Here is a 260,166-nt window from a genome sequence, read left to right as displayed (position 1 = left end):
CGTGCTAGTAGAAAAAGGCAAAAGAAGGCTTGTCAGGGCACAGCATGAGCAGGGCGGCTCCCCTGGGGACAGGACTGTGACCAGCACGGCCTGGGCAGGGACCCACAGCCCCATGTGGAGCCGCAATGGAGGTCCTGGGCCCACGGGTGTGGGGCTGGGCAAGGCCATTAAGTCTTATTCGTGCCCTCAGGTCCCTGACAAGAATGGAGAAGGGCTACATTAAAAAATGTCTATTTTCCTGGAGTTTTTTTTCTGACCAAGCTTTCAGTTGTGCTATGGTAGCATTAAACAGCCCTCAGTGAGGCCCAGAAACTTAAATACTGCGGCCTGCATACCTCCTTATGTTAAATTTCTTGCTGTATAATCTGATGTTGGTCAATTGCTAAATACTGAAAAGATTTCATTTAAATTTCTGCCTTCAAGTATAATTGTCAGATAAGATTTTACGCCACCTGCACTGTAGGTGGTTTTGAAATATGAGCATTGCTTTCTCATTTCCTCCTCTGTGTAAGGAGATAGGTACTTGTGTAAATCAAGGTGATGGCATATCTGTCGGAGAAGGCGATATGTTGAAACTGCAATGTGAGGATCACATAATTAAAACACACAGAAAAAAAAGTTCGACTTCCCCAGAAAGAGAGACTGCCATGAAAAAGTCGCGCAGGGCGACAGCTCCTGGTGGGATTTGTTCGGGACCCCTCATGCCAAACCAGCCCTGAGGTGCTTGGAAAACACAGCACTTGCCAGGGGAAACGTCAGGCAGAAGCAAAACCCAACAGAAATGAATGGGAAGGGAATGAAAGAGCCAGCAGAGCTGCATGTAGAGAAGAAAGCCAGGCCATCATTTCCCTCTGGGTTGCCCTTCTCTGGCAAATGACTCCCATGGCCTTCAAGCCCAACACAGACCGTGTGCCACCCAGGAGAAAAGATGGTGGGGAAAGGTGGTTGAGGTGCCAAGGCCACCAGTCTCATTCTGCAGCCCCACAGGGGCCAGTGCCCCTCTGTCAGGTCACCCCTGTACAGGGACTGCCCGATCCCAGTTCCCACATGGACCGATTGCCCAGTAAGCTCCTGCGAGCGAGCGGCAGCACCAGGCATGGCAGGAGAGTCAGACCGGTGTTGTGACACACTTCTCTTACATTTGGGGTGGCAGCAGCGTCTCTCAGCGTGGAGCCCTGAAGCCAGCCCCTCATCCTGCTAGCTGCCCTCAGGCTGCCAGGGCTCAATGTGCTACCAAGTGAAAAACTGACTCACTCATCTCAACACCGTAAAATGCTTCAATGTCAAAATCAGGATTGAACTGGTTTAGCGTATTTCCATATTTCAGGGCTTGGTATTGAAAATGGAGGAATAGCAGTACATGGGTTGAGACACACTTGTGAAGAGAGAATAATGTAGTGTCAGAGAAAAGTAGATTAGGATAAATGAAGGATATCAACATAGTCACAGAATCACAGAATGACAGGGGCTGGAAGGGACCTCTGGAGATCATCTAGTCCAACCCCCCTGCCAGAGCAGGGTCACCTAGAGCAGGTTGCACAGGAACGCGTCCAGGCGGGTTTGGAATGTCTCCAGAGCTGGAGACTCCATCACTTCTCTGGGCAGCTTGTTCCAGTGCTCTGCCACCCTCAAAGGAAAGAAGTTCCTCCTCATGTTTAGGCGGAACTTCCTATGCTCAAGTTTGTGCCCATTACCTCTTGTCCTGTCGCTGGGCACCACTGAAAAGAGCCTGGCCCCATCCTCCTGACACCCACCCTTTAAGTATTTATAAGCGTTGATAAGATCCCCCCTCAGTCATCTTTTTTCCAGACTGAAGAGACCCAAGTCCCTCAGCCTTTCTTCATAAGAGAGGTGTTCTAGTCCCCTAATCATCTTGGTAACCCTTTGCTGCACCCTCTCCAGCAGTTCCCTGTCCTTCTTGAACCGGGGAGCCCAGAACTGGACACAGTACTCCAGATATGGCCTCACCAGGGCAGAGTAGAGGGGGAGGATGACCTCCCTTGACCTGCTGGCCACACTCTTCTTGATGCACCCCAGGATGCCATTGGCCTTCTTGGCCACAAGGGCACATTGCTGGCTCATGGTCATCCTGTCATTCACCAGGTCATCTAATATGAACATAAGGTCTCTCTCCTCTCTGAGCTGGCAGGAGACAGACCCTTGACACCTCCTTTCTCGAGAGGAAGCAGCAATCAGGGTACGGACAGGGAAGAAAAACATTTATACAGCAATGTATGTGGGGTAGTGCACCAAACGTGCCCATGGTGCTTCCTTTCAACCCAAAAGAAACACCTTGGGAGGTCAATGTCCTTTCACAGCTCATCTGCTCCCCAGCCTCCTGCCCCGAGGAAGGGCCTGACCATGGTGCCTCTCTTTTGCAGAGTGGGACTCCAGCAGCGGGGGCACCTCCAAGGGGGAGCAGCTTCCAACCTGCTGCATCTATGATTCTGTGATCTTCCAGTCGTACGTCTCTGCTTGAACAACTGGGACAATGTGGTATAACTGGGCCCCTGCCAGCACAACTGTTTTGTCTGCATGCAGTGGTCGTCCAAAACCAAATGCCCACTCTATAAACAACCTTTCCCATACATCCTACACTCAGTGGCGGCCAATGAAGACTTACAGAAGCTCAGCGTCCAGCCACTTGCAGACGCTGCTGGCAACTTTGTCCCTTCCCCATCCTTCCTTGTTCAAAGACCTCCTTAACCAGGTCAGCCATCCTGCTAGCAGAGTTACATTTGTCCAACTTTGTGAGGTGGCTTCCATCTCTCCCAACCAGATGTTGATCCTCAAAAAGGACCCCTCAGTCATAGAAGCTAAAACCCTGCTGCAGACACCTTCTTCCCATGAATCTTCCTGGTTGCTTCATAATGCATTTATATTCTTGTCAACCACAGTATCTGGTAACTACAATCTCAGGCATCACTTCATGGAAAAAAGTTTGCTTAGTTTTATTTCGAACAGCTTTTGATGGATATCCCTTCGCTCTGGACTTAGGAGAAGTAGTTAGGGCAGAAAGCATCAGAGAGATACAGGGGCTCAAAGAGATGAAATCCCTGCCTCTTGTAGGGGCAAAATCACACTTTCTGTTCCCTTTTGAAAACGTGGCTACACTTCTTTGTGTGTACTTATATGGATATCTCATCTTATGCACCAACAACTGTCTTGATTAAACTGCATAAAGCAAGGCTTAAATTGGTTGCCCAGGCTGACAGCTGCAGCCTCTGCCGCAGCACAACATCCTGAAAACAAGACCTTTTTCTTTCGGCAAGGGATGACCTGGCATACCTGGAACACACAAGAATAGCAAGAAAATGTAAATCCATAAATGACTATAGATTTTTTTCAGGGAGGGAAAAGCTCCACTGGCAGTTTGGGACTGCACATTAAATATGATTAAAAGGCTACAAGCCCCTGGACTTATTCCAGTGGGGTGTGCACAATTGCCATCATCCAAGTGTCCCTGGCTGGGTGAGTGATTGAATGTCTTCTCGTGCAGCCGAAAGGAATACTTCACATGGACATCCTGGTGAAAGAGACAAACAGAGGAGACTTGTCTTTGAGGACAGCAGAATCCCAGTGGTGACAAAGTTTCTGCATCATGTTCTGTTCACCAGCTGAGGGAGGGCAGCCCCTCCACTCACTCAGCAAAGCAAGCAGACGGTATCAAGAGCCTGACTTGGCTACCCAGGGCGCTCAGGGCCGAGCCCCGGTGGGAGATGGCTGCTTCGGCAGCTGGAGGCAGGGACAGGAGACAGAAGCGATGCCCACGCACGTAGGGACGGTGCCAGGAAAGTAAAGCCCTGCTGGAGAGAAGACTCGCAAGGGGCCTTCAAGGGAGGCGATTCTTCCCTCCTTTCAGCACCCTGGCCTGCCGTGGCCGCACTTCGCTCCCCGTATCGGGGGTGGGGGGGCACGGACAGGCCGCCGCCGGCTCAGGGGAACCTCAAGATGGCGGGGCGAGAAGACCAGGCCCCCGCTGACAGCCCCCCCCCCCCGCCGGCCGCCAGGCGGCGCTCCCCGCCGCGCCCGCCAGCCCCCCGGCCAGCCCCGGTCCCTGCGCCGGCCTCCTCGTCGTGCGCTGCGCCGCTCCCCGCCGCTTCTCTATGGCCGTTGCCCGTGGCAGGGCCTCTGTTTACTTCCGGCAGCCCAGCGCCGCGCTGCATGGGGCGTGGGGGCGGCCGCCCGGCGCTAGCTGCCATGGCCGAGCCCGCCGAGGAGGAGGAGCTGCCGGTGCCCGGTGAGTGGGGTGACGGTCACAGGGGGACGAGAGCCGTGGGCCGAGTGGCGGTCGCTGCCCGCTTCCCCCACGGCGGCGGCGGCGCTGGGCGGGGGGAGGGGGTGAGGAGGGCATCACCGGCGCCCCAACGGCCGCCTCCCTGCCCCGGCTTGCGCCTGCGGCCCCCGGGCGCCCCGCTCTGCACTTGACGGCCGCCCCCGGCTCCCGCCGGCCGGCGAGTGCGGGTGCCCTGCGGCGCGGCTGTGGGCCGCCGGCTGGGGCCCGTGTCTTCCGGCAGAAATACGTGCGCTGACGTCAGAGATTAGACGGGGGCAAGCATGCTGTCGTCACCGGCATGGCACGGTGGTGCCGTGTTAATCAGGCAGGGTGTTTTGTTTTTTTATTTGCAGTTAATAAATGAGTTGTGGTCCGTGGTTTGACCTACGGTAATTTTTAAACATTTGCTGGGTCCTGAGACAGCAAAACCCTCATTTATGTTCTGTGGGATTTAATTTTGTGAATCGGTAGGATTTAATTTCCAAACAGATGGCTTAGGTTTCAGTTGTGGAATGAATGAGATACAAAGGACGTTTGTGACTTAAACTGTCTACTTTTTCCTATACGTTGAATTAAGAATACATATATATTTTCTCACGTTAACGCTTCCGAAAGAAAAAGAAATGAACCAAAGTGCTCCACTTTGGCATGAGTGCCAAAGAGGTCACTGTGAGCATGTTCAAGACGTGGCTGTCTGGCTGGAGATTAAAATTTAAAATAAAGTTTTCACATGCCTTTGAGCATGTCTAAGGCTGTAAGTGTGTCTATGTAAAATGAGGAAAAACTCAACCCTTTCTTTAAAAGGCTTGAATTGGTCTGCACAAGGCTTGTTTTTAATAAAACAGTGAAAGTGAAAACACATTGGAGAGGTAGTAAATTACAATTTTATACGTATCTGCTGAACCTGATGCATAAAATAACATGTTATTTGCAAATATGGGAGACTTGCATTAAAGAGTAATTTCTAAATGAACATCACATTTACGGTTTAAGAGAGAACTTTGGGTTTTGGAGCTGCAGTGCAGACCGTCGGTGCGATTGTTTTAATTGAAAGGAAACACACAAAGATGTTTCAATGTTATTATCAAATATGTGATATCATAGTTTGATATCACGTATCAAACTATGTGTAATTTTACAGAAGCAATCTAGTGTCACTGTGTGTATTTGTGTTATCATAGCTTACACATTAACAAAAAGTCTGCAAGGAAAAGGTTTGGTTTTTTCTTTGTTTTCTTTTCCAAAAAATGATTCTACCCTTAAAGCACGAGGTTTGACTTTTTAAAATAGGAGGTTTAATTGTGCTTTGACACATAGTCTGCATGGCTTTTGGCAAATTATTTAACTTGTAAATTGGTTTATTGTCCTGTAGAATTGATATTTTCTGTTCAAGCCACATGCTTAACTAAAAGGTGAATGAATAGTTAACATTCAATGTTTTAGAAAACATTGCTGCCACTTTCGAAAGTGGGAAGAACTGAGAAAACTAGTCAGATTACAAGGGCGGAAGAGCTGTCTGCACTTTATTTTGGGGTGGTTTTGTTTGGGTTTTTTAGATCATGGTCTTATGATTGAAGACTGTTGTGCCAAACCGTGTTTTGAAGGCTGAGAGTTTTTAGGGGGGTCGTTTTTCGAGCACATGTATCTTTTCAGATGAATGAGGAAGAGTGGTCAGTTTGGAGCCTGTCACCTCTTTACAGGGTGTGTGTCTCTCTCTCTAATCCAATTTGGAAAACCTGTTTGAATTCAAGTACAAATGTAAGTGGGAGCTCTTTGTCTGGACCTGCTTTCAGGATGAATTTTTTATTTCACTTTCTGGGGGTAGTTATTCAGAGTGCTTTATTCTTTCTTTTACACACCTAGTAGTTTTTCCCAGAGGGTAGTGATAAAGTACATTAGTATACTTTAAAATAAATTATTGCATCCTCAGAACACAATATACCAGCAGCAATACCTACTCTATTAGGAAATTCATGGAGGCTGAGAAGAATCAGGAGGACTGAAATGTGAGCCTGAAAATGAAGTAGTCTTGGTGAAACAGAATAGAAGAAAATGCTTCAGCTGTTTAAAAAAAAAAAAAAAGAAGAAAGGTAGAAAACTAAAATGCACAATTGAATTAATAGGAAATGATGATTTCAAAATGTATGAGGCAAAATTTGTTTTCACTAAAATTGACGTTATCTCTTTGTGTTTTAGAATCAGGTGCTGTTTTCACATTTGGAAAAAGCAAATTTGCTGAAGATATTCCTAGCAAGTTCTGGTTCAAAAATGACAAGCCTGTACTTATATCATGTGGAGATGAACATACTGCTATTGTTACAGGTCAGTATTGGAAATGGACTGTATGATAAAAGGTTCTATATTTATACAGCTTGGAAAGTTATGGTTCTTATTTGAATCCTGAGGTAATACATCAAACACGGTTGTGGAAAGGAGAGAGAACTGTTCTGTGGGAACTATTGGGTGTCTCTGAAGTTAGCGTGAGGTCACTGAAGGTTTCCACAAGACATGCCCAAGAACTGTCATGAGGAAATCTGTAGTAGCTGAATGTTTCACACAGGATTTAAAGTAAGCATGACTTTGTTCAGCTTGAATGTTTCTTGGGAATCTGGCAGTGTCTAGTAGGCAGTCTTAAATATAGAGATTTGTATTGTGGAAGTAAACAGTACCTATTGAACACAGTCAACAAGTTCACTAGGAATCTGCCTGAAACAATAGCTAAAATTGTATCTCTGAAATGAAAATTTGAATTAGTGTTAACTGTCAACTGAAAATAACCCATGAAAGATCAACTCAAAAAACTTCAGAAAATCCTACTAATATTGGAAATAAATTGCAAAAGCATTCAAAAAAGCTCAGATGCAATACAGCGAGCAGTATTAATGTTTATTTTCATTTCTTTGCAATGATGGAAACAATACTCATTGAAGAATTTGTTCAATTTCGTGGAAGGTAGTACTCTTTTGTTCATGAGTAAGTGTGTCAATTGTACTGACAATTGACTGCTGACAGACAATAAGACTCTGTTGTTCTGAAATTTATAGGCATACTTTCAGGACTTTTTTTATTGGAATGTATTTATTCCTCATCAAGGCCCAACTGGTCATTGCTCATTAAATAATTTCCTGAGAGTTTCTTGCTGTGTCCCTAAGCAAAGTTGAAGATGCTGTATTTTTAGAATGAACTACTCCAGCCATGATAAAAAAACAGTATAGATTTCATGGACTGCAGAACATCTTGAGGTGAAATGATACAACTAATTTTTCAAGCCTAACTTCATAGAAGATGAATTATCCATGAATAGTTTATTTTGAAGAAAACTTGACACTGTTTCTTGGATTGAACCAGTTCCTGTTAAATTGCCGGTTGCATAAAATTGATGAGAATGCACTAGGGCACTGTGAAATTTTCCTTTTGAATTTTTTTTTAATATATCCTTTTGTATGCCCACACTCAGTTTGAAATAATGCTAGTATAATTCTCAGTTTAGACTAGTCAATTTAAATTGCCTCTTTGAGTTCCCCCAGCCTGTGCCAGCACTGTTACCCTAATCAGCAACAATCCCCTAATTCCCACGTCACTGTAACAGCGGTCACTTAGATAACGTTTTTGAAGTCAACTTGCATAAGTTTGCATGCAGCACCATTTCTCTACTATCTCCCTTTTTCCCTGTTATTTTAATACATGCAGCATGTTTCAAGAGTGTGTATGTAGCTGGCCTTTGCTGTTTTAGTGTGCAGATACATCAACAGGAAAACTTCTAGATAATGAGATCCTTATTTTCTCAAGGCTTTTGAGGAGAGGGAGCTGTAGAAGCATTAGTACAAAATTTCTTTGGCACCAAAAGGTGCTTTTGGACATTGTCAAGTAGAGGCAAAAGTGAGGGTAAAATACTAATCAACGACAAGCAAAGGTAGAGAAACTGCAAGAGTCATACAAAAAAGTGAAGGAAAACAGAAAACCTTTGTCCCTCATTTGTTCTTCACACCCGTGCATGCCTGTGTGGACCTCGCATTGTTAGATGGAGTTGGATAATACAGTAGAATTACAGCCCTTGGTGAGTGACATTGAACTGCAGTAACACCTGGAATAAAAGCTCCAGAAGTGCATGTCGATAATGAGTTTACTGAGAAGAGTACAGGCCTTGTGGGAAGCCAGGAGCTTCTTGAAATCCAGCTGAACCTGACCTGGGAGAGAGAAAAGACAGACATCACTGAGCAAGGAAAAATATCTCAAGCAGGTGTGTGTTAATGCGTGCTTCATTATATTTTCAGTCTTTATTTACAGGTCACAAAATCCCCTTCTCCTTTTTTTTTCCACCCCCTGTAAGAGGTAGTGGGAATATCAGTTTTATACTAACATGTCTCAACAATCATAAGTAAAACAATCACCCAAACTGATAGAAAACATTCCTTAAAGCTGGTTTTGTGCAGGAGAGACAGCTACATCTAGCACTGAATCTTGACTGAATGCAAATGAAGAAAATGAACAGGAACTACAGCTAATGAATTTAGCCTTCAAACAAAACATTCAGAAATTTTCAAATACTTTTTTTCATCTAATCCAGCATCAATATTCCCATATGACTTTTAGGAAGAAAAGTGTAAAGTAAATATGAAACACCCTGTTCTTTCTAGGTTAGGAGTTAGAGTCCAAAATTGTATTGACACACTGTGGCTGTGTGTTGGAATAGAAAGGACCAGTGATAGTTACTTGCTGATTTTGAGTTGGCTTGCTGAGCTAGTTGGAGAAACATTTCCTTCTCCAGTTTTGGAGTTTGGGCTTGAAATTTTTGTTTCTTTATTCATTTGCTCTCTATCTTTAGCACAATCTTCATTAAAATGTTCAAGCAGGAATTGTTTTAAGCAGTTGTCTTCTTTAAGTTGTCTTCTTTAATTCTTTAACGCGGTAACGAGCAGTATATCTCTCAGCATCACTTGTAATATGTTTAACAATGTTTCTTGCCCCATTTATATATATTTTTTGGCCCAAGAATACTGACAGTCCACTCCCTGCATCTTCTATAACTGCAGACTTTGGAAAGCAATTTATTCATCCTGTTGGGAGCTGGTGTGATGTTATGCATATTTTTAAGAATCTCCTCCCAATACCTTGCTACTAATTTTCTTTTCTACAAAACTCTTAAAAGTTAACAGCTGTCTTATTGTTTATTTGCCTTGATTAGAGTATCCTAGGCAGCTTGCCCACATTTGATCAAAGAGACTGATCCTGTTCACAAGAGGGGAAATGGTGATGACGGAAGACACATTTTTCTGAACTCAAAGCTCTGGAGAGAATTGAAGCCCCCAATGCAAGAGGGTAGAAGGAAAGAAAGAAGTATCAAGCATGAAAGTAGGGGTGAAAAGAGGTGCATGTGGAACCACAACAAGATAGTATGCTTGTAATTTCCAGTTTTTGAAGGCATTAAACATTCAACAATTTACACCAAAGAGGCCTTGGAATCTCTCCAGGGCTTTGGACACTAGATGCCTTCTATTCCTTCTGCCTACCTGCAGGCCATCAGAACGTGACCCAGTATCTTTCACACCAACTGCAAGGGAAAAATTAGAAAGATTAGTACACGTTTGCATTGATCTTTGATATGTGTAGGAGCAAGGAATATACTGCGCTTTTTTTGTTTGTGTGATGCTAAATGTCCTAAGCGTGACTATTCTTATTGCTCAATAAAGCTTTTATTTTGAGAATATCGTGACTTGCCTCACAAAACTGATATCATTCCCATTTTCATGAGATGTATTTGAATTGCATATTAATTTTAAATGAGCTGTTAACATATTTTATTCACAAAATAGCACAAATAAATAAATAAAAAATCATGGTGCCTGGCTTATGATACTCCATCCAAAATACTACCTTTTACGTTTTCTTTGGATATAGCTTCTCAATAGAATCTTGTAATAAATGCTCGAAGCCTGTACATGTCTACCCATTTTATTTCCCTCCGACACTAATATAATTTAGAAAGCAAGAGAGGGAATATTTAGAACATACCTTTAAGCATAGATGATAGGAATGCTTGGCTGCCTGCTATTATCATGAAGCATGTTGAGGATTTTAGCTGTTATTTCCCAGCATCTGAATGAATGCCTTTTGTAGCGCTTCATGAACCAGGGGAGCATGTGACAGATGGGGTTTCCAGGAATCACGGTTGTGATAGCAGCTACTCACTTGAGAAAGGTACTGGTTAGGAGACATTTTCTCTCCTGAAGTCTCTCCCAAAAGCTCTGTTCCTAAAGATGTAAGCACCTTGGGGCCTCCCTAATACCCCTGAACTAATGTTGGTGAAACATCTGCTAGTGATAAGCCAATGCATGCATACTTTGGAGAAATAATCTGATCTTGTATCAGGAAGAAGGTGGAGACTGTTGTTGGAAGTATGTTTTCATCATCAAAACAGTCCGAGTAGTCCTTTTCTATCCTGTTGTTACCCTTCTGCTGCCCAGAGTCATAATCTTACTCTGCCGGACCTGTCTTCTGCCAGCCTTTCCAGATGGCAGATGGCCACAATCTCTGTATGCCAGCACTGACGCGGAAGCAAAAAAACCAAGAACAATCTGAGTTTGCCAAGTTTTGAAATATGATCCTTGCCTATTTCTCTGCTGTTGAATTAGTTCCTCACTTCAGTGCATCTGTGGTGATGACTGGAGGTATCTCAGGATGCAATTATGAAAATAGGAAAATACAAAATTCTGTCATGTTTCCTGGCCAGCTTAGATTGCATTATTTCTGTTCCTAAACTTGATTTGCTGAACAGCCCCAGAAATGTTGCTTCATTACAGGCATTTGTTTAGGTTCCTCTGTAGTGCCTATTCGTTTTCATTCACTGCCAGAATGACCTGCTTCCCGGTTTTCTTATTTTCTGTTACACTGCTAATTGTTGGAAGCCTGAAATTATAAAAGGCTGTCACTCAGTTGTGAAAGAATGTAAAAAAATTCCTCTCATCTTATTAAGCTCCTTGACTTACAAAGCAATGTCTGGGAATTCAAAGACTGGTATAAGAAACAGCAGATTATAGGATGAAAAGCATGACCTGTTGGAATTTTGAATGGATAAAAGAGAATGTGCTTAAATTGAATTACGGCAGCTTGGCATCATAGTCCCACAGGAGTACTACTGTCTTAAAAGGCATAAACTTGAAAGTATAAGCAAAGATACAAGGAGGCATATACCATTATAGGATGCCATTTGCTAATAAAAATTCTTCCTATTAAAGGACATTTTGCTCTCAGTGACAGACAGCTCTGCGTGCATTTTGGCATGATTGCATTATGAAAATCAGGATGGTGATATAAGTGCTATTAGTAGAGCACCATAAGTGTGGACTTGACCTCAGACTTTCTTCCCTTCCAACTTTTTGGAAAGATGTAATATTGACACATAGCCCCATGTTCCAAAAATTTTCAAATCTAACAATTAGATTGGGACTTTGGATACTAATTATTGTTAGCTGATGGTGGTTTGTTGTTTTTGTTTTTTTTTTAACTGTGTGTCTATATTTAAGTAAATAAATGGATTTTTTTTTAACAGAGTAAATATTTTTGTTATATTTTAAACATTTCAATATCATAATTCAAAGTGTCTGTAGATCACATTCATAATCTTCACTGGGAATCTACTGAAGTACAAATAGCCATAAGATTTTGGCATTATCACGTGGAATTGCTGTTATGCCTTGTGATCATGTGATAACTGCTGATGGCTAGGGTGACAAAGTTTATTTACGTGACAGCCTTGTGATGGAGTTTAACTCACAAAGCTCTGCAGGCCTTCATCAAAAATAAACTCCTTTTAACAGCTATAAAAAGGTGGGGGGTTTTTGACAAATCAGTTTAATGTTTTGCAAAGACTTCTGTTGAAACAAGGGTTTTATCTTTAGGTATGAACTTCACAACGTTACAAAAGGTAATAGTTTAAAAAATGAAATGAAAGGGAATTAATTCATTTTAAGGTATCGTTACTAGTCAGTTTTGTCTGCCTAATTTGCATGCCTGATGACAAAAGCTTCATCTGTTCGCATACCGTCCTCTTAAAAAAACTTTGATTATTTGGAATTACAATAGTTCATTGTTGTAATGGTCAAACCTGCAAGTTCAATGACATGTCATACCGGTTTCTGAAATACTTTTCTAGCATTGCTCCTGTTGAAGGTTTGTAATCTAATGTTTGCATTTAGGTTTATAAAACTCCCTGACTGCATGGTGGTTTTATGCATTTCTTCTTGATAGGGAGAGTAACAAATTAATACAATTTGTGAACACATTTGAAAATTTGTCAGAAACTATGTTCTGTAAAGTGCAAATTTGTAAATCATTTTAAGAGAAGACATTTAGCAGTAAAAGAAATAGAACCTCCCTAAAAAATAAAATAAGCTGAACGTTACAAATTTGTGTTTGCATTAATTATAAAGCTGCATTATTCATTCTCGTCTTTAGGGTGAAAGATGTGGGTGCTCAGTTAAATGTGCTGTTATTTTGTAAGTAGGTCCATATATACTGTGGTTTCTGAACGGCAGGGTCTGTCCAGGAGTACAACATTTTATTTTCTGAAGAGCACTTTATCTGTGCTGTAATTAAAGGAGAGGACATTTGTTCTGCTTTTTGTCTCTTCTTCTGGATGTGGATTTTCTACTTAAACAATGCAATTGCTACTTTTGTGCTGAAAAATCACAAGGACATTAATTATTGTTTACATTTAAGTATTGATTAAACCTTACATTAAAAAGGAAGTAAGAAATAGCATAGTGTGTGAATGACCATCTTGTCTTGTATGAGGTATTCAAATACTTGTATAGATTCTGACTGTGGATTTTTTTCAGGGAATGGTAAACTATACGTGTTTGGCAGTAACAACTGGGGCCAATTAGGACTAGGATCAAAGAACACTGTCAGCAAACCAACATGTGTTAAAGGTTTGTTTAATTTTTCTTTTTTTTTTTGTCTTTTTGAAAGGATACCCATGTGAAAAGGTGGTTTATAAGATGCAGTTCCAAAATAACTGATTCTGCCTTCTTTACTCGTCAAGGGTAGCATATTACTGCACAAGCTCATAAAGGTGCCTTAAAAGGATCCCTGATTGATTTTCCATCAGCTGTGGATTCTGGGTCCTTTTCTTGTCTGAAGATTACTTCAGATACATAGAATCCTGTCTTTTTTGAGGGCTCTCATTTTATGTAATATTTGGCTTTTCTGACAAACCACATCTTCATTGTGACTGCAAAGACATGAATCAGATGCCTGGTCTCTGCAGTGTTGTCTGAGTTAGAAATCAGAGTTCCAACAGCATTGTGTAACCTTTGTATTGCTTTTGTCTTAGCACCTTTATAAATGAAAAAAGTCTATCAGGAACTTTCTACAAGTACTGCTACATTTTTAGCAAGTATAAGAAGTGCCTGAGAGGGCATAAATGTTAATATATTTGTATGAAGCAGTATAATAAATGCCCATATTCTTTCATATGTTGTAAAATATGTTTTAGTTGCACTGTTATCTTCTTGATCTTTCCTAGCCCGTTTTATCTTGTCAAACAAAACTAAGTCAATATTTTTTCTCTATCCCCTCCCTTATGTCAAGTCAGATCTATGCCATTAACACATTTCTTTTCACCATTAAACGCTTAGCCTCATCCTTTCTGCCAGCAGATCGATCTGTTAGCTTATTGTTAAAAACAAATTATCCTGCTTGTTCAAACTCTTTTCGTCCTGATTTAGTTTATTCTACTGTCCTTTATCTGTTCGTCTCTCTATTTCACTTCAGAGGGAGAATGCAGCTACTCTCAGATTCACATCTTCTGTCAGCCATGTGAGAGATTGATTCTTACCTTGGCTTAAATGGATTTGGTGTCAAGTTGTTTTTTTTTTCTGTCAAATTGCAATGGAGAATAAAAGATAAAGAGAAGATCACAGGAATTCAAACCAGACCTGGCATCCATTGAAAAAAGTCACAAGGAGGGTATCTTTCTTCTCTTGGCAGTAGGCAGCAGGAGGAGGTCCTGGAGCTTTTCTCACTAGCTTTCAGTCATCACTTGGCTTTGGGAATGGGATTGCAAGGACACATTGCAGTTTCTGCCTGGGGCCAAATCATAGAATCATAGAATTGCTGAGGTTGGAAGGGACCTTTAAGATCACCAAGTCCAACCTTTAACCTACCCTGACAAAAGCCACTTCTAAACCATGTCCCTAAGTGCCCCATCTACCCTTTTTTTAAACACCTCCAGGGATGGTGAATCCAGCACCTCCCTGGGCAGCCTGTTCCAATGTTTAATAACCCTTTCAGTGAAAAAATGTTTCCTAATACCCAATCTAAACCTCCCCTAATGTAACTTGAACCCGTTTCCTCTCGTCCTATCACTTGTCACCAGGGAGAAGAGGTCAGCCCCCATCTCTCTACAACCTCCTTTCAGGTAGTTGTAGAGAGAGATAAGGTCTCCCCTCAGCCTCCTCTTCTCCAAGCTAAACAACCCCAGCTCCCTCAGTCATTCTTCATAAGGTTTGTCCTCCAGACCCCTCACCAGCTTTGTAGCCCTTCTCTGGACACGCTCCAACACCTCGATGTCCCTCTTGTAGCGAGGGGCCCAAAACTGAACGCAGTACTCGAGGTGGAGCCTCACCAGTGCCGAGTACAGGGGGATGATCACTTCCCTAGTCCGGCTCACCACACTATTCCTGATACAGGCTAGGATGCTGTTGGCCTTCTTGGCCACCTGGGCACACTGCTGGCTCATATTCAGCCGGCTGTCGACCAACACCCCCAGGTCCTTTTCTGACGGGCTGCTTTCGAGCCACTCTGCCCCAGTCCTGTAGTGCTGCATGGGGTTGTTGTGACCCAAGTGCAGGGCCCGGCACTTGGCCTTGTTGAACCTCATACCATTGGTCTCAGCCCATCGGTCCAGCCTGTCCAGATCCCTCTGCAGAGCCAACCTACCCTCAAGCAGATCAACACACCTGCCCAGCTTAGTGTCATCTGCGAACTTACTGAGGGTGCATTCGATCCCTTCATCCAGATCATTGATAAAGATATTAAAGAGAACCGGCCCCAGCACCGAGCCCTGGGGGACACCACTTGTGACCGGACACCAACTGGATTTAACTCCATTTACCACCACTCTCTGGGCACGGCCATCCAGCCAGTTTTTTACCCAGCGAAGAGTACACCTGTCCAGGCCATGAGCAGCCAGTTTCTCCAGGAGAATGCTGTGGGAAACAGCGTCAAAAGCTTTGCAAAAGTCTAAGTAGATAACATCCACAGCTTTTCCCTCATCCACTAAGTGGGTCACCTTATCATAGAAGGATATTAGGTTTGACAGGCATGACCTGCCCTTCACAAACCCATGCTGACTGGGCCTGATCACCCTGTTCTCCTGCATGTGCCGTGTAATGGCACTGAGGACGATCTGTTCCATGACCTTCCCAGGCACCGAGGTCAGACTGACTGGCCTGTAGTTCCCCGGATCCTCCTTCCGGCCCTTCTTGTGGATGGGTGTCACATTTGCTAACCTCCAGTCAGCTGGGACCTCCCCGGTTGTCCAGGACTGCTCGTAAATGATGCAAAGTGGCCTGGCGAGCACCTCCGCCAGCTCTTTCAATACCCTTGGGTGGATCCCATCCGGCCCCATAGATTTGTGCACCTCCAGGTGCTGAAGCAGGTCCCTCACCGTTTCCCTTTGGATTACAGGGGCTTCATTCTGCTCCCCATCCCTGTCTTCTAGCTCAGGGGTCTGGGTACTCAGGGAACAACTGGTCCTACTGCTGAAGACTGAGGCAAAGACTTCATTAAGTACCTCAGCCTTTTCCTCATCCTTGATCACTATGTTGCCGGCCCCATCTACTAGAGGACAGAGATAATCCTTAGTCCTCTTCTTATTGCTAATTTATGTATAGAAACTTTTTTTGTTGTCCTTGACAACAGAAGCCAGGTTTAGTTCTAGCTGGGCTTTGGCCCTCCTGATTTTTTCCCTACATGGCTTCACTACCTCTTTGTAGTCCTCTTGAGTGGCCTGCCCTTCCTTCCAGAGGCCATAGATCCTCTTTTTTTCCCTAAGTTGCAACACTAGCTCCCTGTTTAGCCAGGCCGGTCTTTTTCCTGGACGGCTTGTCTTCTGACACATGGGGACAGCCTGCTCCTGCGCCTTTAAGACTTCCTTCTTGAAAATCATCCAGGCTTCCTGGGCTCCTTTGCCCTGGAGGACTGCCTCCCAGGGGACTTTGTCAACCAGGCTCCTGAAAAGCCCAAAGTCCGCCCTCCGGAAGTCCAGGGTAGCAGTTCTGCTGACCCCTCTCCTTGCTTCTCGTAGAATCGAAAGCTCTATCATTTCATGGTCACTGTTCCCGAGACAGCCTCCAACCTTCACATCCCCCACAAGACCTTCCCTGTTTACAAACAACAGATCCAGCAGGGCACCTTCCCTAGTTGGCTCTCTCACTAGCTGTGTCAGGAAGTTATCCCCGGTACATTCCAGGAACCTTCTAGACTGTTCCCTCCCTGCTGTATTGTATTCCCAGCAGATGTCCGGCAAATTGAAGTCCCCCACGAGGACAAGAGCCCGCGATCTTGAGACTTCTCCCAGCCGTTTATAGAATATTTCATCTGCCTCCTCATCCTGATTGGGCGATCTATAACAGACTCCTACTACGATATCCGCCTTGTTAGCCCTGCCCCTGATTCTTACCCATAAACATTCAGTCTCATTATCACCATCATTAAGTTCAAAGCATTCATAACACTCCTTAACATACAGGGCCACACCCCCGCCTCTCCTTGCTTGCCTATCCTTCCTGAAGAGCCTATAGGCATCCATGGCAGCACTATAGCTATGTGAGTCATCCCACCACGTTTCTGTGATGGCGACTACATCATAATTATCCTGCTGCACAATGGCTTCCAGCTCCTCCTGTTTGTTGCCCATGCTACGTGCATTAGTGTATAAGCACTTCAGCTGGGCTATAGGTCCTCTCTCCTTTTTACTGGCGGGAGCTGAAATTCTGCCACCCCCAGACTTATTCCTAAGGAGCCTGGTTATGCCCCCTATCTGGGGGCATAACCCTATCACAAATGGTCACATCACAACCCTATCACAAATGGTTGTGGCTGCATATTTTCTGAGAAAATATCTTCCAGGACTTGACCAGAGACTAATGAAATTTATGAAAAATTTCCAGCAATGTTGTAAATATAGCATGGCTCATCAAATACAATTGATTAGCCTAAGTGGGAGGAAGGTTAGGGAGCACAGGCTTCTGAAGAGCTGATTAGGATCATCTCTGAAGTCGGAGGCAGAGTTTTGGAATATAAAGCTGCAAATTAAGATTGTAGGAAGAAGCCAACATTGGAAGTACTATGATTCCAGCCTAGTGGTAGTGATAGGTGTCAGATAGGATAGGCAGGAACCTGAATTTGGACAATTTATGTTTGTGTCTGATAGACCAGAGGCAGTTCATGCTTAAGTAGATTTATTTGGTGACTTGGTAGAAGGGATTTCAACATGAATGTTATGAAGCTGATGAAAGTTGATTTGGAAGGACTGAAAAGGTTTGTGGAAGGGATGATGATTGTTGGCTTTGTCATGGACTAGTGCAGTGGAAAAGCAATTAAAGATATATTATGTAAAAATAATGCTGTTTAAGACCATTGTATAGGGCAAAGGGACATGGCTGAAATGTTGGCAACGACCAGTAATTGGAGAGAGGATGGAAAAGTCAGTGAGATTTTTTCCGTTTCTGAAATGGAGTGCAACTTGCCATGGGAGAAAAAGCACCTCTGTATTCTCTCTCTTTCTCACCTACATTCCCAGTCTTTCACAGTGATCAGACTGCAGAGAAGTACATATAAAGGGTGGGCGGTAATTGAGCTGAAATTGAGACAGGATAGTATATGGAAAAATTTTACGTGCTAGTCCAGATAGGACCATCCATGGCGATTGAGTTTAGTGATCAATAGTGCAGAGCAAAAGTCTAGGAAAAATGGTAGCTGTGCCTAACAAAGGAAGATAGGGATGACAAGACAAAAGAACGGTATGATTTTGAAGATTAAGGATAGCGGGAAAACTGTTAAGAGGGAGTTAAGAATAGTGCTGTTAATGAAAACTGAAGACAGCTTTAAGCATGCATTTTTTCCTGCGACATGATATATTCTTTGAGGCGTATCCCATAAAAGGTAAATTCTGGGCAGTGTGGCATTGGGATGAAATAGCCATCGTCAAGTTAACCTGAGTGTCAGTTATAAGTTTTTAAGGTCTATATCTGTTTTCTTGTCTTTGGGGAATCCTGATTTAACAAGTCATGTGCTAGGTTCAAATGGGCAACGAATCTTGTAATCATTCTGTTGGTAAAAATATGAAAAAACGCAGAGCGCTCTGTAAAGCATAGAACATTTTGTTGTTGAACCAGGTATCAGCTTGTTTATAACTTTCACCCCCCCTTTGGCTCTAATTCATAGCTTTAAAACCAGAAAAAACGAAACTTGCTGTTTGTGGAAGAAACCACACTTTAGTTTACACAGGTATGTAACCTATATTATGTACATATTAAAGATAGATTGCTTCCATTTCTTTCATGCAAAATTACATTTGGAACCCCAGGAGTCTTGAGGAAGGAAAAATAAATGAAAATGGGACAGTTAAAACTTGGGAGTTTGACATCCAGTTCTTTGAATTCTTGATTTATTCTGAGTCAATGCGTTTATAACATAATGTTATATAGGAGTTTGCTAGCAATAGACAGATGAAAAACTTTCCTGCTGGCATTTGAGGTGTGGTTAACAATTATCAACATTTCATTTAAGCCTTGTAAAAGTATATTAGTATGTTTTATATATCTGTACTCAAATTTACCTTTGACAAGTAATTTATCTCTGTTAGTGTGAAGTTACATATTTGAGTAGATATAGAACTGAATGTTTTCATGTCTTCAAATTTTGTTGCATTTTGGTTAGACAAGGTAGTCTGCTATTTCAATGACAAGTTGCTTTATTAAGTTATAAATAAATAAACTGTAAATATAAACTAAAATTTTTAGAGAGACAGTATACAGAGAATTGATGCAAATTCTTGTCATGCTTCTGAAATTTATGTAATGAAATAGCCATCTATGGTTGCAATCCTTTAGCTTGTGGTAATATTATAAAGAGGATTGTTTGATTATGAGGAGGTTTATATATGTGGAGACCCTGAGCACTGTAAATAAGACTATTAGAATAAAACAGAACATTTTAATAACAGTTGAGTATGCAAGACTGCACAGGGTAAATATTAGTCACTTTTAGTGTACACACTGGCTAGATAATTTGTGGCCATTGATATAGCAAGGAGCATTTATAAATTGTATGTCAGTTGCTTATCACATTTGTGTCCGGATTTGTGTTATTAATGGGCCTTATCTTTTTCATCATAGATGAGCATTTTAGATGTGAAACATACTAAAATTAAAAATATAAATCTTAAAGTTCTCTTAAGTTGAAGGTATCAGTCGTCAGTTTTAACTTCATCTTTGAGATTCTTAAATAAAATAAAGACCTAATTAATTAAATTGAAAGTGATTTAAATATTAAAATGAGTAAAATATTTCTAATAAAAAACTAAGCAAAAGTATATTTCATTCGCAGTACTCAAAACTATCAAGTTATGCATCTCTTTAATTTATGTACTAATACAACTTCAGTTTTCTTGCCTATGACATCATTCACCATTTTCCTCTTGCTTTATCTTAAAATATATATTATCTGGGGAAGGAGCTTCTTCTGGCTGCCAGGGCTAGTAGTAGTCATTTTCTCAGAACTCTTGCAGAACTTCAAATTATATTTACTTTTTAGATCAGTCTCCAGAATGGTGGGAAATGCAGTCAGTCTAAGTACATGTGAGGCCTTTAGAAAGTTCTGATCCAAGCATGTGCAGGAAAGCCTCCTTGCTGGCTACACCAGAAACTGCTAATGTCAACTCGAGGATATTTCAGGGCAGTGGACCCCAACTTTTCTGTAATACTTTTCCATTAAAAATTAAATGACTTGCTCTGTTTTCTCTGACTTTTTACCATTGATGAGAATGTCTTTATTCTCTGTATTACTTGTGCTTTTCTGTATGCAGAAAAAGGAAATGTGTATGCTGCTGGAGGTAACAGTGAAGGTCAGTTGGGTTTAGGTGACACAGAGGAAAGGACGACATTTCATTTAATTAGTTTTTTTACCAACCAGCACAAGATCAAACAGCTAGCAGCTGGATCATACACCTCAGCAGCAGTAACTGGTAAGAGCAACTGCTAATAAAACCTATTTATGTGCGTCCAGCCTGGTGTTCCAGGGAAACATTTATTCCGGCATTCTGTCTGCGTGTGTGCGTGTATTTTCTGTGCTTCCCTATCTTCTTTCCCTAGTAACCACAGTCATTTTTTGATAGCCAATTTCCTACTTCCACACAATCTGGTAAGGGGTGGCAGTCTCGGTAACTTCCTACAATTTTTGTGAAAGTAGACCTTTTCCGTGAGCGATGGCCAGCAGTGGGATCTCAACCTGTACTAGTTGAGTAGGAATCCTTGCAAAGCAGAGGCAGTATGAATACCCTCAAAATGGGAAAGAGCTTCAGTTCATTTCCAAGGAAGCCAGCTACAAAACATGAATCTTATGACAACTAAGTTTCTCTAATTCCACTTCTTACTGCAACTATTTTGGTCGACCTGTACAGGCTACACAGCTGGGTGATTGCTAATTCTGAGAGAGGCCTAACCTATGACCTGCTTCTCCGATGGCAAATTACAGAATTCTGACATGTTGAAGTCCACACACTTATAATACTTTCAGCCACTGAGTGGGTGGTCCTTTATTGCCCTATGGTGTAATTTCTCAAGTTTTGCTATAAAGCAGCTGTTTCTGTACATGTTTAGGATACGTTATTGAGGCTGTCATTTCAGGATGTGACAGAGAGCAAAAGAGTGGGTGAGAGAGATGCTGTCCTGCTTGTCTGGTTTGTATTTTTTTGTGACAATTGCTAACATTCTCCTGAGATTCATAAGTCAACTTTGAATGATTTTAGTTTCCAACAGCATCTCAGTAGCACTGTAGATGGTACATATTTTTATTCACAACTTACTTACCACCAATAAGAAATATGCAGAGAGAAGACCTCATGTCTTCTAGAAAAGTCGAGTGATTTTTCATGTTGTTTGCTACATTTTTCATTTTTTACTGCTGCCATTGGTCTTTGTGTCAACAGAAGCTGGTCTTAATAAACCTGGAACAGCTATTGCGATAGTCTAAGGAAAATAAAATGAAACTGGGCAATATAATCAGCTGGGAAGAGAACTGAAAAATAAGGCAAGAATAAGTGAGATGTATAGCAAAGTCAGAACAGAGAATAAGTTTGGAAGAATGAGAAAGTGGTGACTTGCTACCAGAAATGAGAAGATGCCTTAAATTCGCTGGAATATTTTCATACTGACCTCTGGCAACTGCGTTGCCTTATACGCTCAATCTTACTCTTCTTGAAGGAATGTTTTTACGTAGTACTTTACCTGTTGCTATTTATGGTCTAACATCAGTAGATAACTAAGTGTTCTGTGTCACTTTTGAAAAGCTTAAGGATACCCTCTTACTTCAGACTCTTTTGTTGCAATGGGAGAAATACCATTTTATGACATCCCCGAGATCATGACATTTAGTGGTGTCATACACAGAGTTTGTGAAATGGTCTTAAATGGATAGTTGAACATTTTATTAGTTTTGGTTTTAAATCTGTTGACTATCTGTGTCTTCATTTCAGAGGATGGGCAGCTTTTTGTGTGGGGTGACAATTCAGAAGGTCAGATTGGCTTGGCTGATAAAGCCTGTGTCAGTGTCCCTTGTGAAGTGGATGTTGGAAAACCTGTTTCCTCTGTATCCTGTGGATATTATCACTCTGCCTTGATAACAGGTAAGAGAATGGGAATAGCGGTTAGTGGATACAAGTAGGTGATTCTGAAATCATCATCTGTGTAAAGGTAGCAAATGAGGCATTCATTACTTTTGAAACTAGATATGCCATAGTTGTTAAAAGCTGCCATGTGGCAGACAATCATCTGTGTAGTTTTGTTTCACGTTGGGAGATTTTACCAGCGACAGGTTCTCTGAAATGTGGTCCTAATTGTTTTATTTGGGAAATTTGCATGTAATCTACTATGTAATTGTATGTTATTGTTGAATTACCAATACTGTGAGAAAAATCCGCAGTTAATTTTCTGCATTTGCACATTGTTGTGCAAAAGTATATTAGAAAGAACGACTATCTTGCCACACTTTATTTTCATGAAGGTTATGACAAATGTTGTGGATTGATGTTATGGTTTCAATAATCCAACTTTTCTTGAGATTATTGATTTTTTATGGTGATCAAATAATCATCTTCATCTTCTCTAGAAATATAAATATTGAATAGACTTACTATGTTTTGAGGAAAAATTGATCTCATTTGCTAGCATTGCAAGATTGTTGTCAAAGTTTGATGTTATGTCTTAAATTTTAAGTTATGATGTCAATATAATAGGCAGTACATGATATGAGAAGTATGCGTTACAGGAGTCGGTGTCTGATCTCCAAACCAACCTACCTTTCTGTTGCTTTCCACCTCTCTCTTCCCACCTGTCTGTTGGTTTCCAAAGTGATGATGCCACTCTTTTTTTAATACTGCCAACATGGGTGAATTTGTCAGTCGGTACTGATGATATTATATATGAGCAGCCATGAACTCCTCTCAGCCATATAGATTTACTCTATTAAGCTTTACAGTTTAGGCCCCTCAGTGTAATTAAAGATTTCAAAGGATCAACAGTTTTGATTGTAAAGCTTTTGCTGGATACCCAGGAACTATTCCATCAGATATTCTTCTCAGGTTACTTGATAAATGTTACTTTTCCACGTACGATATCCATATAGCTCTCTGAGAATATGCTATTAACAGAATGAGAGCTTCCTATGCTAGACAAATACTAATTAGGTGTTACACTCGTAGTGTGCAACTTCTATTATAGATGCTTTATTACAGTAAATGAATGAAGTGCCTATGACTGATGAGGAGCTCAACACCTGTTAGGAAATCTACAGCTTCCTGAACTCGAAATAAATAGGGGGGGAAAAAAAAGAGCCTTACTTCAAGGGTATAGTAAGAAGGTGTGTATTTCTGCCTTAAAGACAAGAGCAGAAGCTCTGAAAGACTGCAGTGGGATGTAAGAAAAGCTCTCATTAGAAGAAGGGTTGAGGACAAGCATCTAAGAGCAAGGAGAGAACAGTGTGTGCCAAGTGCTCTAAGGAAGCGGAAGCTTTTAATGGAGGAGTTTGAGAAAAAAGATTAGGGTAGCAGCTGGGTAGAAGAAACGGAGCCTCTTAAAATATTGGTAGGAAGATGAACTGGTTATCACCTGTGAAAATAAGGAGTTGTTGAACCTGTTACTGTTTAAACAGGCCTTGGTGTGAGATGGAAAATCTTAATTTTCAGCCTTAGTATCTGCAAATCCTGCACAAACTGGGCTTCAATTTATGTTCCTGAAACTATGGACATGTGGATGGCCTCTTTTGTGGTGAAAAGAGAAATATTTTTTTATTATTTTCCTTTGGGCCCTTGTTGATAATTTTATTTGACTGATACTTTAACTATCATAGACATTTAGCGTTGGACATCCGGGTTCTTTTTTACTGAATTGATCTTCTCTTGCACTAGTGTCAGTCTATATCCAGCCAGTGTTTAAAAACAAAGTTTACGCATTTACTCTGAGTGTACCATAGTCATACATTGTTTTAGCTATGAAGTTAGCCATTAAATTATGAATTTGGAAGTTCTGCAAGCTGAGTCTGTTTGAGTACAAATGTAGTTACCTTATTTTTCTCACAGCCTAGTGAGGAAGGAAGTCAAGGTACTATGCTGTTAAAAGATTTTGCTCAAAAAAATGTGGTTCTTTTAGTATTATGTGGATTCTTTTTTCATTTATGGAAAACGCTTGTAGGGCTTGTTGGACTGCCTCAGAATGGTGGTTCACATTCTCAGTATTCTGCCTCTGAGTGCTGGTAGAACAGCAAAATAGATAATTATGGAGTATTTGGAATATTCATATTACGGGGATAGGTGGTTTTTTTCCCCCCCAGATTGCCATTTGGTCGTTGAATTATGCCTTGCAGTATGTTTAAATGTTTGCCTAGCACAGGGAGTTTTCTGTTTATTTTTATTGTATGGTTTTGTCTTGTGTACTAGAAATTAGAATCATTAGTGTTATTTTTAATATATACTTTTGGAGGAAATACCTGGAAAAGAAAGTGGCTCTGTATTTCCAGAAATGAAATTTGAACTATTCAGGTGAGTGTATAATCTGTATTAATTCCCTCAACATCAAAAAAGTATGCCAGAGGAACTTTTTTTAGATTGTGTTACTATGGAAGAAATGAGAGAAACACTGTGTATGCAAAGCTTTCAACACCTGTAACTTACCTATACTGTACTTACATAACTATAGACTTACATAACTATACTCTAAAATTACTATGTTTTGACCTTTTAAACATGACTTGTACATAAAAAGCATCAAATTATATACTGTCTTTAATAGTAAAGCGTAGTTGCAGAATGTAGGACTTGATGCATGTTGCTGGGTGAACTGATGAGCATGGCACCATATGGTTCCCTTTCTTAATATATTTATGTTTGACATAAGCTGTATACTGGGTAGGCAAACTCTTAGGAACACAGGCCGATCTGGGTTAAAACTAAAATGTGGTTAATGAGGATGCTAGAATACAGAGTGTGGTCACAGAGTGCCCTCTCCAGGGCAGGATGTTCATTAATAAGCCACTATTGAGGAAAAAAGTGGTGAAAAGTGAATCCCAGCTTTTTTTCTTTTTTAAACTAAAGTTGTTATTTCTTTGAAACAGCTTGTCTTCTAAAAGTTTTTAGTGGGCATTTGTCTTTAAGGTGTTTAACTACTATAAAATGAAAAGTAGAGTGGAATCCTGATGCAAACCTTTGGTAGATAAAAGCATATTTTATGGAAATTGTATGGCATTGAGTCATCTGAATTTGTACTTCAGTTCTACAAAGTTTCTCAAATCTAGTAGTTCCAAAAAGATGATTTATTACCTTTCTCACTTTTGCTTTTTAGAATGCCTTCTTTGCAGATGATAATTCAACTATTAAACCTGTCAGAGTCATCTGTATTCTACCATGTACATGAGGGCCTCACTAATGCCTAAAGTACTTGTAGAATAGAACAACAGAATTTATCCTGAATTATTTTTAATAAAAAACACTTCTGAAATTTAGACTAGGCACAACCACAGGCAATGGCTAGCTCATTTCCATATGCAAATTAGGAGGCTGGTCTGGTTACTCACTTCATGTTGGAAAGATGATTATTTGCTCCATTTTCCTCTCAATTTGCATTCTTCAAAGAGTTCCACTGAAAAGAAGTTTTTAGTTTATAGCTTCCAGCCCTCTTGAGGTCTTTAGGACTTTTTCCGAGTACCCATTTCCTTTCCTTTCTTTTTGCAGACTTGGGATGTTAGGTCTCCATATTAGAGGTATGTCTCAAACAAAGCAACAAAGAAAGAGCAACGATGTTGAGTTGTTATACAGATCTTTGCTTGATTAGTCTTTGACCACACTCACTCAAGAGGGCAACGATTTTTCAGAAAGTATTAATCTTGGCAAGCATTTATAGCTCATTTGTTCACCCAAGGAGATGAAGAACAGGAAAAGCCAATTTATCTAACCAGTACTCTGGTGTCTACAGCAGAGTTACATTCATGGAGCCAGAAAGGAATTGAATATATTAGACCTCTTCTGATGTTCCCCCTGCCTGAACTGTTACTGTAAACAAGGTCAAGATAGCTTCTCACAGATGTCTTTTCATAGAGAGCTTTGTGGGTTGCTTGCATTCCCTTTTTTAATGTATTTTGTCGTTATTTTTAAGGACCAGTTTTAAAGATCAGCCATTCCACAGACACTTCCATGCTCAGAATTTCAGCGTTTGAGGTGGTTTCAATCAATTTGGTCTTGAATAAACACTTTCTTTTTTTTTTTTTTTCTTTTTCACTTCTCATTTATTTCAAGGATCACAGAGTGATCCGGTTCTTTTGTCTTCTGCCCTTATTTGCCACCAGCCAGATCTCTTATCTTTGCTCATCTGCAGTACGTGCGTTTGCCTTTGAGTTCTCTTGCCATTTCCTTGACATGCTCCTGTGACCTAAAGTTTAGTGATACAGAAAATGTGCCACACTGGGGGACGTTCAACATGTGAGAATAGGACTCTCATGAGAGGAGGAAATGAAATAACCAGGTTCCATTGTGAACAGGGTGTCCTTAAAATGCAGATGTACTGCACACATACTGTACTCAAAATTTATCTGGGTTTGACTGGATTCTTTTTATGCTTGATAGCTATTCTTCCTAGTTTTTAGACTACTGTTTGCCTTAAAGGGATGTCTAATGTATTCAAAAATTGCTTTAATAAATGGGTTTATCTTTGTTAGCTGGATTATTAAGTTGAAAAAATGTAATAAACTTGATTAGTTTGGGAAGTCAGTGGAAGCTTGGCCATTTGAATCTCTAATCCTATTAATTAGATTGTGATTGGATTAATATTTGCAGTGCAGTAGTGTTTTAAAAGAAATGCTGGTCTCTTCAAAGAGAACCGCGTTAGTAGTTAGCTCCCAAGTGCTTTTGGGGGTTTATCAGCTTGTTTCTAGAAATATGTGGCAAATCCAAGAGTATTAAAACAATGCTTACCTTCCAAAAACTAGAGGGTTCATTTTGTGGTTGGGTTTTTTTTGTTTCTTTTCACTTAGAATCCCTAATAAAATGGGGATTGTCAATGGAATGTTTTGGTTATAGAAAGCCTTACATTGCAGTTTATTTTTTGTTGTTAATTGAGCTACTGTTTTAGGATAGAAAACTGATGCTGCTGCAAATAATTGCAAAGTATCAGCCTGTTCAGAGTATAAGGACGTAGGCATAAGGATAAAGATCAGAATTAAAACAGAAGATCAAACTGAACTAGAAGCCTAAACACAGTCCATAGTTTAGAAATGAAATGAAAGATACTTTTCTGCAGCTGTGATCATTTACTGTTTCTTAAAAAACAGGCAGATTGAAATGACTGCAGAACACCTCTTAGAAAAGAAGTGTAGAAGAATACAGCAAAGGTATTTCTGCACAAATACATGCAGGTAAATGAAGTATTATAATATTATTGGTGTAGTTTGTGTGTGCAGGAAAGAAAGTGTCTGAATGATAGAGAAAATAAGGACAGCTGGGAGGACGGGGTTACACCTCTGATGATGATAGTTGGAAAATATGGCTGCTATCCTCTTTCATTGTCTTGCTGAGAAGGGTGTAGCTCTGTGAATAGATCGTGGGTGGCTACTCTTAATAGCCTGAGCCCTGTGAAACCCTGCAGGAGGCTTGACATTCAGTAAGATTGTCAGTCCCTGATTGTCTCTCTGTGCAGTTAGAGCATTCACTGACGACAGTAACTCCAGTTGCTAGCCTTAGTGGCACAGGAGCGTGGTACTTGAAGAATCTGTGCTGTTGTGAGAGGCAGAATTGATCTTGGAAAATATAGAAACAATATAAAATTGTCTGGGGTTTCTTTGACTAAGGCAGAGGCTTGTGAACTTTACGAATAAATATTGTGCCGTAACAGTTAGGTTCTAAATCTTTGGTGGAAGTGCTGGGTTGCAGCTTTACGTTGAGGCTTAGGACCCATTTCCCATTTAAAGCAGGAATTCAGCTTTTATGAAAAAAAGTCCTTTCTGCGGTTTTTGCACTTTGAGCATGTTATACATTTTCTTCAGAATTGTCAAGTTAATTGATAAATTTATGCATTTAAATAATTTTGAAGCTGATTTATCTGAAAAAATGCATAGTATCTTTTTTTTGGTCCTGAGTGAACTTTACCATAAGAGACATGCTTAGAATCATAGAACCATAGAATGGTTCTGGTTGGAAGGGACCTTAAAGATCATCTAGTTCCAACCCCCCTGCAGTACGCAGGGACATCTTCAACTAGATCAGGTTGCGCAGAGCCTCATCAAGCCTGGCCTTGAATGTCTCCGGGGATGGGGCTTCCACCACCTCTCTGGGCAACCTGTTCTGGTGTTTCACCACCCTCATTGGAAAGAACTTCTTCCTAATGTCTAATCTAAACCTACCCTGCTCTAGTTTAACACCATTGCCCCTCGTCCTGTTGCTACATGCCCTTGCAAACAGCCCCTCCCCAGCCTTCCTGTAGGCCCCCTTCAGGTACTGGAAGGTTGCTATAAGGTCTCCCTGGAGCCTTCTCTTCTCCAGGTTGAACAACCCCAACTCCCTCAGCCTGTCTTCATAGGAGAGGTGCTCCAGCCCTCGGATCATCTTCATGGCCCTCCTCTGGACCCACTCCAACAGGTCCATGTCCTTCCTGTGCTGAGGGTCCAAGAGCTGGATGCAGTATTCCAAGTGAGATCTCACCAGAGTGGAGTAGAGGGGCAGAATCACCTCCCTCGACCTGCTGGCCACGCTGCTTTTGATGCAGCCCTGGATGTGGTTGGTCTTCTGGGCTGTGAGCGCACGTTGTTGGCTCATGTTGAGCTTCTCATCAACCAACACCCCCAAGTCCTTCTCCTTCAGATTCTCCGTATAGTTAAAATTAATTGAAAACCTATCTTCAGGCTTCCCTTGAAGAAAATAGATAAGAATTTAGACCCTTTTTTTTTGCTTATTGCGAACTGTCTATACCAAAGGTAACATACATCACAGATGAGCATGACTGCTCCAGCATCACTTCCTCTGAGAGGATGGGAGGAGAAGCAGTGCTTTATTAAAAGACATAGTAGTTCAAGGGTTTTCAGAATGAATCGAAGCCCTTCTGATGGAGGGTCCTGACAACAGCAGTCTGTGCTGCTCTGTTCTGTGCACCCACTGCTGTAGTCACCCTTTAGCACAAAGTAATCCAGAGCCAAGTGCCACAAAGAAAAAAAAACAGATATTGCTCGCAAAAGAGTTTTCCAGGAAAAACGTTTTGAATCTAGTTTATCTATTGGATTTATCAGATGTCTTAAATGAAAATGTATTAATAATTAGTTGTCCCATAGTTACACAAAATGAAGATGCAGTTTTGCAACCTGAAATTCTTGCTGAGTTTTTATTCATGCAAAAGGAAATTTTAAACAAGTGTATTGCCAGGCTGAAGTTCAGGAAGATTCAATAAAAATAATACATTTCTTACTGACACCAGTTTTGACTTTCTTGTCATCAGAATTAAAAATTCAAAAAGATAAAATTCCTTTCCTGTCTTGGCTTGGTTTGCCGAATTTTTAATAATTTTCAATTTTGAATCTTATCCTTACATTTTTATTAACTTGGTTTTAGTAATTTGACTAATCTCATTTGCTTTTTAAGAATGCATATGCAGCTTCATTTTTTTCTGTTTTACATTTTTATTCATAGGTTTACTTTTAGCTCTTCCATATTTCCTGTTTCTGTGTAGGCTTATTTTTTTGGTTGTTGCCATTGTCTTTAATTTCCCAAATTTTAAGTTGTGGCTGACAAAGTGCAAGGAAAAAGCAACAAATGTAGCAGCTATGCAAATTGGGGGATATTTGCAATAGTAATAAGCTTTTTTTGTTATGCTCGGCCTGTGTTCAGGGGAGAGAGGAATGGGCTTCTCAAATGGTGAATCCTGAGCGCTTAAATAAAGCTTCTGCTTTAAAACTGTCTTTGAGCTCCTCTGTTTTCATTGTCTGTGGGGAAAGACCAGCATTTCTAAGGTTAGCCTAGTTTTCATGTTGGCAAGGAATTCATCGCTTTTAACTAAGAATCTCTCAGATACTTGTGCATCGTGCAATAGCAGTGCCTCTAAATGCTACGCAAGTACATTTGTGAACGCTTAATGTAGCCCTCTGAAAATACTAGATGTATCCCTCTGAAAGTAAAAGTACATTTTGTACTGAAATACAAATCTGTGTGTTTCCAAAAATGTTGTAGATGGGTGCTTCTGATGCCTGAGCTTTAATAACGGAGTGTATGTCTGGGGTTTGTTATTATCTTGATTTCTTGATTATGTAACTGTAGCTCTCCCTTCGAATTTCCTTTAGCAGACAGCTCCTACGCTGGTTTAGACGTTTCTTTGTCTTGGACTAGCTCCATGTTAGAGTTTTGTGTATCCTTGTGCTTTGTTATATCCAACTGGGATTAAAAGTCAAACTTTTTCTTACATAATAGTGTATGATGATTTTTTTGGCAAGTAATTTCAAATTCAGATTGTGGGCCACAATTTGGTATGAGGATAGTACTCCACAGATAATCTTTTCAGGACTGGAGGACACTCAGCTATTAACTTGAAGCTTTCCTGGCAGTAAAGATGGTTTCTACCTAAACCTCACTCTGCCCTGCTAAAACAGCTGGTTGGAATAGCTGCACAGAAAATCAGAAATCATTTTTAACTATGATAGATGTATATATGGAATGCTGTCTGTAATACAGATGTACAGCAATGAAAAAGCAAAGGGAGTGATTGGAAAAGAGAAAACAATGGAAACTTGAAAGTAAAATGAATTACCCAAATTTAGGATTGAACAGTTTTTGAACTGGATTCTTAAAAAGTCTGGGTGAATGAAAAAGGTCTTCTCATATGATTATCTAGCAGGTCAGAAAGAAGTTAGAGGAAGAGATCTGTAAAGACCTCTCAATATTTTTTTGAACTTCATTCTGGTGGAGTTATTGCTATGGAATCACTGCTGTATTCCTGTTGTTGGATATACAGGTCTCTTCTTGCTCTCTACACCAAACAGTTTCATATCATTTACTCTGCTTTTTGCCTTTTTTTCTCTCTATCTTACAAGAAAAAAGTGTGGATTTTCCATCAAAATTCCATGCAAAACCATTTTCTGTTTTAATTGATATTCTTAACAGCAACTTCAGTTGACATAAATGCTGATTACAGAGGGAATTAACCTCTCAGAAGGATATATGTGGTTTTGTTTTTCCTTTGTCTAGATTCCTTGCAAGCTAAATTTTGTGGTTCTCATCGTGGAGAGGGGCTAAAATTTAGCCCCTTCTTTTTCCATCAAAGCAGATTGCTTTGCACAGCTCTCTGGACATTATGTTCAATTATTCCATGATGTTCATACACTTTTCTATCTTACTGATTTGTGTCTGCAGTCTTGACAACCCATCCTTACTTCATGCTGGAAGTCCCACTCTGTTCTGTTTTTACACAGGAGATGGTGAGCTCTATACTTTTGGAGAACCTGAGAATGGGAAACTGGGATTATTGCCTGAACAGCTGAAGAACAATAGAGTCCCACAGCCTGTACTGGGAATTATGGAAAAGGTGAATAAGGTTGCTTGTGGTGGAGAACACACAGTGGTGCTAACAGGTATGCAATTTAACTGGCTTTTTTAAAAATAAACTCAATTTACTTTAAAGAATTTACATCCCACTAAAGTGTAAGCTGCTGTAGTGATCCTAACTGGAAGACCACTGTACATCAAGGAGGTAGAAATCCATGTAACAGTTAACCCAAGTGCAGGCGTGTGCTGTGCTGTGCTGCGCATGTAGTTTGACATTCAGGCCTGTGCTGAGCATATCCCTTTGCTGGAGGATAAACTTTTCCAGCTGGTTGTAACAGAGGAGCTAACAGGCAGCTCCTGTGTGGTACCAGTGGTTACACCACCTGCCCGTCCTTGCCTTTATCTAAACCTTCAGCAGCAAGTTCCCATGTGAATGTCCTTTTTATTTGACAGTATAAGCAATGAATAGGGTTGTTTTGTTTGTGAGAGAATCCTGTAAGAGCTCAAATGACCAAAATGGGGTAACCTTCCACACATGGGATCTGTGTAGCATGCTGTGTCTGGATGTAGGCCGGTTCGATTCCACACAGCTCAGGATTTCCAGCATCTGAAGAGCTGTTAAGATTGTTGACACTATCTTCTTTTTCTTTATAGTGTTAGCTCCAATAAATAGCATTTTAAGAGATACTGTACAGAGTCTGAGCGCCCTTTGTACTGGGATTGTAACAAGGCAATGCAACACAGATGGTCGGTGTTTCTGTCCTCTGAGGAGCTTGAAAGCGGTACTGAGGGGTGTGTGTGTGGAATTTTAGAGGAAAGCTTCCATTCTGTAGTAAACTTAAATGACCTTGAATATTTAGGAAGGTGTTTAGGAAGTCACTTTTCAAGTAGCTCTTTGTTAATAGTGATGGAGATGCACAATCTACTGGATGCCTAAATGGATTAACTATCTCTTTTGTGACGTAGAGTTTGCCTGTGACTTTAAGCAGAATCTTTAACATACGTATAAAACTAGTACGAATATAGACATTCAACATATTGTACAAGTTATAAAAATCAGTAAATACGACTGTTATATACTAGTTCACAGGTTTGTATGTGTAGTACTTGGAAGACAAAATATGGTGTATATTACTGTACTATTAAATAGTTGTGGCCCAATGATAAATTAGCTTTCAAAGAGATATGCAAAGCATTGATAGCTATTTATTTACACAAGTTCTATCCTGAACTATAGTACTATCGAAGAAGGAAGGGGGAGTTTGACTTTGCCTACAGATGATTTAAAAAATACCAGCTTTGACTCGTAATGAAATCCACAGATGTATAATATGCCTGTAATTAATCTCCTACCCAAATGCAAAAACTATAAAAACAAGTAGGAGGTATAAATATATATAAATATTGGTCCTTAAATCTGTATTTTGAAAATGCTAAAGCCATCTCTTGTCAATCTAGTGGAGTGCCTTCAAGGTTATGTAATCAAAATACCTAAAATATAAATTGATAATCTAACTGAAATTATATGTAATATGATGCGGTATTGTACTGCAAGCCACTGGAGAGGGTAAAGGTGGAAGTGATGTGCTGGGAACGGTTATGGGTAATGATGAGTCAAGCTGCAAGATTCTCAATAGGTTAAAACTCCTTTGGGAAAACTAAGAAGAGGAAATAACAGTAGCCAGTCCAGGAAATAATGCAAACATTTGTCTACATTTCAATGCCTTTGTCTCTTTTCTTCCACCAGAGTCTTACCCTGGCAGTATTCTATGTCATAAAATAAATTTCTTTAGATGAAATCAGATTATCATTATTAGGAAAAAAATTACCATAAATTTTGGGGCAGCAAATGTATAAATTGTAGCATTATTTTGTGGGTTATGAAGTGAAGTTCTGCAGAACAAATTTGATTATCATTATTGATTGTTTTTTTAACTATAAATCTGAAGCCAACCAATAGATACTTTGTTTTAATAGTATTTCATGCGATAAAATTTCATTATAACAAATTACCGTTAGAGAGATTTAGTAGGAAGACATAGACCTGGATGACATCAGCATTATAGTGAAATCTGTACAAGAGCTAGAACAAAGAGGCAAAATATAATGCCAAACCCCAAATATAGTGGAGAAAACACCATAGTAAGTCGGTGTCTTAGTATGTAAGATTTACTTGCCTGTGGAAATAGATTTTGTAGTAGAAGGCAAATGAGAAATTCAGTGCTGACTTAGCTGGCAGGCAATGGTCAAAGTGCTGAGTGCCAGAAGATTCAGTTGGGTCAAGAGAAGAAGAAAACAATATCCTCCAACAAAATACATTTTCCTAAGGAGTAATAGTTGTTGTGATGAGTGAAAGGTCAGATAGATGTTTATTAATGTAATTCAACTGTTATTAAATAGGCTACAGGTATGAACTTCTGCGTAAGACACTTTGAACAAAAGAGTAGAGGATAATGGAAATACTGTCTCAAGTGAAAGATACTTCATCAGGAGTGTTGACGTACACAAATTTTTCTGTTTCAAAAGAAGATCTGGCAAAAATGCTTGGGGAAAAAATTGGGAAAAGAGATAGATTTGTATACTAATCATTTAAGAAGTGAGTGTAGCATACATGCATTATAGGGTTTGCAGCAGAAACTTAACTTGAAATCAGTACTGACGCCTACATTGCATCTTGAGATGAAGTGGCGTGACCACAAATTGAGAACTCTGATGAGAGATGTATCTTTAATGAGGAGCAGAAACATTCATACCTCTTCTAAGCTCATTTTCCTAAAGTAAGAACATAGTACAAATTGGAAGAAATCCTGAATTTCATGTAGTCTTCTGTGAAAATATGTGCTGTTTGGCTTTAATAACACAATATATACTGATGCAGTTTCCATCTTTTCAGGGTCTTTCCAGTTTTTCAGGGTGTGTCATTTCAGTCTTAAAAAACAATGAGTGAGTGTCTGAGTTTTGTATATTCCCATGTTTCATCTATCTCATTTAATATAGGAATAGAATAGGAAAAATGTCATATGGAGAAACTGTTGCACATCTTGGCTCGTTTCTCGTCATCAGTTCTACTTAGGGTTTATCAAATTAGAAGAAAGCATAATCCAGTTATTTTACTGAGTACGAGGCAAGTTTCTTCCTGACTCTCATACATAATTAGTCTATTCCAAAGCACGTCATTTGATTTCATTTTTATGACTGTCTTATCTATTCTATTGGCAATTTTGTATGTTAAGAACCACTGTTATCTGGGTTATTAAATCAAACTACTGTTTGGAATCTCTCCAGCAAGTATCAGAGTAAATGATAGAAAGTATATATTAAAATAATTCCGTTTTTTTTCTGTGAAACTCCAGAATGGGAAACTCAATTTTTTTTTTTCCCAGAGAACAAAAAATTAAACTGTTGAGAGCAATGATTAGGAAAAAAACGTTTTAAAGATACAAGGGTTTAGAAATGTTGAATATGGTATTGGAAACTGTCTTCTGTACAAGTCTTATTGTTGTCTTTAATATTTGCAGTTGTTCTAGAGAATAAACAAAATCGCAGTTAAAAGTTCTATCATGCAAAAACTTTCTCTCACTGTAGCAGCACAAACCTATTAATTACATGACAGTCTATCAGCCAGTTCAAGAAGATCGTATCCTCATCCCAGATGACTTCTCTCAGAGACTACAAAAACCTGCACCCACTACCCACAACGCTAGCCAGTGCTTCCTACTGAAAATGAAAGCTGTTGGTATTGTTTCAAAAGAAACACGAGAGAGCAGCAATCCCAATTTGCGTACTTGGTCGATAAAGCTTTTAAAAAAGTAGAGTAACAATAACTTGTGAATCTAGAAATTGGAGAAGAAACGGATGATTGGGAGTGGCCTTAATATCCTCCTTTTTTTCAGATGATGACAGATCCTCTGGGAATAATCCTCTGTATGAAAGGAGATGTTACCTCCTTTTATTCTCTGAAGGGAGGGAGTCCTTCGAGAATAGATCGTTTGACATAACAATGCAGCACATCAGTGCATTAGTATGTAAAATGTTGGATTTTTCATCTTCTGTCTCAAGTTCTTTTAAAAAGAAAAGAAAGTCAAGATACCCTTTTGACAGCAAATGAAAAGGATAAAAAAACTCTACCTTTTCATGACAGAACTGACTGTTCAAACCATATACCATTATCTAGATTTTTCAAGCCATTTTTAAGTCTGTATACTATTTATGCTGAAATCCCCAAATCCAATTACTAGCTCTGGTAAAACTGAGTATTGTGTTGACAGCTTATTTTTACAGTAATATTTTTCGGCATAAACTGTTTAAAAATAAAGCTATAGTAAGAGTGAATAGCCCATAGACATAATAGTAGTAGTAGTAGTAATATTAATACTAATAATTATTAATAATAAAGTTCAAGGGAAATGAATCTACGCAGAAAGATATAAGCGTATCTGCCTGTTTCTGGCTTTCTTCTGTGGATTTTTGACTTTGTCTATAGCCTTAAATACATCGCAAGGAATGCGTGAATCTTAAAAACACTCTTGGAGCTCACTTGGTTCTTTTCAGTAAATAGCATGAGTTAAAAACAAATATGAAAGCTGTATGCATTTTTGCCAGGGCAACGGTCCTGCAGATTAAAGAGCTGTCATATACTCCAGAAGATGCGTGCAGAGGTGGAATATAGATGGTTACAGGGGAATGTGGCCGTTCATCTGAAAAAGAAAATGTGGGAAGAGGAAGCAGTCCTGGCGCTCAAGTGCTGGAGGTCACTTGGAACAGTGAAACCATTGGCTTCTGTGCAGGCTCTGAAACCATTTCTCTTCATCCCTCAAGGGCCCTTCTCATGGGAGAGGCAGCAGTTCCTTCCTGGAAGCCAAGGCAGGAACTGGGTGCTGCTGGTATGCCTGAGCCTTTCTCGTGATTCACTGATGCACAGGCGGCAGTACTGCGCTCTAGTTCTGCCTTGACCATTCTACAGGAAAGTGTATCAGCAAAAACCCCCAAAACCTGTTTTTCTGTGCTGAGCTGGCTCACCTCATAGCCAGGTGGACAGCAGAGATGGTGCAAGTGGAGACTGAAGAGAGAGAATGGGAGAGCGAGATCTGCCCTTTTGCTGGCAGTACATTTAATTTGTGTCGTCCAACCATATCCTTACTGGGACTGAGGACAGTAAGAAGGTGATGGGGGGCTGTATCCGCTGTTGGATTCGTGCTGTTAGCAAATTCATTTGCAAATTCAAGCTCAGAATGATGAAATTCACCACTCTCATTTTATCACTAAGTCTATGGATGGTTTGTCAGAGATTTCTCTTTCCACGTATTTATAAAGACAAATTGGAGGAAATATCTCATTTCTGCTAAATGAGATTATTAGTGAGGTTTGGCCTCACTTCTGCACCAGAGCACTGAATCATTTAGGAAAGGTGCAAGGTTTTTGTCTTCCTATGCCTTGATAATTAACTAACAAGCGAATTTTAGGAGAAGCAAAATTTAGGCGCCCCTGGTCTGTAGGGGCAGTAGAAAAAATCATTCTTCTTACAAAGGCACTCTAACCTGGCTTTGGATTGGCGTGTTCTCCTCATTGTCACTAGAAATTGGGAAAAGAAAATAATTCACTGTAGTTCTAAAGTTATAATTTGGGAACGTCTCCCTCTAAACACCAATGCCTTTAGAGGTCTAACTTGTTCTATGAAAAAGGCATTACGTGTTCCAAGCGAGTCTTAAGAATAATATGAAAAAACTCCAACTTTACTCAAAATAATTATGTTAATCAGTAAAACCATATAGTTTGAAAATTAGAAGATCTGACAGTTTCCAAAGAGATATTATATAAATGCAGTACTTTTAAATAGAATTTATGGAATAAGCCATTTACTAAGTGAGAAAGCCGTTTACTAAATTGAAGATGAGACTTTGGTTTGCCTACAGAAAGTTCCTGTCTTCCAGGAGCAGTTTCTTGATTCTTATGCAGAGAGTCTAAATGTTACAGAAAATGTCATACTTGTTTTACTTTTTAAAGATCCTGAGGTGGTGTTGCTTTCTTGCACTGAAATTTCCAGCAGAGGGAGCTTTACTATTACATTTAGTAAAAAAAAAACGGCTTTACTGAGTATTTTTCATCTACGATCTGAAAAATTATGAGACCATTGGGGTTTTTTTATGCTGTGAATTCATGATGTCTTAACATGGAACAATTTAAAAGGGCCAGAAAGGGCAAACCCTTTCCTAGAAAGAGTATTTCCATACATAGTGTTACAGTATTTCATCCTGGTTCCTTTGAAATCGGAAAGTTCAACATAAGTTGCTAAGTGTACTGTGGTAGTAATATGGAATCTGGTCTGTTCTCTGCTTTCTCCTTCCTTGATAGTAGTGAAGGATTAATTTGGGGGAACGGCATCCTAATTTGTTTTTAATATTTCTCCAGTTTGTTAATGCTCTGAGAATTTGGTTGCACAGTATTAACTACATTTGTGGTGCTGAAACTTACTTTGCTATTGCAGTGGCCTTGTTTCCTCAACACAAAGAAGTGCTCAAAAAGCAAAGATTGTCCATCGATTGTTGTTCCACACATTCAGCTGTGGCTACCCATTCCTCTTGGTTTTGAAGGTGATGAGATTTTTCACCTGATGGCATCTGCACAGCAGGAGCAGGCGTACTCTGCACCACGTTCATGACAATGATGTAATGATCATAGAATCATAGAATCTTCATGGTTGGAAAGGACCTTTGAGATCATTGAGTCCAACCATACACACACAAAAAAACCCCCTACAATCTCTGCCACTAGAGCATGCCCCGAAGTGCCAAATCCAGATGTTTCTTAAATGCCTCTAGGGATGGTGACTCAACCACCTCCCTGGGCAGGCTGTTCCAGCTCCTGACCACTCTTTCAGTAAAGTAATTCTCCCTAATATGTAATCTAAACCTCCCCTGCCACAACTTCAGACCATTTCCTCTGGTCCTGTCATTATTCACCTGGGAGAAGAGGCCAACACCCACCTCTCTCCAACCTCCTTTCAGGTAGTTGTAGAGGGCAATGAGGTCTCCCCTCAGCCCCCTCTTCTCCAGACTAAACATGCCCAGCTCCCTCAGCCTCTCCTCATATGACCTGGTCTCCAGACCCCTCACCAGCCTGGTAGCTCTCCTCTGGACACGCTCCAGCACCTCAATGTCCCTCTTGTACAGAGGGGCCCAGAACTGAACACAGCACTCGAGGTGAGGCCTCACCAGTGCCGAGTACAGAGGCACGGTCACTTCCCTGCTCCTGCTGGCCACGCTATTCCTGATACAAGCCAGAATGCTGTTGGCCTTCTTGGCCACATGGGCCCACTGGTGGCTCATGTTAAGCTGGCCGTCCACCAGCACCCCCAGGTCCTTTTCTGCTGGGCAGCTTTCCAGCCACTCTTCCCAAGCCTGTAGCATTGTCTGGGGTTGTTGTGACCAAAATGCAGGACCCGGCACTTGGCCTTATTAAACCTTGTACAGTTGGCCTTGGCCCATCGATCCAGCCTGTCCAGGTGCCTCTGTAATATACTGCTTCCAAGTCTCAGTTCTTTATGCTTCATGTAGAATATCTTTTATATAATAGAGAATATTTTATTCTCAAATCTTTCACAGGTTTTCATAACAATATTTCAAGTTGTAACTAGTACTTCTCTAGCTTTTCCTTTGTTGCCTACATGCAGAAGAAAAAGGGACAGAGAATAAAATTCCAGGAAAACTTCTCCGTTTCCCAAAAAAACGGTAGTCATTGTATTTCCCTTTTTAAGCATGATCTCATTAAGATTTCCAAGCTTCACAGTCTTCCTCTGTTGTGATGGAATGCCAGGGATGGACACACCAAGAATCTTTATTGCTTTGGAGAAGCTCTTATTCTTTTTCCTGGCACAGACAATCCATTAAATAGACAACATATAAATGTGGAAAGATGATTATTCTGTCACAAGATAACACAATTATAGTGTTCTCTGTACTTAATGCAGGGCTCATTTGGTAGCTGAACAGAATACCGAAACCTATTCTGTTAGCGTTCCAGTCTCTTCTTACATATGAGTTAGTATTGGTTTAACCAGGTCTAGTCTATTAAATTTAGGATCATACAGCGTACATGCAGATAACCAGAAATTAAGATGAGACTATTCTAGTTGAAAACACACATACAAGTAAACACTGTGGTCTCGAATTAATTGCAGTGTGTAAACTCCCATAAATTTTTTGTTGGCTGATATTTTGTGTACATGTGATCGGTGGATTAGTTTGCATTTATGTTAGAAAATATATTGCATATTGAACCATTCACAGTTCTTTTCTGTATGCTTTTTAGTGCTTCACTGCCTGGGGTTTTTTTATTTATCTTGTTCTTAACTGATAATTTAATTGATTAGTTGGTACATTTTTTAATTGATAAAACATTGCTTTTTTGATGCTGATGTCATTTCATAAACGGCTAATAGAAAGCAGGTTATAATGTATATATCAGCATATTTGTTGTTAACTTTGCCTGTACGTTTTCAGAGACAGATGTATATACTTTTGGACTTGGACAGTATGGGCAGCTGGGCCACGGTACTTTAATTTTTGAAACTTCAGTACCAAAGTCTGTGAAACACTTGAGGAGGCATAAAATATGTCACATTACATGTGGGGAAAATCATACTGCTGTCATTGCAGGTATGTAAGCGAAAAATTCTGAAATGCACTTCCAGTGATTCTCTATTATACTGTAAAATCTTTCTTTATGAAATGAGCAGTAGAAGATATTTGCAGACTTACTAGTTCTACAGGTTAAGTGAGCTAGTGAGAAGGCCAGATTTGATATTAGGAATTTCTGATTCACAGCCATGCCATGCATAGTTCTGTACATGCTGTCTCCTGGGGAATTCTGACCTCATAATCATGCCTTGCTAACAAGTATTCTAGTTTAGAAGCCTTTGTCTTGCTATATAATTTCAATCGTAGTGTTTTCTTGTTGGTTTTTTTTCCAAAATTGTCTAGACTAACTCTGATCTCCGACATTACTTTGACTGAAAATATATATATTTTTGGATCATATTCATCAGTTGAAAATCTGAAAATAATTGTTCAGGTTTTGCTTTTGGAAGAGAAACATTCCTCACTTGCATGGCCTTTTACTTCTATTGTAATGCTTTTGTGCTGGTTTTCTGCTGAATCCTTGTTATTAATAACATCCCTTTTTTTTTTTTTCCTATATACAGAGAATGGCCTCATGTTTACTTTTGGAGATGGGCGACATGGCAAGTTAGGACTTGGAGAAGAGAATTTTACAAATCAGTTTGATCCCACTCTATGTTATAATTTCTTGAGGTTCACAGTCCTTTTGGTAAAACTTCTGTTCATGCTTCTCAGACATCAAAACTTTTATATTTTTATGAAACATGGTATTAATGAGAGTTGAAATATCATACATTTTTTTCTACAACATTTAATTAGTAGACAACACGAATTGAAAGAAAAAGGAAATTATATTTACTTATCACACTGTTCATTTAGTTTAGAATGTACTTGGCTTGGACTACACATATAGACTGCATTGTAGGGTTTTATTCAGTAGTGTTGTGCTATAGTGTTTTTGTGTATAGAGCTGGTAGTAGCCTATAAAATTAAATATTTGTTGCTCTTAGATTGTTGGCAGTAGGGGGGAAACTAATATCTGTTCTGAAAACACCAGAGTGGCATCTTTTAATTTTAATGATTATTTGTGCAGTGGGATGTTTATTAAATCTTAGGAAAATTTGAGGAGTTGCTTTTTTGAGTCCAAATGGAATGAGACAGGAGAAATACAGTTTTCTTTGAAGGGCATTGCTTTAATCTGTTTCCTGAGGTGTTTAAGAAATAAGTATCACAGAATTGCCAGCATCAAAAATACAAACATGACACAGGATTGAGCAAAATTTGGGACTAAGTCTGTGGCTCACTTCTGTTTGTTTACTGGACTTAGAGTTTAAGGAAGTTTTATCAGAAGTGGTAAGGGATTTAAACTTTTTAGGAAGTGAAACATCTGATCTTTATGTAATTATACTTTATCTGTTGGAGGATGTAGGACTTCGCATTACATTTTGTGGATTTTGTGATAAAGTATCTAGGTTTGTATCACTGAAGTTATCAGTATTGCCCACATTTGACTTGCATAAAAATAATTAGCTCCAATCACTTCAAAATCAGTGGAAATATCTTTGCTTTCTTCTGTATCAATAATTTGATAGACCTATCGTGTGTTCTGTTCAATCCAAATATGTTGTATTTAAGTAGGAAGAAATGAACATAGATCACTAGTCATTAGTAATTGTAATTACATACTTTTATCTTGCTAACGTCATTAGGAGCTAAATTTGAAGCACTTTGACATCTCTTACTTTTGTTATGGTTTTCTTAATCTCTAAGTCCCTAGAGACGATTGTAAGAAAATTAGATCCTTGTATTGATACTTGCAAACCAAATAAGCAGACCCTTTTTTGGTGCTATAGGTTGCTTGTGGTGGTTGTCACATGCTAGTTTTTGCTGCTCCAAGACCTAAAGGATCTGAAGAAACACTCTTAGACGATTTATATGAGAGCCGTTTGACTGCTACTATATCTAAAATGAGCGGAGACCCACTACTAACAAACACTTTACAACTAACATCGGCACGAATGCGACGTCGAGAGAGGGTAAATTCAGAGCTGTTTAGAGTTGCCATACTTGTTTTAGGAAACAAAATAACTTTTAAAACTAAAATCACAGCATACACCCGGCAGATAAATATAACTCCTTAAAATGCGTGTTTAATTTTAATGTATAAAAAGAAGAATTAATATCTACACTGGCCCCAAAATCCTGCTAGATCTCTCCACTTTTAAAAAATAATTAAAATATTCAAGAAATTGAAAGTTACAACACAGTTACAACACTGTACCATCAACTAAAGGAAAATACCACTGTTAAATGTGAGAGGTTGCTTACATTTTATTCTTCTACTTTTATTCTCTTTTTTTTTTTTTAATCTTCTAAAGGAGAAGTCACCAGAACAGTTTATTCGAATGGCACGAACTCTTCCTCCACTGGGAGAACGGTTCTTAAACTCTTCATTGCCTGTGACTAGCAACACTAGCCCACTCTGGTTTTCTGCACCAAGTCTTCCTAAAGCTGAACCTGTGAAAAGAGACCATGAAAAAGGTGAAGTGTCCCCACATCTTGTTGCTGTTTTCTGAGAACTATGTAGTTTGGCTTTCATCATTCATAAACAAATGCTCAGTTTGATCATGAAAGAAGGTTTAAGTTCAGTCTTACCTCAAAAGGTTCTGTCAGAATGCAAATGTGAAAGTCGAAACATGCATACAAGAAATTGCCTCACATGTGATTCATGTTTGGAAAATGTGCTTAAGCATTTAGAGGAGGGTTGAGTGAAAGAAAAGCAACTTCTGAATTGTACCTGAGGTTCCTCAAACCTGTAGAAATGTGACTTCACAAAAATACTGTAAGATTAGTAACCACTTTCTCCATTTTCATGAAAGAAAAAAAGAATTACAGAAAAAAATTGATAAGGAACAGTTGTAAAGACACAGGAAGGCCTACAAGAGACCTTGGATAAGAAAAGAGGTCTACCAATTCTTATAGGAGTTTTCTTCTTCACTTGGAAATGCAAAAGTACTCTTCGCTCTCTGTTATCTAAGATAATAAGGATTTGCAATATTCTAGCTACGGCAAAAGCCTGGGTAACAATGATACTGATACAGTGCTGGACTTTCGCACAGATTTTCTAGAGCAGTTCTGGACTTCATCTGGGTTCCTGGGCATGTGTGATTTCCTGGGAAGAGCAATGCTGAAGATTGCAGAATGCAATGCTCAGATTTATTGGAGAGTCAAATCCAATTTAAAAGTAATTAATTCAGTTAGAATTAAGGTGATTATTTGTAAAGCTGCCAGCATGTCCATTAGCATTCTCATTCCAGGAAAGCAATGCAGTGAAATTTGAATTGCCTTTAGACTCTTCTGAGGCCTAAAACCAGAGGTTTTGTGCCACATGAAACTGGTCATACACCTGATGAACTTGAGGTGAACCTGAAAATGGTGTAGATACATTTTTATGATACTGCACTGGAGTTAAACTCACTGTCTCTCCATCCATTACACAGATAATGTGCAATGTAGATAATACGACTGCAGTTAATTTAGTCTAATTGGTACACTATTATTAAAGAGATTATCCAAAAGAAGCTTTGTTCCGTGTAATATTGATGCTTTGAAAGCCTGCAGAAATGGCCAAAGATCTACAGTGCATTAAGACCAGATTGCTGAGCTACCTCTAATGTTAATACTGACAAAAAGGAGGTGGAAGTGTTTCTGCTGCGTCTTAGGCTGGAGGAGTGAGGAATCTCAGGACTTCAGTCCCATGTCAGTGAAATAGAGAGAATCTCTGTTTTACAAGAGTCGGGTCTTCTGTTTGCTATATATCACTGGTTCCTATAGTATTTGTTTATTTCCCCCTATTTTACCTTAAAGAAAAGAATCATCAAAAAGAGAAACCTGGTGAAGGCTCTGCAGAAGAAGATTCAGATAATGAAAATAACGACAGAAACCTTGGAGATACAACTGACATCCTAAATATGGTAATATATTCCACTAATGAATCTGTGATTCAGTAGTTTTTATGCAGGGGAAGAACAAAGCAGCTAAATCATGTTTCAGGTTCTAGTACAGAACTCCTGGCTAGCAGAGAACATTGTATGGGGCATCAAGAAATACTGATATACTGTTAAATGAGCATGCATCATCATTATTCAATGCTAAAGTTTGTTTTAATTTTCCAAGTAATGTCGTATTATGCGATTCAAGCAGTCCAAATAGTGCAGCCCCTCCCCAGCTCTGGGTATCAGAAGGAAAAGGAGAAGGACACTGGATACCACATGGTGATCTTTATCTCTGACCTTCCTCATCTTGATGATTTCCAAGAAAGAGAACTGCAGGAAATTAAGCAGAAAGCTGTCTTTTCCTGTTCTGAGAAGAGCTTTTTTATTACAGGTGGATCATATTAAGGGGAAGACCAAAAGGCAGACATTTTGATTATTTGATGATTCCCAAGCATGTTCCTACATATTTCTCTTACTTAAAAAGTATATTCACCTTATCATTTGTACACCTTCACAAACATTTTGGTCTCTCGGCAGATCGGGCATGTCCTGGCCTTGGATGCAGTGCAGAAAGCATGTTAGTTTTTGTCTTTTTTTTTTAACTTCAACGGAATGGAAACAAATGAGCAACTCACTGTGGACTCTGCTTCAGATACGTTGTCAGTTATGCTGGACGAATTGCACATTTTACAGGAATTATTGCTTGTTTGCACTTAACAGTCCTTAGTAATTTAAAAATCTGTTTGTGCACACCATTTATTTAATAGTTATAAAACTTTCTTTTCATTTACAAGGGAAAAATTGTTTTCAGATATAATGCGTAGTGTGGCCTTCATTATTATAACATATTGCACACTTTTTGTGCTAGACTTCCTTCTCATTTTTGTACCGATTATGAATCAATTTTAAAACATCTATCAGAATGGAACAGTAAATTTGAAAAATTCTGTCTGGCAAACTTGTCAAAATACGAAGAAAAATGATTGCTCTTCTTGAATCTGAATGCAAATAATCTGTTACAGCATAGTTGTTTCAACTTTTCTCAATTGTGGCAACATACATCATATTGACAAGTGTGACAAGAGGAGACAAAACCTTTAATATCATATTGATGATACAAATTCTTGGGAGTCGGAGACCAGAACTGTCTGTGCTCACTGTGTTGAAAAACAATATGGTGGTTAAACCATAAGCAGGTAACAAACAGCAGCAGAGAACATCATCTTGTCATTTGGAGTATATGGGAAGGGATGACCAAAATCTCACTATACTTGCCCATCTAGTAGTATTCTACATTGCCTTGCCTTTTCTTTTTTCTTGCTTTATATAGAAGAGATAAAGGCATTAGATTCCAATGAAAATTTCTTCTATATATTTTATGTTTCTTTGAGCATGTTCTTTCAAGGCTGTGGTGTCAAACGGGATGTTAAGTTGAAGGTTGTGATGATAAGGGGTTAAGGTATTCTATTTGTAGCCACAACTTCGTGGTGAGTGGAAGGTGTATCTAAAATGTGCTGGTGGGCTGTAAGAGGGGGCGCGTAGCTTTCAGTCTCTACAGACAGTTTAGATGTTGACATCTGAGCTGGTTACCACTCTCTCTCTCTCTCTTGATAAGGAATAAATGAGGGAGTGGAAGTGAAATAGGTGAGTTGAGTGATTATACGGATTTGTCTCAACCTGACTATGCAACAGTATTAAAATGTTCATATAACTTAAAATAGCTCCGTTTAGTAGAACTGGGGTTTGATGCTGCTTTCCCTGTTAGTTATATTTATTTTTTTTAATAGAGATCTTATCTTTGCAGACACATGCAATGAAATTGAATCCCAGTGACCAGTCCTTAAAATTATCACCACTCCAAAAACAAAAGGTACTGTTACTAATTATATATGTATACACTTATACTGATGTTTAAAAGATCTATAAGTCACGTATTATCCTTGTAGCTTATTGTTTTGGTTTTTTAAAAAAAAGCTAGGCAAATTTTGTAGGCCGCCTCTTGCTAGTTTTCTGAATATCCCTGAGGTAAAATTATAAGAAGCTGACAGAAGTCAGAGAGAATTTGTGCATGCATATAGAACTCCTCATATCAAGCATAGTTTGAGATGACAGTATATAATACTTCACCAGTTTAAGGTGAACAAAAGACTACCATATACACTTTGTAACTTATGCTGGTAATATACATGTCTACTGGTTTGTTGATATTAAAATATTTTAATTGACTTTTAGGACACAATGTAAGTAAATATTTTATTTACAGAAATTCACCATGGAGTATAGTTAAAAGAGCAAAAATACTGGTTTTAATTATGAAATTAAAATACTTTTGCATTATCTTTCTGTTTCACTCCTAAAGTGATCTCAGCATTTCAGCATTTTGGTATATTTCCTTATAATTTTACTTTATATTAAAAAAAAAATCTGCAGAATTTGTTAAATAAGTTTAAAGCAGAAAGACAACAGATTTTCAGACTGACTAGAAAAAGCATAACAGTGAGCACATCAGAAGATTTCCCACGGGGGAAGGTGGAGGAAGGTGTAAGAGAACTGTAGTTCTTTCCTTCTGTTTGCACAGCCTCACACGTTGCATGTGCTCTAGCTTACGGGACATGGTACAGGCTGCACAGTTCTTGCATCCACTTTGAGTGCTTGGATAGTGAAAAAGCAGTAGTAGTACATTTATCATCAACGTAATGTTACATTCTTCTAGTATGTGCGGTTGTAAATTCATTTCATGTACAAGACTCTACCTTTTATCCTGTCTTTTAGTCCCCTCATACAAATTGTTTCTTTTATTGTTCTGATATTTTTGTAACCTTTTTCTTTTGCTGTCGTTTGTCCTTAATGCTTTCCTTCTTTCTTTTTAATTTTCTGCTTCTCACGTGGAATAGAAGAACAATAAAAATGTGAAACTGAAAAGAGATGGTAAGGGTGGGCTGAAAAACAAGGATTCTGATTTCATGAAGGAGGCCTCAAAAGACACTGGCTCTTTACAAAAGCAGTCTTCCCTTTCAGAATCACTGGCACAAGATTTAGAAAAAAGTGGTGCCTTTGCAGGGAAGCCTGTGGCCAAAAAAAATACAATGAAAGGTAAACCTGAGCATGCACAAAGTGTTAGTACTTTGAAAAGTGGTGTTCGACAAACTGCTAGATTAGTGAAAAGGGAAAAAGAAAATGTGGAAAATCCTGAATTTGTCAGAGAGGAAGTAACTTATAATCGCCCCACTGAAAAACAAATTCTGACTGAAAAACCAAGTTCTTCCAACAAAACCTCAAAAACTGTTAAATCTAAGCAATCCCTTAAAATAGATGTACTTCCATCTGCATCTAGGGATCGGCCCCAGTCTGATTCATTAATTGTACAAAAATACAATCCTATTACAAAGCAAGGAAGTCAAGAAGCAGTAGAGAGTCGAAACAAAATAAAGGATGTTGTTGAGAAATCTGATAAACGTGAAAGAATCTGTGTCAGAGAAGAAAGTAGTGAAGAGCATAGGGGTTTTAAAAGAAAGGATCAATTTTTAAAACAAATAGCCTTAACTATGTCACCATCTTCATCTGAGGAAAGTAGTAACGATCTTGCAAAATACGTACATAAGAGTAGGGAAAAAGAAGAGGAGTACTATGAAAACAGAGGGATCCAGAAGGCAATGAAAACAGTAGAAAATGTGAAAGATTTGGACTTAGAAAAAGACGACAGTGAGATTGAGGAGATACAAGCTACAAATAATGAGAAAGAATATGTAGAAGAGGCTGAAATAAAAAATCTGAATGAGGAGGAAACGAACTCTGAAACTAAATCTGATGAAGACAGGCAGTTAGAAACTAAGAATGAGGAGGAATCTAACCAAGAGCGGGAGAGTGAGGGCAGTGAAAAGGGTGAAAGTGAAAAAGAAAAACTAGATGAAACAGTTGACAGTGAAGGTGAACTAGAGGAGGAGGAAGAAGGGAGCAAGGTTAAAAAAGACAGAGATGAAGTTTCAGTAGAAAGAGAGGAAGATGAAGAGGGAAAAGATAATGAGGAAGAAAATGAAAGAGAGAAATCACAGGCTGAAAGAGACAGTGAGAATGAGGGTGCAGAAAAGACTGAAGAGATTAATCAGGAAGAAGGCAAAGAGCAAGAAGACGAGGAAGGCAGGCTGAGGGAGGAAGAAGAAATGCTGAGTGAGGGAGAAGAGGAGGATATGGAAGAGTATGCGAAAGAGGAAGACACTGAAAAAGAAAAGAAAGAACAGGTTAAAAGCGAGGGAAGAGATGAGAGTGAGGAAGGAGGTGAAGATACAGAGGGGGAGGAAGAAAAAGAGGTGGAGGCAGAAGAGGAAGGAGAAGATGAAAAAGAAAATGAAGAAGAAAAAGAAAGGGAGAATGAAAAAGACAAAGAGGGTGAAGAGGAGGAGTTAGAAGGATCATTGGCAGGGAGGGAAGAAGAAGAGTTGTCTGAAGAAGAACAGGAAGAGGAAAATGTGAATAGGAGGACTAAGGAGGTGGGAGAGGATGGAGTGGAAGAAGAAGGAGAAGAGGGGGAGGATGAAGTGGAAGAGGAAAGAGAAGAGGAGGAGGAAGAGGAAGGAGCAGAGGCAGAAGCAAAAGGGGAGGAGGGGGAAGAAGATGAAAAGAAGGAGGAAGAGGAGTGGGAAAATGAAGAGGAAGGTGGAGAAGAAGAAGAAGAAGATGAAGAAGAGGGAGAAGGGGTGGAAGAAGATGAGGGAGAAGGGGAGGAAGAAGAAGAGGGAGTAGAAGAAGGAGAGGGAGAAGAGGGAGTGGAGAAAGAAGAGGGAGAGGAAGGAGAGGGAGGGGAGGAAGAAGAGGGAGAGGAAGAAGAGGGAGGGGAGGAAGAAGAGGGGGAGGAAGAAGAGGGAGAGGAAGAAGAGGGAGGGGAGGAAGAAGAGGGAGAGGAAGAAGAGGGAGGGGAGGAAGAGGGAGGGGAGGAAGAAGAGGGAGAGGAGGAAGAGGGAGGGGAGGAAGAAGAAGGAGGGGAGGAAGAGGGAGAAGTGGAAGAGGGAGGAGAGGAAGAAGAAGGTGAAGAAGAAGAAGGGGAAGAGGGAGAGGAGGAACAAGAAGGGGAACAGGGAGAGGGGAAAGAAGAGGAGGAAGGGGATGTGGGAGAGGAGGAAGAAGAGGATGAGGGCGAGGAGGAAGAAGGAGAGGAAGAGGAAAAAGCAAAAGGTAAAAGAAAAAATGATAGTAATAAGCTTCCACAAAAGAAAAGCAAAACCAGGAAGTCGGGGAAGACGGAAAGTACTGCTTTACCAAACAGCTCTAAACAAAAAATGAAGTCCAAACAGCATGTAGCAAACGGTTTACATAATTCAGAACAATTTTGGAACAATGTGCTACCTCATTATTTAACACTAAAGTAGCAGGAACTACTGGACATGCAGTAAGCCTATTCAGGAAACTCTGGAACTATGTCAGATTGATTTTTATAACTTACAGTTTTTTTTAATGTAGTCAAAATATATTATTATGCATATATTTAAGTGCCAATTTCTTGAAAAGGACTGAAGAAAATGTTTAGATTTGGGAAGCTTTATGAGAGAAATCATATAAATTGTTGATAGAGTCATTTACACAATCATCTTTATCACGTATGACACAGATTTTAAAAAATAATTGCTGAGGAGGCAAAATGCGTTTGCCTCTTAATTAAATTATAATGTCATGCTGACAACATGAATTATACATTGTAACAGTGTAACCTTCTTTGCCTTTGCATCAGATTTCCTAAGGTAATGCTTTCATTTTAGTTCCGGGATAGCTTGCTTGTTAATGTGCCTTATACAAAAGAAGTGTCAGTAATACTATCATCAAAGATACATATTTTTAAATTTTGGTATCACTCTGTATTCCCCCTGCTTTCCTTATGCTCATATATTGGTAAAATTTTTGAGTACTCAGGGTAAATTAAAGAAAGGACAAGCTGCCAAATTTGCCTGGCAATACAAGCCTGGGTAAATGGTGGCCTGGGCTTTTTTGAAGGCCTTAAGGTTGATTTCTTATTTTGATGTCAGCACAAAATTATGTGCAAAAAGACAAATAAAAGTCTCAGAATCTGCCCTAGATTACATTAGAGTAAGAATGCATCTGTTTAGGCATAATTTTTGACTATCACATTTGGTGATTAGATGTAATTAAGAATTTGAAAATACACACCTGTAAAACATTATTTAGTTGTGTATACTGTGCAATAAACAAAAGATTCAGTATCTACCAACAAAAGACTAAATTACATTAGTCATCTAAGATTCTCGAGGAGGGGAATATACTTCGTTGCGGTGTGAAGTGTATGTTTTCAGGATAAGGGCCTAAGCTTCTCTTTGTTCGAGGAGGTTTGTGTTTTGCCCTCCCAAAAATCACTTCTGTGGTCTCCAAAAAGAGGATGATGTAATAAACCAAGAAGCCAGATGGAATAGAGGAGAAAAGGGCATGAAAGTCTGAATTGTTTTTGGAAAAGACAGAGTATGTTAATACTTCTGGAGTTTCCTTAAAATACACAAAAAAATCTTGCAAATTATTTTTGTGACTTCGTAAGATATTGCATTATTCTTTCAACTGTTAGTGTTTGAACTGGCAAAAGAAGGGATTGGCACTCATCATACAGTGTTATTACTTAAATACTGTGGGTGGTCTGAGAAATTTTTGTAAACAGATCTCAGTATTGACATTCCCTAGAAAAATAGCTATTTAAATCCCATTTGAAAATGAGGACAGGAGAAGAAAGGAATCAAAATGAATAAATGTCATTCAATAAAAATGTTAATAGAATCAATACTTATGTTGAGATTATGAAACATTTTTAATGTCGTTTTGTAAGATACTGGCATTAAACTACCTCTGACACAATGTCTCCAGCATTTATTTTCTAAAAAGGCTGTGGTAGATTAATAGTTTGACAGTAGATTCTAGTGCGGTTCAATCCTCCTTACCTCAGTCACCCCTTCCATATACCGCATTTGAAGGTAAGATCACTTTCAGTCACATGCTGTATGCCCTAACTGTAGCAAAAAGTTAGTCCAGTGACTGTATTTTGTCCCTGTAAAATTTCTTTCAAGCTTTGGGATTTTCTGGAATACATTGTCTTGACATCAGCATGTGTAAGTTGTCTGAAAAGGGTAAGTATCCTCATATTCTGATAGAGTGGAATGTTTTAACAGTTAAATGCACTTCCCCAGAAAACAGTGCGCTCTAACAACGGAGTCCTCTCCTATTTCTCACAAGTGCTGCGTTATCACTGAACTGCTGTGAAAATACTTGCTTTTGAAACTAAGTGGAGCTAAGATGTGTTATTTCATCTTTCTTTGGAAAGATTAGGATGTAACTGGGATTAAACTTAAAGTAATATTGAAAAGTATTTGTATAGGCCTAAACCCATGTTTCTTGGATATGACATCTACTTATTTGTGATTCTAAAATTCAGCTTTGGAAGAAAACTGTGCTGTGAGAAAAAATCTGTTATTTCTTATGAAAACTATTTGCTAGAGAAAAGGGGAAAAAAGTGAGAGCACTTTGAAGCAAGTGACTTCCAATTCCACATAGAAATGGGTCTTCATTCACTGTTTGGCTGTAGCTTTTAGTATAAATCCTTAGGCAAGTGGGGACCGTTTGTTGTTTCTCTCTTAACATGCGCCGATAGCATAAATCTTCCCAGGAGAGTAAAGGAAGCCAAGCAACGGGCATCTCCTCTTCTTTGTGGTGTCTGGATGAAAATTCATTGAATTGAGAACTGATTTGATATTGTTTTGTGGATCATTCCTGTGGTAGAGGAAAAGCAGAGCATTACTCCAGCACTTCTAAGGGTTTTCCACAGAATCGTTACATAAATTGTACACTGTGCCAGTGTTTCTGGGCTTTGGGGGGACTTTGGAACTCTATTAGCGTAACGAGTGGAATTTTATTTAGTTTGACTCATACTCGTTTGTAAAGTTTGGTACTTGTGGTTTTGTGGAAATTCAGTATGTTCTTGGTATTTATTATGGGATACAAAAAGATTTATGTGCAGTACTTAAGCAACGCGGCAGAAGTACTGCTGAACTAGTTTTTACTAGAGAAAAAAAAAATCCTGCAATGGAGAGAGAAAACAACAGACAACTGCTCAGACTAAAGTTCTATCTAGTATATCTTTTTTCTACCAGTGCCTACTAGGGAATGCCTGGCAACAAATACAAGAACAGAGTAAACGTGCAGTGTTACTTCTCCTATGTGATCATTCAGTATACTGAATATACTCAGTATGTTCAATAATTTGTGGTTCAGCAGATGTATCTATTATATTTAATAGCCATTTTTCTTCTATGAATTTCTTTCAATCAGTTTTTAACCTGCTTAGCATCCAGTACATATTTTGGCAAACACTTCTTAGATAACTTTACATGTTGTTGGAAGAAGTAACTCCTTTTTTTTTTTCCTTGAATCTGTCTTTTGGTATCTTCATTTGATGTCTCTGTATTCTTGTATTAGAAAAAAAGGCATTTATTTCCTCTTCATGATTTATTCCCTCATGATTGTCACATGGAAAAACTGTTCAGCTGTGTGGTTTAAATCAAATCAAGATTGAATTGGTGTATTGATTTATTAATAACAGTTAACCAGCAATCAACCAACTACACATTCAGGAGCAAGAGTGGCAATACAACAGTTAACAGCACCACTAGACATCCATAAACTGTTAATAAGGACCTGCAAATTTCTAACCGCCTTTCTGCAGCTCATCTCAGAAGTTCTAATCCCCCTGGACACTATCAGATACATGTTCACATATGCAATTACATGTTTACACACATATATATCATAGAATCATAGAATGGTTTGGGTCCCTGGGCAGGGACACCTCCCACTAGACCAGGCTGCTCAAAGCCCCATCCAGCCTGGCCTTGAACACTTCCAGGGATGGGGCATCCACAGCTTCTCTGGGCAACCTGTTCCAGTGCCTCACCACCCTCACAGGAAAGAATTTCTTCCTGATATCCAATCTAAATCTACCCTCCTTCAGTTTGAAGCCATTACCCCTCGTCCTATCGCTACATTCCCTTGTAAAGAGTCCCTCCCCAGCCTTCCTGTAGGCCCCCTTCAGGTACTGGAAGGCTGCTATAAGGTCTCCCCAGAGCCTTCTCTTCTCCAGGCTGAACAACCCCAACTCTCTCAGCCTGTATATACAATTGCATATGCACATACTGCCTTTCATAGCAGGCATGAATTGCAATCACATATCCCACTTTTGAGGGGCAGAGTGCAAGTCTGCTCTTGCCACTTAGCTCCTGTTAGAGATAAGGGTGCTCCAGATTACTTTTCAATATGCTCTAGCACAACTCTTACGCCTGCAAAATTTCAGCAGGTAAATTTTTCCATTATATCTGAAAATATCAAACTGTTTATTCAGATAATAGTTCTCTTTGCATAATTCATGCTGAATAACAAAAATGTCTTACTCCAAACTACAGAAAATGCCTGGTTTTCATTCACTATTTTTTGTCCCCGTGTCTTGTCTGGATAGGTACGTGGTTATTCTTTAGAATGGGGCCTTTAGCAATCACGCAGAAAAAGACATTTACTTTTTGCTTCCATTGCCTTCCGCTTTTTTACCTAGCTTTCCTTAGCTTTAGCCAACTTTTAAGATAAATTTTAGCTTACTTTCTCCAAAGGTGACACTACCTTCCAGATCTTACCCCTCAGAATAGCAAAACGTCTTTTATTTTTATTAATTGAATTTTTAATGTGAATCCAGTCATTTAACAAAAGTATTGTTAAATACTCTAAAACAAATGAGAGTGAATAAAGGCAGAACATCTTTTTTAATGCAATCTGAGTTTTTTCTTAGTGCATGTAGGCTGGATTTCTGAACTGTGAACTCACCTGAACTTCTGTGTATTGTCTTTAATTTTATAATGAATATACGGGAAGCAGAATGAAGGTCAGAAATAACAGGATCTTCAGACAAAAGAATGTCAGATCTGTAAAAAGGCAAAAAAGGGGCAAAGTAAATGTAAAAGGGCAAATTCTCAACTAATTTCTAAATGTCCAATTCAAATAAATGACAGTGTTTAGTACTGTGGCATTCTATGAGCAACTGAGGAAATATTTTGCTTGCGCAAATGGCAAACCTGTAGTTTTGTCCTCAGTGAAGTTCTGAGCGTGTTCATGATCTGAAGTCACTCACTGAGTTGTAATATTTTTGTACAATTTGTCATATGTTTTAATGGAGACAGGAGAGGTTAGCTTTTGCATATTGAAAGGATTTTGGAGAGATAGCTTGGGCCTGAGAAAATTGCACTCCTGAGAGCTACAGAGGCTTTATTTTTCTATTGCCAAAAGAAAAAGCAAGTACACTTAATCGCTGTCCTTTTTAAGGATTTGTGATAGTGTCAGTTGCTTCTTTGCTTGGCAACCTCATGCTATAATAATTTAAACAAATATTAATACTGTTATCTCAAAAAAACATACTTAGTTAAGAAAATATTTATTTTCAGTGTCCTGAAATGTCAAGTGTAAAGATATTTACCATTCTGGCTTTCATAAATGTCCCAGCATTGAAAAATCAGACACGACTCTATCTGAGGTGGGCTGCAGGGCATTCTGATGGAATGTCCCAGGTTCAATGTTACGGATTTAGAGCTTTATAAATTTGTCGTGAGTACCCCGCCTTTTACACAGCATTGCATTTGTGGTTTGTGTGAAATGTGAAGTATTTGTGGTTTCATATTGAGAGTGTGAGAGAGAGATAAACAAAGGGAGCTCTAAGCAGAATTTTATATTAAACAAAGCCTTGATCTGCACCTATAGCTATAAGGGTATAGATCGTAGTAGTATTGAAGAGTAAGACTTCCCACTGCCTGTGTACCAAGGATAATACAAGAGCCTGTGCTGTGCTGTTCAACTGGAAAGTCAGCAATGATGACCAGTCTAATGTGAGTTCGGGATTGTGAGCCACCCTGGCAGAGGCTGGTTTTCTTACAGGAAGTTTAAAATACTTTCATTCTATCCAGCGTCTTGCCAAGGCACAAAACGACTCTCATAATTAGAAACACAGCGGCAGAACTGCTGCAAATTTTAATCTCTTACTAGGCACTTCGTTGTCATCTCTGAGGAGAAAAAGAAGAAAGCAAACCTGAATGTGTCCTGTATCAAGAGTACAGAAAGAAGTTAAGCCGTGCTTTAAAGCCGGCCTTCCAATTGCTGGGGTAGAACTTCCACAAGTGCCAGTATGTTACGGAGGACAATCTCATGGGAAAGCTGGTGGGACTTTGGTTACTAAGTTGGGTGTGCCTCGAAGAATCTACTCATACAAGACGAGAATGGGTTTAAAGATTAGTGATGGTTGTACAGAAATTGCCAACTTTATATCAGAGTATTTTGAAATGGGGAATTTGACAGCCTTGGAGGCTGTGGAGATTTTAGCAGTAACTCATGGGGCATCCCTTTCAGGAACGTACGGAGAACGGAATCTTGGAGAACCTTCCTGCATGCTGTGTTATTATTGGCGAAAATTTGTCTTTGCCCATATTTTTATCTAAGCACTGGATAATAATCAGTATGATTAAGGCAGGATTTCAACGAAAAGCACAGGATTTTGGAGAGACACACAGTACTCTAAGCTATGTGGCACAATAAAAGCTGTAAGTAGTGACAGTCCTCATTCACTTGCAACCACGTAGGAGCTGCCTGACGAACGCCAGACACTAAAACTTTTTTCTATAAGAATTTGGAAAAAATGCACCAACTACATCCAAGTGTGGGCTAATAGTCCCAAGTTAGATTTTCTCTGTGTCTGTTAGCATTAAGAATTCATTTTATGCAGCCTAATATCGTCCAGAGACACACTAAGTTTTTGAGATAACATCAACATATTCTAATTTGGAGTTGCTCATTATATTTCATCTGTTTTGCTTAAGTACCCAGGAGTTATTTTGGTATGCTATTTCTAAGCGCCTGAGCATTAAAGGCTATTTATGTTGCTATGTAAAATAGCTCCTAAGAGATTATACTTGATGTAAACAGTCTCCAACGTGTTTTATGATTCTTCACAAAACACCTTAAAAATCCTTTCTAGTTCTGTAGAAGTTTTTGTTTGTTTGTTTGTTTGCCTTTTCACCCCGGAAATTTATATTATTTATTTGTTCTCCAAAGAAAGCAAACTTTTTTGAGACTATAGCAGTTTTGTATATGAAAGCTGTACTACATCTGAGCTATTTCAGATATTGATTTATCTTGAGGAATAAATAATAAAAAATTGTTCTAAATTGCTGGAGAAAGAGAATCCTTTAGATGACTCTCTTTAAGTTGGTTTTGTAGTGAATAGTCAAAATCCAAAATAAGCCTGAAAGTACAAATACTGTCTTTTTTAGAATGTAGTTTTACATTAGAATTTTATACACTGTTAATTAGTTATTTTTACTCAAACAAGAATGCAGAGATGTATCTTTCTCCAGGTATACCTACAGCAGCAAGCTGGCAAGCCACAGAATTACACCAAAGACAACTGAAATAATTTTTAAGATAATGCCATCAAAAAAAGGACTGTCTACTATTGTGTAATAAATGTCAGTGTACTATCTCAGAATGACACCTGAAGTCTTGATTAATGTATTAATTCTCTTAATGCAAAGTACGTGCGCTGCCAGCCTGTGACAAAAGTGCACAGATCTATGGAAACTTCTAGATCCTCGTCTTTGGCTTTCAGTAAATAAAATATACTGCGTAGCAAAGTATTGTCAGAAAAAGACTTAAGAGAACAACAATGAAAAATGAGTCTGCGCAGTCAGTTTCGAACAATGTTATTTACAGCTGTGTATTCCCTATTTTATTCCATTTTTCTCAGAGTGACACCATCCTGTTGAAGGATGCAATTGCAGTATCGCAAGTACTGTTGTGGTCATTAGTCATCACATACTCAGGGTAATCAGTGTATCGCTGTGTGGGCATCTACTACTTTGAAACATTTTCCTCCATCGTATTTACAAGGATAACTATCTTTAAAGTTCACTTTTTGCTTGACACGTGGCAATGGAAACTCATGCCTGACATACAAATGATTTCCAATTGTTTCACTGTCGGCACAACGTGCCTGAAATTGTGAGTGCAGCGTTGCATTAGTATTCCAGGATACTTACAAGACAGAAGCATTAAGGGATTGTTACAAGTATCCGGTAATCCATGTCAAGTCCTCTTGACATAGAATTGTACAATTAGGAAAGCAATATAACGTAGTGGAAGCTAGATGTTAACTTTTAGACAACCTATGGCGACAGGCTCAGCTTTTTACTGAAAATTCTTTTAAGTGTATTCAGCTGACCTCTTCTGTTTGTGTCCATCACAATATACAAGGAAAATCTAGTTTGGCTTGTTGACTGCCTTACTGCTTGCCATTGAAAGAATAAATTGTTAAATCTCTCATTTGAGTATTCTCATTTGAGTACTTGCGTCTTTGAATTTTGTCAGTCATCAAATTGGACGGCTCTCTCTTTCGTAATCATTAAAGTGAAAGATACTTCTCTGAGGTTTAGAGTAGCTGAGCTAAAAACTTTTCTATATTAATAACTACAAAATGAAAGCCCAGTTCAAATTCAAGATGACAAATGGCTAGCAGTGTGTGGATTTTAAAGTGCTAAGCTTTCACTGTAACTGATAAGTAGGAAACGAAAAGCTGTTTATCTTGGCTTTACTAAGTGTTGTCAGGCAGGATTTCCAGTCACTTCACATCAGATGACATCACTACAAGATCAGTATCGACAAAATGTTACATGCTCACCCATCCATATATCTGCAACCAACAAAGGGTAAACAGAGCTATTTTTTTTCTCTCATCTGCATGTAAAATCATGGTTAATATTACTTTAAATGCTGTTTTAGAAAAATGTAAACACAGTGCATTTTCCCAGCATGGACAACTCAGGAGTGACATTGATGTGCACTAGCATTTTGGAGAGCAAAATGATAGCTAGTGGGGGATATGATTCCTCCACCTACTCCTCTTCAGTCCTGCATCAAAAAAGAAGGATGGTTTGTAGAAATGTATTTTGTAGTTGTCTTTACCAGTGATCTACAAAGGGAGCACTGTTCAGTCCCATGTGACAGCATTACGCCCATTGACCAACCTCTTTAAACCTGATACCCATTTTCTAAGAGTCTTCTGCTTCATAGTGAAACTCCTGCTAGTTATGTATTCCATTCCGTTGTTGTATAGGCTTGTAAGAGAGCCATGGCATGCTTTTGGGCAGCTACAGGTAATGGCCTGAACAGGTAATGGGAGAAATCTGTTCCTTAAATGATTAAAAACTCTGCTAAGCAACTGCTGTTTTGTGGCTGCTTGGCAGAACAACACCAAGGAAGAAGCAAGTAGCTAACCACCTCATTCTCAGTTCTCTTTAGTAATCTTCTCTGTGGATTTTCAACAGTTTCCAGGGCAACTAGAAACAGAAATATCTTTTCTGTAAACCAGAGCTTCCCAGAATTCTCCGTTTCCGAGTGGTACACATAGTAATTACAGATTTGTCTTCATCACCAAGTTTTCACCAGATTTTCAAAAGATCTGCGACTAAATTTGTCTCATCAGTGGTTTCGAGATTTTCCTAGAAACGTAAAATGGTGGTGGCAAACACAAAATATTTTGATTTCTTGAGAAGGCTTGGAAAGATACCAAGAGCCTTCCCTTCTGAAATGATAATTATGAACAGCCCATCTGCCAGAGCTCAGATTCCATAAAGTATGCCGGGGGAATCCACAATGAAATAGTTAAGGCAACACAGAGAAACTTAGTTTGCGGCTGTCATCTGTGCAAGGTCTACCATGGGACGTGTCCCCTGCCTTCAGTGAGACTGTCTTTCAGCCAGAGCATGACACCAGGTGAGACAGTTCCCCTCTCTCCTGTAGACATAAGGGCACATTTTTACAGAGCATTCGGAAAAGAAATGCTTTTATTCGATATTAATCTGCCCAAAGAAAAGCCAGCTGCAGCCATTTTAGCAGAAGACAGTTATACCCACTGAATTATACCCACTAAGGCAATATTTTTGCCAAAACCATAAGTGAATAAGGTCATTCGTCTCCTAAAGCTTGGATACAGCAAATTTATCCTTAAGAATGTCTTGTTATGAAGGTCTAGGTTTACAGGAAAAACAGCGTAAACGCATGCAAAATACTAAGCAAACAAAACAGTTACACAAAATCTATATAGTCTGTTAAGTCTGCAAGGTCATCTTTTCAAGACTGATGTTCCTCTGTACTGATGTATTGTGCTAGAGGTACAAAATGTTTAAGGTCGTTTCATACTACTGACCGCTTTTTTGACCTTCAAGAAGCTGGAACCTTAGGCTTAAATGAAAACCATTTCAAATATTTTACTTGTATGTTCTTTCCTACTTTTGACTTTCTGTGTGTGACCTTGGCCAAGTCAGCTTCTCTGCATCGCAATTTTAGAGGTGAAACTACTGAAGTTATTCGTACAGCATTATCTTTCTATGAATAGAGAATTTAAAGTGGAATAAGAAAATAAACCTCCTAAAACATAATCAAAGAGAATAATGCAGAGATTATATATAATATATAACATAACATAGCATATATAATATATATGTATAGTATGTGTATAATACATATATACACACACATATATATATATTTGCTTTAATTAGTAGCCTCGCATTCTTCAGAGATTATTTTTAATGGCCAGATGATTCATCTTTTAAAGTAAAAAGAGTATCTGTAGTATAACATTCTCATCTCTCCTTCACTACCATTGGTAAAAACTCCCCAAAACATGCCTATAAATGGCCAGGCAGAAACTGCAGTAATAAAACTGTGCTATCAGAGTTATTAATAAAACTGTGCTATATCAGAGTTATTATTCAAAATGGGTTGTTTTAGAAGTTGAACGGATAAGGTGACAGCCAGAGACACCTATGACAAGCTGCAAATATAGTAAATGTAAATGCGGTCAGTCTGGGAAGCTGTTTGGTTTAACAACAGTAGGTGTCGTCTTTGGGGGGAAATGAGTGTCTCTCAGCTCCACCGATTTTTTTGATGAGGAGCATGGATGGCTCAGTTGCCTAAACAAACACATCTAGTGTGATTTTAGGTGTTGTGGGGTATCCTACATGGCCGTGAGGTGGGGTCCAGAATGATGCAGGTCTCCATAAGCCCCACGTAAGGATGTCTGAGATTCCTAGGATGAGCGGTGCTTATCAAAGGGTTTCCACCAAGGACCTCTGTTAACTACAATGGCAGCCTTGATTCTACCTCCTTTGTAGAGTCCTACATTTAGATATCTTCATTTAGGCTGATAGGAAATGTCTTTATGATAGAATCCAAACCTGATACGTAAGTTCACTGTAAGCAGAACCTGTGGAACACTACAGTAGAAGTTCAGCCGTTATGCACCTGTAAAAAAGGCAGTGATTTTTGTAGGCATAGGAGTTGTACATAAGTCTTCTAAGGCTACTGTAGGATACTCTTGGTGTACAGTTTCTGCAACACTACAGGTATGCTGTTAGGGATGACACCACACTGATTGTGCTCTGCTTTTTTATTCAAATATGCTAAATATGTGTCCAACTGATTCTGCATACCACATGTTAGGAAAATTCTAGAATGCTGACAGTAATTTTTTACTTTGTTAATTGTACTTAGAATAATGCTATTCTAAGTCCCACTGATCAATGCTGGTTCTATAAAGAAGCCAAAAAAAGGTCTTTTTTATTCCATGACAACTTTCCTAACCCTTTGGAGCATGTAGTTCTGATGAGATTTTCACCAAATTTACCAAAAAAAAAAATGTTCTTCCTTCCTATATTCTTTAATTTAGCATTAGACTGTGCTTCTAGGAGATATTTATAAGCAGCAAGTTCTGGTTTTCTTGGTTACTGTCAGTAGCTTTACCTGCCAGCTTAATGAGAATTAAAGAGTGCTGCTCCTCATTAGACACCTTATTATCCGTGTAGGAGAATTTGTTTTGGAAGAAAATAAGCTTTGCATTTCTTGAATTATGTTTTGAATATTTAGGTGAGGAGGAAGACAGTTGTCGTTAGATAGAAGGCTGGAGATCAAGTGTGCCTAGAGATGAGGCTAGAAGTGTAGGTCATTTCTGAGATTGGATACGTAACTGAAAAGGTGAGGATTGGAAGATGAGCTTTTTTCATATCAGTTCAACTTTGGGACTGATTTTCATGTGAATATGTCATGACTCTTTACTGTGTAATTAAGAGAAGTTCCTCCCTCAGAACTCAAATCCTAACTACTTCTATTGCCCACACTATATGGAACATCAGTATTTTTGTTGTTAACCGCTTGACCAGTATTTCTATATCAGCAGAGCTAGGGATCCTTGCACGTGCTTATAAAGTGGGATGAACATTTTCAGTAGTTCAAAGCAGGACTAAACTCTTCTTTTACATTTAGCTGTCTTTACACATTTTGCTGTGTTTTGTAGATGCATGTTACATAGTGCATACGTGCCCTACTAATCTTAAATTTCTTCCAGTGTGAAATGGATAGGTTGAATCCCTTCCGTAGCCATAACTATGCTGAACATCTGCGAAGACTGTTTTAATTTTGAAGGAACCAAAAATAGAAAATTCTGGCTTTCTCACAGGCGTCTAAGTAATTCCATGTCAATCTGATACTTTTCTGGAAGACCGAGTGTCAGTATTTTGTCCAGTGGAATTTTTTTTACATTTTTTACAAAGAAAAAACTCTGTGCACGTGTTCTCTCTAAATACTTCTTTACAGTGTGTTGCAGTGTGTACCCATAGTGGAACTATTCAAGTCTACAGATAAACTATACCAATGATAAATAACACCACTTCCAAAGGAGTTTACATGATAACATTTTCCATTTTTAACATGCATTATTCCTCAGATATACTGATATGTAGGAAGCAGCCTTTTCTCAGATTCTAGAAAGGTGGAAGAATTATTAGCCCTTGCTTTCTGTCATAGATGCCAGAATATATTATAGAAGAGTCAAGTTTGTAGAGTTTGTCATTTTTAGCTTCATAATCAATCTTCTCACTAAAACAAAAAAAAATAATATCAAGAACATTTCAAAAAAATGATCACGCCCTTCTGAAACCTGCTGTCAGTCTCCTCCTACGTGCTGGAAATGCCAGGTGTTGGGATTCTAACAGTGGTTGTGCTTGTTCTCAGAATGACTTCCCACTGCACGGAGCCCCCAGGACACGACAGTGGGATTCCCACTGGGAATCTTTGTCCATTGCTGCCGGACACCTGCACAACAGTGTGTGCCAGGGCACGCCACCAGGGGGTAATGTGGAACGGGGTGCTCTGCCCTACAGTGGTGTGTGTGTGTGGGTGCTGCTGCTCGGTCTGCTCGCTGCGTGAGAAGAAATCATCTCACTGAAATATTTTGTGCTCGGTTTTCTTTTGTTAGAGTTGAAAGCAGATCACCTTTTTCGCTGCTTGCAGTGAAATTCACAGTTACAGAGCCAGGCTGGAAAGGTGACTGGAAGAAGCCTCAGTTAAGGAAATAATACCTGTTAGGAGAAGGTCTTTTCCCCAGTCGTGTGAGCTGAAGTGTTCGTCTGTTGCAAAATGCCGGTTGTTTGCATCACCGTTGTGCTATGCTACAAAAGGGACTTTCTGTCAATGGCATGTGCTGATTTCAGCTTTTATTTCACTCTTAACATTTCTAGAGCTGGAATACGTAGCTGGCAATATAACGTGCTACCAGGGTACCCTCAGTTTCCCAGGTGCTTTCTGTAGCATCAGCGTGTAGTTAATGTGTAGCCTGAACACCATGCGGAACTTTGCCGCTGGCCCATTCCACAGTGTTTCTCAGAACACGGTGTGTGCTGCACCGATACTAGACGCTGTGGAGGACTCCTCCCACTAACTGCTGGACGTGCTGGTATGCACAGTGAGCCTTGGTATCCTAAGTTTAAAAATTTGGTCTTTGAAGCGGTGAAGGGCACCAGACATGCCTATGGATGATGGGGCAAAAGAGAACAATGGAAGTGGTACAAGCTGATTACCTGTGGTATCGTTGCGGTTTTTAATTCCAGGTGTGCAGTTTTGCTTAAAGGGGTGGAAAGCTTCTAAGTAAGGTCCAAAAATACTTTGCTGCCCAGTTAACTCACCCTGAAGGGTACAGGCCAGGAAACGACTAACCTATTAAGCTTTGTCATACCCCTGACATTATTGACTAAGCAGCCTTGTGTTCCAGCCTCTAGAAACATTAGCTAATGGTCTCTTAGAATCACAGAATGGTTCAGGTTGGAAGGGAGCTTAAAGATCATTGAGTTCCAACCCCCCTGCCCTGAGCAGAGACACCTCCCACTAGACCAGGCTGCTCAAAGCCCCATCCAGCCTCGTCTTCCTGACTAGCAAGTTACCTTCTGATGAGCATGAAGACAGTCATTATGGAGACAATAAGCAAAATTTTTAAAAAGTAAGAGGGAGTAAGGAAAACATTGACAAAAGATAGGAGACAGCATTTGGATCCAAGTATACAAAGGTGTTCAGAACAAGACCCGTTCCTCTATCATACGTTCAAAAGAGCATGCAGATTGTTCACACCAGTTCCCATCATGACCTAGGCTGCAGTGGAACAGAAGTGTTTTGTTGTTCAGGTTTCTTTAACATAAAATACTGGTTCAGTACCTATATTTCCATCAATCATAGAAGAAAAGCATCAGAATGCAAAGACGTAATAGTACATCTGGGCACTCTGATACGATAATGAGTATTCGCTTTATTTGACTTGGACTTGATTTAGGCCCTTATATTTCTGCAATGGGAGGGAGAATGTTTCTGTTTAAAAAAATTGTATTTCATGCTGTTATAAATACAGAAATGGCATAGTAATGGCAGTCTGATTGATAAGGGTATAACTGGGTCTGTTTCCTACACATTTTTACAAAAACATTTGTACTTTTCAAAATTTATTTTATAATGCCCCTGGCTATTTTATTTTACCGTATTGAAGTTTTAACTTAGTCTGAAACCAACTTAAATTCAAATTGTAGTGTCTATACTGAATTAGATGATTCTGAACATTATGTGTGATATTGTTTTATTCATTTTCTTGGGGAATAGATTTTAATGATTTTTTCAGTGTTGGAATTACTGCTGCTTTTGTTACTTATGCATATTTCAAACATTTAAATTAAGTATCTTTTTTTCCAAACCCAAGTTTGTTTTAATTGTTTTTCCATTAAGGAGACACATGTTCGCAAACGTAAAAGTCAGCTGCACTCTTAATGTTCACTGGAGGTCTCTTTTTTTAAAATCTGTTAAAATTAGCAAACCTCAAATGAGGGTCCTTGTCTTTATCCTTACTCTGTCTACTCCTTGGAATGTTTTCTTTTGAGTTTTCTTGTTCTTAGTCAAATTATGATGTTTGATTAGCTGGTGTAGGATGAGGACCATGATATCATTGTGCAGCATGAGTTTCAAAATTACGTTTTGGCCATTTTGTCAAAGGATCAAAACTTGTCTGGAGCTGAAGAGACAGATGATGATGATGATGGTGATGATGATGAAGAAGAAACAGAAGAAGAAGAAGAAGAAGAAGAAGCAGAAGGAGAAGGAGAAGAAAAAGAAGAAGCAGAAGGAGAAGAAACAGGAGGAGGAGAAGGAGGAACAGAGAAAGAAGAGGAAATAGAGGAAAAATATGAAAAAGAGAAACATAGTAAAACACCTGAGGGAGAGAAAAGCAGTAATAGCACAGTGGAAACCGTAGAGGTAAAAACACTTAAGTTATTTGTCTCTGAAATAATTTGGCTCTATTACATTAGTTTGAATACATGCGTAGCTATCTTGGAAATTCAAAGTTGTTGTTTGGGGTGGTTTTGGTAGAGGGAGGAACAAATACATAGGTGTTAATAGTTAAAATTATTTTTTAACAAGTTTGAACATAGAGATTTCATTGTTTTGTCTCTCTATAGGCAGAAGAGGCTACTCAGAAAGAGACCATCATTCAGGAGGGTAAGAATACAGTTCCTAAGAACTGGACCATTACAGACATTCCGAAAAAATAAAACATTTCAAAGATAAAACTTTTCTAAAAAATCTCTATTATAAAAATACTGAACAATACAGTTATTGTCAGTAGTTGGCGAAGCAGTTCTTGAGAGGTGATGAAATTTGAGAGGCAAAAAACCCATTACTAATTGTTAACGACTCGAAAAAAAAATACTTTTCCCAGTTATATATTGGAGGAAGTCCACGAGAAGGACTTTCTCTTAGCAGGACTATATCTTACTTGCTAAGAGCAATTCTAGCTCTGTGGTGACAAAGTAATGGTAACTGATTATCTTTTAAGCAATATCTTTAGGTGCCGTGTTTCTTCATTTCAGCAGAGAAGCTTGTCAAAAGTCTTTCTCACCTCTGTCAACTCACATTTCCTCATTACGTTCACAAACAGATTATTTTAGGTGAAATGTGGTAATTACTGAACACTGTTCAGAGATGCTGAAGACGTAAGTCTGGATGTTCCTTGTAGTTTTGATGACAGTTTGAGTGAACTGTATATTCCTTTAGAAAAGCTGGGACCATGAAGTTGGGTGCCCTTTATGCAAGACAAGTCAAAAATACTTTTTTTATTTTAGAAATTCTGGAATAATCTATGATTGTTCTTCTGAAAGGAAATAACAAATGTGGTATAAAGAAGATCACTGCCTTAATAATGAAGAAGCTATGCCATTTATTTTCAACATTATAATGGAAATAGCTTATCCAGAATGAATGCTTAAATATTTTTCCATCATCCAGTGATCTGGGCGTTTTGATATTAAGTTCTAAATTTGTATCATTCACACAGGGAGTATAGGAAAATTTAAACACAGGAACATCAACTCAGATGGAAAGTTTTTCCTTTCCCAGAATTGTTTCTATGGAATAAAATTCATGCTGAACCATAATTTCTGCCCTAAATGTCAGCTTTTCCAAATTAGAATATATTTTCAAAATCAGTGTGGAAGACGTTGCCTTCTGTCAGCAAGAGGAAACTATTGAGCATCGAGTCAAAACATTTTATATAATGTCACTGCCATAAGTGTTCTGTTCTTGAAAATCCAGCACGTGGAGAATACTATAAGGGCATTATGTAGAGCGAGTAAAAAAATAATAACATTCTTGTCAGGCTGGGCATCAAACTGAACTGAATATTCTGATTGCTTTTTTTTAAGATCCGCATTTTATTTAGTGACTTTTACTTCAAAAATAATTTGAGGAACAGTTTTTTCTGCTGTTAATTTGCAAGAATCAGAAGGAAGTTAATATAAAGGTTTATATTATTGTAGAGAAAGAAAGCACTGACAATCACACTGTGAACAGTTCTTCAGAGAACACTGATGACCAAATACCTGGAGGAACCACTGGGAGAAAAAGGGTACGTGGCCTGATTTTTCCTTCTAGTTTTACCAGTGACCAAGAAGGCAGTGGGCAGTTACCATGCTGAAGCAAATACCCCAATTTACCTGATCTGCGTGAACAACTAAACTGCTGAGCAACCTGTTTAAGATTTTATTTTAGTTTGCGATAAAGTAATTTAAAATTGTCCAAATAATTGCTCTATTAAAATAAATCGTAGTACTTCTGTCAGTAGAAATGAGGTAAAGCCCATTATCACCTGTTCATGTATACCATGCCCATAAAAGACAGGTTGTTAATCACATCAGATTTTGGTGAGGTGAAAACTGAGGACTTGGTTCCTATGAGACGTTATCTGAAGGTATGTGCCACCATATTTCTCTCTGAAAGCAGCAGCTGAGCTAGTTGATGTTGTATCTATTTCCAACCTGCACTGACTTAAAGAGCGGGTTTTTTTATTTTTAAATATATTTATCTGCATGTTGAGGAGTACCTTATATGGAATTTCTTACAGGTTTAGGACCCAAAGGCTTCTGCAGAGACTGGCTGCTGCATTTCCTGTTGAACAAAGCACCTTAAGCACCGATTAACTTCAAGCCTGTGTGCAGTCTCACTGACATAAAAACACATTGTCATTAACTTTAATGGGACTACACACATGTTTATAATGAAGCATATTGAGCATTCACTGCTCTGGGGCTTTGCAGATCTGACCCTTTATTTTTGGACCTTGCCTCAGACTCTTCTTTGAAAGAAACACAGATAATTTTGCACCACTTGCAGTATTTTGTACAAACTGTACAGTATGTAATTTGACAAAATGCAATCATCTTAACTTCCTTGATTCCTTTGTGCTATTTTGATGCATTTCAAATATTGCAGCAGAATGTGTTTCATTAGCATTTTTTAAATAGTAATTTTGTTTTGAAAAAAATTATTTATTTTAACAAGGAGAAATTTGAGACCTAAATTGATCTACGAAAGGCTTTGTGGGATTTTGACCTTGAATTTCACAGCGGTTTTGGGCATATTATTTACCTGTTTTTTACTTCAGTTTTCCCTGTTTAAGCGAAAGCCACTGACAGGCCAGAAGAATGTATGTAGCGGAAAGGAAGATAGATCTGGAAAGCCATTACAGAATGAACAAGAAAAAGAAAAGGAAGATGTATCTGGTGAAGAGAGTAAAGATGAAAACCAGAATCATACATCGGAGAATTCCAGGGAAACTGTGACTAACCCGGACAGAAGGATTAAATCTTCTACTTGTATATTACTCTAACACTGTTATAGTCTGGAAGAATGTGACAGTCTTAAAGCACATAGTGCAATTTTTACTTGAAAACAGTTATGACTCACTAGAGATGTTAATGGTTGCTTTTTTGATTGATTTGATTGCTGTGATTTCAAACGTGCAAACCATTTTCCTGATATTTATTGGTAATTGTAATGGTTGCAATTGATACATTTAACAGCATCTTGCTGGAGTTCTGTGGCCTTAACTGTTAGTGTTGTAAAACAAAATATATTTTTTTATGTGAAAAGTTGAATACAGGTATTTCATGTTTTTTGCTAAATAATTAATTTTGTTCTGTTTCAGTCTACAGAGTACCACTTTCAGTATGATACTCTTGCAAAGTTACAATCTTTGATGTAAGATATTATTTGGCTTAACAAGCTAGGTAAGAATGTTGAAGTTCACGTTTTAAAGAGGGTACTCAGTTACTTAGAAATACATATGCATCTTTCTGTTTTGACTTTGAAAAAATAGCAATAAAACTTTCAAGTTAACATATAGGCCATTACTGAGGAAGTTACTTAAGTATGTGCCTAATTTCATATATGGCAGCGGTTCCATTGGAAACAGTACCTAAGAGTAGCGTAAGTATATAGGTAAGTGTCCTGCCAAACCGGGCCTTGGAGAAACCTTTCATTTCTGAGAGATGCTGAACACCTTCACTCCTGCTGAAATCGGCGTAAGCTGATGGGACTCTTTCCTCACAGAATCAGGCCCAATAAAAACTGGACGTCCTCACTCTTGTTTCAGTTGGATTCTAACCCTATAGTCTTTGAGCATCCATACCTTAATGAGTCTCTAGTGAAGCTTTTCTTACAGGAAAAGAATGTAACCGGAGTTACTATGGAAAACATCGGTATGACAAACAGATCATTACGGCCTAAATATTCATGTTTTTCTCAGGCAACCTAGCTTTTCTTCAGATGGAGACTGAGCAGCAGGAGTAATGAAGCCCAGTACTGGTATGGATGAGCAGAATGTTTGGGTTTTTTTATTAGTCCAAGAAGCAGAAGTAACAAACACACTATTCTAATTACCAGTATTCCCTCCAAATAAAATTTGATTTCTGGAAATTTAGTCCAGGTGAATAAGAAATACAACCCTTACCATGATGAATCAGATCCAGGGTCTATGTTTGCCCCTAAACTAAAAACTAAGCATACTAAAATATGCTTAGTTTTTATGAATGTACACAGCCTCTAGCATAAATATAAAACAAAGAATTATTTCTAAACTGAATACTTTTCAGAATACTTTACAAGGGGCAGATGATTTTTCTAGAAAAACTAGGAAAATTATTTAATTTCATTGACATAGGAACATATTTTAATATGCCTTTGGCCATATTTTGCCTTTGGATTTCCTAGATCAGTTTTTCCTAGATTGACAGTTGCTTAAATTTTATATAATATAGTCAGAAGTGTCTGGAGTTGGTTTTGACCTAGAGGTTGATTCAGCTGAACACTGCGTCCCTATAAGTACGGCAGGTGCCCAGATTCTTTCACGAGGCCTCCTCTGTGCTACAGTAGGCATCACACTAAAAACCTGGATGCTTTGGTCATCCTTTGCCAGAGTTAATTAAGATCCTTTTGTTTCTGTTATTTTTCCTTGGGCTGCTCTGGAGTTCTGCAGTGAACCTTACATGAGCTATTTTTTTTTCTGCCAATGTGCATTATATTTGCATATTTTCTTGTTTTCCTGAATGCACATGTGATTTCTCTTCTACTTGGATACTGTTGTGAATAGTAAAGAAGTAGAAAAGGAGGAATAAAGTAAATAGTGCCCTCATTACTAAAATAATTAAATAAGCTTTAATTATTTTTAAGGGGAGATCAGTCACGGAAATTGTTACCGTAAGGACAGTTTCTTTTCTTAAAAATGTGAACTAATTTAGTGAAAAATACTACTTTAACGTGGGATTTACCCATAAAAGTAATGCTCCAGATGTTTAAGTAATGGATTCTAAACTGATGTACACCAAAGCAGTTTCAGGGACTTGTACATTTATCTTGTCCATACACTTCACTTAAGAAGAAGCAGGAACAAATTAATCTATTCAGATGTCTTTTTTACATGTCTTCCTCGGCAATAAAAAAAGTTTAAACAAATAAAACAAGTTACATGTACATGTGTATTAATTTAAAGGTTTGGGGTTTTTTAACAAGTTCACAGTCCTTATGATAAAAATGCCAGGGAGTTTTATTACTGAAATGCTTTAATCAACTGGTGAGTAGGAAAAAGTTGTAGAAACATTTGTAACACAGTTTTCTCTGCTTTTTCTTACTTTCCCAAAGATCATCTTAAAAGATCAACTTAAATCTTTATTTCTAGATTTCACAGCCCTGGCGTACAACTCAGATTGTGCTTTAGAATTGCTGGTTTTCTAAAATTTCACCGTCGAACCTACCACAAGGTGGAGCTTGTGCTCTTCGAAGGTGTAACTGTCTCATCCCACCCGCCCTCTGGAGCCAGAAATTTTCCTTCCCCTGGCCCCTGAAAAGCAGTTAAAGATACTCACTCTGTATCAAATTTTCTGATTCAAAATTCTCTGAAAACTTTATGTTTTCTGGTGTATCGCTTTTGACTTTAAAGTACTCTGGTGCCTTGATATGTTTATGTAGTGTATTTTGAAAGTTTTAGACTATGGGTATTTGTAAAAATATAAAGACAGGAAAATACCATTACCCATGTATTTCTCAGTCTAGATGTTCGGTGGTCAAACTCTGATACGTAAATATAAGACTAGGTATACATGAATGATCTAAAAAGAAGTGCTATTATGCAGACATATATAAGTACATGCACTGATACAAATACATATGTGTATATATATATACACGAAGATATATATAGAGAGAAACATATGTATGTATATGAATGATCTACCTGACCTCCTGAAATTTCCACTTCATCTATATATTTACATATGCATGCTTACTGATTTCCAAGAAGCACAGGATTCATTTTGCAGCTACCGTTCCTATGCAAGTTTGTGGTGATTGAACTAGAAAAGGAGAGAACATGCTGCTTAAACGCTATTTTATATACCCAAAGATAATAATATATCAATGAACTTTGTGCAACTTCTTCCTTTTTCTTCCAGGAATTAGTTGTATAATATGCAAACTACGTCCAGTCTTTGTCTCTGGGGAAGATTTTAAGTCATGCAGTTGACATTAGAGTAGCTGAAGTAAATTGAATTAATATCACAATGGTAAACCACTGTAACTTCTGATAATCATGTATACACAAGCTAATCTTACATGACTATTGATAAACTAAGTAGGGCTTCACTTAAAATGTACTCGCGAATACGACATTAGCTTGTCCAGCTTTTGACAACTGGCTTTTGACATCTAGCAGTTTTGACATTTACTTAGTATATCAGAAATGCTTTGTTGCACACGAAGCCCATTCTGTACTCAATTTCTGTTGAAATTGCTGGCCAGGCTCCTTGCTGACCCAGAAAAGGGTGGTTCCTAAAGCAGCAAAGTTACACTACCACTAGCCATACTACTGTCACTACTCTCTACATCTAATACCCCCAGGGTGAAGGAGTGACACTTCGCTCAGATTTATGACATGAAACTAACAGCATGGATATTTAACAACACAGTAAAAAATAAATGTTCCAAAAAGACCTAAAATATTTGAATTGAATACCTAAATTATTTTAATTAAATGCAATTTATTCTAGTGAGATATTAAAATCCAACATTGAGCACATTTAAAAATATCCAAATGTTGTATAGAAAATTGATAATCATTTACTGCATCCTTGGACTATTTTCTCTCTTTAAAATACAAATAAACTACCTCTAAATCCCCTCTGAGTGTTTTTAAGAGCTATAATATTTATACTATTCACTACTCACAAGGGTTTACAACATTTTCATACCCTAAATTCCTTCTAAATTCCTTTTAGAACTTAAATAGTGTCCTGGTTAAGTGTGATGAGGTCACTATCGGTGGTGAGAACCGGAGAGATTAATGCTTTGGTGGTAGGTCTGCTTTGCTCAATACCTCATGCTGACGAGGTCTCAAACTTCACACCTATTCGCCTTCTAAGACTGTGTTGGAATTACATTTTAATCACGCTAGATAATTAGCAGTCTCTTTTTCGGGACCAGATAGTAATGAATCAACAAAACAGATTGCAAAATCTAAATCTGGCTAAACTGTTGTTCTCTTATTTGTACACAAAGGAATCTTTCGTTTTCAAGACCATTCATTTGATGTTGAAACAGTTTAGACACAGCTGTTTCCAATCACACTCATCAAAAGCTGAAGCGATGCATTTTAAGATATATTAACAGCTTTAAAAAAATCAAAAATACAGAGGTTTTGTTCTTCAGTATGCCTATTAAACAGTAAACCATGTATCTGCTGATATACCACATACTATTCTTAAAAATATTTATGCATCATTGAGTATCTAACTAGGAATGCAATATTGTCGCCCCCGCAAAATCTCTGGTTTGCTGTCTGCCTAAAGACACTCTGTGAGTAGGACACATGCACCCCACCAGACAGAAGGGGGAAAAGGCAAGAACTGATGTTCTTGAAGACTTGCTACATATGTGTACTATGTATATGCTATGTATGTGCCTCCCCAGACTTCATGTTGAAATTTTCCATGGCAAGGTTTTCAGTAGTGGAGAAATGGAGGGAAAGTTAGTCAAGCCATCTCCTTTATGCCACTGCTGGAAGGGAGGGCATGAGGCCACCATTAACTGGGAAGACCCAAGGAGACTTCTTCAGATCACTGATGTAGGGAGCACCTAAGTGCTCAGGGAGGGAACACACAGACAGAGAGTGCTGCCCTCAAGGACGTTTTCATTCCCTAAAATACGTTATTTCTACAGCCAGGGCAGTATATTCTTTTGTATTGTTGTCAAGGACTGTGACATTAAGGTTTAGGAAAGAAAATTATTGGGACATAACTTACAATTATTATTTCACACAAGAAACTATTTGATCATTATCTCTGTTATTTAAGCTTATAGAACAAGAATTTCCATTGATCTACATCCTTCTGACATTTTTAGCCAGTGATGACTTCTTGTAGGCTGGCCTCGCGTGTTTCTTTCCTGCCTGTCATTTTAGGAAAACCAGCTTTCTGTTAGAAAACACAAGTATGTCATTTAAAAATGCAAAATGAGCGAAGTCTCTTTGACAGGTGTGCTATCTGCAGTGGAGATGTCTTCTTACGTCTTTCTGACCATGTCTTCCCCTGACCCTTTTTTGCCATTTTTCTTCTCAGTGCCTCCAGTTCCTCATCACAGCAGCGCCTACAGCAGAGCTGCTCTTCCTGCCCGTTGTCTCCGCAGATCGATCCCAATCCATGTTTCCATTTCAGTCTCCCTCTCCTGGACTCTTTGTTCAGAAACGTCCCACCACTGGAGTGCACCCTACCAGCCTGCAAGCCCCCAGGATGCCCCCAGCGTGGGATGCTAACAGGGACCGGTGTCCTAGAAAAGTTCATACGCAAGACTGACATCCACAGGGGAAAAAAACTGGCCCTGGGAGCTGGCAGTTACAAGCAGCTGGAAGGAGGGTCTGATAACAGCAAACGTTGAGCAACAAGTAAGTATTTCTAACTATTGCTGTCACTATACATCATAAGAAAGTAATTCATAAACTTCAAGACATGTAAGAACTGTACAGAAGAATTGCATCTTTTTGTTTATTATTATCATTTTAGGACTCTCTATTTCTGCAGATATTTGCAGGACTAACCTGAAGTATTAGAGCATCCTCACTCAGTAAGGCTGTGCGATGGGATAAAAACACTGCGTAGTTTGGATTGGGCCCCCTAGTTTGTCATCCTGGAGGTATGACTAATAAAATCTTAGTTGGGGCTTCCAAAACTTAATTACACGCAGCTGAGTTATTGAGTTGGAGGGGTTTTTTTCCTTATCATTCTTTGACTATTTGGAGAAAAATGATTAGATTGTTAAACATTATTAAAAATTGTACTTTAATGGATTTCTCCCCTCCACCAAAAGCAGTATTTTTAATTATCACTGTAACTGTAGTTAAGTTACAGCTATTCTGGTACAGAACAGTAAAACTGTACTTCTGAACTGCTACTAAAAAAAGCATGAAATCATGTGCTTAAATTAACTTAGCATAATAAGAATGTATCTTTAAGTCTCCAAGAGCACTTAACTTTGCTTTGGGTCTTATTGTTTATTCAACTAAGACATTCTCACACACTTTCATCCTGTTCTGTTGCTTAATTTCAGCTTTGAAAGTTTTCTTTATTTAAGCTGGGACTGCATTTCATTTACCACTGAACAGTCAAAAACTGTGAATCTTCAATGAAAAGCACACTGGTTATTTCTTGCGTAATGCCAGTAGTGCCTGGAACTCCAAATAACCACAAGCTTAAATATTTGGAATTTTTTTCTATGAAAATTGAAAGCTGAACTGGGAGGTAAAAATGACCAGGACTATGCTTTCAAATTCAATAAATGTGACATTTGTTTAATAGATTCCTAGTTCCAAATGCTTTCTCCTATTAAAAGGTCCCTTAAGAAAATTACTTTACAAAAATCTAATTTGTGTTACAAATTCAAAAAAGTTTTTTTAAGATGCCTTGAACATGTCTTTTGAGCCTCCATCTTTTGGATGGTTTTACATAGCTGTCATTCTAACAAAGATGTAGATTAAGGGTTACATTGCACAGAGAAGCTCCAGAGCGAGCTCGCATCTGAATGAATGCGCACCTCAGTATCGGCGTGTTTACAAGGCTAATTTCAAACATGAAGTCCATGAAGGATACATTCACACTGCTGGTTCTGCTCCCACTGGCCTCTGAATTTGAGCTGTAACGTGCAGACTATGTAAACTCTTAAATCTCTTGCCTTTCTCAGGGCAGCCGGAGCACTCCAAGGGTTGGATGCTAGAGGAAAACCAGCATCCCAGGCGAGCTCAGGCACAACGCACGTAGCAAGCTTTGCAGAAACCCATGCAGTCGACAGCCAAGACATTGTAAAAACCAGCCTGAAAACACCCTGTGGTTCAGCTGTTTGAACGCACAGAACTGTGCCTACGCAATGAGGAGCAAACACAAGAGCAGTTTAAAAACTCATTGATTCCAGTAAATCAGATGGGATGGGTGCCTGTACCCATGTGGACGCCACAGCAGCGTTAACTGATCGCATCCACTACTGATGAGTTCGCTTCTCCCACTGAGAGGCTGGCCGGACAGGGAGGGTTTGTCACCACCAGCACATTTCTGTACGGTGGCAGTGCAGTTTTCAAAGGGTAGAAGAAGCGACCCAGGAGAAAGGCTGTGAGCCCTATGGTTTGGACAATATCTGGACTGATAGAGAAGCTGCAGCTGCACCAAGACTTCTGCTAGCAGAGGCTTCTCCAATGCTATTATACCAGTATGGACCTTATATTCTTAGGAACAATGTCTAAATGAAGGCCAGCATTTTGGAAACGTGCAGCTAAAAGGACGTACACAAAGAGAAAGCAAGAGATACCTGACCCATTAAGATCTGCTTTGGGTACCTCTGTCGCTCCAGCACATTCACGCACTGAACTTTTACCAAAGACTCGCAGCACCGATAAACCACAGAGATTACCACTATTTGTTACAGATGTCTAACCTTTTACTTTAATCTCTTCTATGATATCTGTGCCAATAATAATAGCCTGAAGCACTCCTTTTTCCTTGTTCTTCTGCTTTCAAACAGAGTAAAGTTGGTCTTTTTAATCTCTCCTCACACGGAAATCTAATCTTTCCTTAGGGTGTTAAACTGCAATGGCTCAGATGACGTTACTGTGTTTTTATTGCCTTTATTTTTTTTTTTTTTAAATCAAGGTGATCACAACTCCATATCGAAGCCTGGGCAGAGCATGATCAACTTGGAGAAGAGTTGGTGCTGAGGACCCAGGGCCTATCCATACCCACCTAGGTGTTTTGCTGGAGAGGAGCTCCAGTCTGGCCATGTGGGTGCTGGAGGTGCCCGCACTCCTGTGCCTATTTCAGTCTTAGACACCAAACGCAGCGGATTCGACTGGGGAAGTGTACTTCAGGTGCACTCCTGATCCAAACAAAAAATCTGAATAAGGGAAAATGTTTTGGAGAAAGCTCCCAAACACAGCGCCTGCCCAGTAAGATCTCATTTCTTTCTTAGGCCACTTTGGTATAGCCAGCCTCAGAGGTTGGCGAAACAGGCACTAGCACTTCTATCCTCCCTCTGAAAACTGGTATCCTGTAAAGAAATATTCCTTTACTTACTAGTTGGTATTTCCCTATTGCTCTGTGCCTTGCTGCAAATAGTGCAGCACATGAGTGGGACCCGAGGAATTCCCTTGAGACCTCTCCCTCCCCTTACTGCCCCAGCATGCAAGCCCTTTACGGACACCACACTAGCTGGGGGCAGTGCTTTCCCGTGCCTTCACCAGTCTGCAGTGCACATTAGATGCTACCTTTAATGGCAGGAAAGTGGGGGGAAAAAAAAGTAATATCCAAGCTGAGCTGTAGTCAAGCTGCAGGGTTGACAGATCTCAAATCAAAAGCGTTGGAACATTTGATGCTCTGCCTGCGGCCCTCGCTTCCGTAGGGTAGGAGCGATTGGGGAATTCGCTTTCATCTGGAAGGAGGAAAAAAAAGCCTCTAGTTTTTGTGGTTATGGAAGAAAGCCTGAAAATGTGACCCTGCAACACCCTAGCAGCTCAAAAAGTTAAGGGGAAATGTCAAGACTTCAAACTTTTTTTCCTGCATCTCATGACTTTTGAGGATCTGACTCATGATTTTTGAACATTTAAGCCTGGCCGTCTGCAGATTGCTGAGCAAGCAGAGCAGTACATCTTGGGAAGCGCAGCCCGTTCCCCTGCCCACAAACCTCTCCGGGCCTGTGGTCGGCAGCCACCGCCACCCTGGATGGGATGCGATGGCAGCGGCCTCCTTCCCAAGCGAGATCCCAGGTTGCTGGAGGAGAAGGGACCAGAGGGAGCCCGGCTTCTCCTCCCCATCCCGCTCTGGCTCAAGGGGAGCCCCAACGCCAGTGAAGCCGGGGCTGGCTCCCCCCAGCCTTGGAGGTGACACTGCCCCGGCCAGCTCGGTGCCCTGCTTGAGGCCGGGACTGTCACAGCGGGTCAGGGCACACACACACACGCCCCACAAGGGCGAGGGACTCCACGCCACGCACCAGGGGTGAGGGACCCCCACGGCACTCGCCGGGCCAGGGTGACTCCCGAAGGCCACGTCGGAGGGGGCCGCGCCGCCGCCCGCGGGCGGGAGAAGCCCTTCGCGGGGGTACAAACCCAGGGCTTCTCCTGTGCCGGAGCCCCGGGGGACGGGAGGGAGCAGCGCGTCCCTCCCAACCGCCCGAGCCCCTTCCCGCCCGCTGCCGGCGTGAGGGGAGGCGATGCGGGGCGGGGCGGGCGGCCTGTCCCGGCGGCGGGAGGAGGGAGGAGGAGTCTCCGGCGGCGCCCGGGAGCCCGCTCGGAGAATGTCTCCGTCCCACTCCTCCTCCCCCGCCTGCCCCTTTGCCGCGCAGCCCTCAGCCGGGAAGGGCCGCCGCCGCCGCGCAGCATGGGGAGCTGCTGGCTGCGCCTCGCCGCCCTGCTCGCCCTGGGGGCCTGCCCCAGCCTGGCCTACGAGGGTAGGGAAGGGAAGGGGAGGGAAGGAAGGGGATCAGGAGCCCCCCAGAGGGGGATGAGCGGGGGACGCGGCGGGGGAACCGCCTCCTCCCGCCGGGCAGGGGATCGCTGCCCGCACGCGGCCCGGGGAGGGGGGCGGCGGGGGAGCGGCGCGGTGGCCCCGGTAGCCCAGAGGGGCGAGCGGCCGGGGGAGAGGGGCTGTTGTCTTTACTGCTGGGTCCCAGCCCGGAGCGCTTTGTCTCGTCCTCCGTCTTGTCCTTGCGGTGGCTCGTCCCGGGGCGGCCGTCGGCTGAAACGAAGCCGCCGCCGCGGCGTAGAGCCCCAGGTTATCCGGCGCGCTTAAAACTTCGATCCGTTTTGGGGTTTCAGGAGGCGGAGTGCAGGTCGGTGGTGGCCCATCGCTTTTTCACGTGGGGCATCGGCACATCCGCATCTCCCTGCCGTTGTCCTGGCAAACGGACGGAGGAAGGAGAAGACGCCCGGTCCGAGCTGCTTAAGTAAAATAGAGGCTCTGTGGTGTCCTGAAATGTAAAATGGGGGGGGGGGCGAGGATATGTCTGGTGTACCAAGCCCTGGCTCCAGGAGCTTGGCATTTAAAAGTCTCGCACCCGTTTTTGTTGCCCGTGTGCAGGCAGGCGCATGCAGAAAGCGGATCTCAGTTTTCAGTGTGAAAAATGCAAGGGTAAATCTGGCCGGCCTCTTAACGCTCTGTGTAGTTTTAAAAGTGTATGGTTATGCTATTTCACTTCTAACTATTTGCATCTCGCTTCGCAAAAATTGAAATCAGCTCAAATTTAGGCCCATTTCTCTGGCAAAAGGAAATTGGCGTATAGGTCTGCCTGTTCTTCTACAGCAGCGGCACCTTGTCAGACTGAAGATTGCTGACTTGGCGGGCACGGCAAGTGAAGCCAGCGTAAACTGGCATGCCATGGTGGTTTCACAGGTGCAGTCAATGAAAATTTGTGGTCAGAACAGAGCCTTCAAAGTCAGTGGGTATTCCTTCAAACTGTGGTGCATGACTGGGGGTTGCCAGGGGTGGGGGACAAGGAGCAGGTGAGAAATGTGGCTGATAATTCACAGCTCTGCAGGTGAACTGCTGTTTATTGGGGGTGCCTATTTTTTGGATCCAGGAGCCATCCCTACTTAAGCTATGGTTCTGCCCATGGAGGGGCACAAAGTGGCATAACGGTGGTATTTGTGAGTTGGAAGTTAGCTTTTCGTATTTTTGTTGGCGTGCTTTAAGTGGCTTCTTTCCAACATGAAAGATGCTGGAACACACGTTTATGTTCTTTCTTTACAAAACACTAAGGTATTGGACACATCAGTTGCTAAATCAACAAAGACAACAGAAGTTTCTGTCCTGGCATTTCTCTGAGGACTGTTGTACTGCCAAACTCTCTTTATTTTCTTAGGAAGATGACTGAATGCTTTACTTTGCGGTTCATGTGAATGTTAGCCTTCAGTTAGTTTGCAGAGGATGCTAATATCCTGTCCTTCTCTTTCTTCCTAAAAGGCCAAATGTAACTTCTCCAATCTTGAAAATCCAATTTTTGCCTGTAATCTTCAAGTTGGCTGCACAATAAACTGCTTGTTTCAGCTTCCACTCATTTGAAAGTCCAATTTTCCTCTCATGCTCAGTGTCAAAGGCTCCAAAGAACTTAAATCAGCAGCTGTATTTGTAAACCCTAATATAAAGTTAAGGTTTCATGTTCCATTTCTTTTGTTTGTTTGTTTTTTAATAGAGAAAATGTGATATTCTTTCAAATCTTTATTCTCAATATGAAATCTAGTGAAACTGTAAATATATATTTCCTTTAACGGTACTGTGTTGGTATTGGTGCACGTTGGGTAGAGAATGCCATTAAGTAAACTAAAGCAGACTTCTTCAAAAAATCTTCATAGGATGCATGTGTATGTGGCCCTCCTGAATACGGATTATACATGCACCTACTTCAATGAACTGTTACCAGGAAGTTGACGTTTAACTATTTTGTAGATTGAGCCAAACAGCCTATTTTGAATTCATACAAAATGCTTATTTTCAGTAGTAGATTGCTCTTGAAACGTCAGAAATAGTCTAATCGGCTCTTGAATTCATAATTTGGTAACACTGAAGTTTTTTCTGTAGAACGTTTGTGCTTCATAAGCCAAAGACTAAGGTGAACACCACAATAAATAGAAATAATTAACACGCCGTAAACAGAGTTCTGTGATCAATATTTGATGGTAGGCAGTAAAAAACAAGACAGTATTCTGTCTGTGAAAATGTGATTGAATTAACGATGTCCTTGGCATTAGGAAGGGGATTGAAAAATACCAGAATACTTAAAATTCTTAAAATACTTGAAAACATTTGAAGCAGCTGCTGTATTACCTGTAACTGTAGTTTCAAGTCTTGAAAAGATGCCCGTGGTCTTTTTATGTTGTTCCGTTCAAAGCCTGTGATGCGCTGACAAAATCTCTTCGATGGACCACTCAGAGAAAAGTCTGGTTGCTCTTCAAGAACACTTTGGAGATGTACCTTTTGGAAGTTAAAACAACCTTAAAACTTCTTAAGGACTAAGGAGAGTGAGAGGGAGGACCTTTGGGCTCTTTCGTGACTCTTTCTCATCAGGTTCTTCTGCTCTTCCCCAGAGCTTCTCCCATCTCTTCTTTTCTGGTTTTCTGAGCTGTGAAAAACCAGTGTGGGTCCTTACCCTGTTGGGCTGGGGCAGAGCACTGCTGACCTTGCAGTAGTGCCGGGAGAGGATGCAGCTGTACGTACATGCATACATATGTACGGAAAACACTTGTTCGGTGGTTTGGGTACATGGAAATGAAATCAAGTGGCACTGTGTGGTGTAAGACTGTTGTACTTGTGTTTTTACGCTCTTAGTAGACAGATGAAAGGAAAAGGTAATCTATGATAAAATTAATGGGAAGTGGTTATACTGCATTAAAAAAGAAACTGCGCATTGGAACAGGATATTGGTGTGAAGGGACTGGGAACCTCGAGAGAGAAGCCATTAAAATCACTTAAAGACCATGTAGTATTATAGAACTGTTTTCAAAAGCTGTGTGAGATTTAGTTAAATGAAAAACAATACATGCATGTGGTATGCTTGTGACGTGTAAATATTTGGATTAAATATGAGTAGATGGGGGTCTGGTTGTGGACAGGGTCTCTCTTCTCCAAGTTGCTTTGTATAGCAAGGGGTGCCTCTGTGGGTGAGACTTACACATGCTGCAGCCCTTCAGGGGGAGGCAGCCCTTGCCCAATTGAGTTTATACTGTAAATATAAAAGGACAAAAAGAGGACAGGAAGACAAAACTGAAGGATGTAAATATTTAAGATTGCTTGGAGTCACATGGCAGGCTTTGAGAAATAGGGCACTGCAATTAATATCTTGAGTCCCACTCATAGCTCTTGTCTGTCCATCAGACCGAGCTGCAAAATGGTCAAGAAACAGTCTCCAGGCCCCAAAGCAGCTGGTGTTCTGCATTGCCAAGGGTGGGGCCCTGCTGTGTTAGCTGAACTTTTTGTTGTTGGCTTTTTTTAAACACAGCTTGCTGTCTGCCTGTTAATCTTGGGTGACAATTTGTGCAGAAGTACAGTCAGGATCCACGTGTGTTCTTGGTTCTGTGCACCCTGGTCCCCTGAAGCTGAGGGTGCTGACAGCGTGCTGGTGGTGGACCCAGACTTAGGCGTTGGTTATGCTGGCTCAGCACAGAGCAGAAAGGCAGGGGATGCCTTAAAGTTGCTTGTGGTCCTGGTACAAGACAAAAAACAGCATGTGAATACAAGCGGATAAGTGTGTCCTAAGGCACAGCTTCATCCCAAGCGTTGTGCTTTGGACAGGTTGGCTCCTTCTAAATAAGCTCCAGTTAGCTGGGTGGTTGCACCTGAATGAATAAGACTTTCAGCAGCAGGGAAGCCTAATAGAAATGACATTCTCAGGTGACCTCAAGTGCAACAGATATATCATGTTTATATCAATCAATAGTGTTAACTCATCCCCTGATGCTGCTTTCATGTTTTCTCATGTGAAGCGGGCCATCTTCATGACCTGTAGTAATTCCCTACTGAAAACTCCTCATGCCTTTAAGCATTATCAAAGCACTACATTTCTTTCCGAGTGGTCCTTAAGTAATCAGGTCACCACATCCTCCGTGCTAGGCCTGCTCAGGCTGCTTGCTCTTCAGCAACACCTGGGGGCTTCATTCAGTGCAGCTGAAATCTCCAGGGTGAGATCACACAAAGAGTGAAATTGTGAAAATTCCCTGAGAGGTGCTTTTGATAAGTTGTTGTTTGTCTGTCCTTTTTCTTGCAGTGAAATATACCTTCCAAAGAGCACAGGCACACTAACTGCGTATAACAGCTTGGGTAGTTAAGTCTAGGCAGGCATTGGAGATGGTATCGGAGGTGCGGCAGAACATCAATAGCAGCTATTCCTCACCCCTGCAACCTGCTGTATCCCTTCTTATTGTTGGTCCACTGCAGTAGTAAATGCTAGTAGACATGATACGGGCTTCCTGAATGTCTAGAGTGTATAAACGTGGTATTTATAAAAACTTGAAATTGAGACTGCCGTCAGTACAGGCAGGCTCTCATCTGTGAAAGGTGTGAATGAGCGTATGACTTGGAATATCAAAAACATCAGTTCTTAAAACAATTTGGTACTGTTGAGGTGCATTTTACTGTAGTCTCCTCATCTATCAGACAATTTAAACCAGTAGTTGTAAATAAACGAGAACGTTCCTGAAACACATTCTTTTTTGTTTTTCTCCCACTGTAGAGAGATGAATAGTATGGGTATCAGTGGGGTCAAATTTATGGCTAATGAAGGTACAGGGAACAAGAGTTGGCTTGCTGTTGTATCGGCATTCAGTTGAATAAGCCACTAGGTTGAAAATTCAAACTCCTTATATACATGATACATAACCTTAGGCAAGTTGCATAGACTTAACTTGCTCTTCCTTGGTTTTCCCCATTGGAGATGTCTCTGTAAAAAATCTACTACTTAGGTACTGCTGTCTACTGATTTACACAAAGAATGGAGTTTGGAGAGGGACATGGACTTCAGCCTACACTGTCAGATGTCTTAATGCACTGTTGATGAACCATAATCTACTGAATGCCAGAGTGTGAGGAGCCCAATTTGCATGGATGTGCTGTAAAGACACAGATGACGAATCCTGTATTCTTGCGTGTTTTGACTCTATGTTGGAATTTCTTGCGATTCCATTACCGCAGGCAGACCATCTCAGAGGAGGCCCTGAAATAATTGTTGAGTCACTAACTAGGTTCTCTGGTAGCTTATAAGGTGTATATATAAAAAATACTTAAATTTTCAGGTACTAATGCAATGGTCCTAATTCTTGAGACCTGTACTATGCTGCCATATGTGAGATTAGGTAGTGTAAGGGTCGCAGGAGCATCTTCATTGCGACTGTTTCCAAGGGATGGGTCCCCAGCCCACTAGTGTGATAGTTTGGAGTGGAAAGCTATGAAGAGGCAAACAACAGCACTCCCATCCCTCCCTACCTCCACCCCCATCACAGTACTAATTTTTTGTCCAGAAAGTGTATCAGTAATCTAATACTTCATTAAATTGTAATGTATACTGTACTGTAATACAGATTGTAATTTAATATTGTCAGTCTTTGTGTCTTTCATGGTACTTCTGTGAAACTCTGAAAGTACAAATCTTTTTTCCCCAACTGAGGTAACAAATTACACGTTCCTCTAAATACTTGGCTAATTTTTCTGCTTCTGAAATGTCTGTGTTGGTTCTTTTTTTTATTTATTTATTTGCTGTTTCAAGTTATGTTATATGTTAAAAATTGTGGTGTGCTGGGGATCATCCATTTCACAAGGCATTCACTTAAATTTTTCTAGCGCAGTAAATTAACAGCTCAGCATAGAGGACAGGGCTGGCTGGCCAGCACGTCTCTGCCACTGTTTCTAACTATTGATTGTATTTAAAGGAGCACTGCTAAGGTTATTCAAACTGAAAATTTATGCTGCAGTATCGTGAAAGTGGCTCCAAATTATAGGTTTTAACTGTAATGATTTTGATCTTTCCTGTAACTTGAAATAGCCACTTAAGGGCCCTGCCAGAGTCTGAAACCACTTCAACTTGTCATTTGGCATATCTTCACATGACGAGAAAAAGGATTCTTACATTTCTTGAGAGACCCATGGAAATAAATTAAATTTCCCCAAGTTAATACATATGGGAACCTCAGCTATGCCAATATCTTCCTTTTGTTGTGCTTGAGGAAATAAATGGTGTCTTTGCCGTCTATGTAATGCACAGAAATGTGGAAGGAGTAGTTACATGGAGAGTAAAGCTCTGTCAAGTGCAACATAAGGATGATAAGAAATCTTTCCCCCAACCACTATTATCACTAACTAGTGTTTCTTGGCAGCTGCAGGGATTTTTCCTGAGAGAAAAGTCTAAAATTACATCCCCCTCTTCAGTTCTGTGAAGATGGAGGGAGAACGCGTTCAGCATGGGGGCACGTTAAGAGCCTGCTACCAGCACGCCCAAGTGAGTCTGTCGAAATACCTTCATGCTGGACTACTGTTAAAATGGAACTTTTCTGCTAAAAGGCTTATTTGAGGAGAAAGTGTTGCTCGTGGGTTTTTGCTTGTTTCCTAAGCAGAAGTTACTGGGCTGGCAGTACTGTGGTTCCCTGGTTTGGCTGACTGGCCTTCGTTACCAGCTCCTGATTTTTATTTTTAGTGCTATTTTTGTGCTTTCTTCTCTAGCACTTAGCCGATGCTACCTTGCAAAAGCAGCTACTTCATGTTCCTTCATATCCTTCTCAACAGCATCTTCTTTTTTCTTTTTGGTTACTTTTGGGAGTCGTGCTTTCCCTCCAGGAAGCATTAAGACAGCTGTGGCTTGGTTTTGCCCATCAGGGTGGACTCCTTGTTCTCTCCCCAGCTGTCCTGGGCTTCCTCCTGCCCATCCGTGCTGCCTGACTGCTGGCGTGCAAGACCTCAGGCAGGATCCCTCACCTCGGTCCCTGTTTGTTCAGGTACTACAACATGGTAGGGTCCAGGTCCGGGCCCTGGCCAGGGCTCCCGGGCATGTCTGCAAGTACAGGAGAGGTTTCCAAAATGGCTTTCTCCCAAACTTACTCTTGTTCATGTTTTTCATTGCTGGAAACATCCTTTTTTCTCTCACCCGGGCGGCAGTTTTCAAGTCTTTTCTGCTATTCTGCATGCACTTTTTTAACTTAGCTCTTGACTTTGAGGTGGGCTGCTCAGCTTTCTTGCCTTCCCCTGTATGAGCATCGCTGGCTCCCTGGATGGGAATAATGTGGTGGCTTTACATGTGATCTCACAGTGAGTTGTCACAAGCTACCGGGGAGAGCAAAGCTTGATGGCAAGGCCAAGTCGGGATGTGGCTCACATAAATTTATCTAGGATGTCTTCCTTTACCCTCTCATGCCATTTGGTGTGAAATAAGCACTGAGGGTGGGACCCATTTTATTGCCTTGGCTGGTGCTTTCTTTTTCAGCTGGCGTTCTCTGTGTCTTTGCTGGCCATCTCTTGGTCTTTACTGCCCTGGTTTCAGCTGTCGAAGGTCAGCTCAGTCGTCGGGAGAGCTGCTGTTCCCTCCCGGCAGCATGCAGGACAAATGACAGCCTGGGAGATGGAAACACCCCCAGTCAAGCTGGAGTGCTGAGCCTCTGCAGCTCAGGCTGGGGGCAGGAGGGCATTTTTGGCAAAGGTTTTTGCCGTTGAGCAGATACAGTTGGTACAACTTCACGCTTTTGCTTACTCAATGCAAATGTGTCTTCATCTGAGGACAGGTGACGTCAGTGGGCTTTAGGTTGGCTGCTCTACAAGACCAAGTTTTGCCTGATGCACAGATCTCAAAAAGAAAAGAGAACGGCATGAAAAGAGGCATGTTCTGGGTTGTTCTAGTGAGACACAAGCAGGTCATTATGAGCTGTTTTCAAGGGGAGGGGAAAAACCCCACAATCAAAACATGTAGGATGCATATCATAAAGATTCTTGATTGCACTCATTTGTTGGAAACTGGTGAGAAAGTATCTACATATGTGTATATGTGTCTTTGATTTGTGTCGTCTTTGAATTGTGACGTGCAGCTGTGTCCTTCAGGGAGGCACAGAAGAAATTTCTGCAGCTTTGCAGGAAAAAATATAACAATACGTTCTATGTTACGGCTATCTTTTGCTCCAGATCTTGCAGTGGGTAAAAATATACATGTGTGAGAATATTCCAGAAATGCAATCTGGATGATTTAGAAGTTTGTCTTATAAGGAAAGTTTGTATTGAAGATTCTGAAATTACTGTGTCGTTGTTACAGAAGGAAACCCTTTGTTTTTTTTTTTCTAATTGTGTAAAATTTAAAATTTGTCACAACTCTGAGTAGAGAGAGTTTTTTTACAATTTGAGCAGTGTGATTGAAGACATCTGATTTTATTCTTCCCTACTTCTCGCCCTCTTCTTGTTCTTTTCAGGAAATGCCATTGCAGTTTACGGTACTGGATTTAGACGCGTCACACACATATCCACTAAGAATAGCATTGCAGTTTGAAAGCAGTCATGGGCTCGGGTTTCTCCAGCAGTGCCTTGTCATGCCGCATGGTTTACCCAAAGCCTACACTTAACCAGTGTGGGCTGGCAACATGAGTCGCTTAGCAAAGTCTGTCTCCTTTTTGGCTGTACCACGAGAGTTTTAAGCTGCTCAGGTCTGTGGTCCATCCTGGTGTCCCTCGGTGGTGTTTCATCAGGCTGCCTGACACTGACTGGGCAGATGGGGGGGAGATACTGCTTCCAGCTGCTGCCTCGGCATTAAGAGCCTATGCCAGTTACAGTTTTCTTTAGAGTTTTCAACTGTTGGGCAATGCACATAAAAATAATTACTTAATTTGATTCTGCCCATCTTGAGTCCATCCATTGTGGTTCTCTAGTTATACTGTGTCACTCATAAGTAAAACAGGCCAAAATTAACATGTCTCTGTCTAGCTATTTTTGAAGATTAAAAACATGTTGGCTCGCAGACATTCACAGTTCTAAGCTGCCTGGAGGCAGATACCAGAAACAATACGCCTGGCACTGAGTTACGGTGGCAGTGAAATGTTTAAATAAAGAAAAACACGCCGCAACCCAACAAATAATAAAAAGGTCTTTCCTATACTTTACTTTCCTGGGAAAGGAATGGATGTGAGTGCCCCGTGCTGAAAGGGACCACCTTTCTTATTACTGTAATAAGAAAAAAGGGACAACGAAGGTGTTTTTTGTGAAGGCATCTGGTAGTTTGCTTCAGCTCTGTACCACGGATATCTTTTTGTGACGTTAAGGCAGCTGGTTAGCCTGTGCGTGCATCCCCTTTGTAATATGGTTTGTCTGGAGAACTTTGACTGAAAACATTAATATAAGGAGCAAGTACTATTATTATTGCTATTGCATGTGTAGTGCATCATATTCAGTAAAACCGTATAGGTGTGTGTAGTTGTGGAACTGCTACAGGTTGCTGTTGTGTCTCTCTAAAGCTGAAAAGGTGTGACCTGTGCCTGGTTGTGGTTCTGGGCTGCTTCAATTGCAGCTTTTGGCTGCGTTTCCGTTTTGGTAGGTATCGGGAACCACTTTTTTGTTTCTCGTTGGTACTTGACATTTCTCTTAATGAGATAGGAAATAACTGTCTGGGAGAAATGGGAGAAACTGTAAACTTGCTTTGACTTTGAGTTTAAGGAAATTTCCAGTCAAATGCATCAAATCCTGAGTAGTTCTGTAATAAGGGAAGGCAACTTTTGCATAAATGCCAGCAGTGCTGTCGGTATATCACTGATACCTTTTGTCCTTCCCACCAGCACATTAGAAGCTTGCAGTGGTTAACTGGCTGACAACTTGTCATCTTTTTGGAAAATACGAACACCTGAACTGTTTTTTGGCTCTGTTTAAAGACAAGTGCTTCTGATTGGGGATTCTCCAACTGAATGTCAAAACCAAGAATATTAAACTATCTTTAGATGACTCCAAGGCATTCAGACCTCTTAGATACCGGTAACAGTGCAGGACATGCACTGCAGCCCTGGAAGTTCTTTTGTTTTATTCTTATCCGAAGTCATCTTTTTTTGCAGTATTTTTGTCTGCCAGTTTAATATGTGGCATACTTATAAAACGACTCACACATTTTAGCTATAATGTACATTAAAACCCACCTATATTGTGTGTGCAATAAAAGACAGCTTGTAACTCATCGGAGTGATAATATGATTGATGTATAGCTGGTTTCCCTGTTGGAAGGGTAAACCAGTTTGCCGAAAGGGATCAGTACAAAGGAATTGAAAACAAGTCCTCCGTCTGAGTTATAAAATATTTCCCAGTTTGTGAGCCCCTCACAAGGAGAATGGGGTGTGATTTATTTGCGATGGGCGAATGTCGTCTCTAAAGCACAACCCTGGTCTCTCTTTACTCTTCTGCCTTTAACAAAGCCACTCTTTATTGCACAAAGAGAATGAGGAGGCAGGGTGGTGAACAGAAAAAATTCACGCTGTAGTACATGACACATGAGAATAAATTAATGTATTAGTAATGGGTTTTGTGGTGTAGAGCCTGATGGTTCTCAGGGTTCCAGTTCATAGGAAGCCGTGCTCTACAAAATCTCCTCGGTCATTCTTGGATGAAAACACCATGGTAAGAGGGACTGACAAATGGCAACAGAAGTGCGCAAAGGGAAGACATTTTAAATAAGACCTTGTGGCTGCACAGATTAGTTTTATTGCATGATTTAAATAAACTTAACTGGAAAGCCCTGCGCACCTGTTCAGCAAACTGCAGGCTCTTCTCACCACCCTCCTCCCAAGCCCTTTGAGACCTGATGCAGCAGCTTATGTTTTGGATTATAATTGCTATTTAATTCCTGGTCATTTCTAGTTTCCACTGTGGAAGGAGCTGCGTGTGTGTGAGTGTGAGCAGGGGAGGAGGAAGCCTTGGCAGGCTCAATGGTATACAGCAGCTGACAAGTTCGTGCAGGATTGCATCTCTTCTGGGCTTTTAGTTCGCAGCCACCTGCGATGAGGGTGCTCCAGCCCCATAACAAGCTCCTGAAAATTTTTGGAGGCTGGAGCATGATTTACTTCGGGGAGCTGGCTGATGGACTGATCCTGCTAAGAGCTTCTTGCAAGGTGGTGGGTTGTCAAGAGGTGGTTGAAATGTCCTGTAATATAGCCGCTTTTTCCCAGAAACGATTTCTGTTCTCAGAGTGAGCTGAGTAAGGGAGCTGGAACCAGGGAGCTTATTGTCGGGTCTTGTTGGAGGTTGCCCTTGGCCTGATTTCTTACTGGCAAATGTTGACTCATCTCCGGCTGCTGTTGAACTGGTGCCTTTGCACATAAGAGATGCTGAAGAGCCTGTCCGCTGCAGAGGGACAGAGTGGTGAGAGGCAAATTACTGGATGAGCTGCCCTGTACAGCTGTTTAACCCCTTGCATTCTACCGCTGTTGCTGAATGTAAGATCCCATTTTCATTGATGTGAAAAGGCCAGCACAGGACTATACATAAACTATATATGATTGTCTTTTGCATACAAGACACACCAGACTGTGAAACTGACTGTACAGTGTGTTTCCAATTTTGCATATCGTAGCAAAATTTCACAAGAAACAAGGGAAACTTTAAATCATGAAAAACACCCCAACAAAACTCCAAAGCACGCTTGTAGATAGGCAAGTATGTGGATCCTTTGGTTATTATTTGGTCTGTTTGCAGTGGAAATCCATCTCAAATCTTTCACCATTTTAATGACACAGGATCAGATATTCCAATGGAACGTGAGAGCACTAAATCAAGGAACCCAAGCATTTGATTTTGTTTGTGTCTGGGTGGTCCAAATCATGAAGGCTTTTTCAAAAGCTGTGCCAGTTCACAGCTGAAGAGATGTTATTTTCTTCTGCGAAATGTCATGCCTGGTTGAGATACGTAGAAAACAGCAGAGTTGATATTTTTCTGATTATTTAAAAAAAAAAACCAAAAAAACCCAAACCAAAACAAAAACAAAACCACAACCAAAAAGCTGGGAGGCGGGGGGGCTTTCAAACTTCTGATTTCTACATAGAAGATTTCAGGGTTAGGTCTGTCCTGATGCCGTGAGGGCTGGCAGCAGGACAGGGACCTTCCCCAGCAGCCCAGAGGCAGCGAGCAGAGCTGGGACGGGGACTGGCTCCCACTGCAGGGACAGGGTGGCTCCGATGTGTGAGGGGCTGGCAGGGTTGGAGCTGGAGTGAGCATTGTGGGGAGTGATATGTCTCACGTGTTTGATCTTCTGCTGGACTTTGGGTTAAATTCCACATCATTTACAGTGTATTAATTCTTGGTAAGGATTTAGGCAATGGTTTCATTTTTCTGTGAGAATTATTACTAGCTTAGTACTTCTTGTGTGGATTATTAATATTTTTTTTTCCCTGCATTGTGTTTGACATGTTTTTTTTTGACATGTGTTTGACATTCTTATATCCATATCTCTGGTCTGTGTGACAAACTTGCAGCGCTGTCAGTCTGCCTTTAATGGCAAGCCCTGAAATCTCACCAGTCAGTTTTTCAGACTTTGAGGCTTCTGTGAGGAAGAAACAGTGAGAAATATGGTGGCATCCCTATTCTGTCTTTATGAGACAAAGCAGCTGATATTTGCTGTATGTCCTCAGGTGCTTTGAATAGCATAATATTTTGACTCTCAGAAGAAACTTACTGTGACAAGAATACAAACAAATCCATAAATCTGTTATTTAAAAATGTCTGTTCTGCTAGGAGTTTGCTTGTTCTTTCCGAGAGCCTCTAGATTGTCCATCTTCAGGACACTTACGAAACCTGAGCAATTTTTCAGTACTAAACTGCCTTTGTGGACAACTAAAATTCATAGAACTGGCTATTAAAGGATTGTATCCTAATTAAGATAAGTGAACCCTGACTGTGGTAATGTGAACCTGCCTGCCAGCGTGCCTGCTGGAGCTGGTCATTCCTGCCAGCTGTTGTTCATCCATGCTAGGCATCAGTCTCCTCGTAACAAAGGGGACCCAGAGTGTGGCCATCCTTAGGTAACATAGCTGCACAGAATACAGCACGACTTCATATTTCCCTGCTCAGCCCTGCTGCTTCACCGCACGCTCTGTCCTGACGACAGGAGGCTGGGGCTGGACCTGCCGCTGCATTGCCAGGAGCTGAAGGAGGTGGGGCATCATCTGTCTTGCTGAGGACCGTGGTGCTGGCCACAGCCTCCCAGTATCTGCTCTTGGCCTCGAAGGATGGGAGGGATGGGGAGAAGGAAAGGGGTGCTGCTGGATATTTGGTAAGGATGTGGTGCAGGTGGGAGGAGGAGAGAGGTGGGCAGGTGTGGTCGCCGTCTCTGTTGCCCTGCGCTAGCTGAGGATGCCCTTCTGGTTTCTGCTTCCCTGACCACTTGCTTTCTTAAACTCATCCCCTGAGCAGTGCAGAGGCTCTGCAGAAGCTGGGACCAGGCTACCAAGGGAGAAGGAGAAGCCCTCAGCATTTACTGCAAGGACTAGGAAAAAGCATTTTTCCACTCTTCAAGCTCATACCTTTTGAAAAACCTACAGGTTGGCCATATACACGTTCCTCTTCTCTCCAAAAAGGTTTCTTGTAGGGTCCGACTTTAGGTGCTCTGGTCACCTCTGCTGTTTTTGGTAGCGGCAGTGGATTTTCACTGCCCTTTTCCCTCTCCTTTTTTTAATATAAAGCTGATGCTTCTCACGAATCATGTAGTTTCAGCAGATATAATTAAAAGAATCACCAACAGATCAAAGTCTATGGTATCAAAAGCCATCAGTACAGTATATTTTTTGGTAATAATCTTGTGATTTTTGTGATATGCATGTATCATTAGTGAAACTGGGACATCTAAGCCCATATCCTTACAAATGACCTTGGTAACCACTCTTTCGGAAATAAACTTATTTACCCTCTTGTTTTCAATGGAAGTAAGAACTTGGAGAACATCCTTTTGATTGGGAGTTGCCACTGACATGAATATTAATGAAAAATGAGGAAGGGTTTGGAGGGAGCATCTCAAATGTTCCTTTAAGATCTAATCAGCATTATTTTATGCTGGCTGTAGCAAAGAACTTTTGAGTCTGCCTTAGGATATGATTACCATTTATTATTTTAAATAAAATGAGCAAGGCAGTTCTCATCAGTTGGTTTACACAACTTCTGTGCTTTTGGATGTGAACTCTGTATTAAATACTGTTTGCTTTGAGGCTGTTTTTAATAATAGTCTTCAGAAATAAATTAAATTCCTACCTCCTGAGTCTTGACAGCAGTTGTTTACTTTTTCCTTCATTGGTTAGTTTGCTATTAAATTTTAAGTTCCTCTGCACCTCTTTTTTTTTTTTTTTTTTAAGTTCCACCTATTTTTTTGTCAACTTTGCTCAGTTTTTGACCTGCTGACTGTCTTACATGGCACTAGGTCGTTCCTTCAGCTCTTCCTCCCTAGTGTGACGCCTGCTTTTTCTGCTTCATGCTACCCTTGCAGAGCACTAGTAAAGCATCAGTAGTCCTGGAAGGTCTCTGTTTTTCTTCCAAGAAGGGCCTCCAGTATTAATACCAACAGACCTTAATGCTTTCATCTGTTTGCAGGTGTCATGGATAAAATAACAAATTTTCTACAGCAGGGACTTTGTAAAACAATGTTGATGCTTCTAGTTTCTCTAAAAGGAATCTGTTCACATGAAAGTGAGATGTAAAGTATGCTGTGACAGACGACTTCTGGACTGCAGTTGTATTTATTCATAAGAAGATAAGTAGTGAGAAAATGCAAGATGACAAGTTAAAGCTAACGTGGGGAGAAGTCCTGCTTGAGCAAGTTGAGGATAATGAGCCACAACAAAAGATGTATTTTCTTTTTAAGTGGTGACTTAAGCAGAGAAGGTAAAGAAAAATTGTGCAGGGGAGAAGTCCCCAGGGGAGGAGTCCTCAGGGGAGCTCGCTGCCAGCATAGAGTTTACCATAGTTCTGTGTTGCTTCTGACACTGTGTGACTCCACTTACTAAAGAGCAAGAGGAGATCACAGTCAGTAACTTCACATTTTTCCACTCCCCTTCTGTTTTCTAGGAACTTGCTGGAGAGTTTCCTATGGATTACAGTCAGCTCCCGATGTTTAGTTTTTAAGTGTTGGTGTAGTGTCTGATACTTAAAGCTGAATTATTTTTTTTTTCCTAGAGAGTCTTTCTTTTAGTCTCCTCATAAAATCTGAAAAATACTTTTAAAATGGCAGAGCGTCAGAAATAACATGTGACTCAAGGATGCAGAGAGGAGAGGAAAGCAGTGTATCTGGTGCTGTAGTGTTAAAAGTTAGATGCTGAGATGTGCCAGTTTCCAGTGTCAGCATTTAAATAGGGGAAAAAAAAGTTTCTTCATCTGTCATCAATTCAGAATAGATCAGGATTAGTTTTCAGTCTCTTCCTTTGGAAAATTATCCCAAAGTCCACTGGAATTTGTCATTAAGGAGACTTTCAGCTTGAATGTTCCTTACTTAATTAACCATGTACTAATAGTTCTACCTCTTTTTAGTTACTAGTGGTAATACCTCTTTTCAGTCCCTTATTGGCCTTGTACAGGTGGCCTTCTGTTTTTCTGCCTTTTCAATCTGTTACTAAAATGTAGGCCTATGTTAAACACCCTATAATACTTTAATATGAAGGGAAAAAAGCATATTGAAGTATGTTCACATGAATTGTTTCTCTGGATCTTAAAAGACAGCAGTCTTATCTATAAGTGGTAGCATTTCTTTGCCTCTTCAGAGTCCCAGTTTGCTTTTCCATCTTGCAGCCTTCTAGCACATCTAACAGTGCGCCTGCCCACAGCGTACCTGTCCTCTCATCCTTTCCCCATTGAAGAAGCCTCTGAAGCACCTTCTTTATATAGGATTTTATGTGTAATTCAGGCTTGATTTGTTATAATCTCAGTTTTATAAATTTCATGAGAAAAATCTTAAAAAAAAAAAAAAAAAAAAAAAAAAAAAACCCAAAACCGACCCAAAAGCAATTGCTTCTGCTTAGCGTAGAAGGTGGCAATGGCCTGTGAGAGCCCTTTGAGCTAGAAGAGTTTGTGCCACAGGTGGGAGGGGTGTTCCTCAGGTCTGCTGTCCTGGTGGAGGTGTGCCCTGCCATCAGGGATGGAAACCACTGCAGCATCCAAGTGTGTTTGTCCAAACAGGGATTCATCCCAGTGCCTGGGGTAGTCTTTTACCCTTTCAGGTAGCCTGGAGGCAGACTGGTCAGTGCGGCTGTTGTGAGGGCGGTTGTTGACTTCACCTGGACACAGCTTACCTGGTTTCCTGGAGGGCTTCAGCCACCCCAGCTCTTAGGAAGAGGCTCTCTGATGAGACCAGGTATGCACAGCTGAACAATGCTGTCAACAGACCTGTATTGCTTTCTTTCAGTGAGGTGAAAGCTCTCCAGGTCCCTGCCAGCCCATCATTTCCTCATGACTCCAAATTCACACATCAGTTTGATTTTTGGGATGTGTAAGTAAGATCCATCAGCAAAGCAGCTTTGGAAATAGAGTGCCTCTGGGCGCTGGTCACACGTATCTCCAGGGGGTTATGTAGCCTCCAAAGTCCTGGCAGAAGAGGAGGGGTTGCTAGCAGGATGCAGGTGGGCAGTTCTCAGCTCAGGCTGCTAAACCATTGTAGAGAAAAGGGCCAAATTTGCACCAGCAGCAGAAGTGCTGTGAGAAGCTAGCCTAGAAAACAGAGGGCAGGTGGAGACGTGCTGCAGGGTTATAAAATAGCTGGAATTTCTTTAATTGCCTGGAACTTCATGCTTAAGTAGATTAGGCTGTTGTAGTTCATAAGAGCGGTGACAAAGCTGTAAATAATTGAGATGAGCTGGTGTCTGCCAGGATGGGACAGAGTTTGGGTTTCGCTGTAGACATATATTACCAGTGGATATCATACAATGCTGTGTGAGAGCAACAGAGAAACCTGTAACACTCGCGGATGTCCAGCCCATGGGCAACGTGCGGACAGCCTTTGCAGAGCCTCTTGTGCTTTGTCAGGCACAGAGTGCGAATTCTTGCTATATCAAGACTTGTCTGTATTTTCCATGCACAACCCCGTCGCTGCTGTAAATAATGAGCACTTTGCTTTCCTGATAATGCGTCACCTCTGGCTTAGACCATGTATGTGCTCAGAACAGAAAATCTATTATTATATAGCGTGAAGCCACGATAGCTGTGTTTTATGTAGATGTGATGCAGTGTGTTTACCCTCCTTAAACCTATTGATTAAAGAACGTACATTTTGTTCAGCTGAATTGATTTCTATTTTAGTGTTCATGACAATTTTTGTCCTTTCTTTGGTAACAGTCTGTGGTACTGTGACTGTTCCTGATCATGAAGAGAGATGCTGCCGCTAGGGGTTTTTTTAGCATTATTTATTGGAGTTACTTAAGCAAAAGTCAAACTTTGAGTTCCCCATGGCCTGAACAAAGGAAACATTTTTCTCCAGCCCCCTCCCTGTTGGTTTCTTGGCATAATAAGCTGCCGTTCCAAATATTCAGGGACTTCTTTTGTTTGCCTGTCTTTTGGGGGTTTTTATTTTATTTTATTTTGCTCGATTTCAGTTTATTTGCAAGATCCTGCTCAGACGGAGCCCTTTAAAAGGGAGGGCAGATGCTGTTGGGCCTTCTCTTGCTAGCATAAGAAAATCATGGGAACGAACTTGTTCCTCTCTAGTTATTTAAGTGTTTGGCAATAGTTTGGCAATGAGTCCAAACAAACAAAAAACCCAAACACCACAATTCACTGGCCATGCTGAAAATCAGCATTTCATGAGAGCACTGTTCATGTACGTAATGTTCAGATTTTTCCCTCTGAGGCAAACTCCCAGCTTGACCCCTGTAGCCCATCCACTCCGTCAGTCATTGTGGTACCTTGTGGGATGTACTTTTCAGCATCAAGGGAATAAGGCCAATGTGGGATATAATGAACAACACAGGAGATGACTGATATTTCCCTTGAAGACATACCAATGTCAGCTCCCAAGTCTATCTTTATTAGCCCCTTGAGCTTTTTTTTTTTTTTACAGAAATTGACGGTTTATTTCAATAGCAGAGACCTTTCGTCCTTATGTTTCACCTTTTCATCTAGATTTTCTTTAAAGAGCATCCAGAGCAAACCAGAATTTCCAGAATTAGGATTCTGAAAATGCCTCATTTGTTTTCACTGAATGTAAGGACACAATTTTCATGAAGTATGTTAGTTTTTTACTGCTTCAGCTGTATAGTATTTAAAAAAAAAATAAATTACCGAAGGTCTTTGGTCATTTTCTGTGAGTATACTGCAAGCAATATTTGAATACATTGCTTACCCTAACTCTAAAAACACAACTATAGTAAAAGCAAATGCATTTTCAATGGAGAAGGATATCTGGGAGCAGCCTAGGACTGCACTGTGATTCCTGGACTGTACACGTGTGTTGGCAAAGGTGTATATAGCCTCTGGTTAAAGTCTGCCAGCTTTTCCCTTGACTGCTGCTGTGTTACAGGACTTCTGCCTGGGTTGAGTCAGAGCCACTTGAATGACTTCCACTTTTATTGCCAGACTGGGGAGGAAAAAAAAATCCCCCCAAACCAAATCAGTGGTGGAAAGTGTTCTGCTCTAGATTTGCTGTGTCTAAGATACCTAGCTACCTGTGTATGTAAAAGGAAGCAGAGTTGAATTGTACTTTATAGAGCTTTTCTGGACTAATACTAACCTCTGTGCCCAAGCCATTTCTGTCCCACTGCTGATTTTTGTGAGAGTAAACTGTGAGATTTTTGTGAGAGGGCACGGCTTGCCTGCTGCTGGATATGACTTCATTGGAATGAATGAGACACCTTATGCCAGTAGTAGTGTTTTCTTTGTCACACATTATTTGCCAGCACATAAAACTCATTTCATTTTGTTATCTGACTGCTATGTAGAGCCATAGTGTTCTCAACATGTGTAATTAATCTGTTTTGAAACACCTTCGTGGCTGGTTGTCAGCTGCAGAGTTTCCTCATAGTCGCACTGGGTCACAGATGGCAAGGGAGGAGGGAAGAGATGATTTTTTGGGAAAAGAACCTGTGCCTGCATTTTCCTAGTCAGATTCACAATTACTGTGCAATTGGGTGGCTTCATTCCACAAGGCGTAAGCTACTGCTGGCATGCAAACTTCAGACATCTCTGACCTCTTTTGAACTTGCTAATTCTGAAGCTTTCTGCTCTGCATTTCAATTGAGCTTTGATTATGACTACGTTGCAAGAGCTGTACTTTGATGGAATCTCATATGAGGCATCTCTCTTGAAGCAAGTTAAAACCTGTGCTTTAAAACATGGTGTTTGCATCTTAATCGATACCGAGACACAGTGAATTCATCTGTGTGTAGCCCTGAGGGGATCTTCTTACTACGGGATTACTTTCTCTGCCTGAAAGACCTTACACCTGCAAGGAGCAGAAGCACAACAGTGGCGTGGGGCTTGCGGGTGTGCTTGGAAGCTCAAATCTTTGCTATCCACATGTGTATTTCCGTAAATACAGGCAGGGAAATTTCTAGACATGGAAGTTAATCATCTGGGCTACTGAACTGCATGGAAGATTACTGGAAAAACTGTTAACTTGGTCTGGATGAATGAGCTGAGTTTGGATTCAAGAATATGCCATGATTCGCTTGATATCCTCTGCTTCTTGGTTCAGCACAACTCTTGCTGAATACAAGTCTGTCGGGTTTCTGTGCTTTAATTTGCAATCTTGTGCATTGCAAAGATGATTGGGACGACTGATTGAGTCAATTAGGGGGATGAAAAGTGGTGTGGCCAGTGGGAAGATTCTTTGAGGAAAGAGGAAGGCAAATGGTATCTTTGGAGTTACATTTTGAAGACAGTTGCCATTAGATTCTCTACATTTAAATATGTTAATTAATACAGCTGCATTTCTGTATCAACTCACCCGTAGGAAGATTCAAGGCTAATCAATATCTCTGGCTATTTGTTAATTGATTTTGCTGGCTTTTCCTCTGTTACACATTCCGCTGTGATTTATGTAACAAAATTACTTTTATATTTGTTATGGGCTTTTTTTAAGCCTTTCAGACCAGATGCAACAAAACACCTAAGTGTGCAGACAGCTTTTAAACAAAGACTGAAATCTCACTGAAGCCAATGGCATTTAAGCACAAGCTTTGCAGAACTGGGGCGTAATGTTCAACCAGTAAAGAATGAGATGAAAACACCTGTCTTTCCGTTTTTACTGCCATCATAAAATGAGTACAAGTATTCTCTCACACAAAGTAAAGCCCTCTAACATGATGGTCGTGACCATGTTTGGTACCTTCTCTGCCACCTCATGTATGTCTTCCAGACTTCTGAGGTCTTAGTGTGACCTAGCCCTGCTGTACCGCAAGAAGCTCTACAGTCTGCTGCACATAAAACTAAGTTTTTTTAGTTCATGTATTTGATATGGCTTCAGGTGCAGTGGAATGTAAAACTCTGAGGCAAAACATTGGAGGAACTAAATCCAGATGTTACAGACTTACTGGTGGAAACTTGTCATCCTCTTCTTACACGTGCTTAAACTGATCAGCTGTTTGAATATGGAAGGAATTCCCAAGTGCTCTCATCTTTTTTGGATAGATAGCCTCTGGAATGAGCCTTCCTTTCCTCCCACTATCAAGAGCAGACAGTGCCCACAGACCAGAGAATATGCCAGCTAAGCTCATTTAACTCACGTTGTTTCCCTGTGCGCAACACACAGTGTCCTTAAAACTGTTTTTTGTTTTGTTTTGGGGTTTTTTCGCTTTGTTTTCCTTTTGGTTATTCTATGAAATTTGCTATGCAGCTGAAATTGGAAATTATCACTGTATTTTTAGGGCTGGCTTTTCTGTTCTCCTTTTCCCAGCAATGTTCGAAAAATTGGAAATGCAGTCCTCTGTACTGAAATACATACTTAAGTAAATTGGTGCTATATTTAAGACTTCAAGCTTCAGTAGAGCATAAACTGGAACACTGACTTTTGCTGCTGTATAGTATGTACCTCAATTGTACGTAATCCTTATAAACCCCGAGACGAAGACCATGAGAAAGAAGAAGGGGAAAGAAAAAAAAAGACTTAAGAAACTCGGTGGTCTTAATTGACAAAATAGCATCACCTAAAAAAATCTGAGCTTTTATTAATGTATTCTGCAGGACTGCAAGTACAGTAGATACGAAACTCTTCAGTCTTCCTGGTGCTCAATTAGGAAGGTGAGCATTGCTGTTCAGACAAAAGCCCTCATTGCAGGCTAAATGCTGTAGCCTCTTGTACTTAAGTGCCTGAACTTGTCCTGTCTCAGGACAGTGAACTGTAAAAGATTCCCGATTGGTTTCATGAAGTACGCTGTTGTTGCCTGAAGCTTATTTTCAGTTCATCCAACTCAAAAAGGGTTAAGAAATTTTATGTCAGTCATGAGAAAAACAAGTTTGCGTAGCTATCCTGCCTTTATAGTCCATATTCCTTCTTATTCTCATTTATAAAGGATTTATAACGCAGTAGCGTGTTAAATGTTGTTCGTGTGCACACCTGCATATGACATTATGTTCTGGTGCCCTGATTCTGCCAGCAGACCTGCATGGGTGAACTTTGCAATGGGGAGAGGAGTCCCATGTGCATGATCCTACGTTTGCCCACGTGCAATCACTCACATAACCAGTGGCATCAAACAGTGCACCAGAATCCTTGTTCCCTTTACCCGTGTGCGCGTAATCTCAGCGACCGTGGTAAAGATCTTACCGTGAATCACTCTGCTAAGGTTTATATGCAGTTGCAGGCTTTAATATTGTGTTCCTCGCTTACTGGTGCTCTGGTTTTCCTTTATTTTAAAGAAACCTTTAAGTCTTCTTTCAGTATTGATTTTTTTTTTCTACATTGTTATTATTATTTTAAACCTTGCCTTGGTGCTGCTCATCAGAATTAAACCAGTGAGAAAGTGCCTGTTTTCAGGTTGGAAACAATGCAAAGTTTTTCGTTTTTTGTAGGATCAAGATGCCTAAGCAATTGTTGGTAGCTTTTCCAGTTCTGGAGACATTTGAGGCGGTAAGGCAGAATGGAAAGATTGTTTTCCGATTAAAGGTTAATCAGGATTAATTAATTAATTAAAAAAAGGTTAATACCATATCTGAAAGGTTTTATTGTGGAGGTTACCTACCCATTAGAGAGGTTTTGCCTGCTGTGGCCTAAATTGGTGTGCCTGACAGTTGTGGTGAAATTTGGGATCTTGTAGTCTGAAATAGTGTCTTTCTCTCTGCTCAGGGATCTGTGGTGCACAAAGGAGTAATGTACATAAGAAAGTCGGGTTTTGAGCCAAACTGAGGGACAGCAGGACTCCTCTTAAAACTTCCTCTGCGATCTGATAGCATTTGTCTTCCTCCTCTGGCTCAGCAAACACCAACAAATTGATTGTCACTCTAGTGTAGCAATCGAAATACCCTCCTGTCAAAGCTTTTGTAACCTTATTAACAAACCGGCAAAGGGGAGGATGATCCGATCCTAGAAATAAAGGAAGCATCTTGTTCAATGCATGTTTAGCTGTATTTAATTTATATATCTTGTATTTTGTGCATACGTGAATGTGCCATTGTAATCTTTGCCTGTTCAGGAATGTAGCAGTATGTTCTCTTTCCCTCCCTTTCAGTAGACCAAGGCCCCTGGCCAGGAGAGCAAATACTGGGCTGTAAGTGTGGAAATGGAGCCGACATGAGAAACTGAGAATAGCTGCCTTCACTGGATGTAGATTGTGGTGCTAAAGCACCAGACTGCTTCATCAGATGCTTGATGTTGAATGTAAACATCTGTAATCAATTTTGAGTGGGTTTAGGGTTAAACAAGTGATCCCCTTTGAGGCTGGTGAGATCACTTCAGGAGATACTTAAGTGTTCTGCTGAATGAGAATTGGCTTGAAGGCTGGCATCGGGACGCTTGGACTGGATTTGGCAACCACAAAACTCAGGCAAAACTGATCCCGAAATGGTCTGATTTAGGTTGTGCACAAATGGGTAACTGCTGTGTGTCTGAGCGTCCCATTAGCATGCCAGTTTGAATAGTAAATGTGTTCTCTTAGTAGTGAATGCTTCTTGTACAAGGTTTTTTACCTCATCAGAAGGCTTACCAGCTTACTGTCGCAGCTCCTTCTGCCCTGTCTGGCAGTCATATCCCTGGATTTGTTCATTCAGCACAGACTGTTGGGTTCTTGGTGACAGACACTGCTGTGTGTTTTTCTGCTAGGTGGCGTGTAGTCTCATTAAAACTCTATGCCCTAATAAAATGTATGTAAAGAGAAGGCTTTCCTAGGCATCACCCAGGTAGAACAACGTAGTGAATATTTTGTGAATAAAGAAATCTTTTTTCCTAACATAAACAGAATTGGTTTAAGTCCATAGATTAATCTCATAATTGATTAATCTTAAAATTGTTATTTCATGCATTTTGCTTGTTGTCTGCTAGAGCAAAATCCACAGCTGTTTTTTGCAGGAACCTGCCGTATCCTGAACCGTGATGTGAGACAGCTGTAAAGCAGCTTGTTGTTCTTGTCATTCTTCCTCAAATACCCAGTTTTTGTACTGTGATAACTTTAGCACTTCACACACAGAACAATGCTTTGTCCTTATGTGGCTTGGTAGCTAATTCTGAACGTATGTGAAGCAGAAGTACTTTGTTTTGTGGCTGAGAAAATGAAGATGCCATGGTGATTTGCTCAGGATGGCTTATGGGGTGGCAGCAGTGGGGAATGAGGCGCCAGGTCAGGCCTCGTCGCTGCTGGGACAGAAACCATCTGCCAAAGCAGGACAGTTCTGATGGCGGGCTGCTGCGTAACACAGCTGTACGCCCTGTACGGCCTCTGTCAGCACAACGTGGATGGGTGAATATGGGGAGAGGCACGGGAGATCTCATCGATGTTTATAAATATCTAAAGGGCAGGTGTCAAGAGGATGGGGCCAGGCTCTTTCAGTGGTGCCCAGCAACAGGACAAGGGGCAATGGGCACAGACTGGAACACGGGAAATTCCGTCTCAACATAAGAAATAACTTCTTTACCCTGAGGGTGGCAGAGCACTGGAACAGGCTGCCCAGAGAGGTGGTGGAGTCTCCGTCTCTGGAGATATTCAAAACCCACCTGGATGTGTTCCTGTTCAACGTGCTCTACGTGAACCTGCTTTGGCAGGGGGGTCGGACCAGATGATCTCTGAAGGTCCCTTCCAACCCCCACCACTCTGTGATTCTGTGAGCATATCAGGTCCAGGGACGTGTGAAGAAGGGCATGTGGAGACAGGAGAAAAGCCAGCACCTCTGTGTGAGGTGGTGCTGCAGTGCCCAGGGCAGCGGCATGGTGGTGTAGATTCGTCCTTCCAGAGCCAGCCCAGCTCTTCAGGGACAGCCCTCTGGATTGGGTTTATTCTTCATGGTGTGGCCTGGTGCCGGTGGGCAATGGCCAAACTACCCTTTGTGCCTCCATCTTGCACAGGCCCCGCTGAGAGCCGGCATCAGCCAGTGGGCTCCCTGTGAGATCAGGCTGTGGAAAAGTTGTGAGTGAGATGCTCCCTGGGTAGCGTGAGGACAACCTCTCCCATGGTTCCCCAGGCCAGGCCCGCTGTTGTTGTTAACATTAACGAAACATTCCTTGTTAGGAGAGAAACCCACAGTGCTTCTCACTTCAAGCTAGAAAATGAGCTGGAAATGGGAGATGTCAAACTCCATGAACCGAGCCTTGTTTCAGGGCAAGAGTAGAAATAACTCTTTAAGGCCAATTTTTGTTAGATGACTTCCAAATGCATTTAGTTATTTCTCATCTACGGAAAGGTAAATGTGCAAGACCTGATATGGCTCTAACATTTACTGATTTTAAATGCTAACATCACTGCACATTAAAATTTGGACAATTAAGAATGATAACACTGAGATAATGGTTTTATCTCAAACTGAGTAAATAGCAAAGAGTATCCCAATTTCTGACAGAATAATTGATGTTTAGAGGTGTTCATTTACATATCAAGGCTTCCATGAAGCCCTCAGGGATCACAGCTTGCTCTTGATGTTACACATACTTACAGCACAACAAACTTTAACATTTTTATCTCGAGAAGTTTCTCAGAGATAGTGTTTAGTCATCAAAACTTCAACCACAACAACACAAATTTGAAAATGCAGAGAAGTGGCTCCCAAGCGATTGGAAGCCTGTGCTGTATAGAGCCCTCGATTTCAGGGGAGCAGCTGTCTGGAAGTTGGCTTTGTCAGGTCCCAGCTCGAAGCCTTCTGAAAACTGGTGGGAGGATTCTCGGTGATAACAGCAAGCTTTGAATCAGCCCCGAGGTGAATTGTGGTTTTTTGCTGCTTTTATGGTAGATTTGAGTACGACTCTCTTGGTTTTTCACATGTAGGAGTGTGGTTCACATAGCTGTAGTATTGGTGTAAGATTTTGCACCAATGGTGGAGCACACGTGTCCCCTTCTTCCCTGCGGTTCCTGGAGTGAGTGCTGGGTCCTGGGTGCTGGCATCCAGCGAGCAAGTGAGGAGGCGAGAAGGGTCACGGGAGATGCAAAATGCCTCATCTCCAGGTGGCCCAAACCCTTGCGAGCAGCGCTGCAGCTGATGTTGTGGAGGGCACTGATGCAGTAAAGCTATTCCCGTGGAGCAGCTGCAGAGACATGGGCTGGGTTTCTCTCCTGGGTTTTCCTGAGGCTGGTAGAGTAAGAAATAAAGTTTCACTGGTTTCTGGGAAGTTTATTTCTTTTTTTATAATAAGTGGAATCTGTTGACAGATGCTGATAGCAATTTTGGGGAGACAAACATTGTTACGCTAGCTCTCTTATCCTTATGCTAAATCATGCTAGCCATTAATGTCTTTTGGCTATGATTTCTGCAGAAAATTGTATGCTTTGCACACGAAGTTAATAGCTTATTGAGGTGCCTGAATTATTTTATTTAGCCTAACTTTAAGCAGCAACTGATACAGACCGCGTTGTCACACCTGGATAAATGGTGATGAAATATCCCCATAGCTGTAATTTGAGATACTATGCGTCAGAAGCTCTTGTAGCGTAGTGCTGAGCCTCCTTCGTACCTGCCTATTGCATGCAAGGTTTTTGGAAAGATTTCTCAGAGGGGAAATTTGTGAGACCGCTTTCTTGGAGAAGACTTATCTAGAATTTCGACTAGACTTCATGCTCTGAAGCTGCTTATTTTAAATAAATGTCACTTGAGGATATTTTGAAGGCTTTCTTGCTGACTGCCATGTTTTATTGATGAATTACTTGAGTGGTGGTGCTCCAGATGGTTTCTGTTTTTTATACAGCAGTTTCTACCTTTATTTTAAGATTTTAACTGTTGCACAGGTTTTTAAAAGTACAGAACTATCTCTTTGTTTTTTAACAACTCCAGAAGACTGCTTGATACCAAACTGTGGTTTTGATTTGAGTGTAACTTGTGTGGCAGGTAATGCACCTCAGTGTTTTGTTCTTGGTATGAAGATCATACAGGTTGTAAAAGAGGGTTGTTCTTGAGTTATGCACATTTTACTTCTGCTGTTTGGCCTGATGGCTATTAACAGCCACTTACGCTATGGAACCACTTTATAGTGAAACCTGTGATGTGCCCCTTCACCTGTACCTGCTCTGTTCTCTCTGCTTAATAGATCAACTTCATGATAGGTGGTGGGCTTTGCATAACAGAGGAGCTCTGACTTGACATGTGCAACGTGGCATTGCACAACACTGCTCGAGTAGCAGTGAGAGAGATTTACTATTTCACTTGATCGTCAAATCAATTTGCCCCTTCCAAATTCACTATAAACTGGGTCTGCTATGAATCTGAGCTTCACAGAAGCCCATGCTGATGGCATTGCACAGATTATCGCATCCTAATCTTGCATGTCTTTTCGCAAAGCTTTCTTTTATTCTTAATTTATATTTCCTTTCTTGCTGCAGTTTTTTTCTCTATTTTGTATTGTAGGATCGGGATATTCACCCCTTGAAGACGACGAAGATGTGTATGCACGCAATAGATATAAAGGTGAATGCTTTGCTTATGTGCTAAAGAGGATCAGCTGATTGCTGAGAGAAACCTTCCTTCTTTTTCTTTCCATGGATTAAAAAAAATCTTGGAGATCCAACTCCATGGGTTTTCTCATGGATTTTTAGATCAAGATTTATTTTCTACTTTTTTTTAACAATGGAAATTAGACCAAGTGCTGATCATCACTCTCTTATGCACCTGAGTAAGTAACTTTTGCACTGCCTTTGCTTTGGAAGATCAGGCTATTAAATCATGAAAATCTAGGAAGAGCTTCTCTTTATTCTTCATACATCCTAACAAAACCATCAATGATAAGCTGACTCAAAACCTGGGCCTGCTGATGGTAATGTGTAGAATTATACGTAAGAGAACTTGATTTTCATGACTTTATTTTTACCATAAAGTTGATCGCGTTTCAGGTTAACCTGCTAGCTGAAATGCCAAGTGAAATGTGTTTAACAAATGAACGTGTACATTCCAAAACCAAAATATGTAGCTGGATGAATGAGTGAATGGACTTGCATGTTTATAAAGCAAGTTCAGGTTTTCTTCCCTATTCTAGAAGATTTTGCTGTTCAGCAGGATTGAGAAGTTTTTTGCCACCAACAGAAAATCTTCCATTTACTGTGTCCATTTTCTTAAAAGGTCTGCTTCTGTCTCAATAGCCCTCTCCACTGCCAAAATCCCTCAGAAGCCTAAACAATAAAGGAACATAGCATGTAATTTGTCACTTTAAATAGTAACTGCAGCAAACTAATCTGTGGACACGCTACCATTGTAATATAATCATTTTGATTACTTGAAAATACTGGGCATTGGTGTCTTGTACGTTAGCGATTCTCTGCAAAGAATCAATGGGCCTTGTAAGAGATAAGTCATAAAGTGATTCAGACATTTATGAACAACAGAGGAAAGCACAGATGCTATAGCTATGTTGCTCTTTCCATAAATGTCTTATGTTCCTCCCAGTAAAATACTTCAGTATAAAATTTTGCTTTCAAACACATGCAGAAATATTTCTCTAAAGCTTTGTTTAGGTAAACTCATTTTTCTTTGCCTTTTAACGTGTAACCCTCAGCAGACACATAGAAAAAGAATTCCAGAGATCACAGAGATATATCAGTGCCAATTCATGCCAGGGCAGGCAAGTAGTTAAAATGCGGGTTCTGTATCAATTCCTTTTATATGGTGATCCAAAATGGATTATACCCATGTCAGCCAAAGTGTCACCAGGGTAAGTGAAACATAATGACTCATTCACGCACGTATTAAAAACTGCTCTGAGTTTGGAAGCGCTACTGCCAAATGTTGAAGATCAGACAATGTGAATCTAAGAGTATAAAACGTTGGAGTAGAAAAGGCTCACTCTTCATTAGCATACTTATTTAAGTTGGTACTGGGGGGAAGGGGATGGAGAAAGACAAAGCAAGGGAAAATGGGCTGAGTAGCTGCGTTCAGAGCTTCTCCTTATATGTGCAGTCCAGCATTTTGGGTATGGCCCATTGCTCGGCAGATAAAACTTCCCAGTGACAAATACCTAAATGGATGTTCTCAACTGATGATAGCATATGTAAGCAGCATTGGCTTTTCTTTGCACACGCTCTCACTAAGCAGTGCAAGCAAGCACACAAATTCGTCCTCTTTGGCATCTGCAAACAAAACACTGCAGTTTATTGGGTGGGGTGGGGGGGTGGAGAAATCGGACCTCCTACCAAACCCTTTTGTATTCATCTGGATGTTTTTCAACTTGCTCAGCTTTCCAGAGGAACGTCACCGAGACTTTCTGTGCCCACAGCATTTTTAAAGAGTTTTTCCTTTCCTCCCTGGTGAACCCTCAGCCCTGTTGGATGGTGTAACAGCAAGCAACAGTGCAGCCTGCCCCTTTGCATGCTGCTTGTGAAGGAAAGGCTCAGCTGAAGCTGCTGTTTAAACAGGATTGAGAGGAGACGATGCTTTAGAAAATGCTTTCCTTCCACTCGCTTGGCATGGCTGGCTGGGATCACATTTGATGAGGACAGGCTTCCCGAGTACAGCCGTTCCTGTGTGCATCACAGCTCTAGAGCCACTGATGATCTGATGTTCCTGATGTATTTTTTCAAATCCCGTATTGATCAAACGGTAGCCCTAGCTGTAGAGGCAACATTGTGGCTTCAGCCATTTCTGCTTGCTGCCCGTTTTCCGGTGGTTTCAAATGCAGCAGTGAGTCTCTGAAATGTTTTACTACCAAGTGTTAAATGCAGGCTATTGTATCTCTAAGGAATGGTGCGAACCTTCTGTTAAACAGAAAAAAAAATACTAAATAAGTCCTGGTAAGTAAAAACTCAAATTTCAGTTAGGTGAACAGAGCCCAGTACAGATAGTGAAGCTCCAGAAGAGGTGCCTGGGGAACCTGTAACTTTTCTTATTCCCAAAGCCTTCGGGAACATGGCTGATCTTGTCTTGAGGCAGGGAACAGCTTGTGTGACCTCCTGGGGCCCCATCTAGCCCTCATATTCCATAAATACTCCACGTTAACTGCTTAGCCTTTGAAAATGAATATGTGCCTTCACTTAAAAATAAACAAACTTTGATCTGAAACTTTGTTGTATCGTTTGATGTGCTTTCAGGCACATAAGCTTTTCAAGTTAGCTGGGGTTTTTTTCAGTGATATCAGTTGGTCTAAACCCAGATATTTGCCCCCTTATAAGCCCTGCCTCACCCGCTTTTTTTCTAATCAGGTTCAGTTCTAGAGTAAGCATAATAATGTTTTAGATCAAACAGATGTTCCTCCTAAGCTCTCCAAGTTATCTGCATCCAAAAGGATGTCTGGTTTTGTTTTTCTTTCTGACAGTACCATTTGGTCCAGTAAAAGATGTGTTACCCCTCCCTAGGCGCCTTGCTCTGTTTCTCTCTGTAGACCACCGTAGCTGCAACGACACTACAGGAGGGGCTTTTTCAGTATTCTGTTTGTGCTTTAAACTGCATTTGTTAGCTGTTAGCTACTTTTTTAAAAAAATATATATGCAGCTGTTTATTCAAGGCAAGCATGTTTGTAAAGCTGCAAAAATTTGCAGAAAAACTCAGGCAATTTGCAATACCTGAAACAGCTGCTTTGCCTTTTTTAATTATTATTATTTTATTAGCCTCTTGAACATGTTGCAAAGTCAATTTGTCTTCACACCCTTTACAAAGGAAATCAGCCACGTGCGTTTGCACCTTTTATATGCGGAAAACCTGAGGCATAAATATCTTGGAACTGATTTGCTGAAGGATTACCTAGCTGGCTGGGGCAAAAGCTCAGCCTGCCTGAGTCTTCATCCCCCTTGTTGTGCCTCTTCGGTCAGTGTTCTCCTAGGAGCTTCAGGTTTAAACCCCTCTGCAGAAAAACTGAGGCCTCCTCCTTAGTTAAGGAGATCCTACAGCAAGCGGTAAATACTTTTTTTTATTATTCATTTAAAAAATAAAAGTAGTTTAGGGTCTTGGGGTGGGAGAAGAACAAGCGGGACGGAAAAGTTGGAAATTTGGGGGATAAGACCACTGAAGGGGAGATTATGGAGAAGCTGCTGTGAGCTCAGGAGGAGGAGGATTTCTCCACAGGAGGTGAATGAGACACCTGTGAATCCGAGGTGCGTGGCTTCCCCCAGAGAGTGGTCGGGGGCGATGCCTGAGACGGCACCAGTGGCAGCGGGCTGGGCGGTTTAAGGAGGCTGCAGAGATGGGGCTGTCATCGCTCATTACCGCAGCAGCAGCTCACGGACTTCTGTTCCTCTTAGCTCACGCTTCTCTCCTGCTCCCACAGTTTTAATTTGGTTCACAGCAGGCGTGAAAAATGTGAGCCGTTGTGATACAGCCCCTCAACAAAGTGGCCCAAGTCAGCTGTTGGTGTTTTTTGTTGGGTTGGTTGTTGGTTTTTTGTAATGTCTTTTGGTAACTATGGGATAGAGATTAGGGTGAAGTACAGGAAATAGTTCTAAAAATGGTGGTAAAGAGTGGAGGATGTATTTGACATTCAGTACTTCTAGAAAACAGGACCATAGGTTGGAAAAAAAAACAACCGGAGACAGGATGATTGTGTGGCTGAGCCGAAAAGCTGAAGTGCAATCAGCCCCCAGCCTGCTGTGTGCTGTTAGACTGGTCTGCTCCTTTCCCGTGCCTCAGTTACTGGGTGTTTGGTGACATTGGGAGTAATGCCACTTACACGTCTTTGTAAAGGGTTTTCCCATGTGTTGGTGAAATACAAAAAATAAGCATGTCACAGTACAATAGGATTGCTTCAGAAACAGAGTAGTCCAGAGGAACATGCACTTGGTCTAGTCAAAAGCTTGACAATTAATCTCTGATTTTAGTCCTCAGAGGGTATTTGTGTTGACTCAGGAGCAGCACAGCAAAATGTAGGTGCAAAATGTAGTTTCCATTGGAAAAGCGTAAATATGGCCTAGAGACAATGTACACTGAATGTAAATATTCTATGTATGAGAAGCGTACCAGGCTGTATTGATTTTTTTTTTATTTATGTGTAGAGCTGATCCAAATTGTGTAGAAAAATGTAATGATAATAGGAATGGTAATAATTATAGGAATTAAGAGCTAGAAGTGAACATCTGCTAAAGAGGATTGAGAAATTATTTTTAAATGTCTCCTGTTTTTAAGGATGAAGGCTAAAACTCTTTGTGTTTTGTTTTGGTTTTTCTTTAGCTTTTCCATCTTGCTTTAGCTTTCCATCTTTATTAGCTTTTTGCATCTTACAGACTTGGAAAGTTTTGTCATGTATCTCCTGCATGTCACACATTGTCACACAGGATTTTAGGGCCTGTCATCTTTCTCTTTTTGCCTTTTAATCCCTCCTCCCTCTCGGTATCTCCTTTTCATATCTTGGAGCTGAGAAGCTGCCCGCTGCAGAAAAAGCACAGCTTTCTTGGTGCACCCTGTTGTCAAAGCGAAACAAAGGTTTTTAAGCTTTGGCTGGGAAGGGGAAGTATTTATTTGATACTGCACCCATCAGTATCACAGAATGGTATTAAACACACGCAAGATGGTACCCATATGCTGAGTATTTCAAAGTGTAGCCCTGACCATCTATTAAAGGTTCAGTTTTATGTACGTGTGTTTCCCTTTGTCCTGTGGGCTCAGTAGGAGCATTAGCCATGAAGTCCCAGCCAAATTCCCACTTCCCTCGGATTTAGTGGATCCCTCCACGTGTCACTGTCCTGCATCCAGGAGCAGCTAGAAGGCAGTTCTTGTACTTCAGGCTACGTTTCCATGATATTAAGGAAAAGTAGTTCTCCACCCATCCTTTGAGGTGAAGAGTACAACACATGAAGTCCACACCTTTAAGAACATTTAGAACTGGATTTAAATGTCTGCTGCTTGGGTTCCCTTTTCTGAATATGTGCTAAGTATATAGGATGAACATCGGCACCCTCTGAAGGATTTAACAGTAGGAAGGGAAGGGGTTTGTGCTGTCAAATACACGCATTGTGCCTGAACGCATGTTGCACTTGGAAGATACAGCTTACTACCAAGAAGAGAGGAATGAGGTCAGATGTTTTTCGAAAGCTCTTCGCTTACTCTGTCGGATTGGACACTTGCCTTCAGATTCAATCCTGGCAGTCCTGGGTGCTAACTTGGAAAGTAACTTTGCAAAACTAGAGCCATACTTAAACCCTGAATGGTTGTCCTGACACGTGGAGGATGTATGTGGACAGGCTCGACATATCGGCAAGGTCATTTATGTAAGTCACATCCTTTATAATTGTGGGAGAGCCTGAAATATTGCAGAGTTCAGCCACGGCACTGTCCTGTACTGCGCCAGTTATTACAGAAGACTTGTTTTTATTTTCAGCGGGCAGTGAGAGAGCTAAATGTTGTAAAGCTTACAATTACAGCTAAAGCAAAGGTGTTCCTAACGCAAACTTTTGTTACCAAAGAGAAGTTAGATGTATCCATTTAAAAAACAAAGAGGGGAAAAAAGGTCTGGTTGCCATCGAACTGTCCACACGATGGCACACTTATTCCATGGACAAAAAAACATAGCCCCCCCCAACCTTCTAATGGCTACAATCTTTAATGTTTTGTAATAAAAAAGAGCTGCCAGTCTTTGAAGGGCTGACCTTCTGGTTTATTAGACTTAGTGCACCTTGCTGCACTGTTACTTCTCCACTTTGAGGATTGGTGGCTTTCTAAATAAGACTTTTTTTTTTCCCGTTTCTTCTCTGTGACCTTGAATAAAGGAAGTGATTTTATGTTTGTGTCTGACCTTTCACATTTTGCGAAGCACTATGAGTGGGGTTTTTTTTTGTTCTCTGTGCTAGAAACACCGTGGTGCTCCCCCATTAAGGTGAAACATGGTTATGCAAACTGCAGGACCCCTCAAGGGGAATATTACAAGAACGTATTGGGGACAAGATGTGATATTCGCTGTCAAAAAGGCTACGAACTGCATGGTCCTCAGCAGCTTATTTGTCAGTCAAGCAAACGCTGGTCTGGGAAAGTGCTGTGCAAACGTAAGTAGCTGTGAAATCTGTGTGTGTGCCTTGCGCCTCGGATTCAGCAGATAATAAATTTTACTTGCCTTTGGAACAGTGATCTTGGGATTGCTATTTGCATTTTAAATATCGACAGTATACTTTGATATGTATGTGGGCTTGTTGCTGAGGATCTTACAGTGGTACGTGGCATGAAAAGTATCATGAGTGGTACAAATACTGTTGGCAGAGGGCAAAGACAGGGAACGTTTTATGAGTGTGGGATTTTGATTTATGGGAATAATTTTATGACAGAGCCATAAAGCTGTTTTAAGATATTGTCCTTCTTGTATTTTGTAAGCTGTCAGAATTTGTATCCGGTGTCTAAGTGGGCTCTTGCAGTAAAACATTTTCTGGATAGAGAGGAATAGGCACTTACCATCTTTTTGTGGTAGAAATATGGCATTAGGCCACTCAGTATGTAAAGTTAAATTTGAAATGCAGCTAATAATTAGCTGATAAGCCTCACGTGGACCATGACTTTCTCCCACTTGTCGTTTGCTAGCTGCATCCGTATTTCTCTGTAATGCCCCAGATTCACATTACTCTAAAGGGGGATAATAGGTTTCCAGAAATCTTTGCTTTCTATTCCAGAAAAGCGCTGCCCCACCTTGTCCATGCCAACCAATGGGGGCTTCAAGTGTTTAGATGGTGCCTACTTCGGCTCAAGGTGCGAGTACTACTGTTCACCAGGATACCAGCTGAAAGGTGACCGTATAGTAACATGCATGGACAACAAAGTTTGGAGCGGCCGGCCAGCATCCTGCGTTGGTAAGTAGGATGGTTAGTCTGCGTCCTGGGAAGTCTACATCTTGAGGTATCTGCTGGTGCACAAGTCATCCAAATGAATTCCAAAATGCTCTTTGATCCACTTCCTTGGGGGGAAAAAAGCAACTGTCCCTTTTGAGGGGAACAGTTTTCCAAGGGATACAGAGTGGTCTCAGTCACTTAGTACTTTCAATCCCAAGTGACTATATTCCTTACGCATATGCTATTAGGTCCGAGCGTTATCACTTTAATAAAGGTGAGGCTGGTGTAAATGGTCAGTGCTTTACAATGCTTACAGCAGCCTTCCCTGATCTCCTGGGTGACTCATTGGTAGTCTGTAATTACTGTGCTGCTCTTCTAGCATGTTTTCTGTTGCTCTCTGCAACTTACTGATAAAACAGCTTTAAACTAAACCCCCTGTCTGACGTCTTCTGTTGCCTTTCTGTCTTAGAATCATGGTTTCCAAACATATCCAGGGAATAGGAATGGATTGTAGTTACTAGCATGGTTGCAGTGAGCTAAACTAAATTTCAGCCTAGTTCACGTTAGTTATGGCAGCAATTTTCATGACGTAGTTAGCGGTCTCCTGGGAACCTCAGCTGGAATAATGGTTTTTATATACAAAAATCAAAAGAGAGATAAACAAATACTGAGATTTAAGTTTCCTTCCTACTAATGAGATTTCAGAAGATAGTTGAGTCTCAGCTGCTGCTTTTGTTTCTGGGAAGTCTCCAATAAAAGGTTCAGCAGCCACCCACAAAGGAAAGTACTTGGCCATCTGAATTGGCTAGCTGTAATTTTAGCTTGTGGGTGGTAGAGTATTTGTGCTCAGTGTTTTCTGTGTATGATAACTTGGTTTTCCTCAGAGTGCCTGTGGCTCCGTCTAGGTTAGCAAATGGCTTTGGAGTTTCTCCGCTGTGGCCTGATGCTTGCAGAATTTTGTTCAGGTTTCCTGTTATTTGGCGTTGTACAAATGTAGAAATGAGCCCGCTGTTTGTGGTGTCTCTTGGTTTTATTTACAAAAAACAAACCTGGTCCTTCTCAATGGTGTGGGCAGAGGAAGGAAAACAAACACTTTTAAGTTTGGGAATGATAAAATGTTGTTTTCTGTATTTCCTGGCACTTCCAGAACCTCATCCGTTTGCAGCAACAAGGTGCTTATTACAGAGGATGCAGTCTTGCAGAGTAGAGTAAGCAAGTATGTCTTAAGCAAAAAAAAAAAGAGGCTAAACTAGCACTAACACTTCTTTTTGATTCCAAACATGCAGGATAATTAATTGTTGCATAAGGTATAATTGCAAGTCCCAAGTAACCCAGTAAAAGTGATACTATTAGTTAAGTTCTGATAATACCACATAGTATGGAGAAGACCCCTTCAAACCTTGTGTGTATGCAATTCCTATGTGCAATTAGTGAGTTATGTAGTTAGCAAACTGTTTAATACGGTTATCTTTTGACCCCTTGAGAGGTAGGACAGGGAATTTTTTGTGACCAGACATGACCCTAACAGCATAATGCGGTTTGCAATTGAACACTTATCCCTTACTGTAATTCAGTAGTTACGGAAAAGTCATCAGTGAACTGCAGCCTGCAAAAGCTTACTAGTAGCCAGCAGAGAACTGACTGAAAAACTCACCTTCAGCTGAGGGTAAAATTAAGGTGAGGGAAGCAATGAAATAATACAAAGGCAAGGAGACTGGTTTATTTCGTTAGCATAGAAGCAATTGGTTGCAATGTGCACAGTAGGGATGTTACGTGTGATCACAGGCACGGGCTGGTAAAGCGCATGTCATTGAGAATAGGTAGAGAGGTGGCCTGGGGACACCACAGCTATTAGCATCAAGTATGGAAAAATTACTGCAGACGCGAATTAATAATCCTCTTGAAAACAAGGGGCTTTCCTCTGCCCTTCTGTACTGCAGTTGTGCTGCTTAGCATTTTTGCACAAAACTACGTGGGGTTCACAGTGCAGTAGTGAAGGTCCATGTAGGAAGGCATAATGCTAACATCATTGCTGAAACAGGTATTCATTAAAGGAGGGGGAAAGATCTTTGTTTTTTTAATTAAAGAAAAGTAGGTATGTTTTAGCAGTCAATTACGGAAGCCCTTACAGACAGTGACTATTCTGTCTTAAGAAAGCAGACTGTCTGTCCCCCTCCTATAAAAGGAAGGATATCCTTCATGTTGCTGAAATAACTTTGATTAAAAAAATCAACGTCCATCCCCTTTTGGTTATCAGTTAGCTAAAAATGCCAATACTCACTTCAATAATATTTCCGTTATATCCTTAATGCACTGTGACATAGATTGAAATAGTTATTTTCCTTTAGAAGATTGAAAAATGTCACTGTCTTTTCTTCTATAAAGGTTTCATTTTCCTGCTGGTTGTATAACAGAGGTTGTGGTAAATGGCTGTCACCGTGCTAAGTCATCCTTTTGTCACATCCTAAGACTGTATTGATAGGTAGTTAACTAACAGCTTCCAACTACGGATGTCTGAAACAAGCTTATACAGGCCCTGATAATGGATGTTTTGAAATACAGAGCAGTGCCTTGTGGAGAGAGGCGGGGAGAGCAGAACAACGTTTTTTCATTCCCCCTTTTGTGATTTCCAGTCTCTTCATCTCTTTGTGCTTCTAACACAGACTAATGTTTTGAATTAACTTCCAGCCATCATTTAATGTCATCAGCAATCAGTAATAACAGCGTGGTTATGTAGCAACAGGCTGTTTACCTGTCCCATATGGACTCTTGAATAAGCAAGCAGTGGGCATTCAGTACCATCCCTCTGTTTCTTTCCTCTTGTCATCCCGCATTCACAAGCAAGTAAACATAATCCTTTAACAAACTGTGAGAAAGGCAGTTAATAAGCTCTTTAAATGTTGTCGATGCTGTTAATATGGCCAATCCCTGAAGTATGTTTAAAAAAAAAAAAAAAATCTAAAACCTGTTTGTGAAAACTTAGCATTTTTCTCCACAAAGTTCAAAAGACAGCTTTAAAATTTGGTATTCCACTGCTGACCTCCCGATGGCTGATGCCATGTCTGCAGTGCCACTTCCCAGCATGGAGCCAGAACACCAGTTGCTGCTGCCAAGTAGCCGAGAAAAGCAACAGCTGTCAAGAACGTAAGAGAAGTAGTGGCTGAACAGCGCCAAATTTTTTATGAAAACTCAATTTCCCTGCCCGTGATGTAAACCTTGCAGGCAAGATTCACCCATTTAATACATAACCCTGCTAAACAGCTTAAATAACTCCGCTTGGCTTTTCGTCAGTCTTTCAGCAGCGATGCTGTAGTAAAAGTGTAAGACCAGCCGTTCGGGGTCAGACACCTTGCAGTGTGTCCTGGCTCCAGCTCTGGCCAGGAATACTAACTGAGAGACTCTGACAATCCGGCGCTTACAGGATCACTTTTTCCCCTCTGATAAAACCTCCCCAGCAAACAAGTCAGCAATCTTGTTGGTTCCTCCATTGGGGTATGTTTTGGGACCAGTTGAGTTTTCTAACCTGCAGGTGGGCACCTTGCTCACATCATACATTTTATTGAAGGGTTTTTTTTGGTGGGGGGAGGGTTGTGTTTCAGTTTTGTCACTTCTGCATTTTCCTGGATGTTCTCTGGTCACCTTCTCTGCCTTTAAATGGGTTGGGTTTTTTTTTAGACCTGTCTTCCTTCTGCCAAGCTGTGGCCAAGGTGCTTAATGTGCCGTAGATTGGCTGTAACTTTGTACAAGGGCACATGGTTTAACACATCCCGGTGGCCACTGCAGTTAAAGAGCCTCTTTGGTAGACAGCGGCTTTCTCTGGGTCCGTTTCAAAGCAGAGTTATTCTGGTGGGGTTCAGTGGTGCCTGTTGAATGCTGAGAGGCAGCTGAAATGACCAAGGAAAACACGCTTTCCAGGAATTTTTAAGCCCAGCTAAAAAGGCTGCCTGGCCCCTGGGTGCTTGGTTGCTTCCCATGGTAACCGTATTGTTTGTCTTTACGACGTGAAAGACCAAGCCAGTTCATACCAACCAGTCTTCTCTGCACTAAATAGCTAATGAGCTTTCTGATTAATTAAGTGCTTAAAACACTGGGTCCTTAAATGCTGTTCTGTTTTTATTCCAACATTGTATTTATTTAATGTATACTGCCCATAGCACAGGGGTGAGCCGTCGCCACAGTAAACTAACCAGAGCCAGAAGCAGCCTTGGTGAGACTGGGTTATTTCCCACCCTAATGCAGCTACACTGGGGGGGTTACTGAGAGCAGCATAGTTTTGTAGAGGAGGGCAGAGCTCTCGCTGGCTGCGGTATGAGCAGTTTTCCATGCATAACGGAAAGGTACTCTAAAAATAAGGGAGTGAATAAGAAATATGAGGAGGGGAACAAAGTGCTTCCTACAGCTGGAGCGGATGCTTGACAATCCTACTCATTTGCATACTGGAGCAGATGAAGGAGGGTGAACGAACTCACAAAGTCAAAAACTTAAAGAATCCATAAAGAAGAACTAAGTGCCTTGTGTATCTTTAATGAAGGGCGTTCTTGTGAAGTACAGGAAGCTTCCAAAGCTGTGTAGAGGAGTCTGCTGTTCGTTTCTGATTGCCCCACTCACTGTAGTGGGAACCCGCTCTTGGTAGCTCCACCTTCTAGTAGGATCTACAAGGAAATCAAGGGTTGGCTTCCCAATACCATAGGAGGAGATATATATTTTTTCATTATTTACCAAAAAGAATCCCACAAAAATTAGCACTTGTGTAAGCAACTTTGCAATGTTCCTGATGTTTTATGAATAACTTACGTGGCCTGTGCCTCCCCCAACTCCTTCTGTGCAAAATTAGGACAGAAGCTCTTCCTATGGAAGTGGCTCACAAAGCTGCCGTGTTCGGGGTTGGAGGAAAACTCTTACAGAAGAAATAGAGATAAACCACTTTTCAAGAGTCCCAGGTTCTTGGAATACCATTAAAAGTTTGAAGGGGCGATAGCAGGACTGCACTTGCCCTAGTTAAACTGGTAGAAAACATTGTGTGTTGCTTGTGGAATATGAGGGGCTATGAAATTATTTTGTATATTTGATGCTTTGTAAAGACCTAAACCATTTTGCATTGCTATTTTTTGGAAAGAAATCCAGGTTACAGTTTTTGTGTCTGCCCTGCAAATGAAAAGACAAAGCCTGCCCCCCCTTTAAATTTAAGCAGCACTTTAGGGATTGTTTTCTATTTGCGTTCCTATCTCTATGTTCATTTTCAAAGCTGGTATATGACTTCAGGGATTTAGACTTATTTTGGGTATAGCCCAAGCAAGGGATTAAAAAATCTGAGACTAAGCTATTAAAGATAATTTGTGTTTTTTTTAATTAATGATTGTGATGATGTTTGGGCTTGGTTCGCCCATCTATTTCTGCTATGCTGGCAGGATTGGCAACAGAAGTGGCTGAAGACCAGTAGCTGTGCATCACCTTTGTGCTCCATCAAGGTCTTTTATCATTGCCACTGTTCCTTAACTCCTGTATAATAGTCACAATCTTCTGCTAGCAGTTAAACAAGCTTTCAAAACTTACCTGGGCTGCTTTTTTTTTTATATTACTTGTAAGGCACTATTATAAGAAGTACTTGAAAAAAATCAAATGCAGCAGTAATTCCTTGCAAAATGACAAGTTTGTCAATCTTACGTTGTGTCTCTTTTTGCCATTGCTGTGATGTTTATTTCAACAGATACCGAACCTCCAAGAATCCAGTGCCCGAGTGTGAAGGAGAAGACGGCAGAGCCCAACAAGTTGACGGCCAGAGTGTTCTGGGACACCCCAGAGGGACGGGACACGGCTGACGGGATTCTGACAGAGTAAGTGCAAATCTGTAAACCTTTGCATTTTCTCCTTTTTATTCCTGGGGTCCTTGGTCAGTAATTCAGCTGATGAGGGTGGCCAGGTACCCTTTCTCCATAATTCATCAAAGATATTTGTTTATAGTTGTCACATGTCAATGGCCTGTAAAGAATTGCACGCTTAATTGAAAAATTAAAAATTGTCAGCTTGAATCATTTGCGACCTGGCATGTAGAGGGGTAGCAGATTATTGCGTTTATTTTGGAGATGATGGAATAAATGACAATAGCATTTTGACTGCACCTGTGAAATTTTCCAGAGCTTCTTTGTGGGTCTCTTCTCATATACAAGAAGTTTTCTTACACCAAGTTACCTTTTATACTTAACAATGAAAAGATAATAATGTATTGGAGGTAGCAGCAGAGGCAAATTTGACTGTCTTAAAAAAAAAAAAAAAGATGAATTATGTCACAAAACAATACCTGCAATCATTTTTAGGTTTCTTCCTGAGGTAGTGCTGAGTATTGATGTCACAGCATTCTGCAGTTACTTCTAAAGTAATGCCTCTCAGCTGAAACTTAGGGAGCTTTAAACATGGGATTTAAACTTAACACTTTCTTCAAAATTTCCTTGTCAATTTTTATGGTTTCACAGTCACATTTTCCAGAAGAGCAAGGTGCACTTCTGAAGGTACCAGCGTCTCTGATTTTTCCCATCTTTATCATGCAGAATTTATCTATTATCTAGATAATTGTAATGGAAAAAGTATAGAAAATCTGCTTTTTTCATTACACAAGTTACATCTTTTAACTCTATATTAGTGGACTGGTTAAGCTTAAAATCTTGAAGTTGTAAGCTTAAAGATGTTTACAGTTTTATGTGAATACAAAAAAGCTGTTGAAAGACACAATGACATTGCCTTTTTATTGTTACAGTTTAAAAAAATATCAGAAAGAAGAATTCATTATACAGTTAAAAAAAATATTGCTGTTAAAGTCTAATGTGATAATTCTATGGCAATTAACAGCATCAAAAAAATTAAGCCTGATAAAATAAAAATTTTGAAAAGTGTCACAATAAAGACATTCCAAAGCCTTTTTGATTAAATAATGTCTGTCAGGCAAAAAAGACCTGGGGAATATCCCATGTAGACTTTGTCATATGAGTAACTGTTCCCAGCTCTGAAGAGACTAGCTGTTGAATCTATGGAAGCTTTTCCATAAATCTATTTTTATAAAATCTTGCTAAACTATGATGCTTTATAGAGTGAACAGTGCTTTCCTTAGATGCACTGGGTCCTGCAGTCCTGTGAGCTTTCCCATTTCGTGGAACACTGCTCAAGCTCACTGCGTCACTACCGAGGATACGTTTAACACGTCTCAATTCTCCTGACAGGTTTGCAGGATAGGAACAATTCCAGGTGAAAACGCTGTTGTGGCTCACCACACCCTTCTGCTGTGACATTAAATCTCGTTTTCTCTTCCATTTTTGTACATCAGTATAATCATAGGAGCGATGCAGAGCTGCCGGATAGGGTATGTCCCCATTATAAGAGGCTGGAAGTTTTCTTAAACTCCACCAGCTCTGGGGTACGCTGCAGCCCTGACAGTTCATGATACAAAATGAGGGAGGATCAATCTTCACTTTTCCTTACGTAAGGAAAAGGAAACTCGAGTTCTTTTGGGTATGGCGTGATGCTTGTCCACACTATGGATTGTCTTATAGGAAGCGAGCAGGCCCTGCCCGCTCTGCCTCCCTTGTGATCTTGAAAATCTGAAGGGTGGGATCCTTCTGTACGACTCCAGGTGGGCCGTTGGCAGCAAGTTTCAATGCTCTGGTCGCTGCTGCCCAGCTTCTTCCTTTACTTACTCACAGCCTTCAGTCACGCAGCACAGCCAGACAATCTCAGCATGCCACAAATGTCACTCTTCAGGCTTTTACAGCATTGTGAGTAGGAAAATATTGGTGAATTTATGTCTGTCTGTCCTGTTTTTAGTGTTATTTTGAAAGGCCTGCCACCAGGGTCACATTTTCCAGAAGGCGACCACAAAATCCACTATACCGTGTATGACAGAGCTGAAAACAAAGGCACTTGCAAATTTCTTGTTAAAGTCAGAGGTAAGAATGACGTTTTTACCCTGTAAATACAGTCACTGATTTGCATCTGGCTTAGTAGGCAATTTGAGAAATGTCCTCATTTCTGTATTTGTCTGCATACACATGTGTATATAAGCTGTATGCGGATGCTGAAAAGGAGAACGCAGTCTTGCTCAAGACCCCGAGGGCCAGGCCTGCAGCAGGGTGGGTGGCCAGTGCTCTGCAGGTCAGGGAAGAGCTTTATTGATTGCTCCTGCCTCCAGCTCTACACGCCTTCCCTCCTGCTGGCTTCTCCCTGATAACTTAGCTTGTGAGCTGCTCAAACAAGCGTGCAAGGAGTTTTTTCAGCTGTGACTCACATCTGTCAAGCAGGGCTGCCCTTTCACAACTCCAGGTCTTGAACTCTGGAGTTGAATATAGAGAGATGAAGCCTGTAGGTTTCAACTTCAGCTCTCTTTGTGCCTCATGACCTCTTCTCACCATGATACCACAATCACACGCATACCCCTATACGTCTGTATCATTTGAGTTTAGGTATGAGTTGAGGGGTTTTGTGGGTTGGGCTTTTTAAGTATGTGACTCCAATAATACAGAAAGCAAACAGTAAAAATGTCTTCTATGTTGGTATTCCGCTGACCATGCTACCCTAGTAGCAAACAGGGTCATGCATGCCTTGTCTCTTTTTTTTTTTTTCCTCCTGCTTAGTCAGGCGCTGTGTAAAATTAAATGCCCCAGATAATGGCTACATCAAGTGTTCAGGTGATGGAAATAACTATGGTGCTACATGTGAGTTCTCCTGCATTGGTGGCTACGAGCTGCAAGGAAGCCCAGCTAGAGTATGCCAGTACAATTTGGGGTGGTCAGGAGTGGAGCCAACCTGTGCACGTAAGTGAGTATTTCGGCACTTTACCGGGAGGGCTGGCAGAGCAACGGTTCTGGTGGCAGTGAGAATTTGGGAAGGGGGGTGGGGTTGGAACGCAGCTGCAAACTTTAATGCCCCAGAGGTAAGAAACTTAACATCTTCGTCTCCTCTGCCAATTTGCACTTAGAGCTGAAGCCTTTGCCACCTTTGGCTGCTCTTTCCTAGGATGATGATGGTACCTCACAACCAATAAGTGTGTTTTAGCTCAAAGCTCTCTACAGAACTTCAGTCTGGAGTCAATCCATTTTGCAGGCCAGATCAGCTTAAGATAAAATTGTTGGCTTCAAGGAGGCCAGTATTTCACCCATATCTTCTTTATTACTATATAACAGTTTGCGCTTTTAGAAATAGATCTGTTTTCAGTATGCTCTGCAGCTTTTGTTTTAAATTCAATTCTAGCCATGAATATTAATGTGAATGTGAGGACTGCAGCTGCGCTTTTGGATCAATTTTATGAGAAGCGGAGACTGCTAATTATTTCAACTCCTACTGCAGCCAACTTCTTCTACAGGATGCAGTTGGGAATGCTGCAGGTAAAACACGTTTTTGGGGAGGGGACAACAATATTTTTTTTCTTTAAAGACAGACACCAGAGGACAAGTTTCACTCTTTCATATAAATCCACAAACTTCAGCTGTTATATTTCAGCCACTGGAGGATCTGGATTAGTCATTTTTATATGGGTTTGAGTTGAAACATCTCCCCAGTCTCTAATTCAGCTCAGTTCTGGGTTGTGCTGCCTCTGACTGTTCAGTCGCTGAATCCCTCTTCCATTCTCCCCAAATTAACTTAATATCAACTTGTGCTCAATAATCATTCCCTAACTCAGCTCCTAAAGAGGTTGAAAAAGCCCCAAACGATACAGCACTTCAGTGGCTGCAGTTCATGCAAAGCAGACTGCAGACTTTGTAACTACAATGGAAGGTGCGAATAGCTTCAGAAAAAAAGTGTACCAGCAAACAAACGACCAGAGACTCAGCATAGAAATCATCCAGGGTGCTGGAGATAGCACGGGGGTATTTTGTTCCAAAAAAAAAGAAAACTACTGGTAATTGTCCTTCTTATGTGTTGTAAATGTGATGCTCTTGTTGGATTTTTGCTAGACTTAGGGATGTATCTCAGAAACGTATCTGTGTCCTCAGGGAAAGGAGCCAGTCCTATATTCTTTTACAGCGACAAGTGCTTCTATCTTGCTTCTTTTCTTCTAACTGTAACAAAACTCAGTATAAGTAGTCACTGGGATATGAACATGATGATGTTTTTAACTGCTGGCTTAAGTTACAGTTGTATTAAAAAAAAAAAAAAAAGTGTTTCTTTTCCCACATTAGATTAACTTGGCAAGAAAATTCAATGTATTGATCAAAATGAAATAGTTTAAAATACTAAATTTAAAGGCTATAGTACTTTTCCCACTGCTTGACAGTGGTCGAACAAGTTGGCATGAAAGAAAACTTTTTGCAGTCAACTTCCATCTCACATACCTTACTTTGATTGCCAAGTTAGATTACTGGCACAGTGCTTAATACCCTGGCATCTTTTCATGTCATTACAAAGACAAGTTTACATTTCTCCGAGGTGGTCCCTGTGTGTTATGTTTCTTAGAGTAGTTGAGAATCTGTCATTTAACATCCCCTGGAGTCATGAGGCTGTAGTTATTCACAGCGAGAATTACAGACTTCTCAATGTATGTGCTCATTTCAGTTTCAACCATCTCACTAACATAAGAAGATTGGACTCCTCTATGAACACTCGCTGCACACTCAAAACAACTCCCTGTTCTCTCACCGATAACTAACACACCACTTTCTTCTTTTAACCCTTCCAGCCGGCACAGTGTGGTTTAGACCTCCGACACGTTACCGTAGTTGAATTGGTGGGTGTCTTCCCAGCACAAATAGGAAGAATAGGTGTAAAGCTGCTGCCCCCGTCACTTGCCCTGCAAGTCAGGTAAAGTAATCTCTCACTGCTGTTGTGTCTGCACCTTAGTGCATGTGATGCATTGCATTTCATTCCATGCCTCTTACTCTCTAAATATACCTCTACTCTAGCATACATACCTAGGCACTCGAAGGTAGATGTGGATGAGTATGTTTTGGGATTAATTTGATCTCTGTCTGTGCAATAGCTACTGCAAATTCACGGGCATTTGGTATTTATGGAATTAAGACCATAGACTCCAGCTTGTTTCACATTTAAGTGGGCCGTGACCTATTTAAATGGGAAACAAACTGAAGACTATGCCACTCTTTCAAGTGCCATGTCTTTCTTGACCCTTTGTTCAACCCAAGTGAATTTTAGAATTCATGTGAACTCCCTGTGTATCCCTTTGATCACATCATAGGTCTATATTTTTGGGTGCTGCCACTGAAAATACTTCAAGTATGTCTGTATTTGTGCAGTCACGACAGTCTGCAGTTACACCGCGAGGACAGCCTTGGAGCAGCTGCCAGTGCAGCCCCAAACGGCAGCAACAGCTCGCCTTCCCTGCGGCGCTGCTGGTGGCGGTGGCCAGGCCAGGAGGGGACGCAGAGGTTGCTCTTTGAAGTCCCACATGTAGAAATGATATGGGTGGTATTTCAAATGGGAAACGATCTCAGCCGCCCCAGCCTGACTACAACATTCAGTGGTTTTACTGAGGTGCCTAAACCGTTCTGGCTTGGGTGTAGACTGGCAGGGGGCTGATTTTCACTTGAAAGGGAGACTTCAAGTGACAGCATTTCCTAGGGACAGGAGGACTAAAAGAGGCAAAAGCGAAGGCCTCATTGGCAGGGAAAATAGTAGTTATTTAGGAAAAAAGTCCAGGACCATTTTAGGCAACATCTTCTGTGGTACGCCTGAGGAAATGGAGTAAGTCCAGACAAGAAGAGGAATAGTCTACTTGTAACTCTAGCTCCATCGCAATGGTTTTCTTTGGGCAATGTATGTAGTACTTTTTTTGTCTTCTGTTTGTTTTTTTTTTTCCTCTTGCGATAGCAATAGGTAATGGGATGTGCTACGCTAACACCCAAACAGAGCTGGGTGCAGTTACCTTGACCCTTCCCTAATGCAGAGGTACAGCCAGCAGCACGTGCAGACACCTGCTCTCTGCCTGACTCCTTGTTCTTACAGCTGAAACAAAGCCCCCCCTCTATAGCCCCCTCTGGCCATCCCTGCCTTCCTCTGCTTAGACCCAACAGCCTGGTTCTGCCATTTATTAGTTTGAAGTGCCCAGGTAGCTTTAACAAAACGAGTTCCTTTATTAGTTTGAAGTGCCCAGGTACCTTTAACAAAATGAGTTTGTTATTTTGCAGGCTGCTGCTGAGGATCCCCCATTACAATTTCAACATTGTGGTGATGGACAAGCACGGAATGGACAAGGAACGCTATCCTTTCCCAGCAACGCCAGCCGAGCTCTTTGCACTTATTGACAATTTTCCCTTGAGAAAAGAAGAGATGAAACTGCAAGCAGAAATTGGTCAATCGTGTCCCTAATTCAGGATTGCAGGGCTTGCAGTTGTCAGTGAATTGTTTTTTTTAATCCACATAATTCTCCCCTTGGTGCTACACAAAAGCATGGCTTTTTTAATCACTGATGTACAGATTTTTTGTGTGTATTGTTAAGTCTCTCTGGCTGTGCATAGAAGTATGCATGATGCTTTTTTGTACTTTCAGCCATCTTTAGAGAAAAGCGTATGTAGGATTACTACCCAATGGAATTTCTTGTACAGACAGTGAAGAACTGAGGCACGTCTCTGGGAGTTTATTTTGGAATTTTTTTTTGGGGGGGTGTTCTTTCTTACTGTTTATAAGTCTTTTTATTAATAAAATATTGTTTTGCAAACAGATAGTTGTCTAAAATTCCTCTTGGAGATAAAAGTTGATTGATTTATTCAAAAGTTGCATCAAAGTAAGCTCTCTGCAAACCATTATAACAGAGACATCAGCCTCAAATTTAAAGTCTGCAAGCGACCCAGGGGTGTCTTCAGTTCCACTAATAATATGGTCACCCACAGACACAAAGCATAAGGCAAAGGCAATGCAAGTACCTGTTTTCAGCAGCAGTGAGGAGAAAATAGCTGATAGCAGGAGCATGGAAGTCATTGCCAGAAGGAAGATGATAAAGGAGCAGTGAACAGTGTAGAAGATGAGCAGTAATTACTCGAGGCCACATACTGCGATGCATGATAGAAAAATATGCTCTTACCTGGTGTGCTCGTGCCTTTTCATGTCCAACGGACTTGGAGTAACAGATTCCTTTTCCCTCTTCATCTTGGAGACAGACCAGGCTGTTGATTTGATGGTAGGGTAACATTAGCCCCAGGGAAACGTCATCAAGGATTTGTCATTTCCAGAGCTGTGAAAATATTTGTTTGCACTTAAAAATTAACAAAAGTTCCCTGCTCAGTGAAAACTGTTAGGAGGCAATCAGAAAAGGAAAGTGTTTTTGATTGGTTTTGTTATAGCCCACAGTCTTGCCAATCCACTGCAAAAAATATACATCATGCATGAAGAACGTAAGCATAAAAGGAGTGAAAATTGAGAGTTAAAGCTTTGGAAACCAGTTTATAGATCTGATGAATAATTTGACATGCCTGAGAAGCAGCACTCCAGTGTCTGTGCTGTTCATTCTTGCCCCTCAGAGCACAGCCAGACACAAACAGCCAGACGCTTGTTTGTCTTTTACTGTGAGGTGGATGGTTTAATTTTACACTCTGGTGTCAGTGGAGAAACAGTTTGTCAGCATCCTTAAAGCAATCCTTACCAAAGAACTGAGTCTCCCGCACTCTCTGAAGTTAGCATATCTCTTAAAAAGGTTGATCCTGCAAGGGAAATAGTGATCATGCAAGGGAATTAAGGGAACATGAAGAGAGGGAAGTCAGCCCTGACACCAGTTAGCAAAAGCTAATTTGTGGACTGAAGTGTGACAGCACCAAGGGGGCAGGGGGTGGTGGTGGAAGGATGTGATCTGACCAGGATGGTGTACTTCTGGGGCTATTAGGAGACTGTTACTAAACTCCCCAGAGTACGTATGAGAGCACAGCACAGCCCTGGCTGCCTGCAGCGCTGATGCCAAAGGCAAAGGAGGTCTGGATAAACCCTGAACTCTGCACATGGTCATGCCAGGTTTGCAAGGATGAGCAACCGGAGGGCAAGGAAGCCCTGACTGAGCTTTCTAAGTGTTGCCGTTAGGAATAAGACGCAAGGACCGGATTGGTGACAAAACCAGAAATAACATTTTTTCCCAGACCTGGCCAAACCAAAGAGAAGGAAAGTCCTGGACCCCACTGTAGAGGAGCGAGAAGGATAAGAGCCAGCGTGCTGGTGGACACAGCTGTACCCCGAGTTGCCTTTCCTCTGCTGCCTGTGTTACACCGGTGACGAAGAGAACCAGACGTGGCTGAGCACACCACATTGCTTCAGGCCTAAAGAGTCACACGCGGACCAGCCAGCCTGTGGAGACATCCACGCACATCCTGCGGCGGATGCAGTCCTCTGCCTCAGGTGCTTTGGCGTGCGTATGAGTATAGCGTGAATGCACAGGCAGACGGGTTCCCCACCCCTCACTTTCCTCATTCAAAAAGCACATCAGCTGCTTTCCAATGATTTAAAATTTTAAAAAAATATATTAATCATCTCTAACGGGTCTGAGTTTTCTACTGTATTGCTGCAATTCCAATCTGCTGCTGCTCCATTTTGATTTAGGTACAGAATCGGCGCGTCCAGCCTTCTTTCGTGACTGGGTGAACAGGAGCGGGCCTTTACGATTGCTACAATCAGGAAAGTGATTGCAATCACTGGGCTGTTACAGGAAATTGAATTAAATAGAGGAGCGTGCACAAGTGATTGGATTACTAGTTATAGTTCTACACAGAACACCTATTAAAATCTTGTGATTAAGAAAAGCTGTTCTTGATTAGTACTATAAGGTTTCTGGCATTTTCTGTTGTACGTTTTTGTGGGGAGGAAGGGAACAGTGAAAAACATCATGTGCCGTCTCTGTTTTGGAATCAAATCAGCCTGCATGTACCGTATGCAGGGATGTAGCAGATTGGCTTTTTGGTAAAGGAATATTTGAACAAGGGACTTAGTATTTCTGACTCTAGCCCAGCATTTATATGTTCAAATAAAATAATCAAATATAGTCCAGAACTCATCCTGCAGACTTTCATTCCCAGAAAAAAATAACACTGCATAAACAAGGTGCAGTATTAACGCTAGTGCATTTTTAAAAAAAAAAAAAAAAATTAACAGAAAATTCAGCTCCCTCAAAACCACACAGGCTGGAGTCTTTGTTGTGCTACCAATATGGCTCTTCTTGCCATAGCTCTAATCCTACCACTGCTGTCAAAATGCAAATCCTGTTTAAAGCATGAATTTTAGTTGGGAGGATTAAAGACTGTTTTCCAAGAAGCAAGACCTGCCACGAGCCTTGTCCTTTCCACTCCCACCTCCAGGCTATTCATTGCAGGAGATGAGACAGACCACAGTGTGCGGATACAGCCATGGGCTGAAGGTTCCTGCATCAATCTGGACGTACTTTTCAATTTTGAATATGAACCGAAAGACTTCAGTCATTTTAGACCAGAAAAGAATTCATGTTTCTGTCATGCAAGACCTTTTGCAAACGAAACTACCGGGGATAAATTGTGGCAGGCAGCAATTTCTCATGAGCACAAAACAATTTTGTAAACGACCTGATTTTCCCCAGATCCTACCCAAGAATCCACCCAATTTGATGAGAACAACCCCTGCAGTCACACACCTCCTCTATGCCTGCAGAGGAGAGACAAAATTGGAAGTTAAGGCATTCCTATTCTTGAAGCTCAAGCCATCCCCCCTGGGACAGAAAGCGCTGTCTTTTAATGAAAACACCAATGACCCTTACAGCTCTGCGCCAAATGACTACAACACGCAGCTTCGTTACGGCTCAGGACTTACATAAGAGCATGAGTCAGACCGCATCACATAATTAATGAAAACACAGGGGCTAAAAAGTAATCTGAAGTACATTTAAATACTCTTACGATCGCAACCCACTTTTTAAATTGAGGTGGTGAGATAACGGAGCTTAGGCTGCGCAATCTCAGCCCCAGATCACTTCCAGCCACTCACCTCACTCTGCCAGTGCTCCACATCCACGGGGAAAAGGGAGGGAGCGCTTCCACCCCATCAGGAGATGGCACAGCTCCTCTCGGCCACGTAGCTCCTGCCCACATCTCTCTCCCCGTCTGTGGCTGGAGGATGTTTTTATGGCAGCTCGGTGAAGGGAAGAGTGGGGAAGCGTTTGCAGACAGTGGCAGGCAGAGAGCAGCACGGCTGCCTGGGCTAAAGGAGCCAGTGGGGACACTGGCAGTCGTGGACAGCACATGGGCTTCTCTGGCCTCTTCCAAGCGGTGATCCAGCTGCCGCACACTCTGTAAAACGCAAGGGAAACAGATGGGAAAGCCAGTGTCCGTGCAGAATGTGCCAGGGCATGTTTGGGTACCACCGTATCTCCCATTGCCACCCATGCACCCAGAAAGTAACCCAAGACCTGAATTTCAGTAATTAGGTTGTCCCATACTCCAAATTTACAAGGAGAACTTGGCTTCTGTCACCCCAAAGAGAAGGGGAGCAGAGACTGCAGTTCAACTGTACGGAAGTTACAGATGTGCCTTTCAGACTGCCGAGCAAATCCTTAAGTACAGTCCCAAGCAAAGGTCCAAGGAGCAGAAAAATGCCAGGAGGGCACCTCCCCACCTGCAGCTGCCTTCCAGTTTACAGGTGTTCCAGGACCCACCCCCATAAAGGCCAGACCCAGCATGGGGACAAGCTAGACAGCAGTGGTGTGAGGCAGAAAGAGCCAGGTGCCTGTGCCCAAATCACGCCAAGAAACCAGTGAACCCTGCTGAGGTGGTTTCCCCTTAACCTGGGTGCAGGAATCCAACACACCGAGCCAAAGCAAGCGGAGGCAAGCGCAGGCCCAGAGCCCAGGAGCATTTTTTTGCCTCCGTGTTTCTTAGACAGTCGGGAAGGGACCGCAAGGGCACAAAACCCCAGGGAACTGGCGAACCAAGAAAAGATGCAAGAGAGCCCTCGGCTCTGGGAGGTCAGTTGAAGTGAACACCACTCAGCCGCAAGGATAAATCGAGTGATCAAATGCTTTTTGGTTTTAATTGAAAAAAAAAAAAGTATAAAAATCAAGACCAATAATTACAGAAAAGCTGCATTTTGAACAAACCTGGATTTTCAGGTGGACAGGACCTTGAACTAGGGAAGAGGCAGAAGGTTCAGAGATGGAGGGGGGGACCTGCTGAACGTGCAGGGTTAAGGCACATGCAAAATAATTCTCTAGCAAGGGAGATGAGAACACTGCATTTCCCTTATTCTTAGAATTGCACATTAAAAAGAAAACAGATTTAACATTTATGACAGAAAAAATAGCCTACAAATGCTTAAAGGGTAGAAATTAAACAAAAAAAAGCAGAGAGAGGGACACTGTCGAAGGAGTCCCATCTCTGAAGACTTGCCAGCCTCCTGCATTATTCATCACATATAAGTGAAGTAATTCTTTACCTCAGTGAGGTAATACGGGATATTCCCGGGAGACACATTTATGGTTTGCTGTAATGCATTTTAGGAGAGACAAGGACACAGCCATGTTTCAGTATTTTAATTTAAAAGACAGAACATTAATCTTGACAACAGCTGCAAATATATTATCAGCCACCTTTGTCCACAAAACTGAACATACAGTGCACAGTACAAAAATGTTCTGGGCAGGAAACATTTTTTTGTCAAAATTTGGGCAGAACTTAACATACTGCAATGCCATTTGGTGCTACTACTGTTCACTTCCAGCAGAATAATTAAACAAATAGCTAGCAACAGATTTTAAGCAGAATGAGGGATACGGGACATTCATTCTCTAATTGCCGCAGCAAATGACTACTCTTGGCTTTAGGCAAACCCCACCAATTGGAACTATTCTCAAAAATATACAGCAAGCTCTCAGGAGCAGTAGCACACAGCCATATAGATGTTATTGCCATAAAATAGAATTGTTGAAATAACTAATCTAAATGAAAGGGCCAAGATGCGGCAAGGGTGAGTTTCAAAAGCAACCTAAAAAACACCTAAAAAGCAAGTAGAGATTCACCTTCCAGTGTCAATATACACAGTATAATTAACACTGTATTATTACCACTTATCAAACCGCATTTGCAAACACAAAATCACCAGGCAGGAAATTCATGAGACACAGTGGTAACGTTCTGCTAGGGTGCTTCTCAGCATTCTCACACTGAGTTATGGTAAAAGACATCACTGCAAATAAAAGTCCGCATCCTATTTTGGAATTCCTCACACGTTCTACCACCATTTCTCTAGGGCTCTCAAATGTTAACATTTCTGTGTGTAAAAATAAATAAATAATAACATTTTTTTAAAAAACTATTACAAAAAAAAAAAAAAAAAAGACTTTACAAAGTGCATGGACCAGCTCTCAGGAGATGGTTATTTCTGTCATTGTTGCAAAGTGCTGAAAATCAATACTGTATGTTAGGGAAGTAAAATTTCACTTTTTACCTTGTATGGATCAAAGTAAGTGGGGCTATCACTTAACTGCGGCATGCTGCCTCCTTCCACATACTGGAGATCAACGTTCAGGTACAAGGCTCTGGTGCAGGTTGCTGAACCGAAGGGAAGGATGAAGGGCAGAGACACCCTTGCAAAGATTCAGGTACCACCCTCACCCCGGGGCTCAGTATTGGGGCTGGTTCTCTTTAGTATCTTTATGAACAATCTGGATGAGGGGATCGAGTGCCCCCTCAGTAAGTTTGCAGATGACACCAAGTTGGGCGGGAGTGTTGATCTGCTTGAGGGTAGGAAGGCTCTACAGAGGGGTCTGGTCAGGCTGGATCGATGGGCCGAGGCCAATGCTATGAGGTTCAACAAGGCCAAGTGCTGGGTCCTGCCTGCATAATGACCCCATGCAACGCTACAGGCTTGGGGAAGAGTGGCTGGGAAGCTGCCCGGAAAAGGACCTGGGGGTGTTGATTAACAGCTGGCTGAATATGAGCCAGCAGTGTGCCCAGGTGGCCAAGAAGGCGAACAGCATCCTGGCCTGTATCAGGAACAGTGTGGCCAGCAGGAGTAGGGAAGTGATCATCCCCCTGTACTCAGCACTGGCGAGGCCCCACCTCAAGTACTGTGTCCAGTTTTGGGCCTCTCACTACAAGAAAGACATTGAGGTGCTGGAGTGTGTCCAGAGAAGGGCAACGAAGCTTGTAAAGGGTCTTGAGCACAAGTCTTAAGAGAAGCAGCTGAGGGAACTGGGGTTGTTTAGCCTGGAGAAAAGGAGGCTGAGGGGAGACCTTATCGCTCTCTGCAACTACCTGAAAGGAGGTTGTAGAGAGGTGGGGGGTCAGTCTCTTCTCCCAAGTAATAAGTGATAGGACAAGAGGAAACAGCCTCAAGTTGTGCCAGAGGAGGTTTAGATTAGATATTAGGAAAAAATTTTACGCTGAAAGGGTTATCAAGCATTGGAACAGGCTGCCCAGGGAAGTGGTGGAATCATCATCCCCAGAGGTATTTAAAAGATGGGTGGACATAGTGCTTAGCAATATGGTTTAGTGATGGGGTTTGTCAGAGTTAGGTTGATGGTTGGAATCGATGATCTGAAAGGTCCCTTCCAACCTAGGCAATTCTATGATTCTATGAGCTTGTGTACATCTACAAACTAGGCAGTTGTGGAAACAGGACTCAGAGCTCTTTTTTGAACGTGCAGGAGATCCAAGCAGTCTTTCTCTTCACTGACTCTACAGAGCAAACTGCGAACTTTACATGCCTGGAGCTGGGCAATTTGCATACGCCTTAAGAAGCCAAAATTATGCCACTCTAAATGCAACCCTCCTGTTACCTCTCCTTATCAATTAGTACCAGGGCGTGCTCAATGGCTGCTCTGCTGTTATAGTGTAGTTGATATTTTGCAGAATACAAATTAGAATTACCCTTGACAGGGCCTAAAGAGGCAGGAAAATTAAAATAGAGAATTAACACATAAAAATGCTTTTTTCATCCTACCTTAGCATAATCTGCATTGGAAGAAGAGGCACTGAAGAATAAGCTTCCAGTCTAATGCACCATGATCAAAACATACTCACCATCCCAATGCCTTCTCTCTTAAAACATCTGCTAAAGCATCCAGCTGTGAAAGAAAGATCAAAATGTGGCATCTAAAAGGCATTCAAGGAAGGCAGTGGCACTTGGATTAGCTCAGGAAGATGGCAACAGTGTCCCTCAGAGTCTTTGCAGCTTTCCTCCCACCCTCCCTCAAATGTAACACAGTGGATGTTACGTAGGATGTTACGTTTGCCATTGCAAACCTATTTTAGCCTGCTTTTGGCAAGTAAGCGTGCAAGCAAGAGCATCAACATTTAGAAGCCTAAAGTCCTCATATAGCTGATAAACTCAGCAGAGAAACTTCCAGAGAACAGGTCCAGATACCAAAGTCTGATGGCAGGGCTTGGAGAGCCCTCAGCATCAGCTCTTTTTGATGGACACTGGCAACAACCACGCTGTCTAAAGACTAAGCCCTGCTTGAGGTTTTACAGCAGAAGTCGCACTTTTATTCTTCTTTAATGGGTCAAACCCTCAAAATCTAATCACAAGGGGGCAAAAGGTAGTGACGAAAGCCCTGTAGTTACCTTGCTAGAAAAAATATGTATCAGAGCAAAACACATTGTGTAATACGCTTTCAAAAACCACTGTAGAGAAGGTTTCTTCTCCACTGACACATCTTCAGTTACTCAAGTCTGTGTGGAGAAATACTTTAGAAACATCAGCTCTGCTGGGTCTAATTACTCAGGGCAGGAGTTTACAAATCAGTGTAAAATTGTGGCTATTTTCTCCTAAAAATTAGGTTTGAATAAACCATTCATGCACCTTCAATACCGTAAACATACATACAAAAGGAAGGCTTTAGCCTAATTCCTGGCTTTCTGTCTTTTTGTTCAGCCTGGTAACCCACAGTACATGATGACGCGCAATTATAGGCAATTAATTCAAATATCCGGGAAACAAGAAATCACATCTGCAGTTAATCATCTTGTGCTTGTTTTTCCAAACCATAGATCATTTTTGTAAAGGAAGAGAACAAAGATATAAGAGATAATTAAATGTGACATTTTCCACAAATCAAACGCTTCCTACAAATGTGCCGATAACATCATAGAACGGCAAAGCTTTCCAAATTGCTCCAGTGTTTACATGATGCTCATCATCTCTCCCAGGCTCGTTTAAGGCAGAGTGTGACATCTACTATACGCTACCATAATGCAGAATTGTCACTGCTAATCTAGGAGGTAATTTCACCGTACTACTCCAAATCCCATCAACAACCAACACCACCGCCTCGGGCAAAATTACTTCCCGGTGAAATTGTTCCTTTCATATGCCGAACTGCAATTGACACCTACATTCACAACCCAGTCTATAATTTCATGTGCAGGCTCAGAGTGAAATTTTGGCCCTTTGGAAGGAAAAGGCAGAACTTAAAGCCCGCATATGAGCTGGGTGACAATTCCCAGAGCAGTCCATCCGTCACAAATTCTACCATAGGACCAAAATGAGCAGAAGCTGAAGCGGTAAAGCACAGACTTTTTCCATTCAAAGCAAGACCTGATTTAGCCAAAAGGTTAATGCTTAGAAGGTTAGAAAATATTACCGTTCAAAAACTAGACAAACTCTTGTACTCCAAGTAAAAATAAAAAGTTTAGGTCAGTTAAAAAACATGTTAAGCTTTCCAGTTTGGCAAGAGAAAAAGGATTCCATTTTGGGGTCCATCCTAGAGTTTGTATTCTTTTTATTTTCCTACTTTCACCATTAAAATGAAACAAAACGAACACGTCCAACTGCCTAGCGTTCCCCTACAGCTCTATCTGGAATTTTACCCTGAAGAATCATTTTCTTTAGATTTAAAAAGCTTTATCTCTTTGAATAAACTTCTAGCAAGTGGAAAAATCAAGCTCGTGCCTCCGTGTCACTATAATATTATTGTTCCCAAAATGAATGCAGGTTTGCAGTACAAACAACCAAGACAACTCAGACAATTTCTGTTAAAGAGAGAGGTAGTTTAGGTGCCGAAAGCTAGGTTTTGTTTCACTTTGGAGAACGCTCACACCAAAAAAAAAAAAACCAAACCAAAACTAAACCAAACCAAAAATTAATACTTAAAGAGAAACTATTATGATAAGAAAAAGGTCATAAAATGTATGTGCTTGATATTTGTGCTCTAATTTATCAGCTCACAGCACCTGGGGCATAAAATGAAAGGCCGGCTAAAACTAGACTAGACTTGTTTCACTGCTTCACTTGAGCAGGACTTGAGAAAAAAAAAAAATGAAGAAGGAAAATGAAGTCAGTTTTCTTGAGCAACTACTGACTTTTGGTTCCCAAACTGAGATTCTCTATGGGAGTTTTATTTTTGAAGATGACTTGGTAATTTCTGAAAATTGGGGGTCTCAAACTGGGCAAGCAGTACCTCCAATGACTTTTTAAAGTCATATCATAACTTTCAAAGGAAACATAATGGGACAAATACTTTTATTAAAACTAAGATACTCTTTTTAATAAAAATAAATAATTTTTTATCTAATAATACTAAGATTTTAAAAGGCTGCCTGTAGACTTCCCTCAGTTTCAAGCCACTCAAACCAAACCAACATAAAGTATCTTAAAAATAAAAGCAATGGACATTAAATGTTAAGATTTTGGATTTAGCTCTAAATAAATGTACAGAATCGTACATTAGGACAGCTACAGATGTCAAATTTTCAGCTGTAGTTACTTAGCTATCAGTTCATATTCTGTTGTTCAATCTATATTTCTTACAATTTCTGGATTGTGAAGAACAACATTTGTATCCCTCAAAGAAGTTAGATTTTATGGTCTTTATTCTTCACAGAATTTTTTGAATACTAGTGGTTTGACCTACAGGGAATGATACATTCTTTGAACGTTTGGTTTTTTCTGTTAATTTATGTAAGGATTATGTCTCAATTTGTTTCCTTAGTACTAATACTACATTACTTCCAAAAATAAAACACTTGGGGGGGGGGGAAGGTAAGAATAGCTATAGATTAATTTAACAGTTCAAATAGGAAGCTAGGTTCTAATTCTGGAAAATTCAGAAAAAAAGTTCACTCAGTTTACTGACCTTCCTTTGGCTTATACACTGAGCAATCACATGCCATACAATTATGTTATTATCCAGTCTTGCAAGCAGATATGTGCTGTCCTTAAAAAAAAAATATTATAATCCTATCTCATTATGGTAGGAGTAGCCCACAGCAACTATTCAAAACAGCACACTCGTCACACATGACCTGTGTGAGCCCCCAGCGGACGGGGAATCTAAGTAGGTGTAAAATCACTTTAGGAAACCAAATGGCAAAATCACTGTTGAACAATTGTCACTGTTCATAAGATTAATGATTGAACTGGCCAAACCCCACTTTTATCATTAAATCCACTGTTAACTCACAGGGAGAGTTCAGGAGAAAAAAGTCCTACTCTGGTTAATAATCAACAGCTGACTGGGATCCCAGCCCATTCAGAGAAAATTCCACAGTTTTGCAAATCATTCTGGCATGTGTTTTAATCACATCACTTTACTACACGATCTATTGAATCGAGGTCTTAGCTAACAATGTCCAAACCCAGCACAACTCATCAGAGGGGGACAGGCACGTGAACGTATTCCCTCTGTTCAATGACATCAGAAGATCTTGGCTAGAGTTGTCAACTGAATGAAAAACACAGTAATGCCATGTAGTTCTGGAAATTGTTTGGAGATTAGTTATGATTTATTTTCACTATGCTCTTTGATTATGTTGAACCAAGACTGCCTTTTATACAGTGCCTTAAAATAAGCCAGAGAATGCCAGAACATCAGCACTGTGCACCAGCTCACCTGCCGCCTGTTTCCAGCGTGCAACACCGTGCATTGGCCTTCCTTGGTGGGCTGCTTGGTCCCAAGCCTGCCATCCTGCACGCTGCACAGCCCACCAAGCAAACATGATAAAGAAACGTTGTTTGTACCCTTCATAACATTATGGCTTTTTCTCTTTCAAATACCAAAGCACAGAATCACTCTGCATCTGCTTGTACCGTGTCACTGCTGTCTTCTAGGCCATCTTTGACCCAGAAGGAGCTATGTAAACCAGGCATTACTTACTCAATGACTAAGTAGAAAATTTTCTCACTCCGTGGCCCCCCCACCCTCCCCAGCAGAGGTTTTCATCAGCTGCGCACCAGTCTCCAGAAGGGACGGAGAAAGCCAGTCCAATCTCTGTACACGGCCAAATTCTCACTGGCTTCAGGAGAAACACAATCCATACAAGAAGCCTGGGTTAAAAAGGTGTGCATGAAAGTGCAGAATGCATTAAAATCTCACTTGGAGCTTTAATATCCAAGGCAAAGAGTACAAGCCTTCCCCACTTTCAAATGGGCAAAGTGACAAGAGCCTGAACACCACTGAAGTCGGGAGTACCTGCGGTACCCCTCAGTAGTTAAAGTCTTTCAGAGTCTGCGTTTCCCCATGCTGGATCTCAGCATTAATATCCCCTCCACAGGAACTCCCGGACTGTCAATCATCTTCTGCCAGAGGTGCTGCTCTTCCCCTTGAGAGTCCATCCAGTCAACCTCCTTGCCATTACTTACACCTGGTAATTGCAAAAACATGAGGCATTTTGGCATATTAGTAAGCGGTTACTTAATACTTGCTGGTGTGCTCCAACAGCCTGCAGAAAGATGACAAGCACTTTACACTACCACCTGTACAGGGGGTTATGCTGATGACAAGTAGCTCCTGGAGGGCACCAGTTTGTCATTACACTCCTTTGCGGCACACGGACGGAAGTACATACACATTCCCACTCCGCACCACAAGCAACTTTCTCCTAACAGAGGAGGAACAGATTCACACCTCTTCCAGATCACACCATCGCCAGCAGAAAGGCTGCTGTCAGACAAAATCAGTCTCGTCCTCCTCACTGGGACAATAAGAAACACTTCCAAGGTATTCCCAGTTCTTCTAGACTTTGCTGAAGTATAACTGGGCACCAAATTTTTATGTCTCACTCGATGGAGGAAAGAACCAAACCATCTACATATTACACGGTGCCTTCTCTCCCTTTTCAATTTCCCCAAGTTTCCATATACTTTCCATACACTCTGTAACATTTCTGTCTCTCATATTCACGAATCACTTGCAGTGAGGAAGAAGGAGAGCAGAAAAAGAAAAGCAAACATGAGTCAGTTAGGATCTTACCATTTCCAGTGCTCAAACGGACACCTCCCAAAAAAATATTACTGGAGAGTGACTCCTTGTCCCACACAGTCAGTTCTAGGCAGACATTACGTATATCCCTTGAATTCAAGCCACCGAAAGCAAAGGTATGATTCCAGTGGGGATTCACACTCTTTTTTATTATGGGAGTTTTGTGTTTCGTAGCTTTGCTGTCATCTGGGAGAAGATATCTGGGAGATATAAAAAAGAAAAATTGAATATATAGATGGGGTGTCACATAATATTCACAAAGAATTACAATCATGTAAAGTCCCAAATAGGAACAGGATCCCATTTCCCCACTGCTATTAAATTAAGCGTATACCTGAAGTGCATAGTTTGCACTTGTGCTCCGTTTGTTCTTATACCTACAATGTCAGTTATCACCAGCAGAAACTGAAATTAGGTCTCCTTGCCCCATGCCTTCGGTCTTAACCACAAACTTTTTCTTTCAGTGATACTAAGTATAGGCAGGATCATAAAAATATTGGCTAGAAAGGGCCTCTGGAATCACCTAGTCCAGTCTCGCTCTCAAACCAGGACAGGAGGTCCTCCAGAAAGAAATGGACATGACTGACAAGGAAGGAACTTCAGCAGATTAGCATTATTCATTTGAGTTGCCTAACCCCCCTATTAAGTGCAGAAAGGCTGTAAAGTCTGGCAAGCTTTTCACATTTTACTTTTAGTGGAGAATTCCTTTAGTGAAAATAAGTGAACTTAACACTCTTGTTTCAAAACCAGAGGTCTGTACAAATTTTCATAGTCTGTACCTTCACCTCCTTCAGTGAAGCTGACGGAATAACTATGTAGTTGCACACGAATACCAAAGGGTCAGACACACAAACAAATTCTATCACAAGACCTCAATCCCTGTGCAGACCTTTACTTGACAGTAAGCATGAGCTAAGTTTACTGCAGTGGGCTGACCTATGTCAAATTCCCCCAAGCTAACGGTGCAGATTGGACCACTGCAGCACCTCAACTGGGTCGCGGCAGCTTGATTATGCATTTAGCCATGACATACGACAGACCAACAGTCCAAGGAAAACAGACTCCTGTTCTTCTGTGCTGAATAATCCACGTCAGCAACGGGAGGCTCCACTAATTAAAAATAGTCTGGAGGATTATTGGCCACGCATTGCTACTGCTAATGTAAAAAAAGCTTTGACAGCATTTTCTCCCTGAACTCTGTTGCGAGCTCCGGTGGGATCAGACAGCCTATTTCTGGTAAAAGGAAATGCCCTCACATATACTAGGAAAAGAGAGATGGCATAGGAGAACAACTACGCAGAAAGAATAGCTCAAACTTTTTCCACATGATGTGTATTAAGCTTAGTGATAGTTTGAAGCACACCACAAAACCAAGATAAATTCCCAGTTCCACCAAGGAATTAAAGGCAGGATATTTTCTATGGTCAGCATTTAGTAACAACACTCAAACCGTTACTAATGAACTAGAGCATATCTAAAAATCAGCAAGTCTGACAGCTAGTATTGAAAGCAAAAACTGTCAAAGAAAAATGTTTTAAGCTATACATTATTTCCTAAATTTAACATTTCAAAAGCACAACTTACGTTTATGAAAAATCCAATACAATGAGGTATGCAGGAGTATGTTCATTTTATTCAAACACAAGTATACCCTACATGTAGCCTTTTCTGTATAGTCTGGGTGTTGACTGTCCAACACAAAATGTTGCGCATCTAACAAAAAGGTGCATATATGTCATACTGTATATATTTTTATGTACCCACATGCATACGGGCATATAAGTGACACAGGCCTTAAATTTTTCATAACAATGTGTCTTTAAAATCAAATCTGAAAGCCACAAGAGCAGAATTTTTAAAGATCTTCCGTCAAAGAATATTTAATGTTAACAACGAGACACAGTTAGAGTTAAGAGACTATGTTTGAAGTCAGTAATAGAATTCTGGGAAACCCTCAGGGTTTAAAGGTGCTCCTTGACACTGTACTACATGCCAAAGAGCTTTCCCAATTAAGTACTAGAAAAAAAAAAATAACGAAACTATTTACAGCAGAGAGAAAAATCTTTCCTCATTCAGCATATTTACTTGAATCAAAACAGAATTTCCTCGCACACATAATGAATTTTCTCTTTCTGTATGTTTCAGGTGACATCCATTAGAAAGAACATCAGCTTGATGGAGCATGCCAGTGTTTGAAGGTGCCGTTTGCAGTTTTACAAGGAATTCAAATGGACTTGTATCTTCCTGAAAATAAGTTTCTTATTCATAACGCAGTCTGGCTATTTCTCTTTGTTAAAAATATGTACTGTTTCAATTTCCTTAAAATGTAAATGTCATAATGGACAGATCAGGTATCACCTCCAGTGTGAGAGCCCTAATTTACAACTTCTTGCCTCCAGGAGAGATGAATAATCACTGTCCTCTCTCTGCTGACTGAGTGTTAAGTGTTTTATTTTACCAAATGTTATATTCTATAACAGCGTGCACATCAGCACACCGGATACTTGTGCACAAATGGTTCTGGTTCTTGACTGAGTAGTATTTAAATACGGTTGTATTTAACCATTGGGACAATTTGTACCTCTCTGCCCTTATCCCACAGCATCCTTCTCTTTGTCATACCATTTCAAGATGCCAGTTGCTTTTCAGGACTGATATTCCATACACATAAATATTGGAAAAAACTGGGTCAGACAAAATATGATTCAGTGTAGCCATTAAAAAAGTGAGGAGAAAAAAAAACCACAGACCCTTTCACGAAAGTGTCAGACGTGCCTCCTGATTTCACGGCTGTTAAATTCTTTGCTTCTTTGATAAGGACTTCTAATATACCTCCAGATGGCACGCGAGAGTCTCCCTTTTTTCCTTTTTTAAAGCTCTTCTTTCCTATACATAGAACAGAGTTGCAACGTCATCATCAGAAACTATATACACACTGCAAAACTGATTTGGAAACGTAACTTGTCTTGGCTAGATTCTTTCACTCATTTCCTGCAAAACGATTAAAATATTTCTTATAAGGAGACTCTGATTCTCTATGGGTAGAGAAACTAATAAGGCAGGGGCAGAAAAAGCACTACATATTTGATAAAGAACTTGACCATGTAACTAGCTAGTCCTTCCTGGACGCAACAGGCTGCCCTATCCAAAGTTGTTTCCGAATCCAAGTATTTGTGGATTTACTGCGCTGAACACAAAGAACTGCATGTCCTTTAAGTCCCACCTTCTGTCAGAATCCACTTCCACCACCGACGCTAAGGCAGACCTACACCACAAGCAAGGTATAAAACCTCTGCCTCAAATCTTAAAATGCCGAAATACACTGCATGTATTTGGTGCGTAAGGATGCGGTGCTCCTCAGAGACTGTGACAAAGGACACGGTGTGCACTGACACACTACTGCTTTTGAGCAGCAGCGTGAGGACACGTGTACTTGCTACTGCTGCAGATTCCAAGAGGCTTATCAGCAGGGATCATACACCCTGACTCAGTCTGAAAACATCAGGAAAAAAGATCAGGAGTGATCTTAAAATGCACTAATTTAAAAAAATGCAGATAGTGTACATCTGGACTTTTCAGACAACAATTAGCAGAGAAAACCTTGGAATTACTGCTAGCAGAGGCAATATCATTTGTCAAAAAAAAAAAAGAAAGAAAAAGAAAAAAGTCTAATACACCTAATGCTAACAAGCAATTCTGTCACTAAGGCAATGATACACCTGTGTCAGGTATATCCATGTTCACTCAGGTACTACCCAGCGATTGCTTTCACCTCAGATGACAGCCATTCCTCATGATACTACAGTGCGAAGAGTTAGTAACTATTTTCCCTGTTCATTGTTGATGAAAATAATGGCTTAGCCTAAAGAATTCAAATAGTATTTTGAAGGTCTGAATTACAGCAGTAATACAGTAAAACTGAGCGGAGGTGAAGCGGTGTGAAAAAAGAGTGAAAATGAGGAGATAGGTAAGCTTAAGAACAATTAAGCATGAAGAGCTAAGTGAAGTCTATGACTTCAATCAACTATACACTGTATATAAGTAGCTTAACAAAGAACCCACAGAGTATGATGTAGACATTTTATTTATACGTGTCTGTCCTCGGTCATGTTATCTAATGTCTCATTTTTTTTTAATTAGGTCACAGCCATGCATCACTCCTCTTCCCTTCTCTCTCCTTAAGTTCAATGTTAAGAGAAGAGGACGAAGCAGGAGAAACACATTCTTGTTCAGAATTTCCACAGATAAAGACAACCAGTATATGTAAGTATGATTTCAATCTTCACTTATACCATTACTTCACCCTAGGTAGGCATTTTAATACTCAGAAGGATGTTATCATAACCTGGCTTTAATGTTTGTTTTACCTTGAAACTGCCCTAGCGGAAGCATTAGATTTCTGTCTGGGGGAATGTAACGTAAAACAACTGTCAGTTCTCCTTTATATTGAAGTCCAACATCTGTTGCAATCTCCACCTGAAAAGAAGGAAACAAACAGACAGAAATCCAGCTTAGGTTAAGTATTCACCTCCTCCTTTTGATTTTAATTTTGTTGAACCCATATAGTGTCTGAAACACTTCTTAAACAAATCAAGGCATACCAGCCCACTTTCAGATAAGGAGACATTCCAGAGTGAATGCAGTCCACTTTAGAAAACTTTATGAGCCAGGGAATGCAAGTGCTCCGGAGAATAAAGCCACTCCGCATTAGACGCTCTTGAGCGAACATACACAGGAGAGAGACATCTAGCATGAATAAGTGAAGCACACAAACAGAAAAAACCTTGAACATATTTCTGGACATATAAACGGTAGCTAATTTAAGCTTACACGCAGCCCTAATTTCCCCCAGTCAGGAATTTAAGCCATAATTGGTTTCATACATTTTAGAAGAGTCACTCCCGAGTCACTCATGGAATGGAGATGTGGGGAACTAGAGTTGGGGAAGGGAGCAGAGTCCAGCTCTGAAATAGAAAAACTTCTTGAAAACTGTTATTGCCAGTATCTGTTTCTTTTTCTACACAGCTACTATTTCTTCATCTTTTTGTTTTATAAATGTTTGAATTTTGCCCAGAAAGAATGCATACAGTACTCTCCAGAGCATCCTTGTTAAAAGAACATTAGGCCGTCACTGACACATGCTGAATTTCCATTCGTGTTGTAAGTTAGAAACAAAATTTTAAACACAGTAGATGCAACGCAAAGAGAACATGGTGTGTCAGTTCTAACTGACTTCTCTTAGAAAAATAAAGGGCAGTGAAAAAGAAGTCTTGTATATTTACATTAGAGGTCAGGTCTATGAAAAACTCGGGCATACGCTAACCTTGCTCAGAGACGTCCACTAATGGAGGCGGGACTACACAGATGCTTGCATTTCCGTGTGTGCTTCAGTGCTTAGGTTTGGGTGCAAATAAAAAAAATCTTCCTGTGATCCATCACAGTGACAAAGCACAAGCATAAAGAGAGAGTGCCCTGGAGTGCCGAGACACACACACCAAGGAACCACACAAGCTTTTAGAGAACTGCTTATAGATGAATGTCTGCCTGATCACTGACAGTATTTCTCTGAGATGAGACGCATTCAGCTTGTTTCCCAACTCCCCAGGAAGGTTAAAATTCTATCAAGAGAAAACAGAACCAAAAAACCCACCAGAAATACATACAGTGATATGTACAGTCCGCACTGCCTTTATATCATAGACTCCAGGCCAAGGCGATAACCATGTGCCTGGAGAAGAGAAGGCTTCGAGGAGACCTTATAGCAGCCTTCCAGTACCTAAAGGGGGCCTATAAGGAGAGATGGGAAGGGACTCTTTACGACGGAGTGTAGTGATAGGACAAGGGGTGACGGTTTTAAACTGAAAGAGGAGAAATTTAGATCAGATATTAGGAAGAAATTCTTTCCTGTGAGGGTGGTGAGGCACTGGAACAGGTTGCCCAGAGAAGCTGTGGATGCCCCATCCCTGGAAGTGTTCAAGGCCAGGCTGGATGGGGCTTTGAGCAGCCTGGTCGAGTGGGAGGTGTCCCTGCCCAGGGCAGGGGGGTTGGAAATAGATGGTCTTTAAGGTCCCTTCCAACCCGAACCATTCTATGTTTAGTGGGGCTAAGGCTGTTTGTACACAAGGATGGGACAAGAAACAAAGCAATTTTAGTGACAACAACATGGCCCTTTTGTGACTTTGAAGCACTTTTACAGCAACACAGACTTTCCTGCACTGACTCCGCAAAATACATTTCTGTTTCCACCACTGTCTGATGCCAGCTGCTACAACGTGGAACAAAAGAAAACCTGTAGTAAAATGCTGTGGAATAATTTGCACAACATCTAAATCTTGCCAGTCAGGCATCTCACTTTAATCTAAACTATGTAAATTTAGGATTGAGTTTCCCATAAAGGCAACAAGGATTATTTTTTCTGTTCTGCTGGTGGACAAGTGATGGTGTAAGTTCTTTTATCAGGAATAATTTGTCAACCTCCATTATCCATGAGCCAGCAGTGTGCCCTTGTCGCCAAGAAGGCCAAAGGCATCCTGGGCTGCATAGGGAAGACTGTGGCCAGTAGGTCGAGGGAGGTCATTCTCCCCCTCTACTCTGCACTGGTGAGGCCACAACTGGAGTACTGTGTCCAGTTTTGGGCTCCCCAGTTCAAGAGGGACAGGGAACTACTGGAGCGAGTCCAGTGTAGGGCAACCAAGATGATTATGGGACTGGAGCACCTCCCTTATGAGGAAAGGCTGAAAGAGCTGGGACTCTTTAGCCTGGAGAAGAGAAGGTTGAGGGGGGACCTGATTAATGTTTACAAGTATCTAAAGGGTGGGTTGAAGGAGGATGGTGCCAGACTCTTTTCATTGGTTCCCAGTGACAGGACAAGGGGCAATGGGCACAAGTTGGAACATAGGAAGTTCCGTTCAAATACACGGAAAAACTTCTTTACGGTGAGGGTGACAGAGCACTGGAACAGGCTGCCCAGGGAGGGTGTGGAGTCCCCTTCTCTGGAGATTTTCAAGACTCGCCTGGATGCAGCCCTGAGGGATGTGCTCTAGGCAATCCTGCTCTAGCAGGGGAGTTGGACTAGATGATCTCTAGAGGTCCCTTCCAACTCTGAAGATTCTGTGATTCCTCCCCAAACCCACATATAACATGGCTCTAGACTCTGCCTCCTCTTTAACCACAGAACTATTTTCTCTTCTTTTTCTGATTTAACCACACTCCTCTTGAAAACAGACATTTGATGCTCATAGAAGAAACAGGTCTTAATGTCTCCAACCTTTTCACTAAAGCAGCTAAATGATTCATGATAAAATAAATAAAGCGCTGTAATAAAACTCAGGAAATGTTTCACAGCCATTCCTGTCCCTATCAGGCAGTTCACATGAGAGGACAGCATGTAATTTGCATGTGTTTTAACCCGTGCTCTTTTTTTTAATTCAAAATGCAATAATTGATTTTTCAAAAATATTATCCCCTTTGCTGATCAACAATCTTAGCAGCATTTTAAGTTTAGAAACATTATTTGTAACAATTTAGGAGGCGGACAAACCAATTCTGTGTTTGCTTTTTTTGGTAAAAGAGAACTCATTTAAAAATCCTTTAAATGGGTTTGGAAATAATCAGACAACACCTTCCAGCTGGAATGGTTGAAACGTGTAGCACCTCATTACTTTTTTCCTGAGCAGGACAGCTTCACGACTGTCAGGATTAAAAAAAAAACCAAAACCGGACACACACAAATCCCTAAGGACTGAGATGAGAGGACAAAGAGGCAACTGCATGATAAGAAGCTCAATTTCAGACCAACATTGCATACAAACCGTAAGCAAAACAAACACTAGATGTGTATCTCTTTGTTGTACATCGGTGGGTACTAAATAAGAGCATCATCTGACACCAGCCAGAGCTATGGCAGAGATGTAGCAGACATTTCTTCTACTTCAAGAGCAAACCTGACCAGAGTAACTTACATGGAGCAAGCTTGTAAGGAGGACGGTATAATCCTGGCCTGGACACAGCGCTGACTGAAACATGTTTGCCGTCATTAGCCTCCTTCTCTTCCTGGTCTCACCCTGTCTGGACCATGAGGGAAGGGCTGGTGGTCACCCTTATTAATAAAGCTGGACTAGGAAACTGGGAATGATCTTCCTTGGCACTTAGAAAGTGTGAGGCGTGTAAGTGTTCAGAGAGACCAATTTTCTTAACTATCTTCTGGCAAATTATTTCCTAAATTACAAATTTGTGACAGTTTAGGTGTAAGCCTCACAAAGGGTTATACCTAGAAATTAATTATACAGCAATCACATTCACCTCCCTGAGAAAGGCACAAATCAAATGCTCCCTCCTAAACCCCTGAATATGACACTGTTTCCTTAAAAACAACGAACACAGAGCAAACAAGTCATCTGAATCTGTCTCCACATCACTTGCAGTAAAAACTTGGATTTTTCTGGACCAAGAAAAATACACTTTCTGAAGCAGCAATCTAAACCACTGGAATTTGTGGGGATTCTGGCTGCTGCAGGAGCAAGCAAGGCACAAGCCTTTAATCCTCCATCTTACAATAGCTCTTTGAATCTCTTGCAAAAATAAGCACCTTTGCCAAAGCAGGGGGTGCCCTAGAGGCAGAAGTCATCCTATCCTTAGCTAAGTACCACGCGAGTCCTGTTTCACAGACAGATTGATTTGGCTGCTGAGAAGCCTTATCTTGTACCTTCCTAGTTAAGTTGAGTAAGAGATTAATAAGTCATTTTGTCACAGCTGAAAGGTGTGAAGCACTTTGAACTGGAACAAAAAAGATCTATTTCTTCAATAAACTGTTAAGGGTTGGGTAGAGGTAGAGTGGTAGAAGAGTCCTTTGGTTTACGTGCTAGTTTTAAAAAATAATCGATTTCTTTACTAGGTCATTTCTCCACTGCAGTTTATTAAAACACTAACTTATATTTTATTTTAAAGGATGAGGGGGGGTTGTTTTGTTTGTTTTGTTTGGGTTTTTTTTAAATAGCCAATCATGTGTAAATTTTTCATGAAAACTTTAAAACCAGTATGTTTTGATTGAATAAAGGACAAAGATATTACTTTTATTACCACATTAGACACTCAAAGCCATCATTCTATAAATACGTTCCAAAGGAAAAATAACTAAGCCTTGCTAAATTTGCTTCGCAACACTTTCACTGGCCCCTGGAAACCCTTACCTTAGGCTGGAGCACAAACCACTCATCGCCCTGATTTTCGAAGTTCCAGGAATCAAATGGAATTTCCACCTCCCCAAGGAAGCTGTTGCGTCCAAATCGGTCATAGTGCCAGACAGAAAGCTGCAGGGTCCTGGTTTCTAGCTGTGTGTGACTGATGACATACTAGCAACAGAAAAAGAGAAAAAGAAACTCTCAGAATAAGCATAAATAATAGTTTCCATGGAGCCTTTTACAGCTCTAGCTCAATTTCACAAAGCCCACAGCAGCTAATGAATGAAGCATGAAAAAGAGATTTGTTTTCTTTGCAAACAAGATTGATCTAGCTAGAAAGCTCATAATGTCAATGTTAAACCTAACTCTTCTCTTTGCAGTAAGTATCCAATTGTAATTAATGTTACTATGACAATTGTTCTTTTTCTCTATTATTTACTGGGTATATATAACTATAAAGCAAATTATGATGCTTAAAAAAAATGATCGTGTTAATTCCTTAAAAGTTTATGTCAAATAAGCAGATCAACGTCAAAGTTTTGTTCATAAGAAGAAATCCCACTGGTCCTTTCATCCTTAAAGGGGGTCTGCTGTACACTACTTTCTAGAAATAGTATCCTCTCCTTTTCAATGGCGTCTTTGTAACTTACAAAAAATTGTTCTGAAAACAAGCAAAACTGCATCTGCAAAGCAGGCACCAAGCCTACCAGTCTTAGTAACCATTGTTGATTTTGAAAGCTATTTAAAAAAACTCCTCTGAAGAAACTTCATATTCTAGCAAATACACAGAAAATTGCAAGCATCTGGAATTCGAGCTCTGCACACTCTGCTTTTAGCAAAAGGCCCATTAATTCCCTGAAATTCACCCTTCTCCTAGTGTTAGCTGAAGAGACACAGATGGTTTTTTTGGTTTTTTTTTTTTTTTTTTTTTTTTTCTCATCAGGAGCAACATCTGTACACGGACACATATTCTCCAAAAGCTGAACCAGTCAAGCCCGTTGGCGAGCCACACAAGTAGGCTGTTCCTGTGTAGATATGGCTACAATGCTTAATTCTAGATGCCAACAGTTCCACTGTGAGTCATGTCGTATTTAGCAATAATGGAATAAAAGTCAAAGAGGGAAGATACAGGCAGATTTAATTATTTTTCGTTTCTCTTTTAAAAAGTAGTTACAGTTGGGATGAACAGATCTATCTCTTGCTCACTTACCCACAATTCAAGTAAGTCCTTTTTGTTACAATTTGCGTTTTTACCAAGCTGCTGAGCTTGGTCCTCACCAAGCTCCCTACCAGCAAACATGTTTAGTGCTATGCTCCTTTCTAAATGGAGTCTAACACCTTCCTTTTTCTTCTTTTTTTTTTTTTTCTTCTTCAAGTTCAGGCAAGTCTTAACTTTACTATAAACCATTTAAAAATGAGGCTATACAAGAGGCTCTCCCCTCGGCAAGCAGTCTGGACAGACCACAGACCAAGTGTATGTAAGTCTGCAAAATGGTTCTGTAGCCAGGTTAAGCCAAGTATACCGGCCAGGGAACATCTATTAGCCTCTATTTTAAGAAACTTATTTAAAACCTCACTGAAATTACAAAAAAAAAAAAAAGTTTTCAGGAGAAACTAAAAGGAGTTTCTGGCCTCATGACAGATGGCTGGGACAACTCTCCTCAACTGACAGGAAGGGGAATCACCAGGAGCCTTGTGGTCCAGGTACCAGACAGACAGTGCACTGGGCAGAAACTCCACCATTCCCTCCTTCCCCACAGAGCCAAGGAGGTGAATAAGCAGCTCACGAGGAGCTCAAAATAGTTCAGCCTCTGTAGTGGATGCGGGTAAAGGCAAGGAACGAAAGAGCCTGGGCGTTGTGCTCCACCGGTCCTCAAGGAAGTAATCTGTTGTTGTCTTCTGCAACAGAAAATGAACGGCACCACAGCTTCTTAGGAAAGCAGGTAGTGAAGCCGTTGTTGGCATTTTCTTATCAAAGTCAGTTCTGCTTTAGAAAGAAATAAAAGCCTCCAGAGAAATTCAGATCTTACTGCAAAAGCTTATTTTCTCTTTGAAATCAGTTAGACGGGAAGTTTTAAGCTAGATCTACTTCAGCATCAGTCACTAATTTAGGGCATACAAAATATTTGAGGTGCCTTTAACAACTTGGAGCTCAGGTTAGATGGGAACATGAACAGTTTGGAAAGGGACCTATGGAAACTAATAGAAGTTTTACCTGTAAAAGGGAGAACCAAACAAAACCACTTCCTCAATGCTGAAAGCCAGAAATTACAACTCATAGGATTATGAGATGGTTTTGCTTAAATACCTCCCCTTTTGAGGCATCTCTTCCAAATTCTAATCCCCGTACTGGAACACACATAGAAAATGCCTGTGAGCACAAGCAGAACATTCATCACAGCCTGAGAGAGAGACAGTGTTCTCACCTTCAGTGTTTCATTAAATTCTGGATTGGTGCTGTTACTTTTAATTTTGGTCTTGCGTTTGCTTTGGCGGGACTTATCAGGCAGAAGGTATGCTTTGACATATCTGCAGATAAAGTAGTAAGTTAGCAGCAGGGAATAAAAATGACCACTTTGAGCAAGGACCTGACATAGCTGCATCAGCAACACATAAAAGGAAATTAATTTTTGCAGTCTAAACAACGCACATGTGTAACAGAGAAGATGCAAAACGTGGAAAGGTGTGGTCTTTATCTACAAACATAGCGATGTTAATCTGATAGGATCAGAATAACAAAAGGAAGAGCTAAATTAATTTACTCTGTCAGAAATGCAGAAAGCTTTCCCTTTTGTAGTATACCATTACTGTCGTCAACAAATACACTGAAAGTACTAGAGAATGAAAATCTTCATACCTTACATACGATAGGATTACACGTGATTAGAGACGCTAATTACTACTTCCTGATGAAAGAGTTTACATATTATATAAAAACTATGAGAAGCTCAGAAAATACGGTCCTTACGAAGTGAATCTATGGATGCGTGAAACAAAAGTTATCTCTATCCCTTCCTTCCTCCAAAGCATCGCTCCTCTCATATACTTTAGTTTTGGTTCTAGAAGAAATCAATTCAGCCTCCCTTCATAATTTTTGCCCTTTTACTATCAAGCAGGTTGATAATTTAAGTAATCTTATTGCTTCCCCAGAACAGGCACATGTTGTCCTAATAAACACATTGAAAAAGCATTTTTCGCAGGGAATCCAAAATCAACCACCATCAGAATGCTGGCTTGTAGCGACTGGATCCTGTGAATTCTCAGGCTCGTATCACAACCCAGTGACCACAGCACGTGACATGGTGGAGGACACCCCTAGCAGAGCCTAAAAGGAAATTCTTCTCTGTGCTTACGGATCGGTCCTTTGCTTCTTCTCATCTGCAACGGCCAGGTTTCGGCAACTTTTCACCAGGATGTTGAGGGCACCTGTTTTGTAGCTGTAGTTGATGTTGAGAAGGATTTCACCACTGACCTTCACGTTGCCATAGTCACCAGTTTCACTATATACACTCAGCATGCTGTTAATGCTAGTCTGGAGGGGGAGAGAAAAAGGACTTAGAGGTTTAAACAAATTACTCTTTTGCAGAATCTGCTTTTTTCATACAGCTACAGCCTTGCAATATTGTCACACTTGTTAGGACTTGCTATGAAAACAGATACATCATAGAAGAGAAATACCACCATTTGATGTAAAGGGGAATAAGAACTATAGTTAAGAAGAGCTTAAGTGTCTAGACAGTTGATGTTTTCCACGCAGGACCCAAACCTATTTATAAACATGACTAAATCTAAATTACCACCATTTAATTCATGCATGAACTGAAGAGCAGACAGGCTACATAAATTGTAAGCTCACGTAAGTTCCAAGCAGAAAAAAAAAAAATCACCTCTCTGGCTCAGCTGTCCACCTAATTTTTACTGTCTCATAACAAAAACTGCTGACAGAACCATTAGGAATAGTTATAAGCATGCTTCCCATAATGGAGATGGTATAAATCCATGTTTGTTTAAAGTAAAACTCATGTCTCATTAGCAATTCTAAACGAATGAGAAAAATTCACCATTATTGCAGTTTTCCTAAATCCAAAAGTTTAGCAGTAATCGCACAAAATTTTCCACTGCAACATAATATATCACGCCTCAATCTCTTTTTTTCACTCACACCAGGTTACAATTAGGAAAGAATTAAATATTTTTAAAGAAAACCAGAGCAATATGCACACTGCCAGAATCAGAAGCATTCGAGAAATCTGGCACACTTTCTCTTTTGAGTCATTGAGCAAGACTGCTCAAAAACATATATAACTATCTAAATCCTAACACATAGGAACCTTGCAAGACACACAGGTACAGTCTTCAACAAAAAAGGAGAAATTAGAGAGAAACCTTAAAAGTAAGCTAAGCAGAGGATTCAGAACTCACGGTATCACCGTCTTTTTCAGGCACGTTTAAATACGTCCATTTTCTGTCAGAGCCTTCTGGGGAGTTCTTTAAAGAAGGCAGTGCAAAAGATCAAGAGAAAAGAGCATTAGATAGCTGCAATAAGATAGAATAAGTGCAGTGATAAATCTTTACCTATATAGACAGGTAAAGGAAGTTTGTATTGCAAAGCTGTAGTGAGAAAGAAAGAAAGAGTTATCACCAAATCAGAAAAATGCTAAGTGTTTTCCATGTACTTTGAGTACTGAAGGACACGTGGCTCAAGGTAATTAAATAGAAATGAAGTATCTGCTGTATCAAAATAAACAAATTACATTTTAGAACACCAACTCAACAGATTTGGATTTGTATTGCACTGTGTTTGGATTTGTCCTCGTTTACGTCTGTATGAAGTCAGTCCTCACTTAAGCTAGTCAATAGCTAAGCAGTCATATATTTGCAAGATTGGCACCTTTGTAAGAAATTGCAGTTTCTCTGTGGAGTTTGTAAGAGTAGGTAAAAACGCACACAAGTGTTTAAACATGTCACTCCGGGAAAAAATACAGTAATAGAATCTTTGAGGAAACTTTTTTTCCCCCCTCTGCTTGCTAGAGCAGTATCTGTAAATCTCATCAATGACCTCAAGGGAAACTACATCTTGATCTACCTCCTTCCTTATCAGCTGCAGGGAAGAAGGAAGAGCACAGTCAAGGGGAAGAGCCACACAAAAACAACGGGTCTGTGGCAAAATTCAGCTCTCGGAGCACCTTGCCTAAGGGCCCTGCAGCAAAGAAAGCTGGAGGGATAAGCAGGCCTGTGTCAATATGGTAAACAGGAAAAGATATGAAAAACCAAAACAAGCAATCGTTAGCCATAAAGTTAACTTTATACATCGTGTAGGAATAACAAACAGCAAAAAAGGGTGGGTTTTTGTATTTTTGCTGGCCTTCTTTATACTTAATTTAAATTAAAAAAAAAAAAAAAAAAAAAAGAAAAATGCTTGTCCTTTTATTCCTTTGTACAACTGGCTGAAATACCATGAACAGGACTGGTTAGAATGACTGGAGAATTAGCAACGCACACAGACAAATATGTCATATTTCCTCCAATTGCTAACACTTCTCAAGCTACATTCCAGCCTTTACCGTTTAAGCATTTCCACCTCTAGCATAGGTGAAAATGAATATCCTTGGATGCTGCTAGTGAACTTAACAGCCCCAGTATGTGCTACAAAATGCCTAAATTATCCCTGTAAGTGAAAGTCACAATTTATGTGCCCACTTCAGAAAACAAACAGGGTTATACCAATATGAGAAGATGGATGAGTTTTTCCTCTACTGAATCTTTAGGTAAGTGGGCAGCAAGGGGTAAATGATTGGGGGGAAAAAAAAACCCCAACATAAAGTCCTAATAGATAACCTCCAATATAACCGTAAATAGATGACCTCTGACCCTAGAATTTACGCAAACACAATTTCTGGATTGCTTACAAAACACAAACAAGATAATACAAATTTAGATGAAGTATTTGATATGCTTGACTTTCCCCACAGACTCTGTTCTGTGGCATTTACACTGGACATGACGTATGCTAAATGTGATGTCCTTCAGAAATTTACTAATTTTCCAGTTTCATAAGTAGTAAACAGCCACCATATACGGAGGATGCAGATTCTCGTTTTAGTACCTCACTAAGAATTATATTTGTTTTGCATCGTATCTTATCACTGCAGTAAGGCACTGAAACAACTTAGTCTTACTGATGTGATGCATCTTGACACCACCACGTTAGTGTATTTGGGAGAGGAATCGGTGAAGGATGCAGGGAAAACTAAATACACAGTTCATACATTAGCTTTGGAAAACAGAAACAGAAAGAAAAATACAATGTCACTTTCCATTTTTTCTCACTCATGTTACAGGTAGTTTTCAAGTACCTTTTCCCTTTGAGATATTTCTTCCTCTACCTCAAATGCTCATTGTCAGAGTACTCATACTATACTTTAAATTCTCATATTTGAAAGAAAAAAAAAAAAGAAAAATCATGCAGTTGGAGCCTACTGTTCATTTATAACATTATTTCAACGTGACATAATAGTAGACTGTCATTTGACAGACAAGTACATGAAAAAACTGTACAGTGCAGAAGGCTCAAAGGCTTACAACAAGCAGAGTAAAGGTAAAAATAAGAGAGAGGGGGAATGTTAATAACTAGTAAAACACACGTAAGGGGAATAAAAAAAGAACCTGTAAAATTGACCTGCTCTTGCAGGGAGCAGCAGCTTGCCATTTGCAACTTCGCCAGTAATGTAGCATTGCAGTGACATTAAAAACCATGTCATGGTGAATACAGAGAAATGAGAGCATTGAGATGTGAGATTATCTCAAACCTACAGCAGTGGAAAAAGTGCGCTCTGCTTAAGAAAAAGGTCAAAGGGAAATCTACAGCAAAGCACAAAACCCAATGCACCGACGGAACACTGCCTACAGTACAGAGGGAAGGCTCTCTAAATACAGTTCCTCAACTAGCAACTTAAACAGAGAAAGCACTTAAGCACCTGCAACCCTCATATCAATATTCAGAGGAAATAAAAATAATTCTGTCTATAAAATCCATGGAACCAGCAAGCATCGGAGACAATGAGTCATAGTCAACCTCAGGTAAGTGCGTCTAATTAGACCAATGTCAACAGGCTACATTTGCTCAAGTCTGATTCGGTGTGAAGTGCTGCACGTCTCTGTTCTGTCTGTTTCTGTGAACTACACAAATTAGAAGGGAAAAGGGTCTAGACATGGCCAGATCTAAGGTCCAAAAATGCACCGATAGCAATTTTCTCAGCCCTTTCTCCTTTCCAGGTAAGCCAAGCTTGGGTTCAGCCAACTCCATCTCTTTAGGATCAAGAACTTAAGTGGGCACTCCTTGGGCTCTGCTTGCATAGGGGTTAATGGGGATACTGTCTAGAAAGGACAGTTCATTGGTTACTGTCATGGACCAAATTTTCTCTTCCCTTTTAGCATATGGATTCATCTGTCTTCATTGTCTTCAACTCTCTCGTCTTCTACCCGGAGTTTGTTGTGGCCTTCTGGTACTCTATATGCCGACCAGAGCTATTCTTAGGCACAAGTCATGAAGAAGAGTGGGGAGAGAGGGCTCTGCAACTTTTCTGAAGATGCTATCAGTTGCCCACGTCATAAGTGTCAGATCCCAAAAATGAAGTACGCTGCAGGCAGTCATAAGCTAGACACGTTAAAGGCTACTTTTATCATCCATTTTCTTCCCCAGTGAATAACAGACTGCATAATGAACTGCATAAGGCTTGTTATACCAATTTTGTTGCATCTCAAGCACCTGTTACAACCTGAAAATGCAGCTATTCCTTTTAAAACCAACATTAAGTTGCAATAGTTAGACAACCACAAGACTCAAACATCTGATTACGGTGTATGGTTTGTGGGTATGATGAGAAACAAAAGGATATAACAGAAAAATACTACAATTACTGCAGAAGGTAGAAAAGTTGTCACCAACCAAAATCCCCAAGTATCTCCCTCCTCACTGTAAAGAGAAATACTTTTCAGATCTAGGTGGCATATCAATCATGTCACGAAGAAGGGGAGAAGCTGCGTTGGGGGATGGACAACAACGCCACAGAAGTGCAAACACACAGATGAGTGTTTGTGTCCCAAGAACCTGATCAATCAGAAAGTGGTTTGTTCTCTTCATTTCAAGTAAATTGAGATTAAGTGCTCCGCTGCAAAGCTGAGCAGTCATGTAACTGCAAACACCTATAGTTTGACTTCTCCACATGTCGGCTTGGTGGTAACCTGAGCACGTGAGGAAATCTGCCGATGAGTACGCAAAACGGCTTTCTCTTTCCATGCACTGCAGAGAGCAGCATTTTAGCTTGAACAGCCTTAAAAATATAAGAGAAAAACTATCTCAATGTTAAAGGATGTTTCTTAAGTGCAGGATGAAAGATGGTCTACTGCTAAGTGGTATGAAGTTAAACTTTTTGGAAGAGCAATGGTCTTTTATGGAAGAAAAAAGCATGTGCTTTCTACTCAAGATCTTACTGTTGATAATCCACTTGTCAAATGTCCATGTTTCCTTGAATAACGAGAGGCCACTATGTCATCAATATCTTCTTCTGTTTCATCCAGATAATCCTAAATGACAAACAGGCATTTTAGTTGTTGTGTTCTGCTCTGTATTTGATGAGCATCTGTCACCTAGTTTTGTTTTGTATATTTTCCACTTTAGGAAGATGGGGCAGGATGCATTCAAAATTCTAATCTCTAGAGGAATTTTGATTTACATTTTCCACATCTTTGCACAGGCACACAGCATAAGGGGAAAAGATGCTGTTAGGGTTTCAGGGTTCAGTTGCTTAAGAAGCGAAAAACTTGACACACATACTTCATATCTTATTCTGGAGGCGCTTACCTTTGCACAGCCAACAACTCTACACTCTACTTACTACTATTTCCATTCAGGAATTCAGGTTTGGAAATCTTAGAAGGAGATTATGAGAATTTTTCAAATCTTAACGAAAGAAATCACTGAATTAAGGTCTCATACCAGGGGATCACTGGTATTGGTTTACCCGAAGATGTTTGTAGCCAGAAGTCATTAGATGATTGATTTCCTGGTTACAGTCCAGGTTCTATATTTTTTGCAGGACTTTTTTTTTTTTTTTTTTTTTACAATCCAACAGTCCAGTTTTCCAGTTATTTTCAACATTTATGTCAGTCCCACTCACATACACACAAATGGACAAACGCATAGTTTGCATTACACTCGCACCCTTTCACACTGGTGACAGGCGACAATTCCTTGAACATGATCATTAACACAGACCCATGTGCTGAAAGCCCCAGGTTATTGTCAAACCACATGGGAAGAAACTTGTCCTGCCACCATACGCACTGAATATATTTGAGGGTAAGCGAAGAAAAACACCAGTTGATGTGCATATTTTTAAAATAATTACACTCTTGTATAATTTTAATAATTTTTTTTAAAATGGAGGGAAAAATCAGTAGTTGCACAGCTTCATGTACATGCTTGAATTTTAATAAACAAGATTGCACTGTAACATCTTTAGCCCATATACAGAAAAAAAATAATTTTCATTTTTTAAACACAGCAATAAAGTAAAATTTAAAAGAAACTTACAATCTAGTTGATAGTCCTAGTAGGATGGCTAACTTTAAGTAAAAGATACAGGAAAAAAATCCAACAGAAAGCTATCATCCTATTAACTGTAACTTGAAAATTTTATGTGTTTCCTTAAACCTTATGGCAGGTGTTTTGAAAGAATCTTCTTTTAGTTTTAATGGAAGTTAAATCTTCGAATTCCTTCTGTCTGCTTTGCAGCTATAAAAATCTCACGTGGTGACCTACCTCGCTCTCTATTGCTTAATCGCTCTCACGCTCTTAAACTAAACAGAGAAGCAGTGTATTCGAACCCAAGAGTCTCAAAGGCTTCTGTGCTCATCAGGAAAAACAGAGCAGAGAAGAAATGCTGCTGGAGAGCTGAACTGTCACAGTTTATGTAAAGATCTGCAGAGCATTTGTCATTAGCATGCAGAAAACTAGCTGTTAAATCCCTCCTTCTTTGCGCCAGTGACTGAAATAAAATAAAATCAGATGAAAGCGATACAAAATATTCTATTACTACTTTCCGATTGTAACTGCATAATTAATATTGAGCAGAGGGAAATCAGGATAAGCCATCACTCTATTTGGGACCAAAATTTACATACTGAAGCAAAAATTCCTCTTAGCTTCATGTTCTTACAATGAGCCTCCTCTACTCGTCTCTTCTCTTTCTAATCTATTCAGGGCACTGCTACCACTCCACAGGAAAAAGAAGTCACAAATATTTTATACTCTAAGGAAAAAGTCCATGGAGACCCAGGCACAACAGAGTTAATTATTTCAGGGAGAAAGATAGAGAGCTGAATCCTTCAAAAGTAAAACCAAAAAAACCCCGAAAAAATAAAAATAAAAAAACCCACCCCGTCCTTCACTTCTACCCTCCTCATTGGCTTCAGAATTCAGATGATGTACCCAAGTTTAAAGTTTGTCACGAGAACACCCAACTTCAGTTTCTTGCCCATACAACAGGAAGAAGCAATTCTGGTAACACATGCAAAGCTCTTTCCTTTACACTGTTGCATACATACCTGTGGACTTTTAAGTAAACAATGCTACACTTTATTGCTGAATAATTAAACACGGGACAAAAAAAACCCCAAAACAGTAAGGAAACATCTTCAGACCGGAGTGTTTCTAGTTTAGGCACTCGAATATTAAAAGTCCTTCACAAAAAGCCCTAACGACAGCTAGCTGACTACCAAATCTGGAACTAAAAAAAAAAAAAAATGGTTAACATTTAACCTATGCTCTTAATTCATTTTGCACCACAATGATTATGCTTCTCAGGAGGTGCTATAGAACTGCAACGACATAATTGGTTAGTGGTATTAGCTTATTAAAGTTAGGGCTAGTAGGACATTAATCTCACAGTCATAAAATGCACGTTATCCAATTGCTTCTAATAAAGCAGCCGAGCATGTAATGAACACTACTTGGTCAGGAATTCCGCACACACCTCTCTAGATAAGGTGCTCACATTTGGACACAATACTAGATTTAACTGGTTCCCCACACTCCTTGACAAATACATACTATAGTATGTAGGTTTCTAGTGGTTGTCCCTTTTCACTATCAAGAGCAAGGGAAGTTAGAGAAGCAAAATACCCATTCAGTTTTCCAGCTTGTTTCTCTGTATGCATAATGGATTTTCACGGATAAAGCTGGGAGCAAAGCAGCTAAAAAAGCCCACACTTTCAGCTGATAAATTCCAGCAATCCGCTTATCCTATTGACGTGTGGCACCTCCCACACCACTGTCAGCTCTCATCACCCAGAGATAAGAGAATGAAGGGCCTCTGCCAGCTCCACCCGCTGGCCAGGAGAAAAGAAGGTATAACTTTTCTCAGGCTGCAGAAGCTGTTGTTATTTTCATCGGATACCTTTCTTTTTGTCTCTTATATCAAGCGCCAAAGCAGCTAAACTCCAGCAGGAATACAACCTTTATCTCAAAAGGCTGCACACGTAATGAATACAGGGCAAGACTCTGAAGGACTCCTGTGAGTCAAACTATCCTACAAAACGCAGGAACACTAAAGCTGATGAATGCAGCCAATTGATTTCATAAGACAGAGCAAGCAAGGACATGGGTAGAATTAGAGATCTAGGAACCCCATTATGAATGAAATTTAAAGGGGAATTAACACTCTCACTGACCGTGGAGCAACTAAATCAAGCTAATGTCACAAGACAGGTCTCCTAGAGCAGCTAGAAAGCTGCTGAGATGCACTCTGAAATTTCATTCAGAGTCAGCAAGAGGAGAAGGGGGGAGTGAGGGGGGAAGAGAAAAAGAAAGCTCTAAATATGAGGAAGACAAAAAAAAAATCAAATAAAATCAAAGAACAGAAAACTGCTCTGGACTTGGCTTCTCTGGCACCCGCCTCAGAGAAATTCCTAGACGATAACTATGGCACGATGTACAATTAGAGCAGGGAACTAATATAAAGTATTTAAAGCCTGTATTTTTTTATTTTATGCTTTTCTTCTGCAACCTTTTCCAGCTTCTCAATCAGTAACACATCCTTTTTCTTTTCTACAATTAAAAAATAAACCACTTATTTTTTAAGTTTTTCTTCCACAGAAATCTGATGCACAGGAAGGGCTTGTTTTATTTCCTTAAAGATTAACGCAAACAAAGCAATGCTGCAGGCAAATTCTCTGAGTGCTTACAATCCAAGAAACAGAGGGGAATCCCAACAGGTTGTTTCCCACCAAGGCCCAAGTATCAAATGCTACAAGAAGGGCATCATCTCCCGTGGCCAGTGCTCTTCTCAAAAGAGCAGATGGTAGGGAAGGACTATGACAATAGACAAAATGCATAAACCATAACACAGAGGCTTATGGGTTTTTTAAGCTACAAGCATACATTTGGAACCTTCAGAACAAACTATGATTAGATGAAGAACTATTTAAATAGCTCTTCTTTTTTTTTTCCCCCCCTCATGCATATTTAACAAGCCTGGAAATTCTTTTATAGCATTGATGCACATCTGCAGCCTGTGTATCTTGGATATGCGCGTAAGAGGAAAGGGAAGCTGTGAATCACTTCAGGAAAAGCAGCCCATAGAAGACATAGAAAAAGGCATGGAGATGTACAGGAGAAAACAGTGAACAGGAAGAAGAGGCAAGAAAGAGTGGCAGAACACAAGGCTGGGGCTTCAGTTGCTGAAAATATATATGAGAGGAAAATCAAAACCAGACAAAGATTAAAGCCGTTAAAGTATAGTATTTCTCAGCATCAAAATTAAAATCTAAGAAAGTATGAATTAACAGGACTTTGGAGCATGTGTAACATAGAGCCTGAAATTTATTTTCAGGCCAGACTTCTTTCATCTGTAAACTCAAAAAGCAGCAAATCAACAACAAACTGTGATTATTCATTAAAATATACTCAGAAGATGAAGCTGTTTAAAAACTCATTAAATATCCCTGAAGCAATGTTCTGCATTACTTATATTTTATATAGATTTGCATACAGTGCTGATTTCAGAAGTCTGAACAGACAGGATTTCCACCAGATAAACATTTACATATTTATAACTCACCAGTTCCTGATCTAAGGCACTAGGTACAGATTTGCTTCTTATGCTCAGAGTATCTTCATTTCCTTCAGAGAAAGATTCACTCAAATCTATCTCAGATCGACTACGATCTGGAAAATAAAAACAATTGAAACATTTGCTATAACTCCTACAAAAAGTATTCCATTTTATCTTACACATTTTAATAAGTGTTACCCCAAAGCCTTTTTTTTTTTTTTTTTTTTAAGAAAAAACATCAAAACAATATTTTAGGTATCTGTCACAAACTCTATGACAACTGAACATCAATATGATAAATGAAAAAGTATGTTTTCTGATGCTGTTCAGCCTTCTGGCCAATACTTTTCCCCTGCACTATTTATCTGCTGTAATTGTCTCCCGTGGATGATACTATAGATCAAGCTTTTGACTTTCTCTGGTAGACCTATCAGCCTGGAATATCGAAAAACCTGCAGCCCAAGTGTTCACAGTGATTATCACATCTCCCATCACCACGAAACTCCCCCCAGTGTCTGCTTCAGAATTAAGCAACTAGGGATACAGATGGACATAGAACGTACTTCTGCCATTACTGGTGTTCCCTGTGCGGAAAGGAGGAGGAAGCAAACTACTCTCAAGATGCGCACAAATTTCTTTCAGTCCTACAGGAGTGTCATCCACTCTATAGGTATAAGACACGTCAGATGTCTTGGAGAAAGGTTTTTGTAGTCCTCCCCATATGAATCTTTTGTGCGACTGCTCAATATATTGAGAAAAAAAGAGGGGGGAGAGAATACTTTTAGATTCTGCAGGTAGGAATCTGGAAAGTTTTTAACTGTTCGTCCTCTACCTGGGCTATAGCTCGTTTGACAGGAAAAGTCACTCTCTTGAGCTTAATGTCCTTTGAGATCCTCTAACAAGGACACAATGAAGAGTCCAAGGCCTATTCCTAGCTTGCCCACAATTTTGCCCAGCATCCATATGCTTTGGAAACATGAGGCCAGTTCTTTTCCACTAGGAAACCCCTTTATTTTATAAGGTAGCAGAAACAGGAAGAATTTTCGCTTCATAAAGAAGTAGCAGTCTGTTAACACCTCTGCCTGGAGTTACACTGTCCAATATTCTCAAAGAAACTCTGATGATTTCAAGTTGAAAAATCTAAGGTGAAGAACGTTATCATCTCCTTTGATGCGCTCTGTGGGATGTGCTTTGGGCTAAATTCAGCTGAAATAAAGCGAGCCCTGCTGCATCTCAGAGAGAAACCTGTAAACCTGAACCCGCTCCGTTAGCCCTGTAAGAAGCCAACGGAGGGCCTGGGAGAAGCAGAAGAGTGCAGGGCACTCCTGCCGCCTACTTCAGGTAGGAAAAGGAGGATCTTCACCCACTGTTGCAAAGTGGCTCTGACAATACCTTCCTGGGCAAGCCTCGTTTACCTAACAGCCTCCAATGAAATGAGGCAAATTACAGCTGAATCGACTGGTTCAGTGCGTGACGTGTTAAAAAAAGAAATGACATGAGGTCTGTAAGGGACTTGTTCTCTGACAGCTCTTGGTTTCCCAAATTTGCTTCCAAGTAAAGTGGGTGTGAAATGTAATGGCAGCAGCACAGTAGTATTTTATATGGATTGCAGATAGACAGTATTTTATACAGTTGACCACACAGAGAATGATTTAACAACGTGCAATTATGAATGAAATCTTGTAACAATTCGAAGAGCACGTGATTTACCTAATACTAGGGTTAGGCTTACCATTTTTTCAAATGTAACAGTTGTGAAGTGGTATAAACTTGGTTAGTAAAAGGGAAGAATTTTCAGAATGAATATGAAGAAATTTATGAAACTTACATCTGATCTTTCAACGTGCTTTCAAAACAAAAGGAGCAGAGTCACAAGAATAGGAACAACCCTCTGATGATTATTAAGGCTGGCAGAAAGAAGGAAAAGAATGAATACTTGCCTGATGACAAAGATATCCTCGAAACTGCAATGGAAGGTGTTCCAGATGCTTTCCTACAGTGCTTTTTTACTAAATCTTCAGGTACGCTTTCACTCATTGGAATTATCACACCATTTTCTAAGCCAGTGTCCTGCCCAATAAGAAAAAAGCGCATTCCATAAACACAAAAAGTGAGCTTATTCACCATCAGTCTGCAAAAGAATCATTTCTATTAGCTCCCAGAACTCCAGAGCTCCTTTAGCATCTAGTTTATTACTGAATATATTTAGATTACAATCTAATCTGCTTTGCTCAGCACAGATAATGCATAAAATTTGCACAATGATGTGATTCGTGCTTTGTGATTCTGAGTTTGCAACTGAAGAATCAGAGCATCGCATCAGCAATGAGAGAAGGGAAATGAAACACGCGAATCTATTAAAAGTTCACTTAGCTTATAAATGAAAAGAAAAAAAAAAAAGAAATAAAAGAAAAGATAAAACCTTTTGGTTTTATACCAGGATAATGATTTCAGTCAGGGTAAAGCCAAATGGACTTGAACTAATTAAATTACGCCAATATAACCCCTTAAATAAAGCAAATATGCTTGATATCATTATGGCTTTTTGCCTTCCTGTAAAGAAATAGCTAACGACATAACTCCATCTAAATAAATGGATTGGCCTTTTTCAAGCAAATCTAATGCACTTGAAATCAAGTCAAGCTGTGCGCCAACAAGAATACAAATAAAACAACTACTAATTTATTTACGGGTTCCTAAACTTCCCTTCATATACACTAACTTATTTTTTATTAGGAAAGGCGGTATATTAGACCAAGTATTTGGAAGTTAGAAAGAAGTTGACCTGTTCAACAGGGCTCTGATCTCAAATACTCATCTACTTTTTTCCAAACGTTAATGGTAGAAGGCATTACCTCTGACTATAAATTTCACTTTCCTTGTACTTTCCATGTAAGTCATGGCAACTTAGAATAACTTGCTAGTACAGTCCTGATATCTAAAGCATCTAACAGGGCAGATACCAGCCAAGTCCTCCCTGACGGTACTTACCCTGCTATAATCTGCGGTCATGCTGCGGGTGCTCAGTGCCAGGGATCTCGGGAGGGAAGGTATGGAAGCATTACCTCTGCTCACAGGACCCACGGCCCCTTTCAGATAGCCTGCAGCGGCCTCTGCATCACTGCTGTTCAGCGAAGGAGTGCTCCCTCTGGGATGGAGAGAAGAGCATTAAAGCGTTATTGCTTTGAGCAAACCAACTCAGCCCATTTAGCAAACCACTGCAAGAAAACAGCCGTCCTAACAGTTTACTGGAATAACAGCGCCCTGGATGAAACTGTGTGATCCACTGCAAGGAAATGGTCACCTGGAAAGAAAAACACAGGCAAGGGTGAACTGCAATTACTTTATATAAACACGTGTTTTCAGCATTTCGACCAGAACTGTGAGTAGCCCAAATGGGTGGCTCTTGTCCAGGCTGTAGAAGCTGCATTCATCTGTGTTCATTCCGAGCTGCATTTCGCATCCCAACAGCGGGTGCAACAACCCATACAACCTTTCCTACCAGGCTGCTCCTTGGTTTGAAGGAAAACTATGGTGACATGGGAGCTCTGGTCACTTCTGCAGCTGATTTTACTGCCAGCACTATCTCCAGGAAGTCTAAAATCCTTGGCTATTTGCTCTATGTCCTCTCTAGAAAAACATAAACCTCCTCACTGTCTTATTTACAATAATGACTCTTGACCCAAACTGGTCATTCTTTTAACCAGCTTGGGAAGCTAGGAAAGCTGGACAAGTCTTTTTTTGCCAGGTTTTGTGTTAGTAAAAGTGACAAAAAAGCATCTGTGATCAGCATACCAGAACCCAATTGCTGTCTAATACCACAACAGGCAGAAGTTTTTCCATGGGACATTTTCTATTAGAAAACACCAATTAGTCCACATGAACATTGAGGGTTAGAAAGGGTAAGCTGTTGCCCTTTTTTGACCTCTCGAAACAACGAAAATCATTTTAAAATGTATTTCAACGCATTTCCAATTAAAGTTTCATGTTAATTTGAAATTTGATTTGCAGTAAAAATACAAGTTCTTGGCTGATCTACTCTTCTTTTTCCAGAAACATCAGTTCAAACTTTTTCATTTTTCTTCACAATTCAGAGAAACCTCAAAAAGTCTTGCAGGACAGTAACAGTTCTGCATACATTCCTACTTACTGGTAAATAGGAATTGATGAAGCAATTGCAGCCTTTTCCATATGGAAAATACAGTGTCAGGGGACAAGAGTAGTGCAAATTTACTGGAGAAAGTTTTTGGAACTTACAGTACAATTTCAGATAAAATAAGCTTCACCTTCACTTGGTTTAGGTTATCATATCATGTTTAGAGTAACTGCAGTAAAAATCTTCTCTACCACAATGGAAGTTTTTGTTAGAACTACTGCTGAACTGAGAAAAAATACTCTGGAACACAACTACTTCTGTCTCACCACTAGATTAAGCAGGGAGCACAGGCTCTGAATCCACATTGGTGAAGTTACTGAAAATAAGGAATACAGAGGAAAACACCAAACACCGGGACTGTCTATAAGTGTTGTGCAACCATGTTTTTGTCTTTTAGTGAGCATATGGTAATGTTTTTAGCTATTACTATCCAATTTTGTATATTGACAACTGTAGATAACGCATAATAAAACATGCTCTTGCGCATGTACACTTCATATACATACACTGTTATTTTTTAATTTGATGAGCTAGTGATCAAAAAATCCAACCAAATGTGCTTTGGTTGAATTTTGGTCCTATCTGTTTACATAAAGATGCATCTTTTGTGCTGCAAAGTCAGGAAAATCAAGGTTACTGGCTGTCATCTGTATCTTATCAAAGCTGTTGGACTTAGATGCACCCACCTTAATTTCCAAATCTTTCACTGTATAGCAAGTAGCAAAAATGTTGAAAATCTGAGTTCTATTGCATGTCACACCGCTTTTGATGGATCGTTGTGACTTTCTATTACAAAAATTGTTGTTACAGCTTCCCTCCCACCCCCAACTCTGTAAACTAATGTAAATCAAGAGAAGCGTCTAGAAGTAATAGTGGGCTGGGATAAAAGATTTGAAAACATTGATGGTTGGACTCGACGATCTTAAAAGTCCCTTCCAACCTACGTGATTCTATGATTCTATGTTACAAGGGGTTCTGCAGGAGTCAAACTTGCTAAACAGACCTCTCCTGTAATCTGACCTTATTTCAGTCTGCTATTAGAGAGAGGTTCAACACATTTTGTAAACATATTAAGTAGACAAGAAAAGAAAAATGTTGTTAGAACTTGGCCATGCTGGGCATTTCCACGTAGTATTTCCACGTGGTAGACGAGACCCCAGTATGATGGGGTAGTATGCCTGTATACTATTTCTCCTAGAAGTATCCCGATGCAGCCTCCCAGTTCATGCAGCTGCAAAATCAGTAAATGTGTTTGCTGGAGTAGAATTAAACCAGTTGAAGAAATGAACTCATGGCCTGGGAGTCCCTGCTCCCAGCTCAGTCGCCAAAATGTTTAGAAATGGCTTCTCTTAAGCCAAAATGTTTAGAAAAAATAAAAATTCTCTCTCAGTTTCCCTGCTGGTAGGTGAAATACTACCAATTTTGGCAATGCAGCTAAAAAGATGAGGGCAGTTACAAAAATCAGAAACATGCAGGAAAATCTAGGACTGCTACAGTGTCACAAGATGTTGTTGTATTCTTTTAATTTGCAAATCAAAACAGTTATGGAGGCTAGCCTGGGAAACTGCTGTTATTTTTAATAATTACTACTCAGTTCTGTAAATTAATAGTAGATGAACTAAAGCAAGCATCCTCAAATACCTAATTAAAGTATTTAACCACGCATGTACAAGATAGGAATTTTCATCCCTCTACCGAAAAATATGAGCTGCTCTTCAATCTTTCCACAAACTAATATTTAGAAATTGCCACATCTTCCTTAGACAGGAAAATAATTCAATCCCCCTACCAAAACCATCTCCTGGCAATACAGCTGGGTTACCATGTACTTTGACAAGGACACTGACTTGGCCAGGTGATGATGAGACGATGGGTAGAGAAGGAAGTTGCCATACTGACTCAATATCCCTAATTTAGGTGAAATTAGAATCACAGAATCATAGGGTTGGAAGGGACCTCTGGAGATCATCGAGTCCAACCCCCCTGCCAGAGCAGGGTCACCTAGAGCAGGTTGCACAGGAACGCGTCCAGGTGAGTTTGGAATGTCTCCAGAGTTGGAGATTCCACCACCTCTCTGGGCAGCCTGGTCCAGTGCTCTGCCACCCTCAAAGTAAAGAAGTTCCTCCTCATGTTTAGGTGGAACTTTCGGGAAGTTCCACCATTTAGGTGGAAATTAGCTCAGAGTGAAAGCTAGAAATTGATGCTTTATGTGGAAGTCAAGCAAGGCAATCAAACATAAAGGCCTTTATTTTCTAGAGTACTTCACTCTGTTTATCCTTCTAAGCCTGTACACAGAGTTTATCAGGTGCTGAATTCTACCACCCCTAACAAAACTATTTTGCTTCGTGTATGGTTAACTGCACGGTAACTTTCTTGCACGCTGGCATAACAAAACTGCTGCAGAGATCTCTCTGGGACAACAACCACGGAAAGAGAAGGGCAAACAGAGCCTTTGAAGAAGAAAATATAAATTATAATCAATTAACATGTCATTACTGAAGAAAAACCTTAGAACAAAGGGCCTCAGCTCTGTAACAGGAACACAGCTCAGCTCATCACCTAAAAGCCAGAAAACAAAAAACAACCAGGCAACCACAAGAAGAGAAAAGGAAGATGGATGGAGATAATTTTTAGGTTTTTTTTTTCTTATTTTTCTTTTTTTTTTTTCCAAAAATAAATTAAAAAAAAAAAAGCTCTGCTTCTCAAATAACATTAATGCTGAGCATTCAAAGACACAATGCAGCACAGAGGGCTAAGCACGCATCCCTAGGTCAATCCCGGCATAAACTGTACCAGATATTTCTGCTGCTCACCTCTCAGAGCAAGGCGTTGACTTGCCGCTGCGCAGACTTCGGGTTTCAGCTTCTGAGCCTTTGTTCCTCTCACCTTCACCTTTTGCATTTGTAATTTCTCCTTTGGTAACCGCCCTAATTACCTTCCTGATGAAAATGGGGAATAAAAGATTTTAAAAGTTGTAATTTTTTTCCCGGGAAACAACAGCTTGACTGAAATACTCTGACGTGTGCGTTCTATTAATTTCATCTGTCTGACCTATGGACAGCTCTGGATATCAGAGTTAATAGAGGACCAAATCTGATTATCAAACTGACTCCTATGAATAAAAGAAAGCATCATATTTTCTATAAACTGCTTTTTAAGACACAAAACGTTAAAACATCCCTCCTACTCAACACGGCCACTTCAAGCTTTGAACCAGAAGTGCCTTTTGTGAAAATTCTTCTCTTTTTTTTTTTTTTTTCTTCACAGTTTATACACAGCAAAGTATTTTTGACCAAGTATGCGTATTTTCCCCTAGCAAATTACGCTATCTTTATTTTCTTTTAAAGATTTCTTTGCAATTTCTACAATTACATGCATCAATGCCCTCAACGCACTATTTTCTGAAAACATAACATCATTCCCTTACCGTGCAACATGTGGCCTAATAAGACAGAAATGAAAGAAATGAAATGAAGTTTTGAAAAGTAATAGTATTCTTTACAGACTTGCAAACAACAATAGACTGTTACATTATCCCATGACACTAAGCATCAGTAGGAGTTGGCCCCAAAATGGCTTTGCTAAAACAAATCCACTAACTAGATATATGAATGCGGAACCTGAGGGAAGGAGAAGCAAGGAAGGAAGAGGAGGAATAATGAACTACTTCTAAGAAAGCCCACAAAAAATACTAGGAAAAGCAAGCCTAGTTTTCATAGGATTAAATTTCCTTTATGGGCAACATCACCACCAGAAAACACTTCAGGCCAGAAACTGAAAAAGGCTGAACACCACTAAAATAAACAACAGAGAGTTATAAAAAATAATTGCTTCTCATAGGGGAATATGAGTAATAGATTTGCACAAAGGATTTAAATGAAGAGGATTAGAAAAGTAAACTTTAATGCACTCTTAATATAGCTACCAATTAGCATGATTCAGAGCAACATCTAGGTCCTATTATGGTAGAATCCCTAAACTGTTTCTTTCTTCACCTTAATTTGAGAAGCCAGAGGCATTCTGATGCTCTTTTCCCCAATATTAAAGAGAGATAAATCACTCGGTGTTAATTTCTGGAGTCACTAGAACAAGTAATTCCACATTCATCTCCCCTGAGAAGTAAAAATAGCTGCAGAAATCTACCTACCTACCCACCGTATATTTAGGATCCATAATAACATGCCTTCTTTCTTCCAGCAGAAACAAAGTTTTCCAACTACTAGCCCGTGGAACTCCAGCCATGATATGAAAGTGAATGTTCATCAGATTTTCCTTCCCATTCACCCAATTGCCTCAAGTTACGGCCAACCACCACTCGTGCAACCATATATTCAATGCATCTTTCCGTGTCCTCTGAGAGCAAGCGAGCGCTCCTCTCAGGGCATAGTCAAACTGGCTTTGCACTCGCCACTGAGACTGCAAGATGAGCAGCAATGTATCTGTTTATTCACTGGCACACGCACACAAAAAAAGGGGCACTGCTTGACTGTTAGACTGCGTTTGCACAGCTGGAAGCTAAAGGAGAACTTGACTTGTGGGCAGAACCAACCAGTGTACATAAAATACAGTCTCTCCGAATACTACTTTTTGCATTTGGTTCTTCAGCAAACCTGCCTTTAGGGACATACTGGAGTATAAACAAGAAAAATGCAGGAGTAAAATTGCCTTTTTTTCCTGCTACCTTTATAGCTGAAGAGTAATTACTGCTGCATTTCCTAGGAGACAGCAGTCTAATTATAGTAAGTAGGCTTTTAAATGAAGGCTTTTCCTAACCCTGAGAAGTTTGAGGCTGATGTGGAACACTGGAGAAACTCAAAAGAAAATTCATCCAACCATATACAGCTGTTATTTGATTTATCAGTTTCCAAAAGAAAAGGCTTTACCCTATCCTTCTGGGTCCACCGAAGATTGATTTATGCCCAGTTGTGGAGGAGACTGATACATCTGGTCTTCTTTCTTCATTCTCTTGGGGTTGATCTTTAAATGTTCTACCTTCATCCTTACTGGAAACCGTATCTTCAGTGGAGAGAGGGGAGGAAAAAAAAGTGAATGTTTGCACAAAAAAGGCAGCACATGTCAAACAACCTACAAAAATAGATTTTTAATTTTTTCAATATTAAATAAAACCATATGATAAAATATCACGCGAAAAAAAACCTTGCAAGGTTCTTTGGCTTTTCTTTTTAAGAAAAGAAAAGAAAATTTCAAGTAGCTTGAAATGTTTCTCCATATCAACTCCTGTTTTGAACTATGCCTCTGAATTTATCGCTGACAACATTTAATAACCAAAAGACCTGAAAGGTTTTGTAGTGTATGGTATTTTCTGTGTTAAATGAAAGAATGTTTTCCTAGTTAAAATGTTTGTTCAACTAGGAGCAAGGCGTAGAAACAATGGCTTAAATTCATATTTTTAACATATCTATCAAATAACAAAGTAGCAAATCACAAAGCCAATTTGACAGGCCGCATAATATCAAAACCCAGAGAAGGTTAGATACTTGCCAGTTTGACAGTGACATTGGCAAGATCAGCGTTTTGCCAAGCAGTATATTTGCGCCAGGCATTTTTCCAATGGCAGTAAACCAGTCCCCTCTCCCTACAAATTGCCCATACCCATCACCTTCCTACTGAAAGTGATAAATGCATGCTACATCTGGAAACAGACTACCTAAATAACAGCTTCTGCAAGCAGAGTGAAGAAGTTCAGTGAAGACAGAAGCGTCAGCATTCAGGAAAACCTCCTGTTTCTTAAACCAGCGGTGCTGTGGCGCCACGCAAGGTACCACAGCAGCTCAGAGACATGGTACACTTGCTGTGCTGGGTCAAGACAGCCAGACTGTTTACTGTACCTAAAACTGCAGGTGCAATTTGTTGGAGATATCTGGGCAAAAGGAAAGTCAAGTGAGAACTGAAAAGTACCAAGTAGCCTGGATATAGCCCATGCTTCAGTATACAGTGCAGGAGTTAACACTTATCTTTCTTCTTCAGAGTTGAAAAATGGAATACTTTTTACACACCACCATCGCAAGTAATAGAGCCAAAGTAAAAAAAAAATGGCTGGGTCTAGATCTCTGGATACAGCCAAACTTCCTGGCAGGAACTGAGAATGAACTTTTAGAGCCTCTGCTGCCGGCTTTGCAGGTGAATAATACTATCCACCTGTTTGGACAGTGAGATTTTAAGCAGTTCTCCATCTCCACAGAGACACTTCTTCATTCATCTATACCTTACCTTTCCTATATATTAATCATTCACAAATCACTGCACAGTAATACCCAAATATGAAATTAAGATTAAAATACTAATTATACTTACATCTTCAACAGTGAAGAATAAAATACAATGCAAGCCAAACGCTCTGGAAACAAGGTTTGAATGTGTTAAGCACAAGCAAATGTCTCTCTTGTGGTCCTTACCTGGGAATTTGTGTAGGATAGACCGTCTGACAACATCAGTTCCAAGATTTGATTGTTTGAAGCGCTTTGCTCTCTCTTCAAAAAACCATTCTCCTGTCACTATCCGTAGCTGTCTATATAGGGAAAACAAAAAAAAAAAAAGAAAAACCAAAAAGAAAAGCCAGAGACACACGCACATTAATAAACTTGGCCAACCAAAGCTCCTGCTTAAACCTTTAGGTCATCATTCAACCATCATGCTCACAAACTCTGGACAATGTTTGCACAGTTCAAAATCAAGAGTAAAAAGATTGATTGCAAAGCTTGGGATAGTAGGACATGCAGCAGAAAAATAATAGCATCTCACTTCGTAAATGCAAAGTAATTTTCAGTACACAGAAATTTACTTGGCAAAAAAGCATTTCAACATCATTTACCAGATTTCTGCAGAAACATATAGCATACCATCTCCTAGTCCTTTGGTTAGTGAGCTACTCAACCCCACAGTTTTCAGTATCTCCAAACTGACAAGAGATGTAGAAACAACAACAGCAAATGGAGGGAGAAGAACCCTCACCGAAGCTCCTGCCAGCCAAGTCAGCAGTTCATGGACCCAGCCTGGTTATATGCAGGTTGCTGCAAGCCTATGTGTATTTTTTGATCTCTAAACTTCATAGGGGGCCACTACACGCAATTTCTTCACATGATAGCGCTGTTATGAATAACAACGTGTCCGAGGTTCAGAGCAATGAACTTTTGTCTTTGCTACTGTTCTGGATAATGCTGCTTTTTCTGGTTTCAAATTCTCATACCTATACTAGCAACAAAGAAATCCTGTACTGCATTGCTGTTTTCCATAGGTATATTTTTATGCTGATTACTAGCCCTTTCCTAATTAGTTTCATTATGGTAAAGCATCACCATTTCTACTGCCTCACTATATACAGTTGATGGCAAAAAGCTACTACACAAATAAAAACAAATAAATAAACAAAAAAAAAACATTAAAAACTGATTTAGCTCAAGACATGTTCCTGCTTACTTTATGATCAATAAGACAACTTATTTTCAAACCTATACCAGAAAAGAAATCATCTAGTCTCTTGGGCATGAAAATTACTACAGATAGATTTAAAGCACTGATCAATATCTTTGCTACTAAATTACTTCTGAGTCATGCCTGAACAGAGAGTCTGACTTGGGAAAATACTAAGAATTACAGAATAGGATCCTGTCATTGGTAAAAAAAACCCCTAATATTATCAGTTCTTTCTAACCTATTAATAAATCACGCACCTTTTCATGAATCACTAAAAAAACCCAAACCAAACAAATCAAAATCCAAAACATGCAGCCACAAGCATAGAAATAGAAGATTATTGTCTTATCTTGTTGTTGCAGACTCCTAGTGACAAAGCTCCGTATAATTCATCATCACAATCAGTCAGTCATCATGCAAGGCATTAAATAAAATCTCTACGTTTCTACTCAGAATTTTTAAATTACTTTTGTTAGACACAAACACTGGAAAGAATTCATTGCGTTAGAAACTATGCACTCTCTGGCTAGGGAGAAAAACTCTGTCTGCAGTTTTTCTTTGAATGTGTATTTTCACAATTCATTTACAGCATGCATTTCTCTGTGCAGCTATTTGTACGCCAAGGTTTACAACAAGTTTAATGCATTATATCAAACCATAAACCTTCCAGACCTTTCACTACGCCATCATATTCCATTGCAATATAAACGACATATTACATTGCAGTATGTAGTGCACAGTTCATTCATCTTTTTTTTCCTCAGTTACTCCCAATTTTGACCATAAAACACAAGTGCAATTTTCCCCTTGGCAGAGATTTTAATCATCCTCAATATCTTACCAGCAATGCTTAAGTTGATCAAAGTCAGGCTGGGCACTCCCCACCCCCTTATCCAGACAAGCACCTTCACCCTTTTCCAGGGAGGTGGTGTGACATACGCCCAGGGTTTTAGCAGCGTGGGAGGCTGCCCCATACAAAGTTATAGGCTTTTACAAGCAAAAATTTGTAACTATTTCCACACACAACCCTGAACTCTGCCACTCATCTGGGCTACTGTGGTTCATGGAGGGGCAGTCCCTCCACCACAGGGTCCCTGGAGAGCCATGTCCTACATTTTCTGGCCAGACGTGAACAGTGATGAAGGAAAGAAAACCTCTCTGGTGCCTCCTGCATTACAAGTGCCCAGGGGACATCGGCCTGGGTGGAACGGTGGCCAAGACCAGTGTGTTTGCTTGTTTTACCATATAACCTTATAATCTGATGTGGAGATTCAGCCTTGCAGCAGCAGGACCAAGGGCTCAAGGAGGGTCACGGGGTCTGGAGAGATTGAAGGAGCTGCAACCAAGGGAAGGACGGTTGGGGTGGCTGTGGGAGGAGGCCAGGAAAGAAAAGAATAAAGGGCTGCTGGACTGTGCAAGGAAGGATCAGTGGGGGTGCTTGTTGATGGAGAGACGAGATCATCTCCCAGCAATCATCTCTGGGAGACAGCCCTCCTCTCCTCCTCCACTCCACTGTGGTTTGGGTCACCATCAGTCTCCCTCTCTCTGTCCCCACTCAATCCCTACCATCCCAACATCATCTCCTACTCCTCATTCTGGGAGTGAAGCAGCCTGCAAGAGGGGACAGGTTGGTACCAAGCTGGAGAGCGAGGCAGGAGTACTGTGGAGAAGGACTTTCTCTTCCTATCACCATCCCCTTGTCATAGTAACTACTGATCCCATGCTCATCTTCCTCTCAGTCACATAAGGCTGTTCAAGGAAGAGATAGGTTAATCTATTTGAGCAACAACAGTTGATCCATCTGTCTCTTGGCAAAGGATAAATAAGCAATCTACTTCTCTTAGTAATGTCTCTCTGCAGGTTGTAACCTGCCACCATTAAATAGTCCCTAATTATGCTGCTGGTCCCCTCCTGCTTCGCCAAAGAAGTTTGGGGTCATCATTGCATGCTCTGGCAAACACAAACTGGACCCCTAAGGAAAGAGGATGGTGCAAACGATCTCTTTTGCAGGCCTGAGCCGGCAAGGGAGTGTGACAGCCACTATACCGATGGAGTTGAACCATGTGCCAGTTCAGCTAAAGATGGGAAACTTAATTGCCCATCTTCTTCTTCTTCTGGCTGATCTTATTAAGCAGTAATAAGATCCACATTTTAAATTGAAGTGCCAACTCCTTGGCAGGGCTACTTTGAGAAGACCCACACCCATTCTACTCTGACTTCACCGAGAGAACTAGGTCTGCAGTAAAACACAGACAACTCCCTCAACCAAGGCACAAAACATAGCAAATAAAGGGATTTTTGCCTTGTTTTAGGTCAAGTGCTTCACCTCTCTAGCCAATCCTGTTGTCCACAGCAAAGGGAAAAAACAACTGCCACCAATAGCCAGCCATTGCAAGCGTAGCATGGAACGAGTCTAGAGGCACGGCCCTTCAATTCAGACCTCTGTCCTTATTATCATCAATGTTACTGTCAGTCTTGGGGTCCTGGCTTCAGCTGGCAGTCCTCTTTTGTGAAAACCTCCTTACCCAACACATAACCTCCACAGAAATATCACATTCTAATGAAATAAGGGGAAAACCCCTAGGCTTTGCAGCTTTGAAATTCTAGTGCACTAATATTGGATGTAATTTTCATGTATACTGAACAATTCACAGAAAGACTACTGTTCGTGTTACCTTAATCATTTCATTCATACGTGTCAGGAGTAGCTATTAAAACAATTTTTGTTCTACACATAAATAGAAATGAATTCAGATTAAATGATTGCCTAAGTCTCTGACTTGACGTTTGAATTTCATAATTGCATTTGACATTCTGAATCAAAAATTGAAGAGCGAGACCTAAACAGTCTTATGATGATGTTATTTTCATACATTTATAATTATGACAAATGGAGACTGTTTTCCCTACCGAGATAGTGCATTTTTCTTCTGTTTCTGATACAAGACTTAAATGAACCCATCCCCACTAAATAATTGTTTCAGTGGGAAACGAAACAAGGGCATTTACTCAACAGTACATCAAATCAGTGCTTGTAGGTTTGGGTTTTGTTGTTTTTAAAATAGGTCCAAGGTCCATACTGACTACAAATCATGGTATGTGCATGCGTTTTCTTTACTTTCCTCTCTCAGTTAGCATGTAGCATACAAAGTTAAAAATACGTATGTGTTCTACCAAAACAGTGTTTAGACTGGCCTTCCAAGATGTGCAACAGATGCTGAGGTCAGTAGCTTTAGAAAGAAGGAAAACAGTGTTATAAACTGTAATAGCAGCAAGTTTCACATGGTTGCTCTTTCCTATACTCAAAACGGCTGTGAGAATTTTAAAGAAAAATCACGTTCGGGTAGCTAGGTTTAGTACCAAATACTTTAGGTATCTGCTAAAGTCCTTGATTACTGATCCACCTACTCACATCATCATGTGAGAGGGAGTATATTACCATTTCGTGCTTCTTCTCCCTCTGTGATCTCCTACTAAATGAATTAACTTCACTAACGCACAGCTCAGTTTAAAAATGGAACATAACCTGTGGCCTAACCCTGCCAAAACGTCAGCTTGTTATTTTCCACTCTCATTTTTGCAAGACACTTTATGGTTAAATGCCCAATTATAAAAATTCCATTCAAGATGGAAAGTCCCAATTGTTATTTTTATTCATTTATTTTGGGGAAAAGCCCCCATTGATAAAACAGTTTCACTATCCATTTGATCACCCAACCTAATCCACATCCACAGTACAGGGGAGAGAGATAGTCTAGTTTCCTTTCCTTCTCCTGTTCCTCAAGATATTTTACTTCCTCTTTGGAGTAAAATTCAGAAAAAAAATGGCAAGACCAAAGGCCTATACATGAATATACCAAAATGTACACACTCCTTTTGCTATGTATTCAATTCCGCAGAACATTTTCTGTAACGTAATTTAATTCCAGAGTAACATTAATATGCTGAGAGGCTATTAAATAGAAATTTTTGACCCGATTAAAAGAAGGCACACTTACTTGAATGTTATTAAAATAAAAAGAAATTATAAGAATTCTGAAAAGCATTTTCATACTAAAACATTTGAAATGCCTCTGTTTTTAGGCTCCTAATGGGAATACATGTTACTAAGATACTGATGAATTTTCATGACACTTTAAGACAACATAATTATTTCAAAGATGAAGATAAATTTTCCATCACTGCTTTGTTCTGCTGTAATAACTTGGATCACCTAGGCATTTAATCTTGCTGAAGAACTCAATCAAAATAAAGGCATTGTTCACAGATTTCTAGACAAATTCATAATAAGAAATACAGTCAGCATCAATGCAAAATGAGCTTGTCAGCAGACTGCTTGAAGAACTTGATTTCCCTCAACCTATTGATCATTTTAGATGCCAAATTTAAAATGAACTCACCACATTTTATGAAGATTCAGGGAAAAATATTACCTTAATTGCAAGTTCCTCTTTTAGCACCTAGGATTGAAAGCTCCTGATGATCTGCAGGGGATAGAGCAGAAAGCTGCATCTTCCGTCAGGTGTGTTGCTACATACAGGCTCAATTTACCTCATTAATTTGAATGGAAAGTGGGGTGGACTGAGAACTGGCTGAATAGCAGAGTTCAAAGGGCTGTGATGAGTGGTGCAGAGTCCAGCTGGAGGCTTGTAACTAGCGGTGTTCCCCAGGGGTCAGTACTGGGTCCAGTCTTGTTCACTATATTCATCAGCGACCTGGATGAAGGGGTAGAGTGCACCCTCAGCAAGTTTGCTGATGATACAAAACTGGGAGGAGTGGCTGACACATCAGAAGGCTGTGCTGCCATTGAGAGAGACCCAGACAGGCTGGAGAGTTGGGCAGAGAGGAACCTTATGAAATTCAACAAGGGCAAGCGTAGCGTCCTGTGCCTGGGGAGGAATAACTCCAGTACAGGTTGGGGGCTGACCTGCTGGAGAGCAGCTTTGCAGAGAGAGACCTGGGAGTTCTGGTGGAAGACAAGTAAACCATGAGCCAGCAATGTGCCCTTGTGGTCAAGAAGGCCAATAGTCTCCTGGGGTGGATGAAAAAGAGCGTGGCCATCAGGCTGAGGGAGGTCATCCTTCCCCTCTACTCTGCCCTGGTGAGGCCGCACCTGGAGTACTGTGTCCAGTTCTGGGCTCCCCAGTTCAAGGAGGACAGGGAACTGTTGGAGACAGTCCAGTGGAGGGCTACAGAGATGATCAGGGGACTGGAGCACCTCTTATGAGGAAAGGCTGAGAGACCTGTGTCTGTTTAGCCTGGAGAAGACTGAGAGGGAAATTTAACAGTGCTTATAAATATCTAAAGGTCAAGAGGATGGAGTCAAACTCTTCTCAGTGTCTCGGGAGAACGGACTACAGGTACAAGCTGGAACACGGGAAATTCCATCTCAACGTGAGGAAAAACTTCTTTACTTTGAGGGTGGCAGAGCACTGGAACAGGCTGCCCAGAGAGGTGCTGGAGTCTCCTTCTCTGGAGACATTCAAAACCCGCATGGATGCATTCCTGTCCAGCCTGCTGTAGGTGACCCTTCTTTGGCAGGGGGGTTGGACTCGATGATCTCCGGAGGTCCCTTCCAACCCCCACCATTCTGTGATTAAATACTACAACATGACCATCAAACACAATCACATAAATAAAGACTGTCTTGTTCTCTGCCCTCAGTAACTGCAAAACTAAGAATTTGGCAGAAGACTTAGCTCTAACCCCTCTTGAACTTTAGATGCTTTATCTTGCAACTTTATATTCAAGCTGATAATAACTCCCATGTGGGAAACAAACAGTAATTTTCTCTTTATGGACATTCAAGGGAAATACCCTTTTTCAGTAACTGTAAACTGTAGGACATATAAACCTCAGTTTGTTATACTTAAAAATACTGATAACATCTCTCACTATTCACGCTCAAATGTCTTTCCTCGAATTCACTGAATCCCTTTTGAAAGTGTTTTAGAATGTAATTAATATGTTGTAATGAGCTTCCCCATCACCATAAGCTCTTTTCAGGCAAGTCTGACTTTGGAGAAATGGCAGATGAAATGTTTTAAAGATTATTTTGGAGGACAGAAGTCAGATTCATTTGTTGCCAGATGAAGATGCTCTGATTGGCAGATGAACGTTTATATTGTATTACTAAACAAACTGGTATCTCACCCCTACAGCAACCATCATGCTACTATGTATTTTTAAAAAAATTTGTTTCAGAAAATAACACTGTTTACCACATCCTTAAAAAAATGAGTGTCTTGAAATTACCTGATCCTCAAGTCAAAGTTGGCATACTTGAAGTTGCCAGCCACACTTTTTTAATTTTTTTGTTGGTAGATGGACATAAACCCACCAAAAATGTTAAAGCAATGATAACATTTGATTCCAGACTATGTGACAGAATGTCCTTTTGCTGTACTACAGGTATCCCAAACTTCTGTGCTATGAGTGGATAGGCAGGACTCAAGATGCTCGGTAGGAAGGAAAGGTCAAAACGTATTAAATGAAGCAACGGGCAGAAGCTGACTGATATTACCTACATTTTCTTTTATTGCCACAAGACGTTCTTTGTTTCAGCAAACATTTTGGATTATCTGTGTAAGGGATTTCTGCAGTAAGTTCTGTAGTACTTGTCAACCTCTCTTTGAATGAACACAGTCAACACCCATCATCAGACCCTCTTCACTGACACCAGGTGCAATGCAGTAGGCTTTACAACAGTTCTGAAAAACTTGCTTCTGAACATATTGCTGCAGGTATAACTGGTGGCTATATAAGAAGACCTGTACAGGTTACTACTATTGTCACCACCTTAAGTGGCACTTAATAGACATTCTTGAGGACAATTTTGGCAGAACAGCCAAGAACTAGTATAGCACCAAAACTGGAAAGAGTTCATGAAAGCCATGAGTCCTTCTCCTTGCCTTTTAAGGGTCTCACAGTATGTATGACAACATACATATACGTTATAATAAGAGTATGACCTGGCTCTGCTAATGGAACAGCACCACAGGTGCCAGAGTCTATACAGATATCAACATTAACCTAGTCTCATTCATCAAGGTTACTAAAAGAAAAGGACAGGGGCAAAAAAAAGTTTCCTAACACTTTTTGCAAAGTCACTAGCACGGCAAAACAATCCAATTTGACAGACACAAGAACTGTATGCAGATCAATACTACAGAGCTAAGAGCTTTTTCCCCTCCTACTGCTTTTGTTTGCTACTTATATGGTATAACTGTCTCTTAACACTGGATTCCTGTTTTCTTGTCCTTGCCATCTGCCTTTTAATCTTGCCAAAGGCCCTATTCATATTAACTTAATGAGCTCCTCCTTCAACTGTAGTTAAAAAAGGCTTCAAATGTAGTTAATTTTCCCTGCATTTCTCACTTAAGTGAGAGAGAGGAAAGCAGAAATGAAAGAATTTAAATTACGCGCAATGATTTAACTGAAATACCTATATCTCAAACTTTCATCTCTGTACTGCCCACACAGAAGATAATCTCTCTGTGTATTCCTAGCAATGTAAAAGGCATTTTACAAATCATCAACTGTCATTATAGTCTTGCAAAAACACTGCATATGAAGAAAAAGAAAGGATAGAGATTTCAATTTAATAAAGATGCTGAATACAGGCAAAACTTTAGCAGTTTGCAAACAAATTACTGCATGATTTGTAATAACTTAGAGGCAGGCTTCAACTGGAACTGATTTTCAAGATGATTGCTAGGACCATTGCTTGGCACACAGAATTGCAGCACAATCACAAGAAACAGGGGTGGCATATATTTTGAGAAATGACCTCATCCATCTTTCAGCCCCAAAACAGGACCTTTGTTGGTGTCATCAGTCCTGAGAGAGGTTTATCCAACCCGCTTTTAAAACAAGATTCTGCAACCTCTCCAAGTTATACCAATATTCATGCCACCTAATCTAAACCGTTTCACTGCAATTTCACTATAACATTACTTTTCCTATCCAAAGCAAGTAGAAAAGCCTTTATGCGCCCTCAATGCAGCTGCCTTTTGTAGATTTAAAACTCAGTTATTTTCAGTTTTCTCTTGCCTAGGTCAAACATTTCTTACTCCTTCCATTACTCTGGACATACTGTGTGCTAGGCTTGTGATCGTTATTTTCTGCTGAACCTTCTCCAGTTGGCCAACGTGAAGTTCGCTACACAACACAGGATTGCGTCATGCATTTTACAGGCCATAACCTGCTTGTACATCCCTGTGTGATGCTGGACTTTTCTACAGTGGAAAATACTATTGATTCATGTTCAGCTTTTCATTCAGTATGATAGCCAGATCTTCCCTAAGAAATAGCTGCATAAGCTGTTTTTATCCTCGTTCTGTGTTTCTGCAGCTGCATTTTTTCCCAAACGTAGTAGTTCCACATGCCCGTAGGGAGCCACCACCTGCTCTTCCTTCAAACCACTTCTCTAAATTGTAAGCATCACTATGGATCTTAATTCCATCCGTCAGCATGCCTGCAGCAGCTCTCAGTTTTATGTCACCTGCAGGTGTAACTGGCAAACTCATCTGCTGCATCACAGTCCTTAATTAAAATACTTAACAGTAAAAAGCCAGGAAATATCCCACTCTATACCACTGCTTGTGTTTTGTTTGGATTTTTTGGTTTTTATGTTTTTTTGGTTGTTTGGTTTGGATTGTTTTGACAGTGAAATGCCCATAACTATCCTGAGAACGGAGCTTTATAATTTTCCAGGGAGGTCTGCAATCACACTGACAGAATTTATTCCAGGGCATAGCTCCCCTTGTTTATCAGCTTATTAGAATGGCATGAGAGAAAGTATCAAAAGGTTCACGTAAGTCAAGTTATAAGACATCAACAGATCCTCCTCTATTCACGAGGCCTGTCACCCTATCAAAGGGGAAAATTAAATTGGTTTTGACATTATTTGTTCTTGAGGCAGCTCTTAGTCATCATCCTGTTATCTCTCAGCTTTCAAACAGCACAGCAATCATTTGTTTCAGGTTTTTTTAGAGAAATTAAAGGTAACTTGACAGGGTCAACAAATCCCTTGTTCTTCCTTTCTTCATTTTTAAAGAGTAGTATTGTGTTTGCTGTTCTCCACTCTGTCATCACACCTGCAGCCCGTCATTTCGGAAAGGCACAGCACTGAGTTCACCTCAGGAGCTGGCTGAAGCAAACTACTACAAGGAGCTCAGCAGGCCCCTACCGATTTAGAACCACTTCACAAAATCAAGCACTTCACCATGTTTCATCTTAAGAGGTGAGACATTGTCCTCTGGATGTCCCCCACTGGCTGCAGAGAAGGTTAAGGCATCTAGCTAAAAACAGACGTTAACCTTCCAAAGCTAAAGTTAGAAGACACAAACCCTAAACTCCATGTCCTGTTGTATTTATTTTCCACTAACTGTCTAGGTAGCCAAGGTCTGACGTAACTAGCAATTTGGGTTCAGTCTCCGATGCAATTTACAAAAAGCCTTATCTTCCTGATCTCCAGTTCTTATGTCAGGATACATAACCCAGTTTTGTTGCCCGATACGCTTCTCCTTTCCTTCACCGTTATCTTAACAGTGTCAAGCTACAAAATCCCATATTACCATAGCAATCAAGTGAATTATTCTTTCAAGTGTATCTTTGAACATATAACACCTCTTTTTGTTTATTCACTTGATATCCTGTGTTAGAATACTGATTCTCTGCTTTTCAGCACTGTGATCTGCTACCCGACATTTCCATGCTCAATATTCCAAAAGTGAGAAATGTTGGAATAGTCTATCCCCTTTTGTTTTACCTCCCACCACAGCACAATTTACTTTGGAACGCTCACTAATAGAGACATTACGAATACAGCCCTCTCTCTGCATGCAGAGATGTTCTGTTACTATAAACGCTGGGCAGGGGGAGGAAAGCAAGGATAGAAACATGTATTGAAGTGCTTGGACTCACAATTTTTACATTCTCTTTCCTTGAAAATCCACCTACCACATCAGAACACGCAGACCTCACTTATTCTTAATTCTGTTTCATTAATTTTTAATTACTTGATTCTTACATTTATGTCTTCATGATGTGAATAGACTGTCACTGGCTCGTAACTGATTTTCTCTCATGTTCAGAGTACTTCCCACCAACAGCTTAGTATCTGCGATGCTTGCAGCTCTCTCCAGAAAGAGCAAGCTAGTTGAAACTGGCTTCGAACTGGAAAAAAAGATACTGCAAAACAGTGCAGCAAATAAAACCCACTGATAAGCCTCTTCCCTTGTGTATCTGCTATGTATATGCTTTTGTGCTAAAGGGACGTAAAACAGGGACAGCAGCACAAAATTACTTACACAGCGGTAATCTCTAAATGTATTTATGAAAGCTGCACAACTTACGCAATCTTGGCGCACACCGAGCATTTCCACTGCCCGTCAGTTGCCACGTCACGACACTTATTGCAAACTCGAAGTTTGCAGGTTTGGCACAGGTCTCCTCTGTCAAAGATGAAGCCCAGGCTTTTCTGACAGCGAACGCAGACCCTGCTGTTGTCCTGTTGACAATGACGGTTTCCACCTTTCCTTCTCACTTCCAGAAGCTCATTTTTCAATTTCCTAGAAGTAAGAAAATAAAATCTTTTAATTTGGAGGTAGAACTCAATAATCTGTAAGAACTTTTTAACAGATAAGGATTCAGTGCTAAAAACTGCAAGACACAAAGAAATGCAATACAAATGTTTTGGGTTTTTTTTTTTTTTTTTTTTTTATATTCACTATATTTTTTGACACACACACGACAAAGAAGAATAAATCTATCCTCCGCCTCTCAGAGGAAAAGAGGAAAATCTCGTGGTAGATCAGTATAAGTAACTGCAGACAGATATGCAGTTCTGGACAATTGGTAAAACATCTTTGCTTGTCCCTCATCAATAATTCAAGTCACGCTGAGCCCAGGTTGACAACAGCTCAAAATTAGGACTATCCTGTGCATCCACAGAAGAAAAAGACAAAAATCTTCCCTGTAATTAGTATGCATTTAATACTATGCCAGTGTAGAGTTAGCTAGGAGTGTGTATGCAATTCTGCACTGGCTATTCAAAGCATAAAAAAAAAAAAAAAAAAAAAAAAAAACAACAAAAACCACAAACACAAAACCCCCATCTAAATGGAAGATGGTATTATGCTGTGATGCCACAAATAAATAAAATAAATGAAGAACACCTGTTTAAATAATGTTAAATAAAGATTACCAGTTCTGCCACTGACTCTGCAGGATAAAAATATTTGCATTTAAGACCTAGTTTTGGGTTGCAATTTCAATGGTGCATGAGTTGCGTCCTTAACAAGAAAATAAATGGAAGTGAGATGTAACTACTGTATTTCCAACGGCAAAAAAAAGGAATTTGAAGGGAAAGAGTCAGGAAGGATGACAGGAGAGACAGTTTTCTATGCCTGTCTTCCCAAACCAGGGACTCAAGCAGGACCCCATCATAACCCAAATCTCTCACTAATAGCTCCTTGTACTTTGGTTGCTGATCTCAACTCCAGAGCTTTCCCTCCCATGCCACAGCCTCTAGCTCTTACCCCTCCCACCCCAACCCACAGAATCATCTAGGTTAGAAGGGAATAGTGGAGGTCAGCTAGTCTAAACTCACAGCCAAAGCAGGACTTTGGCTGTAAAAAAAAAAAAAAAAAAAAAAAGCCTTCTTAATATCTAACCAGAACCTCCCACATTCCAGATTGTTCCTATTGCCTCTCCTCCTTTCACTGTATACCTCTGAAAGGAGTCTGGCTCCATGTTTTCTGTACAGTCACACTAAGGACTTGAAGACAGCAATCGTGTCTCACCTTTGCCTTCTCTTCTGAAGTCTAAGCAAACCCACCTCCCTCTGCCTCTCCTTCTACAACATGTGCCCCAGCCCACCGTGATAGTCCTCCATTGAACATCCTCCAGTATGTCAATGCCCCTCCTGTTCTGGGGAGACCCAAACTGGAAACTGTATTCCAGATGTGATCTCACAATTGCTGAATAGAGGGGATAATCACTGGCCTAACTGCTAATGCAGTCCTGTATGTAGTCCAAGTTGTTATGTCCTCTCAACCCTTCTCAGCTGAAGCTCTAACCACTCAACCCCCAGGCTCCTCTTATCCTCTCATCCATCTCAATCTTTTCAGTAAACAACCTACAGGTCCCCTGCTCTCTCCAGGCTCTTTCCTGACTTCCCCTTCCCCCCTGAAACCCTCCTATCTTAAGCTCCTCCATCCTTTCAAACCCTTCCTGCACTCCACTCTACACAAGAATAGTTCCTCCCCCGGGGCCTCAGCTCAGGAGCTGCCAAGTTCTTTCAATTTTACTTGCCTGGGTGTTGCTGCATCCCCATTCCCTCACCCTTCTCTATGATCTCTTTCATGCACTGCCATCAGCCAAGAACCTCCAGAGCCCCTTTACCATGAAGCACTCCAGGAAATCACAATCTCTGCATACACATAGATGCTTTAAGGGGGATTCAAAAAACCTGGCTACCGGCTTCACCTAAAGATCAATAAAAAGGTGACAGGAAGAAAAAAACTTTGGGAAGATAAAACCAATAAAAGATCACAGGTTGCAACCCAGTGAAGGAGGCCGGGAACATCACTTAGGCCACCAGGGACTAAGCTCTGACAGAACTAGGTTATTTGTGGATACATTGCCTTACTAAAAGGTTGGCTAGCATTTTTCTTCCCACTGGGATCCCATGAACAGCAGCTGCTCTGCAGCCACCTGGCCTGCGGATGCTCAGCCTCTGACAGCTTTTGAAAAAGGGCATGTCCAATCCCTCCAGGCAGCGACTACAAATCCTGACAAGCATTTTCATCTGTTGGCCTCTATCCAAAAGTTATTTCTTCATTCTGCTTTGGACCTTTCTCCCACATTCAACCCAAAAAGCCTTTCTCTCATGCCACAGCCTTCAAAAGTCTGTCCAGGCTTCGCAAGCTTTCTTGGTACTTCACTAACTGTTCTTGCAGTTTATCGATTGCATCTTACATCTACCTACCTCCCGCAGAGATACACTTAGTTACAGGTCCATGCCGATTTTCCTCTTCTGTCAATCGGCCAGTTCCAAATGGAGATGGGTGACCTGCACTACAGCAACTACCAACTGTGCTGCAAAATTGCCATCATGTACAGGAAAAGCAGACCATCACCTCTTTTGCCACCCCCTCCTTGTATCTACCTCCTAAACAAGCCTGCCTTCAAACAGCAAAAGTCAATTTATCTGCTGCTTCTGGACCAAGAAGTAAAGGCCAAAAAAACCACCAGCTGCCAGAACGCTCTCGACCACACCATTTTAAAAGAGAGATACCACTTCTATGCACTTGAACAGCAAATACGCCTTTCAGTGCTTGTGAAGACATCTAATTACCACTGAGGTTATGGTCACTTACATTTAACTAAATATCAAACACTGTTCACAAAATGCTTGATGATTTACTCTCTCCCCTCTCAGCAGTGTGAATTTGTCAGAGACAAAGTACTGTACTACATGGCTCTTTTATTTAGTACAGCCACTTCTACTGCCAACTAATCTCAGGGAAATTTGTTAAGATTGGATTGTGCTTTCACACACTGAGAGGTCTTGCAGCATTTCCCAGGTTCACCCTCAAAGCCCTCCTTGTCACAGATGAGTCCTCCTTCACTAGGAATTCTTAATCTGGTCAACACCTGGTGCTTCTGTCCCTCTCATCTACTTTTTGTCTTCCTGGAGCTTGCTGAAGTCATCCACTTAACTCTGCACTGGGTCCACCCAATGAGCAGTGCTCAGAGCTGCAATGGGGAACACCGCTGTCAGAAGACTTTCAAGCATGGACCCAAGAAAAAGAAAAGGAAGGGCAGATCCAGTTTGCACTTGCTACCTAGATCACCCCCTTCAACTGCACCCACAAATTTCTGTTCTACCGTCCCCCTGTGAGCTGACAGCAGACAAGGACGCACTGTTCAACCAGAGCCCTGGAACTGCTCCTTGCTTCCATGTGGCCTCTTCCGCATCTCAGCCACTCCACTCTTCCTACTCATTTCTCATAGGTCATCTCAAAAAGTCAGTCAAACTTACTGGTACAGAGGTGACAGCTATGGTTTACTTCCAAGTACAACAATAAACACAGATTCAGCTTTGCTCAGCTTCCCCACATATCTGTACTGGGTTTACATGGCAAGGTTTTGGCAATGGAGGGGCTTCAGGGGTGGCTTCTGTGAGCTGTGTGTCTCTGGTCCTGTCACTGGGCACCACTGAATCTCTCTTGGACCTCTTTTCTCCTCAGTACAGTTTCCCATGAGACTCTTTCAAGCAAGTCCCTGAACAATCCAAAATCTTCTCTCTTGAAGTCCAGAGTTGTGATCCTTTTTGCTTTCTTCCCTCCACTCAGAATCTTAAACGCCACTTATGGTGACTGCAGCAAGGCTGTCCCAACTTTCCCATCTCTGACCTGTTCTTCCTTGTCGGCAGATGTATGTGGATATGCTTGGTACACTCCCCCTTCTACCCTATTCTCTTGATTACAATGTTTCTCCTGTTCACCTCATCCCACCTAATGAGCTTGTCAGCCTGGACCACTGCTGCTTTACTTGATCAATGGCCATTCTCTCCCTACCTCATCTTTTTCATGGTCTCCTGTCGAAACTGTGAGTAAAACTGCCAGTCAATGTTCAATAGAGGCAGTCTTTGAGACACAATTGTGTTTTCACTTTTTACTCAGTTTTGCAAAGATTTGTTTAATCACAGACCATAGAACTAAAGGGGCTCGTGCAATTCAGTTTTGATTTCTTTTAGAACTTGAACGTCTGCATGCAAAACAACCACCTGAGTCTTGCCCAAGTGTCAGGATGATCCAGAAGATGAATATTGTTAATCCTCACATCTCAAAAGGGTTAAAACACTAAGCACTAACAAAGGCTCGTTTTTCCTACCAGACTTATTTCCAGTGGCTCATTTTTACTTAATTACATAAAATCAACAGTGACCCCCTGCATTTCAGGAACTCCACAGGCAGTGCGATGCCATCGTTTTGGTAATTATTAGTGTGTCCTATAAATTGCATCCAGGTGTCCAATGTTGAAACAAAACCTTCACTGAACTCCTTCCGTTCCAGCTTTCTCCCTTTCCCCTGCAACTTTCAGGCCCTTTTCTACTTAATTTGAAGCATCATTGGACACAAAGCCTGTGTTTTAAAGAGCTCCAATTTAAAATAAGGAAATCTGTACCAGCCCAAACCAATAAACAGTGCATTTTTAAACAAAGGCTTGGTTAGAGATTAACATATTGAAAGATTTATCAATATTCTTTTGACATTAAAAAGGCATTATTCTTACTATCCAGTAGTGGTGGCTGATACAGTATTTTCCACTGCTTATGTGATACAAAATCTTGAATTCTTATGAGATGATGGTTGATCTGCCAACAGCATAAATTATGAAAAGTGTTTGTTTTCTTGGTTTTTTAATACAGAGCTGCCTTTCATGACTGAGATAAAATAAATCAACCCACAGCTTCTCCCACTACTTAATCAAACAAAGAAAAGAGAAAAATTTAAAAAGCGAGCAAACAACATATGGACAGATACACTGGATATGAACCTTCTTTTGGGATTCCCTATACTATTTGTTGAATTGAACTACTGATTGACTGTAACAAATATGCTCAGATCTTAAGAAATTAAAGAATGAAACGTCTCAAGGGCCAGGAAGAGTAGGAGGAAGTGTGTGAGTCATCTGAAAAAAACCCTATAAACAGCCACTGCCTACCTGCACTAGGTACGCAATACTGAAAAGGCATAACAAGTGCAGCATGTAGCTGGACCGACTTACAGCTACCCTTTAGCCCCCAAGACAGGAACCAGCTGTATTACAAACAGCCAGTTGCCTTCTGCCATTCTAATATTTGACCTCTCCTCAATTTTAAAGGAATCTAATTAAGCATACAGTTTGGTATTTCTAATCTCAAATATTAAACAAGAATTACTCTTAATCAATCCTCTTCTAGTAATACAAAAGAGAAAATAAACTCAGCAGAAGTCAATTTAATAAGCTGCTGGAGAAAAAGAATCCTATCATACACTGAAGTTTCTAAACCATCTATTACAAGAGCTGTTTGATAGCAGATAGCTATTAAAAGCAAATTTGTTACTGCCAAGGATAGCAGAATACTTAACCATTCCTCTAACTGATTTTATACTAAGATCTCTTTACTGGCTGAGAAAATACGTTAAGTGCATTGGAGAAGAGTTCTGTCATAATTAGTATTCCAGGTAACACTGAATGACTTGATCTAAGCCTTTCCAAACAGGGCCTAAAACGCCCATATAAAATATCAAAGCAGGAAACAAAACAAACAAAAGACTTAAACAACACTGGATTTGAGAAATAACTCAGATCCTAGATTAAGTCCATCTAACAAGTAAATATGAAAATGTGATGCCTTGAAAAGATGAGGAAAAAAGTGCGGGCACCAAGGACCACAATTCTACAAAACCCAAACCAAGGGGCAGCAAGAAGTCATAGCTCTTGGGACAGTTGCCCACCACCTGCAAGAGGCACAAAAGAGACCCTAAAAGAGTCTAACTCTTCCCTACTGACACTAAAAGTCATGAGGCAGTCAAAGGCACTCATTCCCTTACAAATGCAGCCTCCAGAGATGGAATATTCCCAAATCCTCCTAATGCTGCAAAGAGGAAGAAGCAACGAGAAGCCTTAATAGATCCACTTTTTTTTATTGATATGCTTTACTCTAGAGAACATTTATTCCCCAAATATTGAAAAGCAGAACAGCTATACTGCTGCAAGAGGCACGACACTTGCTGCTCAAGCCATTCACTTAAATGAATGCCATCATAGCTTTACCTCTGTAAGCATGATCCCCTTGCTCTGAGTTAGGTAACTTTTTTTTTTTTAAATGCCAAACTGTTTGTTGATTGTTTTTTGGTTTTGCAGGTTTTTTTTTATTTTAGGTTTTTTTTCCATTTTTTCATTTTAGTAATTTTAGAATTCAAGTTTCTCCTGCATCTTCCTTCTCCCCATTTCAAAAACCTTTTTCATCTTAAGTTGTAGAATAGAAAAATCCAAGTATTCCTAATATTATTTTGCCATTCTAAATTTCCAGAGTTCAAAGAGTCATAAAAAATTACAATTTAAAAAAACCTCACAAACCTGTCCTCAACCAACTATAATTAAATACTTCAGCAGGAAAAAAGTTTAAATATACGAAATTGCTCCAGTCTTGCACCTGTTCTTAAGAAAGTTCTTTTTCCTGTACAGCTGAGCTGACACATCCCCCTTCTGAAGCTGTGCAGCTGGTAACTTAGATACTAGAGAATTTTTCTATGCAGGAACTGGTATCAACACACTGCTGGAGGCTGAGGGAGAAAGGAAATTTCCTTCCCAGACTGGTTACCAGTACCTCCTCCAAATCCAGGCAGATTCCCTTCACTGCCCGACACAACATGTGGAAAGTAAGAGTAAATATTATTGCCAGTTCACAAATGGATGGGGTATTACCAATATCCATTGAGATCTCCTTGCACTGTAAAATCTAGCCATGCGAGTACCTGAAATATTTTTTAGGTTCTTATTTTATAAGCACAGATTTTCACATTTTGCTTATGTAACAGATCTGTACAATAAACGCTGTCTTAAGAATGCCTTAGTACAGAGGTATATTGGTGACAACAAAAGGAAACAGGAAAAAGCAAAGAATGAATTTACAAAGGAAAAGAGAACCAGCGTAATGAATGGCAGAACGGAGCCCAGTGAACACACGGAAAGGAGGCACGGGAACTGAAATGATACTGGACACTATAATGAAGACAAACTTCCACGGATGAACCTTTTTTTCTGAGTAAATCCCTCATCGTCTCAACTACAAACTAAGATTTAAAAAAAATAAAATGCAAATTGCTTGTTGGTTTCTTACTAGTCTTTGATAAAATAAATTGTATCCAAAGCATCAGAATTAATCACCATCAGAAATTCTTTCACCAATGGAGTATCTTCATACTCAAAGAACACTGGAGAGCAAATCAGGCATCTCTACGTTTGGAGTACTGACAATAGTAACTACTTTTGATCGAAAAGTCTCTGGTTCAAAGAATAGCAATGTGTTAAATTCACTTGACAAATGAGATAGCTGCCAGACAAGCAACTCCTAACTTCCTGTACACGTACGGATGAGCAATATGCTTTAACATAAGGACCCTTTCCTTCAAATATTTATTGGCCGTTTTGCAAAATCAGGACCGTATACGATACTATATACTACCTTGCAATCACTTTGTGCTTATAAACAAGTCCAAATGTATGATCATCAGATAAGTCAATTCTCATTCCCATTACTCAAACTTTTTTTTTCTTTTTCCTAAAGTACTTGCCTGTAGTTACCACACGGTGGTACCCATGCTAACAGTTTCTCCTATATTGTAATGAAGTTAATACCCTAAATTGATTCTGTGGATCTCTTCGTACAGGTAAGGAGATGCCATTTTAATTAGTTGAAAAGACAGGAATGCCAACTTTCCTTTTCAATACAGAACCGGAGTTGGTGCAATTCTTGTACTAGCTGTGGCAACCTAAATGCTGAGGGAATGATTCAAGTAAGAACCCAATAAAGCCTTGTCCTTGGAATAAATTGGTATGGTCCTCCTTTGTTTTCTCAGTTCAGCAATTATGACTCTGGTGTCTCCTCTTCTAAAAACACGGTGTTTACAGCTGTGCTTCATAAAGAATGTAAAGAACCTTTGTATTTTAAACGCTGTCTGGGAAAATAGTCAAGGTAAGAAAGCAACATACGTTAGCATTAAGTGTGTCATGAGTGTTTGCTCTGTGGCAGCAGAGATGAAGAGCTAGATCCAAATGCAAAATGCTATGACCACCAGGCCCAGGTCCCTGTGTGGCACCATGGCTGGGGAGGATGCAAGTGGGGCTGCTGTTGGAACAGAAACAAACCAACAACAGTTAGATGAAACACACCTAGTACATGGTACACCCCGCTTTCAGCAAATACATTCTTTCCATTTAGTAGTGATTTCATGACTTGTGACACTACACATTAAATGTGACATGGGTTTTCATAAAAAGGGTCTTAAAAGAACAAAACTATTTAAAAATAGTAAAAGGATGGGGAAATAAGGAAAAAGATACATGTTTCAGACCAAAACGTTCAGTTCAGAATGTCCTGACTGACATTATCTGGATGCAAGTTTCTCCCAGCAACTCACATGTTAAAAAACACACCCTAATTTTCACTCTTGGTCAAGTGAAATGGTCAAGTTCACTATTCTTAGCTATTTTAGCCCTATGTAATTTAATGGTTTCACCCAAATAATCTTAGCATTTGAAAACAATCATGATGGTCACTCAACTGATGTCAAAAGTACTACGAATCAACGTTTAGAAGACTGTAAGTTATTTGCACAAGTAAATCAATAAATATTCAAAGGAAATTTCCAGTCACACAAGATGCATGCTTAAATTTAAGACATAAACCCTAACATTTATTAAGCAGGTTGCTTATTTGTATTATCAAAACTAGACCACAGAAAGACTACTTGCTGCCTTCTGTGTTTCTCTCTCACGTAGGTGAAATATTTGTACATCAAATAAAAATACAAGAACAGTCACCTGCACTCCAGAACTCGAGTATGAGCAGTGACAGTGAAAATAACTCTTAACAACTTCATTACTAGGACATCCTCCTGCACTTACTATTGCTTTCATGTTGAATAGAAAGACACCTTCAAGTTATGATGGCTTTTGAAGACTAATAGGAACAGAAAAAACAATTATCAACTACTAACACACTAGTAAAAATTCTTTAGTACAATGTACAAGTAAGCATCTTGCCAGAATGAAAAATGCCTTGAAAATAAATACAAAGGGACCTGTTCTTCTGCAAAGTACTTCAATAAAATATAGAACAGATTGCACCAAACGGAATTCCTAAGACAACAAATGTTCCTCTGAAGTATACTTATAAGCCATAATTAAAGATATCCTTGCCAAGCCATTCAGCAAGAAAAATTATGAAGTCTCCTAGGAAGCAGTTACCCACCTAATTCTTTACAGTTTGTATACCTTGGATGCCTTTTATAGACTACATTCCACCATTATCAGGCACAATATGGTCTAGCGATAGTTCTCCAAATATACTCTGCACCTGAAACCAATTGGTTCATATACAGGTGCTAGAAGTATGCATAAGCCTCACATTGCCTCGTTAGTTATCCTAATTAGCATTATATTTCATATAAACTTAATTTTTAGCCTTTTCTTAGGGTGCTCTTTCCATTTGTACCAACACAGAGATAAGCCAATAACACCTGTTGCTTTACTGAACTGCATCCTCCAGAGGTGCCCTGGGTTCTCAAATGCAGTAGTTTTGGCAGAGTGACTTCCAGTAGTGCCAAAAAAAGCAGGGAATTAGGGGGTTTAAGAGATCATATTAAAAAGAACCAAACAAACAAAAAAACCCCACCCCAAACCAATCAAACAAAAAAACCCAGACGAACAAAACCTCAGGAGTTTCAACTTTCCGCTTCAGATTGGGAAACAACAGTAGTAGAAAATAAAGCTTTCTGGGAGTTTGAGAAGCTAGTGATCTGCACTTCATACCGACGCCTTTAATTGACGACTACTGGCACAACACACATTTCCAAGGCCACCACCTTAGAAAACTGAAATACTGACTTTGAAATGCTCATCCTATTACAAAACAGAGCACAATGCCTGGAACAAACAGTGCTCCATCTGTTTTCTTGTATTCTGTTTTCTTCTTCATCTGACAAATCACGAAGGCGATGAAATGATTAATTTGCCCACGCTGCCATAAAGAAACACCTTTCCTTCCAGTCTTGCAGCAGAAGCAGCAACCAGTTTTAGCCCTCTCCATTTAGATGGGCCACTACGTTTCTCCAGTTAAATGGGCTGCACACCAACAGGGGCACTGCACTTGGACTTGGTTCTCTCAAGGTAGAGGTACTTCCAAAACTGGCATTTAGCTATGCATGGATTTTCAAATAGTTTTACACAAATGAAGCCTTAGCAGGTGCTGAACGTCCATCTCTGCAATGCACAATGTCTAAAATGCTTTTTAGCAAATCAAAGGGAAGAACAATGCAGCCTGGCCTTGGAATACGTGGACGGAAACCAGCAAAGGCTGGAAATCTTCCCTTTGTATTCCATTACACTCAGCAGCCTCACCAACAGCAAGTGCTGCACACATCCCCGCTAAGCTTGTTTCTCAGAACCAGCACTGTATAAAAGTTTAAAAGGGCAGCGAGGAGAAGCGAGAGGAAGCAGCAACAACACACTGGGAAAGCATACAAACCTTTGCAGAACCGATACTTAGCTGAACTAACTGCATTTCAGTTACCTAAAAGAGCTGACTCTCAGCCTGCCTCCACACATTGTTCCCTAAACTTTGATTTTTACCTTTTTTCCTCAGAAAAGAGCACATGGACTCTCATAATACCCTGAAGTCTCTACTTCTCCTATCAGCGACTTTTGAGATCCATGCCTGAGAACTTCAATTTTATTTATTTATTTATTTGTAAACCCAAGTCATTTGAAAAATTAAGTGTTCCTTCCTGTCCCTATTCTGTAAGTACTACAACAGAAAGATAAAGGTCACTATCTCGCAGTTGCCCCATGATGCATGGGCTCCTGTCCAGCGGCAGACACCTACTTTCTCTCCTTGCGACACCTTCCGAACTTCCCCTCCCACAGTCAGCTATGAAGGCACAGAGCATACAGCTCCTCTCAGAGGAAGAAGGTTCAGGAGCCACACGAAAGCCTTCCATTCACAGGGGGAAATTCCGACAAACTGGGCAAAATCTACCGAACCTGAAATTTAAAAAACTTTGCCATATGTTTTTGCACTTTTACTTTTTTTCCTTGAAGCAATGGAAAAAAAAAAAAATCTTTTGTTTGCCACATACCAAGCAATTTTCTTTCTTTCTAATACACGTTAACTGTGACACTTCCCAGCACTCATCCTTTCCCCGGTACATCTCGAAAATCTTCACTGGGTGTCATAAAAATACCTATATCACAGAATATATTTTTTAACAATAATAAAAAGGGTTACCTTATCCTTTTATCTTCAACTTTTTTCAGATATTCATCTCTCTTCAGTACTCCCAATATTGTTTCCCTTTCATGCTCCAACAAGAATGACAAATTGATGATCTCCAAGTGCTTCGTCATGATTCTTCAACAGCCACTCTTTCAGTGACTGCTTTCTCCAATCAATTCTTCCAATGATTTATTTGCACAAGTCCAAAGGCAAGTTTGTATCAAGAGTTACAAGATCCACACAGTCAAGAGGTATTTTTAAAAAAATGCTTCTTTAAGTTAACCAGGTGTCAAGATTGCATTGCTTTGCTTTCCAACTAGGCAAGAAATAAAGGTTTCTTCTTTGTTTCTTCCTCAAGAAAGCCAGTAATTTTCCTGGTTCCTGAATGCCCCTGTGTCCTGGCTGATGCTCGCTGGCACACTGCAGGCCTTCAGACTGCATTCACAAGCAGCTGCAGAATCAGCTTCCTGGCATAATTGTAGCTTGCAGCCACAAAATAGCTGGGTATATTTATTTCAAACTACCTGGAAGTCAAAACAAACAAGCGTAGGTGATTTTGACATTACCATCATGGTCTGATTTGAGAAAGGCTTAATCTAGTAATGGTTTGAAAGCCACCACAGTATGGCTCGCAGACTATCAGGTTATCTCAGGAGCTACTTAGGCGTCATGTTTCCTATGTTGTTGTTTATTTCCTCACTAATGTTTGATTATTATGCTCCCACAAGGGCTCCGCAATTATCCTCCTACTGCAACACGTTTAAATGACTATATTCACCTTGTAATACTTCCATCCTAACAGTAATAAGCATGGGGGCAGGGAGGAGGAATGATTCTACTAATTTCCCTGAGATTAAGGGAAAAGTAAAAATTAACAAGTGGAAGGGTTTCAGAGGACAGCACTAAAGGTAAGACTCGCTCAAAACAAGTATACGCCTGCATCTTGGCAAGTCATCCATTATGCTCGCTTCACAGTCAATTTGGAGAAATAGGAACTTTCAAGGAGTGATTTATCCACCCATTGCAGGCATTTAATTTAGGATGACATGTTCTAGAAATGCCCATTCCCTTACAGTAAATACAGCAAGAACTTAGAGTGACTCATTAACATGTCGCCACCCAGAAGTAAGACAAATTTCATTTTTGTTTTGTTTTTGTTTCTTTGTCATTTCTAAACAGAAAACAACTTCCAAACAAAACCAGAAGAGACACCCTAGTCCATACTGGAGCTCTGAACTTGACCAGTTAACTGGTTGGAAAATCCAGCCCTCACAGTCTCATAAGTAAACACAGAGTTTCACATCGAAACAAGGCATGACCTCCAAGACACTTTTCCTTAAAAAAATTAAGCTATGTGAACAGATGCACATTGTACTTTGAAGCATACCACACATTATAGACAGTATACAAACATAAGCCCATTTATACACGAAAAATGCAACCACATCATCATACATAAGTGCAAATACATATGTGTGCGTATATAGAAGCACATATGCTATAAGATAATGCAGATTTATTTTATATTACGCATGCTGGAAGAACTAAAACAGCTTTTAAGAAATTTAATTTTTTTTTTTTAAGCGGCTTCTGCTTCCCTAGCTTTCAACAGTTTGGAATGATTTTAACAAAGATAAGTAGCACAGAGAATTGAAGGAGTAGTGTTCACGGTCTAAGACAACTGTGGTTATAAGACAAGATACCCTTTCTGTTTCCCTTCCTAATAACCACTGAAGAACCAAATACTGTTGCCAATAGCATCAAATTAAAGTCTTGTGTTGCTGTTCACCAACTCCTTCAGAATATGAGTTTTGAAATACCCCATTCCCCCAGTTATCTGACTATTTAAATAATAAAGGATACAAATGTCACAATTTAAATTCAAAGGAGATTTTCCCTCTTATTAGCGTTACATGACCATGGGAATTTCTTCTGATATTTTGTAACCTGTTTCAATTAATCTTGAAAATGTTCAAATTAATGAAAATATCATTAAGTATACACAACCGCCACATTTTCACCTTCCCCCCCGCCTTTTTTTCACCTAAGAAAACAGTAATATAAATCTCGCTGCTTCTGCAATCTGTATCCAACTACCAGTGTCACTTTCATCAGGTAGGACAATGGGACAGAAAGGTCATACACAAACTGAAAGCACACAAAAAGTCAATGCAAGGCAGAAATACAAGTCAGGATTGCCAATTATGAGCTTACTATTACTGAAAATCGGGAAACAAACAAACCACAGACTACTACTTCTGGCTAGGTTGCTATATTATAAAAAGCCACGAGAGTTAGAAGAGGCTTAACTGAAAAGCAAAATTACTGGAAAGAAAATTGGTTCAGTTTTACCTCAAACCAGGACAAAAAAAAAAAAAAAGATTCTCTGCATTTATTTTGATAGAAAAAAACACTGGATTGATACGTTTATTCTTAAATTCTTGAAAATGGTGTTTCTATTAATACCATAAGGCCAAGTTACTTGTAAGCAAAAGGAAGAAACTCAACATGTGAATTATACTTTGTTACTATCAAGAAGGCTAGCTTCTTTCTTGAAGCAAAATGCCTGGTGAAAACGGTCCTTTCATCCCAACCGGATCCTAACATCAGTGGGGCAGGGAGCATGGGCCACAGGCACAAAACTCAGAGAGCCAAGTTCAGCAGTCAGAGAATAAGCCAAGTTGCTTGGCTGATCAAGGCGCTCTGAATTTTTGTTCACAAGTCTGCCTTGCGGGGTAGCGTAGGTCACACATAGCATTATTCTGACAGGCTTTTCTTTTTTTCCTTTTTTTAAATGAAGAAAAAACCCTCCAAGTTTTATTGAAAAATGGAAAACCAAGAGGTTAAGGGTTAAAAATGAGCAATACAACTAGAAATCTAGGACAATAAAAGTGTTAAAAATGGTCTCTGACAGCACCATTATTGTCTTGACGATGCCCTATGGGTAACTAGGGTTTTTGCAGAACAGCACAGTGGTACAACAAGCAGGCTGACAAGAACACTTTACCTTTTAAGATGTATTCTGGTATTGGGAATTCGGGGAAAAGAAAAAACACTTCAAAAGATTAACTTGACATCTGGCCATATTTTCTGAGCTTTTTTCTTTTAACTCTAAAGAGGTTAGTACTCCTACCAGAATATTCAAAAGCCACAAAAATACCCTTTGGCTAAGTATATCTGTTGCCTTGAATGTCCTGGAAGATTTTTCTCTCAAATACAGGGAGGCACATACGAAAACCAAAATTACTAAGGCTGACATGCCATAATTGGGAATCCAGTTATTTAAGTTGCTACCTGGATCATAGGGTCCAATATGTAGACTCCAGGGCAGAACTAAACACTGACAAGGCTGATGAGGTCACAAACTGTCAGATTAGATGGACTTAAAATTTAAAGGAGTGCTATGCTCTCCTGTGACAGATGTAAATCAGCTGAAAGATCATTCCTTTTAGCTTTTTATAGCTTTCGCCGGTGAGGAAATCCTAAACCACAGAACATGCACCATTGGGAGCAGAGGCAACTCGTGCAGGTAGAAGGAAGGTAGGACCTAAATGCCACGTGAACGGAGATCCTTCCGAGCCACAGATCAACAGGCAGTCACAGCAACGCCTGGCTACTCTCAGGAATAGGTGGGGAAGAGGTTGGATTTATGGGCCAGCACCAGAGGTGGTGGTAAGAGGTTTGAAGGCCTGGAGAGTGGAAGCACACAAGAAGGTGTTAACAAAGGAGAGAACGGAAGAATTATTCTTCCTGCCCACAGGCACAACCTGGCACTGCAACTGGTCTCCAAGTTACCACTGCCTTCTGTGCCAGATGAGACTGGCTTAGAGAGACTGGAGCAGACCCACTGGACGGTGGGCTAGTCAGCGGAATTCTGGTATCTCATGGTGACAGCTGGCCTTTCAGGGGAACTATGTGAATCTCGAATAGAAATTATTACAGTCTTGTTCGTAAAGACAACAGAAACTATGTTAGAGTTTGCAATATAGAGAATAATGCTGAGCATTATAATGTTTATCAAATAGACAGATCGACCCAAATTACATTTATGTTACCCACATTAACAAAAAGGTGTTTGGAGTAAAAACTATTCTTATAGAAAGACTATGATCAACTGAAGTTTTAGTCTATTCACGATGGGTTTTGTTCCTTTCTTTCTATTTTTTACTAAACATACCTGGGAATAAATCCTTCAGTCCCATTTATGACAAAAAGCTTGTGAGTTTTAACTGTTTTTATCACATAACAGTGGGATTTAGCAACTGTCGGGAAATACAATTTTACCTGCTTATGTGTTCAACCAATTCTGTGTAGGTTAAAATATCTTGTGAATTAGCAAAAATATTCTCCTAAAGAGCCAGGACGGCAGCCTCTTTAATGATCTCATACTCAGTATTAGGAAGACATAAAACCCACCGACGACTGTCTTTAAAAACCAGCATCCTCAAGTTTCCCTTATTACTTCAGGGGGGGAACACCATCTCCAGCACAACACTGAGCTTTTGTGTTCGGGGCTGCAGTAATATCTCTGATGCTGAAATAACCCAGAATTCTGTCTGACAGCTATCTAACGCATGTGCACCAACCAGCCAGTTGACATTAAGATTCGGACCCACCTCACGTTCCAGATTTTCTTCTGCACTATGAAATTGCTACTCAAAAATATGACGTATCCTAACCAGACACTGCCTAGCTGCTGAAGCTTCAAAACACATCTCAAGAGAAGCTTGTATTTGTTCAGACAAGATTCTTTCTAAACACAGTACACTCATGACATCTGTCAAGGTGATACACTCTACCCCAAACCAGCTGAAGTACTAGCAGCAGTTAACTTTGCATAAGCGAAGTTTTCCCAATTCTTAGATAAGGTTACTCTTGCAAGGTTGTATTTTAGGAATGAAAATAGCACAATAGCGCAGGTATCTGTACCCTACATGAAACAGATCTAGCCAAAAATCCCTTGTCCCTGCATCCTACTTCATTCCTGCCTGATTAGGCAAATTCTGCTTTGAAACTCTGATAACACTGCCTCCGTACTGACACGTGCTGGTACAAGAGGTACCAAAACATCACCCACCTCACAGCAGGAGACCTTCTGGTTTAGCTCCTATACCTTTTGTGGTAAGTGGTGGGTATTTCTGTTACACACGTAGTTGTTAAACAAAAAGAACGGGGACAGCAAAACCAGCAGGAACACTTGCAGCATGGAAAAGGAGACTAGTAAGTAATGAGACACTGTTTGTAACAAACTACCACTTAAGACTTCCCTGCTTTAGACAACACATGATTAGAGACCGTGCCTGTTTCAGGCCTGACCCAATCTGTTTCACAGATTTAATAGGAAAATTCATACTTTCCTGCACTGCTTTTTGCTCTCTCTCAAAACAGTCCAGAATAAATCAGCTGACAAAAGCTGAATTATGAACCAATTTAGGGTTTAAAAACAAAAGAAGGCAGCCAGCTTTTAGAAAGCGACGATGATTCTTTTAACAGACTTTTGATGTTTTATTAAGCAGCCCTGTGGCTGGTACGGAAAAGTAGTTGTTTTCATCCTAAACTGAGTGAAGATTTCACACAACAGAGCATTTGGGGAACACTAAAATGCAGATTAGGACACATGGAAAAACACAAAGTCCCCTAATAGGATGGGGCTAGTTCTAACCTACATTCAATTTGTAGATAGAGTATTAAATTCCTATGTCAGAATAATGCAATAATCTAACGTTGGACTTGTAAAGGAACTGGTAAAGGAGAAGGAATGAAGCGACACAATGGCAAGACAGTATATAAGTGAGCCTCTTGAGTATGTGATTTTTTTTTTCTTGCCTCATGAAAAGAAGTAGAAGAACTGCTCATGGGGACTATCTGCATGGTTTCCCCACTTCTCTTACCCCTGTGGAAAGGGATTTCTAGAATGGAGACTTCCTCACTGAAGATAATGTTGAGGAAGACACGTTAGAAATAAGAGACTTCGTAGCACATGGCAGCTCTTGCAAAATTACAACTGAGGAATAAAGGTGCAGTTTATCCTGTAGTATACTTTCATCCAATGTACGTAGGTACCATGTCTATCCAGAGAGCATTTGCTCACCCTCCCAGGGCAAAAGAATTACTTAAGGCTTGTTTAAAAAAAGAAAACTGCATTACAGTGGGGAAGAACATGCTTGCGCTTTGTTTATTTATATATGTTTTTTGCTAACTGCTAGCATAGCTGCTTGTGACAACTGGAAATACAGGACCCCCAAAACTGAGTCGTTGTGTGGGATGTTAAGTTAAGAGCTACAGGATATACGGAATCCCCTACAATCAGCTACACTTGTAGATACAACAGTTGCAGTGACCACTACTGTCACTGCCACGTGTATCCTCAAGCAAATCAACAGCTTCATCTGCACTCCAAAACGCTTTCCCCTCATCTTCTCAGGAAGGAGGAGAAGCATCCTGTTCCCAAGAGACAGAAGTAGAGCTGAAAGGAAGCGAGATGAACGGAGCGGAATTATCCTCTTTTCTTTAATGGTGCTATTATCAAATTGCTTGATGCAAGAAATTACTCCCACCACCAAGCCGTTATGTTTACTTAGCCAGAAGCCAGTACGTGGAACAATTTAGTGACTCAGCAATGGAAGCAGAATTTTCCGTGTGCACTGACTGCAGTGGTACAGGAACCACAGCATCAACCACCTCACTTTGCTTGAGTGACAGAACCTTCCACTACTGCTGGTGGGAAATTCTTTGCCAGCAGAGAAACATGGTCTGCACTACACATATTTACTAGCATGGGTGTATCTGGGACAGGCACAAACAGTATTTCCATATCGGTTAAGATATTCCTACCAGCAGTAGCCGAATTCAGCATGGTATTGTGGACTGTAATTGACTTTTGCCACATGACAAACTGAGATCCATTGTCTCTCAAACAGGCACAAACCCCTGGCCAAACTAAAACTGCAGGAGGCAAATGGCAATGTCTGAAACCCAGCAGGAGCAGGACTGATGGCACTGCTGCCTCTGACATAGGTTTCAGGTGGCCTCAGTTCCCACTTTCCAGCTCAGTGCTGGCACTACGTACCACGGCCTGCTGAATCTGGATCCAATGCACCCAGCTTTGACACTCGAATGAAGAGAAACACGCTTCATATATGCAATGCTCAAAGCACACCCGTACTATGTGTCCTGAGTTCACTCATGTCGGGGTCTGAAATAAAATTCAAAACTAAGATGGCATCACTAGGTAGCCACCGAGACATGCTTCACGTTGTCTTTTTTCTTTTCTTAGGCCCACAGTTGTAGGCAAGCCTATGGTGGAGGAAGGCAGGCAAGGACTGCCAACATTAAGTCTAATAAAATGGCAGAAAGACATTAAAAGGTTCTTGTTGTACTAAGAACCTTTAGCAAATGTAAAGCTTACCATGTTGAGAGTCTAATGGCCAACCTGTCTCTCTTCCTGTTTTAACTTAAGCATACCGCTTACAGAATATACAATTGCCATATACAGGAGCAAGAAAAACCAGCTTCACTTCTCAGCGACGTGTTTGCAGAGGGCACACGCCCAGGTAAGCAAACTAAGTGCCAGCAGGCAATGAAGCACCAGGAAGCGCTTGTTGCACAAAATCAATAAATTTGGGAGGTAAGGAAGAGCAACTCAAGACACAGAAGTCAAGCGGCAAGAAAAGCAAAGCAAACCAAATTCGTTGAATGCGATCTCGGTTAACGGCATATGGATTAGTGACCAAGTGAGAGCTCTAGTTGGTATTACAACGCAAACAGTAAGCAGATTTTTTGACTAAGAACGAACTTCAAAGATCTTTAGATATAAGAGCTGGAAGATTTATGAATTGGCAAGTCATATATTGCGTTAAAGAAAGGGCCACGTATGAGAGGCAGCAACATTGTCTGAAGAGACATTAAAAGCACAGAAAACTATCATGCAAATTTGTATTAGTGCACTGGAATGAATACAAGCTGAGAGAAAAGCTGAAACTCTGATTCTTTAAGTCTACCTCTCTAAGTCATGTAGCATAAGTGTGTTTGACTTCATAGTAAACAGAAAAACTCAGATTCATTAATCAAACAAAAAGAATGGATTCAGCAGCAGTTCATTTTTTAGGTCAGGCACAGTTCCAGCGTTCTGGTAATGTCTTGGCAAAGCTGTCATATACCTACAGGACTGCGGATCTCTCTCCAACCACAGTTAATGCCTTCGAGCTATATCTAGTTTCTAGCACTAGTGTAATAACATTTCCAAAACCAAAATCATAAGTGTTTAAAGACTTAAGCAATAATGTTGAAGCTCATGAAGTCTATAAAGTATTCCGCCTTACAGTGTAAGAAAGCAGTAAATTAACATGCCTGATTATACAAATAAGAGAGCTAAGAGTAAGTTCAGCACTGCCGGTCTGACCATTCTTTAAACCATGCTCCTACTACAGGTCTTCCTCTGCTTGTTTTTCAGCCCTTATCAGAAACTTCAAGTAACATGAAAAAGCATTTAAAAAAAAAAAAAAAAAAGACGTTTTCCGTTTCCTTGCTGTAGAATTTTAGGCTCACACAGCTGCCTGTCAGGTTGCATATCACGTGCAACAGGGAACACCACTGCCCAGTGAAATCTCCCTGTAGAGTACACCACTGGGCTGGGTACACCCAACCACCCCGTGTTATTTTTCAAGTGCGCTACATCGGGAGAAAGGCAGCATGTACACGGGCAGGGGAGCAAGTGCAGAACAGACCAGAGGCAGAGAGTACACCAGACGGCATTCACTTATGAACACAAGGCCACGCTCCCCAGAGATCCTACAAAACACTGAAATGAGAGAATTTAACCCCTTAGAGGATGCCTTGGAATAAACAAATATCTAATAATCTTCTCCATATTACACTGCTTTAGCTAATATACTTACAAGCAGGAGGCAAGGCATGGGAAGAATGACACAAGAGGGTGGCAACCTTTTTATTTTGTTTCGCTCATCATTGAGTAAACATGGGTCATTGTCCTGGCTGAGCATTTAGCCAGAAAAGATGATACCTCCCAGGGTAAGAATGGAAACAAAATTCAATGCATCAGCTAGCAAAATTAAACAAACGCACAGATCTGAACCAAGGAATGAAGGAAGGAAAAATATTTTTGCTACTGTTAAGCTAAAACATCTGTGCAATGTTAAGTCATCCATGAAAATATGACTTAGGGCTTGAGTCATCTCAACTTATTGCTTAGTCACAGTGTGTATGAAGGCAGTATTCATTCAGCACTGAAATTTACCTTAATACGTTTAAGTTCTTCCCTGTGTCTCTATACTTTCTGTGATAAAACGGAAAGAAAAGAAGTGAACTGAGGCCTAGAATAGAACAGATTTATACACAGTTGTAAACCAAGTTCTAATATGCACCTTATATAAGTTTTGTTTGATAGCTGGATAAATGACAAATTTAACCAAGGCTCACAGTTATAAAATTTAACAGATAAGTTGAAGGAAATTTCTCAACTGTTTACTTTCCAAATTTGTGGTACCTTTTTCCCACGTCAAAATCCACAGAAATGGATGAGGATTCTTCAAAAATTTCAATAGAAACCTGTTCATAAGTCTTCAAGTTCAAATGTTTTCACTAATTTTCTGAACTGAGTCTCGTCGAAAGAAGGTGCCCTGACTTCATCACTTAATTTTGCAGAAAAACTCATGACTATCAATCTGAGTTTTAGTCCACTTAATAAAATTCCGTCATTGACTTTGCTTCCTTCATGAAGGAGGAAAAATTAAATTATCTCTGAGCTTTGCAAGAGGGCTGCAAGAAGACTACTCAGGACCAGCAGACAGGCAGCAGAGTCAGAGAAGAAGGAACCAGCATTTAGAAGAAGGGCCATTTGGAAAAGTATCTACCAAGCCAGTGAAACCCCCTCTGGCTTTGAGCAGAAGGGAACCCCAGAGCTGGTGTGAGTGCTTTGAATGAGAAAATGTACATGTGGCATGTGTGTGTAGGAGGTGAGAAATCCAGTCCTCCATCATTTCAGCCTGTTAGATGCTAAGTGCTCATTTGCCCTTCTGCAACAACAGGATGGTGTAGTAACACTCATTATCCACTATGTATATTAATAACTTTCCATTTGATTTAGCAAAGCAACTGGATTCAGGTTTTAATGAAAAGAAATAAGATTTTTTTTTCATGCACACCAAAGTTATATAATCACGCATTATATGACTTATGTCTAGACAGGTGTGAAAAATCTTCCGGAGATTCATCTGCCCAGTGCTAGGAGGGTGGATATGGACGTTGGACTAGATGATCTTTAAAGGTCCCTTCCAACTCAAACCATCCTATGATTCTATTCTATGATGTCTCTTATTTATTCTGACCTAGTCATCCCAACCCCACTCTACAAGGAAGAGAAACAGGCATTTCTAGGGCATGACTCACTTCATGAGAAGATTTTTAAAAGGTTAGAGGAATCCTTGTCTAGTAGCATCCATTTCTCTCCACTGACTGTAAAGGGGATGCATCATGACTACCTCAAATGCAGGCATACAAAACACATGAGCAAATGCATCCTGCTTCTCATTTGCAGTATAAAATGAGCTGTTCACAAGGACACTTGTCCATAAACCTACCAGAGGATATAAACAGCTTAATCAGAAAGTGGGATGAGCTTGGAGTATTGCCTTGTTTTGTTTTTTCATTAAATACAACGCTACAAGGTTTTTCTCTATAAACAACAAATAAAGCAAACAGGTTGCTTAACTCTTGCCATGAAGTGCATCAGTACATTGTCCCAGTGTCCTCAAAATAGGCATGGCTGGGAAAGTCTGCATTTGTAAGCATATCAGTTTCCAAAATTTTTGTGTCTGGCAGGAAAAAAAACCCACAAAAATCTGGTTAGAAAATGTAATCTCACTTTCATAGGTTACACTGCTGTCAGTCTGAAGACTGGGTTGTGCATCAGCTATCAGATCCTGAGGATCATCTTCAGCAGGGCAGGGAAGGTGGTGGAGTATGTGGAGATTTTCCTTTGCTTCCCAAGGTGCGATTTGTAATATAAATGCCTATCCAAGACAGTTCAAAGTAATAGCAGTATGTCTGTGGGGAGCAGCCACGCATATCATCTATGACTAAGGACCAGAGCTTAGAAAAACTACACTCTGCCATCTGATCTTCTAGGACCCCAATGAATCCAATGAGCAATTTCAGCAAAAGCCTATATAGACTGCCTGACAGCACCATACACAGGATCAGCATCCTTTTCCATACATTGTATAACAAGCAAAGAAAAGCGACAGATTTCTCCAAAAATACTGTTCATCAAACAAAGTGAACATCTGGGATGGTTTTCTTTGCCACTTTAAAATGCTTTGCCCTCCCAGCACAACCCATCCAGTTCCTCAGTTGTATCTCTCCTGAGAAAAGGGCATGCAGCTGAAGTTGCCACTGCTGAACAAACCGTCTGGCTTCAGGCTACTGGGCAAAAAAAGCACCTGCAGATTCATCAGTGTCTTCAACATTGGCTAGCAAGCAGCAGCCAGGCACAGGGCTGGAGGAGTGAAGTTCAAAGCTGCACAAGGGATCACTGCGTGGGAAGTGCTCCAAACTGGAAGGAAGCAGGTGTAACTGCTAAAGATGACTTTATAAGACATGAGAGAAAACAGATTTCCATTGCAGAAATACCTTATGATACTTGAGGTCTCAATCAGTCTTTGTTAGCAACTGAATTTTTCAAACGTAAAGGCTACTTAATGTACACTATACTATGATACTTTATGCTAACTGTAAGAAAAGGATCACAAGCTTTGTCATCTATCCTTCTGGCCATGACCTGTCAAGGTAATTCCATACTATAATACTAGTGGGTGCTGCACAAACATCAGGAAGACACAGAAGCCCTCAAGAAGCAGTTCTTACTCTGACACAGACAAACCCTTAATCACTTCTTTTCTCTTCACATTCTGTTTGTTATCATACTTTAAACATCTCTTCCTCTTTCCAGCTAGGTATGTAATTCCTACAATTCACACTACAAGCAAAAGAGTTCAGGAACCTGGAGGTGAGTTTCCAGAGTTGCTACTTGTCCTAGAGCTACTCTTCAAAGCTTTTGGAAGAACAGGTGATGGGCACAGATACCATATTACTGGTACATTAGCTTTTAGGTAAAATGGCAAAAGAGAAATTATTCAGGAGAATGACTGTGCAGAGCCATGCTCATGGGATATTAATAATAACCTGACCTTTCTATAGCAGCTTTCTGCCTCCTTTTGGCCAAGATTTACTCCAGCAATCTACATATCAAATGTTTTGGCCTTTTGACTGCATTTGCAATACAGACAGCTTATGCCACTTGAAACAGTACCAACATGTATCATTACGTGAGGGTCAAACTACTCACTGGTTTGGGTTTAAGATGGAAAGCATCATTGATGTGTGCTTCCAGTAAGAAATCTATGAAAGATCTTTCAGAGAGGGACAAGTTGTCTCCAAGATGGTCCAGTGTACATGGAGTAGGCAACCAAAGTTCGCCAGCATGGAAGGGATGGTGGCTCCACATCCTCACCTGGAGAACACCTGCTCTCCAAGATGATGGGGACATTGTCAGGAGATGCTAACAGTAGTAACTCTCATTACTGCCTCTTGCTAACCTACACCAATGAGCCCATCCCAACCTGACCTGTAAAGCCAAGTTCCTCATTTACCAATACAGATTTCTGGAAGTTAAGGATACATTTACGGAAGCCTCGTTAATAATTTATCAGTGCGAACAGAGTTAGATTTTTTCCAATGATCAAATGCTGGATACCCACGTTCCACAGCTGAGCATTTCTCCTTGCATATCATGTGCAGCAACTATAGTTTAATAGATGCCCTCAGGGAGTATGTAGGAGTGATAAGGACAGTTTTAGCTTGGGACTATTGAAAGGTTAATAAGATGTATCTATTCAATCACTGACTCACTCACGCAGAGATTTGGGGCAGGTTTTGTTATTTTCCCCATGTTTATTAGTATATCAGCTTCTTGTTGCACACAGCTCATGCTCTTCAGCCTAGCAGGCACTCTCAAGAGGATTCATGCATGCACCTTGTCTGGGGCAGACTAGCTTATCTTCCAAGAAAATCTGGAAAAAACCTGTCTCCCTACATGGTAAACCCAGATGGCTGAGAAAGAGAAAAGGACATGAATTTTTCTGTGACTTATTCCAATATTAGATCAAGTGATCTTCCCATTCCATTGGTACTGAAACACCACTCACCAGCAAATACTGCCCCACATTTCCACGTGTAGACTATTGGGTACCGATTATAATCATTCGGGTCCCCTCAGAGACTGCAGAGGAAGAACCTGTCAGGATTGGAAGCTTGTTATTTTACAAGATGAGCAAGCATCCTCGATTTTAAAAAAGTGCATGATTTTTACTCTATTACATCTTTATTCTTTCCTTTATCATTATTGCAAATCAGCATGATCAAACACACATCTTTTCATCTATTCTTCAAAGACCCTACAATAATGTTTCCAGAAACCAGAGTAAATAAATGCAAACAAAAAAGAGGTCTTGACTAAAACACCTTCTGATCATCCCAAGTTAATATTCCAGAATAACTCCTGCCTTTACCACTCATGGACGTCGATGCTATTCCAACCCTCAGCAATTAAGCTTGTGTGCGTGCACAAAACCCCTACACAATCATTACTATATTGTGAACGCTATTCCTGGAGTTCTTCAAGAAGCAAAACAAAAACGCCTAAGCCATGAAGTCTTAGGCAGAGCTTTCAGTCTTTCAGCCTTTCAGCCTAAATCAGCCTTTCAACTGTTCAACACCTTAAAAACGTGTCAATTTTTATTCTGCTCATTTAGCAATATGAGAAAGCTTAAAAAAAAATACACAACCACAATTGTTATTTTCCACAGGACTCCAGTTCCATTCAAGACACAGGAAATACAACAGCAAGACAGCTGCCCAAAATTTCTTCCAAGTTTCACCATTCAGCATATAGCCCATGCCTCCCTTGTGGCATGTTTTCTCACTCCTGAATACAGAATTAATAGAAGACTTGACTTTGTCTATCATACTTGTACACATGTATCCAAGTACCTTACAAACACAGATCTATATAGTATTTTTGATGCATAATCTCAAGTTTTAGATAGAAAAGCAAAATCCTTTAAGTTAATGACAGGACAGGAAGGGAAACATTTTAGTAATTTAATGTATCTCGATGGCTGGATGCTCCAGTTACAGATGGCCTGATTTTTCAAGTATATTGAGCATCCATAATCTCATATGACTTTAAAGAAACTTATAGAATCGTCTAGATTGGAAGAGACCTTTAAGACCATCAAGTTCAGCCATCAACCTAACACTGCTAAGGTCACCACTAAACCATGTCCCTCAGCACCACATCTACCCATCTTTTAAATACCTCCAGGGATGGTGATTCCACCACTTCCCCAGGCAGCCTGTTCCAATGTTTGATAACCTTCTCCCCGCACCTCTGAGTGTGAGGACCTGAATACTTCGCCTTGTTATAGAGAAGAATCCTTCACTCATTCTCTTCTTTCCTTGCAAAGACTTCCCTATGCCCTCCAAAAGGCTACAAAACATATTTTTTTATGGGAAAAAAACCTCCACTTTTATCCATTACATATTTTCATATATATATATGCGCACACACACCCCATTGCAGAACTGTAGAACAATGACTATCTAATATAAAGTGATAGTGACACAGGTAAACTGATAAACTGGGAAACCAGTTATAAGCAACATGATTAAGTTTCTACATTCAAATTCAACAGAGCATCTAAGATCAACTGGAAATCTGAAACTGTTCTCTGTAACATTTGTTTAAAAGCAGCAGGACTATTGTAAAACTAATCATTTCCAACAAAAGGATAGCAAGAGACACTAAGAAAGTCATTCCCAGAAGCTAAATGGCCTTTCCAGCTGTGAGATGACAACTTCTTTCAAGCCATCAAGGAATACATATTTCTATAAGCTTTTTTAATATAAGCTTCAAAAAAAGATGTAATAAGAAAACAAAAAATAATCAAAGTAAAGTTAGAGTGAACGTTATTTGAGCTGTATAATGCATAGGACAAAGCAGTAAAATTCAGCTAATAACACACACTACAGTTTCAAAACTGCTGTTTGAAAGCAGAAAATATAACCAGAAGCTAATAACATAAATAACATAGCTTTGTCTTTGCCACCCATGACCTACTGAACGAAAAGCATAGCCCAGTAAAGAACACACCTCAGGCTATTAAAAGCATATCAAAAGGATAAAAAATTCTCCTCTGCTCTGAGGGGACTGTACTTAGTAACAGATTATTGAACCTTGTTCTAGGTTGAGGGACACAGGACTAACTTCTCTTCTAATGATGGGGAAAACTACACTTTTAGAAGACTCTAGTGTCTGAATTTGTGAAAATATTTACTTTATAGCCAGCTATGGTATGTGGCATTCCAGGTCTCAGTGTTTTCAAGCCTTGCCAGGAGCAGGGATGAGGAGGAGCAGGGATGAGGAGGAGCAGGGATGAGGAGGAGCAGGGATGAGGAGGAGCAGGGATGAGGAGGAGCAGGGATGAGGAGGAGCAGGGATGAGGAGGAGCAGGGATGAGGAGGAGCAGGGATGAGGAGGAGCAGGGATGAGGAGGAGCAGGGATGAGGAGGAGCAGGGATGAGGAGGAGCAGGGATGAGGAGGAGCAGGGCCTGGGCATTTGACCCAGGCTGGCCAACAGGATTATTTCATACCATGAACATCACATTCGATATAAATTAGGAAGCTTGCTGCGTAGTCTGTCTCATCATTGGTGGCAGCGGTCCAAAGAAACTCCTTGCCCCAGTGCCAGACCGCTGAGCCCTTCCCTTCGTCCTGAAGCCGTAGCGCTCGCAGTGTCCGACATTTGCTGTCCACTGCTGGGAGTGCACAGCTTCCTGCTGATAAAACTGGATGAGTATAATCCGTGTATATCTTATATTTGTATCAGGATCAATAGCGGTTTTTTAGTATTATTGTTAATTACTTAGTCTTATCCTACTAAATCTATTTATATTTCAACTCTCGTGTTTCCTTGTTTACCCTGGTTGTTATGGGTTTTCTCAAACCATAACAAACCTTTTACTTCTCAACTGCTTCAGACTTTACCCAAAAAAACTACTGACCAGCCCCAACAACAACTGAGGTTAGCCTGATCCCTTTTATCTACCTGCACTTTCTCTGTAGGTGTAATTCAGTATAAATGCTCATTAAAAATAATACCTGAAGACAACATTGTCTTTACTGCTTTAGTCCATTGCTAAGAAAACTACAAGATTTTACTGAAATAGTAGATTAGATCACCCTTAGAATGGGCAGTTCCTTCCCCTTTTAAACCATGAGTCCTAGAAACTCTATTACTTTTTAGCAAACGTATTGAGATTCACAGCCTTCCTTCCTCCACTGCTTCACCTCTTAAATCTATAACTGAACTACCTGCAGCAATATTGAATAGTCTCTTAAAAAATGGAAGCACAGTACATTTCAAAACGATACAGAATGGCAGATGGCAGAACTTTCTAATTGAATTCAGCATTGTTTAGCGGCCCATTTGATCGCGCAGCTCGGCAGTGCGGTTGTGCCAGCCCATAGGTCAAACACAGTATGGGTTCAAACATTCGCAGAGAGACCACAGGATGCAGAGCCGTTTGCATATAACATCCTCAGTGAGGTTTCCTGCCTTAAGGAAACATGTGGCGTTCAAGCAGGGAACACCGCTCCATTCAACAACAACAACAAAAGTTTAAGCTTTCCTTAAATTAAATTACAGCTCGGGTGCTTTCCTTGGTGCATAGCAGGGGGAAGAGAGAAAGGGTGCAGGCTGAAATGTACTTTCCTATGAAAAGGATCAATCTTTAGGTCACTGAATTTCATGACCGAGACATGATAAACTAACTTGGATATATTTTGGCTATGTTACCCAATAGATTTTGTAAACTAACAAACAGATACACTTAGAGTTTAATTATAGTACAGTAATGACCACTAAGCTGTGAAAAATGAGTGAATGGTCTCTCTCTACTATACTGTTCAACTTTGCCAGCAGTACACCAAAAGTGTGCAGGAAGATACTGAAGTTCAACCAGCTGCAAAAATAAATAAACAAACTTGCAGGACTGGTGCACACGCAGAGTGGTGTTGATGTATTTTTACTTTTTTCATGGTACAATAGGATTCAAATGTCCCACTGCCACGGTGGGCTACAGGCACCACAGAAAACCTTAGGGAACAAATTTTTTAGTTTCACATGCATCAGTACAAAAAGTTATCCAAAGATGCACTCCATTATGTTCATGAAAATCCAAACCACAGCTCAGCCTCTTATGCAAGGCTTACTCACTCACAATTCTTCCGGTGTCACCTAAAAAATCACATTTTCTGCATACAGCTTGAATGCAGATGCAACATGAATTACCATAAAAAGGAATAAAGTTACTTCTTTATAGCAATGACCTCATTTCTCAACAGCAGCAACCTTTTTTTTGAGGGGAATTTTACCATCAGAGATGCAAACCTGTCAAACCTCATCTGTAAGATTCATTCAACTCCCATCTTAGTCTCCCTTTTTGTTATGTCTCTTTCACAGCAACACAAGTGCTTTCCCTCAGTTTGTGAACTTGCATGAACTGGTCAGCTCCATCACAGACCTAGCAGATGAGATAAAAGGGCAGGATAACATCTAGTGTGCTCCACCACAACTTAGCATCTCTCCTGGCCATAACCCACTAAGAAACCCAATCCCCAGGTGTAGCTTCCTTGTGCAGATCCAGTCCTTCCAAACGACCTGACGTGCACAGGAAGCATCTATCCCGTGGTTCAAGGTAGACCTACATGTCCTGTGACACGACAACAGACACAAGCCTGCACGTCAGAAGAGAAAGCAGAGGTTTGGAGATGGCCTGGGCCAAGGACACCTTGCCCACATGCAAGCAAAATCTGACTTATTTCACCAGGCCAGACTAGCATCTCCCTGGGACTGTAGGCAGATCAAGGAGAGGGTGTCTCTGGCTAATCACCGAGGAGCTAGATGGGAGATGATCTCACCCATGGGATGTTCTCCACATTGTTTGTGAAGGGGGTAAGTCAGGATACTGAAAAAATATTGTGTTTAAATAATAAATAAAAAAAGCTTAATTGTTAATACACAGTCCAAATGTTTGGAAACAGGGAAGTCCTACCCATGAAGGCTAAAGGAAAGGCACAGTTAGATTTCCAGGTCTGTAGGTGTGGACTAAAATTGGTTTAATAAATGAATCCACTGATCCTAGATGTATTGAGTGCAGGCCTTATTGCTGGTACAAACCACCTGACAAGAAGATTACTCATGGCCGATTGTGGATACAAAGAGAACAGAAGTATCTGAATTCTTTTAGACACTGGAACATACCCTCCAGCCTGGAGAAGATGATGAGAAATCAGGATTAAGTGACCGCTTAATTGCTAGACACAGATTACTTGGATTAGTCATTTTCCATGCTGCTGTGTAATTGGGTAAGTAAGACTCAGACTGCCAAGTTCACCAGAATGCTGGGGAATACATAATACTCATCTTATATGCGTGTATGTGTATAATTTCACATGAAACTATTCTCAAAATCCATCCATCAACTTACCTGCTCTGACACCTTGCTTGTATTGAGTTTTCTGAAATTTTCATCCAGTTTTCAAATATTCTCTTCTCCCGTAGTAGCAGTCAAAGCTTACTACAATTCATTTCAAGGCATGTAAACATACGACAGGTTTAATATTATTTGTCTCTAACTCTTCAATCAGATTATGTCTCCTCAGTAATTTATTATAGAAACTTCTAAAATAAAAGTTACATCCATACAAGTAATTTCCATGTAAATGATTATAAAATCCCAACATTCTTGTGAAGTTTATTAAATTATTTTGTTCTGTGATATATTGTCATATAAATCATCAGTTCACCACTGCTCATGAGAATCTCTATCAACACGTAAAAATACTAAAAATGATAATCCTCCAAGAGGAACAGCAGACTACTACTAGGAAGAAACCATTTCCAGCGCGTGTAAACCGCAGCAAATCTCTTAGCTTCTCCGTAATTCAGCTCCCAGCCTACACTGGGAGAACCCCTTCTCTTGCCTCAAGAGGATAACTCAAGGGAAAATACATCAGGGATCATGAGGCTCACTGATATTATGGGTATACCAGACATTTCACTAAAATGCACACGTTAAGTCAAGTTGCTAAAGTCCTCAATTTCTTTTCCGTGGCCAAAAGGGTCCCTTCTCTCCAGTGTGAATATAACATGAGATGGGCCAGGAAGCCTCTCCATTAAAAACTAACCCATATTTTTTTCTACGATAAAAGGTCATCTTCTTAACAACTTTACCAAGTTGCCCATCAGAGACGAAGTTTTCCATGATACCCACACTGATGTTTTGGGACATGTTTTAGCTAAAGTTTCGGGAAAAAAAGCAAGGGGAAAAACCCCCACATTGCTCTCTCTCTGTCATTTTCCAGTTTCACAAATTGACATACAAGTTGCAGGACAGGGATTTCAAACTTAACAGGATAGGGAGCATTTTCTATCAGGGAGTATCTTCTTGCAGACGCTGTTAAAATTTATCTGGTTAAAACCACATTTTAAGCTTCTGGAGGAAGGCATAGCTCGTACAAGTTTGATAAAGACTTGCTAGAGCTACCAAATAGCTGAAGACAGAAACTTCCCAAGGGTAAAATCTGGGAAATTTGGGGAGAATGGGAAGGAAAAAAACCCAAACAAACCACAAAATAAAATAAATATAAAACATCTTATATACATATATATATATGTAAGTACATACTGGGCAACCTGATCTATACAATTTGCTGGTTATGCCGCTTGTAATACATCCAAATCAACTAATTCCATCTGCTCTCACCCTTACCAGAAGGGAGGGTCTTTCAAGAGTTTTCTATAAACATCTGTGTCATTCCTTAAGCAATGAAATTCAAGTTTCTGGAACAGCTGAAAGTATTTGCTTAGCAAAAAGCAGGAACACTACACACCAAACCAAACAATTCATTTGATGACTTTCTTGTCTAAGTCAATAATATAAATGGTTTAAAAGTTAATTAAATGGGTAGATTGAGAGCGCAAGGCACTGAAAGCTAAGACTAATACCCTAGGGTATCAAAACATAAACTACTCCTTTCAGTAGGTTTCACAAAATTTAGAAAGCTTGCTTTGATTTTTTTAGACACCTATCAGGTCTCTGAATTGCAATAGTGCAGCTGAGAAGGCATAGGGGCACTAGCTCCGTTTAGTTATGGAGTTACATGGGGAATTGCGGGGTGGAAAATGAAGGTGTTATTCAGTATTTTCCAATAACATGAAAAACTGCACCTCAGCGAAATATCACAGTTAATGGTTGTAAGCCTTAAATACTATTCTGCTGTCTTCAGCTTGGCTGGCTGCTCTCCTTCAGTAAGTGGGCAACCTCCGTTTTTGGTCACAGCTTCTACTCACCCCTCATGAGGTCTCCAGACACATATATACTTGCAGTCTTTCAGCATGGGGAAGGTGTAACAGGATTTTGGTAGTCACTCTGTCCTTAGTGCTCTAGGGGAATAAGAGAGTGAAGAACTATTGTATCAGGGGTTGGAAAAAGGACTCTAAGGGTGAAACAATTAGAGCTGTGAAAGATTATCTGCTTTTACTAGAGCTTGAGGCAATTGTTTTCATTGTGTTTCAACCATTGCCACTGCGACAATCTTTCTGTTCAAACTCACTCTAGAATAAAATCTACTCAAACCCAATCAATATAGATTTTGTTCCAATCCAGAACTACCACAAAGCCTGTATCTATTTTCAAGCTTGTGATTAAAACCTGCCCCCATGAACGTGCGCGTATCTCAGTTTTACACGATTTGAGTTTTCATAGAAGATTGAGAACTACCAGCCTCCAGCACATTTCCAGATGTGCAGGGGTGTGCATATATGAGTGTCCATGTGTGTGAGGGAATTAACCATTTAAATTTGTGTCTGGAAGGACACTAAAAGGACTCCCTCCACCCACTGTGCCAGACAGAATTCTTCAGGAGAACGAAGAGCCCGGTTTAAATTGTTTTAAATACAGGATCCAACTCCTCCAGTAATATAAACCGATACCGCTCTGTTGAAAGAAAAAGAATCGTCATGATATTTTCAGTTGTGTCCAGTATGGTTCAGCTTCATTCTTAGTTTCCCCTCAAACTCAACACTTCAATACAATGCTTTGTTACAATGGTTAGAAGGAAAAATAAAAAAAAAAAAGAAAAAAAAGTCTCAGGTAGTGAGGGAGTTGCAATAAAGCAGCACAGTCCCCAAGCACATCAAGTCATACTCTTTCTCTGCTAGAATCACTGAAAAACTTTTCAGCCAAAGTCCACCAAAAAGCATAACTGGCAACATTTCTATTTATTTCTAGAGAATCCTGGACATCTCAAGTACCGCACAGCATTTCATTAGAACACTGTCGTGATCACTACTGTTCAACTGTTTCTATACATTGTCTCGTGCTGATCTTCCATTTACAGTTCTTTATATGATAGGGTTTCAAAACATAGTTGGAGAAGTCAGCCTCTACTACTAAGGATCATACTACTGCAGTGCAACAAAATCGACAGGCAAAAAGCCACAATTATGCTGAACTGTGCTGTGTATTTCTGAATCAACGCCCTCAAACTCCAGAAGGTATTAAGTGGAGGCACAGCAGTAATAAGTCGGGTGGATCAACACTGTGGGATTCCTTAAATAATAACAGAAAAGTTGTAACGTATTAATACTCAGGGCAAAGAATATGGTCATAGTCTCTTAATTTAAGGATGCATGAGTTTTATAATACAAAAGTAATTGTCATCTGGCTAGTTCAGAAACATTTGCTTGAATGCCGACTCTGACCAGTTGAAAGATTCTCCTCATTTTTAGGGAGCCATGCATTCCACACTATCAGATTTCCGCACTATCCATATTCACTGGTAAACAAAGAATATCAGACCACAGGGAGTACACTTTAACATTAGAGGAATTTTCCAGTGATATTTTAAGATATTCTTTCAAAAGAGCAAGTTTCTGTCTATGCTATGTTGCTTTTAAAATGAACAAGAAGCTGCTTAGATATACTAGGTCCTCCAAAACTAAACAGAGAAATCCACTGGGATGCAAAAAGAAACTCTTTCTAAACAACAAAACACAGACGGTTAATCATCACTGGCCTCCTGCTTATTCCTTCCTCCCCCTTGAGACGTGATATTGCATAATCCTTCTGCTGCTACTCTTTTGCGATGTCGGTATGCATGTTAGTATTACAGTAAAGGAAAACACCTTACCATCACATAAAAGGATGCCACAATTATTGATCCCCAGGAACCCACACTTTTAAGACCTCATATCCTAGATGATTTTTATCATATATATTTTTAGTGCTTTCCTTCCGAAAACGTGGTTAAAATATCTGCTGACTATACTGAATGAAGAATATCTTGCTATGTATTTTATCCTTCACGATTTACAGGTGTTTTGATTTTCCTCCCCAAAACAACAACGAAAAAAAAAAAAAAGGTGGAAAGATAGCAGAGGGGCACCTTGCACTGACAGCAAGGCTCAAGAATATTTGCAGTAATGTTAAGAAAGCTTTCAGCCTTCTCTCACATAATTTATGCACGAATAACTGAGCATTACTTCATTGCTGTCCTCAAGCATAACTGTCTGAAGACATTTACATAGTTAATTAACAAAAAAATCTGATTGTGAATTGAGTTTTCTATGTATATGAACATACACATATTCATTCTTCTTGAATAAAGCTACAGCTTTCTTACTATACAGACTACAGTTAAACTGTAACGTTGAACTTCTGAGTGTCTTTTATTGTCTTGTCCCATTTCATGCTCGCTCTCTCCTCCTTCTGAAGTCCGAGTGACATGATTCGGCCGCCTGGGGGTATGCAATAGACCCCAGCATGTTCTCTGCCCACCATCACTGTATCCTGCCCTGATGCAATGAGAGGCCAGGAGGGACAGAGCACCCTGAAGCCAACGGGGGAAAACTACTCTTATTTTTTCTGGCTTCAGCTTGCACCTCTGTTAAGCGAAAAGTATCTCCACTGTAAAACTAGTGACAACAGGAAGACAAGCATCTCTGCTCCATTTAGCAATCCCTGTCTTGTTACTGATTATTATGTCATTTGAATTCCCTATCGAAAAAAGAAAGTCACAGCCTGGCTCTGTGAGGCTGCCACAGGGTGATACGTTGTTCTGTCCTTCTTGCCATTCGTCTGTTCTTCAAATGTCACAGTGGGAAACTTCAACCTGGTCTCATTCCCTCACTATTAACACAAACCAGAAGGTCAAAGGGGGCATTTTTGAGAACGTCAAAAATAAAGGCAGTTTCAAAAAAGTACAAGTTTGTACATCAGGTGCAGCCTACTTCCAAGTAGAATCAGAAGCATTATATGAAGTCAAAAGACAAGAGTATCAAAGGAGACTTTGATTACTCCTAGCTTTTGAGCATAGGGTGGTCAAAACGCACGTACTACACACAGTACTTACAATAACCTATTCCACCATAAACAGCTTGTGCAATTAAAGTTCTCTCTTTTTTTATTAATTCATGGGGTTTTCACTTTTGAGATCAGCTGTTTGTGTGCTAGTGGTACAAATTAACACACACCCCATGAACAAACTTGCAATCCATGCTGTATTGGCTGATGGCTATGTTTTCAGAATCAGATTAAACAGGGTGTTGCCCAGATTTAAGGTCAAGAAACAGTTGTTTTTTCTAACATTATTTTTTCAATTAAAGGGAGAAAGATCAGGCTCATAAAACATCATCTGTAACATTGCCATGCGTTTTAAGGTGGCATGCTACAGACATAGCCAGTCTCTGAATTGATCTGCAGTATGTTTAAAGTTAAGTTAATGGAATTAATCCATCTCAAGTAACAACACTGGCTTATTTCAATCTCATCAGAAGGCAACATGTGAATGAGTACAGACGTTCAGTGAATGAAAGCCAGAACCTTCTCAATGGGAGCAGGCACAGGAATGGGCCAGGAGAAAGACTGGACTTGTTCAGAAAGGGGACTTCCAGCTCAGTTGTTTCAGTAAAGCAGTAGAGGGCAAAGACTTTCAAAGCAAGACAAAAAAACCCCAAACCCCACAGCTTTTCTTTGGCTCTTACCCAGGAGCAAGTCCTTCAGTCTTGAGTCTGGGAGAGAAAGAGCAATCTTCAGAATGGGACAAACTGTTTGCAAAACAATTTTATACCACTACTTTTGAACAAGAGGTCTTACTCTTGTAAAAGCACCAAATATGTAGAGTACTTCTAAACGTACTTGGTGTTGTGCATCCCTGACCCGTGCAAGGAGGTAGACTGTAACTGAGTTTCCTTTCCTCGTACAAGAGAGACACTGCTACCAGAGCACCATTCAAAACAGAAGCAGGATTCTGTCCAGGCTTGTTCCTGGACAAAGGTCAAGCATTGTCCAGGACACTGTAGATGACCTTCTGCAATAGCCATTAGATTAAATTAATTCATCAATTAAAACCACCTACAATCTTACTGGAAGCTGAAGGATGTGGACAACGAACACAAATCCTTTTGAACATTTCTTTTCCCTTGTTTTCCTCAAAACCCAACCTTACTCTGAACAACAAGAACGTTAGAAACACCTGTAGCAATCATCAGCATTATCCTCGCTAAATTAGTGACAAGGCTTTTGCAGGTATCAATGATTTATGTCTGAAAGCTTAATTGCTTTTACTTCCAAACACAGACTTTTCATATTTGGGAACATGGTGTGGCAAACTAACATTAAAATGTTTGCACAAAGTTAATCAGAAGTGAGCTCATAATTTCAATTCAGATATAAAAAAATATTACATTAATTATTTAAACACTTAATTGAGAATGTGCACTTTCAAAACTCACATCCCACAAATCATTGTGACATGTTTCTGCACCCTTCCACAGTAGAACTGAAATGTCATTGGCAAGGTCATGATTCAAAGTGATTTCAGGGCAAACTGCAAATTCCTGCCAAATCAGAAACCGTCTCATAAAAAAAAAAGAATCTTAAGAAAATGTCTGATCAAGGGAGACTTGTACCCTATCACGGATGATACTTGTCCTGCAAAGGCCGCTGTCCCGTGCCAAAACCACAACAATTCTGTTTAAACAATTCCCTTAAAGAGTCTCACAGTCATAACCAAAATAAACCCCTGCTGTAGACATTCAGGAAAAAACAGGAATATTATTTCTAGCATGAGATGCTGACAGCCCAAATACTGGGAGAACATGTAGATATGTTTGCCTAAATGCCCTCCTTTCAGGTTCTGCACTTAGAAAAGCCAAAGCCAGACAAACGTATACCAATGAAAGCAGAGGGTTTACAAATATACCAGCAGCACCATGGCATGCAGAATTCCTCACACCCGCGTCTTTCAGGACACTCCTTACTCACCCCAGCGCCTGCCAGGTGACACTTGTGTTTGCACAGGTTACTCATGCTTCTCCACCTTTCTTTGCTGCCATAAACATTTCACAGCAGAAACAGAAAATACCGAGGAGGTATTGCCTTCTCCCTTACTAGTTTTTTGTCTCCCCTAATAACTCATTATTCTCCAGTGCATTAATGATTTTTCTTCTCCTGACTGCATCCTACTTGTCCATATTATTCTGACTGCAAGGGTTTCAAAACTAGACAGGCTTAAATAAAAACTTAGCTAGGGCTTTGTTATTTTTTCCCCCCTTTAAAACTTATCACTGGTAATAACAACGGAGAGGGCTCTAATCTAGATACAGTTGCCAACAGTTAATAGACATTTTCACTAACATATCGCCTTAGTTTACTTAAAATATATCTATACACCAAAGGGGCAGAAACGCTCCTGGAGAGAAGTAGATACCTGTAGATAACTCCAAAGCATGACAAAAGTCAAAGAAGCTGTTTCATAGTTGGCAACTGTAAAAATGTTACAGAAACAACAGCTAGTGCAGAAAAAGCTGTTAGAAAAAGTGCCTTCTGCAATGCAACGTATCACTGCGGGCAGCCATATTGCAATTTTTACTATTAATCTCCAATGTAAAACCCAAACATGTTTCGAATGTACGGGTTTCGAGAATACTCACTTTCATCATCTTCCAGTCCTCTGGATTACTTTACACAAGATAAAGATGTTCTTTACATAAGATCTCATGTTCTTGCCCGTCTCTGTTAACACTCTCCATAATGCGGTCACTACTATTGCTGCACTAATGCCTACAGTGAATGGATGGCGATTCCTACACCAGATCTTTATTTAATGGAATGTATGACTTGTGCTTCTCTTAGCCTTCCAAAGTCACACGTGGGCATAAGCATCTGGCATCATTAGCCTACGTATTATCTTAAGCAGGTTTAATATTGCGAGAATGGGAATTCAGTTCCTTATTTCCTCTGTTTTTCTCTTCCCCAACCCATCGGGCACTAGGAATTTTGTGCAAAGATTCAGGAAAAGGAATGAGGCTTTAGAAGCGATATTAAGTACATCTCTTCCCGAGTCTGACCTTTTCTACAGTTCTGCAATACCCCCAGAAGTAAGGAGACAAGCTCAGATCCAGCTGATACACAATTCCTCAAAAAGCCATCAACTGTGCCATGTAGTGACTGCAAATGAAAAATACCATCTCCAAATGACAAATGGCTTGCTTTCAACAGTGCTTTCTCACAGAAATCTGTCTATTAGCAGAATCCTTGGAAACAGCGTTCCCATGGTCATGGACATTTGCTTCTGTGGTATCCAGATAATACCCTGCAAGTTCTGTACCATGCAAATAAAAAAACCCAAACGTTTCCTCCAAGCTCCACTCTGCTGTTCAACCCCCTGGAAATGCATTGGTGCTGTATACAATTCCTCTACTGTCCCCATCCCTGTAATACATTATATAAAAACTTGGAGACATTCATGTGCGAACATGCTTTCCTCCGCTCTGCTGATACACTGCTACTTCCACAGTTTGCGAGGCTGTACAGGTCAAAGGTATTAGTCTAACCCAAAAGTTACCAGAGCCCCAGCAGAGAGACGCTGCATTCAGATCACAAGTTATCCCAACGCGTAACTCCCAAAAGCAGTCTTCCTCACACAAAATGGCTGTGGTGAAAGGTAATTTCTCACAAAAGCAAGCTATGACAAATTAATCTGCAATCAAGACTGAGCAACTAAAAAGAAAACTTATATGTTAACAGTGAGGGATGCTCCAGATATGCACTGAAGTGAAGATGCAGAGCAACTCTTCTAAGAATAAATAAATAAAATGCTCATTTAAGAAGATTCCTGTTAATACTCGTTTGTGGAATCTAGTACAAACCACGATGTAATTTTGTTTCGTTTCTTATATTCATTTAGGTTTCTAAGCAATACAAAAAGCATTCCCAGGGAAAAGTTACAGTGAAAATAAAACGGTACAGATTAGGGTAATTGAATTATGAAGAAATTTCAGTGCAGGCTGAGGCCAAGATAAAAACAACAGACAAATTCATTTCCTGAGCAATTGATTCTGCTCTGAAGCTGTGCCTCAGCCTACGGAAAGCCACACAGAATGGGGCCACTCAGTCACATCCAGGACAGATTAAGGTACAAGGTTAAAAAGACCTTTTCTTTACAGCAGAGCCAGGCTGTTTGAAACAGGCAGAAGGCTTCATCTTACGCTCATTAGTATACATTGTACGTATATGTTTACATGGTCCTTTTATATAAATAGATGAGAAAAACTACTCTAAAAATCCCAAAAGAAATCCGCACGTATCAGCTTCCTGTACCTACCACAAATATAGCTCCTACCTACCAGCCTTGGACTCAAACCCACGCTGTTCTTCAAGGTCTACTCTTCCAGCCGTTCTTACCTATTCTGCTCTCCTAGGTTTCCAGGCTCTGGGACAACACATCAGCGTTCTCATCCCTGGTATGAAGGAAGTTTGATTAGAAGGCAGAGTAAATGTAGGCAAGGCAATAAAGAACTGGGAAACAAAGTGCACGGTCACAGAGCAATCCTGCACTGCAGCTGTCTTCAGCCGCCGCTCTATCAAATGGATTCCCTTCCTCCCTCCCCACCCTGCAAGATCAAATGTCTTACTAATAGACAGCAGTTAGTCATCAGATATGAAATTCGTCTCTCTTGGTAAGGAGATTTAGAGGAGAGAACATTATGTAATAAAGAACATGTTTTGTAGACAGGCAAACAAGTAGATGACTGCAACATCACACTGAAAACTGTTTAACAAGATCCTTCATACCGATTATTTTTCCACTTTAAAAAATACAGCTACAATCCAAAATTCACTGAGAATTTTGGTTAAATAAGCAGTTCTCCATCCCCAAAAGAACTTAAGATTTCAACTACCATGAAATCTATGGAAGTCAAAACACGCTGATAAATATTTCCTAAGGTTAAACATAGTGCTGAAGACAGCGTAGAAATGTTAACATGTTAAATTACTTCAAATGTTTAAACACACTGATACGGTCTGGAAATCATACCCACACCTCCAGCCTTACAAACCACATTCCTCAAACCTTACTCAGATCTACAAACAGCAACTCTCATTGCAGTTCCGACCTTCCAGAGCTTCTCTATAATCACTTGACTGCAAAACAGAAGCATGGAGACCCCTGGATCCAATTGCATTTGGTGAAAAATTTATATTAGAGATACACAAAAAAGCACATAGCCAAAAGCTAACCATTAATACTATCGAGTCCCTTTACATCAAGAAACTTGGGGGAAGCAAAGGAAGGGAAAGAAAGAGTATACAGAGAGTGTGCCCTTAGAGATGACACAGCTTTCCTAATTATATGACCAATAGAGGCAATAAGGATTCATTATGATCACCTGTTTCAGCCTCCCCCATGTGTAGCCCGTAAGAGTTTCCCATACTAAGTCCTATTAAAAACAGATCTGTCTTTAGGTTGATCTTTCTTTTTAGAAAAAACATCCTTGGTTCTTTAAGCTTTTCTTAATAAATTCTTAAGCTTTAAGAATTTATTAGTGTAATGAGTGCTGTTACTTTAAAAACCTGCACTCTCTGTCTAGTTTCAGGATGTCCAACTTCAAATTTCCAACACCGGATGTTCTTAAACCTTTTCTGGCTTGAGTTAAGAGCCCATTATGCCTCACCTTGGCATTTATGGGCAACAATCCAATCACTTCTTTCATTCTTTTGGATCCATTCAAGACAACATATGCTCTGAGAGGCTTTTAAGTGTTTTATATACTGCAGTGGAACACACCTTGCACACAAATCTCTCACCTGAAGCGCATACAGCGGAACAGTCACACTTGGGTACCTCACAGGTCATTTTCCCACCTGCTCCTCTGTCTTCTCGTATTCATGTAAAGGGCTACTCCCTGGCTGACTGACCATCAACCCTCCCAAGGCTTTCAAAAAATCAGTAACTCCAGGGCATAGAAGCCCTTGATTCACTATTCCTTGTGGTACAGCTCCACACTGGTTATGCCGAAATGCATATTGGCTAGCTGCACGCAGTAACTACCAAGTTACCCAAACTACTTTATATAGGTGGTTCTCAATATCCATCATTTACTCCTTTCTTTGCATAGTCATATAATAAAATGGAAGTATAAAAAGCAGACTATATTTTTCAAAGTGAAAACCTGGAAGAAAACTTTAGGTAGCACACAACCAAGAGCTGATTTTCACCTGAGCGCCACTGAGACACTCACCTGCTCAGTGACGAAGAGGACAATTAAGCGCCTGTTCCTTATTATCCCTTCCCACCAAACAAGAACCACAAATGGCATCACTGACGGGCAAGATCCACCACCTCCAGTTTTCCCAGTAACGTATGGTAGAAAGCATTCAAAAATAAAACCCGAGCACCTCCCGTCAGGTTATTAACCGTCTCTCTGGAAAGCGCCCGCTCTCAGCTGGGGGGGAGCCGGGCCAGCGCACCCCCCCGGCTCCGGGGAGGGCTCCGGCGGGACCAACCCAGCGCAGCGACCCGGCCGCGGTACTCGCTTTCCACCGGGACTGCGCCGCAGGCTCCTTCCTCCTCCTCCTCCTTCTTGTCTCCCTCGAGTCCTTCTCTCGGGAGGAGGGGGGGAATACCCCGAAGAGTTGCTATTAAGAAAGAAGGACTTACCAGGAGCCTCGGCAGGAGAAGGAGAATACACACAAGCAGCAGCAGCAGCAGCATCCCCGCCGCGACAGCTGATGTCAACTCGGCAGCTCGGTGGAGCTGGGGGGTGAAGTCCCGCTCCCGGCCCCGCCAGGGAGCGCACCCCGCACGCCGAGCGTCCAGACCCACCCACACACACGGGGGTACGGGGGGGACGACACTCGCACCGTCGCCCGCAGCCCCGCTCTCCTCCCGCAGCCCAGGGCAGGGCCGGGGCTGCCCCACCGCCCAGCCGGCCCCCCCGTACCTCTCCAGCTGCTGCTGGGCCGGCCCCGCCGCCGCTCCGCAGCGGCCGCCCTCTCTCCGGCAGCGCCGCACCGAGCCGTACCGAGCCGCCCCGCAGCGCCCCGCGCCGGCGGCGAGCAGCCGGGCCGGGGATGCGGGGCGGGAGCCGGGGCCGCCGCCGTCCCGAGCTGCGGGGAGAGGGGCCGGGGCGCCTCCGAGGTGGCCCCTCTCCTGTCGTTCCCCTTACCCGCCCCGGAGGTCGCCGCCCTGGGGTCCCGCTTCCCCCCGGTCGCCAGCGCCGGTCTCCCCGTCCGACGGTGCCGGGGGAGGGTGCGCATCCAGCGCTTCTGGCTGCGGTGGTTGCGCTTTGCCTTAACACCATCTCCTCCTTTTCAGCGGTGCTTTACTTCTGTGTAGCTAGCGGCTCAGGAGGCAAGTCAGTGGTTTCTCAGAACAGGCTTGGAAAGCGGGAGGGGGGGGAGAAAAAAACCGGTATTTACTCGATAGTTTTACGATTTTTCAACCATAGTGGCTGTATCTGTTCTGTGCGCTGTGTGAGGACGCATCTGAAGGGTAAAATAGTATGTAAGTGTATAATAAAAGGCACTTGTCCCAGCTGTCCTCCCTACAGCTATATACAATAGCTCTTAAATTTTATGACCATCACTTTTAATGGTTCAAGTGAGCTAGATTTATCAGACAGCTACAAGTATTGCAAAATATTCCAAATTTCAAAGGTAACCAAGCAAACCAGCACCTTGATTCATCCAGATGAATTGAATGATTCATTCACTCTCATAGGCATCCTCGGGCACCTGAAGAGCTCACATAGCAGGCACCTAAGAAAGATAAGGAAACTAATTTAGCACTGATGTGTATTTCCTAATGTGTTAAAATATGGTTTGGAAACTGGTGCAGTAAACAAAGCTTGGCCATGTGAAAATACTTAAGAGCTTTTCTTTTTCACAGCTGTAACTGGCTTTAAAACTGGTCTAATTTTACCACTTTCAAAAAATGTCAATGCATGCAAAAAAAAATTCCAGGTCGGCTTTCACACATAAAATTTTAGCATAAAAATTGCAGTTTATGCACAATAGCAATGTAATTCCTTCAAATTCCTAGTCTTGCATTTTTTAAAAAACTACAGTGCTCGTATTATTCCAAATGATGCATAGGTTGGGAAGTTTGTACTTAGGAGGTGCAATGTTTACTTGGTTACTACGTAAATATAACACATTTGAACGCTAATTTGAGTTTGTTACATGTTATCCTCACAACATCGTTCTTTGACTTGTTCAGGAAAAGCTACTGAAGGGATCTGCTCTAAATTAAATGCTCAGGTACATCATTTGCCTGTAATTACCAGACTAACACATTGGTCTCTATAACAGTGTGAATCATTATCAAAAAAGATACACAGGTGAATATATTCTGTAAGGCATGGTTTAATTTTAAGTATTAAAACAACAGCTTCGGGTTTATGTGGGGTTTTTTTATGGTTTTGTCTCATCAATATTGTTGGAGGGGGGGAGAGGCTGGTGAAAGTAAGAGCGAATATCCCTTTGCACAGCAGCCTGAGAGCTCAGATGCAGCATTATCACCCAGGATACCCAAGTACAAGGAGAATTTATGAGAAACATCACAGGCTTGCTGTGTTTCTGTTGGGATATAAAGCAGCTGTTCTTAGGGACTGGAGAACCATATCATTTCGGTGGCACTGCCCCATGCCAATACATATTTATTAAGCGCCCTTTGTGATCCATAACAGACCACGTGAAGCAAGGGCTTTATAGATCAGGATTACAGAAATCTGCGGTGTGTTTAGAAGAAGGGTAACGTATTCTTGCTAGTGTTTCATGGGTGACTTCAGTCTCTATCAGTAACGCTTGCATCGTTGTAAAGGATTACCCCACTGTGGTCCCATTCCCACTAGGAACAGCTCATAGTATCCATGGCCCTTTTCCAGAGTGCTATGGCAACTCTCTTGTCCTCTGGGACGGTGGTTTTCCAGACGGTTTTCTTCTCTGGATATAGAACTGCTAACTCCACGCACCAGAAATCAAGGAACTTAAGACATTTATTGATATCCTGGCTCACACAGCCACATCTTCCAAACATGGAGAACTTGCACAAATTACACAGAGTTCAGCTCAATAATGTTAATGAACAAAAGCTAGTTTGCTTTCATTTCAGGTAGCATTACAAAGTGCTCCGCAAGCTTTTATTTATACTCACCTTAATCTAGTTGTTCAGTAAATATCAGAAAACTAGGCTATTCGTGCATTTTGCTAAAGGAAAAGATTTTGAGTAAGAAATCATGTGGCATGAAATAGAAAAGAGATATTTTCAAAAACATCCATAGGTGTTTTGCTTGGTGGAGCAAAAAAACAGAGACTTCAGAAATTTATGGAAGCTACTTTAATAGAAGTGTCCTATTGCTGTGTGGTTTTTTCAGTGGTTTGAGATCTATGTTCTGCATCTTAAATGAAGAACTTTTTGGCATTTCTGTAAAAAGGCTCCCTGTTCAAATTTTAATGTGGCTTGCAATACTGATGTGCTTCTCTCCACTGCCAGTTAAAAGGGGAAAAAAGTCAGATTTATGTTTTGAAAAAATGCCTGTTATGCACTAATGAATGATAAGGCAAAATAACATTTCAAGAAATACAGAAACCGCTGCAGAAGAAATAGCACCACTATGTTTCTTTAAACCATTCGTCGGCTCGTTCAGCATTCCTTCTTGAAACAAGGTAGATTTATTACATTTTATTATGCCTGCTGTTTTAATTTTATTAAAACATATAGAATCCTAAAATTGTAGAACCATCTAGGTTGGGAGGGACCTTAAGATCATCGAGTCCAACCATCAACTAGCACTGCCAAACCATCACTAAACCATGTCGCTAAGCTCCACTTGTACCCATCTTTTAAATATCTCCAGTGATGGCGATTCCAGCACTTCCCTGGGCAGGAATGTTTAATTTCATATGAGACTGTTCCTTCTCAATTCCTGCTTGATGAGTGTGACATATGGGGTTTGTTGGAATTGGACATAGCCCTGTCAACTATGGTTTTTTCAGTGGGCATGATAAATGTTCACGAGACTAGTGCAACCCAGTAGCTGTGGGATCTGTACCCATCTGCTTTCCTTAGGATTTGGGGTTTGTGTTTCTGACAACAGTATTGGGTCAATTGCAAGTCAGAGGTTCTTGTCGGTGAGCTTACTTGCCCCATTATTTTTACTTATGTGACATGAAGAGGTTTTCTTATTACAAAGCCAAGAAATTTACTTCTGAGGGAAAAGTAAGTAATATTTTTCAAGCTTCATTCCAGTTATTCACTGTTGTCTTAGCCTTCTCTTCCTCTCCATACAGAACAAGTTATGTCAAACGCAAGATAAGGATGCAGAAAATGCCATAGAAGAAGAATGAAGCCTTCTCTTGTACAAGAGGGCAACATTTTGAAAAGGCAATTATTTAAGGTTTTTCTGTTTTTCTTAATGTTAGTTACTATATAAACAGGAAAATTATGTGTCACAGGCTTAGAAATGAAAAAGGGGGAACCTATGTCATTAGCTGAGACAATGCCATTTCTGTTTCAGCCAGTGAAAAGATTTAGAAAAGCAGGTATTTACAAAAAGCTTTTCAGGGTAATTACAGTGTCTCCTGTTCTTTCTAAAGGAGAAGTTAAAAGCAAACTTAGAGATACATCAAATGCAGCAACACATTTTTATTTCCCTTTCTCACATCACAAAGTAAGGAATCTATTTACTTGCTCCTGCCTTTCTTCAGTACATTGAAAAGAAAACGAATAAGAGAATGCACTTATTGGCGTCTCACTGTGCTGTGTTAAGCCGATATTTGAATTACTGCCTAGAATGAATTCATGCAAGTTAAGAGAGTGCTCTTACAGCCCCCATTACTGTGTGTACTTTTTACTGAGACAATTATTTTGATGTCAGCTATGGTGTTCTTTGCGCGAGCACGAACTATGCAAAGTGAGTAAGAGCTGTAGAATGGAATGCTGCATAAAGAAATGTTTCGTTAACATCCAGGTGCACTGTGTTCCACAGCAGGACATGAAGAAGTTCCTCAAGGCAACACTGAAGGAACCACTAAAAGAACTTGAACATGTATGATGCACCTGCAAAGCATAGACTGGGAGCACAACATATAATTTCACCTTAAATGTCCCAAAGTACTTTTAGAATTACCATTTTACTTCAAAATAGCTAGCTACAGTTCTATCAATTAGCAAATCCATCAGTAAAATACCTGTATTTTTCTCAAATATTTTATTGCAAACAATTTTAATGGCCTCTACAAAATACAGAAACATTTCATTAGAACAGTTGATTTCCTATATATAAAGTTTGTGAGGTTCATCAAGAAGATAGCTCAAGTCACCTAAATGTTAGCAATCATCTAATTGTCAATTGACAAGGGCTTTTCGGAAGATGCAGAGGGAAAAAACAAAACCACCCCTAAAATTCCCCACAATAGAGAATAAGCAGAAACAGTCTTCTCCTAGCTCATTAATTATTTTTCTCATGCAACCTCAACATTGGTGTTGGAGCTGTGAACAGTTGCGCCATTTCTTCTAACAAAACCTCCCTAAAACGCTAGAAGATGACTATAGTTACTTTGTCTGAGAACGCACGCACAGGACCCTTAGAGCCTGTCAATAATATGTGGCTTGCAAAAATTTCTAGGGTTTCAGGCAAAACTCTTCTTTCTCCTGTGTTTGCTGTCACTGAACTACTTTAGGGTCAAGATGTTTCACCAATGTCTTTGCATCATCTTGATTTACCATACAAACACATGCCAACCAGAAAATGAGTCTGTAAAACTACAGGTTTTTACCTGTACCAACTGATCCTCAAATTTGTCTTTCATCTATGGAAGTATTCTGCTGCAGGCAAAGATATTTTTTAACACCAACACCAGACATTTAAAGCATGATTTATACACCGATGTTTTCCACTCTGGTCAGAAACTGAAAGGACGTATTAGCTCAAACAAATTGGTTCAACTTGTCCTTGACAAGAAGCACTGCTTAGGAAGCAAGAAGCTGCATTCTGCATTTGAAACAGGGTTTGGAAAAATAACTACGGTGGCGAACATATCTTCACAGCAAAAGATACTTCCATTTATTTTATAAAAGAATTCTTCACCCTTTGGAAAACTCAATGACATGGCAAGAGACACTAATTTGTCTTTCTTTCATTTGCATTATGTTTTGCTCAAAGCACTGGTTTTCAGTTGTAGCCTTATGAGGTAATTTTTGCTACGAGAAAAGCTGTCATCTTGAATGAAGCGTTTCTTCAACATGGTTTAAGTGACTTAGAAACACAGCCACACTGTGGTGCCTTGAACACTATAGGAAGATAATACTTTCCATAGGCACTTTTCTATGCAGACATCCAGTTTTCTCTTTGTAGAAAACACATTTTCCAAATTAAGCTCTGCTTCTTAGAGTCCTTAGGCACAACCACGTCTCTGCTGGCCAGCCCTCCCTTCTCACATGAAGACAATTGCTGGTTCCCATATCTCCAGTTCAGAGAAGGCTGTTAGTCCAAAAAAGAGTTTATTTTCATGCTTTTCTGTGGTATGTTGGAGAATACTTTGGACAACGTTTTTATTGTTTCAGCCAGAATGAAAAAAAGGCACGTTCAATGGCTCTTCCCTTTTAGCTGCAATAAATACTCATTGCCTTAAAGTTGGACTATGGCAGGCAAGAATCATTAAGATTTCTTGCTGCCTAACAGTAGCTCCTAGTACAGGTATAGATAAACAATCACTATATAAAAAGATTATTTTAAAAAATGCTTTTGATACCTGGGGAAAATGAGCTGATGTTTGGTCAAAAAGCTATGTTTGCCTAAGAGTTTGCAGCCACTGAAAGGCGAAACCCGCTATTTACTACCTTTTTCTCTCTTTTTCAACAATGCTCTCCCTTGCTCTGCTGTCTGTCTGACCTCTTAGCAAGCCAGTGCAGAAAACTAGCAGGAAGTTACTCAGTTTTTGTTGCTGCTGGTTTAGTGAGCCACATCCCCAGGGTGAGGAGTCAGCGGAGGACCAGAGGCTCTGCCAGGGAAGGCAGAGTTGTGCTGCTGAGGAAGGGAATTGAGGGGAGAGGGGCTGGACCACTTCACGCGCCGGCACTGAGACCTCACAGCAGCCCAGCTGTCCTGTGGTGTTTCCTTCACCTTAAAAATAATGTGCGTTGGGTGTTTTTTTTTTCCCCAAACAACAAGAAAAAAAAAGTAAGACCACCAAAATGTAAATCCATCCATGAAACATTCCTTCCAGTTTTTAATTCAACACCTAGTGGTATGGCATCTTACATCAGCTGTTAAGAACACTGTCAGGAATGCATCCCAGTCCTATAATGGTTCTTTTCACCTCAGTAAAGCAAATAATAGCTTAAAAGATAAGAGTTCTGGTCATGGTAAAGAACCATATGTTTTATTTAACTTTCATGCAATTAAGGTCTTGCATTCAAGAAAAGGGTAGCAGCGTGCCTGCTTTTAGCAGCTGATACTGCAGCATTTCTAAATTATAAAAGACTGAGATGAAGAGGGTTTTATGTATAGTACACAGTAACAACATTCGCAGACTAAATGTTTTTAAACAAATACTTTTTAAAGCAGTTCTTATTTTTACTTGAATGTTTATACAACATAAAACCTGTCATCTTCAAACATGCATGTTGTAGGAGTTTTTGGGCACAAGTTCTCATAATTTATAATCTTACATCAGCACTATGATGACTGCTTGAATAACATTTAAAACAACACCATATTCCATGTATTTTAAGATATTATTTAATATCATTTAACAGGAGCAAAGGAAGACATAGAAACATGTGAACAGGGAGCCTTGTCTGACATTGATGTTTACACGACAAGCTCACCAAAGGTCATTTTCTTTACGACACTTTACCATTTTCAGAAATCTTGACAAATAAAACAGTTGTCTCAGAAATAATATCTAAATTTTTGAGCCTTCATAGCCATATGAATAGCCTCACAAAAACTTTATTTATTTCTGGTTCTCTGACTTTGAAGGTTACCCATGTACCTAAGTAAACCAAATAGCAACTGAGAATTTCAATGTAGGGATCACACATTGTTCAAGAACCATGTGTGGAGAATTTTGATTAGTAGGAGGAAGTCATTCAATGAATTTTGAACAAATAGATCTGGAAACATTCTAAACTGAATTCAGCCAATTTCTGGTAAAAAAAAAAAAGTGAATAAACTCATACAATTTACTCACTTTAAAGTATTTAGTTTTAAATTTTGATCACTAGCAATTCCCACTTAATTGCCTTGCACATTGTTTTGCTAACATTTTTGGAAAAGTAAAAAGTATTCTATAAAGCTCATTTGATCTACTCGGGAAACCCAGTCTTTTCCACTGACACACAATTATATATTGAATTTGTAAATCCAGAATTATAGCTAGAATTGGTCCAAAAGATGTTAATACAGCATAATGCTCTGTAATAGATGTAAAAAATTAGTAATACGTCCTAAATGTAGTGTCCCTTGCTTTTCACCTGTTAGATATATTCTCATTTCCTTGTCTTACTGGAACTAAGGCATCACTTTCAGAGCAAGAAAAACAAACCATAGGATGATGAATGCCCAGACATATCATCTAGGTTTTTGCTTCATCATTCTGCTCTCTACCTGTTCTTGCTGCTCCTGTTTTGCATTTACCAAATCGTGAAAAAAAATGACTGAGGTGGAACAAATGATAAACGCACATGCGTCTTCCTCTCATGCTCTAAGAAAGCTGGTATTCAAAGGCCTTCAAATAGTACCTTCCACCCTCATGCCTTTCTTATGTCTCTAATTACCGAGTATTAGTGGATAAAGGCATGCTGACAGTTATTCCGTAACACTTTCAGAGTACAGCTAGTGGTTTGGAGAAACGTGTTGCTTTCAGAAGCAGACAGGGAGCCCTGGCTGCAGCCTGTCCGGTTGCCAGACCCCCACCCAGGGCAGGGGGAGAAAGTAAGATGGAAAAGCTCACGGGTAAAGATAAGGACAGGGTGATCATTCACTAACTACTGTCACGAGCAAAGCAGACAACTTGGGGAATATTATTTTAATCTATTGCCAGTTAAAAATAGAGTAGGATGGTGAGAAACAAGGACGAAACTAAAAACACCTTCCCTCCAACACTCTCTTCTTCCTAGGCTCAACTTCACTCCTTTGTTCCCGACTCTTGTCCTCTTCCCCGCCAAGCATCACAGGCAGATGAGGAACAGGGGCTGCGGTCATTCCATAACAGCTCCTCCCTGACACTCCTTCCTCCTCATTCTTTCCTCCTGCTGCAGCCCGAGGTCCCTCCCATGGGATACAGTCCTTCACGAACCTCTCCAACATGGGTCCTTCCCACAGGCTACAGTTCTTCAGGAACTGCTCCAGCCTGGGTCCTTTTCCAAGGGGTCATGAACAGACTGCTCCTGCATGGGCTCCTCTCCATGGGCCACAGCTCCTGCTAGGAGCCTGCTCCTGCATGAGCTCTCCGTGGGCTGCAACTTCCTTCAGGGTATGTCCACCTGCTCCAGCATGGGGTCCTCCATGGGCTGCAGTGTGGATATTTGCTCTGTCATGGTCCTCCATGGGCTGCAGGAGGGCGACCTACATCACCATGGTCTTCTCCATAGGCTGCAGGAGAATCTCTGCTCCAGCAGATGGAGCACCTCCTCCCCCTCCTTCTTCACCAACCTTGGTGTCTGCAGGGCTGTTTCTCTCACATTTTTTCTCACTCCTCTCTCTCACAGCTGCTGCACAGTGGTTTTTGCCCTTTCATAAACATGTTATCACAGAGGCACCACCAGCTTGGCTGATGGGCAGCAAAGGATCCATTTTCGAGCAAGTTGGAACCAGCTGTGTCTGACATGGGGGCAGCTCCTGGTGTCTTCTCACAGAGGCCACCCCTGCAGCCCCCCAACCACTGCCAGCACCTTACCATGTAAACACAGTACAGGAGGTTTGTGCCATTATTTGGGACCTCTATGCCAGCACAGAAAAAAACAAAACAGGAAGTAAGATCCATGTGTTAAGGCAAAAAGCATGTTGTTCTCTTTCTAGGTAAGAGTTTGCCTTTTTCCTAAAAGCAGAAAAGAGAGAACTGCTCTCAAGGACTTTAGTATTATTTGGACATTAGCCCAATTTGGACATTAGTCCATTTTGGACATTAGTATTATCAACAAGCCTAAAACCCCTTATCTCTTTCTTTGAGGCAAACACTTAGATTTAAAAACTAGAGACATTAATTAGTTACATCACTAGCTTTTCTTACATTCAGTGACAAGGAAAATATTGTTGCAGGAGAGCTCTTCTTCATATCCTTCCCCCTCCTCCCCCCGCTTTTATCTCTTCAGCTTTAATTTTGCAGAGGGTAGAAGTTCTTATGAACACGAAAATCCTGCAAACATCCTTAAGGGCAGGTAACAGCTTCTCCTGATGAATTACTGCCACACACAGCAGCATTCAGTTCTTCAGACAGTCTCATCCTACATTTTTATTAGTGCCTCATCCTATCTTCATCAAACACTTTTTCTTCTTTATTGCCAGATACGCTTGTTGGTAGTAGTTGGTGATAGCTCCAGAGTGTGCATGCAGCATGGACCAATGTGGGTTATTTTCATCACGGATTGCTTTGCCCTGTGATGAAAGCCACAACAAATATATTGCCTTCAGTGAGCAGGTGACCAGTTCCCACAAATTGCATTTTGTTTTGGAATTTGAATTTCTGCCAAAACTGTAAAGTCTGAAACGTCAGCATTTCCCATGAAAAAGAAATTAAAAATGTCGATCAGCTTTTATCCCAAGTGAAATAGGTTTGTAGAGTTGCCTGGGCACAAGGACATGACACTGTTCTGTCTGCTTCATGCTAGAATAAGTTTCAAAGCTTAGGAAGTGAAGGAGGCAAGCGCTCTGCTCCCCTTACAGCTCAGTAGTTCCTGTTTGAATAGTCATTTTGCGTAGGAATAACGCTTCTGAGTTGCTGTATTTGAATGGCTCCGGCATGAGTTTGTGATAAGCCTGTATAAGAAAATTAATCCTAGGGTTGCAAGAAGGGGTATGACTTTTCTCCGATAGTGGAGTATCTTTCATTTTGCCAGTGGGATTTACAGCTATTTGTGGATGAGCAGAGGCATTTTGAAATTCAGGTAAACTGGGCTTTGTGTTCCAAAATGCTCCATGCTGGCTGTCAACTTCTCGTCCCCTCCCCACCATGCTTCTGCTCCCTTCTTGTCTGTCTGTCACTGTCTCAGCCTATACTGTCCATACCATCTTCAGATGTAACGCTGTCCCTCAACTCTGTTTCTCTGATAGTGGCTTTTCTTTTTAAGCCAGTGAGGTTACTCCTCGCTGGTTGCTCTCTAGTGGCCTTAACACACAAGAGTTTTCAGGAGCCCTTGAGAAAAGAAGAGCTCCAAGTACTCTCTTTTAGTACTAAGTGCCACAGGTTCATCTGCAGCTACCCATCGATGTGTTGCAGCCCATTACAAGGGCCCTGGTCCACCAACCGTGCAGACCACTGCCCTGTCTATCAATGCCACAGTTTTGCCCAGGCAGGGTGCCCAGGGTGCTGGGAGGCAGGGGATCTGAGCATGGGAAAGGGAAGTTATTTATTTAACACACTTACTCCCAAGATGAAATAAGGATGCCACCCAACTACACAGCAATACCTGGAAAGCAGAAAGCATTCCCATAACAGCCATAGCCCTAATGGCCTTCAGAAGCAGCAGCTGAATGCGAAGCCATGTTGTGCTCATGTAGCTAATGGGTAGAGCATAGACAGGCAGCATATTCAGTACAAATAGAATTTTTAATTAAATAATTATGATGACCTCTAACAAACTTACTCTAAAAATCATAGACTCATAGAATGGTTTGGGTCGGAAGGGACCTTGAAGATCATCTAGTTCTAACACCCCTGCCATTTTAGATCAGGTTACTCAAAGCCCCATCCAGCCTGGCCTTGAACACTTCCAGGGATGGGGCATCCACAGCTTCTCTGGGCAGCCTGTTCCAGTGCCTCACCACCCTCACAGGAAAGGAAATTCTTCCTTATATCCAATCGAAATCTACCCTCTTTCAGTTTAAAACTATTACTCCTGTGCAAATGTGAAAACAGTTTTCCGGAGATCTATAATTGGACCTGCTTGTGTGAGTTTTCATAGAACTCTTCTAACATTTGCTCTTTGGATGATCTCCTTGCCAAATACATTTTTTTTTCTTCTAGAGTATAAAGGTGCTAGGCTTCCTAAAAATAAAATCCTGTAAAAATTGTCTGTCTTTTTACTGTGATGAAAATATTTTTTCCTTAGCTTCATTTTAGTAAGTATCCTAACCAGTTTTACGCTAATTTTCCAAAAATATCCAACATGAAGTAGCAAATTACATAGACAGTATTTGATCAAATAGCTGAAGTTTGGAAGCATTCTCAATCAAGTGGAGCCTCGCAATTGAAACTCCTAAACAACTGGCAGCAGTACTACCAAATGATATCTAAAAAATAGACCAATTTGCATATCAATACTTTAAGTAAAGAATTAATTCTTATTCCTTCTAAAGCTTATGGTTCCACACATTCAAAGACAAACAGCACGCACATCAAAGCACCATTTAATGCAGAGTGCAAGCATGTGTTTTTAGTTTGTTCCTTTGAAGAGATTTCACTAGATCATTTGCTTTTACCCATTATGGTTTTATTGCACATTTTAAAAATGTGTAGCATCAGAAAATTCTGTATAGTTGGAAGAGATATCTAACTTGAGGAAAGTATTGTAGTTTCATTCTCATTTCAAGACCATTGTGTAAGCTACGCTTACAGAAAATAACTTTATAAAAATCCAAGTAACACTAATCACGGAAGAGAATTAAAACTTCCTATTTATTAATTTATCAGATGTCATAACAATAATGTTAATGTTTGGATCATTTAAGCAGGTAAGCCACTACAGTGGGTGCTATGCAAACTTAATAGCACTGGAAAATTATTCTACTTTGATGTACGTCTGACCACAGACAATAAATATTTAGGGCATTCAACAGTGGTCAAGGTTAACCCTAAAATTAACTGTGTGCCCTGTCATATCACAAAGCTCATCTGACGAACAAAAGGAAGCCAGAATGGACTTGCAATACAGCCACTCCAGTTCAGGACTGGGCAAATGCCCTGCTCTCAGCAGCCGAAGGGACAGAAGGCAGCACTGCGCAGATGCGGTAGCAGCAATTCCAGCTCCGTGCTTTGTTCCACAGGGCTGGGCTGAGCTGCTGGCACAGGCTGGGTGCTGTACTCCTGTTCTCACTCCTGATCGCTATGTGATTTTCTGGTACCGCGACGATTCCAAAAATACAGACTCCGCTTTGACAGACCATTTGTAGCTATGGAAATAGCGATGTCTCTGACTATTCACAAAGAATTCATTAAACAATTGTTGAGTGGGCATTCAGCTCTTCAAAGGAGTTCTAGGAAGTCGCTGGAGTTAACATTAAAACACCTCTCAGAAAAAAAAAAAAAAAAATAAAAATCAGAAAAGCAAATCATGAAAACCTCTGCTAGGGCCAAGCGTCCCCCATGTGGCCAACACAAATGCTGCCATATTGATGAGCACAAGAGTCCATCTCATCCACCACGCCGTTCCCCGTGGTACCAAGCAGTGAGCGCGTAGGAAGAGAGCAAGAACAAGAGCAGCAGACACCGGTCCTTCCTCCGGCATTCAGCCACACGTAGCTTAGGAACTAGAGTCAGACACAGTAAATACCAGAATTCTAATGATTTTGTATTCAACAGTTCAAGGTAGATGTGAAGGTTTAAAATGTTTACAACAATCTAAAGGAAAAAATTGAGACAGGAGGCGTACTATTTTAGCTGCATTAGTATTCACATTTTTTACTGGCTGTGCTCAAGCAGCGGAGGATCTGCACAGACTGCCACCTCTCCAATATGCCAAATCCGCTTCAAATATTTGCTTTTTAATCAACAAACAATTTGAGCTGCTCTGTTTATTCGCTGTCTTTTTAAGAGCTCCTGCTCTGCATTTGAAAGATGAAAGCCTACAGCTCTTTCAAATTTAGGGTTGTATTTCTGAGCCACCTCTTTCAGCCCTTTTCGCATTTCCTATTACAGCTTGCAGAACTAATTATACTGCCAACCCATTTGCATTTTCCAGTTCAAAATTTGCAGTAGTGTAATAAAGAAGTGTACTGGCTCCTTGTTGCAATTTAGCATTGCTCTTGTGAAATCAGTAGTAGCATTAGTCATTCTCAGGAAAAAAAAGGAAAAATATTGGTGACTTTGGTTATTGAAATTAGATAAAATGTGAATCTGTTAGAAAAGAAAGGAAAAGAACCATTCAATAGTTGTGGAAGTTGAATAAATATAAGTCTAAAACTATCTCAAAAGATGATTTAGTACCTCCTCCTCTCTAAAGGTTAGCTAGACGCCTGGCAGATGTTATTTAACGTGTTATTGATCCAGCAAAGGTGATTCCAAAACCATGTCTGCTTCAGTGCTTTATTACTCTTATACTTGGATTTTTTTTCCCCTAATATTTAACATAAATCTCCCTGATTTCAAATTAAAGCCATTATTTCTTGTCCTACCTTTCATCATACCTTGTCTCGTTAATCGCCTTTTTCAGTAAATCGCTACGCAGCCAGAGATATCTACAAGGAAGACTGGGCAAGGGATATAAAACAAATGCAGTTCCTCCACAAATCACATTTTCTAAGCTTCCTTTCGGTCTTGCTGCTTTCAGGAAGAATTGCTTTTCTGTCTCTGTCCACCCATCACACTGGGCTGAGAATTACATTCAATGCCTGGTCAACACCAAGCAGAACAACGAAATTGCCTTTTGTGCCCTTCATGGTATTCTTTGATGTATTTAGCTATTTATAACATCATACTTGGGTTCCTATTTCTTGTAATTCCATGCTTTTCTGCAGCAGTAATGCCTCAGCAATGAGTCCCCATTTTGTATTTGTGCATTTGATGTCCTGGTTGGTTTTACAGGTAGTACTTTATATTTTTTTTATGATATTTCTTCTTGTTGCTTTTTCCAACCTATTCAATATTTTTAATTTTGATCCTGTCATTCAATGTGCTTGTAACTTCTTTCAACGTGCTGTCATTAAAAAGCTTTTATAAGCAACATTTTTATTCCATGATTCCAGTTATTACGTCTAGTACCGATTAGCCCTTGGGGCAAAAAACCACCCATCTTCTTGTGTTTATTCCTCCTACTTTGATAACCTTTTATTAGGAATGATTGGTTACTTTTTCCCTAGATGATATATTCTTATGTGGGAGAGCATACAAAGACTAATTTACTACAAAATAACACACCTACTATTTATTTCCTCTTCATCCATTCAACCAGCTGTCCTACCAAAGAATAAAATCAGATTATTTGACATATACTCTTGACAAATCTGTGCTGGCTGTTCATGGGTGACGCTGGGTGTTTATTCGTAAACACTTCCTGGATTAATATTGTTTTGTCATTTTGATATTTTTCTAACGGCTCTCTGGGTGTTGAGCTGAGCCCGCTGGACTGAGAATTTCCTCAGATCTCCTGCTGTAAAGGGTAGCGGGGTGGAAGGATAGGTAATTTCTCTGCAGTAGGACCTCCGTACACACACCCTCTTATCAGTCTTCCAGGAACCCTCTCTATTTTCCATAGAATTCACTGAGATACTTGGTGTCAATATTTCAAAGGATGTGTGTCTTTGAATATTTCTAAACAGAGCTGAAAAATAGTCTAGAAATTATTTTCCTTTGATAGTATACTGCATCCAAAGATACAAATGTAAAGATGCATGATCTCTGAAAAAACAGAGAATAAAAAATGCACAGAATCCAAGGGTAAATTATTTTATCACTGTTAGCTTTGTCTACAGGATGCCAATGCATATGCAACACAGGCTTCTGCTACCTTTTATTTCTTTAAAAATAAACATGAAATTTTATTCCTAGCTTAGCCCGCAAAAATACTGCAGAGGTCACAACACGAAAAACTTTATACTGAAGGAGATTTTGTTTCATATGTTTTTCTATGACTACATTCATCTGTGGTTGCTCATAAAGATCTGCTCTTAAAGAGATTTAATCTTTATGTTCAGGCTTCTCCTCCTACTATAGCTGTTAGCAAATATTAAACATGAAAGCCAGTTGGAGGGCAAGGCAATATAAAAATATTTACCTCTGCTTCCTCTTCTACTTTTGTGTTTTTCAGGGTTTTTCCAATGAACGTATAATTAACACGGAGCAAAAGACCCTTTTGTCAAGTAAGCATGTATCAGTGCAAACATACGCTGCCAAAACTGAAACTAGAACTGAAGGCAGCCTTGGTCCTCTCTCTCATGTTCCGTCTGGTTTAGAAAGACCAGATACCACAGGGGGTAAATCAACACAAGACCTTTCCTCAAAGTATTAATAATAAAAAAACCCCCAGCATTTGAAAATTCTGCATTGTTTTGTATTAGGTATCTTTTCTGTTTCCCAGGCAACTTCAGAGAGAGAGAAAAGATCTGTTGTATTTACATATATAATGTATTGAGTCAATATAGAACTCAGGATTAATTTTTTATAACAAGGACGAGGGGTAAAGGCTTCAAACTGAAAGAGGGTAGAATTACATTAGATATCAGGAAGAAATTCTTTCCTGTGAGGGTGGTGCGGCACTGGAACAGGTCGCCCAGAGAAGCTGTGGATGCCCCGTCCCTGGAAGTGTTCAAGGCCAGGCTGGATGGGGCTTTGAGCAGCCTGGCCTAGTGGGAGGTGTCCCTGCCCAGGGCACGGGGGGTGAAACTAGATGATCTTTAAGGTCCCTTCCAACCCGAACCATCCTGTGATTCTGTGATAAAGTGGAATTAGAAGAACCTGAAATGCAGTTATTAAAACCTAATGGCAACTTTGTGTCAGATAATTGACACAGATTCATTCCGAAACGGGAGGGGACGGGGGAGAGAGGCCGTGGTATCGCTGCTCCTCTGGAGGAGCTGCTCCTCTACGAGTTTCATACGTCCAGCCAAGGGCAGACACCTGGCAATAAAGTCACAAATAGACACCTCACTGCTTTATTGCGGGACACCAGCGAACGCCAGCCTGCAATGACCGGTATAGGGCCGCCTCGGCGCTGCCGAGAGCTGGCAAGCGCCCGGCCCAGACCCACCGCCACAGCGGGCAGCGGCGCGGCCCCGCCAGCCCGAGCGCCCGGAGGTGGTCACTGCCGGCCTGGCTGGACTGCGAGGCCCACACTCACTCCTTTCCTGCTCGGCTCGGCACGGTCGTCTCCAGGTACCGGCGGCCCGGGACGATCCGGCCGCCCCTGCCCTCCGACCCGGCCCCGCTGCCGCAGGAGGCCCCGCCCGGCCCGACCCGGCTCGTCGGAGGCGGAGCCGCGCAGGACTCGCCGCCAGCGCCGCCGCTGCCGGAACAGCCACCGCCCGCACCGGGGCCATGGAGGAGTTTCACCCCCACAACGACGAGGTAGGGGCGGGACGGGGGGCTGCGGGCTGTGCCCGGGCGGGGCGTGGGGCTCTCTGCCAGCCAGCCCCGGGCCCCGCGCCGGAGGGAGCCGGCCGAGAGCTCGGTGGAGGGCGGGCAGCGCTGCTGGGGCCTCTGCCCTGCCCCGGCCGGGACGGCCAGGTGTAAGGCTGTGGTTGCAGAGGCGGGCTGTGCAGCGGGAGCCCACCGTGCCGCGTCTTTCGGGCAGACCCGGGGCCCGGGCAGCAGCTGTGGGCCCGCCTCGGGGCGGAGCGGGGCGTCCTGGGGGTGCTTGGCGCTGCCCTCGGCCTGCCGCGGGCCGCGGCCGTTACCGGCCTACTTGGCTTTTGGGAGCTAAAAGGGTCGGTGGGAGCGGTGTTGGGGGGTGCTGCCGCTCGCTGTGGTGCTGTCAGTCCGCGGCCATTTTTCCTGTAACAGCCTTGGAAAAAGCCCAACAAGTGCCGGGCCCGCTCTGCGCTGCAGGCTGGCCCCCGCCAGCCGCAACCGGGGAGCCTTTCCCTCCCCGGGGGGGCTCACTGCGGGTCTCTAGGCACAGGTTTTCGTTAAAAAAAAAAACCGGCATAGAAACGTTATTGTCCTTGAGGTTTCTGTCCTCGCCCGTGTGTTTGAAATTGATGGCTATGAAGGGGCAGATGGCACGATGGCACATGCTGTGTCTCCTTTGGAAGCCAAGCTAAGCAGTGGCGAGTAGGAATGAGCAGAAAATAGGAGATATTAAAACTGGCAAGCTCTTTCTGCACTCGAGAAAGTTACTTGGGTAAGCTAATGAGTACGGAAACCAGTCTTTTTGATGCTAGGGTTGCGAAACCTTGTTTTACCATCTGGCGGCAAAATATTACAGGTTAGGAAGTCTGTGACTCCAATAGAAACCATGGTTAACACCCAGAGGAAAAGATTTGCCATTTAACTTTTTGTCTTTGAGAATATTCTCTTGACAGTGGTAGAATTCAATCTTTACGGAAAGTGTAAGTTGAACCTGTTTCCAAGCTCACTGAGGCCCAAGCTTCTGGACCCACTCAAATGTGACTAGCAAAACAATACTAAATAATGTATGTATGGTGCTGGGGGAAAAAAGTAAGATTTTAGAATTATACAAACAGACTACACAATGCAAATAACAATACACGGGGCCTGATCATCACGTGTTACTTACAGTAAAACTGCATCATTTGTTTACTTTTCTATCAGAAATAATAATAATTAATCGTTATTACAGATGATCTTCAATGCTGATGAGGCCCATAACATCGTTAAAGAGGTAGGTTTAAGCTAACAGCTGTATTTCAAAGAAATTCTTTACCTTATCTTGCACTATAGTGAAAGCAGTTACTTTCATTGACCATCCCAGATAAATTTAATCTTATATGGAAGTATTATTTATATCAAATAAAGACAGAGTTTCACTTGGAGCTTCTTTAAGCTTCATCTAGTTGCTGTCTTCAACTACCTAAAGAGGAGAAGGTAGATGACAGACAAGAGAGCCAGAATTCTCATTGCAATGGAAAGGTGAGGGGCAGCAGTCACAAGTTGCAAGGGAAATTCACTCTGATTTTATTTTGTTTTCCTTTTTATCCAGCTGGAGGGTAGTTAATCAGTAGAAAGGTTGCAGGGAGATCTTGTGGAGTCTCCAGCCTTAGAGACTTTTAAAAATTGACAAGGCCTTGAACAACATGATCAGACTGTGAGGTTAGCCTTGGATTGAGCAGGAGGTTGCACTACATGAGCTCGTTATTCTAGCAATGCTTTTGAAAAACAATTTTTTACACAAAAAGAGCTGGCTGAAAGTGAGTAGCCTGATGGTCTAAATGATATACCTAGTAACTGGAAAGTGATTAATGAAGAGCTTGTGGCATACAGATGCTGACAGGTTTTGCAGGGAAATAGCATTTTGAGAAAGGAGGTCTTAGAGGGGCTCTGCAGGTCCTTTCCCACCTGCCCTGTCAGCAAGGGAAAGGGCTGCACTTTTAGAACTGCTCTAGTACACAACAGAAAGCTCTTGGATGTCAGATAAATGGCAATTCAACCCTTTATATAACTGTCCCTGCCTTGAAAGGCCAAATACTGTATGACACAGTCTCCTGTCGCTGGGAATAAAGTCAAGTGTTTCTGCCTCTGATTGAAAGCTTAACCAGAGCTGAGGAGCTCTAGTACTGGGTATGTTTCTGGAAGGACCAAAATCCCTGAGGGACCTTGTTGTCCCTTATCTTTCTTCTATGCTGTTTTGTGAATGTTTGTTTCTGTTGAGTCCTTTGTCCAGCTTTATATACTGTAATCAGAACTAATTGGGCTTTTTAAGATCTGGGGCACAAGTTTCTTACACAGCCTGTTAGTGGGTGGTTAGTGTGTGGGATTCATCTTACCGAATCAGATGAGAAAACAGTTTTATTTTACTTTCCTTTTCCAGGTCTGCATTTCTTATCTGAATTTCTCAGTTTTAAGAAGTATCCATCATCACAGAATTCTGAGTTTCTTAGGAGTAAAGAATGCAGTTTAGGAGTTATGGTTAGAAGGCTTTCTGTTCGATCATTTTAAGCTTAAGCAAGGGTTGGCCAACTGTAACTGTGGGAGAACATGCAATTTTCAAGCAATTAAGGTATTTCTTGTGCTGCAAGACCCTTGAGTGTTTCTCACTGTCATACCTTCCTCATCTTTTAAGCTGGGTTTCACTATTCCCATTTCACTGTTGTTGCTCTAGCTCTGAAGATTTTGGTATATTGCTCACAGGCTCCAAAAGGTTGGCCAGCCCAAGCGGACAGTATTGATTTGAGCAGTACTATTTCCATTACAGTAGCTTCTGAAAACCACGCAGTCATTAGGAACAGTGGGATGTGTCAGTATCTTCACTGGTAAATAGATCCATTAGTTTAACTTGGTACTGAAAGCATATGGCTAAGGTCTTTCCTACCAGAAATGTTCAGTCAGATTCTTATTTTTCACGATGTAGTAATGTGGTAATGTGTTTAAAAAAATAAGTTTCTGAGAAGGCTCATTTTACTTCCCATTCAGCAACTGATACCTGATGAGCTCAACGGATTTAAAGTAATCCAATTGCCAGATAAAATTCCTCAGATTATGCAAGACGTTTTAAGCCTCTACATTTTGAAGTATGTTTACTGTAACTATTTTTTTTTCTCTATTTTAGTGCATAGAAAGTGTTATAGGCAAGGCAGATTATAATCACAACAAAGTCAACCAGTGGACTGCTGCTATAGTAGAACAGTCGCTGACACATCTGGTAAAACTCGGAAAAACATACAAGTACATCGGTAAGTACAAGCAGTCGTACTTCTACCAGATACTATCACAATAAATAATCGCTGAAAGGTTCATTTGAATGCAGTTCTATATTCAGTAGAAAGTTTTAAACTGTAAACAAAGCAGAGCAGATACGTGAACTCTTCTGTTATATAGATTTTTAGTAATACCTGCGGTAAAACCATGGCAGTTTCACCAGGGCTAAGCACGCTAGCAACACTTGGCACAGAAGATGACATGTTACACAGTCTTTCCTGCCTGTTAAGCAGCTCCAAAACAATTATATCAACTTTTTTATATCAGTTCAGGAAGTAATTGCATATCTCAAATAAAATTTTCAGTAGGATTAAGCTTCCTATAACCACAGATATTTGAAAGACTTTAGTCCTGTAATCTAAGTTGTGTCCCATTGTGTTTACACCTGTGGAAGGGAAATGGAAATAAGTGGAAGTTTAACGCACTTCGGTCCTTTTGTAGTGATGTAGTAGCAAGTGTTTGCACTCTGTTCTGTTTTGAAAGTCTTGGATTCAGATTGTCACTGGTTTTATGACCATTGCAGGTCAGTCTAGAAATGCTGTATGTCACTAGAGTGTGGTTTCAGAGAGCAGTCAACCAGTACTTTTGGGAAACGACTCTCATCAAGTGCAACTTCTGCTGTAGCTGTGAGGACAGCACCTGCAATCCCATTCTGAAGTGCACATGACACAAGCCATACCTAAGTAGTTTAAAAGATAAAAATCATAATCTTATTAGCAAGCGTTTTGTTAAAGCCATGGTCTTTATGTGAGTAAAAATAATCGTGAAATGAATGCCAAGTTCTTGAGGAAAATACTGGGGTGAGGGGGTTGTCAAAAAGGTTTTGACTTAGCTGAATGCCACCTGCCAGTCATTTGAAAACGTAATGCAGGTTTGAGTTCAGAAGTACTGAATGATTCAGCTCTTCTGCTTTAATAATTAATTCCTTGGCTTTATGACTGTCTCTTGCAGTAACCTGCGCAGTGATGCAGAGGAGTGGAGCTGGTCTTCACACAGCAAGCTCGTGCTTCTGGGATACCACAACTGATGGTAAGTTTCCTCACTTACTTAAATTAAAAATTTGTAGTAAAAGAAATGTTACTTATTGCTCAGTTCTAATAGTTAGGTTGAACATTTTCGAAAAAGTGATAGAGAAGCAGTAGCTTCCAGTATTAGATGCTTGTTTACAATCCCAGCAGAAATATTTTGTTAGCATCAGTGCCTGCATTAAGAGCGATTGCTTGTTAATTATGAGAAGCAGGAGTAGAAATACCTTCATTCTGAAACAAGAGTCAAAACATTTAATTCTCATCAGTAACCATAGATCAGTTGAAGAGGCGTTAAAATGTTTCTTGCAGTAAATGCAAGTGCGTAGTCTTAAACATATCTGCCTGTCCACCGTAAGGGGACAGTGCTACTTTGGAGGAGAACAGGCTTGGTAAAAATAGAAATAGTTTGACTAACAGTATGTCTTTCAGTTGCTTAACTATCAGCCAGACTTTGGATGAGGTTTTTTTGGCTTCTAAATTAGTTCTAAATGCATTTTTAAACCAGGTTCCTGAGTACTGTGGGGAAACAAGATTAAAATAATCTTATGTCTGTCACAGACTCAGAAAGCTCTTTTTAGAAGAGGGCACCAAGATTTAACTTTAAAATAGAGATGGCATTAGAAAGTCAACCAAGGTTAAAAAAAATAAAATCATAAAATGAAGTAAAAGAGTACAGTTTAATCTTCATGTTTCTTTGGCTTGTAAGGCATTGATGCAAGAGAAGAGGAAAAATTACAGAAAGTAAATACACTAGAATGTATTTGATCCAGTCTTTTTTTTTTTTCTGATTTCTCATCCAATTATCTTGCCAATTTCAGTATGAGACTTTCAAGGATTTTTTTCAAGCCCAGCTTTTAAAGAGAAGTACTGAAATTGTGTTTTCCTGGAAACTGTCTTAAGCGTCCAAGGCTCATGTTAGGTAGTAAACAATGTACAAGATAATGAAAGTGTTTTGAGGACTGTAGTCTGTTTATAGCCAAGATGACATAATAGTACTTACCTTAAATCACAGCTGAATTATTCATACTAATTTAACATCATTTACAATGTGAAAATGTGAATGTAGTAAAGACACTGGAATTCTATTTTTATTTTGTAATAATCTCTTCTAGGAACCTGCACAGTGAGATGGGAAAACCGAACAATGAACTGCATTGTCAATGTGTTTGCTGTTGCTATTATCCTGTAGCTGACTGGAAGATAAATATAAGCAACACCGAAGCCTTTAAAAAAAAAAATAATCATCCAAACACATGGCTAAATATTTCAAACCGTTACTTGTTTTTGTATGAGAAGCATACGGTCTAAGTCAGTTCTCATAGATAAATTATCTGAAAGCTAGCAAAAAAATTGAAATATATATATGTATCTATCTAAAGAGAAAGTTTTAGTAATTCAGATATTCAGAAATATGTTAATGAGAAGATGCCACAAAGACCAATACAATTTATATCAAAGCTAATATCAAAGATACTTTATTCAAGAGGAACAAAACACATCAAATCAAAGGAAAGGTCAAAGGGCAAGCAAGACCTCTCAGGATTATGGTGCATTTGGGAACAAATTATGAACACAATTCAGAGTGGATATACTGTAAACAACACTGGTGCTTCATGCTTGATGAAACAAAGCTAACTGTCACATTGAATGCTGGTGCTTGTGAAGTTGCATGAGCATCATGTTTTGGTCAAGCATGAACATTTACATTGAAATTAAATCCAGTTAAGCTTTTCCCCTGGAGGCAGAGGATGACTTCACTGGGACAAAGGTGAAATATACCTAGTCCTAGCAGAATTCTAATGTATCTTCAGAATGAAGAACGTGATATTTGTTATTGATTCAGGGAAACATGCTGGGGATCAGACATCCGCCCTTCATCCATCGTTTATAAATCTGAAAACATTCTGAAGGTACTTAAATTTTATTTTATTCTACGACTGTGGAATTTGTGACAAGCACTTTATTGATGCCTCATGCAGCAGCCAGGAGCTAGGACAATAAGACTGGACCCACATTACTCCAAGTTGAATTAAAGTGTTCGGAGAGAAGGCACATGCATTTCTAGAGGCTCTTGTTAGCTTTGAAAGCATTTATCTTAAAGCAACATATCTGTTCTTTATAGGAGTGTTTCCTGCGCTCTCTTAAGTCTAGAATTGGATCTTAGTTCTATGAAGTAATACAGTTAAGTTTTAAGCACTATGAATTCCCCTCCTGTAGAGATCTATACAAGTTCTTAACTTTGCTCATCTGATGAGCCTTAACTTGAAATATTCCACGTGGAAGAAAAGCATTTGCACACAGGCAAGTACTTGCTGGATTGGGGCCTACATTTTTGTTGATTAATGCACAAATTATATGATAAAGAAATGTATCAATACCAAAAATGCCTAAATGATTGCTGCCACTAAGTGGCAGCTACATTAAGTTGTTTTCTCAGATGCTGCTTAAGGATAGAATTTTTTTCTTTATTACTGCATGTCTTTGGAAGAGACTGGTAACTACCTAACAGCTACCATAAGGCTGGTTTTGATTTTAACAAATGAATATTAAAGCACTCTTATGCAGTTTTGTTTGAGTTTTGGTTTGGTTTTTTTTTTTTTTTTTTTTTTTTTTTTCAGAAAACTGACTATTAGGGCATCTAGCAAGTGTCCTATATAAAGAACAAGCTAAAAACCATTTCATTGCTTAAGTTGTGTATACATATAGCTAGTATAAGACTACAGAAGGAACGCGTGTATGTGTGATTCGCAATACCATTCAAGATCTCTTGCTTTGCAGACAGAGTTCCGCTTTTACCTAAGTGCAAGTAAAATTAATACTGTAATATTGCATTTGCCTAACGGGCAAGTGTAGTGTGAAGATGTATGTGTATGTCGTACTGACCTTCAAATGTATTCAAATTTAACATGAGTTGGGTTAGGACAGCAATTTCTGAACCAGGTACCAGCATCCAAGAGCCGAGTTGTGGAACTGACAAAAACGCAGTAGTTTCACTGATATTTGGTATGGTGCAAAATGAAAAAAATAGTGGGGTAGCAACTGGAAAAAGATTTGGTACGATTGACACAGTTTAAGAAGTGTGTGAGTAAAAATAGCAGTGGCTGTTATCCCCCTTTAATGGGCATTTGGGTGCCATGGTCAGGAGAAATATTCCAAATAGCCACTTGTAATCTCATTTTTGCTTTACTTGAAAACAAGATGCACTGAGTAAGACTATCAGTTTAATGAGGCTTGGTGAAGGTTCTGCTGCAGAAGAAACCTAGAAAATACTGCATAATTATAAGACTGCTTCATTTTTCTTTCTACCAAAAAAAAAAAAATAAAGTTTTGCCTTAGTTGTATTTTTGCCTCATGTTCTTGATTGATATAAATAGGAACTAAGAAAAATATTCCTCTCGCTTTCCTTCCCTTGTATACAATAGTGAGAACTTGGGAAATTTGCTGAAGTTATGTGTGCGTTTCAGAGGCAAGACCTCGTCAAAGGCTAGTTCCCAGACTTGACATAATTTCTTAGACCTCTTGCCTCCTCAAACTTCTTCATCTTACTGCTTGTCGTGATGATGCAAGTTAAAGTTTTGTTACTCCAGAAAGATTATATGAAACTGTGGCAAAAGTATTTTCATTCCACATCATATCCTGATGAATTTAACTTCTTTCCCATCTTTCTTTTCCCCATCCTCTGTGGGTACAAACAGCTACTTGTATTTAATATCGCTCCCAGAAGAAATGCTGAACACCATTAGTTGCTTTTCCAAGTAGGTTGTTTTCAAGGATAAAACTATGAATTGCAGAATCTGAAAGCCCACATTTCAATAGTGCTTTTTATCAATATAATGTTTTCTTACTTGTTGCAATTGGGGGGTTGAGTTACTGTTAACAACAGGGGTCTTATTAATGGGACAGAAAGGTTTGCATTAAGGTATAGCCCATATATATGGAGTTATATGTTCCTACATATGATTTCATGACAAAAGACACCTGTTACTCTTCCCATGCAAATTTTATTAATCTAAACAGAAAAGTGTGAAAGGGAATGTAAGGGAGCAGATTCATTACTTTCCGTTTCATTGCCTGCCAGCTGTCTGTCAGAAAGTTGTTACCTTTCTGATGGCTGTCTTCCCATTATACTCGATTTGTGAAACAAGTACAAATCCTGGTATGTTCGAGTCGTGCAGCCTAAAGCACTTGACAGAAGCCACTGAAATCCTAGCTGGTAGCTAGCCTATTTAGAGTTTGACATGCACCGGTATTTTAAATACACCATAAAAGAGAAAACGTTAACCCCTGGTAGCTTATATGCATTAGTAGAGCAGCTGCTGTATAGAGAAAAATGGGGTTTATTCTAATACCGACAGCAGATCCTTCAAAGAGAAGTGCAGTAGATCCTGTAATGAACAATTCTTACCTCATTATTCCTGCCTCCTGTACAATCTGACCAGGTTGTTTTGTTCCTATTTAATTCTGAGAGGGATTTTTTAGCACAGTCACCGTGTGACACAAGCACTGACCCAGGTGGCAGTCCCCATCGGAATCCTGCCTGTGTGTCTGCAGGACATTCCCAGGTCTGCAGGACATTCCCAGCTTGAAGCCTGCACCGGTTTGTCTTCCAGGGAGTATCTGAGCTCAGGTGTGGTATTCCTTAAATGCAGCAATAAACCCAGTTGGAAAACGGCGCTGAAGCTACACAGTCCTATTTGTGTTACACGTGAGCTGCTCTAGCCCGCTGGGTCTATGCCAGGTAAGGGGTCTGTGGACATCGGCTCGTAGGTGGAATGGTTTCTCTCTTCCTCCCACAATGGAAGGAAGGCTGCAGCCAAACACCACATGCCCACCCAGGGAGATTTTTCTGCTCCAATGAGTGTAAATCACTATGGAGTAACCAGAGGTTTTAGCTCACATGTTCCATCAAGCATCTGTTTTCAAACACAGGAGACATACTGTGACAGCAGCTTTATTTGTTATGTAAAAGTTTCCTATAAAGGAACAGAGTAGCGCTAGAGTGACAGCTACAAACACCCCTGTAACTCCCATCCCACCGTCTGACCTAAAATGACTTGAAAAGGAGAATCAGGGTTACGGAAACTGTCACTGGTCACTACAGTTTGTGTCAGGTGCATATGGTTACTCTCTCATGCGAAGAAGCTATCGGGGCCACATAGCACAAGTAGGTGCACAAACGAAAAGAGACACAAAGGCAAGTTTTGTAGTGACACTACCATTTTCAATAGATGGTTTTACCGTATCTGTAAGTCAATTACAGACTTTGTAATCCATGCTTACGTAGCGTCACAGCATAGAGACCACACAGAGTTTGGAATCAAAGCCATTAAAATTCCCCCATCCACAGGGGAAGGTGGCGAGATGGACTAGCTGGCTCGGCTACAAGAAACTCACACTCCTTTCTAGTCAGCAGGTTCTCCTCCTCATAGGCCTATACTGCATATAATCAGAGTAACTTCTGAACAGCACTTCCTAAATCAGAAACAGCATCGCATATGCAAGCCCCCCCATCATATATGTAAACACCTGTTATGGTTTGAGAAAACCCATAACAATTTATTGTCGTTTAGACAATTACTCTGTCACCCGATGACCCCTCCCCACCCAGAAAGGGAAATCAGGGAAAGCAGGGAAACATGGTGGTTGAAATATAAATAGATTTAATAGGATAAGACTAAGTAATTAACAATAATACTAAAGAACCGCTATTGATCCTGATAGAAATATAAGATATACAAGGATTATACTCATCCAGTTTTATCAGCAGGAAGCTGTGCACTCCCAGCAGTGGACAGCAAATGTCGGACACTGCGAGTGCTACGGCTTCAGGACGAAGGGAAGGGCTCAGAGGTCTGGTACCAGGGCAAGGAGTTTCTCTGGACCGCTGCCATCAAGGGAGAGACAGACTATGCAGCAAACTTTCTAATTTATAGCGAATGTGATGTTCATGGTATGAAATAATCCTGTTGGCCAGCCTGGGTCAAATGCCCAGGCCTCGCTCCTCCTCATCCCTGCACCCAGCAAGGCTTGAAAACACTGAGACCTGGAATCCCACATACCATAGCTGGCTATAAAGTAAATATTTTCACAAATTCAGGCACTAGAGTCTTCTAAAAGTGCAGTTTTCCCAAGCATTAGAAGAGAAATTAGTCCTGTGTCGCTCAACCCAGGACAACACCTTGAGAAGAAATTAAGCATTCTTTGCTGTCCATTTTTGTAGAGTTTACTGAAGTTTTTGAGTCAGCCTTTATTCAGTGCTTGTTCATGACCACCTGGGTAGAATTAGAGGTTGGGGGAAAGGGGGATGAATGAAACGAAGTTGTTGCTTGACAAAAAGAAGTGTGATCTTTCTACATATAACTTGTCACGCACATACACACATATATTTTTGTAAATATGTTCATCCTTTTCATTTATCCATTACCCTAACAATTTTGAGACATAAATAGATAATTTTGTTCATTTAGAATTTTATCTCTTGTTGCTTATTTCAGCAATGTCTAGGTATCAAAACAAGTGCTCCAAAAGTGTTCGTACAAACAAATATCCTGGCCAGAGATAATACAATTTATCAGCATAAGTGGGAGGGCCAGGTAACAGCAAGGCTATGACTGCCTTTATTGGTACCCACTGCAGTCCACTCAAGGCAGTCACAACTTTATCCGATTTCGGGCAATAACTTTGGGGGCTTATTTTCTGTATGGGCTTCTACAGTGGCTGTTGAAACTGGTGTGACCAAATCACACAAGAATCTGCTGCAGGGTTTCAAGTGATGTCATTTGTTAGCTTTAAGTGTCTGCAAAAATGTGTAAAGAACTCACAGACCAATGCCGTCATAGCTACATAGCATTCATGCCCAAGTTGAACATTTTAGGAAATTAAACAAACTGTAACCACAGCTGTAGCTTAATGGTCTGCTAATGCTGTGAACAAATTACAGTTGCCCATTTCATGGCACGCGTTATAGGTCCCCTGAACAATAACTGAAGTGATTGTCAGTGGGGAACAACTTTGCAAAAGCTGTCTTTGGAAGGGAAGAAAGAGAGTAGCTTTAATTTAAGGTTTAGATATGGATCAATCTAGGCTTAGGGATAAGTGCTGGGATCTTCCAGGCTCATCTTCTTCTAGCTTTGCTTTGACATCTTATGCAGTTGCCTCATTTTTGTTTTTTTTTTTTTTTTTCTGTGTGTGAAAAATTTTGGCTTCATTTGAGTAGCAACTGGTAAATACAGACTGACAGAATGGTAGGGGTTGGAAGGGACCTCTGGAGATCATCTAGTCCAAGCCCCCTGCCAGAGCAGGGTCACCTAGAGCAGGTTGCACAGGAACGTGTCCAGGTGGGTTTGGAATGTCTCCAGAGACGGAGACTCCACCATCTCTCTGGGCAGCCTGGTCCAGTGCTCTGCCGCCCTCAAAGTAAAGAAGTTCCTCCCCATGTTGAGACGGAATTTCCTCTGTTCCAGCTTGTGCCCATTGCCCCTTGTCCTGTCACTGGGCACCACTGAAAAGAGCCTGGTCCCACCCTCTTGTCACCTGCCCTTTAGATATTTATAGGCATTTGTGAGATTCCTTCTCAATCTTCTCCTCTCCAGCCTAAACAGATCCAGGTCTCTCAGCCTTTCTTCATAAGAGAGGTGCTCCAGTCCCCTAATCATCTTGGTAGCTCTCTGCTGCACCCTCTCCAGCAGTTCCCTGTCCCTCTTGAACCGGGGAGCCCAGAGCTGGACACAGGACTCCAGGTGCGGCCTCACCAGGGCAGAGTAGAGGGGGAGGATGACCTCCCTCAGCCTGATGGCCACGCTCTTTCTAACGTATCCCAGGATGCCGTTGGCCTTCTTGGCCACCAGGGCACATTGCTGGCTCATGGTCATCCTGTTGTCCACCAGGACTCCCAGGTCTCTTTCCACCGAGCTGCTCTCCAGCAGGTCAGCCCCCAACCTGTACTGGTGCATGGGGTTATTCCTCCCCAGGTGCAGCACCCTACACTCGCCCTTGTTGAACTTCATGAGGTGCCTCTCAGCCATCCAAACTTCCCAGTTTGGGCCTCGTGGATTGTTCCACCTGAAGCGAACACAAACCTCTCCCAACAGGCCGTTCTGCTGCCGCCGGGGCGGGGGGGTCGGGGATGGGGACGAACACAGCAAGCGCCTCTGCCGCCTTCCGCCGAACTCCTGCGGGCAGCACAGCCCCGGCGGGCCGGGCGTCAGCCCAGACGGGACGTGCCCGCCCTGCACCTCGGGTGCTGCCACCCCACCCGGCCTTCCCGCTTCCAGCAGCTCCATGGCGGTGAATAACCGAGCTGGCTGCGTTAGAGGTGGAGCACACGCTGCCTGCCGGCACCGCCGCATTTCCAGGCAGGCACGGCCATCCCAGCCGCTGGCATTTAGGATTTCGCGAGTCCCTGGGTGCCGTGCGGGCGGGCCGAAGCCGACGGCAGGTGGCGCGGCCGAGCTCCCCGCTCGGGCTACCGTGAGGGGACGGGCTGTCCCTCCGGCCGTCGCCGGCCTGTGGAAAGCCGCAGCCGGCGGGCCCCAGCGGCCGAAGGCCCCACGGGTTTCCCCGGTCGGAGCCCCCGCCGCGGAGGAAGGAGAAAGCGGCCGGGCCGGGCTGGGCTGCGGGTGGGGACGGGCCCATCGTTAGGGGCAGAGAGCGGTGCCGGGAGGAGCGGTGCCCTGCTCGGCGGCCTTTCACAGCGCCCGTTCCAAAAGGCCGGTGGTTCCCGGCCCGGGGGCTGGTTGGCAGCTGCTGCCAAAGGGCTGGCCTGAGGGAGACCCCGGGCCCGGGCTCGGTGCCGCTCTGGGCAGCGAGGAACCGTGAAAAGGAGAGGTGGCAGGGGAGCGGCCACACACAGTCACTGGCATGGGACGCTGCCGAGGTGGAAATACCCCATCTGTAGTCTTAAAAGTAGTGGTAGTAACATATAACACCAATCTGAGTGGTGCGGTTGACATGCCTGAGGGACAGAATGCCATCTGGAGGGACCTGGACAGGCTTGAGAGGTGGGCTGGTGTGAACCTCATGAGGTTCAACAAGGCGAAGTACAGGGTCCTGCACCTGGGTCGGGGCAACCCTTGGTATCAATAGAGGCTGGGGGATGAAGGGATTGAGAGCAGCCCTACCAAGAAGGACTTGGAGGTACTGGTGGATGAAAATCTGGAGATGAGCTGGCAATGTGTGCTTGTAGCCCAGAAACCCAAACATATACCCGCCTTCTTCAAAAGAAGCATGGCCAACAGGTCAAGGGAGGTGATTCTGCCCCTCTGCTCTGCTGAGACCCCACCTGGAGTACTGTGTCCAGCTCTGGCGTCCCCAACATAGGAAGGACATGGACCTTTTGGAGTGGGCCCAGAGGAGGACCACAAAGATGATCAGAGGGGTGGAGCACCTCTCCTATGAAGACAGGCTGAGAGAGTTGGGGTTGTTCATCCTGGAGAAGAGAAGGCTCTGGGGAGACCTCATTGTGGCCTTTCAGTACTTAAAGGGGGCCTACAGGAAAGATGGGGACAAAATTTTTAGTAGGGCCTGTTGTGATAGGACAAGGGGTAATGGCTTGAAACTAAAAGAGGGTAGATTTAGACTAGATATAAGGAAGAAATTCTTTGCTCTGAGGGGGGTGAAACACTGGAACAGATTACCCAGAGAGGTGGTAGATGCCTCATCTCTGGAAACATTCAAGGTCAGGTTGGACAGACGACAAAAATATCCAAAGTCAGAAGATGTCCCTGCTCATTGCAGGGGAGGTTGGACTAGATGACCTTTAAAGGTTCCTTCCAACCCAAACCATTCTGTGATTTCATGATTCTACAGCAGTAACTTTCTTACAAAACAGCATGGGGCAGCTATGGTTATGCCATTCCTCTTGAAACGTATGTTTTCTGTGAAATTGTCATAGCCTCCAGGAAACATGAGACTGCAAACTGTCATTGCTAGCCAACAGATACCCCACAGATGCTCTTCTTATTTCCCTACTGGGAATTTGGGAGTTACAGCAGCAGCAGCAGCTGTGAGCTGTGTATGCAACAATCACCCGCCCATCTTCTGACTTTGGATATTTTTGTATTAGCTGTTGGGCCTCATAAAAGTAAGCTTCTTATACACATGCTTAACTATATATATGACATACTTTTAATTTCAGTGTTCCTACTATTAAAAATACTTTCTCTTGAGAAGAGACACGGGACTGCCCTTCATGTATTAGACCACAACAGCAGTGATATCTATTGATACTGAACAGATGTTGAGGAATTAAAAATAGAATTGTGTTATATGTTGCCAACCTCTTTCATTCACCCACTGAAGCTGGTCGAAGGGCTGTACAATCTCGTAAAAATTTGCATGATGTTTTCTCTTTTATAAGACAAACTTGAAACAGAGAAAAGCAAAGAAGAGAGGCAGTGTGAAGGGGCAGGGAAAGCACCAACAGCTCAAACAGAAACTTAAGAAAGAATGCAGAGCTCCAGATTTATTTTTTATTTTCCACATGGGTAGGTGATTTAAATGAGAGGCAAACTCCAACTCATAGGACCAACCCTGAAACACAGCTTAATTTACAATACCTGATCTCCCTCTTTCCCTTTTTCGGTAATCCATTTGTTCCATCAGCTCCTGTCTCATTTCTTTATGAAAACAGATTAAACAAATAAACCTGGCGTGGAAACCTGGCTTAAGAATTGCTCAAACAGTAGCCACTGGAATATGTGATCCTGGTTCTCCATAACAGTAGTAGTAATAGTAGTAGTATTGTTATTATGATGATATTATTACTGCATCACCTGGAAGCACTAAGTTGGGAACAGTGCCCCGCTTTGCTGGATGTTCTCCAAAAATAAAAGGAAAGCCCAGCTGTTGTCTGAAAGCAGTTCAGTTTGACTGCAAAAACTGCAATGGATGGACACAGGCAGTCCTAGGAACACAAAGAAACAATATTAGCCACCCCAAAAGCAGTGGTCCCTGGACAGAGATGAAAATCTCTGAGGAAGGCCATGGCTGAGCACATTGGTGCTGACTGATATGTCAAGGGCAACAACAGCCGAGGGCTAGGGATCTGCCTACTTGGAAACTTTAGTCACAGCATTTTGAGAGTCGTGCTGAGTTAGAAGCCATGTTTAAGATGAAAATGGGAGCATCAGCAATCGTATAAAGTACTGTTTCAGTTATAGATGGAAGAGAAGAAGGGCTGGTAGTTAAATTAGCAAGAAATTGTTTTGATTAGTTTTTTAAAAGATGAGAGTATCCTTGAGTTGGGTGAAGAACAAGACAAACGAGGTAAGAGGATCCCTTTGCAGCTTGCGTGGCATTTACAAGCTATGCAAAGGCCAGTCCTGGGCAACCTTTCCCACTGACAGTTTCCTCAGCAGGAGTAAATACCCACTCGGCACATAAGGCAGCAGTTTGCTAGTTCACCCTGGCTCACCCCTCTGCTGATACAGCTTCCTTGTGTGGTTACAAAATGCAAAAACTGTCCCCATTAGCTAGAGACGAACAGTATTTTTGTCCATTGGTAGGGGGAGAAGGGAAGGCCTGGCAAGACAAATTAAATGGCTGTGGATATTAGCTAAATAAGGAGGGAACATCTGTTACTTCTAAAGGGGAAGTGGCCTTCTTAATGGGTTACAGCTTAGTCTTTGCAAATGACTTGAAAGTAACATGAGGACTTTCATAATTTTATTGGTTTTGGGGCTAGTTTCTGTGGCTTACATAAATGCAAGTGTACCTGTTAAATTTTTGTAATAGTAAGTGGCCTGTATCTGTCACCCCCTAAGTCTGAGAAATGCAGGGGGTTTTTTGCAGCTTAACAGTTGTGGGATGCTGGCTTTCCTGTCCAGCCTCACAAGCAAAGATTCATATAGTGGATCTCATCATCCCTCTCCCTGATTACTGTTGTTCCTTTTCTGCCAGGGTCAAGATCCCCTCCCCAAATGTTGCTACAGAGATCTTATCTCTAATCTTTCGCTGATACCTGTATCCTGCTAACTTATAGTTAACCACCACACCACCCTGGAAGGATTTAGGTCATACAAGTACCTACAGAGGGAACCGGTGCATAAAGGGCTTAAATAGGATATTGTCATCTTGCAGGCTATCAACAAGGAACGGTGGCAGATGCTCTAAATGTACTAACGTATTGGCCCTGTAATGCAACGCTCAGGCCAACACTTATTATCACTACCGTTATCCTGCAGGAGAGCTGTTGTTCAGAGCTGTTGCTTGGGGAAAAGCTGCTGGCGTGTCCCAGGCAGTGATGTGAGGGCACACAGCACGCAAACCTACCGTCCCCAAACGGTCACTTCGTTCATTACAATGGCTTTTATAGTGGTACCAGCCGGATGTCTGACAGATGAATGCAAATAAAGGCATTGGGGCATTCGTTAAGTTAACAACAACAACGACTAACTTGAGGTGAGATCCCCTGGCTATGTTTGCAACACAGGCTTTGCTGCCTGCCTCAGAGGGTGTGAAATGGCAGGGAAAGGGCTCACTTCCAGCTGCAGCAATAACTACGTCAGAGACTACAATTTTTAGAGGTTTCCTGTAAAATGAATGCAAAGTAATATTGGGTAACCGAGCATCAGTTCATCCTCTGTAAGCTGTATTTCACTGCAACTCATGTTGCTGTCCTTTTCCTACTGTTTTTATCGTTATTTATTTTGGCTTGTAGCGTTAGGTCTTTGCTGTTGAGCACATTTAATTTATGCATGTGAGATGGACAACAGGGATAGAAAATGATCCACATGTTGACTTAACCATTTGCAGCCCTAGTACAGTGGAAGTATTTCACAAATCATTAACAGGTGAGAGGAGCTTTCATAATTTTGTGCCAGAAGGCAGCTGCTGACCATCTACAGGGCTCTTTTTCTGTCTCCTCAGTGGGACTGGCTCTAGAAAGTGTTTCTCACAGTTGGTTTGTCAGTCTTTGCTAGTTATTTCCTTACTGCTCTCTGAGAAAGATTAAGGTCTCAGAGGGCTTGTGTGAATTTACCACCTGAAAACGGGCTTGAGCTAGCATTGGTTATCACAGATGAAAGGGAACTATGACAAAAAGGCAGAGAGGGTGATAAAACCACAGCAGCAGCTATCTTCATTAGCTGTTCATGGGAATGGGCCCAGCCTTGAGTTATCCTGCAGGGATATTCGCTTATGCCCTGGCTGCATGGGATTGCAGGGTAGGAATCTCTTTTGTCTGCAAGGGTGGAGAGTCTGTGATATGAAACTGGACGCTTGCTGTTCCAAAATGCCCTGCTGTTAGCACCGGTATTGATAACTACATTTTGTCCTGTTAACTGCAAAGAGATGACGGCAATTGCCCTGTCCCAGTTCTTCCCTATGCCATTTCTGCACCCAGGAAAATTCCACCTGAATTTTCTCAGTGCTCTCGGTCATTCAAAGAGAAGCCTTACAGAGCCGCAGTGCAGGCTTTGGTCTTCTGCATGGTCCAGTCTAACTCACAAGAGTGTAAAAAGACAAAACCAGCATAAGAAGCATCTACACTTTATTTCAAAGGTGATTTGACCGAAGATGTCTCTGCAATCCATTTTTCTGAAGGCCGTAAAACTCATGGTGAACAGTGTTTGCATATTTTCTGGTCTTAACACCGGTTGACCTAAAAGTACAAAACAAAACCAACCAAAGCGCTATTTGTAGGGCACTTTGCTTTGTAAACTGTTTCCAGAAATATAAAGCAGCAGTTCTAAGGGAGAGAGATGATCTGACTTACCCTTGTCTGGCCTTTCCCTCCCTCCTTCCCTCTACAGTAATGCTCAGCAGGGTGGGTGGGTGGGTGTCTGGGGGAGGGATTGAGGTTTTTGGCAATTTCCCTCATTTCTGAACAATGCAAATGAAATGCAGGGTCAAATGCAGGGACGCTTTATGGGATAAAAGTACAGAATTTGACCCACACATGCTGAAATACTAGAACAGAGCAACTCATAAATTTCCTTCATTGTAGAATATAAAATAAAAATCATTAAGCAGGGGAGGGGAATATTAAAGGAGGGGACCGAAATAGTCTGGGCAATGCAGAGAAGGCAACAGCCCCGGTCTATTTGTAGTGACAGGGGAGGTTGCAACTGAATCATGTTCTGTGAGATGCACGCTGCACTGGTGGGAGCTCAGAGAAAAGCCCTTGTGCCTCTCCCTGCACTCACAGTGAGCACAAGCACTTGCAAAATTGCCAAAAAGATTGTGGGAGCTGGAGATTTTCGGGAAGCTTGCAGAGCTGGGACGCAGGAAGGTGTGGGTGAGTGAAGGTGCAATAGCAGCAATTGGTAGAAGAGGATGGAGAGAAAGAAATCAGTGGTAGCTGAGTGGGCAGAGATACAGGAGTTAGCCAGGCAGAAGAGTACCAGTGGAAAGGGAGGGAATGGGATTTGTGGAAAGCATTTGTAAGCTTTTGGCAATTTTTCTACTCTACTATAATTAATTTTGCTGCTAGTCTGGATGGATTCATTTGTAGTGAATGTAAATGAGACCGGTGGGTTGCTAGGGTCCGTACGAGTATGAAATGCAAAAATGAGCATGTGGTTCATGACAAATGACTATGCTGGTTTGTGTCTGTGGAACTGACACTGTTGTACCGAGTCAGACATGAGGATCTTGAGCCTGCCAACACTTACAACCATTAGCATCTTCCTGTATGCTCCTGACTTTATTTCAGCATATATACCTATGTGTTTGAGGTGTCAGGGCTTACACCTGGCTATGAATTCCATAAAAAAAAAATTGAAAAATGAAAAAAAAAAAAAAAGTCAACATTAATTTGCTAAGAACACTAAAAAATAGAGAAGGATTTTGAGGGACAAGTGCCATAATGAGACCCTAACAGTACTTCTTGATACCTTGTGTATCACAGGCAGCTTTTGGTTTGTTTTTCTGGTTCTAGTTTGTTTTAACCCACCATTTGAGGACTGAAAGGCAGAAAGTCCCCACCCAGCAGAGAAAGTCTTACGAGACTGAAAAGAGGAAGACCTATTTTGCAAGCAGGGTGTTTTTCCCCTGGGACATGCATGATGGTGAACAGGCAGAGGAGCATTTTTATTGTAGGTTAAAACTTATGAAAACTTGGATTTCATTTGCCCATGTGCACACTTTGCAAGTATATACCAGGGAAGGAAGGAGAACTAGATGAGACCCAGTACAAATTAAGGTCTCACTTAAATATATTATCTGTATATGACCAGATGCCAAAAACAAGATGAGACCAATGGGAACTGGAGCTGCCCAGCACCCCAGAGGATCAGGGCCCTTAACTGTAAGACTAACTACAGTGGTCTGGAAATCAAGGCTATTGATGAATTAATTAACTACTTAATGCAGATGACTACATATGGGAAGACGGAGAAAATATGATATAAGAAGGGAAGGAAAACATGCTGAGCTGAGGCCATACGTAAGACCAAGTTTTCTCTTAAGTCACTTTGAATTGAACTCCTAATTGCTTCCATTAGTTGAAGCAGTTATTTTTAGTAATCTAACAACTGTCTTTTCTTGCCTTCAGCATAGCATTTTTCATGGTGGCAACTGAGCCTCGTCAGTTAAACATGGAGCTCCCTCAGGTCCTGCCTTCAACCATTCACTGCCATCCCCCTCAAGCTTGCTTCCCTGCACTGTCCGCAGAAGCAACCTTGAGAAGTCCCTGCCTTTCAGAACACCTTGCTGGTGCTACTGCAGCAAGGCCATGGTGCCACTTAGCATTGCCTAAACTGACGAGTACCACGTGCAGTGGTACTGCACAAAGTGAGTGTGCAAACTTGTGCAAACAAACAAAGGTGAGAAGCCACCTTTTGTTTCCAGGGCAGGTGGCTTGGAGCCAGCAATTTGACAGCAAAAGAATTGGTTTATTGTGAAATTGACCCCTTCCTCTGCCCCCAAGAGAGAAAATCTCCAAACACACGGAAGGAGGAAATTTTCAGCTGGAGGCCCAGCCAATAGTGATGGTCAGATTGCAAGCAGTGGCATTTGGCCACAAAACAGGACTGTCCTTTAAGCTCACCTGTAGCCTGCTGCCCTGGCCTTCTCCTCTGGGTGAATGAGGAGCACTGTATGTCCTGCCTGGGAAGCTGTGGTGATGTCGCAGCCCCAGTTGTCTTAAGATTTTAATACAGGCATGGGCTTTATATCT

At 40.9% G+C, this 260,166-nt stretch overlaps 5 protein-coding genes across 11 annotated transcripts; 4 read left to right on the top strand and 1 right to left on the bottom strand.

Annotated features, from left to right (window-relative positions):
* The first annotated feature begins 3,936 nt into the window (after window positions 1–3,936).
* Window positions 3,937–51,066, top strand: RPGR (retinitis pigmentosa GTPase regulator). The gene is made up of 14 exons (XM_063343832.1): window positions 3,937–4,240; window positions 6,473–6,598; window positions 13,114–13,206; window positions 18,728–18,790; window positions 20,370–20,528; window positions 22,038–22,187; window positions 31,493–31,651; window positions 40,064–40,219; window positions 40,765–40,889; window positions 42,034–42,216; window positions 42,559–42,721; window positions 44,048–44,154; window positions 45,980–46,045; window positions 47,070–51,066. Exons 1-14 carry the CDS (start codon window positions 3,952–3,954, stop codon window positions 49,536–49,538), a joined length of 4,308 nt encoding a protein of 1,435 aa, XP_063199902.1. The 5' UTR covers window positions 3,937–3,951; the 3' UTR covers window positions 49,539–51,066.
* Window positions 51,067–62,920: 11,854 nt separating this feature from the next.
* LOC134514841 (cilia- and flagella-associated protein 251-like) lies at window positions 62,921–68,287 on the top strand. The gene is made up of 5 exons (XM_063333577.1): window positions 62,921–62,968; window positions 64,540–64,866; window positions 65,070–65,109; window positions 66,426–66,514; window positions 67,550–68,287. The coding sequence occupies exons 1-5, from the start codon at window positions 62,921–62,923 to the stop codon at window positions 67,772–67,774; spliced, it is 729 nt and encodes a 242-aa protein (XP_063189647.1). The 3' UTR covers window positions 67,775–68,287.
* Window positions 68,288–77,199: 8,912 nt separating this feature from the next.
* Window positions 77,200–124,310, top strand: SRPX (sushi repeat containing protein X-linked). Of its 3 annotated transcripts, XM_063343803.1 has the most exons (10): window positions 77,200–77,415; window positions 104,391–104,450; window positions 110,744–110,935; window positions 111,551–111,727; window positions 117,414–117,540; window positions 119,519–119,640; window positions 120,325–120,504; window positions 120,941–121,074; window positions 122,367–122,488; window positions 123,832–124,310. In XM_063343803.1, the coding sequence occupies exons 1-10, from the start codon at window positions 77,346–77,348 to the stop codon at window positions 124,010–124,012; spliced, it is 1,365 nt and encodes a 454-aa protein (XP_063199873.1). In that variant the 5' UTR covers window positions 77,200–77,345; the 3' UTR covers window positions 124,013–124,310. The 3 variants fall into 3 exon arrangements, with proteins under 3 accessions (XP_063199873.1, XP_063199879.1, XP_063199888.1); XM_063343809.1 differs by lacking the exon at window positions 104,391–104,450; XM_063343818.1 differs by lacking the exons at window positions 77,200–77,415; window positions 104,391–104,450 and adding an exon at window positions 104,585–104,655.
* Window positions 124,311–129,020: 4,710 nt separating this feature from the next.
* Window positions 129,021–223,256, bottom strand: SYTL5 (synaptotagmin like 5). 5 transcript variants are annotated; one of them, XM_063343755.1, is made up of 19 exons: window positions 222,929–223,256; window positions 220,614–220,727; window positions 192,795–193,306; window positions 181,084–181,299; window positions 169,708–169,820; window positions 168,175–168,307; window positions 166,105–166,230; window positions 162,127–162,283; window positions 161,076–161,205; window positions 159,142–159,248; window positions 154,514–154,606; window positions 150,443–150,508; window positions 149,374–149,552; window positions 148,447–148,549; window positions 146,030–146,191; window positions 141,209–141,317; window positions 139,592–139,727; window positions 136,833–137,041; window positions 129,021–136,224 (listed from the first exon to the last, which is right to left on the bottom strand). In XM_063343755.1, the coding sequence occupies exons 3-19, from the start codon at window positions 192,911–192,913 to the stop codon at window positions 136,082–136,084; spliced, it is 2,301 nt and encodes a 766-aa protein (XP_063199825.1). In that variant the 5' UTR covers window positions 192,914–193,306; window positions 220,614–220,727; window positions 222,929–223,256; the 3' UTR covers window positions 129,021–136,081. The 5 variants fall into 5 exon arrangements, with proteins under 5 accessions (XP_063199825.1, XP_063199844.1, XP_063199852.1 ...); XM_063343774.1 differs by lacking the exon at window positions 150,443–150,508; XM_063343782.1 differs by lacking the exon at window positions 154,514–154,606.
* Window positions 223,257–239,570: 16,314 nt separating this feature from the next.
* DYNLT3 (dynein light chain Tctex-type 3) lies at window positions 239,571–247,384 on the top strand. The gene is made up of 5 exons (XM_063343748.1): window positions 239,571–239,712; window positions 240,947–240,988; window positions 242,873–242,996; window positions 243,973–244,050; window positions 245,162–247,384. Exons 1-5 carry the CDS (start codon window positions 239,683–239,685, stop codon window positions 245,236–245,238), a joined length of 351 nt encoding a protein of 116 aa, XP_063199818.1. The 5' UTR covers window positions 239,571–239,682; the 3' UTR covers window positions 245,239–247,384.
* The last annotated feature ends 12,782 nt before the right edge of the window (window positions 247,385–260,166 follow it).

This window comes from Chroicocephalus ridibundus, chromosome 1 (genome assembly GCF_963924245.1).
Source record: "Chroicocephalus ridibundus chromosome 1, bChrRid1.1, whole genome shotgun sequence".
Taxonomy (NCBI): Eukaryota; Metazoa; Chordata; class Aves; order Charadriiformes; family Laridae; genus Chroicocephalus; species Chroicocephalus ridibundus.
This window is presented reverse-complemented; position numbering and strand designations above follow the sequence as displayed.

Excerpts from the sequence above, each read along its gene's own strand:
- RPGR (XM_063343832.1), top strand. The coding sequence starts at position 3,952 with ATGGCGGGGCGAGAAGACCAGGCCCCCGCTGACAGCCCCCCCCCCCCG. Across the intron at positions 18,791-20,369 it reads CCACACTTTAGTTTACACAG|AAAAAGGAAATGTGTATGCT; the intron begins GTATGTAACCTA and ends TTCTGTATGCAG. Across the intron at positions 31,652-40,063 it reads ACACACAGTGGTGCTAACAG|AGACAGATGTATATACTTTT; the intron begins GTATGCAATTTA and ends GTACGTTTTCAG.
- LOC134514841 (XM_063333577.1), top strand. The coding sequence starts at position 62,921 with ATGCGGAACTTTGCCGCTGGCCCATTCCACAGTGTTTCTCAGAACACG. Across the intron at positions 62,969-64,539 it reads ACAGTGTTTCTCAGAACACG|GATGAGGACCATGATATCAT; the intron begins GTGTGTGCTGCA and ends TAGCTGGTGTAG. Across the intron at positions 66,515-67,549 it reads GAACCACTGGGAGAAAAAGG|TTTTCCCTGTTTAAGCGAAA; the intron begins GTACGTGGCCTG and ends TTTTTACTTCAG.
- SRPX (XM_063343803.1), top strand. The coding sequence starts at position 77,346 with ATGGGGAGCTGCTGGCTGCGCCTCGCCGCCCTGCTCGCCCTGGGGGCC. Across the intron at positions 117,541-119,518 it reads GCTGACGGGATTCTGACAGA|TGTTATTTTGAAAGGCCTGC; the intron begins GTAAGTGCAAAT and ends TCCTGTTTTTAG. Across the intron at positions 121,075-122,366 it reads TGCAGTTGGGAATGCTGCAG|CCGGCACAGTGTGGTTTAGA; the intron begins GTAAAACACGTT and ends TAACCCTTCCAG.
- SYTL5 (XM_063343755.1), bottom strand. The coding sequence starts at position 192,913 with ATGACGAAGCACTTGGAGATCATCAATTTGTCATTCTTGTTGGAGCAT. Across the intron at positions 181,300-192,794 it reads GTTGAAGATAAAAGGATAAG|GAAATTGAAAAATGAGCTTC; the intron begins GTAACCCTTTTT and ends TCTTACTTCTAG. Across the intron at positions 139,728-141,208 it reads TCCGCTAGGGCAGTTTCAAG|GAAAGAAGAGCTTTAAAAAA; the intron begins GTAAAACAAACA and ends TTCTATGTATAG.
- DYNLT3 (XM_063343748.1), top strand. The coding sequence starts at position 239,683 with ATGGAGGAGTTTCACCCCCACAACGACGAG. Across the intron at positions 240,989-242,872 it reads CCCATAACATCGTTAAAGAG|TGCATAGAAAGTGTTATAGG; the intron begins GTAGGTTTAAGC and ends TCTCTATTTTAG. Across the intron at positions 244,051-245,161 it reads CTGGGATACCACAACTGATG|GAACCTGCACAGTGAGATGG; the intron begins GTAAGTTTCCTC and ends AATCTCTTCTAG.